A 241,476-nucleotide genomic window follows, 5' to 3' on the forward strand; every position below is an offset into this window, starting at 1 on the left:
TACTATGTAAATCTAACCATTATGACATGTCACTTAGCATGTTCTTTGATCTTTTATTCTTTTTTGTTTTTAAACTGATATTTAGTAAGCATTTTTAGAAAGAAGAAAACCACAAACAACAAAAAAAGGCCAAAAAAGACATCAAAGCAATAATCAGCACAATATAAGTTAGAAAATGAAATTAAGAAGTGCACTAATTTTTATTTGGGACAGTGGTTCTTAAGCTGTTTGAACCTTTTCTTGGTCTCGATAACGTCAAGACCAGCCACCACCCAATAAATCAGACTCTGTTGTTTTCCAGAACTATCTCAGCTGTAGCAGTTCCAGACCTGATCCTTATCTCACAAATGAGCAATTATAAATTGTTCCATTAACCCTAGAACTATTCCCAACATTAGGAATAATTATCTCAGTTTAAGAGCCACTGATCTAAGCAATTGAAGATTGATCCTTATTTAATAGAATGTTGAAAGCTGGAATATTAAGACTTTGTGTTGAGACAAATCCAAATTCTGAATATGGTATGATCCTTTTTATTGATTGATTTTATATAGCTGCCCATCTTCTAATCAACACTGGGCAGCTTACGAATAATTAAAAATTAGTTTCCAAATCAAGTTGAATTTTGTGTTATATTTACTTTCGAAATACAAAGTTGTTTGGGATATCAAGGTGCATCTCTGCAACTTAATTAGCCATTCTTTTGCAGAAGGAACTGTACATAGTTTCCAGTAGAAAGTGTATAATACCCTTGCAGCAATTACTACATACAATGCTAGTTCGGTATGCATTGTGGGAATATAAGGTTTATTAATACTTAGTTAAAAAAAAGATTGGAGGGAAAGTAGAATATCTGGAATTTCTTTCATCCTATTATAAACCATTTAGCACAGCAATACCCCAACCTTTCCAGCTTTTCGGACCGGCGAGGGGAGAGGGAATGGTTATGCATGAGCAGCAGGTGAGTGCACGAGAGCATGCAGCTCCATTTGCATGAGCAGTGGGCACAGGCACCTGTTGATTGCACAAATGGAGCTGCGCACATGTGTGCATTCACCTGGCATTTCTGTGGCCCAGTTCCAAACAGACCGCAGCCTGGTAGTGGGCCATGGCTCAGGGGTTGGGGACCCTTGATTTAGCAAAACTGTGCAGCTTTAAAGCATTGTCATATGTCTTAAAGTTGCCAAGATTGAGAAATAGATCCAGAGGAATAAAAGTAGGACACAGCTGAGCCAGTGTTTCTGCATGATAGCTTTATTGGCAGTCATAAATGCAGAGGAGACTCATGGGGTAAACTGGAAAGGAATGCCCCAATTCAAACCTTGCTTTATGTCTCTTACTTGTCATTCCTTAAATTATGAGATGTTTTACATGAGCATTAAATTAAATATGGATACTGAATGTTTAAAGTAATGATGGAAGTAAGGAATGGATGAGGGTAAACTGAATGCTTAGTGAATGGTTCAGCATTGAGCAGGAAGTAATACAAGGATGCTTGATGAGTTTATGGATAAGGAATGTTTGTGGTGACATTAGAGGTGTGTTGTTTGGGAATATGAATGTGCATGTATTTTTCTACTTAGATGATACTGTGTTGTTAGCTGGGGAATGGTATGCCATGAAAAACATGAATCTCAAAATAAATTGATTGATTATGTACCATCAAGTCATTTGCAATTCCTAGTGACTACATAGATTTTTTTCCATGAGATCTTTTCTAAACTGTTCTTTCAATTCTTCTAATGGTGTAGTCATCACTCCTGTAACTGAGTCTGTTGTGTCCTGAGCCTGCAAAAGCAGGCTCGGGACGTTGCAATGGTTCCGGGCAGTTGCAAGCTGCCCGGGACCAGACTGATTGGCACCAGCCTACGCGCATGCGCGAGGTGCAAAAGCGCGCCATCTCATGTTACCTTTTGCCCGGGGATTCTATTTAGAGTCAGAGAGGCCTGTGAGCCTCACAGTTGTGTCATAGTGAGCTGAAGAGAATAAAAGCTGTTATTACCATCAGAATGTGTGCTCTTCTTTCGCCATTGACTCGAGGACTCAACACTGGCGACGAAGGTGGGATGCTTGCAAGCTAAAGAAAGAAGACTTGTAAGACTTACCCAAGGAGTCCTGGAGAAAAGGAAGACGACGTTAAATTCAGCATCTGGCCTGCCAGTACAGCGTCGCTGGAGGTAAGCTGGCTGATAGACCCCTTCCTAGAAGTAGCTGCCACAGTTGTGCAGTTCCATAAGGAATAGCACACCACGTCCTTTGGTGAGGTCGCGTATACCTATCTCGATAGGTTGGTTAAGTTTCATCCCGGGGGAAGGGGTGTTGTGTCCTGAGCCTGCAAAAGCAGGCTCGGGATGTTGCAATGGTCCCGGGCTGTTTTAAGCTGCCTGGGACCAGATTGAGTGGTGCCAGCCTGCGCGCATGCACGCATGTGCGAGGTGTGAAAGCACGCCCTCTCATGTTACCTTTTGCCCGGGGATTCTATTTAGAGTCAGAGAGGCCTGCGAGCCTCACAGTTGTGTCGGAGTGAGCTGAAGAGAATAAAAGCTGTTATTACCATCAGAATGTGTGCTCTTCTTTCGCCATTGACTCGAGGACTCAACAGAGTCCATCTACTCTGCTCCTGGACATCCTTTCCTTTTCCTACCTTCCACCTTTCCCAGCATCAGAACCTTTTCCAGAGAACTAGGTCTTTACATAATGTGTCTAAAATAGGTTCATTTGAGCATGGTCATTTTTGCCTCGAGTGAGAATTCTGGGTTTTGTTTCCTGATCCATTGGTTTGTTTTATTGGATGTCCTTGGTATTTTCAGAAGTCTTCTCCAACACCAAAGATCAAAGGCTTCAATACGTTTCCTGTCCTGCTTCTTTAAATTCCAGCTTTCATTTCCATAGAGTGTCACCATGGCTTACTAATAGAGAATATTTGTAGCTCAGGTTTGAAATGAGAGATCCTTGGTGCTCTCTGAGCTTGGTTGTTTTCTCGCAGGTGTTTTATTACCTGAACAGTGTTGATGTTGCCTAGTTTGCAAAGCTTGCCAAGATGTTCCAGAACAATCTGCCAACATGTTGAAAATGTAAAAAAGTATATGGAACATATTATCATTTATGGTGGACATGCCCAGTTGTGAAAAAATACTGGACTACAATAAGAAGATGGATCAAAGAAATAATAGACCAACCCGTAGACTGGAATCCAGAGATCTTTTTGCTGGGTATTTTAAACAGAAAATATAGTAAAGAAATATGGTACTTAATTTTACATATAACAATGGCAGCAAGAATAGCATACGCACAGTTCTGGAAAAATGAGAAGATAAGTGATAAGAAAAATCCTGGACCGTGCTGAGATGGACAAATTAACAAAAGAGAAAAAAGAAAAGGAAGACACAGAGTACTATCTAATATAGAACAAGCGGTATGACCGGTTGGAGACTAGAAATAATACAGGAGAATAAATGTGGAAAGGTCAAAAGTGGAAAATGTGTGTATAATAATGTATAGTAATAATAATATGTATTCTTAGTATGAAGTATAATATGAAGAAAGAAAAATGCAAATAAGAAACAGGGCAACAAAGACAAATATTCTAAAGAAGAATAAGGGGGGAAATGTAAATAATAGATTACCGTTATGAAATCGCTGTTAAAAAAAGGGGAGGAGTATATACAGTGTGTGTATGTGTGTTATGTTTTGTTTTGTTTTGTTGGTTTAAAAAATTAAAAATTAAAAAAAAAGAAAAGAAATGTCTGTAAGAAAACTACTAAGCTCAGAGAGCATCAAGGACTCCTCAATCCATGGCTTGCAAGATTCTGATCTTTGTAGGTATGGACAGATCACATTTGAATATCTTCTCCAAGAACTTCATGGCTGCTCTACCAAGTGCCATCTGCAGAGTATTTCTTGACTCATGTTCCTTTATTGTTGGTGATTGATTCTATAAGGCAGAAGCGATCCATCACTTTGACATTTTGGTTGTCAATTCTAAAACTGGTTATATTGTCTGTTGTCATTAGTTGGTTCATCTTTATAGTTAATTTTGATCCATTTTTTTCACTGTGCTCTTGGACTTTTAATTAATATATCAAAACCCAGATAATTTTGTCTAACAGAGAGAATAGAGTGATCAATAGAATGGTGAAAAGTTAAAGCAGGCAGATGCGTTTGTGAACCTTGGTAGAATGTTGACTTGAGAAGGGCAAATAACAGAATAAGAGAGTTGGAAGGGACCTTGGGGGTCTTCTAGTTCAACCCCCTGCTCAGGCAGGAAACCTTATATCATTTCAGACAAATGGTTATCCAATCTCAATCTTAAAAACTTCCAGTGTTGGAGCATGCACAACTTCTGGAGGCAGGTTGTTCCACTGATTAATTGTTCTAACTGTCAGGAAATTTCTCCTTAGTTCTAGGTTGCTTCTCTCCTTGATTAGTTTCCATCCATTGCTTCTTGTTCTACCTTCAGGTGCTTTGGAGAACAGCTTGGGTGTTATGTCCTGGGCCGGCAGGCACAGGCTGCAGCGATTGGCCCAGGCAGACCATGTGGATGCCCGGGACAAGAAAGGCTGCTCCCAGCCTTGCGTGCACACGCATGGTGGGAAAAGATTCTTTGCAATGATTGGCCAGCAAGGTATTGTGCAGGGGGGCTATAAAAGGGGGCCGCACCATTTTAAAACCTGTTCTGTTGGTGTTTGCAATAAAGGAGAACTGTTGGAACTCGTTGCTTCGTCTCAATGCCTCTTTTCCTGAAACGGAACATTGACCCTCCTGTTCTTTCTGGCAACCCCTGAGATATTGGAACACTGCTATCGTGTCACCCTTCGTCCCTCTTTTCCTTAAAATGGATAGATGAGATTTTAAGAAACACAAATGCTGGTGGAAGGATAGTGGACAAAACTGTATATAAGTCTCATAAATAAATAAATAAATAAATAAATAAATAAATAAATAAATGAAAAATGTTATGTGAATGTGTTTCTGCTCACTTTGTTATATGGAAATGAGAGTTGAATTTGACAGAAATATAAGTTGCATGTTGTAGGAATGATGTACTTTAGAATTGTGTGCTTAAGTCTAGAGCAAGAGGTTGCTATATTATATATTTGTATCTGTACTGAAAACAGAAGGAACTTGCTCTTTCTTACTTATTTTGCCATGTTTTTAGTTTTTTCCTCTTTTACCTCCCCCCACCACCAATTTTTTCCCTTTGTGTTATTTTGTATTTTATCATTATTTTGGAACTCAACGCTATTTGAGGAAAAAAGAATTGTGTGTGGTAAAACTTACAAAGAGATAGAATTAAGAAATGATGTGGGATGAATACAAAAGTGTGTGACTGATATAAAAGAAGTATTTTTTGTTGTTTATATATACATATATATGAATATAGTCCCCGGATCTGCAGTTATCTAATACACAGAGAGGGAGAAAGGGGCATTTAAAACCATGTATCCGTATGTGTGTCAGAAAGCAACAATGACAATAACAGCTGAATTTGTCATCAATTCTATTTATCAGCCTTGGTACTCAAAGGGTAAGTACATAAATGTAATATAATCCTTGTAGATTTATTATTTATGAAGGATGCAAATGGGACAGGAATTTCTTGACTGGTGGTTTATTAACTCCACAAGGAAAGATGACAAATCTTTCTCCCCCTCAATTGATTTTCCAGGATCCTGAAAGAAGGATGGCTAAAGATTTAATGGTACTGTTTTGTATATATTATTTTTCTAAAAAAAAAAACTTACAAAGTTAGTACAAGGGTTACAACAGAATTAGAAATGACATAACAATGTCTTACAAGCCTATTTTAATAAATCCATGCTGCACATTTTACATTTTACAATTCAAAATGCTGCATGCTTGTTTGGTTAAGAGTCTTTTTTAAAGTAATATTTTGAATATTAATCCCAGCACATGAGAAAAAGAATACATTTGGCCTAAATAAATGAATGCTCCAGACTGTAACTCTGTAAAAATCTTGTGTGCTAGTTATATAAGAAAGTCAGGCTACAAAATTAAAAGCCAAGCTAGTTATATTTCCCTTTGATCTTATTTTATGTATCATAGCCTTTTGAATATTGCACAAGAAAGTTTTTCCAGGTAAGATGCTCAGCCTTAATTAAAAATGTATTCAGATTTGACTTACTTAGTAGTCTTAACGACTTCCTCACTTGTACCTCTGTTCCAGGCAAGCTTACTCAGAAGGATTTTTCACAAACAGCTGAGCTTTTCTAACGCCCTTAACCAACACCAAGACATGATAGGCTTATATCTGAGCCAGACCATAATGGTTTGTTCAACAAAGCTTACTGAAGCAAGTCATAGCTTAATCTAACTTGTAAAAAAAGACAGTTCAAACAATCATGATGTATTTAATTATGTTTTGTAGAACAAGCTGTAATTGGGTTCAAAACAACCTGCTAAGTCCTAAGTTGTGATTTATAAATTTATAAATAGCTTCACACATTGTGATGCATGGACCCAACAGCCGACTTCTTGGTGAGCTAAAAAAATGTGGGATAGACAGCATGACCACCAGATGGATTTGTAACTGGCTGACCAATTGCATTCAGCGCGTGGTTCTCAATGGAACTACTTCTACATGGAAGGAAGGAAGCAGTGAGGTCTCCCAAGGCTCCGTTTTAGGCCCAATACTCTTCAACATCTTTATAACAATTTAGATGGAATAGAAGGGGAACTCATCAAATTTACAGAAGACCCTAAACTGAGAGGAATGGCCAACATCCCAGAAGACAGACTCAAAATCCAGATGAATCTCGACAGACTTGAACACTGGACTCTATCTAACAAAATGAAATTCAATGCAGAGAAAAGTAAGGTTTGACACTTAGGCAAGAAAAACCAAATGTTCGGATACAGATCAGGTGAAACCTGGTTCAATACCAGTAACTATTTGAGGGTCTTTTCAACAGCCAAACTGACCTGGCCACCACCGCCATTGACTCAAATACACATATCACTTTTAGCTTGCTTAATTTAGCCCTTGGAAAAATCATTACTTAATTATACTGAAGATTAGTGTTTTGAGGCCCAAAAGGAAAGCCGGCAAAGACTGAGGCTGATATTAATGGACTTGGCAAAGGAAGACAAAGGGACATTGATTAAATTCATCATTAACTAGCTAATTGAGTAATGTTTTGGGGCTCACCGGAGAAAAACAGCATGGTCCTCTCCTCAAAGGAGCAAAGGAAAAGAAAGGTGCAAAATGAAGAGAAAGGCAGACAGAAGCTGAATATGGTTATTTTTTATGTTTTAAAATTTAATTTTAACTATCTCTGATTGCTACCATCTAGTAGCTGTTCTGCTTTTTTGTTGCTCCAGTCTGATTCCCCCTTTACCAAAAAATATGGAAGATGAAGGAAAGGGAGGAGAAAATAGAAACCACAGGATGACAATGAGGACAAGACAATTATTTCAAATGCTGCAAAACCCCATTATTTCGCCTTTTCCCAACATCCCATCAAATGAATATATTAAATAACTCAAATGAATTTATTCAATCTGGATTGGAAAGAGAAGCTTTTGCTCAGGGATTTTTTTCTGCTGTATACCCCTAGTTATGGTCAGGCCAGCGAAGCAAACTATAGGCATAATTTAGTCTGGTTCATTTAATTTGTCATTAAAATGGATTTCTATCCCATTAGATTTACAGCCTTGAGGGCATGAAGGCAAAAGGACTGTGTACAGCAAATGGATTTTAGAGGCTTGCTTCCTGCTTTATTAGGGATTGTCTTATACCATCAGTTGTCATATTGTGAATTCCTTGTCTAATCCCTGTTTTATGGAAGGTCTCCTGGAGTACAAAGGAAGGGTGTTTTTGATTAAAAGAGATCTTGAAGAATTGGAGAGGTAATAGCTATACTACTGCATGCATAAGATTGTTTCTTTTCACTGTAACAGAGAGGGAAGTCATTTCTTTAAGACTAATAAAAATATTTTTAAAAAACAACCTATTAGAACAGGCACGCACAATGTGCATTTACCAAATACAATGCAAGTGAGCTGCCTGCCGTATGTGATTGCTCCCTAGGAAGATAATAAATGTCCTAGTTTTGCTTACAGCCTGGAATTACAAGATGGTTGTTTCCAAGGGTTGATTCAGTTGCCTTCATCTTAATGTGTTAAAACTTACATTGCTATGTATTGGTGCATTTGCTTCCATAAAGTGACATGCAGTCAATCGGAGGGGGAGGGCTTTGTAGCCCTGGGGTGATACGTGACCCACTTGCATGCCTGTTTTTGATCATCTGCCATGCCTGTGCCAGACCTTTGTAAATGAATCACGTTGAAAACACATACCTTCTTCTCCAATGGAAACTGGCTCCATAAAACTTGACCATCCACTTTCCTTCATTGTAAACCATAAATGGGGATAAAGTGGTTGAAATATCAGGGCTGGGGGGTGTACAGTTATGCTCTTTGCTATAGCTGGTATTTACAGAACAAAATACATATAATGGCATTGATGCAATTGTCATATTTAATTGAAAGGAATGGTAGGTCTGAATTTAAGACAGCCTTCTGAAATATATTTATAATATTTTTCTGCTAAATATTATATTCAAACAACCTATCACGATGAACTCATAGAGATTGCCGCACTCTCAAAAAAGTGTCTGTGTTCGCCTCAATTGGGTGCATACAAATACATATTTGGAATGGTACAAAACTTCCCAGAAAAGTGCTGTGTGATATGTTGCAGCATGAACAAAACACCTCTCCTCAAATAATTAAAGCAGCCATGTCTTCTGTAATTATTGGCTGCTTTGGAAGCTGTTCCTGGAAAAACAAGTAGCTCTTTTATTGTTTCCAAAAAAGATGTTTCATTCATGTTCCCACACATTCTGGAACATCTGCTTCACAGCCCTAGAACATATTTATATACATATATATGAATATTTACCAGGCCTGAGGCCATATTCTAAAAGAGAGAAAGAGAGAGAGAGAGAGAAGGACAAAAAGTACATTAATATTAACTGAAATAAAATAAAATAAAATAAAATAAAATAAATAAAATAACCTGTAAAATAAGTCATTTCATTTGCAAGCTTAATTGGTCTCCCATCTGTAAACAAAACATTCTCCTCTTTGCCAATTTACAAATTAAGCTGTGCACACACAGAGAAAGACCAAATATTGTATCTGGACTCAGCAAACATAAAGCTACAGGTACCTGTATTAAGTAGTAAGGCCCATTGAGTTCATGTCAATTACTTCCAGGTGAGTACAGGTAGTCCTCAACCTATGACCACAATTGAGCCAACATTTCTGTTGCTAAGTGAAACATTTGTTAAATGAATTTTGCCTCATTTTATGACCTTTCTTGCCACCATTGTTAAGGGAATCACTGTAGTTGTTAAGTTATAGTAACACGGTAGTTAAGTGAATCTGGTTTCCTGCTTGTCAGAAGATTGCAGGTGATTGTATCACCTCAAGGCGGTGCAACCATCATAAATATGAGTCAGTTGCCAAGCATCTGAATTCTGATCACATTATCACGGGGATGCTCAAATAGTCATAAGTGTGAAAAATGGTCATAAGTCACTTTTTCCAGTGCCATTGTAATTTTGAACAGTCACTAAATGAACTGTTGTAAGTTGAGGACTACCTACAGTATATGCATAAACTGTTATTCTGTTCAGCCTGCCTTACTAGGGTGAAACCTGGGAAAAAATCTTAAGGGTATTGAGCTGTTTATTCCAAGTGATACTGATTTGCAACAAGGAAATGTACTGTTGGGTCCCATTGCATTCAGTGATAAATATGCCTAGGTTTTCTACTTCCCTTCAGTCAGCATTTTGCTCTCCTTTTCTCCAGATGGGGGGGAGGTAATAAACAAATCACAAGAGATTGGGAGCACTTTTTCTGTCTAACAATTTTTATTAAAAAATGTCAGCTTTTGTGAATTGCAGCTCTTTATCAGATGCATAGAATGGTTAGACCAGGATGTGTGGATTTCAACTTTCAGAATTGCTGCCTCAGGGCTGCCTTAAATGCTGGCTCAGGAATTCTGGGAGTTGAAGTCCACACATCTCTTAAAGTTGTCAAGGTTGAGAAACATGGGGTCGCTAGACTGATGGAGGACTTCAGATAGGATGAACAAGTGGTGGATGGAGAATGAGGAGGAGAAGAGTGATTGGCTGTGCAGATGCAATGAGATAGATTATAAGTATCTCATCAGTCAGCAATTATAGTGTATTAAAAACCTATTTTGTTTGTTGACTTCTTCTGACATTGCCTGAAGCCTTATCATGTGGGTGGATTCAGCAATTTCTTCTTGATGATGCTTTTGAAGTCCTATTTTTCCAAAACAATCACTTTGCCCTAGAATGTCCTGGAAGCTAAAATGGTCTAATACTACTTTGTCTTTAATTTGAATTCTAGAGTAAATAATTTGTGTGTGTGTGTGCAAAATTTCTCCTGTACTGAATCCTGAATGGCATTGCTGGAAGATGACAGAATACAGGTAGTCCTCAATTTATGATTAGTCACTTTGTGACCTGTTGAAGTTACTGCGGATTTGCCCAGAAGTGCTTACAACCTGGTTCTGAAGTTACACAGCTGATAGGGGCATGGCCATATGACCACACTTTGGATGCTCAGCAACCAGCCCACATTTTTATTTTTGTTTATTTGTAAAATTTATTAGCATTTATGATCATTTGCAGCATCCTGCAGTCACAAGACCATGTTTTATGATGGTTGGGCCAAAAACTGACATTTACTTCTGGTTTTCAGCAAAACCGTTCCATAGTGAATCATTGCTTCATTTGACAACCACAATGTTTGTTTAATGATTGTCACAAAAATGGATGTAAAATCAGGTTGGTCATATGGGCGATCCACTTCACGATCATCATGACATACAACCTTGATGGGCAGCTCCACTACAGTCATAGGTCAAGGACCACCTGTGTATCACATTGGAGAAATAGCATGTGATGGCATCTCTAATCACGTGTGTGTGCTTGTTGACATCTTTGGTACAAAGTTAGAACTCTGGGTTTGTTTCAGGGTCTGGTTCTTATGTAGTCCTGTTGTTTTGGTTTATGAGCATTTGCTTCAAGTTGAGTGGTTGTGTATATGCACTTATGTCCAGCCACCCAGCGCCTGAGAGGATGAAGGGTTATTGTCCAATATGAATTATAGTTTATTAATAATGTGCTTAAGTAGTTTGAGCGGTTGGTGACAACTGGCAACCAATTCTATGATCCATCTATCTTTTAATAGATTGAGGGAAGGTGGAAATTGTTGAAATCATAGAATAAATGCTTTTTCATGGGATTAGATCAGGGGCGGGGAACTATGGCCCTTATGACCTATGGACTTCAACTCCCAGAATTCCTGAGCCAACATCGCTGGCTCATGAATTCTGGGAGTTGAAATCCCCAGGTCATAAAGGGGCCATAGTTCCCCACCCCTGGTTTAGATGATGAAAATGTTATAATGAATCTCAACTAAAGGATGAACTTCAGAGGGTATGAGTTTAGCAAGTGCCGTTTCTTCCCTCCCCACGGGCACTTTGTATTTTTCAGAAGCTTTTAGGCAGAGCATGTCCTGCAAATTTAAAACAGCTGCCTTCTTGCCTCTTTTTAGGAAATTTTGGGCAGAGCATCAAGATTAAAGAGATTCAAGATGGTGGCTAATTTGAGTTTGAAGCACATAATAAGCCTAAAACTTTAGATAAAACTTTGCAATGCTACATATGTTGAATAAACACACCTGTAATGTGGCTTGCATAATCTGATTTATTAGCTGTGTTCAGACAAAACAACTGTCCCAAGCAGCCATTACCTCAAAGGAAACATCCCAGGCTGCCTTCAGTACATGAATCATAGAATCATGTGCTTGGAATATGCCTTGGAGGTCATCTATTCTAGTCCAATCCCTATATGATGTCCTGGAAAATCATATGTCCTAGACCTAGAGAATCATTTTTGACTAATTTCCATTTGCCACAAAGGCAGCTGGGAGAGTATCTCTGCCACAAGGCCAAAGCCACTTCATGTCTCATCCCTTTTCATCTCAAATTTACCCCATCTATGATTGCAACAGGGGTAGAATAAAAACCTGTCAACACAATGCTGTTTTCTGTCTTGGAACTTATAAAGAAGGTGAATGCTTGCCAGTTAAGCGGGCAGCCAAAACACATGAATGTCCTACAGAACTATTTATAACTGTTATTTCCTGACCATTGCCAAATATTTTAAATATTCAGGATGACATTTAACATTTCCTTCAGGTTGCCAAGTTCAAAACATTGGACGAAAATAATTATAACGGGGCTTTTCGCACCTTTTATATCTTTGCCATTTTTTGGAGCTTGTTGTAGGTTAGCTCAAAACCAATGAAGATTGCCCACACCCAGCAAGAAAAAATGAGATGTCCAGATCCCACAGGAGAAGTGGGATCACATGAAACGTATGTATATCTGCATAGAAATGCTTATCTAAATCCACTGGATGTTTTTTATATATATCATATCCCTGGTTTCCTCTGTTTTGCTGGGATCACAATGTTTTGCAAGATCTACCTCTGTCAGATTTGTAGTAGGCCTGATATACATGTAATTAAATACAGATAATCCTCGAATTACAACCACTACTGAGCCCAAAATGTATGTTGCTAAACAAGACATTTGTCAAGTGAGGTTTTCCCCATTTTACGACCTTTCTTGCCACAGTTGTTAAGTGAATCACTGCAACTGTTAAGTTAGTAGCATGATTGTTAAGTGAATCTGGCTTCCCCATTGACTTTGCTTGTCAAAAGGTCACAAAAGGTGACCACATTACTCTAGGACATGCAACTGTCATAAATATGAACTAGTTGCTAACTTAACAATTGCAATTAATTTTGATCACATGACCAAGGGAATGCTGCAATGGTCGTAAATGTGAAAACGGCCATAAAACACTTTTTTCAGTGCCATTGTAACTTTGAATGGTCACCAAATGGTCAGTAAACAAACTGTTGTAAGTTGAGTTTAATGTGAGAGTATGATGCCATATGAATAATCTCTGTTTTCAAAGTCTATTTCCACACTTTGCTTTCATCTGGGGTCTTGAGTCAACTTAGGAGCCAAAGAGGAACAATATTCCAATCTAGATCTTAAGAGAGTATTTGTAGCTTGGGGTTGAACTGTGGGATCCTCTGAGCTTGGTTGTTTTCTTTCAGAAGTTTCAAATAGGTAAAGTCATCAGTGCTGATTATTTAAATCTTCTAATTTAGGATCCTCAAAGTCAGCAATTCATAATACCCAAATTCTGTGGATATACCGTATATGCCGGCGTATAAGGCGACCCGGCGTATAAGACGACCCTGGACTTCGGCGCCGATTTTAACCCTTGCAAAAGTCGTCTTATACACCAGAATATAAGGTAGTAGATGTTCATAAAGCTAGAAGTGACAAGGAAAAAACAAAATCCATTCCAAAGTCATAGTACCAGTTAGAGGCCATAGCTAGTTTTTTTTGTTTTTGAGAAGAATCATACCATCCAATGATAACTCATTTAGACAATCTGCATTTTGGGGCCCTAAAGTTTGAAAACTGACTCCATAATGGGAACACATCACCCATCTTATCCTCTTTATCTTATTTTTCTGAAAAAAATTGGGAGGGGCAGCATTCTTTTACTGGCTGCCTTCTTAAAAGGTCTCACATATGCTTCCAATATTTGTTTTCCATCATGAAGTATTATCTGTTTAATTGGTTTGGAGGAGATACATATTGCTTTTAAAAACAAGAAAGATTAAGATGAGGACTTTCCTGTAGACCCCATGAAACAAATACAAAATTATGAAAATGTGTAGGTTGTAGGTTGATTTTGTATACAGTACTTTAATTCCTTAAAGACACTTCTTCAAAGTGCTGGAGTGAAAGCATTATGGTTCAGACGTGCATATTTATAGATAGAATAATGAATTCCAAACAAACATGCCAGTAGCTGGATTCAGCAACTAAAAGTTGTAGAAGATAGTTGGAAACATTTATGTGTTTCTCTAGCACCTAGATTTTGCATTGAGATTATAAATTCAGGGGATATTACCCCTTACAGTTGGTCCTTGACTTACAATCATTTGTTTAGTGACCATTAAAAGTTACAATAGCGCTGAAAAAAGTGACTTACAACCAGTCTTTGCACTTACGACCAGCACCCATGGTCACATGATTAAAATTCAAGAGTTGGCACCTAATATGTATTTACAACAGTTGCAGTATCCTAATTGCTATTTTTGATCTTTTCAACTGGCTTCTGACAAAGTCAATGGAAAAGACAAATTTGCTTAACAACTGCAGTGAGTCACTTAACAACCAAATCAAGAAAGGTTATAAAATCAGGCATGACACACTTAACAATAGTCTTGTTTACCAACTGAAATTCTTATCCCAATTGTGGTCATACATTGAGGACTACCTGTATTATCGCATGCCTACTGAGCAACAATTGTGTTTTAGAAAACTATCATGCATAAAAAGGATCCCAGCATCATCCCCGCTCAGGATTCTCTGTCTATATGATAAGCATACTCAAAACTTTTGTTTTCCTTTCAGTGCAACTGTATGTAATTACATCGGTCTTAATGCCTCTTGGATGGAGAAGGATTACACAAGGTTTATATCTGTCTTCACCCAAAGTGCAGAGATCCCCCAGGTCCTACTTTAAATCATAAAAACTAAATCTTGGACAACATCCTGCTTTCCATCCCTTTGATATTTCCCTCTAATGCTTTGGGACATGTGATATACATTATCTCTTCCTAGAAAATAAAAAGAATGTGGTTCTCAGTTTAGCTGAAACAAAAACCAGCTTCTTTACATCTCTTTGTCTTATAATGAAAAGAAGCATTATGGTCTACAATGGGGGTGGGGTGGGGAACTGGGTTTTTTCAAATTCTTATTTGGATAAGCTCTTGATGCTGAGGTATGGAGGTGGTGTTTAAATGCAAAATCCTGGTTTGAAAATACTGGAATAATTTAAAAGGCATATTAGATTTTTTTGAACTTTATTTTGGGGGAGATTTTTTTTTTAAAAAAAGGATGAGGAACATTTTGCTTAAGAATTCAAAAGAAATAGATAGGGGAATGTTTGCACCACAAGTCATCTATAAAACTCTGATTAAGCTGCAAAAAAGTTGCCATGATCTGTTGTATATTCAGTTCTATTCATTTATTCATTTCCAGCAAGCTGGATAACTCACAGGAAATAAAACTGAATGCATAGTTCATAATATGCAAGAAAATAGTGGTCTCTCCCCTCAAATTTCTCGTGCTCCCTTTCATTTTCCAGATTTTGTTACTGTATGTTACATAATTGTGGGTGGGGGGTGTTACACTGATAGTAAAATACTTTCTTCATTGTGACAGATTCTTTCCAGAATTCTTCCTTCTGAGTTTAAATTCTAATTATTACCATTGTTATTTGTGATCCCCTTTTCCCCCCAGTCTGCATTTTTGTTTGATTTGGTTTTCATCAAGATTATAACCAGCCTAGTTATGGATTTGTGGGGATGATGTGGGGAATCCAAAGAAGCTGAATCTATTTCTGAGCATTTGTAACATAAGCATAAATCTATTTCTATATAATGCTTGAGCCAGAAGAATCTCACAATCACAGCCATTGGTGTTCCACTTGATTATGATATTCTGTGGACACTGTCTGAATGAATTATGTGTGGGAAATGACATGGCTGTGGAGGATATGATCTAGAGAAGGTTGGAACTACTTGTGAAGTCATTGGCTTTGGTGAGCTCTTCATATCTGGCATAACTTCCTGGTTGAGTATAACTCTCAAAAAAATGTTCCCAGATATCATGATGGCTTTGATTCTTATAAGCAATTTGACCTCAGGATGTTCACATTAATATTTCATACCTAAGGTGGGTCTAGTTTATATTTATATGATACCAACAGAGTAAAAAATAGAAGGAGGACAATTGTGATGGAATGTAGTCTGGTTTCCCAGCAAGGAGGGAGAACATTCCAGAGGAACAAGAGACAATTCAGTTCAGATACTTTGTGTGAGAGAAAGAGGATGAAGATGGCTCCTCCCTTATAGTTGCCAGAATATATGCTTTATGGGGATAGTACTTTGCATCAGTATGGCAAGATTCTGCCTATGGATGAAGAACAATAAAAAAAAATCTCCTTGGAAGAATCACAATGTGTCTTTCTTGGTTTCTGAAGCCTGACAACAATACAGGTAGTTCTCGACTTTCGACCACAATTGAGCCCAAAATTCCTGTTGCTAAGTGAGACATTTGCTAAGTGAATTTTGCCCTATTTTATGACCTTTCTTGCCATAGTTGTTAAGTTAATAACGCATTTGTTAAATGAATCTGCCTTCCCCGTTGACTTTCCTTGACAAAACATCACAAAAGGTGATCACATCACCCCAAGATACTGTAATTGTCGTAAATATGAGTCAGTTGCCAGGTGTCTGAATTTTGATCACGGGACCAACAGTTGTAAGTATGAAAAATGTCATAAGTCACTTTTTTCACTGCCATTGTAACTTTGAATGGTCCCTAAATGAACTATTGTAAGTTGAAAACTACACGTAGATATGAACATTGCCTGCTTTTACAATCACAGAAAGGTGGAAAGATCATTCTTTACGGTTAGTTATACAATATTTCTGAAGAGTTCATCTCATTTTCTGTATCCAAATTAGCATTTTACTGCTTTAAATCTTGTTTGGGAAAATAATATTCAGGCTATAAATATTGGATGAGAAGTTCCTAATGTATCAGAATGTAATGATTTAATACATGTTTCTATATTTAATTTATCTTGCAGCCTCTTGTTGAGTGAACTACCCTAAGTAATAATAAGATAACTGCAGCACGTGAAGCCAATATTTAGGACACTTTTTTTAATACATAAGGGGATGTATATAGTATACTTTTCAGTTCCTTTTTTTCCCTTCTCTCAAAATGGATCTAATGAAGATTTAGATTTAAGGTATTTCTAGGGAAATGCCTGCTATTATCATATTTCCCTACAGATGGATCTGCTCTGAAAATAATTTAGGAATGAAATATTTAAAAGTATGTATCATTAGGTCAACAGCTGCAAAAGAAGGATATTAGCTTACCAAGGCCCAAGAGCTAGATAAAAACTCCAGAGGAAAAAAATATATATCTCAAATTATACAATGATGCTTTGGGGATATTAACCAAGGTCACTTTTCTGTCTTCTGAACAATTGCCAATAAATAAATAAATAAAAATAAATAAAGAATAAAAATAACATCATAACAGCAAGACAATATATTTATTCTTGGTTTTATAATGGAATCAGAGAAGTGAACTAAATTCTCTATCTGCAAGTATTTGTAATATCTTTAAATAGATATTTTAAAAATTCAATCACTCTTCCTCTTGGACAGAAAAGTAGTACAATGCAGAAAGCTGAAAGGCAAGGCAAGTTCATCACAATTCATGCAAGTTCAAATACAGGTAGTCCTTGGCTTACAATCATTTGTTTAGGGACCATACAAAATTACTACGGTACGGAAAAAACTAACTTACCATTGGTCCTTGCAGTATGACCATCATAGCATCCCCACAATTATTTGATCAAAATTTGGACACTTGGCAACCAGCATATAGTATGATGAGTTGCAGCATCCTGGGGGGGGGGAGTGTCACATGATCATCATTAGCACGCTTCCCAGACAGCTTCCAACAAGCAAAGTCAATGGGGAAAGCCGGATTTGCTTAACGACCATGTGATTCACTTAACAACTGCAGTGATTCATTCAACAACTGTGGTAAGAAACATGAGTGTGACTCACTTAACAGCCACCTCACTTAGCAATGGAGGTTTCATCCCAATTGTCATAATTTGAGGACTACTTGTAATCTGAAATTTGATTTAGCGTAATTGATAAGTTCATACCAGGCCACATTTAATGTGAACCGAAATTCAGGGAGTGCTAAGGTAGCATGTGCACTAATCATCGTTTGTGCAAAATGGAAAAAAGGAAAATTCCATCTGAGGGAAGCTCAAAAAAGGAGATGTCCATTTTGAAGAACTACAGCAAAATATGGGAAATAGCAGATGTGCTTTGGACAGGTGTTTACTCTCTTTTACTGTCACACAATATTTCATTAATAAATATATAAAATTACATTTCAAAATTTTAATTGCCTAGTCCCATCGAGATGGAAGCAATTACTCTATTCCCCATAGAGATATCACTTTGAATAGCACAAATTTGAATAAAGCAACCATTTCACGGAGTTTGTTATCCACACTAAACTGTAGATCAGTGGTTCTTAACCTTTTTGAATGAATCGCCCCCTTGAGCCAATGAGGAAGTTGTCATTGCCCCCTCCCCCAACATAACCTCTCAATCATAACATAGGAAATAATTCTTCAATTTATCGAAACACTTTTTTTATTTTCTTTAAAATTGTCATCAGGACATATCAATGCAAATAATTTATTTCCAGTCTTTTTCCCATATCTCAACTGTGTGAAAAAATTTTGGTGCCACCCGTCACTTTATTCCCAAACTTCGTGATACATGTATTTCATTATTATCTTATTTATTCAACACACTTAAATGTAGTGACCACTGAAAACAAAATTCAATTGCAAGAAAGTGAAATGCCCCAAAAGAAAAACAGTAACATTTAGTGATTGAATTACAAGTGAAATTTAAGATGCAAAAAGAAATATAAAAAGGGCATAAGAACAAACCGCAATGCAGGAACTAAGAATTTCAAGATGAAAACTCTGAAACTAAATTAAGATTCAAGGAAAGTATATAGAGTCACGCACACTGTAAAAAGGATTAAAAAGAAACAAAGAAAATATAATATCGAACTGGAGTGCACGCTAAAAAAGTACAATACAAAATGTTTTACAGAGCCACTCAGCATGCGATGTTTCAAAAGAAGCGCTCCCCCCTCCATCAGATATACAGCGATTCACTGTATGAAAAAGTCTCAAAAGTGTCCCCAAAACATCTTGCTCCATCACCCCCATATCGCCCCCTTTCCGGTCCTTCGCCCCCGTGTTGCCCCTTTTTGTTCCATTGCCCCCCTGAAAAATGAAATTGCCCCCTGAAGGGCAATATCGCCCAGGTTAAGAACCACTGCTGTAGATAACATTTAAAAACATGTTCTGTGTTTGCTCTGGATGCTTTAGCAACCTCTGTGGCTTTGAATGTATCAGAGACGCTTTTTACAGAGGAAAAATTTACAATTCAACACTCTCAACCATTTAAAAATAAGAACTGAGTTTGAATGATGTACACAATTTGGAATAGATAATTAGATATAGCAGTATCCTATATTTTTTTCCCTTTTTGGGATTGTTTTTTCTTTTAGTTTTACAATTTAGTTTTATTTTACTATATAGCCTGCTTTGGAATATCCTATAATATAAAATCAGTGTGATCATTGGACACAATGTCAAGTATGTCCACTATGACTTAAAAATCAGATTAGTCCAGCAATTTTTTTCAGGTTATTGGACTGCATAGTAAATGTTTAGGAAAGGTGGGCTATTTACCATTGTATGTTGGATGTAACATATTTGAAAGAACCCCACTTCATATAGCAATAGCATTTAGCACTTTAGTGCTTTGCAGCCTTCTCTAAGCAGTTTACAAATGGAAAGCTGAGTCAACCTTGAGCTGGCAACTGGCCGTCGGCAGCCAGCAGTCAGCACAATTAGCTTTTAGTACTGCAGTCTAACCACTGTGGCACCACAGTGCTTTGGTCATGTCCACTGGTACTTCCAGTTTGACTGGCTACTATTATAATCATCAACCAAATTTGTGAGAGGAATGTAAGTTTTAAACATATTAGTATTTTTGTTAAATCATATTCCCCAAACAGAAATTTGTCAACCTAAGAACCTTGGATATGTGGGTGGTCGTCGCTTAATGTTCACCCATTCAATGCCTGTTTGAATTTATGACAACTCTGAATGAATGATAATTATGACTGGCCTTTGAAATTCTAGCCATCACGATGTCTCCATGATCATGTGATTGATACTTTTCACTGCCAGCTCCTGACAATCAAAGTCAATGGGAAAGTTTCCAGGAGGTTGCAAATGACAACTATATGAGGTCACTTTAATGATAACTGCAAATGATGGAATTTCTGTTGCTAAGCAGCATAGACATGTGATGTTGCACCTTACAACTACATAGCTCAGTGATGGAAATTCTAGTTCTAATTGCCTTTGTTAACCAAGGATTATTTGTCCAATATTGTGCTTAAACTGTTGTTAAAAAAGTGATTAGCTATTCTTGTGAAATTGTGTCATTACCAATGGTTGGCTAAATTAAATTTGTCATCTCTCAGCCTTTTAACTCATTTTAAGTGAGGCAAGATATGAAAATTCCATATGATCTCAGTTTAATTTGAGCAAATAAATTGAATTTAAAATAAACTAATATGTACCCAATTGTCTTGTCCCCTTCATAGTTTTTCGTTTCTTCTTTTTCTTTGCTTTTCCCTGTGTTCTTTCCTGCTTTAGGTATACTATTTTTATAAGTAGTATGTTAACAACACTCAAAAATTTTGTTTTTAAAACAATGGTAAAGCCAAATGACAGTGGATGAATCATCAAGAGGACAGGACAGTATTAAGCATATTGTTGACCTCAGTGTGACATTTGTCTGAGCCACTGCTCTGAGGACACAGTTGTAAAGATGCTACAATGCCAAAAATCTCAGACAAAAAGCTGAATTAAGGCTTATACCCTAGAAGAGAAAGAAGGCAAATCTAAGGCTGGCAACAGGCCCTACTCATTAAGAAAGAAAAATAATAATAATTATCCAGCATTTGCACAGAATGTCCAAAAAGCAACACAAAAGAATTCTTGCATTCCATTGTTTTTTCAAAGGGATCCACTGGCAATTCTTTGATTATCCTGACATTTGTAATGTTCAAATATACAACTGGTTAAAAATAATACCCATTTTCTTTAAATGTCCTCTTTAATTGTTACTTTTACACAAATAGACTGACATGGTTCTTTATGCAGAAATAACCTGTTGTCTCTTTATTGTGAAATACTCTTGTTTCTGAGTTTAGTTTTCTAAACACAAGAAATGGATTAAAAAAAAATTAAAAGATGCCTCAATCTTCTGTCTTTTCATTGCTGCTTGGATGACTAAAATCACCAAACTTTTTTCCCTGGGACTTCCATCCTTTGAGGAAATTTGTTCAGATATTATTAGAGGCAATTGGACAATGATTTATCCTACTAATTGCAATTGTTCAAGGAACTGTCAAAATATATTGAAAGGTTAGATAATGTTGTGGTTCCTTAGTTCTGTTAATGTGGGGTGATTGTGATAAATGATGTTTTTGTGCATACATGGAGTTGGCTTTATTAAATGGGGGACTTGTCTCTAATACCCTATTGGCTTAAGAGACCCATGTGCTGTAGTAGTTGAAGGATTAGAAAAGGAATGGGGGAGAGCCCAAATTCAAGTCCATCCTCAAACACTCACCAGACGACTTCTGGCCATTCTGTTTCAGCTCAACCTAACTCACAGAGCTTTTGTTGTGGAGAACAATGGAAGAAGGGATGCTACTCTGAGTTTTTGGAGGAAAGGAAAATATAAATCCAACAAGCCTGTGCTTTTAATACAATCCCAACTATTCAATACATTCCCAAATATTGGGAAACGCCTGAATATGGCTTTTATCCCCTCTCTGGACTTTTGGGTTTGCAGGCAATCCCCTTAAACTCCTTCCTTCCTTCCTTCCTTCCTTCCTTCCTTCCTTCCTTCCTTCCTTCCTTCCTTCCTTCCTTCCTTCCTTCCTCCCTCCCTCCCTCCCTCCCTCATACAGCTTTTCTGAAATTTTGGATTTGCAGGTAATCTCCTAAAACTCCTTCATTCCTTCGTTCCTTCCTTCCTCCCTCCCTCCCTCCCTCCCTCCCTCCATTCCTTCCTTCCTTCCTTCCCTGCCTCCCTCATACGGCCATCTATCTCATATATGATTCTGGGTGACTAACAACAACCATCTCTTGGCCTCCAATATACTTAAGGACTTACACTAAGAGCATGCTCTCTGATTCACCTTTCCTTACTTCAATTCCCATCTCCTCTGACAAGTAGCAAAATTTAAGCCTCATTTGCTATTTTTCATTTAGATTCACTTTTTTCTCTGTTGTTTTACCGCATCCTTCCTTTGGTCTCTTTCTTTCTGGGTTCATTATCCCTTAATTTCCTATCTTCCTAGGAGCTTTTCCCACTCAACCTTCCCCATGCAATATTTGAATCTCAACCAACTATCAATTTTCTCTTTTTCCAAGATACCCAAGGGCAAATTGATTTGTTATCTGACATTCCTCTTCATCTCATAAATTGGCCAGTTAGTATCAGAGTCTATGAACAGAGTCTATAAAAGGCCTAATGCAGAACTGTAAATATTAGCGAATTCTTTCCATAGAAATTCATATGGATTCTTCTGCATCCTGGATCGTTTTCTTCACTGAAGGTAACAGCCAGATCTGTCAGAACTAACTATATCCAGAATTCTGCACTGGAGTAACCCAAATTCTGTGCCTAGAGTAGCCACCCTCCAACCCAAGTATGACATTTGTGAACATAAAGCATATGTTCACAAATGTGCTGATTCTGTGCATTTATGAAACTATGGAATGTGATCTTAGGGCTCTGTGCAAAAGTAAGTCCCATTTGATTCCCAGGAAGTCCCAGGAACGAACAGTGCTGAAACTGCTTCTGATGATCATAGGAAGGGAACGAAAGCTCCATGTATCGTGTTGTTCTCAGTTTAGATGGGGGGGGGGGGAAATCTGCTTCCTTTTTTTTTCACAAAGCATGGCCCATGCCCTCTTTTTTTGCTATCCAAAGTGTAGAGATATAATTGTTGTGTGAGTTTAATTTTTTTTTCTTTTTTACACAATGTGTAATTAAACTTTGGAGTGTGCTACCACAAGATGTGGTGCTGGCTTTAAAAAAAAAAAAGGACTGGACCAATCATGAAGTGAACGGCTATCAACCTTACTGGCAGTGTGTGCCTACCTCTAAGGGCCATTTGCTGGGATACTGGTGGGCTTCTTTGGACCATTGACTCATCAACAAAGGAGAATATTTTAGCTCAGGATTGAAATGAGGTGTTCCTTGGTGCTCTCTGAGCTTGGTTGGTTTCTTGTAGGCATTTCATTACAGTACTCAAACTAGGTGACATCATAATGAGCACTGATGATGTTGCCTAGTTTGGGTACCAAGGCCCCTCATTGATTGACCACTGTGAGACAAAACTGCTGGATTAGACGGGCCAGGGCTCTGATCCAGCAAGGCACTGCTTACATTCTACAGATCCCAGGATGCTAAAACTGTATTTTGTAGCAAAACTTAAAATAGTGGGGATTTCTAGTCTTCTATGCAAAGTCTTGCCAAAAAAGGTAATGAGACAAGGGATGGTTTTTCATGTTTAAACATTTGGGACATACCAAATGGAAATCTGCTCATGCAGTAGGATTTATGTATTCATTATTTTATTTATATATCAAACTTAAGAGACTGCCCATCACAAAGGATGTCTTCTTGCCTTCTGCCATTGGAATGTACATATCAGAAAACTCTCCTGGAAGTTTATCTGTCTAGCATTAATCAGGAAATGAAATCAAGAAGAATCCAGCTCTTAGGAGACCCTGTCTGAACTCTCATTCAAGAGGCAGTTTATTGTTTCATAGCAAGAGTAAGGCAAAGGGAATTGACTCACCATCCTGTAGAAATACAAACAGAGATCTTTTTAGCTCAAAGGAAGTGATAATGGGAGGAGATGCTAATGAATCATGAAAAATATGATTTTCAGCTGTTTTTACTGGCTGGATGATGCTTAGAGGTTATACCTTTCAGCTGAGGCTGAACCTTACAGAGAATCTTGGGATTTCTTCAGAACAGGCTGAACTCAGGCTAAGTAGAAATTAATTGGCTGAAAAAAATCTTAGATGATTGACAACAAAGATATATATTGTCAAGGCCATGGTTTTCCCAGTTATCTGACAGGGAAAGTTGGACCATCAGAAAATCTGAATTAAGCAAAACTGGTACCTTTTAAATGTGTCACTGGATAGACTTTCTGAAGCTATCTTGGATCACCAAAAGAACAAATATAGTTTAATACTAAGGTAATACTATGATATGGTGCCCATCTCTGCTTCTTGGTTGAGGGAGCCAGTGATGTCCAAAGTGGCTAGCATGGCTATATGCCAAAGGTGCATGGAATGCTGTTACTTTCCCACCAAAGTGTAGCTATTAATCTACTCGCATTTGCATGCTTTCAAACTGCTAGGAGGGCAGGAGCTGGGGAAAGGAACAGGAGCTTACCCCATTCCATAGTACTCGGGTCTCAAACCCAGAGAGAAAAACCAGACAGTTACCAGAAGCGTTAATCACAAAACTAAATATTTTGGATATATAATGTGAAGGTAAAAGTCACTGTTGCATATAAAAATATCAAGGTAACTAAAAAAGGAGTGAATGGAAAACAAGAAGGTTAGATGCAATTACTGAAGATACAAGTAGGAGCTCAGGCTCAACATAGCAGTTACTGGTGGGCAAATCTGCTGAGGTGTCTGAACAAAAGCAATGTGGATGGTTACAGACATTACAATGAGTTGGACAATTGATGGTAGGCATGTGGGGAATAAACAGGGGTCCCCAACCTATGGACTGTGGCCGGGACCGGACATGGGCTCTTGGCCCGCGGGCTGTGGAAATGGCTGGCCGGTGCGCACACACATGTGCATGCATTCCCCCCACTCATGCTAGCACCCACGGCCCTGTTTACGCATGCGTATGGGCACAAACAGGGACATTAGGGCAGGGCATGTGTCCACAGCCCGTTTGCACATGAGTGAATGTGGCTGCTACCTGGGTGGGTTGTGCAGCCCATTTGCGCATGCGTGGATGGGGCCACTAGCCACCACAAGGGGTGCAAGGCTGATCGTGAATGTGCACAGCACCAGCGCATGCCACATCCATGAACGGGGCTGCTAGTGCCGTGACAGTGTGTGTGGCCCCGTGCACGTGCACACCAGTTTTGAAGCTGCTCTCCTTCCCTCCAGTCCACGAGCCTGGAAATGTTGGAGACCTCTGGACTAAAAGAACCAGAGGGGTAAATGCATATTAAAAGAAGAGTTTTGGAACAGGATAAGGAGGAAACCATTCTGCCATTGGACAGTTACCATTGGGTAAAGCCACAGCAATGCCATTGAACTTGATCCCACTGACCATGACCAGAATAGAAATAGTACCAGGTAAGATATGAAAGATTCATAACTGTTGTCTTGCTCACCATCTTTGTTCTCACAGCAGACAAATGGAGATATTGGTCTTAAATCATGGGCAAAAAACAGTAGTCCCAGATTGGTCTGAGATTTCATGAAGAAGGGAAGGGAAGGGAACAGTACTGATTTCATGTACATCACTTCACTAATGATTTTTCCCCCGGTTCTAATGCTACCTTCATATGAAGGCAACAGTTAAGTTAGGAACTCTGGGACAAGATCTATGCCACACACAGTAGTTCTTTTCACCAATATTTTCTAGCATCTGCTGCTTAATGACTGTTTAATATTACATCAGCCCCACCCAGTTAATTTGTTTCTTGGCTGGACTAATCTTGTATGAGTTAGTGGATAGAAAATAATATAATCGGGACTGTTGTGTCCTGGGCCTGATGAGGAAACTCAGCAGGTCCAGAATTGTTGCAAATGGTCCCGGGCATTCTAAAAGCTGCCCGGGACCAGATAGAGTGGCGCCAGCCTTGCACGCATGTGCAAGGTGTGAAGAAAGAAGAACTCTTATTGGTTCACTCTGTCCGGGTTTCAAGCCCTATAAAAAGGCTGCGTGCCTTTTGCTTTTTGCTTGGAGTTGGAGTAGGAGAATAAAGCATTGTTAGTTGTCACCATGTGTCTTCATCATTCACACGCGAACGAAGGATTTAACACTGGCGATGAAGGTGGGATCCTTTGCAAGCTGAAACAAAAGATTTAAGGACTTACCCAGGAAGTCCTGAAGAGGGGAAGATGGCGTCTGAATCAGCGTCCCAGTACAGCATCGCTGGAGGTTGAGCTCGGCTAAAGGACCCTTTCCCCAAACAGCAGCTTGCAGAGGAAGTGAGTGGTGAAGATTGTAAAGTTTACAATGTCGAAGATTGGCCGCTTGACTGATTTCAATGTCTCCCACCCAGAGATGGAATTCCTACGTAGCACGGGTGGAGAACTACTTCCGAGTAAATCAGATTAGAGAAGATGGCCTGAAGGCAGCAACTCTTTTGTGTGCCTGTGGATAAGCTTTTGACATCGCAGAAAATCTGGTGGCCCCTGCACCTCTGGAGTCAGTAACATATGCTGACATGAAGAAAATGTTGAGGAAACATTTCCAGCCAAAGTTATCTGTCATTGCTTGGAGGCACTCATTCGAGCAGAGAGACCAGAGGCCGGGTGAATCTGCTGCGGACTTTATTGTGGCCTTAAGGCAAGCAGCCAGACCTTGTGAGTTCAAGGATCTGGAAGAGAGGCTGCGAGATCGCTTTGTCTGCAACTTAAGGAGCAGAGACTTACAACAAAAGATTTTTGCAAAAGAAGATGTTTCCTTCCAAGATGTGTTGCGAGAGATGGCAGCTGAGAAAGCAGCAGGCGGGGCTGTGAAGGCCTTGCGCCTCACCAGGAATACTCCAGACACAGCTTCCGTCCACCAAGAGGACGTTCAAGAAGGATCAGAAGTGGATCCTGAAGAGGAGGTCGACAGACTTCACCAGCCAGCTGATAGGAGGCAGAAGGGACGTCCAGTCAAGGCCCCAGCATCTCTTCAATGCTTTGGGTGTGAAGGACGTCACAAGCGAGCTGATTGCCCATTCCGCTCCGCCATTTGCTGGGCGTGTGGCAGGCAAGGTCATATTGCATCCGTCTGTTTGGGTCGCCAGAAGGTTCAACCTCAAATTGCTTCAGAAAGGTACCAGGGTCCCCAGCCAACACAGGGTGGGTTTCTGCGCAGGAGCATTCTGAGAACAAGGGCACACAAACCCCTTAAGAAGAAACTTTCCATTAATGTAAGGTTGCAAGGGGTTCCCTTACTGATGGAGTTGGACACTGGGTCCGCTCTTTCCATTATTTCAATTAATACTTCCAGAAGGATTTGCAGTAGTAGTGGCCTTCGAGTTAAACTCAGGCCATCGAATCTAATACTCACTGATTTTCAAAATTCTGTGGTGTGTGTTAAGGGGGAGGCCACCCTTAAGGTACAATATTTTGAAGGTTCCCTAGATGTGGTGGTTGTTGGGGGTGAACGTACAAGTCTTATTGGACTTAAGGCTCTGGGAATCCAAATAACTGGGCTGCACAGCTTGCAAACGCTGGGCCTTGCAGAGGTTTGCAAGGAGTTTGCAGATGTGTTTAGTTCAGAACTAGGATTCTACAAGTGGCCTCCCATTTTACTACGGTTAGACCCAACCATCATGCCCAGCAGGGTTAAGCCTAGGAGGGTACCTTTTGCCCTCAAGGGTAAGATAGATGCTGAGCTGGACAAATTGCTCCAGCAGGGCATTTTAGAACCTGTGGATTCTAGTCCATGGGAAACTCCCATAGTAACGCCTCTAAAGGCTAATGGGGAAATACGTATATGTGCAGACTACAAGTGTACACTGAATAAGACGTTGCAACAGCACGCTTATCCAGTCCCTGTTGTAAGCCACATCCTGGCCTCCCTCAAGGGTGGGGCACATTTTTGCGAAACTTGACCTGGCACAGGCCTATCAACAGCTACCTGTTGATGAGGCAGCTGCAAAGGCCCAGACTATTGTAACTCACAGGGGGGCCTTCAAGGTCAAGAGACTGCAACTTGGGGTCAATGTAGCCCCTGGCATATTCCAAAGTGTCATGGAAACACACTTTGAGGTATTCCTGGGGTCTGTCCCTACTTCGATGACGTCCTCATTGCTGGGGAGTCATCTCAAAATTTAGCAGAAAGATTAAGGGCTGTCTTGCTTCGTTTTTGAAAAGCAGGCCTTAAGCTAAAACAGGATAAATGCAAGATAGGAGTCACTTCCACTGACTTCTTAGGTTTCAGGATTGATGCCCAAGGCATTCACCCTGCTGAAGCTAAACTACAAGCTATTCAACAGGCCCCAAGCCCCAAGTCCAAGAGTGAGCTGCAAGCCTTCTTGGGCCTCTTAAATTTTTACCATGCATGTCTCCCACACAAAGCTGCAGTGGCAGAGCCATTACATAGGCTCTTAGACAAGCAGGCTCCTTGGCAGTGGACTAAAGTCCATGACAAGAGCTTCAGTGAGGTTAAGGCCTTGCTCACTTCTAATGCTGTTTTAGCACATTTCAATGAGCAACTGCCTGTTTGCATCGCATGCGATGCATCTCCTTATGGGGTGGGAGCAGTACTTAGCCATCTGAAGGCTGATGGGACACAAGTCCCTGTGGCCTATAATTCAAGGATTCTGTCATCTGCAGAGCAGAATTATGCTCAGATTGACAGAGAAGCCTTGGCCATAATGGCTGGCATAAAGAAATTTCATGATTTCTTATATGGCCGCCACTTCACGGTCTATACAGACCATAAGCCTCTGTTGGGTTTGTTTACTACTAACAAACAGACACCACATATCATTTCCCCTTGTATGCTGAGATGGTCCATTTTCCTGTCAGCATATGACTACACTCTAGTTCACAAACCTGGAAAAGAAATGGGCCATGCAGATGGCCTAAGCAGATTGCCTTTAACTCAGGTAGAAGCAGACCCTGTTCCTGCCATAAATATTCTTTCCATTCAGGAGTTGCCTGAATCTCCCCTCAATGCTAGGGATGTGGCTGCTGAAACTGCCACTGATCACATGCTTACACGCGTGCTGACATGGGTGTTGTCAGAATGGCCTGACACATGTCCAGATGCGACATTCCAAAGTTTTTGGCAAAGAAGACATGCACTATCTACTTTTAATGGGTGCCTTTTATGGGGTAGCGGGTAGTCATCCCAGCCTCATTGAGGTCTAGAGTCTTGATCTCTCTACATGAGGGACATCCAGGGATAGTCAGGATGAAAGCACTTGCACACAGCCATCTTTGGTGGCCTGGGCTTGATAAAGCTATCGAGGCTCAGGTGCATGGGTGCCAAGTGTGCCAACAATCATGGCCTGAAATGCCTCAGGTCCCTGTACACAAGTGGGAGGAGACACACACCCCTTGGTCAAGGGTACATTTAGATTATGCTGGGCCCTTCCAGGGGCAATTCTTCCTTATCCTTGATAGCCATTCCAAGTGGCTAGAGGTTGTTCTTGTTTCCTCCACTACTACTGCAAGGATTATCCAGGTATTGAAAGGAATTTTTGCATCACATGGACTTCCAGATGTCCTGGTTTCAGATAATGGCCCTCAATTTACCTCTTCTGAGTTCCAGGCTTTTCTTCAGGCCAACCTGATCCAGCGTGCAACGTCAGCTCCCTTCACCCTTCCACCAATGGGCAAGCTGAAAGGATGGTGCGCACCACCAAGGACGCACTCAAAAGACTAACGTTCGGTAGCTGGCATCACAAGTCAGCTGACTTTCTTCTTGCACACTGCACCACACCTTGCACTACCACTGGGAAGAGCCCAGCTGAACTCCGCTGGGGTCACAGATTCATTACTAAATTGGACAGGTTGCACCCAGACCGGGTGGCTTCACAGGTGTCGCAACCACGGGCACCAAGGAGACTACAGTTGGGTGATCCAGTCTGGGCTAGGAACTACACTCCTGGTCATCTTTGGGTTCCTGCTGTCATCTGTAAGATCTCTGGACCTCTATCATATGAAGTGACCTTGGGAGATGGCCGCGTCCTGCGGCGTCACATCGATCAACTGCGCTGGCGGTTGTCCCCTGTGGATTCCGCCCCTGCCTCTGCTCTCGGGGGGGAGGGGGCTCAGGAACCATGTCACTTTCAAGTCAACCTTCTGAGACACAATCTCACTGTTCCTGGGAAGTATCACAAGTCACTAGGGATTTTCCAGGGGAGGTGCAAGGGCATCCTCAGAGTTCAGCTATTGCGCCAAACAGGGAGTAATGCGTATCTGCAAGAGCTCCAAACAGGAATTCATCTGAGGCAGGGTTTGCCATAGAGGCGGCTCCTGACTCTGGCACTGAGGCCACAGAGGACTGAGAGTATTGGGCCATACCTGCAATGCAGGTCATGTCTGAGACTGGTCGCGTGCTCGAGCGGCTAAGTTCCCTGGAGCCATCCAGGGTAGTTGGGGAATTCTCAGCCAATTCAGAGGGTTGGGGAATTTCAGCTGCTCTCACGGAGCCTGGGGAGAGCTCTAGCAATTCTGCCAGCATTCCTCACCAAGGGTCACCTGCAAAATTTGTGCATAAAAGTCCTGGTCTAGCGAGCTCAACAGATGGGCCGGTAGGCCAGGTGCCCTTAAGAACAAGTCCTGGTCTGCCTAGCCGGGCAGGTGAGCTGACAGGCCAGGCACCCTCCCTAACCTTCCGTAGGTCACAACGGGCTAAGGCCCCTCCTAAGCATCTAACCAAATATGTGAGGTTCTTGTCAGTACAAGGGACCTTACAAGTCTAGGTTGAGCAGATGGGACCTACACTGGGTAGAAGATAGACACACAAAGTCCACATGAGAGAGTGGGTTGGTTAGCTAACGCTATTAGTTATAAGAAGGGTGTCTGCATGTGAGCAGACTATTATTTTCTTTTAATTTATTATTATTGTAAAGAAAATTGGAATTGTGTGTGTTCTATCCAGGAGTGAGGGGTGTTGTGTCCTGGGCCTAATGAGGAAACTCAGAGGCCCAGAATTATTGCAAATGGTCCTGGGCATTCTAAAAGCTGCCCGGGACCAGACAGAGCTGCACCAACCTTGTACACATGCGCAAGGCATGAAGAAAGAAGAACTCTTATTGGTTCACTCTGTCTGGGTTTCAAGCCCTATAAAAAGGCCTGCGTGCCTTTTGCTTTTTGCTTGGAGTTGGAGTAGGAGAATAAAGTATTGTTAGTTGTCACCATGTGTCTTCATCATTCGCACACGAACGAAGGATTTAACAGGGATATTAATACTGCTGAGGCATCAGAATAAAAATTAAATGAGTTGATTTTATTTAAAGGAACACCCCACACCCATTGGCCATAAAATGGCAGACTACAATTAGCAGATGGCATTCCTGTGATCTTGAAAAAAAGTTGCTGTGCAATACTGAAATTGTATGTGTAGGTAGATGCATTTCCCCTTGTACCAGAGTGTGGTTGTAGTTGTGGAATGGTTGTGGTTTTTCTAATTGACACATGGGTGTCTGGAGGAAGTTCTCATTTCCTCTGATTAGGCTGAAAGTAGACTAGAGAAATAAATGGAGAGGCATCAAGGCTCCTGGTGCAGAGTGATGACAAGCTTAGGGTTTCTAAATAAACAAAGATAAAGGAAAGCTTGTTGTTATTTCTGAAATGAGGAGGAAGATGCAATATGTATAGGTCAACTTTTCCCCATCTGATGACCTTCAGAAGTGTAAGCCATAGTAAACTGGGATTATGACTGAAGTCCAATCTATCTGGAGGGAAGCAGGTTGAGAGAAGGGTTTTTTATGCATATGCATCTAGTGTGAAACATTTCTGGTGGATCTGGGAACAGAGGAATGATAAGATCAAAATCCCTATGTTTTATATCCTAGAAGAAGAGATTCTGACTTGCTTCTGTATGACATTTGTTCAATATCTGAAAAGTAATGATTGCAAGCCTCCTCAGTTGCCTTTCTCAAGGCTAAATAGATCCCCCGTACTTCAGTCTTTTATTGGCCTTTGCTTTTGGTCCCCTGATTGGCTACCCTTTTCTGAACCCAATCCCATTTCACTGAATCCTTATTAAAGTGTGGTGAGGTTTCCAGAGCAAATCTCAGTATTCACGAGATGGTCTGATCACAACAAACTAGACTGATTAGTTTCCATGACCTTTATTATTTTTAATCAGTGCATTAATAATAATAATAATAATAATAGCAAAAACAACAACAACAACAATAATAATAAAGTTGGAAGGGACCTTGGAGGTCATCAAGTCCAACCCCCTGCTCAGGCAGGAAACCCTATACCATTTTGGACAAATGGCTGTCCAGTCTCTTCTTAAAAACTTGCAGTGTTGGAGCATTTACCGCTTCTGGAGGCAGGTTGTTCCACTGATTAATTGTTCTCACTGTCAGGAAGTTTCTCCTTAGTTCTAGGTTGCTTCTCTCTTTGGTTAGTTTCCACCCGTTGCTCCTTGTCCTGCCTTCAGGTGCTTTGGAAAATAGCTTGACTCCCTCTTTTTTGTGGCAGCCCCTGAGATATTGGAACACTGCTATCATGTCCCCCCTCGTCCTTCTTTTTGTTAAACTAGACATACCCAATTCCAGCAACCGTTCCTTATATGTTTTAGCCTCCAGTCCCCTAATCATTTTTGTTGCTCTTCTCTATACTTTTTCTAGAGTCTCAACATCTTTTTTACATCGTGGTGACCAAAACTGGATGCAGTATTCCAAGTGTGGCCTTACCAAGGTATTATAAAGTGGTATTAATACTTCACGTGATCTTGATTCTATCCCTCTGTTAATGCAGCCATGCACCTTTGGCAGCTACAGCACACTGCTGGCTCATATTTAAATGATTGTCCACTAGGATTCTGAGATCCCTCTCGCAGTTACTACTATTGAGCAAGGTACCCCCTATACTATACCTGTACATTTGTTTTTTCTTGCCTAAATGTAGAACATTACTTTTTTCAACATTGAATTTCATTTTGTTAGATAGCGCCCAGTGTTCAAGTCTGTCCAGATCCTCCTGTATCCTAAGCCTATCTTCTGGAGTGTTGGCTACTCCTGCCAGCTTGGTGTTGTCTGCAAATTTGATGAGTTCCCCATCTATCCCCTCATCCAGATTGTTGATGAAAATGTTGAAGAGCACTGGGCCCAGAATAGAGCCCTGGGGCACCCCACTACACACTTCCCTCCATGTAGATGCGGTTCTATTGAGGACCACACGCTGAGTACGGCCAGTCAGCTAGCTACAGATCCATCTGGTGGTGATGCTGTCTAACCCGCATTTTTCTATCTTCTCAAGTAGTAGGTTCTGGTCTACTTTGTCAAATGCCTTACTGAAGTCCAAGTAAATTATATCCACAGTATTCCTCTGGTCCACTAATTTTGTCACTTGGTCAAAGAATGCAATAAGATTTGTCTGGCATGATCTATTTTTGACAAACCCGTGTTGGCTTTTAGTAATGACTTTGTTTGCCTGTAGGTGTTCGCTGATTTGTTGCTTGATTATCTTTTCCAGAATCTTCTCAGGTATTGAGGTCAGCCTGATAGGTCTGTAATTTCCTGGGTTCTTTTTCCCCCCTTTTTTGAAGATGGGAACTACATCAGCTCTTTTCCAGTCCTCTGGTAGTTCCCCGGTGCTCCAGGATCTCTGAAAAATATAGTTCAGTGGTTCTGAGATCACATCTGCCAGTTCCTTAAGAACCTTGGGGTGTAATCCATCTGGTCCTGGTGATTTGAACTCATCTAGGCTGGACAGGTGTTCACTTACCATTTTCTTGCCTATCTTAACTTGTATTTCTATTTTGTTTTTTATGGCACTATTTTGATAGGTTGGTCTGTTTTTTCCCTTTGTGTAAAGACAGATGCGGAAAAACCGAGTTAAATAGTTCTGCTATCTCTCTGTTACTTGTCACCTTCTTGCCACTTTCACCCACTAATGGGTAGCATTTGCCAGCTTTGCAACTACATCACACTTTTGGTTCATATACAATTTGAAATCACTATTCCAAACCCTCTTTCACAAGAATCATTACCAAGTCGACCATTAAACTATCTGAACATTTGATTTTTTTTTTTTGTTTTCTGCATGAAAAAAATTACACTTAAATTTTATTCTTCTGTTTGCATCTGATTTTCCACAAAAGGTTTGAATTTCTGTCTTGAAGGATGGACTCAGCTATTGCCAGTGGTGGGATTCAAATATGTGAACAACTGGTTCTCTGTGTAGATGCCGTTTCCGGAAGTCCATTCTGGGCCTGGGCAACAAAAAGTTAGCTACTGGTTCTGCTGAAGTGATGCGAACCGGCTGAATCCACCACTGGCTACTGCCCAGATGAAACAATGCACAACTTTCTTCTTCAATGTGGTCTCTGAAGACTACAAAAAGCTTGCCCATGATGTCATCACATTGGGAGAGACCAAATGTTTAGCAGGTGTTGGGGGATAGCTCTATTAAGCCTTACAAATACCCATCTGGCTTCTTAATTGCCTGTTAAGAAGAAAAATTAGCTAAGATGTGGCTGGCTAATTGATGGTTCAGCACAGTGTGTGAATCAAGCTTAGGAATCTTTCTTGAGAGGAAAATAAAAGGAAAAAAAATCAAAAGTTATTTTTCCCAACCAAGTAGCAGCAGAGTTATGTTACTCTCTTCTAGCTTTGTAGTTAGTCTATAGTAGCCAACCTCTTTGTGATGTTCTTTGAACAGGAACTGGGTTAAAAAAGAAATTATAGATTTCATTTTATTAAGTATTTGGAAAAACTTTTCACTTGAAAACAATGGTTTAAAAAGATTGAGTGGATTAAACTACTTGAAAAAATGTCACTTGCCCAGTGTTTTCCATCTATAACAAAATGAATACCATTAGCATATATGAAAAATTTCAATTTAATGGCCGGATATCATAATGTAGAAGCTATTGTATGTAGGGCAATGTAATGAAACATTAATCCTAAAATTTCTAAAAACAATTCCATATGGTTTATCCTAATCCCACACACTAATTTCAGAGATATTTGGGCCATGCAGCCCAATGCCTAAAAAAGAAATCTATTCAAATGCTTATAAAATGCATTTTCCTGCCAATGAGCAGTTGTAGCAGCATTATAAAAAGAACCACAAATGCAAAGATACCAACACCACAAATCTGAAAGCAAATTCTAAAAACCACAAGAGCCAGCAATGACTACCCAACAATTTTAAAAAAAGAAATAAGCTGGATTCACAAAAGCTGCTCAGCTGAAATGTTCTTGAGCTTTTTTGGGGATTGAACTGTGAATATAATTCACAAAAAGCTTTGTAGAGTGTGTGAGTCCAGCCAAATGGGGCTACCCGCAAGCATGTTAATCTAATACATGTTGACTGAGGAACTCTGGGAGTTGGTGCACATATCCTAAAGCTGCCAAGTTTGAAAGCACTGATCTGAGGGGTCCATGGTGCTCCCTAAGCTTGGCTGTTTTCTTGCAGACATTTCATTATCCAAACTAGGATACACTATCAGTGCCCTGCAAGACAACAAGCAAGCTCAGAGAGCACAAAGGATCCATCACTTCAACCCTGAGCAACAAATATTCTCCTTTATTGGTTCCCTGATCTAAATCCATCAGTTTTCTGCAACTCTCTGTAATTCCTAGCTAAAGTATAAATCAGATTTAAAATACAAAATTTTGCAGATGAATCAGCACTTGTGTGTCATTCCAAACAATTTCAAAGAACTCTTATTTCAATGTTTATCATGGCCTCAGCCACTTTTGTTATTTTTGCAACCTGGTTTTATGTATGTTTATTTAAAATTAATCCCTACTGATTTAAATAGGAAGTACTTCCAAAGAAGCCTTGTAATTTATTTGCAGCCATTTATTATTCTGGTTTAATCATTCATTAGTTTCAATTCCAGCTTTCCTTCAAAGCAGGAGACTGGAGTGCGTAGGGTACCCTATTCAATGTTATCCTCACAACAATCTTGTGAGGTAAGTAGAACTAACATATGCTTGACCTTAATTCATCTGGGGAGCTTCCATGACTGAGCATGGACTTGAATCTGGAACTCCAGGATTCTGATGCAGCACCTTATGGCATCCTGAACTAGTTGTCTCATGCAATAGCTCCCAGTTCATCCAAAGTGAAATCTATCAATCAGGGTAGACTCAGAAGAGGAATTAGGCAGAAGCCTAACTGAAAATTAATTCCAAAACACCTGAACAGGAAGAATAAGTAATCTTAGAAATGATCATGAAAATATCAAAGTGGTGGATATCTTTTGCCTTTTAGGATCAACCATCAACAATAAAGGAACAAGCAGTCAAGAAATACTTTACAGATAACACTTTGTAGAGCAGCCATGAAGGTTTTTAAGATATTCAAATGCTTTGAACCCTAACCCCACAAAGATCAGAATCTGCAAGCTATGATATTCCCCATGACTCTCTGGAAGCAGAAGCTGGAGTTTAAAGCAGCAGGGTAGAAAAAGCATTGCCATTTTTTATCATTGGTGTTGGAGGAGATTCCTGAGAATACCCAGGAAAGCCAAGAAAACAAACCAATGGATCATTGAACAAATCGACTGAGTTCTCACTCAAAGCATAAATGCTCAAGTTCACATGATCCTAGTTCAGACACATTATCCAAGGACCCAATTCTCTGGAGAAGACTCCAGTGCTGGGAAAGGTGGAAGGAGAGAGATGACCAGTGGCCTGGTGGATGGCCCTGTTGCAGTGATGACAAGTGCACTGTTGGGGGTCATGATAGGGATAGATCGTCGAAAACGATGACACACGATCAATCAATAATCAGAACAGCTTCAGATGAAGAGAAGAGAAATTCTTTATTGGCGAAGTGTGATTGGACAGACAAGGATTTAAGGCGACCTCGGTGCATGATGACCTGCTTCGCTACCCTTTCAGGAGGCACCAACCCAGGCGGCTCCTGGGCGTTTTATCGGTTGAAGTCCAAAGCAGAGGAACGTGGTTTTGAGGGGTTCTCCCCACCAGCAGAAACCAATTCCCAACACCTGAGGTGCCGCCATCGCCGCCGGAGGCGCTCAAGCCCAATCCCGACGGCCGCCAAGCCATGAAGTTCATAAGAAACAGAAGAAGCTGGGCTGAGATTGAGACAGTGCGAACCACGTGACCGACCTCCAGTCAGTTAGGCGAGCGCCCCAGACCCGGCGCCACGCGGTTCCCCCGAGGCGGAGCAGCGGTGGCGGCGCCTTTCGCTGGGTCACGTGGTTCCGCTGTGACGTCATTTCCCCGCCCACTCCGGGGCATTTAGAACGCCGAGGAGTAGTTTTCGAGGCTCGGCATATGGGCGCGCGCGTGGCTCGGAGCGAACAGGCGAGCAGCTCGCAAGCAAGCGAGCAGGCAAAAGAGCGAGGAGTAGTAGCCGCCCTGTGGCAGAAGCAAGCGCCGAGGGGAGGAGAAGCAACGCAAACCCTACATTTTGCAAGCGACAAATCCGCCTCTTGTGCCCGAAAACGCCGCTCGACAGCTCGCGGCGCTGCAGCCGGAACCGGCATCGACTAGCAACAGGGTGCAGCAAATCTTTTATGGGGTGAGTAGCGTTTGTGGGAACTTTTGGACGAGCTTGCTCTCCCTCGCGGGGGATTTTCGCAAGTCTTCGTCATCCTCGCCCGCTTTCTTTGCATTTTCTCCCTTCGTTTGTAGTTGGGAATCTATTTGGAAGGGGTGGGGGAACCTTGACTCCCCGAGAAGGAGCGAGCGAGGCTATGAATGGCTGCTTTGTCTCGCCCGTCTTCGAGAAAGACTGAAACCGGCTGGAACGGAGGGCAGAAAGGAGAAGATGATGTCCGAGCCGGTGCAATTGGCCTGGCATTTGTGTGACCAGGAATATGAGATAGGGAGATGCTCTTTGCCCTAGCTTGCACTACAGGTTCCATTCTCCCTAGACCCTGGAAAGCAACGGTGGCAATTGCGGTCCGGCACATAAACGATAGGCGTACGGTGGCGGGGGAAAGAAGACCCGAATGGCCGGGTAGAGAACCCCTCATGTCTGATAGGTACTGCAATGGGAGCGCTCAAAGAGGGAGCTTCTTCCCTTTGCCGGGGAGGGGGCGAGGTCGGTGTAGGCGAAAGGGCCCCCCCAGCGAGCACCTCGGCTTGAAAGGCGCGCGCTCTCGCCCTTTTGTTCTGTCGGAGTCGAGACAACCTTCGGAATCCGCTGGGCGCTTAGCGGGAGCGGGGAAAGTTGCTCGGCGGGAAGGGAGGTCGCAAGTTTTCCTCGGGCTGCTTCCACCTCCCTGCTCCCCCACCCACCAAGGGGAGCCTCGCCTGCTGAGAAAGCCTCCCGAGTGACTCCGGGCAACCTTTTAGGTTTAACCTCCCGCCCGGCCTCCCCGGGGAACGCGAGCCGGGGCTTGGAAAGTTGACAGCTCCGCCGCTTCCACTTGAGTCAGATAATTCCTGAGAAAGCTTTGAGAACTCCAGGGAAATTCAGTCAATCAGAATAGAGCTGGAAGGGACCTTGGAGGTCTTCTAGTCCAACCCTCTGCTCAAACAGGAGACCCTATACCAGGGGTAGGCAACCTTGGCTCTTTTATGACTCGTGGACTTCAACTCCCAGAATTCCTGAGCCAGCTATGCTGAGGGGAAAGGGAGAGGTTTCCAAGCTGAGCCATGCTGGCTTGGGAATTCTGGGAGTTGAAGTCCACGACTCATAAAAGAGCCAAGGTTGCCTACCCCTGCCCTATACCATTACAGACAAGTCTTTTAAAAATCTAGTGATGAAGTACCCACAAGCTCTGAAGGCAAGTTGTTCCACTGATTGATTGTTTTCACTGTCAGGAAGTTTCTGCTTAATTGCAGGTTGCTTCTCTCCTTCATTAGTTTCCATCCATTGTTTCTTGTCTTGCCTTCAGGTGCTTAGAAAATAAGTTGACCCCCTCTTGTTTGTGGCAGCCCTTTTTTTCTCTAGACTAGCCATACCCAGTCCCTGCAACCATTCTTCTTAACACTTTAGTCTCCAGGCCTTTAATCATCCTAGTTTCTCTTCTCTGCACTTTTTTCCAAAGTCTCAACATCTTTGTAATGTGACCAAAACGAGATTCCCCCCCCCCAAGATTCAGCATCTCAGGGTGGGCCAAGGCAGCCTCAGATCTTTGATTTAATGTGTGGGGTAACCATTCCAGTGAAGGGGTGCACTCAGCCTAAGCAGATGGTTTATGTATCCTAGGTCTGAATTCCTGCCATTTTAATGACTTGTATGCAAACTATTTTTTTCAGGGTGTTTCTTTTGCCACTGTTGCTGGTTCTTAATTGATTCTGCTTATTGAAACTAGGAAAATATATGCAAGGATGAAAAATATATCTGTAAGTCCTTCAAAGTTTCCTGCTAGTAAGGCAGAAGAATCCCCCATCTTTCCTTCGACTGCTTGAGCATTAGAAATCTTAAAATAAGAAATGCAGGCATTTCTGCAAATTGTTGGTAGTTTTGTCTGATATTCTTTAATAAATCAGGAGTGATTGCATGAGAGATTTGTGCTGATTCAGGCTTTCAAACGGGTCCTCACTACATTAAGACTTCGGTGATTTTGAGGAGCAGCGGTAATTTTGTTCAGTGGCCCTTCTCTAATCTTGGGCAGTTCTGATTTCTTACCCTACAGAGAAGTAATCTTGGCTTGTGAGCAGGAGAGTCATAACCTATTTAACCATGTTTTGTATGATATGCACATCTTTTCAGAATACTTTTCACATTCCCTTGCTATGTCCAAATGTTTACAAGGAACTATAAAGTGGTTCCTTATACAGGTAGTCCTTGACTTACAGTTGTAATTGAGCCTGACAATTATGGTTGCAAAGTGGGTTACCATGTGACCAGACCTGTTTTTAAGACCTTGTTGTTCACTGAACCAATTGTTCACTATGTGCAGTTTTTGCCAAAAACTGGAAGTAAATACCAGCTTTTGGCTAAACATTGTTGTAAATTGTGATCATACGGCAGTGGTGGCGAATCTATTGCACATGTGCTAGAGGCGGCACGTGGAGCCCTCTCTGGGCACGTGCCATGCCCTCAGCACACCGTGGTCTCTAAAAGTTCGCCATCTCTGGCCTAAGGCCAGCCAGCCTGGAGCCGCTATTGGGGACCTCACCATCCCACCCGCCAGAGTCCCCCTGGATCTCCCCCAACCCTGCCCGGCTCCCACAGGTGTCCCTCCCCATAAGCAACATCAAGGTGGCCATGCCCACCCAATCTGCCATGACTACTGCAGCCACACCCATCCAGTAGCCATGCCCACCCAGTTTGCCAAGCCCACTGTAACTGCGCCCGCCGAGTGGGCCACACCCACCTGGCACCCGGTGATACATAAGTGGGTTTTGGGTTGCAGATTAGGCACTCGGTCTCTAAAAGGTTTGCCATCACTGTCATAGGGTATTGCAAATGGGCATAAATGCAGGCTGAGCACTCAAAATGCAGTCACGTGACTGGGAGAGCAATGTTGCAACTTTGAAAGCAGGTCTTAAGTCCCTTGGGGGGAGCATCAGAATGTTGAATGGTTGCTAAGCAACCAGTCATAAGTTAAGATATAAGTGTTGATTTGTGGAATAAACCACAACAGCTGGATTCATAAAATCTGGAACCCACACTAGAAATGATGTGTAAATCCAACCATTTTCTTTGATTCCAAGTCTATTGAGGTTGGAGAAATTATCTCCAGTCTTTCGCTTTGCTGTTAAATGCCAAAGGAGATGCTGGTATGTTTCTGTAAAGCAAATTTTTGAAGACTGCTGTGTTAATTGAGGACACAGTTGCATCACTTCCAACCATCCTTTCATTTTGCTTTCATGATTGGCAAATATAGTAGCTCAAAGTAACAGTGAGGCTAAAAGGGAGCTTGTTTGGAAGAGCGTTGTTCAAAAGACAGAGCTTCTGATGATAACTGTTGAAGTTGGAACACACCCATCCATAGTGGACCAGCGGACAATTGGTGATTATATTCTCACTTTTTTTTAAAAAAAGTAGGCTTTATCCATTTTGAGGAGAAGTGGTGCGTTTCTCCCTAACTTGCATTTCCTTTCTGATTATTTATTGAATTATTCCTCAAGTGACTGGAGTATCTAAATGTTAATGTGTGTTGAACCTTCTAATAAACTAAGTTTTTCTGATTAAAAAAATCTACATCTATTAATGCAAAAAGGTGGTTGGAAATATGATTCATTGTGCATTGAAAGCAGCTTTTCTGTTATTGCTGCTACTCTGCAATTGGCAAAGCATTTTAATTGCTTTGGAAACTACAGGTAGTTCTTGACTTAACACTGTTATGAAGCCCAGGTTCTCCATCATAAGTCAAGATGGTCATAAGTCAAGGCATCCACATGACTGATCCAGTTTTTGCAGCAGTTGTGAAGTGAATACCGTTGTTACTGAGTCAGTGCATTCCTATGGGCATTTCAATTCAAAAACAATGTAATTTGCATCATGTGACTGCAGAATGCTACAACTGACCCAAATGCAGCCATGTGACTCTGGGGGGAGGGGTTTGGCACTCTGGAACTAGGAAATAAGTACCTTTAGGGGAGAGGTGGTGTGACTTTGAACATCGCTAAGTGATCAGTCATTAAACGAGGACCATCTGTTTTGTCTGTGAAATGGCATACAAAGTTTGTAAATGAATAGGTTCAGGAATATTGTCTTTTTAAGAGGCTAAAATTGTAGGAGTTAGTTTGAATGAGTCACCTTTTGCTATCATTTGACTCAGTCATTAACATTGAAAACTGGTTTAAAACAAATGCAAATTGAAAAGAAATTACAGAACTGTAATGTGTGTGCATGAACCTGTTAAACCTAACCATTTTAAGTTGGTGCAGCTTTATCTTATTTGGTTACATTTCATTTACTCATTAGATAAACAACCTGCTTTTCCTCCCAGAGGTTCAGGATAGTTGCCTCTTCTAATATTATTCCCCACAACAACAGTTTTTGAGATAGGTTTTACAAGAGATTGCATCTAAATCAATGTATGGTTTTTTTGGTTTTGACTTTGCACGGTGTGTCAATTATGATTTTATCAGAAGACCACAATTTTGAAAAGTGTGACTTAGTTACATTGTCACATGTGAACTGAAAGTGGACTTGGACCTGTGTTTCCTAGTTCCAGTTTAATACCTGATCTTCCATAAAATTAATTTTCATATTTTTCTGAATTACACAAAGCAAAGCCCTTATAATGTTTTTGAGCAGATGTCAATGGGGCTTCTTTACTTACAAAAGAATTGTGTTCATTTTGACAGTGCTGATGTCAAAGAAATCCCTTGGACGATTCTTTTATTTCCAGACTCTGAATATTTCTTTTTCTCTGATTGAAAGAAAGTAACCTACAACTTCTATAGAAAAGAAACCCGCTTAGCTGGAATCATTTCCCTTTCCCAGGCCATTAGTTCCCAATTGTTCTGTTCAAAGAATTGTAGAAGTTGGGTTTTTATCGGTCTTTACTATATTTTCATTTATTTACAGTTATTTACTTATCAGCCTTAGCTGATGTGAAAACGTTAAGCAAGAGAAGCCTCATTAGTACTTGGATGACAAGCTGGAAGTATAGATTAGGCTAGGACGGGGTAGGCAACCTTGGCTCTTTTATGACTCGTGGACTTCAACTCCCAGAATTCCTGAGCCAGCATGGCTGGCTCAGGAATTCTGGAAGTTGAAGTCCACGAGTCATAAAAGAGCCAAGGTTGCCTACTCCTGGGCTAGGACATTAAAGAAAGTAAATTCTGGAAGAGGATAGCAACAAATTGCATTTTTACGATCAAAAATACAGTATGCTACATCCATGTATTCAGTAGAAGCTTTACCTCTAGGGCTTGCAGGCTTTTTAATCCAATTAATATAGAGTAATTAATGTTTGTTCATTAGCCTGGACTGTGTTTATATTGTGTATTGAGAAGAACATCAGAAGCCCAAATTCTTTTATTAATAATAAGGATTATAGCTGTCTTACAGATATTGCTTGTCTATAATTTATATTACAGTATTGTCATCTTCGGGCAACAGCTGTTTTTCTGTAGCCAGTCCACACATTCAGTCATCACCAAGTGCAAAAGTTGCACTTTCAACATGTGATAAAGTTTCCAGAATGGAGAATCTGTAACCGTTTAGGGCAGTTTAAGTTGCTCACTATTATACAGTTACAGTAAGATAGATGCTCAATCTTATGCCCTCTGGAAACAGTCACAGTTGCTTCCTATGTATTTTTGCATTCCAGATAGTTGGATGCTCATCTCTCATGCTGGGAATTAAAGTCCAGTATATTTCTAGGTTACAGAATTCTGGCTTACAGTTCTCTTCCCCACCCTCCCTTAAGTCGGAGACCATCTGATGTAATTAAAAATGAACACTGCCCAACTTATATGATCCACATGAAGAGTAGGCGTGGAAGAGAATTTGGTGCTGCAAATTTTGACACTCTTGAAAATTTAGGTTGGCAAGAGACCATGTTAGCGTAAGAACAAGCCTAGGGCAAATTGATGGAACCACCCACTGGCAGCAGATCTTAACTGATTTAAGACTCATTACAAGAATTATCCTTTAATATCAACTCAAAGTGAAACCAGCATTGGAGGTAGGGAAAATATTTTGGCTTATTCTATATTCGGATCTTTTATACAGGTAGTCATGTATCTGTACACGTGGAGTGAAATTGCTTGTTCAGAATGTTATTTCTTAGATTGATATCATATCTACTGTACCTTGAACCTACCAGGGGCTGTGGTTCTGTTAAGTGGCTTTGCCCAATTCACTTTATTTTTGCAACAATCTTGTGATGAACGTTAGACTGAGAGATGGGAATTTGAACATGGGTCTGCCATGATGCCTCTGTCAATAATGGAAAGAAAGCACATGACTTTTACATGACATTGAATGGGTTAGCTATAATGGGAATTTAAAATACATTCTGTAACTGTCTAAACAATGGTCTTGAGATATGAACCTGTTTAGATGTGGCCAGGAAAGCATTTCCTGCTAGTTTCAAAATATAGTTCCAGTAATGTAGCAGAGAAAAATATAGTAAACTGGGGCATTTTATTACAAGATCATCAAATTTCAGCTCCTCCTCTTCTGGAATATTCCAGCAGATCATAAGACCTCTGCAATTAATCTGCTTTTTCTTCCCACTGAGTTCTTTACCTTTTGTGTTTTGTCTTCCAGATAATCCCTACTCTTGGGTTTATAGACTTGTTATTGGCCTTGTAAGGCTCTGGGAATTCTTCCTCTTTCTGTGGCGGAGGAGGAGGATAAAAATGTTTAATAATAATCTTCCTCAATTTAGTGCTGCCCCTGGCTACCCTTATTATAATGTGCAGGAAAAAAAATTTCTGGATCACATCAGGGGAGGATGTTATATTGACCACCAGGAGGCAGGCATCATGTGACCAACTTCATCCTCTGGGATTCATCAGATGTCAGTAGCCAGATGTTATTCTATGGATTCAAACCCTCTACTGGGAATTGAACTCACAGATGGTTGCATTTTAGATGACAAAAAACAGCACATTAGCTTTCAAAGCTGTTTAGGTCCTGATGGTCAGTAGTTGCAGGAGGGAGTATGTAGAAAGTCTTGAAATGGTATACAGATAGTCCTCAACTTACAACCACAGTTGGGACCAGAATTTCCATTGCTAAGCAAGGTGGTTAAGTGAGTTGTATCCAATTGTACAACCTTTTTTTTTTTTACCATGTTTGTTAAGATAATCATTAGTGTTAAGTGAATCATGCAGTCATCAAGTGACTCCAGCTTCCCCCATTGACTTTGTTGGAAGCCGGCTGGAAAGGTTGAAAATGGCGATCATGTGACCCTGGGAGACTGCTACCATTGTAAATGCATGCCATTTTCCAGGCGCCCAAATTTTGACCACAGGAAGTGGTCACTTTTTTCATTGCTGTTGTAACTTCAAACACTTGCTAAACAAAACATCGTAAATCAAAGACTACTGGTATACTGAAATGAAGGAAATACAATGTTGTGTCACGTATCCCAGATGCATCATGTTAAGTCTGAACTCCTGTTTTGCAGGCCCCGGAATAATGTTGTGGAACTTATGTGTAAATCACTGAGAAATAAAAAAAAAGTGGTTTTATGACTTTTTGTGCTTTTCTCAAATAGACAGAGGAACAATTGCATCAGAGCTTCATTGGATATTTGCTCTTGTTCCTGGTTATGTGGTTATGTTTAAGATTCATACATCTTTCCCAGTTCTCCGTTTCCAGTGTTCACAAGGCTGTTTCATATTCTTTAATTTCTTTATGTGCTTCTTATGCCTCGTGCATTTCTGTGAAGGAACGATGTGCAACAACTTTATGATGTGTGTTTAATAGACTTCTGAGTCAGTGCAGATAGGTATCCAGAATAAGTCACAATGATATCACATAATCGCTCAAATGATGGGAATTATGTCATTTGCATGAGTTATAACGTGTCAGTTGTCTGACAATGTTATGATGTGCAGTGCTGATAGATTTTTCTGTGGGAGGAATTTTCTTTCTGAAAGCACAATAACTGTATGATCATCCAGGGATTAACTAATACTGTTTGGAGATGCATCTTAATCTGACCTTTCCTAACTTGGCATTTTCCAAATATTTTATACTATCGCCTCTGATAAGCTCTTAAGTGGCATGATCAATGGCTGTGGTGCTACAGGATTATTATTTTTATTGCTAATTCGTGGATGCCACCTTTCAAAAACAAGATTTTCTAGAGGCAGTTTGCAAATGAGCTTAAATTATAATTTTAGGAGCTGATATCCATTGTCTTTGGAAGGTGCCAGGTTCAGAAATACTGATTTTATCTACTTTAAGGAACCTATTTTCAGATTGGTTGTTTTACTTCATTTTAAAAGAAGGTTTATTTGAATTTGGGTAGATGATAAGAATAGCTTGCTTTTCCCTTTAATTGAAAAAGTCTTGTATTTTCATTATTCTGTAATGTAATGATACTGGTGCTAGGATTTTAAGGGCTCAAGTCTATAGCAATACCATTGATGAGTAGTTCTAATGTAATCAGTTTTTTAATGCTTGATTGTTCTCAAATGCTAAGGATTACTCTATTTCATTTTATTTGGCAAGTGCACATTTGCCCTGCTTCAGCACAACTCATAGTCTGATCCCATCTCCACAAATACTGCCAGAACTGAATTCTTTAAAAGCCGCTCCTTATACACACAGAAAAATCTACCTTCTTATTGTTTTAAAAAGGCTTTTTCTATAGCAAGAGGATCATGGGAATTGTGAAGCACACTAATGTTCTTGTCTCTGCAATGGGAAGGTATGGAATTGTGCAGGTCAATCTTCGTTATACAGGTAGTCCTCGACTTATGACCACAATTTGAGCCAACATTTCTGTTGCTAAACAAGACAGTTAAGTGAGTTTTGCCCACATGACTATAGGGATGTTACAATGGTCAGAAGTGTGAAGAACAGTCATAAATCACTTTTTTCCATGCTATTGTAATTTTGAGTGATCACTGAATGAATGATTGTAAGTCAAGGACTACCTGTATAATGCCACTAGCTTGGAAATCTGGTGTTCTTCCAATTGATTAAGAAATCCCTCTTATGATGGGCACATCACATGCATTGCAAAAACACAAGTTTGGGTGTACACTCAGGGTGTGTCCTCCATTTGTAGAGGTAGTTCTTGACTTATGACTTACCTGAAAAAAGAGACTTACCAGCTGGATCTGAAATTCCAACAGTTGCACCATCCCAACCCCAGCAGTCACTAACTGCACTTCAGATGCTTAGCAACACAGCCACACTTAAGGCCATTTACAGCATCCCATTGTCACATAATTGCATTTTACAATGGTTTTGTTGAAAACTGGTGCTTCCAGTTTTCAGTAAAACCATGCCATAATCAACAATGGGTTCACTTAACCCCGCTGTTTGCATTTACAGCCCCCATGTTCATTTAATGACCACCACAAAAATGTAAAAGTGTGTGTGATCACCCATTTTGCAATTATGACTTACAATCAGCAGGTTGTATTATAATTGTAACTTGAGGATTACCTGTACACAGACAAGTACTGCAAGCCCTCCCTGGTCAATTTATCTGTTGTTGGATCTTAATTTTACCATTCCTGCAAATCATCTAAATTTCCATTTTATTTGTCAGAACACTAACAGTTAACGAGTAATTTATATGGGGAAGATGAAGGAGATGTTGCGTAAATCTGGTTCCTATGTCCTGGGGCTATTAAGCTACTAAGAAGCTCCTGCCTTTATTATTTATTTCTGGAACAGCTTGCAACAACTGCCTGTTGCTCCCAAGCCCCCTTTTTTGCATACTCTACAATTGCATCACCTAAAATAGCAACATCAACTGTTTTTAAATTTATTTCCAGCGTTTTGGAAATGTTTTGACTTCAGCATAGCTTGTTGAAGTTTAAAACACTTACAGCACGGTTGGATTTTCATTTCAAAGTAAAGCAACTTTGTCAAACCTGAAATGTGCAGAACTCAACATTTTGCCTTCTCCTTGTTGGAAGAACCCCGTGTCTTTCTTCAAAATCTTAAGAACTGTTTGGTTACCCTTTTTAGCATAGCTCATGATCGGCACCCTGTTTCATGGGAGCTGTGACTTAATAAAATCTCCAACTGGGGAAAGATCTCTAGCCAGATTGATTGATTTCCCTTTCTATTGGCCAAACATGCTGATCTACGCAAATGTCTAACTTTGCAGTAAATCCATTAAGGAGCATTTGTTTTTTCCCTCTGCTAAGAAGGCAGAGGAAGCCAAGCATGTTTTGGCTGTTGTTTGAAAATCTGTTGTTTTAGTTGCGGAGCGTGTTTTTCTGCCTACCTCCCTGAATCAGCTAATGTTCTTGATAGGAAAGCTGTCTGCAAACAGGTCAAAAAAGATCTCTAGAGAGTCCTGTCAGTCCAAGTAAAATATTGGACTACATAAGTAAATAATTAGAAGTGCTTTAGGGCACTTCTTGGCATCCAGCATGATAACAAAGAGGAGCTTCATGGGAGGTATAGAGCAGTGTTTCTCAACCTTGACAATTTTAAGGCATGTGGATTTCAACTCCCAGAATTCCACAGCCAGCATTGCTGGCTGTGGAATTCTGGGAGTTGAAGTCCACATGCCTTAAAATTGTCAAGGTTGAGAAACACTGGTATAGACGGATCTGTCCATCTCCTCTACCTTTTTCACTCTCCTACATGAAAGTCACTAGATAAATGTTTTTCAATCTTGCAACTTTAAGATGCAAGGACTTCAACTCCCAAAATGCCTTCACAGCCAAGGTTGAGACATGCAGCACTGGACATATGTTTACTTCTTGATGTCAGCGAAAAAGGATTTGCAGAATAGTGCAGGTATTCCACTACTTTCATTATCATTTCTTCTTCCATAAAATAGTCCTTGCTTAGTTAGCAACTATTCAAAGTTACAACACACTCCTGGGATACTTATGATCTGGTTGCAAAGTTCTGACTGCTTTCTTCAGCACACAATTGCATTTTGGGCACTTGACATCTGTCCTGCATTTGCAGCCATTCATAGCATCTTGCTTTCATATGACTGCATTTTATGACATTTTTGCTGAAAACTGGCATTCATAGATAGTTTTCAGCAAAAAAAGTGTGGCATTCACTTAATGACCAAAAAGATAATAAAATTGGGTCAGTCATGGGTGACCCACCTTAATGACCATCACGGTTTACAGGTTCCATACAGGTCAAGGACTATGTGAATTCAGGTACCACTCAAAAAGTACAGATTTCTGCAGTTATGTACATGCCAATATAAACCAACTTTGAGAAAACAGTATGTATTTGGTCTGTAAAACAGCTGAATCTGCTTGCAAATATTCATTTCTTGATATATTAAAAATCCAAAAAGTTCCAGGACCTGTTTGCAATTGTTCTTTCCTCTCTTAGAGGTCACTTAGTGCCCACACACAAAAAAGCTTACAAGGTTTTTAGTTTCACTGAATTATCCTTGTTGGTTTTTCAACTCATGAATAAATGTTTTTCTTGCCAAGTAGCACTTGACTGGTTTGGTGTGTTTAACAATGCAGGATTTTATTTTATGTTTTTGAGAGAAGAACAGGACTAACCTCTAGCTAAAGGCATTTGCAATGATTGTGCAATGAACAAATCCGTTCTTTCGACACACAGCTTGTGTCATGTTACTTCTATTTGTAATTTTTGCAGCTTGCCTATACAATTCAGCTCTGCAAAATTGCATTGTGATCCCAGATTTTATTCCTGTTGATGAATAGACAGCACAAGTCTACTGTTCTATACTCCTTGGTTTTGGAGCTAAAGTGGTATTTTCTTCCATATTTTTTAAGTAAAGTGTGGCTGTGAAATACAGTTAATTCGTGAGCCCAAAATTTCTGTTGCTAAGCAAGACAGTTATTGAGTTTTGCCCCATTTTACAACCTTGTCATAGTTGCTAAATGAATCACTGCCGTTGTTAAGTTAGTAACATGGTTGTTAAGTGAATCTGGCTTCCCCATTGTCTTTGCTTGTCAGAAGATCACAAAAGATGATCATATGACTCAGGGACACTGCAATTGTCATAAATACATGCCAGTTGCCAAGTGTCTAAATTCTGATCGTATGAATGCTGCAGCAGTCATAAGTGTGAAAAACGGTCATAAGTTACTTTTCAGTGCTGCTGTAACTTCAAATGGTCACTAAATGGAATAGCAGTAGCACTTAGACCAGTGGTTCTCAACCTGTGGGTCGGGACCCCATTTGGGGTCGAATGACCATTTCAGGGGGGTCGCCAAACAACGCAGTCCGCCATTTTTTTCCTTTTTCCTTAGCTGTGCTACTCCCTTTTATTCTATTGGCTTTTGAAAGCCAATAGAATAGAGTCTCTTGAATAGAGTCTAATTCTATTGGCTTTCAAAAGCCAATAGGAATTGTCCAGGCTGTCTCTGCCCTGCTGAGCCCGCCAAAAGTCCCATTCTGCAAACGGTGCTGCACCAGTTGAGTAGTCCTCGACTTACGACCGGTTGAGTAGTCCTCAACTTACGACCGGTTGGGGGTCGCGGCATTAAAAAGGTTGAGAACCACTGACTTAGACTTATATACCACTTCACAGTGCTTTACAGCCCTCACTAAGTGGTTTACAGAGTCAGCATATTGCCCCCAACAATCTGGGTCCTCATTTTACGACCTTGGAAAGATAGAAGTCTGAGTCAACTTCTGGCAGTCGGCAGAAGTAGTCTGCAGTACTGCATTCTAACCACTCCGCCACCATGGCTCTATGGTTGTAAGTCCAGGACTACCTGTATGATTAATACAAATAGAGCCTATATTATCTCCCAAACCACTGGATATATTTCTCCCTTCTGCAGGGGTGGACAATGTTTTGCTTTTTTCTGAAGCTTAAGGGAGGGACCCCTTGCCACACTAGATGGCATCTGCCGGATTGCGTGTAAATTATAAATTTTCTAAAACTTGGCTGAAATTTCACAACATTTCAATGTTCATGCCAATTGTTCAGGGCAAATTGTTGCTAATAGATCAATTTTAAAATGATTTTTAAAGTATTTTTTTGTCTTTTGAGAGGGATAGGCAGGAACAAAGCTTTTTTGGAGGGTTTTACACATTTTACAGCTTCCATATTTTTTTTAAAAAAAAAATAGAAAGTGGCTCTGATTTCGCAGGGGAGAGTAAGGGGGGGGGAGATTTTTGGCAAGTCACAGGTTGCCTACTTCTGGTATCACTTCATTTGGTAGAGATGCCTCTGCAAACATTCATCCTATGCATACTCAAAATTGCCATATTTGACATGCATATTCAGAGGGATGGAAGATTAGCTTTGTGGACTATAAGAACCTATCTCAAACTCAGAAAGCCTATTAATAAAAGAAGTTGGAGAATTATACAATACTTAATTCTCTTGTATTATTATCTGTTACTGTGCAGTTGTAAAGATTTAAAGATCTTGCCTTCATCCAAAGAGAGATTTCAGGGTAGTATATTTAAAAATGAGACATTCAGTTCAAAAAGGCCACATAAAGTCTAGTCTCAATACATTAAAATCAGCTAAGAAAGCCCAAATATAAAATGCCTAGATGAATTAAACTGTCTATGTAAGCAGAAGTTAATATTTCTCAAGGTACAAATATGTGTTATTTCTGACTTCCGGTTCTGGTACGCAGCGATGCCTGTCATGTCTGGGGACTTGTTTTCAGCCCGGCCGGGTTTTCTTCATTGGTAGACTCCTTAGTGGGTCAAAAGTCGCCCTGGAGGGGCGACTACCGTGGAGGAGGCTTGCTGGTGACTGCGGGAGAAGATTCTCCCGTGGCTCCAGCTATTTCCTTAGGGCCGATGGAACAACGATCGTCCTGCAAGATGGCCGATTACTCTGCTGCACCAGCCGAAGTCACAATAACAACTAAGCATATTATATCCACTGCGGAGGATCCAGATGAAACCTTCTTTGCCCCTCTTTTTGCCCTAATTGGTTTTTTCTATTGCCTGTGAAAGCTTGTTTGGAATTACTTCCCTGTCTGGAAAAGCAGCTTCTGTATGTGTGGGAAGAAAGATGCTGAGAACAAAAATTTTAAAGACTACATTTTATTTTCATTCAGTTTGGGATACAGAAAAAAATGCTTTTTCGAATTGTATTATTATTTTATTTTGGAAGACTATTCCTTTTTCTACGTTTTCCTTTAAAAGATAGAAAAAAGGAAAAAAATGGTGTCTGGAAAATTTTTTTTATTTACTGAGGACATCTAGTGGTGAAAACTTAATATTGCAACTGTGATCATTCTTTGGAGAGAAGGACTTGACCTTCAAACTATTCCTGGAAAAGATAAGCTGATGCAGCTGTGCGAACTGAGGGGGTGGACACTGCTTAACTACAGTTTTTACTAAAAAGAATAAAAATTATTTTCTTTAATTACTTTCAAAATGGAGAAATTTCACTCTCATTTAAATTGGAAGTTTATACTGGAAAAGATTTATGAGGCTACTGAAGAAATATGTGCCATAAGGAAAAGGATTACTAAAGAACGAAGAGCCAACTCTACCCCAAACTCTCAAATTGACTTTTAGATCACATCTGATTATTCTACAAACCAAAACATACCAGAAGAGGAACTAAGAGAGATTAAAGAGGAATTTGCTACAATGGAAGAGATTTCCACAGATCTAAGAGCCAGAAACTCTCCTTCAAATTTTAAAATTGACTCTCAGACTACATTTGACTATTTTACAAACCAAAATATATTAAAAGATGACTTCAGTGAGAATACAGAGGAACTTATTTTACCTTATAAGCATCTTATCTATATTCCTGAGATTTGAACCTTTAAAGCAATGAGGCTTCAAGTATAAGAGAAATAGAGGTCCAATGCAGAAGACAGGAGGTCTCTTACTGTCTCACATGGTACTACAAGTAACAAAGAGAGACCTATCAGCTGAAAGAGAAGCTTTGTTGTAGAAACCTGCTTGGCATAAAAAGAAACCTAGAATAAGACTGAAAAGAGAAACTTAAAACTATATATACTGGATTTAAGGCATTTTAGAACTATGGATTGATTTAAGGACTAAGCTTTTGAGTTAGAAGTAAGAAAAATGGGTGACTATTAGAATATATTCATTAAATAGAGTAAGAATATATTTTTTGGAATAATAGGTTTATTTGTATGAAAATTATCATGTAATGGAATGAAGAAAACTGAAGAGTTGTTTTAGATCGGGATTGAACTAATAATTAATTGATGTTATTTTAATGATGATGTGTTTTTTTTGATAATATGGAGGTTATTAGTTTTGATAATTAATTGGATGAAATCAGTACCTTGTCTAACGGACTTAAAGGATTTAAGGTTGATATTACTTTGTCAGTTTAAAGAAATTGATTGATGGATTAGATATGTATAGGATAGATCAATATTTTATTTTAACTGGGAGATATTAGTGGAAGACAAAAAAATAAGATTTATGATAAATTTAAGGAATTAGGATATATTTGGAAGGAATACCTGAACTGGAAATATGGTTATTTAAAGTTAAATTTGATTATGGTATTGCAATTGTATAAAGCTCTAAAACACGTTTAGGATTAATAGAAATTTAAGTCAGAAATAGATTATTTTAAATATATTAAGCTATTTGAGGGAAATAGAGAGGGAATACTTGATGTACTGATTGAGTTATTTATATATGTTTTGTTTTTGGATTTTTGATTACCCCAGTACCATGGTATGTCTCGAGCACTTTGTCTTAAGAATCAAAAAACCAATACAATTTGTTTAAAAAAAATGTGTTATTTCCTATCTCTAAAATGAAAAATGATTGGGAAAAGGGACTTCTGATTGAGAGCTATGCATTTCAAGCAGTGAACCTTACAACAACAATTATTGTTCAATGGGCACCTAGAGCCTAGGTTTCCATTTTGGGAAACTTAATTTCAGAATACCAAATATTTTCTGATCTGCTGTAAAATACCGTAAATGCCGGCGTATAAGGTGACTTCCGCGAGCGCTGAAATCGGCGCCAAAGACGGGGGTCGTCTTACATGCCAGAAATACTGGTAGTTTCTGGCGTATAAGACGACGTTCTAGGAATGCGGCCCGGCTATAAAGACGGGGGTCGTCTTATACGCCGGGTCGCCTTGTACGCCGGCATTTACGGTACTCTTTTCATGTTTCTCAAGTCGTAAGTCTCCTCTGTTTCAGCCTAGAGCTTTTGAATGCATACTAACTCCATTCAGTACAGGTGACATATTCATAGATGGAGCTGCCTAGATAGACAGGCAGTATGTTCTTCAGTTACTCATTGTACAGTTACTTATGACTTTACCTTCTTATCTTCCTTATTTTACTAGAACAGCTTTCCCAACTTGGTAATCTCAGAAGCTGTTAGAATGCAGTGTATGTGCCTTGCTGGGGAATTCTGGGAGCTGGTGGTACTAGTATGTGTGGAAGGCATTAGATTGGGCAGAAGTGGGCTGGAGTTTTTATTTAAATGAGAAAGGGTTATTATCAAGTGGTGCCCAGGAAATGCTATTGTGAGAGAAAAGCCTTGGCCACGCTGAGTTGTAGCTGCAAATGACATACACTTAGCTGACAAGGAAACAGCCAAGTTGGGTGTTGTACAGTACATTCTGCTTCAATTGAACAAGATAAGAAAAGGCAGGCCTTGGTGTGGGATGAATCACTGTAGGCAACTAACCCTTTATAGCATGGCCTATAAAACCAATGAATACTTTACCAGGCATATTATTAAATGCACAATGGGGAATATAGAAAACCATTCTTTTAGAGATTTCATTATTTTATACAGAAGATATATTCATTACTGCTTTGGAGAACAATGCCATGGGGTTGTAATCACAAAAGAAGATTGTGCATTTTTTCTTGCTGGATTAAAAAAAATGGCTAGAGCAAAAGGTGGGAGATTATGTCATACTTATTCAGCTTTGCTATAAATACTTTGAAAATGCACATGTAAAAGTAGATCCTTTTCTCCATTGTTGCACAGAAAAGTCACTGCATATAATTTTTTTTTGCTATTTAATATAGCAGGTGAAATCGAACAACAGATTTGGATATCATTTTTGCCTAAACTAATGTCATACTCCATTTAAGAAAATGAAGCTAATGCTTATTAAACTTCAACCAAATGTAGCTGGAAATATACGTATTCTTTACATCTCTGTTTTCTCCCCTTACATAGGTGCTGAAAACGTGTAAGGTTTGAATGGAAAAAACATGAAGAGTTTGAAAGCCAAGTTCAGGAAGAGTGATGTAAGTATTCAGTGGCTCAGTTTGGCTAACTCTCATCTGTTTTCACTTCCATTCCACATTCTTTTGCTTCCAAGATGATAAAACCGAAGGTTAATAAACTATAAGAGCAGGAGTGGCAAAGCTTGTAAAAGGAGACCGAAAGGAGCAATAGGATGACAAATTGCTTCTGTTCTAGACAAATATTATGAATTAATTGCTAAGATGAAATCATGGGCCACCTAGCCAACTTTAGTTGATCTCAAAAAGCTTAGCTGCATCAGACCTGGATAATTCTTGAACAGGAGACTTAGCTGATACGGAAGCAACCAAAGAAACACAGGACTGAGCAGGATTAGAAAGTCAAGAAAATGTACTTGAAGAAAGCAGCAGTTTCTATATTGTTGCCAAAAAAATCTATATCTACCAAGAATTAAACTTGATATGAAGGAGACATTTATTGGAGAGTGCATAAATTGCATTCATCTTGAGGTGTGAAATAGATGTATATATGTTGGCTTGAATAGCTCAGTAAACAAGGACTTCCCTTCAAACTAATCCACTTCATCAGTTAATCTGAAAAAAGCTACTATTGCTCAGCTGAACTTTGCTACCCATCACACCAGGATATAATCTTAACTATTGAGGACTGCATGTTTCAGGAAGGATTATATAGTCCTTCCCTAAGTATAGTCTATAACAATGGTGGTGAACCTATGGCACGGGTGCCAAAGGTGGCACTCGGAGCCCTCTCTGGGCACACGTGCTGTTGCCTCAGCCTTGCCTCCCCCCGCAATCCCCTCCTCACCAGCAGCCTCCCTGGAGGAGAGTCGCCCCCCCCGAGCGTGGCCCACGTGGAGCAGTGCAGCCAAGGACATGGCAGCCAGACAGCGTAGACAAGGCTCTGCCCTCATGCCCCATCGCACACAGTTGATGCAGAGCGCGGGCAGAGGGCGTGGCCACCATGGCGCTGCTGGGAGATCTGCAGCGGACCCTGGAGGCACTGAGTGGCCCTGCGGGCAGGGGGGTGGGGGCGGGATGGGGTGGAGTGGGGGCAGGGCCAGTTTTTGGGCACTCGATCTCTAAAAGGTTCGCCATCACTAGTCTATAATGTACAGATTGTATAATACACATGCACTAGATTCAGTGTGATACCAGGGAGAAAGTCTTCCATTTGAATCCCTGAAAAATTGCTGCATTTCAGCAGCCCACATCTTGTTTACTATAATTCATGGTGTACAGATCATGATGGACAACTCTCAGTCCAAACCAAGTACAACACACAATAGCTTAGCTTAGTTTCTGAATTCATTTGCATCAGGATCATTCCTGTTAGCCTTCTCTGGCTTATCTTAAATGAAGAGCAGCAGTTACATATTTAAAAATTATGCAGGAAAAAACTACATTGGTTGAAGATCATGTTCCTGTTGATCAGGGTTTTTCTTGTGTTTGTCCTTTTAAGAACAACTGGTAGGAATCAGCCATTCTTGTTGCAGAAGATAATGTCCATGATCAGCTCTCTTTCATATCTGGGAAACTCAGTTTTGACAGTTCCTGGTGTTTCATCTTCTACATGTCATAAGACTGTGGTGGAAGGCCTGGGCATATTCATTCCTCTGCACTGTACCTCATCACTGTGTTAATGCCTTTCTCCTAGCAGTCTGCCTCAGCTTGTCAGGAAGCAGCCACCCGCTTAGGTCAAGCATTGACAGGTTGTGTTGAAGTTTTGCTGGATCATCAGACTCCTTTAGATGGCTATAACTGCAGTTTATTGGGTGGTCCTTTGTAAAAGGAAACTGATGAGCCATATGTGCTGCTGGGGCTATGACAAAAGTTGCCTTCCAAATTGTTGCTACGCATCTCAGGCATTCTGTAACTTTTAGCTTTTTTTTATTTTGAGTATGAGCAACACTTTTCTAGATTCTCTGGATGACAGTTTTTATAGCTAAAGAGAAAAGAGAATGTCTTGGGTCTGCAGGAAGACTGTTCAGTGATAATATAGGCTGTTTTTTCCCTTGTGTCACAGATTGATGCTTTCTTGCAGATCTTTGGCATCCATCCCTGCCAAACATTGTCTAGTTCTAAGAATCAGCCAAAGTTCTTCAAAGTCAGGGTTTCCATTACCACCCCCTTTTTTTCTTGTTGGCTTATTTAAAAAGCAGCAATCTGGCGATTCCAGCTTGGGTGCAATGCTAAACAACCAATGAATAGAAATCCCTATTATTTGTTATTCCTGCTAAGTAGTGTACATAATGAAATCATGGACCCCAGCACACTTGCTTCTTCAAAGTATTTCAGGCTGGTTGGGATGCCATTCTGGCACCATTTTTTTTGTAAATAATTTTGGGGATGCTATTTTCTTGGTTGAAGGAAAAGTCAAAACCCATTAATTCCTTTAAACTAACTTGATTGTTTGCTTTCTTTGAAATGTCTGGAGAAAAAGCTTTTAACAACAAAAAGGGCATTTTCTGCTCTGTTCCCATGCCTGGTATTTGTAAAATTTTGTGGTTTCTAAGTTGAAAGGGAAAGAAATAGGGAATTATATCAGTCTGGATAATGTAGTCTGTTTTTTTAAAAAATAAAGCATTTTAATATCCTATAAAAGACACTCACACAGTTATCTGTTGCTATTTTTCCAGCTTCTTTCTAATTCCTCTTCTTAGTTGATCTTTTCCTGAATCCTTGGCATATAACCTGCTCATTTTCATATCTGCTTGTAATCTGCCTAAACTGAAACATCTGCATATAGTTTCCAAGTTGTTGTTTTTTTAGATTGTAAAGTCCTTGAAAAAGAATTCTTTCTCCTTATCTCTGGTCCTAAAGAAAGTAGATAACATGCATTATGGAAATGAATAACTTTAGCATATGTCAGGGTAGTAATTTGGCACCCAGACACCAGGGTGCCCCCAAAATCTCCAAATCTCAATGGATTCTTATTCTACCTCTGGTTTCTTTAAACTAAATGAAACTAAACTAAAATGAAAAGTTTGTATCGAATAGAAACATGTTGCATGCTGGCTATCTGTAGCATCTTTATTTGCCCAAATGCCTCAGGACTGCGTAGAGTTTTCACTGGGATAGAAGAAACCAACTAGGACTATTTTCCTTCTGGTGAATAATGCAGGGTCAATCTGGTAAGTGACCTTCTCTCTTGGGACTAGTTATGCTGTAATGGGATGTGGGAATGACCTTGGGAAATGTTTCAGAAAGGACCCTCTTGCCGGAGGGTTTTGTTACCCTGCTGCTGTGACTGCCACAAAGTCATCTCTGCTCATTCAGAGGTGTGTTAGTCCTCAATTTTCCTCAACCAGAAATCCTCACTAACTCTAACTTTATTGTAAGGTTCCACTGACACATTCTTGCAAAACTAAAAGTATTTCTTTTCTCCTTTCCTTTTGGTTTCCAGAAAACTACGGAGAGTCCCTCCTGAAATGTTTCCCTCCTTCTGTGGGTGGAGATATTTTTTATATGCTTGTTGTCCAGCCTCTGGGCTCTTCTTTCTGTCTTCCAAAATCATTTCCTCATACTGTTATACATCTTATAATGGCTCCCATTTTGTGAGTAGGCCCATCTCCATGACAACCATTTGTGACTATGCTCTCAATAGGCTAACATAATTCCAAATCTACTATACTTCATGAATATGCCTACCCTATGTATAAACATCTTGGGGGGGGGGATTAATGTGATCTATCATTTTCATCTAAAAGGAATCTTTGCAAATGAAGCTTAATGAAAATCTTATACACATCGGTAAAGGCAAAGTTGTGGCTTATCAACAAGCTTTTTGAGAAGGAACCTGTTACATTTACCCTTCAAGTGAAATACAAGGTTTAAAGGTTGTAAATAAAATAAAGTCAGTGTTACAGATTTTTACATACGTAATTGCAGTGGTATTATTAGAATCTAGTTGAGTTCTGATTATTTACTTGGATTTGCATGAAGCACCAGGATTAATTTCATTGAAAATCATTTCGACTGAAATTGAGAGGGGTGGGAAAGGCTGAGTTCATATATTGCTTTTAAATCATAATAAAATTGGCTTGTTTGGGTTTGGTATATTGTTCAAGACAGCCCATTCAGTAACCATACTTAGGCAAATGATTAGTGCTACATGAGAACCCAATCAGATAGAAATTAGGAACACCAGATCAGGTGAATAGTCCTATTTTAATCCTCTTCAGTGTGGTGCTCTCAAGATGTGTTAGGACTATAATTTCCCAAATTTCAGGCTAACATAGAAGAAGCTTGGAATTGTGGCCTTAATTCATCTCAAGATCAATAGATTGTAGAAGAATGCCTTATCTAGCATTTTATTCCTTCTATGTCCAACCAGATGCTTCAGGTAACCCAAAGCCATACTATATCTATCCTCAATGTGTCACAATACCTCTTGCTCTAGAGCACGGGTGTCAAACTTGCCACGTCACGTGACATGTCATGAGGTATTACGACTCTTTTTCCATTGCCGGCAATGGGATGGGTGTGGCTTCAGTTTGATGAAACTGGCCCGCGGGCCGGCAGTTTGACACCCCTACTCTAGAGTTAATGATATAGGTCAGGGGTGTTAAACTGCCGGGCCAAGGGCCAGTTTCATCAAATTGCAGCCGCGCCCATCCCGTTGCCGGCAATGCAAAAAGAGTCGCGATATGTCGCGTCATGTGATGTGGTGAGTTTGACACCCGTGATATAGGTACTAATAAGAAATAGGATAGAGAAGGTAAAATTTATACTGATGAACATTAAGGCTGATTTTTCCTTGCAGTCATTTGTTCACTCTTTAGTGGTAGTATCTAAAGAGCAAGATTGTGCTTTTGCATCATCTTTTTGCACATTGTTTCAAGGAATAGCCAGAGAAAGCTGCATAACTTTGAGGTTAACCACAGAGCTATGCAAGCAGACTCTGAAGCTAGTCCAAACTCTGGTTTTTAAATACTTGAGACACTTTTGAACTTAGTAGAAACTAAGATATTATCATTGGCTTTTAAATTCTGTGATATATTGTAGACTTGGAATAATGCCAACAGCAAATATTTGAGCTTCTTTCAGCTACCTTTGAATGGAGGTAAGTGCTATTGCTTTAAGCAGTAGTAAAACATTTATATATTTCATTTACCATCTACTGTTTTGTCATAAGCTTTTTATTTCAAACTCTGTTAAGTTCATTCTGGGTGATGAATTTATAGAAGCTTGGTTGCTTTGTCTTTGGGAGAATCCCAAGGGTTCAAATATTGTTTTAATAGATTCTCAGTTGTGAAATTTTCTTGTGTTTTAGTCATATTTCTATATAAAGATTGTTTTTCTTCTGTTGGAGAGTGTCATCTGTCTCTGCTAGACAAAATCACTCTTCTGAAGGGAGGTAGTCAGACATATAAGTCTGGAGAGTGATAAAAGTAATTAGGTCTTTTCTGGAGTTTTATATGTTTTCTAGCTCAGTGAGAGGTTGAGTCATCCACGTGTGTGGTCTTTCTTATCCATTAACTTGAGAATAAAAACAGAGTTTTGCATTTGGAATTGAGTTACCATAATTTGTTGCTCTACAGCAGTGATAGTCACACTGTGATTTGAGACCACCATCTGGTATGCTGCAATCTCTCTACCTGCATCAGCTAAACAATCTGCTCGTTTCTCCCTTCTACCCAAATGTATGATCTGGCTGGACAAAATCATACAACAGCTCAACCTCCCTCTTTCTCACATCCATTAACTAGGCAGAAGAAAGCCTGCAATTGTTGGTAATGGTTCAGGAAAATAGATCAGTGGCTGAAAACTTGTACATTGACACATACATTTGATAATATGGGTAGCAATCTGGATGTGTTACTAAAATTCTGAAACATTTATGAACAAATCTCAGATGCTGTTACTAACTTTGAGGTCACAAACTTTGCTAAGTAGTAATGGTATCCGGAATGACCTTGGGATGCTAGGCTGAAGACTGGGCCAAAGAGGCTGCTTAGAAAATGGTCAGATACGAGACAGCATAGTTTGCAGCTGGATAGTATGTGAGGTAAGGGGCTCAAAAAGACCCTCTAATTTCTTGGACCTATCTAGTCTACCTGGTAAGGCTGACATCAGGTTCCCTACAAAGCGTCTCTGGGCCTAGTCTTCTAAGATTATTCTGACATACCATTGTACAAGTAGAAGTATATAATTTTACACAGGCAATACCAAAGGAAAACTGTAATTAGGAAGTACAACTATGAATATTAAAAAATGAAATGGAAATTGGGCGAGAGCAAGGATTGTTGGGTTAATTGCATCGCCCTGTATTTTCTGAATATTTATTTAGTGGTTCATGGTTGGAGAAAGTCTGTGAACTACTATCTAGTATGCCACTCCAATTGTACACTTCAAGATCAAGTTAGAAATGTACAATGCTGCTTTAACAGGATACTGATAGTATGTTAAATATTATGGGTGAACTTAGCCAATTATATGGCAGCTACGTACCTAATATATGAGCAATGTGCTTATTTGCCATTGTAGGTAGTCCTTGACATACAACCGTTCATTTAACTAGTTCATAGTGAATAGTCATAGTTATGACAACCTTGAAAAAAATGACAATCTTTACATTTATGACTGTCGCACCACCCTCTTGGTCATGTGATCTTAATTCAGATGCTTGGCAACTGGCTAGTATTTGCAACTGGTTGCACCATCTGCAGTCACATGATTACAGTTTGTGACATTTTTTGCTGTTTTCCAACAAAATATGTGCATTGGGAAAGAGGGATTCATTTAACCACATGATTTGCTTAACAACCACCATAATTGTTCTAAAATCAGGCTCAACATGTAGTGACTTACAATGGAAATTCCAATTCCAGTTGTGGTTGTAAAAGGAGGGCTAGCAGTAGATACTTAAACGTTGAATCCAGTGGTACTGTTTTTTATTTACACATCATTCTCATATCCCTTTGAAGTAAGTACTTCATTTGGAGGGCCAAATGTAATCACAGAGCCTGTTTTGTTGTGCAGTAAATTTCAGAAAAGTAGCAGACAAAAAAGAGCCATGCTCAGGCCAAGAACATGGAAATCTGTTTCTAGTATGTAATTTTCAATGAGCAGTCTTAACTGAAGAGTAGGAGGAAAAAAGAAAAATGTTCTTTGTTTAAGAGGAGAAACAAATCTCCCCTCCCACCTCCGCTTGATTTGAGAGCAAGAGTCTGAAAGACAGCTGGCTCTGATCTTATCGACACCTCTTATAAAAGACTTCCTTTTAATCCAGTCAGAATAAATTTCTTGGTTGTTATTTACTGAAGATTGGGCTTGATTTATTAAAACAGCCCCTGGCCTTAAAAGATTCCAATATTATGGAGGCAAAATAGTTCCAATCTGGTATATAAAGGAAGAGAAATACAAAGTTCTGGTGGTGGACAGAAAATAAGAAAATGCAAAGAAAACAAATCATTAGTCTAGTTCAGGAGTGTCAGACTGGTGGCCCCACACCACCCTGGCTCTGCAAAGGCAAAAAACGTGCTATGTCACAATATGTCATGTGACGCAATCGAGTTTGACACTTGTGGTCTAGTGCAGAGGTCCAAACTTTTGGGCACCAGGGACCAGTTCTGTGGAGAAAGGTTTTTCCATGTACCAGAGAGTACCTGGTTTTGTGTGCTGCCTGCATCCCACAGATGGGCTTTGCTTGTTTGTGCAGACTGGTTGCTGGCATGCCGCAGCCCAGTACTGGTCCACGGACTGGGGGTTGGGGACCCCGAGTCTAGTGAATCAAATTGGGTTGTAGCAAGCTTCCATTGAAACATGTAATGTAGACTTTTCAGCAGTCACCCTAAGCATAGGTCACATTTTAAAGTACACACAGATTCCCCCAAATTGGGATTGTTGTAGTTGTTTTTGAGAATTTTTTGAATGTTATCATTTCTGTATCATATTATCATAGAACATGCTATAATTAATGCTCTATGAGTGGTGGATACATGGAGTATGAGAATTTCAGTTGGAATCATGTAATAGTTCAGGGGTAACACACCAATCCCTCCTGTCAAAACTATTAGGAAACTCAAGCTGGGAAGTGACTTCTCTTAATGGCTCTTAAGGGCTATTTACTCAAAAGTTGGAAACAGACAGCTCATCTTCCAGTCAATGCTTGCAAAGCTGAGTCTCCTACCCTTTATTCTTCTACTATAAACTTGATCTGAATGATCTAATTGTCCTAGAGGTGGGGGCAGGAGGACCTGGTGGGCTCTGAAGATATAATTAACAATTAGTCTGACCCTGAAGTCTGCAGATAGGTAAAATATATGATAGCAAAGATAATACATTAATAGTAAGCAAATTCCATACCACCATATTGGTGTAGGTGAATCTTACTATAGCCATTATAGTTGTGTTTGGATCTTTTAAGCTTTCAAAGGAGGCTTTCCCTCAGAAAATAACTAGCAATTCATAATGTACTTTTTGCTGTGTTTTGCGATGTTGGATTAGAATGATCATGATTAGTAGTTTGGAAGCGATTCATTTTGCACATAGCTTCCTATATGTGATGGTAAGATGAGATGATGAAATGTTTATTGAAAAAAAGCAAATAAAACCAAGCGTGGGAAATGCTGGTGGGGATGTGGCTAATCTTTATTATTTATTTATATTTTACATTTCTGAACTACCTGCCTTCCTCTGGGAGTGATTCTAGGCAATGACAGTACTTTTCCTGTCACATCAGTGTCTTCTGATATGTCTCAAGAAGGATGGTGGCTGGGTTGGTGGAAGAGATATATGAAATGGGGCTGCTATTAAAATGTCAGGCCTCCTGGATCTGTTTTGTGAAATTTCACTTCAAAGATATCTAAACAGAAGTAGGAACCATGACTTTCATGAACTTGATGAAAGCAGCATCAGGATGCAAGGTCTTCCTGTTTTGTATATGTATTCTACATCTCAATGCACATACAAAAGGTTGCATTGGGGCAACCTTCCATTCATCGTTTATCTTTGAGGCTGGTACTGTAGCATCTAAGCAGTATCATTAAAACTCCTCCAGAAAAAAAGTTAAAAGTCAGTGCTATTATAACTTGGTGTATGAATTTGAAAAATAAATTCATTCCTTTCTAAAAATACAGTGGAATTCATATAAATATGTAGCTTTCTGTTGCTATTAGAGACAAAGGCTTGCTACATGGGATCAACCAAAATGTACTGATGGGATTCAGGCCTTAAGCTAGAAAGCTAAATGCTCAAAGCTGCAGCGTAGAGTTAGCCCAAAGCATTTTGCTTCCTGTTCTAGAAGAACAAGATACTATCACCTTGTTTTCTGTACACTAATGTTAGCTTGATTAGCACTTAAAATTTATATCTAACTGGCTTTTTCAACTTTTTTTTTTTTTTACAAAGGGACAAGTTGAATCCAAAAGGTAGATAGGAAATTGAACAACTCCCACCCTCTTCATATAGTCCTTGACTTACAACCACAATTGGGACCAGAATTTCCATTGTACATCATTGTAGTTGTAAGTTGAGCCAGACTCAATTTTATGACAATTATTTCCAGTTATTAAGATAATATTTCCCCAATGACCATTTTTTGTCAGAAATCAGCCGAAAAAAAGCTGCAAACCATGATCACGTAAACACAAGCCAGTTCTTAATTAATTAAACTGGATCATGTGACCACAGGGATGGTATAATAGTCATAAGTGCAAATCCAGGTCATAAGTCACTTTTTCCAAGGCTGTCATAACTCTGAACTGTTATTAAAGTGATGTCCATAAGTCAAAGACTAGCTTGACTTGACTTTGGATAGCATTGGCTCAATGGCCTTAAACCTGAAATGAGCATTGCACCCTTTAGTCGGCAAAAACTAGCAGAGTAAAATCCGCAGGGATTCCTTTTTTAAAAATTACACAGCAGCTACTGAAATTATTTTGGCTTCATTAGCTTTTATATGGTAAGCCTCCTTGCCTGAAATTCTTGGTTTTTCTCATCTCGCTTGCCAAAAGAAGCCTGACAAAGTTTGGATATCAATATTATGTTAGCAATATGGTGATGCCTATATACTTATTTCCATCAGCAAGAGATATTAGGCCCAGTAAATACCTGAACTGAACTTATGATATTTCCTCTTTTGACATTGTGTGGAAGCCTGATCCTCGACAAAATGCCTATAAAAGAGGGCCATGTAACAAATCATTTGATTTTGCATATTTGTCTTAAAATGGTGGGTGGGAACAATGGTTTTTCATGTGAGAAATTATAGGTCCCAAATACCTGTGGTTGGCTTAATGATGTTTGTAACTGGTTGCTTCCAGCGTGTGATCCTTTCTACAGGTAATCCTTGACTTACGACCACAATTGATCTCAAAATTTCTGTTATTAAGCAAAAAGTTAAGTGAATTTTGACCCATTTTGCAATTTTTGTTGCCACAATTGTTACGTGAATCACTACAGTTGTTCAGTTACTAACACAGTTAAGTGAATCTGGTTTCCCCATTGACTGTCAGAAAGTCGCAAAAGGTGATCATATGACTCTGGGACCCTGTAACCATCATAAATATGAGTCTGTTGCCAAGCACCTGAATTTTGACCATGGGATGTTGCAACGGTCATAAGTATAAAACACAGTCATCAGTCACTTTTTTCAATGCCATTGTACCTTTGAACGGTCACTAAATGAACTGTTGTTAGATGAGGACTACCTATGTTAGGCCAACAATAGTTGAGACTGATGAAATGCTGTAGAGTTTTCACTTCTAAATAAAATGATAGTCAGCAGGGTAAAGTCCAAGGAGAATATCTATTGAAGCATTATTATCTTTGTCTACAGCTATGTGCTGACTCATCCACAAGTCTATTGCTTAGAGATAAAGCAGTCTGAACATAGCTCACAGAAGTGAAATATTGTCGGTCTTTGTCTAAAAATATGCTGTATATCAGCAACACATTTTCCAATATGCTTTTCTCTGGTGGCGAAAACTCTAGGAGGCGGTGGTATCAATTAGTAACTGCTATAAGCAATTACTAGGAGGAAGCAGTCAAGGTTTGGAATGGGTCTTGGATTAGAATAGAAATTCACAAATCCTTTTTTCAATGGGAATCTAGAAATGAGATCTCTTGAAAGAACCTAGCTGCGAGTATCAGTGTTTTAGTTCTGAACACATAAGCAGTGTTTCTTAACCTTGTCAACTTTAAGATGCATGGACCAACTCCCAGAATTCTCCATGATTGGCCAGAGAATTCTGGGAATTGAGGTCCACTCATTTTAAAGTTGCTAAGGTTGAGACAAACTAATGTAGAAGATTTGGTATGTTCTTCTCCCCACCCACACAGTCATTTCTGCAACCTATTTTATAAACAGCAGCAGTGTATTTTGCTACCATTTTTAATAATTTATGCTACTTATTAGAAATATGTCATATCTCTAACATCTTCCTTGTAAGGAACTGAATCACTTTTAGATGGTTCTTTTTCACTTAACTTACTTTCTCTCTGTGCTAAGCATATGTTTTACCTTCCCTTTTCTTAACCAAGTGTATCAGCCAATATAAAAGGAATCCATTGCACCTTGCTGAGAGGCTAAAGGGATGTAGAGTTGGGATGCAGTGTTCAGATTCCTGTGGGAGGGAACGCTGAACTAGCCGTGCTTTGACCTTGGAAAATGTACATTCATTTGCCATAATTATACTTTGACTGATTGGCAAAAAATTACAAATATCAGATTGGAACACATCTGCTGGGGCAGATTTTTTTACAAAAAAAATTACATGTATTCCCTTCAGTTTTACTTTCCTCTGAAATGACCCTTTAGCCTTCATTGTTGAATGTATATTTTGCAGGATGGGATTGTCAAGAAGTCATTACAGCCGAGTTTTTGGTACTATTTCACTTGGCAAACCAGCACAGTGACAACTTTCTGGCAGTTTATAGCTGCAAAGCATCTAGTTGCAATGTGATTCCTTTTTCCTTCTCAAAAACAGCAGAGTCAGAAAGCAAATTTCTTTAGTTTCTCCTTTAGTCACCACAGTTTTAAAACACAGCTTGCGTGTAGATATCTGGATTCCTAAGCTAGTTACAGTCGTGCCTTTAAATAGAAACCTACATAGTTTCCTCACTACTAGAATTCTTGCTTATGACAGGTAGCATTGAACAAGCTTGTGATTCTTCCCGAACAGTCTCTTTGTTTTGGTTTAGCTCCTAGGTTCAGCATTAGGATAGGCTGCATATTTGCTTTTAAATTTTCTCTTTGTAATGTTCATGCAGCTGGTGGAAGTCCAGAAGCTGAGAAATAAAGTGTTAGGAGATTCCAAAATAACAACCATTGAAAGAAAAGTCAAGGTAGAAGAAAACAGGGTTATTAAGTTAATAGTTTCTTAGCATGCAACAATAATAAAGATAGTTTAGCATCAAGGCACTACTCCCCTCTATATACATTGTATTAAACAACTAGTACAGGTAATTGTCACTTAACCAGAGTGGGGACCAGCAACTCCATCACTAAGCAACACAGTTGTGAAGTGAAACATGACATGACTGTGTTTGACTTACAACATCAGTTCCAGCTGTTAAGTGAATCACCACAGATCATTTAGTGCAGGGGTGTCAAACTCGCAACGTCACGGGACATGTCGCAATGTATCATGACTTTTTTTCCCATTGCCGGCAATGGGGTGGGTGCGATTTTGGCATGATGTATCTGACCCACGGGCCGGCAGTTTGACACCCCTGATTTAGTGTAATGTCCTGCCAGCTTCCCCATTGACTGCTTGACTGTGAATGAAGTTTGTAATTGGTAATCATTTGACCACAGAACTCTGCAACCATTGTAAATGCACACTGGTAACCAATCACACTAGTTACAATCTTTTGACCAGGGGATGCTGTCATAATTTCAAGGGCCAGTGATAATGAACCTTCACCCTCATGAGGAAGTTAGTATAAAACACTCTCCTTTGGAACAAAACTCATTCAACCAGAGCAAGCCCCCACCCATCTAGTCCAGGCTTTCCCCAACCAGCTGCTTCCATATATTTTAGACTAACTTTGGGCAGCATGTCTAATGACTATGTTGATTGAAGCTGTGGTCCAAATAAACTGGAGAGTAATTATGTAGGGAAGGCTCATTCATTGCAGCATTTGAATTTAGAGCTCTGAACCAAGAATAAGCTAAAGGCTCTATTTCCCTTAAATCACCCTCCAAGTCTTACGGCAAATTGCTTTTGAACGACTTCCAAAGCTATTTCAGATACAACATATGAATCAACAGCTTAGTCCTAGCATTCTACTAAATTACCCCAAGTCCCAGGAGTGAGATCCAGGTGAGTCAGAAATCTTACCCATTAAACACTAACTCAGGGACTTGAAATAGCAGTCTCCTGCTTAGATACTTTGGCACCAAACTGTAACATCTGAAGCACTGCTGCTCTCCCTTGGCATAATCAGATCAGTAAAGACATATATGGCAATGGAAAAGAGTAACTGAACATAAAGTTAAACCTGAAGTTATCACATAATTCTGCAAATCTCTTTAATTCTGGTAAATAGCACCCTATCCCTTTTTGAATGGTTTCTTCATTGAAACAAGGTACAATGAAGAAAAATGATAATATAGAACAGAAAAATGATCTTACTTAGAATTTCTTTGAATTCATATTCTTTGAATTCAGTTCCTTGTTCACCAACTGAAGTTATGAAAGTGTTGAAAAAGGAGATTTTTTCCGAGTTTGTGGTTTGGTTTCTGAGCATTTTGTTACCAGGGTAGGTAACATCTTCAACAGATTTTAGGGCAGGCATTTCAAACTCATGACATCATGTGACATATTGGGACTTTCCCCCCATTGGCAGCAATGGGGTGAGTGCAGTTTCAGCGTGATGCATCCGACCCATGGGCTGGCAGTTTGACATGCCTGGTTTAGGGGATGTCAGTGTTCTGCTTATAAGCGCTTCATGTATTCAATAGGTCTTATGATGGGTCAGGTGTTTGTGTCTCAAGTTAGGGTCTTGTAATGGATCAGGTGTGAGTCATCAGTGGGAGTCTTGTGGGGAGGTTAGATCAGGTGAGGATCATTGGGAGGTGAAATACTTATATCTTTGTTTTATACACTCCATTCTAAGTGAATCTTGGTTTTGAAGGACAATGCCAGAAGAAGTAGCTTTAAATAACTTCACATCTTGCAGTCATCACTCCTAATTGATCTTCCATTCTTTCCTTGGGTACAATCCCATCTCTCCAAACTTTTCCTTCCAGATGTACTGCATCTTAATAGACACTGGGTTGGAGTGATGAAAGTTGTAATCCAAAACATCTGGAGAGCTATAAATTGGAGAGACTGGGATATCCATTCTAGTTATGCTCCTCAACTACACTCCTTTTGTCTGTATTACTTTGTGTATTACTTCCTTTTTAACAATACCTTGCTACCATCTACAGTATCTCAGTGTTTTTCAAATCTGGCAACTTTAGGATATGTGGACTTGAATTTTCAGAATTACCCAGCTAGCGTGATCTATCCCAAGAATCAGTCTTAGAGAACTAACAGAGACAATTGTTCTGAATGCTCTCACAAGAGAGATATAATTGGTGGCCTAGATAGCAGTTGTTGCCATTGTGGACACAAGTAATCACAAAATACCAATTTAGCCTCTTGATGAGAATAATTATTGATCATATCTTCCAACCCCCTATCACTTTATCTGTGATATTTTACTAGGGCTGGAGACTTTTCTGAACAAAGCATAGTTTTGCAGGCATTGGTAGGCCCCCCCCCCACAATTTTTTCAGCTTTTTAAAAAAAAGGTTAGCTTGGCCTGGAAATTTTGGCATTTGTCCCCCCTTTTTTTGTAACATAGGAATGCAATTGTTCAGCCATTATGAATTTTTCCTCTGCATACCAGGCAATTTCCATGGAAGGAAGCTTAAGAATAGTTTCATATTGCATCTCTGTGTGTGCCTCAGTCTTAAAAATGAATCATACTACTTGACTTTGCCTTATAGTTACCTTTGAAATATTAGTTGTCTCGCCCATCCCTCCCACCCCCAACATTGTCTTCAGAAAGATTCTTCTCCAAATTTTGCCATTGTGTTGAGCTGAGCGTTCTGTTTCTTACTTAGAGGCTCATTTACTTCTATAGTAAACTTCTGCAGTGAACTCTAGATAAGCTGTTGAGTTTCCATGAAAAAGTTGAAATTGGGTTCTAACAGTTACTGTATTTTATGAAAGCTCTCCCAGGGTGCTTTTTCTCAGTTGCCACGCAATGCAATACTTCTTCAATTTTCTAAAAGCCAAAATGAGCATACTGCACTGTTTTATCCTGTCCTATATTTTTTTTATGTCAGCTCCCATTTGTTATTTAATAACAGCTAGACCAAACATGGAATATTCTTAATAAAATTCTGATTTGGGAGCAGATTATAAAGTGTTGCATAAATCTATGTTTTATCAATTGTTGGTAGGATGATACTTATCCAGTCAGTGTATAAAAGGAGGTGAAATATACTAGCTTCATTCACCAAAATACACAATTATTTGTTTTTTACATAGTGCAAAATGGTTTAATGATTAGCACAATGGGGAACTTAGCCAGTTGCATTTATTTAATAAAACATACACTAATAATGGCTAATAAAATATACAAATACAGCCCTTTCCTGTACAGAACTTGTTATTTTTCCTAATTCTCAACTACACCTTTCACTTTTCAATTTCACTTTCCATTTTATACATGGGGCAGGCTCCTCCCATTTATTTTTATATAGTCCTGCCCTCCAAAGGACTAGAAATTTGGTAGTTAAGCATAGCTAGTCTTCATGTTATAGTCATTTGTTTAGCAATTGTTCAAAATTACAACAGCACTGAAAAAAGTGACTTACAACCAGTCCTTGCACTTAAGCTTATTGCTACAAACCATGATGACATAATCAAAATTTGGACAACTGGCAACCAGCATTTATTTATGAAGATTGTAGCATCCTAGGGCTTTTGCTATCCCCCCATACGTGGGGCAGATCCCACGAACTGACACTAAAGAAGACTCCTGACACAGAGGCTTTCTTGGGGTGGGACTGCCCCGAACCGAAGTCCGGGAACTACTTTATTGATTACAGTATGCAAATAAGCATTGATTACATGTGATACATTTGTGCCATACATATAATTTCTTGCTGCGCCATAAGCTTAAAACCACTCCCATTACTTAGTCTCAGAGCATGTCAAGAGTACATGTCATGTTTGACCTATATTGCCCACCTGGCGACACAAAACAAAACCATGTGGTTAGTGCCTTCTCGAGCTTAGTTCTGCATAACATCCTGTTTAACTGTCATGCGGTTTGCCATTTGTGTTACGAGCTAGCGAGCTTTGCCGCAGACGTTTCCTCTAGAAAGGGCAAAGAAAGGGCAAGGAGGGGGCGAGGAGGGGGCTACAACTCCAACATCTCCCCTGTCTTTTTCTAATTAAAGGAAAAATCATCTTCTTTACTGCTAAGGGTTATGGCTAAAGGGTCCGGTATGTCCATGGTTGGCAGTTTCTTGTACCTAACCAGGTGTATGGTCCTTTTGAGGAAAATATATTTTTCTGCTCCTTTTTAATATTTCCTTCTGGGGGGGCTAACTTCCATCAATATCCCCACTTTGTGCCTTAAGTGTGTAAATGTATGACATTAAAATTGATCTGGTCAGAGAGACTTGGTAGGCAAGCTTTTAAACTGTTAAGCAAAAAAAGGAAAAGAAAATTAAAACATTAATGGAGGCAGCAGAAAAAGATCCCTTTAGTGGCACCCATAAAGTTCTAAAAGTTAGGGCAAAATTTTGTTAGGTGGAAAAGAAATTTATAGTATCCAATATTCTGTGCCAATCATTTTCAAATGTTGGATGTCACCTTTAGCTTCCAGTCAGGTTTGCATACCTCCCAAAATTCTCCACAGCCATGGTTTTCCTTAATACATGACCACTGGCTGCCCAATTTCAAGGGTTGTTTCCTGCCTTAGCTCTTAATTCAGTGCATCCAGGTTTGTAATGTCCAATATGCCAGTCTATTAAATTTTCTTTAAATTGCACATAATGAGTTCTAGGAATCCCAATCTGAGCTCACCAGTGCAAGATATTCAGGGCTGAAGTTTGGGATTTTTCCTGTTGCCTCCTTAGTCAGGGCATATGAATTGCAAATCACCTGAGGGGGCCTAGTTCCCTCCCCCTTGTTATCTGTTGAAAGTTGGTCCCACAAAGCTTTGGTGCAATAGAGCAAAAATCAGCCTGAGGAACTTTACTAAAGGTAGGTGGAGGAGATAAACTCAAGTGTAATTCTGAATGGTGTGTGTGTGTGCATGTATGTGCAGCTACTTTTACAAAATAGTCAATACAAACATTCTGGATCAATTTTCCCTCCCACCAGATAGAAGTTCAAGGTGTTCAGTACTTGTTCTGCCACATATTCCCAAGTGCCATCTCTCTATTAATACATTCAACTGGCTTGTTACAATACAAATGGGGCAAGAAAAAAAAAGTTTACAATGAGTTTCCACCCTCCCCCCACAGTCTTAATTTTCTCTTTTGAGGCTTTACATGGCACCACCTTCCTTCTGCAGCTCTCACAGGCATCTGGGGAAATGGTAGGACTTGGGAAAATGTTCCACTCAGATTGCATGGTGGCTTTTTAGTGGATGGCTGGATTCAAAACTCAATTCCATGGCTCAAATGGATGGAGGCAGCATCTGGGTCTGTGTGTTCTGCTTCCAAAGGCTTGGGAGAGGGTTTCAGGGCTGAAAGATACAAGAACAGGGTCTCCCCCCCCCTTTCTGGGTGGACTCTACCAGGAGAGGCAGACAAAAGGTATGGAGAACAGAGATTAGAAAATGCTTATTTGTTTCAGAAAAGTTTCATAGTAGTTTCACCAGTAAGTTTTAGGATATGAAAAGTAACTTAGGAAAATTATTTCCCCACACAAGCAGACTTGAGCTTCAAAAGGCTCTTGTAGATAGACACACATTTTTCAGAAAAAGGATAGATGAAATACATACAGTAAATGCAAGTGAAACTTTTCCAACAGATAAACTTAAAACAATCCCTCCTGGTAACTTAAGGCTGTTCTTGAGCGTACACAGAGAGAAAGAAAAACAAACAAACAAACAAACACAATTCTTTTTCTTCACTCTGTTTGTTGGCTAGACAAACAGAATGAGGTATTTCCTTTTTGTGGCTTATTTTAAGCAGAATTTCTAGCAAACTTTAAAATTCTTTTTCCTTTAGATTTGAAACAATTAACAGTCACAGTTTTACACATCCTGATCATTCATGAAAATACTTTCCTAATTTAACCCACACAGATTGTTTGAGTGACCCCTCTTCAGGGTAGGTTGGGCATTGTTGATAAACATATTTTAGCAGACTGACCAGGTCTGACTTGGTGGGAACGGCCAGATTTTTCCATTATTAAGTCGGGTCTTGGTCAATTCCCTAAGTTCGTGGAGGTGCGCAACCTGAGGCTTAGAGAATTCTGCCCCCATACTCACGAGTTTTAGGAGGGTACTTCGTTCCACGACGACCGGCCCTGAATTGCAGTAGGCGTCCTGCCGAGTGAAGTATGAGGGTACCAAGAGATGTCTAGGAGGGTGCTTCGTTCTGCGACGACCGGCCCTGAGAGTTGCAACAAGACATACACGTCTAGGAGGGTGCTTCGTTCTGCGACGACCGGCCGAGTTTGTGAGGGTGCTTCGTTCTGCGACGACCGGCCCTGAATTGCAGTAGGCGTCCCGCCGGGTGAAATATGAGGCTACCAAGAGACTTGCGGGTCGAATCACGTCGGGGTCACCACCTGAGGGGATTCCACTTTTGCTATCCCCCCATACGTGGGGCAGATCCCACGAACTGACACTAAAGAAGACTCCTGACACAGAGGCTTTCTTGGGGTGGGACTGCCCCGAACCGAAGTCCGGGAACTACTTTATTGATTACAGTATGCAAATAAGCATTGATTACATGTGATACATTTGTGCCATACATATAATTTCTTGCTGCGCCATAAGCTTAAAACCACTCCCATTACTTAGTCTCAGAGCATGTCAAGAGTACATGTCATGTTTGACCTATATTGCCCACCTGGCGACACAAAACAAAACCATGTGGTTAGTGCCTTCTCGAGCTTAGTTCTGCATAACATCCTGTTTAACTGTCATGCGGTTTGCCATTTGTGTTACGAGCTAGCGAGCTTTGCCGCAGACGTTTCCTCTAGAAAGGGCAAAGAAAGGGCAAGGAGGGGGCGAGGAGGGGGCTACAACTCCAACATAGGGCCATGTGATCACCATCACCATTTGCAACCTTCCCAGCTAGCTTCTGACAAGCAAAATCAATGGGGGATCCAGATTTGCTTAATGGCCACATGATTTACTTTACAACCCTGGCAAACGATTTTAAAATCGGGCATGACTCATTTAACAACTGCCTTACTTAGCCACAGAAATTCTGATACCAATTATGGTCATAGGTTGAGGACTACCTGTATAATATTTCAGAATAAGTCTGTAAGTGCTTCCAGGATATATACAGTATGTGCGCATGCAAAGTATATTTCTTTGTAACATTTACCTAAATTTTAGTTTTGAAACTTTCAAAAAGCCTTCATATTGCAGGTAACATTATTTACCCGAGAACAAAGGTCTAATCTGAAATTTGTCGAGTATTGGACTTGATGTGTTCATACGTTTCCTCAAATTTCTGGCTGATATCTGTGGGGTTGACAGAGATCTTGGAATAGAGGGAGCCCAAGTAGCTCTACACATACTTAGTAATCAGGTACTTCCTGCTTCATCACCAAGATATTGTTCAGATTTTGTTGCCCCACATCCCAGCAAGGCTTCCTCTGTCCAGAAGTAGGAATTGTCTTGCAGTAATTGCCCTGGGGGAGATCTTTGTCTTCTCCAACAAGGAATTCATGTACATACAACATTAACTTCTCAATATGAGACTTCCTTATATAGCCACTTTTGGTGCTTTCTGTACATCTTGCTATTCGGTGGTTGTCTTCAGAATGAAACTGGCTCACAGAGTAGAAATTCCTGTGGCCTACCATATTTCATATTCAAGGAATGTGTTTTGTCCTTGCAATAACTTGCTTACATTATTCAAGCCCAAAGATACTATGCTAGATGAACACATCTTGGTTCTTTGTGTAGAAGGGCGGGCATATAATGTGTTCAGAGCAATTCGGAATGCTGAAATTTACTTTCTGTTGCTGCGTTGTCAGAGCTGGCCCAAGCTTGTAAAATAGTCTTTTCAACATCTGATAGAGTAAGTCCTCAACTGCTGAAAACTCCTCCAAAAGATAAGTTTTCTAAATAATCAATACTGTAACCAAATCAGACCAAAAGTGGAAGGGAAGTGTGTTGTCTGGCTGTAGTCTAGCAATTGTGGTGACCCTATCTTTGAGATCAATCAATTCTTTTTCAGAAGACACATGTCTACAGATGTGTACAGCCTTGCCGCAGGCAGGAAATGACCTAGCCTGTGACCTAGTCTCTGGGGGAAAATTAGAATTCCTATTAACTCCCCCTTTTCACTTCAAGGAGATCAGTCTCCTTGGATGGAAAAGTCAGATGTAAGATGTTGTCTGTAGTTAGTATGCCTGCAGCAGGAGAAGTGAACTGCATCTTATAAGCAAGCAAATGGATCTGAAATTCCTGATTGGAAGTTTAGATGTTGTTCAGCAAAGAGGAGAAGATTTTTTAAATAGCCCTTATTTATTTGATTTTATGTCCTGGCTTTCATTCAGATGCTCAGGGGTCAGTGGGTTAGGAGTGTGTTTTTAGGGGTTGTTTTAAGTACATCTCAATAATATTACAGTAGTGGAATTTTCCAGCTAGATACACTATAATTTTGAAACTTCTAAACCCAAGTTTTCACACCCCCAGTTGGGAACCCCTGTGCTAGAATGATCACCCTTTTTCCTCCTCTTTTTAAGTAAAGGCAAACATTGAAATATGTACCTAACTGTATTTACACATAGTATTCAATTTACAACTATTCATTTAGCAACTGTTCAGAGTTAGGAGTGGCACTGAAAAAAGTGACTGACAACTGATCTGCACAATCACTGCAGCATCCCCATGGTTATGTGATCAAAATTCAGATGCTTGGCAACCAGCATGCATTTATAACAGTTGCAATGTCCTGGGGTCATGTGAATTATAGGAAAGGAATAGGAAGCTCACATTAGCTACTGCGTACAAAGAAAACTTATATAAGATGTTATACAGGTGGCACCTCCCCCTGTGAGATTAGCTAAAATGGACAAAAAGATCTCACCGAAATGTTGGAAATGCAAAGAATCGCTAGGGATCTACTACCATATGTGGTGAGAAAGTTCCAAAGCACAAAAATTTTGGCATTTGATAAAACAGTGGTTAGAAGAGATACTAATGCAGAACATTGAGCTAAGGCCAGAACTCTTTCTGCTGGGTATTACTAAGGATAAATATAATAAAGGATCCCTATACCTATTACTACACATGCTAACAGCAGCAAGATTAGTCTTTGCACAGAGATGGAAAGATAACGAGACACCCTCAGAAGAAGAGGTAATAAGATTTTATCCTGTGCTGAAATGGATAGGTTGACGTTAGAACTCAAGGACAAGAGTGAAACAGATTATTATGAAATCTGGAACAAATTGTATAATTGGTTGGGGAAAAATAGATGGAAAAACCCTCTGATTCAGCAAAACACATTGATCAAGAAAGATACTGATCAAAGGAAAAATATTAAAATACTAAAGTGAAAATTAAGAATATAGTTGATGGGATCTACCATTTGTTTGAATATGTGGATTATGAATTATAGAAATCAATTGTCAATTATTTTTCTTTACAAATGTAAACCCAGCAAACATGCCGTTAACCAACTATTATGTAATTTATGTTTTAAAAATCAATAAAATTTATAATAATTTAAAAAAAAAAAAAGTTCAGATGCTTGGCAACCAGCATGCATTTACAACAGTTGTGATGTCCTGGGGTTGTGTGGTTGCCATTTAACATCTGCCTTGCTTAGCAATGGAAATTCTGGTCCCAGTTATGGACGTAAGTTGAGGACTATCTGTATATCAAGTCCTGGCCCACTTAGTCCTGAGAATACTCTTGTATGCAAACCAGGAATCAGCCATTTTTAATATTGTGGGGACTGAAAGGTGTTGCTTGACAAAGCGAAAACATTGCGGCAGCGACTTTGTGAACTCCACTTTCAGGGATAATTCTGGGTGGCTTTTCAAAGTAATTGTATGAACAGGCCAGTGCTATGAACAGAAAGAATTTTAAGGATTTTTTTAAATTTAGAATTAATCCACATTTATTTCAGTACATTTCCTGGAGTCACAGTTATGTAGCAGAGCTGGTGGTTTATATTTCAGTATGATTTTTTTTTTCTCTGCCTTTTTAAAAATAAGTGCAACCAGCCTCTTCAAAGAATACCCAGAGAATTTGTACAAAAGAAGATCCATTTAACACAAAAGGATTTAACACAAAAGGGAGATTAAACTTTAAATTCTGGGAATTTGAAAAGCTGCTGGCGCATTTGCATGCCAAATTTGAGAGGCTAAAAATTACAGGAATTGTGTAACAGCTTTTGTTTGCAGAGTGTGCTTTAAATTAAAATAGTTTGGTGTAGTGTCAGGATTCTATTAATATACAGCCTGTGGTCTGTATTATGGGTTTTCCTCAGGATTTCCAAATATCATGAAAGGAAACATTCCTGTGGAAAAAAGACATCCGAGTTTCAAGAATTTTGAAATCCTGACTGTTGCTGTCAGAGCTCAAATAAGAATTATGAATAGATCTGCTATGAAGAAATAACACTTTTCCAGGGTAAATGCAAAGTTGGTCTGAGGCTGCACCCCTGGACCTTGTAGGTGGAAAGGCTCTGTAAACTGTTAGGGTTGGGGTTGTGGTAAGACAGCACTTAAGTTCCTTCAGAAATTCTGCCCCCAAAGTGGCAGCACCAAGATATTCTATTGTTTGTGTCTTCTAGTTCCTTACAACAAACCTGTTCTATTGGAGGCTATTGAATTGGGCATCTCTGACTTTTTCCCCTTTGCCAACCTTTTAGGATACAAGCAATCCTCAACTTACAACTAATTGAGGCCAGAATTACAGTCAAAACTCATGGCGGTTGTTAAACAGTCTCACCACATGAGCACACCTGATTTTACAAACTCTTTAGCATCAGTTAAGCTGGCTGAAGAATTCTGGGTGCTGAAGTCCACAAGTCTTAAAGTTGTCAAGGTTGCAAACCCCTGACTTAAGCAAACATCATGATGTTAAATCAGTCCATTTTCCCCAATAGGCCTTTTTCACCATAAATTTAGAAATAAACACTGGAAACCCGGGGGAAATTGCGATCACATAAGCACAAATGCTGCAGGCAATTATAAAGTGCCCAAAAGATGATTTGCAATACATGAGTGTGGCTGCTGAAACTCCGAAAACAGGGCCTAAGTAGCTCTGGGAGGTTTGTTGTAACTTTAACAGTCACTAAGCAACCTGTTGTTAAGCAAGGACTACCTGTAAGTCTTCTCTAACAGATTGTCATATCATAACTCCTGTCAATCCTGATTAGTACAGCTTTTGGCTACAGAGGCTAGAAATTCTTGAATAAGGCCTGTTCATGAATATTTGATCTTTATGATGGCTGCATTAGAGCATTGAGTAATCGGTTGCATTTGGTCCTTAAGTTCCTTAGATGAATCTTTACTTAGGTCTCCAAGATTACTTGGAGAGTCATTTGAAGGTAAGCTCAAAACATAAGGAAAAAAAATACCTTATATTGATCAAGTGAGAGAAAAGACTTGACTTCTCTAGCTATTTCAGCCAATTCTGGAACTAAAGTCCCACATGTTGCAAAGGTTCTAAAACTAGAGAACTTAAGATTTCAAAGATTTGCAAACTGATTCTAGCTTACTCTATATCTGGTTTCCTGATCTAAATATGAAACATGATCTGATTTTAACCTGTGAAAAAAGTGGAGCAGAGTGATGAGAAACTTCCTAAATTATAGTAATTTTAATTTAATTAATTATTGAGCAAACCGGAGTCAAACTTATAGATAAGCAAAGTAGATGGTTTGTTCTGATTTCTCTTATTTTGCATCTTTATAAATCAGTTTGAGTGGGGCACAAAAGTAAAATTACAAACACGGTACATAACATGACTATCAATATGCATATATTCCTATATCATTCTATGCCACAATGGCAGTTAACAAGCCAAGATTTAGTCATGGTTTCTAATTGTGATTTGCTGCTGTAAAACAAGATTTTATTTATCAATACTTTGAGTACAGCACTCTTAAGTCCAAACCAGGCTAACTACATTATAGCTCAACATGAGGTAGGAATCTAGCCATTATCTAAAGAAATACTGTGAAGCATTGACACTGATGTAGATTACATTGTGAGAACTAAAATACTTAATATTTAGTCTCGCAAACAGCTTTGCCACTATTTGTTTCTAATATTTGAAGGGAAAATGTGATGGGGATGAAGATCCATTTTAGGGACTTTCAGAAATCATTGAGCAAGTCAAACAAATGTGTTTACAGGAAAAAAAGAGCTTGGGTACAGAAATTATGAGTAGGGGAAAATTTGAAATCCAATACTTAAAGCACTAAAGATTGCTTGACTTTTAGTAATGTGTTATACTTTGGGGAGGCTGCAGTTAAAATGCTTCCTTCATGATAACATGGACCCTTAAATTGTTTTAATATTACTAATTGAGAAAAGCTGAGATGAGAAACAGGTGGCTGGAAGAATTCAGGAATGTTTTACAGGGATTGATTAGGAAGAAAGAACTTGAGGGTCATGGCAGGAGATAGGCAATTTAAGGACAATCCAATAATTGCTCTATTTGCTTTCAAATTTACAAAAGATTTTGGCAATGGTACTCTGGCCAGGAGCCAAAGATTGGGACTGTTTGCAGTGAGCCTGGAGGGTTTTAGATTTTCTTAAATGGCCTTCTTGTGCAGGTGGAAACTGCTTTATTTAAAAAGCTGAGCTTTTGTACATGTCAGAAATCACTTCCAGTTCAGTCAGCAACTCTTTAGTCAGAAGAAGCAATTAATGAGTACATTCTTTTAGAGTATTGTAGAATAGTTCTGCAGATTCTTTAGTGCATATGAATGCAAGCAATTTTGTGTTCACTATCCAACAAACCACTTTTTGTTCCAATTCAATTTGGATTGGCATGATCCAAGAGAAAACCAGAACATCCCATCTCAGGAATGGGAATTGTCACACACCTTTGGTTTATTCAGCTTCATAGACTACCAGAATAAGACATTTTTCATTGAAACCGTTTCCCATTTTTGTGTTGCTTGTTAGCTGGGAAGGCAGATCGGCAGTTTAACAAATTCCAGAAATGTTTCCCAGGGTTGGAATGGAGAGATTGGAGATCAGTACCCTAATCCTGTGCCAAGTTCCATCACTGAAGGCTTTTAAGAAGAGACTGGGCAGCCATTTGTCAGAAATAGTATAGATGTCCTGCATGAGCAGGGAATTGAACTAGATGACCTCCAAGGTCACTTCCAGCTCTGTTACTGTTACTATAAATTATTTACCTTTGCAATTCTAATACAGGATGGATGACTTTGGCTTCTCATAGTCAGTGAAATGCAGTAACATGCAGTTAGTCTTCGACTTATGACCACAATTGAGCCCAAAATTTCTGTTGCTAAGTGTTGAGTGAGTTTTGCCCCATCTTGTGATCTTTCTTGTCACAATTGTTAAGTGAATCACTGCAGTTGTTAAGTTAGTGACATGATTGTTAAATGAATCTGGCTTCCCCATTAACTTTGCTTCTCAGAAGGTCACAAAAAGGTGATCACATGACCCTGGGATACTGCAACTGTCATGAGTATGAGTCAGTTGCTGTGTCTGAATTTTGATAATGTGATCATGAGGATGCCGCAACGATCGTAAGTGAAAAATAGTCATAAGTCACTTTTTTCAGTGCTGTTGTAACTTCAAACAGTCACTAAACTAATGGTTGTAACCACCTCTATTTGTTACAGTGAGTGAAAATACAAATGGGTGCTTTATGAAAGTTAAGGGGTTCTTCATTGTTCCAAAAGCCACAAGATGGTTTGTTCTAAGAAAACAAAAGAAAACATTGAATGTGAAGGCCTAGTAATCTATTGGTTAAGCAGTTGGATCTAATCTGTATAAGTGATTGTACACATTTAAAGTAAACAAGTATGGAATGACCTTGATAATTATATTTGTAAAATAAAGTCTTCTAGTTGATTATAGTGTTGAATTCAGTTTTTAATGTGGCTGCATTTTAGGCTCATCAGTAGAAATACAATTTCTAAATCATAACATGTCATGCTTCCACTTTATTCTGCAACACAGGTAATCCTCAATTTACAACCATTTGAAGTTACAACGGCATTGCAAAAAGTGACTTATGACCATTTTTCACACTTAAGGCTGTTGCAGCATCCCCATAGTCATGTGATCAGAATTCAAATGCTTGACAACTGACTTGTTGCAGTGCCTTGTTGCATCATTTGTAACCTTCCCAACTGGCTTCTGACAAGCAAAATCAATGCGGAAAGCCAGATTCGCTTAATGACCACATGATTCACTTAACAATTGCAATGGTTCACTTAACAACTGGCAAAAAGGTCATCAAAGGGGCAAAATGTAACAATTGCCTTGCTTAGCAACAGAAATTTTAGGCTCAATTGTGGTAAGTCAAGGACTACCTGTAGTCAGTTCCATGTTGAGTATTGAGTCAGTCTGGAACACTATATTTTAAGGATTCAGAAAAAACTAAAATGGGTTCAGGAAAGGGAGCAAGGAGGAGCAGGGGATTAGAAACTAAGACCAAGAAAGATAGATTGAAGATGCTCAGAATATTTAACCCCAAGAAGATAAGATTGATAGATGATATCATACTCTTCAAATACCGAAATAATATAATACAAGGGCTCAGGACCTGTTCTCTTTTGTTTCAGAAAATAATGGAGTTAAGATACAGGGAGGCCGATTTCAAATAGTTTAATTCTTCACTGAGTAATTGGGACCATAAATGTAATGCTTTCATTTGGATTCTTCAACTGAGCAAGGAGTTGGACTTGACAGCCTAAATAGCCCTCTTTCCATGATTTTATGAAATGAACATTTTGTAAAATTAGAAGTTTGTTAGACAAACTTGCAACTGGTGATGAAGTTTCTTTGGCATCTCACCACCATCCTTGCAACTGGTGATGACGTTTCTTTGGCATCTCACCACCACCCTTAGAAACTTGCGCAGGACAAGAATCCTGTCCACACACAGAATAACAGAGTTGGAAAGGATCTTGGAGGCCTTCTAGTCCCCTGTACCATTTCAGGCAAATGGTTGTCCAATCTCTTCTTAAAAACCTCCAGTGATGGCGTACCCACAACTCCTGGAAGCAAACTGATTAATTGTTCCAACTTCTGGGAAATCTCTCCTTAGTTCAAGGATGGTTCTCTCCTTGATTAGTTTCCATTCATTACTTCCACCCACACTTCCAAGGGTTTGGTCAAACACAAATGTCTGAATGGGAATGACCATGTTTCTGGTTGTCTGGAGCAATTTGAATGGACTTTTGTTTCACTAAAGGAAATCTTGGGGGATTTGTGGTGGGGAGAATAGGGTCCTAAGTAATGCATTATACTGCTGAGTATATATTGTGGTCAAGTCTGTTCATGAATTCCTTCTATGCAGGAATGTGCTTCTGGCAGGAAGTATGAACTGATGGCATAGATTCCATTACAAAAACCTTAGAAGCATTTGGTATGGTTCTAATAAGAATCTGTAATTGTCCATATAATGGCAAACAATCCCTGTTTTATTATTATTATTATACAATTTTCAATAACGATTTTTGTCTTTTAGTTGAAAAGCATTAAGTACTTTGGCCATAATCCAGTGACATGTCTAAGAAAGGCCCATTATAGCCTGTGGAAAGCAAGGACACTGAAGTTATACTTGTTTTATAAACCAGCCAGCACTGGTCTGATGTCCTTTGCTCTTATCTTTGCACATTGGCTGTTTATGCATGTGGAATGAAGTACATATGTGACCTTTTATGTAGAGCACCATTTAGCTCTTCATGACCCCATGACCTCCGGCTTATTGATCCTCAACTGGGGAATGGAAGGATTTATGAAGACTGGTCGAGATTTATGTTACTTTCTCCCAAGAGAATTTTCAACAGCAGATTTTTCTGAGTTTGCCCATACTCCAGTCTTCACTTCTATGAGGAGTGGAAGAATAAACTGTGTTTTGATTTTTGCTGCAATTCACCCTTTTCTTCTTATAAGAAGAACATGACCATTTCTGTTCTTACAATATTATTGTAGATAAAACTGGTTATGTGTCAAAAAAGCATCCCTGATTTATTTATTTTTCTCCCATCCCAAATTCACTTGAAATTTATTCTCATATCTTTTCCTCCCTCCTTGACACAAGGTAGAAATTCTCTTGGAAAAGCTTAATACATGTCAGATTAAGCTAATGATGTCTAACCAGAAATTTGGCTTTTGGCAATGTTCTCTCAAAGTACTTTTTCAGTCCTTAATGAAAGCATTTTTTTTTTAGTTTTGTTGACAGGTTTGCTGTTATTGTCATGTAAGCTACTCAGAGTGTGGAAAAATGCTATGATTTGGTGTTTTTTTGTTTAAAAATAAATACTATTGTCTAGAAAACACGCAGAGAAGAGCAAAAATATTTAGGGGACTAGAGGCTAAAACATATGAGCAACGGTTGCAGGATTGGGTATGTTTAGTAAAGTGACAAGAAGGACTAGGGGTGACATGACAGCAATGTTCTAATATTTGAGGGGCTGCCACAAAGAAGGGAGGGTTCAACCTACTCTCCAAAGCATTCGAAGGCAGAAAACAATGGATGGAAACTGTTCAAAGAGAGAATCAACCTAGAACTAAGGAGAAATTTCCTGACAATGGGAACAATTAAATCAGTGGACTGGCTTGCCTGCAGAAGTTGTGAGTTCTCCATCACTGGAGGTTTTTAAGAAGAGAGTGGATGGCCTTTTGACTGAAATGGTATAGGATCTCTTCCTTGAGCAAGGGACTAGAAGACCTCCAAGGTCCATTCCAACTCTGTTATGCTGTTATTCTTCCAATGGTAGCAGGTTCACATTAATTGACTTATTTACTCATTGTGATTAGGGCTGTGGAAGCTCAGTATAAATTCATTCTGGATAAATGTGTGAATTAAATAAGCTGAAGTTGTAAGTGGTTTTTAATTTTTTTTTTAAAGAATTTTAATAGAAATCTGTATCCATATCATTTGCAATTTTCCAAGGTAATACAGCAATTCCATACAATTTCCCCTAACATATGAGTGTTTTATTAAATTTTCTTTAATTTGAGGTTCTTTGAATGTATGAAAGTCAGATGACACAAACAAGCTTAAATTTTAGCAGGTAGGAACAATTTACCCTTGTAAAAAAAATCTATAATTGGTTTATTCCTGAAGCTATTGTGTCTCTAATGAGAGTGGGAGAAAATCCATTACTGATTTTGTCCTGTAGCTATTATGTCTCTAATGGGTGTGAGAAGATCTTACTAAGAAGCAAGTTGTATTTAAGTTCTCTTTGAATTTAGGATTCTACTGAATGTCAACATGCATGTATCTTAAGGTGTTGACTTCTGCTCCAAAACTACCCAAAGAGATTCCAGCGAAGAAATAGTATTAAACAGTGTCAGCCTTTCTGGATAGACTAGACCTGGAAACCAAAGTCATGAATGCTAATACTACTTTTATTATCAGTATTTTACTTACTATTATTATTGTAACTGAATCTTGCAAATCTGAATGTGTTTCCCTCCTCCCTCCCTTTCTCTTCCTGAGAACTAGGGAGAACCTTATCTGAAAAGCTTTCTCAGGTTACAGTTCTGACCCAGAATCAGATATCTTTTATCTGATTGATGTCTTGTTTTCAGGCTTCTCTTTAAGATTATTCATTCTGCTCATTATAAACAGTTAATCAAGCAAGAGGAATTATAGACCTGTTGTTCATTACAAAATAAAATAGCATATTAAATCTCATTTCTTTTCTCTTTCTCTAGTGAGAGAATAAGCTCTTCTTATTAAACTTCATAGTGATGTGTTAACAATTTTTACTGTTTAAACAAGTCCCCAAGAACTAATAAAGTCTTATATTTAATCTTGTTTATGTAAAAAAAACGCAGTATGGCACTTTTCAACTAGTTTAGGGGAAAATAAAGTAATCCTCGAATTACAACAGTTTGTTTAATGACTGTTCGAAGTTGCAACTGCAATGAAATAAGTGACTTATGGCCATTTTTCACATGACTTTTGTAGCATCCCCAGGGTCACATGATCAACATTCAAACATTGGTAACCGACTCATATTTATGACAGTTGCAGTGTCCCAGGGTCATGCAATCACCTTTTGCTGACAAGCCAAGTCAATGGGGAAGCCAGATTAACAACCTGCACTAATGAAGAGAAGGACGAGGGGGGACATGATAGCAGTGTTCCAATATCTCAGGGGCTGCCACAAAGAAGGGAGGGTTCAACCTACTCTCCAAAGCATTCGAAGGCAGAAAACAATGGATGGAAACTGTTCAAAGAGAGAATCAACCTAGAACTAAGGAGAAATTTCCTGACAATGGGAACAATTAAATCAGTGGACTGGCTTGCCTGCAGAAGTTGTGAGTTCTCCATCACTGGAGGTTTTTAAGAAGAGAGTGGATGGCCTTTTGACTGAAATGGTATAGGATCTCTTCCTTGAGCAAGGGACTAGAAGACCTCCAAGGTCCATTCCAACTCTGTTATGCTGTTATTCTTCCAATGGTAGCAGGTTCACATTAATTGACTTATTTACTCATTGTGATTAGGGCTGTGGAAGCTCAGTATAAATTCATTCTGGATAAATGTGTGAATTAAAGAAGCTGAAGTTGTAAGTGGTTTTTAATTTTTTTTTTAAAGAATTTTAATAGAAATCTGTATCCATATCATTTGCAATTTTCCAAGGTAATACAGCAATTCCATACAATTTCCCCTAACATATGAGTGTTTTATTAAATTTTCTTTAATTTGAGGTTCTTTGAATGTATGAAAGTCAGATGACACAAACAAGCTTAAATTTTAGCAGGTAGGAACAATTTACCCTTGTAAAAAAAATCTATAATTGGTTTATTCCTGAAGCTATTGTGTCTCTAATGAGAGTGGGAGAAAATCCATTACTGATTTTGTCCTGTAGCTATTATGTCTCTAATGGGTGTGAGAAGATCTTACTAAGAAGCAAGTTGTATTTAAGTTCTCTTTGAATTTAGGATTCTACTGAATGTCAACATGCATGTATCTTAAGGTGTTGACTTCTGCTCCAAAACTACCCAAAGAGATTCCAGCGAAGAAATAGTATTAAACAGTGTCAGCCTTTCTGGATAGACTAGACCTGGAAACCAAAGTCATGAATGCTAATACTACTTTTATTATCAGTATTTTACTTACTATTATTATTGTAACTGAATCTTGCAAATCTGAATGTGTTTCCCTCCTCCCTCCCTTTCTCTTCCTGAGAACTAGGGAGAACCTTATCTGAAAAGCTTTCTCAGGTTACAGTTCTGACCCAGAATCAGATATCTTTTATCTGATTGATGTCTTGTTTTCAGGCTTCTCTTTAAGATTATTCATTCTGCTCATTATAAACAGTTAATCAAGCAAGAGGAATTATAGACCTGTTGTTCATTACAAAATAAAATAGCATATTAAATCTCATTTCTTTTCTCTTTCTCTAGTGAGAGAATAAGCTCTTCTTATTAAACTTCATAGTGATGTGTTAACAATTTTTACTGTTTAAACAAGTCCCCAAGAACTAATAAAGTCTTATATTTAATCTTGTTTATGTAAAAAAAACGCAGTATGGCACTTTTCAACTAGTTTAGGGGAAAATAAAGTAATCCTCGAATTACAACAGTTTGTTTAATGACTGTTCGAAGTTGCAACTGCAATGAAATAAGTGACTTATGGCCATTTTTCACATGACTTTTGTAGCATCCCCAGGGTCACATGATCAACATTCAAACATTGGTAACCGACTCATATTTATGACAGTTGCAGTGTCCCAGGGTCATGCAATCACCTTTTGCTGACAAGCCAAGTCAATGGGGAAGCCAGATTAACAACCTGCACTAATGAAGAGAAGGACGAGGGGGGACATGATAGCAGTGTTCCAATATCTCAGGGGCTGCCACAAAGAAGGGAGGGTTCAACCTACTCTCCAAAGCATTCGAAGGCAGAAAACAATGGATGGAAACTGTTCAAAGAGAGAATCAACCTAGAACTAAGGAGAAATTTCCTGACAATGGGAACAATTAAATCAGTGGACTGGCTTGCCTGCAGAAGTTGTGAGTTCTCCATCACTGGAGGTTTTTAAGAAGAGAGTGGATGGCCTTTTGACTGAAATGGTATAGGATCTCTTCCTTGAGCAAGGGACTAGAAGACCTCCAAGGTCCATTCCAACTCTGTTATGCTGTTATTCTTCCAATGGTAGCAGGTTCACATTAATTGACTTATTTACTCATTGTGATTAGGGCTGTGGAAGCTCAGTATAAATTCATTCTGGATAAATGTGTGAATTAAAGAAGCTGAAGTTGTAAGTGGTTTTTAATTTTTTTTTTAAAGAATTTTAATAGAAATCTGTATCCATATCATTTGCAATTTTCCAAGGTAATACAGCAATTCCATACAATTTCCCCTAACATATGAGTGTTTTATTAAATTTTCTTTAATTTGAGGTTCTTTGAATGTATGAAAGTCAGATGACACAAACAAGCTTAAATCCCCAGGGTCACATGATCAACATTCAAACATTGGTAACCGACTCATATTTATGACAGTTGCAGTGTCCCAGGGTCATGCAATCACCTTTTGCTGACAAGCCAAGTCAATGGGGAAGCCAGATTAACAACCTGCACTAATGAAGAGAAGGACGAGGGGGGACATGATAGCAGTGTTCCAATATCTCAGGGGCTGCCACAAAGAAGAGGGAGTCAAGCTATTTTCCAAAGCGCCTGAAGGCAGGACAAGAAGCAACGGGTGGAAACTAAGCAAGGAGAGAAGCAACCTAGAACTAAGGAGAAACTTCCTGACAGTTAGAACAATTAACCAGTGGAACAACCTGCCTCCAGAAACGGTGAATGCGCCAACACTGGAAGTTTTTAAGAAGAAACTGGACAGCCATTTGTCTGAAATGGTATAGGGTTTCCTGCCTGAGCAGGGGGTTGGATAGATGACCTCCAAGGTCCCTTCCAATTTTATCATTATTATTATTATTAACTGTGACAAGAAAAGTTGTAAAATGGGGCAAACTCACTTATCAACTCTCATTTAGCCACAGAAATTTTGGGCTTAATTGTTGTCATAAGTTGAGAACTACCTATTTGCAGACTCAAGCAAAACTGATGGCCTGTGAAGGAAAAGCAGACTGTAAGACTGTTTGAATGTATGAGTGAGTTTATTTGATGCTTTCCCTGAACATCTTCTTAGCACAGATGTTGTTTTCAAATTCATTATTTAAACTCTGTAATTTATTTGATCTGGACCACCATTCCCACTTAACATTCTGCTCACTTAGACTTCAGCTCTACCTACCATTGACTTTTGCTTGTATTTTTAAGAATATCATCTTGCATAATGTCAGGATGCATGCAGAGAGTTGATAATGCTGTTAAGACTGGCTTGCATCCATCTTTCACTTGAATCTTCCTGTTTTGACATTAACTGTTTAGGGAAAATAATAATTCTTCAAAGGAGTGTGCATATGTGTGTTTCAAATATAAAAGAAAACTAAAGTTATTAAGCTATGTGGTTCTCAGGAAATGTTTCTTATTTATAACTTTGCTTTGCTTTAAATTTATTTAAAAACATGTGATAGATTATGGCATCTGTCCACAGCATGCCACACTTGAAATATGTAGAGAGGGCAGAAAAATGGAGAAAGCCATGTTAGAAAATAATTATAGATCCTATCATTTGTCACACACTAGAGAAACACAATTGGAGGTACTGCTGTGAAGAATGCCTGAACAGTTTCTCTGCAAAGTTTTATGGTAATGATTCATGGGGCAGTCACAACTGTCAAAAAAAGCAAATCATGATTTCCTAGTTCAACATTTCCTTAGGCCAGTGTACTTGAAGCTCAATTTGAACTTCAACTCAAGCTGGCAAACATATCTAATATCTTTCTTCCTCCTGTTTTCCCCACAATAGGTGAGGTAAGGTGAGGTAAGTTGACCCAAAGTCAGTCAGGCAACTTTCATGCTATGGTGGGACTAGAAGTCACAGTCTACCCATTTTTAGTCTTGTGCCTCAACTATAGATTAAACTAAAATGGCTACTGCACAGTGCAGTACCAGATCTAAATTAGTGGCATGGTAGCAAAAAAATGAGACTAGTAGCCCTTTTTCCAAGTAAAACCTGTTATTTAAAGGCAGAAGCTTTCATAAACTACAGCTCATTTCATCAGCTGCATAGACATGCTGCAAAATACATATCACTGTATTTCAGTTATTAGTATATCAGCAGTGTCGATATCTTCTGGAATATCCTCAGGACCTCTTGCAAACAGATAAAATAAACCAGGTCTGTTCTGCTAGTGAGATGCTTTGTCCCTTTCAGTAGGTAAACTGTTTTTTTAATTTCTTGGCTGTGCTTACAGGTACCGTAATAGTGGCTATGAGTAGAGTTGGTTATTAATGATGTGGTACAGTTTTCACTGACATTGATTCAAGAGTAAACAAACATTGATGGAACTTTTCATTAAGTGGCTGGCTTCACACATCAATTCAAATCATGATGTGGTTTGGTTTCACTTACTATGATGTGTGAACTAAATCATTGTGGCTAAAAACCAGTTTGTGGTTAACCTAGAGCACAAACCCAGCCGCTTGTGGTTTATTAACTAAAGCAGGGTTTATGCTTGTGTGATTTATGAACTAGGCAATATTTGCTTGAGCATTGCGTAAAAGAGGGTGGTGTGGCTTGGCATTATGGGAGTTCTCATTCAAAACATCTGGAAAATGCTGGCTGCAGGACATACTTTGGGGTTATTGGTTCTCTCACTACAAAGGTGTAATTTACCTTCAGTGCCCCTTTATATGAACCAGCCTCTGTAGAAGAGATGGGTACAAATTGAATCTCAATTATGAGAACATGGAGGAATCGGTTGCAAAAGATTTCAGTGTTCTTGAACATTCTAGCTCCAACCGTATAGTTCTTATGCGTTAAAAAGGAAGGATTCGTGATTTGGTAAGGGCAGGAAGCTACAGAAGTGGAATTTATTAACCAATTTTACCTCTAAACTATAGCTCTTACATAGTCTTCTGCTTCTTTCTCCTTTCCTGATTTCTTGATTTCTCCCTTCCTTGGGTTTTTATTTTTGGATGGGGTGCTAAGCTGGCGTGAGTTAAGGAGAGGTGGGTCATTATTAAGACAGATAAGACAGGATGGGGTTGTGTTGTGAGTTATAGCTGTAGTACAGTCTTGCTATTCTTTTTAAAAGTCACAACAAAAATCATGCACTGGATCTTATAGCACTGCAGTAGAGACTGCATTCTCACTTCAAACAAACTTTCCATTTTACTATTTAAATTCTAGCTTGGTATCAAACTTGTTCACGTGCAGAATAGACCAGAATTCCTCAGCCAGGCACATTGGCTGAGGAATTCTGGGAGTTTAAGTCCTCAAGTCATAAAAGAGCCAAATTTGAAGACCCCTGCATTAGACAGTAGTACCTAGCTCCTTTGGTTTGAATGAATCTACTTAAACATGACAATCATCAGTAGACCAGTTTTAAAGCATGATGACATCTGGATCCAATCCAGAATTGTAGTCATCCTTAATGTATAGTCTTGACACATGGCCCATTTTTTGCAGTGGCATTCACCTGGTAGGTGTACCCTAAAGCAAGAAATGTTGAGGATGTGACATTTATTCCTGGCTCAAAATTATGACTGCTTGGACAAGAATGCCTTCTCCTTGTACATCTTCTTGTTAAAGATGTTCAAACCGTTTGTCGTTAGCCTTACTATCACATCATACATTTTCCCATGCTACTTATGTTAATATCCGAGCACGTGTAGCTGTCAGCATTCATTTGCCAATAGCTTCAGCTGGCATATTTTGAATGGTTGGACTTGTCTTCCTATCATTCCTGGAGGCCAATGGCTGTGTTAACTGAAGGTGATGGGAAGTGAAAGTCAAATTGAATGAAGGCAGTATTTTTCAATCTTAGTGATTTTAAGAAGTGTGGACTTCAGCTGTCAGAATTCCCCAGTCAGCAAAGTCCATATATTTTAAATATGTAAAGGTCAATAAGCACTGAACTAAGGTGTCCCTTTGCATCTGCGATTTTTCCACTTTTCAAGGAAATCAGCAAAAAGGTTCATTAATTTCTGCAATCTGATTGGACTAGAATTAGATAAAAAGTATTGTGTGAGGAGCATGTTATGCCTTCTGCTGCTTAGTCTTGTACTTTGTGCTCTGTATTAGATTATGGGACAATCAGAATTTAACTACAGTAACCATGTTGCTTGCCAAGATTTAACTAATGCTGTGATTTCACATCAATATTGGGCCTTTGTGCCTAATCTAAAGCACAATCTAAATAAATATTTATATAATACTGTAAGAAAGGATAAATAGAGAATGTTGTTTATTTTCATCTTAAAGTTAATTTATTGGTTGGGCAAAACAAGAAATGAATTGCAACCTTATCATTTTCAGAGTAACTTAGCATTGTCTTCTCTCTTCTATTCGGTCTTCCCGCAGTGTCCTTTTGAGGGTGTGTATAATTGTTGGCCCAGGGGAGGATATGCCTGTGGAAGGACTTTTCTGTGCCCTTTAAAAAAAGTTTCCTCCTGCAGATTCTTATGCATTTTGAGGTAACATTTTGACTGTTGGGAGGTATTTTGGGGAAATACCCCTTAGTATGGGCAGAATGCTGTCAGAGAACAGTAAAATGATAGATGTGGTATAAAATGCTAACTAATTCATTTGTAATATTTGCATTTGAGGCAGAATTGCTTTTAATTTTGCTTTAAAGAAAAGCCATTTATATAGACTTCAGAATGTTTGTTTTGGGTTTAGCATGTCTTTATAATGTAGTATGTGTCTTTTGCAAAAAAAATTTGTAAAAATAGCTAAGCTGCTGGCTTCCAGGAATACTTGTGCATGTCACATATGTCTGACGCCTTTCTTGTCTCTTGAGGCCAAACTACATTGCATATTTTATGATTAGAGTGGAGCTTTTAAATGGATCTGTGCCATATGGCTGAGTCATCTGCTCTGGCCCTAGTTTTGGGAGGATTATATGTGGAACCTTCCAATGGTTATGAAACAGTTGGGGTGGGGGTAGGAAAGGAAATCCTTAGAGCACAAAGGAGTCCAAACTTTGCAATAATCAGACTGTATTATTGTCTTAAGCTAATACAGACATGGTAAAATTAACAGTATTTCAAGTTTTGGTTTGAAAAGAACCACAAATGATACACATTTTTTTTTTTTTTGCTTTTTTAAATAAATTTGAACCAATGGAGATTAACTGAATTAACTGAGAATTCATTGCTAAATTGGTGTAGTTATATTGCTGAATGGTTACTCTGGAGAACTCTACAGGTGTTCAAAGTTAGGATAGGGAATTTAACATTTTAAAGTGACTTCTTTTATGCCCAGTGATAGTGTTACTTTTCCATAGTTCAAACTGTATACTGTGACCTTTATTTCCTTTACCCAAGGTGGTTGTTTCTTCTCTGGTTTACAAATGATCCTTTATTCTTTCTGCATTAAACTAGGTCCAAAAAAGTAGAGAAAGGTCTTGCTTATGGAAAATATACTTGAGTTGTGAGATGCACCATGGAAGGTTGTATTCCAAATACACTCACAACATCCTGTATCAATACCTGGTACAATAACGCAGTACAATGGACACTGGATTGGAGAAGATAGTTGTAGGAAGCTTTTCCCAAATAAATTGTTTGATCTCATTTAGGGCAAGTTCTGCATCCAGCTTTATATTTCTTTCCCAGTGGGAGAATTTAAGGGTAAAAATAGATGACTAAAAGTTTGTAGTGGCTTCAGACTGCTTTCATCATTAAATCTCAGTAGATGTGAGGAAACAAGTTAGCAGGTTCCACCAATAAAGAATATTGGATTAGGAAGTATTAAGCTCATCTTTCTTAGCAATTACTGGGCAACCATGTGCAATAAGTAATATTCTATGACTACTCATCCTTGTTGCTATTTCAGGAGAAAATCTTCTCTCTATCCTATGAGAGAAAGGAAATTGTTCCCATTTTCCAGCTATTTCATTTTATAGATGTTCTACCTAGAAGTGACACAAGATTAAGAGCCCATTCATTCTATGTAGCATTTTTCATGTTTCTTTGTTGTTATTAGTATGGTTTATCACACAGTCAGCCAGATATTCAGACTGGATTTGGCATTTTTGTCCACCGACTGAGTCTTTCCCAAGGTCCTAAAACAGGCAGATGTGGTTGTTTGGTGGTCTTAAAGGTATTGTTACAGAATATTAGCTATTCTAAGCAAAGCTGTCTTTTGCAATTGACTGGTATTGATTTTGTCAATGCCGATGGTATTCAAATGGTGCTTCAGTTATTTTGGAACTGGACCCAAGGTGCAGTCTATTACTATTGGTTCTATCTTTGCTTGCTTATTATTATTGTTACCCTGCTTGGACCAAGTGTAGTGTTTAGTGGGCTTTCTGCCTTCTTTTGAAGGAATTGTCTTGATTTTTGTTGCTCTGTGTGTATGCTTCTCCACACTATCACATTCCACTCCTTGGCATTTCTACTTCTTCCACCTCAAAAGAGATTCTTAGTTTATTGTGTTTAGATGAGTGCACAACGCAATGCTACTATCTATGACACCAGTTTTTAAACTCTTGGAGACACACATCTTTATAAATTTATAAACGCTTAAACTAATTGCATCATGTTTGCATTTATAATATATTATCATAGCTTCAATTTTTAAATCGGTGTTTTTTGCATTCTTGATTAAATAGTTTTGGTTGCTTTGAGAGTAACTTCTAATAGGTATCTCAACAATGTTTTCCAGTAGATTTGGGGAGTAGAATAAGTATGCACAGACTGAGGAATTGTTCATAGTAAGTTTAGTTGTGCATAGAGCCCCACTATGCTTTGCTTTCAAAAAGCTGAATTATAATTTTTAGGATTTCTTTGAAACGAACAAGAATATCTCTTTGAATGTTTTTCAAAGCACAGAAGGGCAATAAGAAATAGCAAACTAAAGAAATAAAAGCAAAAGGAAGAACAAAAAAAGTCTTAACAAATTCTAGTTAACAACAACACAATTCACTATGTAGCTTTCTGTCCTTGCAAATAATGCTTTCATACACCGTATCTCTGCATTGCTTTATATATTGCCTTTTGTTCTTTAAATTTTTACCCTTCTCTTTTGAGGATCTCATCAACTTGAACCATACTTTTTTCAATCTTCTTCCTCTTAACTCATTCTGTTCTACAGTTCAAGTCTCATTCATCCTATTTCTATGACAAAACTGCCTCAGCATACTTCTGACTGTATCTCTTTCTTTGACTACATAGACTTCATATTCAACCTCTCTGTGGTTTACTTCAAATCATCAACCACACACCATCACATTTCCAACTAACCAACTTCTAATGCCATTATAAGCACACCTTATATCAGTGGTGGCGAACCTATGGCACGGGTTCCAGAGGCAGCACTCAGAGCCCTCTCTGTGGGCACGCACGCATGCCATCGCCCCAGCCCCACCACTCCCCATGGCCCCCTTCTCACCAGCAGCCCCCCCCAGAGGAGAGTCACCCCAGGCACAGCCTGCGCAGAGCAGCGCAGCCAAGGACATGGCAGCCGGGCAACAGGACAAGACTCCGCCCTCAGGCCCCATTGCATACACATGATGCTGCGGGGCACGGACAGAAGGTGTGGCCACCATGACGCTGCTGGGCCACCTGGGTGATCTGTGGCAGGTCATGAAGGTGGTGGGTGGCCCTGCGGGCAGGAGGGGCGGGGCAGGGGCGAGGCGGTTTTTGGGCACTCGGTCTCTAAAAGGTTCGCCATCACTGTCTTATATAATTATCCATAATGCACTAAACAGTGATAGGAATATAATTGCTGAATATTTATCCACTTACTAGCCAGCATTATCACCTTTAACCAATAGATTCCAAAGCAGAGAGCTTTTCTCTTACTGTAGTTGCTACCCAGTCCTAGTTTACAGAAATTGAATCTGAGATCTTCAATATGTGACACATACTGTACACTATATCACTGAATTATGGGTCTTTCTGAAGAACAACAAAAACTTATATTTGATCAGGAACTTCAAATTAAGTGCTATATTAAGATTAAAGTGGGAGATCCCGTGAATCTAATTGGAAATCCTGAACTGTTACTGACTATGTATTCTTAGCGGAAGTAATCAATTTATTGCCACATTGAGGTTGTAGACTAGACACCACTAAAAGGGCCTGTACGGTCATATTATGAAGGAGACCTGTAGACTTTAGATTATTTTTGGATGCAGATGTAATTTATTTTTATTTATTAAATTTATTTGCCACCAATCTCATTTCAAAGCTTCTCACATTGAGCAATAAATTATGATCCTTGCTTCAAGAATTCTGTAAGTTTACTTCCAGGTCATAATGTTGAACTATACTTAATACAGTTAAGCCTTAGTAACTCTGATCTGTATATTTTTAATTTGCTGACATTGTGATACTTTGGTGGTCTTTTTATAACCAGAGTATATCAAAGCAGTCAGACTGATGATATAATTTAAAAGTGATCTTTGACATCTTCTGCCAAGACTAGCTGTATGATCTGCAAAATCACTTAAGCCAAATATCCCATTCTGAAGTCTAGAAAGAGATAAAGAAACAAACATGTAAATATTTGTGGTTTTGAAGTCTTGCCCAGTGGAATTGGATGATGAAAAACTCAGCCTTTAGGAAGTCATGTGATGGTCCAGTGTGATGCCTGTTACCGTGTGATCTTTCTTTCTTTCTTTCTTTCTTTCTTTCTTTCTTTCTTTCTTTCTTTCTTTCTTTCTTTCTTTCTTTCTTTCTTTCTTTCTTTCTTATTTTTGGTTGAAAACCAGCATTTTTCCATTCCTACTGAGAGAGTAATTAGGCAGGATTTGCAAATATGTGATTGTTGATTTTTGGAATGGGAAACCACAATAAAATCCGGAGTAAGATTTAAGCAATATTGTAGGAGTGCTGAAGAACTGACTGGTTTTATTTAATTTTATTAAAATTAGACAATGTCTTGCCATCCCTGTGACACAATTCCAGTTTCTTCTGTGTTTCCTGCAGAAGTTCAGCTGCCAAAATTGTGTTAACTTTAAGCAGCATTTACTAAACAGATTGTTACATTTTCAGTATTTTCTCCAAAGGTTTGCAGAGTAAATAAAGGCATATATTGGGAGGACATAGAATAGATTAAGAAGTATGGGAAATAATTATTGATTAGCCCCTATAAAATAGAATATATACAGGCCTGTTTGAATAGTGTTTCATGAAAGTGCATGTTTGGGGGAATTTGTAGTGCCAACCTTCCTCATTTATCAGCCAGAGGACTCAAATCCAGAACCCCCACATTGACATTTGTACAACCGCTACCCAATAAATTTAACATTGATTCCCAGTGGAAAGCCAAATGGGTTGATGAATGTCCAGACATAGGCAGACATATAAATAACCCCATAAAAATGGTTCCAGCTTTTAAACTACAGTTAGTCCTCAATTTACAACAGTTTGTTTAGTGACTGTTCAAAGTTACAACAGCACTCAAAAATGTGACTTATGACCGTTTTTCAAAGTTACAATATTTGCAGCATCCTTATGATTATGTGATCAAAATTTGGATGCTTTGGTAACTGGTTCATATTTATGACCGTCGCTGTGTCCCAAGGTCATGTGATCACCTTTGTGACCTTCTGACAAGCAAAGTCAATGGGGAAGCCAAATTCACTTAACAGCCGGGTTACTAACTTATCAATTGCAGTGCTTCACTTAACAGATGTGGCAAGAAAGGTCGTAAAATGGGGCAAAATTCACTTAACAAATGTCTCACTTAACAACATAAATTTTGGGTTCAATTGTCATAAGTCGAAGACTACCTGTACCACGTCAGCAAAGGACAATCCTGAAGAGTTTTAGCATCTCACACGACATCTGCTGGGATTCTCTGTATTAATGGGGCATAATATCCTCCCCTCAGTGTGACTGCAGGGTCCACATAAACTGTAGATCACATCGTGAGTGGCTATAAGCTGAGGGCATTATCTGATTTTTTAAAATTTAAATGATGCTGCGCTTCAATGCTTAGATGGCACAGACATTTGTACATAGATCTTTTTTAACATTTATATTTTATTGCGTTTTACTAATCCAAGTGAAATGTTAATATATATTGCTAGTCCTTGTATGATATGCCATATGTTAAATAATAAAATGGGGGAGGTTAATTACCTCCCAACATGCTGAGAAAGATAAATTGCATGTGATGACAGTAATTGTGCCTCTCCTTTCTTGAGAAGCATTGGAGATAAATCACAAATCATTTTACTGCTGACTTGCAATTTCAGCAACCTGTCTAGCTGCTTTTGCAGTCTTCAAGTTGCATACTGCCTATCATTTGGGCTGCACTTTCTGTTTTTTTTTTTTTTTTTTTTTTTTTTTTTTTTTTTTTTTTTGCCTTTGCAGGATCTCTTCTGCTGTGTACATGTGGGAACATGGACAAGTTGTCGTATAAATCACTGGGACATCTGATTTTTCCTCAGAGAGAACAAGTTCTAGCCAGCAAGAATAGTTTGGAAACTGAAAACTGTGTTACAAAAGCATTGTCTTAATTGTTGACATTTACAGGAATCATAGAATCATGGGTCCCTTCACAAATCGCCCTAAGCAATCTTAACTTTAGAGTGTGGGAAATCCAAGGAAAAGCTCACCTTATCTTTTTCATGGAATTTTTTTCTTTATGCATTTTTAAAAATGGCATAATGATGGTTCACTCATTTCGGTTATAGTACAGGGGAAAAATCTCTTACTAAACTTTTAGGTTCCACCAGCTTCCATAACTATGTTCTCATTTTCTATGATAAAAAGAATATACAACTACCATTTTATCTGTTGGGGACTCCCTTTCTGAAACTGTACTGAAAACTTCTGAATCATATTAGATGGGGAAATGTTTTTGCTCAGAGATGTAAACCACATTCTGAAGTGAGTAATTCCCCCCCCACACACACACACACGCTTATATAGAAAATGTGAAAATAACATGCTTATCTGGCTTTCTTTATTCAGCAAAATTACTTACTGGTGGATGAAGAATGAGGCCAGGAACTGAACAGGAACAGGAGTGGGGTTTTGTTTTGTTTTGTTTTTTTAGTAAATTGGGCATTTCCAGATTTCTCTTAATTCCTTTTCCATTATTCAGTCCTTCCTATACTTTCTTAGTCTGAAGACCCCCTTTTAATATACACATCTAATCCTCCACTAAGGATCACAATTGGGCCTGGAATCTCGATCATTGAGTAAAGCAATCATTAAGTGAGATGCCACATGACTGCTTCACTCAACAGTCTCAATCCCAACCCTCCCAGTTGCAGTTAAGTGAAGCCTTGGGGAGAGGACCAAGGCTCAGAGCTTGTCACTGCCCCACAAATGAGAACAATGACATTTGCTAGCATTTTTGCAGGAGAGGGGAGGAAATCCCTTTGTGTGCCAAAGGAACGTACCTCAGAGGGCACTTGACAACTGGTTGTGAATGCAATTGGTTGCCAAACACCCGAAATACAGTTATGTGACTGTTGGGGAGTTCCATGGTGGCTGGAAGTGCTTTATGGGTCATGTTATGAAAGGACCCATTCTGAGGCCATTGTGATTACCAAAAGTTTTTAAATGGTAATAAGTTGAGGACTATACAAAGCTTTGCAGAAGTCACTCCATTTATCACTTTGGAGGGTCATAGGACTGCAAATATTAGAAGCCCTGCCCTTTTGATGGGAGTGCACCTAAAACAAGCAACAACTGGGTACGGGAGGATTCTCCCAGTGCCTCTCTTTTTCCCTAGCAAGGGGCAAATTGGCCACAACAAGACCCTTGAATTGAGCAAAGGACCTCAAACTTCCAGCACCTGACTTTAGCACAGTATATAGTATTGTTCCTTTGTACTCTGATAGGAGGTATTAATTACATTTGTCATTATGACATTTAGGATCATCTTCTTTAAAACTAAATTTTTCTAACCAGAATGCCATCTCTGTGAGGCTTTCCAGTATGCTGGGCAACTCATTTAGACATTAGATTGCTTTATCTATCTATATGCTACTAAAACTCTAGTTCTCAACTGTAACCTTTAGTTGGGCAAGACGGTGCATCCAAAATCTGAGACATTGACTTCCATGGGATTGAAATTTGGCAAATTTGTGGCTGCTTCAATGCTGCCATGATACCATCTGGTGGTTCAGTAGACCTAGCCCTGCAGGGGATAGGTAGACTTCAACCCCTCAGAAATCAGATTGACTCATCCCATTGTTGTCCTCTGGAGGCCAGCTTACAGTGGTCACTCCGTCCACTCCTAAAGGGTGATCAGCTACAACAAGTTGGCAGGAAGAGTTGGAGGTCACTCCTACTGCATTTTGCCCTTGGTTGTTTTGTTTCCCTGTTTAGGTAATGAAAGATCTCTGAAACAACCCAATGGCTCACAAGTTGCCAAATAATGATTAATCCTGTCATTTTATTTTTATCTTGAAAGATTGAGTTTTAACACGACGGATTACATTTCTAGACCCGTCAACTAGGTACTAAGAGACTGTGTTTATGTGTATTTATATACAAATAATTTTTGGCTTTGGGGCCACTGGAAGAGATAAATATTTCCCAGTCTCTGCACACTCCCATTTTGTTGACAACAGTTAATTATTCATAGAATGTTCTGACCTTTTCCATGCTGCTAAGTTAATGTCTGTAGCACCTTCTAAAGATACAACTTAAGCTTTTATAATTAGCTTCCACAAACAAGCTCTCAACAGCAGCTTGAGGAGAACTTGGAGTACATGCCCAATTGTTTGTTTTAGTGTAATTCAACTTCCATAATTCAACTTTGGAGGAAGTCTTATTTTATAAACACATTCCTTCTCATTTCAGTCTTTTAGGATAGTACCATAGAGCATTTGCAGCATCCCGCTTAAGATGAATTATACAGCAGGTGGGGAATCTTTCATGGTTTATGTTTAATTCTTTAAGAGATTTGATAAATAAAATTAATGCTTTATAAAACTAATCTCTGGGCCTTGTATAATCATTACAGAGTGTTACAAGCATAGCAAAAAATAGAAATTTCAGTGAGTGAGCGAGAATAATGGTAAGCAGAGAACTAAGTTGCTACAAAAACATACCGAATCAGAAATGCCAGTGCAAAGCCTTCAGGATTAAAACCATCATTCAATAAATAAATCTAAAACATAGAAGATCAAACTAATAATTGGCATGTACCAAGGCAAATTTTGCTAGGATTTTTTAGTGGGGCAATTGCTGTCTCTTGTTGCTATACTCAGTGTCAGACTTAAAGGATGTCCTTAAGCCAGTGATAGTGATCCTATGACACACAATGTCAAAAATGCCATGCCATGTTTTTGGGTGGCATGCCTATATTCACCAACATCCAGTAAGTATTCTAGAATGTATGTCCCATTTTCACTCAATTTTTGGAGACTGCAGAAGCCACGTGAGAATGGGATATGCTCTTGCAGGACCTCTGGAGCCTCTGAAAAACCTCCCATAATTCTCAGCCCATGTGTGGAAGGCTGATCAAGTTCTATATGCTTTACAAACGGGGTTCTGAAGCTGCAGGGTTATGAAATCTTGAAGCAGGATTTCTCAACCTTGGCCACTTGGAGATGTGGCTGGGGAATTCGGGGAGTTGAAGTTCACACATCTTCGAGTGGCCAAGGTTGAGAAACACTGCCTAAAAGGGTTATTTGACTGTATGTATGTATGTATGTATGCAAATTTCCAAGTGACCAAAAATCTTGAAAGGTGAATAGATGAGACCTAAGGACTCCATGAATCTCCCATTCCAGAACAACTCGCAGATGTTCATGTTGTTGATCAGAAAGGTCAGACCCAGGCAGGGACTACCTCTTTAAAGCAGAAATATAGTATGATTTTGGGTAGTATCTGATATAAATGGTACTTTTAAGGTAGTCCTAGACTTATAACCAGTCAAAGTTACAACCAATCTGAAAAAAGTTTTGGGACCTGAATTCAAAGTAAAGTTCTCCACAATCAAGTTACCAAACTTCAGGCACTTCGCAACATTGCAAATTTACATCCATTTGCGGTGTCCTACGGTCATATGACCATGTTCTTATTATGTTTTGCTGAAAACAGAACTTATTTCCAGTTTTTGACAAAACTACATCCATAATGAACCATTGGTTTGCTTTATAACTGTCACAAAAATAAAAATAATAAAAAAATCTTGTAACATTGGGTCGATCACATGACCGACCTGTTTTATGACTGTTATGACATTTGACCATAATGGGCAGATTCCATTACACTTGTACTGGCTGCCCATCAGTATCATGATCATTATTCATGCCTACATTTTACTGATTTATTGACTTCTGCCATTTTTATGGCAGTGTGCATATCAAGCAACTCTAAGGACAAATAATAACCATATTGCACAATAAATAGTCTCATATAAAATCCCGGTCATCTAGTTTGGATGTAAGAATGACTGACCAGGTGATGTACAGTCACTGGAAATTGGTTACTGGGGCAAAATTGTGGGGTTTTGGTGTGTCTTGTTTTGTTATGCTAAATTTTTAATATGGGCTGTCAATTTACCTAGTTGCTTGTTTAGTAATGAATTAATTGAATGTTTATGAACTTTTCCATCATGAAATCAATCTGTCCTGTAAAGTGATAATGGCCTTGTAACGCTGAATGATTGATTAGACTGCTTATGTGTAGCAGGATTCTTCAACTTGGTATCCTCTAAATTGGGATCTGCTGTCATTCAAACACCACTCCCTTAAAGAATGAAATAAAATATCCATAATACTACAGTGGGGACAAATTCCATAAGGTCTCAGTGAATTTATATGAGATTTTACAAGTTCATGAACCGGTTGGTGTGTATGCCCGCATACACACACACATGCACACACAGAACTGAAAAGTTTGTTGATCCTTACTGACTTCCGGAAGGCATTGCTAATCAGGTTTGGAAAGCTGCATTTAAAACTGCTGCATTCTTGAGATTCTTGAAGGCAGTTAACAACAAAGGGAGCAAAGTCCATTGATAAGTGCTTATCAAATGATAACTTGACTATGAACTAAAATAATACAACCAGTAAATAGCCCTGGCTTGTGATACCCGTCTAAAATCTTTGTAACCTCCAGTTTTGAAATTCTCAATTTTTATTCTTGCTGAAACATGGAAAGTAGAACTGATATAACTGACTTCAGCTAGACACTCAAATGATTATCTAGCTAATAATATTTTATCATGGTTCAAAAGGCCATGAAAAAAGGAGGCTGTCCTTTAAATCAAGAACAGGGCTACTTTTAAATGTCTGAGAATTATAGTCAATATTTTGTTGCCGCAATGGAAAGGGAAGTAAAGTTGGTGGTGCTGGGACTTTTTCCCCCTCCAAGGTTATGTTGAATTGAGTAGTTTGTGCTTTTCTAAAAACAAGTACAGGTAGTCAGTCCTCAACTTACATTAATTTGTTTAGCAACCATTCAAAGTTACAACGGCACTGAAAAAAATTACGACTGGTCCTTGCACTTATGACCATTGCAGCATTGCCATGGTCACATTATCAAAATTCAGATATTTACAATGGTTGCTGCATTCCGGAGTCATATGATTACCTCAGCCAGCTTCAGACAATCAAAATCAATGGTGGGATCCAAATTCATTTAATGACTACATGATTCATTTAACTGCAGTGATTCACTTAACAACCATGGCAAAAAAGGTTTTAAAATTAACAGCCTTGCTTAACAATGGAACCCAGTTGTGGTCATAAGTCAAGGAATATATGCAATGCATCCTTTTAGGGCAGGGATCTTCAAACTTGGCCCTTTTATGATTTGTGGACTTCAACTCCCAGAATTCTTCAGCCAGGCATGCTGGCTGAGGAATTCTGGGAGTTGAAGTCCACAAGTCATAAAAGGGCCAAGTTTGAAGACTCCTGTTTTAGAGTTTACAATACCTTTTCATATATTTTGTACCTCAGAAAGTTTTAAATCATCTACCATCAATTTTCAAAAAAAAAAAAAAAAACCCAGAAGGTGCTTTTTACAATCCTCGGGCCACAAGTTGCCATCTTGGTATAAGTTGCTCCATAATTTTAATTTCAATATATTCTATAGAAGATAGAATAATTCAACATGGAACTGCTAGAAGGAAGGATAACTGGGGTGTGTGTGACAAGACAAGACAGAAGGTATTGACACAGAGGTAAGACAGGTCAGTTAGCCCTTTGTACTGCATTTCCAAAGTGGATGCACTGCAGTTAGCCGAGTCATTTACAATGATTAAACTCTGACCTGAATACTAATAATTCTGCCCTGATACTACACTTCTCTCTTGAGGGTCAGACTCTTTTTCAGACCTTTCCTTTTCTTTCCTTGAAAAAAATGATAAGCCAATATATTGGGCAGACTGGCACATGGACAAGTTTACTCTCTAGGCTGGCCAGTAGTCCAAATCAACTCCAGTTTCCAGTTTAGTACATTTATTAAAGCATTTGGTCAGATATACCGTATATTCCGGCGTATAGGGCGACCCGGTGTATAAGACGACTCCCTAGTTCGACGCCAGGTCGCAAGACGATCGACGCCGAGTCGCATGCCTAGAAAGTCATCTTACACGCTGGAAACTACCTTATTTCCAGCATATAAGACCATCAACGCCAAGTCGCATGCCTAGAAAGTCGTCTTATACGCCAGAAACTACCTTATTTCTGGCGTATAAGATGACTCGGCGTATAAGACGACCCCCGAGTTCGGAGGCTGTTTCGACGCTCTCAAAAGTCGTCTTATACACCAGAATATACGGTAGTTGTACTTGAAAATAAAGCAAATCTACATGTTCCTAACTAAAACATACCAGAATAATAAATGTATCCAAATAAATTTATCCAGAATCTAACAACTTGATATTTAGAGACTCATTCCTTAAGAGTCTACAACTGAACGTAGCTGTGATGTTCTACCAGCTCCTTGAATACCAAATAGATTCAATTTGCTGGGGTTTTGTGGGAATTGGGAAGAGTTTCTAAGAAGGGAAATTCAAATGTTATTTATTTAGGTGTAAAGCTCTGGATGGATTATACTTTAAAAGAACAAAAGCATTAAAAATAAACAGAGATCATGTATGTCTGACCAAACTATATGAGTAGTAAAAACACAACAAACAGGTTTGCAACCACCCTGCTCCAAGGTGTAGGAGAGCAGTTTGGTTTTTAAACATTTCTGGAATCTCATCAGTGTGGGAACCACACAGATTTCTGGGTTGATCCCAGTTAGTATTGAATGAACAATCAGGGTCTAGTAACTGATCAGATTAAAGTTGAGTAATAATAGGAAAAACAGTCTAGGATGTAAATTCTGGTAGGATTTTGATCTGGGCATCTATGTATATAGCCTATAATAGACAACCTACAACCCATTGGGTCATTCTTTGTCAATATTTACTTACCTGAAGAGGTAAACAGAATGACTACCGTTAGCTAAAGAAGCAGTGGGAGCAGGAGTGATGTCTGATTTTTGCCAGCTTCTTCAGTAACTTTGCTTCTGGGAAACTGGCAGGGATATTGGAAATCAGGATCACATGACTGCGGTTGACCCCTGCAGCAGCCACAAGTTTGCAAATACAGCTGGTCTAAAGATTCTTAAAATTACAATTCCAGGGGAATAATTGGTCCCAGATTTTGTTTGCTTAACTTGACACATTGAGGTATAGTTCCTTGATTCAAACAAGGAACTATACCTCAACCCCTGGGCCATGTTCCGGTACCAGGCTGCAGCCTGTTGGAAACGGCCATGCAAGGAGTGGGTGAGCAGGAGAAACTCCATTTGCACAAATGGAGCTTCATGAGCAAGTGTGTTTGTGTGCTGCTTGTGCTAAACCATCCCCCTTCCCCCACCCCCATTTTGGCTAACTAAAGATTAGACACAGATAGTAGTAGTAGTAGTGTAGTAGTGTTCAAATGTGAAGGAATGGACTAGGAAAGGGGTAAATTGGATGCACCAATTGAGCTTTTAATATTGCTTGTAGAGTACAGGCTTGAGAGCAAATGTAAGTATTGGCAAGCTCCTCTTAGGCTCTTTTCTTTCTTCCTGGCATCAGAGTAGATTAAAAACTTTCTTGGCTACTGAAAGCTTAAGGGAACAAATGCTTACTTTGCATCAGACATGAGGATGTTCAAATGCTAGGAAAACAATTCTCTGTATTCTCATTTAAAATGGGAAGCTTTTCCTTATAACTAATGCATGTGATGTTCTGGTCACTAATGCATGTGATGTTCTGGTCACTAGTAACAGCAAATGTGTTCCTTGGTTCATTTTTGGAGAGGAAAAGTGAACTTATAATAAAAGAAAATAACTATATTTGTCTAGGTGTTAATATATCTGGCAAATTTATGTGCTGCCTAATCCCGGTGGCTTAGATAGTTTAAAAGCAAAGCTCTGTTTAACACATAAAAACATTTGAAAATAGCATATAAATTCTGTGAGCATTTAGAAAAAAAAACCTGGAGCAAAAAGATCTCTTTTAAACTGACTGTAAAAAGAGGGCCAGCTTCAACTCCAAGTGGCAAGTTGTTCCAGGATATAGAACATATGTTTTAGAAAAGGCAGAATCTTTAATGGAGGTTGAGGGGCTGCAAAGTGCTCAATTAAAGACTTGGGAGCATACAATAAACTATATGGAATTAGATAGCCTTGCAGCGGGTAAGTTAATGAATGAAGCAGGTTGAAGAGTCACAGAATATTCTGCTAGGGTAACTTCCTCCCACATGTACCCAATTCCTGCAAAAGGCTCATTAATTGCTCCACGTTGAACTAATAGTTGGTGGTAACTGCCAAGTTGAACCTCAGCAGCTGGCTCATAGTAGCTTGTTCCAAAAAACTTTCTCATTTTCAGGTTTTGGCTTTTGTTTTTAAGCCACAGGGTTGGCTTACAACTGCAACATAATCTGTAGTTCATTAATAGCAATGAAACTCCCTTATGGATTAAAGTCAAGCCAAGCTGTCAAACAGCATTGTCTCACTGAATGTTACGAGGGTGGAAATATTAGTATAAATATTTACAACTTTTCTGCATCTGAAAGATTGGCACTGCCTTCTGTTTATAGAAAACCCAACTTGGATCAAGGCACCAAGGGGCGCCTTTCTTTCTGAAGGCTGAGTTTAATGTAGGCTTTGTGTTTGTTTTTGTGAATTGAAGATGCTTTCAAACAAAGGCATCTCCACCCTTAACTTTTCCATGTGGACCAACTTGCAAAAGGCCAGAGTACATGGGAAGTTTCTTCTCTAACATGTTTTGGCAGTCCACTTCCCGTGGATTCTTCTGGGTCAACAAGATAAAAAAATAACAGATTTGCTGCAAGATTCAGCTTTCAGAAATGCAACCTTCCAAATACTGCCTCTAAACAAATTGTGGGGAAGTAATTTTCTTGATTGTTACAGTTCTGTGTAATCTTAAAATAGGGATGTACAGCTAATTAGTTGCATGAAATTCAAAAATCTTTTTTATGGTCCATGATGATTCTCCAAATTGCTACACTAAAATTCAGTGGTCCACTAGCAATAACTGTGGTGAAATTTTCTGCAGTTACTCAAGAAGATGACATAAAATTGTTGATGATCCATTACTATCATCAGTCTAGAACAGGGCTTTTAAACCAGTGGTACGGTTACCACCTGTGGTAAATTGGCACCTGGCAGGTGGTATGCGACCATCCTAGACAAGTGGTAGCGGGGGAGGGGAATGAGCTGAAGCGGTGGCAGCACCGCACAAGCCTGAGCGAGAGATGGCTGGAGCTTCAGGGCTGTCAGGGCTCAGTGGAAGCGCCAGGATCAGCGCCGGGCTTCAGCTGGAGCTCGGCGCTAATCCTGGAGCTTCTGCAGAGCCCAGAAGAAGCACCGATCAGCTGGAATATTGCAGCATCTCCAGGGTCTTGTGATTTACATTCAAATGCTTGGCAACTGAGTCATATTTATGATGGTCACAGTGTCCCAGGGTCATGTGAAGTGACCAAAACCTGCTGCAACCACCCAGTAGATGGGGGGAATAAACACCAAACACCCCCCACCCCACCCCCGCTGCCAATCCTCAATAGAAATGCTCACAACAATAAAAACCTCGGACAGGAGGAAGAGCGCCGCCGGGTGGGAAGACAGGTGTCTTGCTCAGCTGTGGCTTGGGGGGCACTTTTTTCAGTGCCATTGTAACTTCGAACAGTCACTAAGCAAACTGTTGTAATCTGAGGACTACCTGTACTTTATCACTTCCCCCCCCTTTTTTTTGGGTCATCAGGTTTTTGACACCTTGCTAGGCGACTGGTGGTAGTCAGATGTTGCCCTATCCTAAAAGTGGTACAATGGGTGAAAAGGTTGAAAAACCCTGTTCTAGAAAACTTAAACAAGAAATGCATTTAAAGAAAGAGAAAAATCAGTGCTTAGGTTGCATACTTAGGACCATCAGTTCCTATCATTTCTTGAGATTTATCTCTCTCCGCCTAATAAAAAACCTCTACAGATTAAAATAAGTACCTTTATAATAAGATATCCTGTTAAGTACATAAAGGGGAAGAATATTAAGCAAAGGATCCACAAAGCTAAGCTTTATTGATTAATCCAAGACTCATTATAATAAACTTCTGTCCATTGTGATTAGCATAACCAGAAATAAATATGAAAGGGACAGTTGTCATTCTCATGATGATCCTGTCCCATGCAAGGACATGTACGAGCCAAATGTATCCAGAAATAATATTTAAGGTTGGGGTGAAGCCAACAGGAAACCTAAGTACCATTTAAGGAATACTTTATTCACTTTCTTAATACTCTGAAATTTTTTTTTTCTTTTACAGACCCATGAGTGGAATAAGAATGATGACCGACTCCTCCAAGCTGTGGATAATGCAGATCTGGAGAAAGTGGCTTCTCTTTTGGGCAAAAAGGGGGCCAGTGCAACCAAACATGACAGTGAAGGCAAGACTGCGTAAGTTGCCTTCACCTTCTCAGTTGAATAACAACGGGAGGGATATTTGGTTGAACCAGACCTCCAGATTCTCCGCTGTGCTGCTATAAATGTTTATGACAAAATTGATGAAAATTGGCTAGTTTCATTTCCCATCACTTTGCAACTTGAAATATAAGGAGAAATAGTCATAGAACAATTACTGTACATTCCGGCGTATAGGGCGACCCGGCGTATAAGACGACCCCCGACTTCGACGTCGAGTTGCAAGATGATTGACATCGAGTTGCATGCCTAGAAAGTCGTCTTATACGCCGGAAACTACCAGTATTTCCGGCGTATAAGACGACCCCCGAGTTTGGCGCCTGTTTCAACGCTCTCAAAAGTCGTCTTATACACCAGAATATACGGTAAAAACGGCAACTGCAACCAAAAAAAGAGGTCCCTGCTGGTGAGGAAAAGTTTGTGTAGGGGAGGGGAGATGAAAATCTTGGAATCAGAAGTTGGAATTAGCGCCAACCCCTTTGGGCCATGATGCATCTGTGCTATGATGCATCTGCTACAGTCCTTAACTCTCCCTTTAATTGCATTAGAGGACTTGGCCATCAAAAGGTGACCCACTTATAGTTGAACAGATCGTTTATATTTATGAATGAAGGCAAACATATGAGTCCCAGGATAATGATGCAGGATCCAACCTGGATCAGTCACCGGGACCAGACATTTAGTCTTCTGAGCTTTCAGACTTGTGCTAGGCGCCATCCTCAGGGAACTTCTCTGGTGAAAAAGAAATTCTCCGAGGATGGGTTCCAGGATGAGTCCATGAGCTCAGAAGACTAAACCTCTGATCCCAGTGGCCGACTCAGATTGGATCCTGTTTATATTTAGCTTGAGTTTTTGGTTGCTCAAACTAGACTGATCCGACTCAGATTGGATTCTGTAAAAAGTTAGTTGGAACAATAGCTTGCAAAGTGAAAAAGAGTATCGTTGAAAGAACAAATGAGACACATGTTTTCAAATGAGATGAGATGATCTACTGCCATTTTATGCTCCTTCCCCACCTCCAGGGTATTTTCCAAGATTACTTTTTTCCTTATTTATCCAATAACACATGGAGCCACCGAGATAAGTAGCTAGAGCAGTGTTTCTCAACCTTTGACAATTTTAAGATATGTGGAGCTCATATCTGCATACCTAGCATGGTTGGGGCTGGGGAATTCTGGAAGTTGAAGTCCATTCATTTTAAAGTTGCTAAGATTGAGAGCTAGGGAGATATCGAGATGAAGTCTTGATGGATAGAAAGGGGAGCCTTCTTCTGTTAGTATTTTCTCTTTATGCATTCAAACTAGGCTTATGCAAAAGTCCTAATTTAATAGGCATAAGTGCAGAAACATGTAGCACCTGACGGGAACATCTTCAATAGATGTATTTATTCCACAGCTCCCTCTGCAGCTGATACATAGGCCTAGGAAAAGATATTTTCAACGTATATTTTCCAAATCATGTTTTCCCTTCAGATCCGGAGCTTTGCACTGTCTTAATAAGTAGAGCCCACTCATTTTGCCCTGAGACTAATTCACTTTTGGATATGTGTAGGATGTGGAATGTGTCATTCTGTCTGTATTGAATAACATTAAAATTAATTTTGCTTTAAAAAAAATGAACTAGTGTCAATCTGGACATTCATCCTCATTCTCCAGATAGCTGTCTGTGTTCCAGTTTGAATTCTGATAGCTCGTGCAGAATGTGTTGTGTTTCTCTTTCTTCTTTCTTTAAAGACAAAAATAATACAAATAGTTCCAATACTGAAAGCTACAGAAAGAATTGATTTCACTGGGCACTTCAAAAATAGCTTACAGTTTCAAGTCCCTTGATAAAAGAAAAGCCCTCTGAATTATATAAGTGAGTTGGAAAAAAGGAAGCAGCCAAGATGAGATGACTCTGGGCAATTTATGGCAAAGTCTGAAGCTGAAAAACAGAGCGTGCTCTCTTTGTTTACAGAACCACGTTCTTGGCTAATTCTCACTTGCTCTGAATTTGCTTTTGCTGTGTCCAGTTTCTGTTTGGGTGAAGAAATGAAATTACGTCTTTGAGTGACCTGAACTTGAAAGCTCTAATGTAGCTTCAAATTTCCCAAATAAGGCTTCCTCCACATCATAAAATGGCACTACAGGACCTACTTATCCGTTTATTATGTTTCAGAAGAGAGAAAATGGGAAATGGATTGAGTGTCTGTAACAGCCGGAGTGGGACAATTTGCCATGGCCAACTAGCCATGGTCAATTCGCTGCAGGACAATTCAATAATTCAATTTAATTATTCAAAACAATTTAAAAATTATTTTAATTTTTATCATTCACACTTCATTTTGTCCTCCCTTTTGCATCCTTTCTTTAATGATTCTATTCCACATTTTTTTTCAATATTACTCTTGCCCTGTAGTGAGTTGTCCCACAGCGAGTTGGCCATGGTGAGTTGTCACATAATGAGATGGCCATGGCGGGTTGTCGTAGACTTTCTGTTTGAAGAAATGAAATTACATCTTTGATCTGAATTTGAGTTTTTAACAGGAGAGAAACTGGGAAATGGGTTGAGTGTCCATAACAGCCAGAATGGGACAACTCCCCATGGCCAAATCGCTGCAGGACAATTCAACAATTCAATTTAATTATTTAAAATAATTTTAAAAATATTTTCATCTTTGTCATTCACATTTCATTTTGTCCCTCCGTTTGCATCCTTTCTTTAATGATTCTGTTCCACCATTTCTTTGATATTAGTGTGGCTCTTGTCCCATAATGAGTTGACGCACGGCGAGTTGGCCGTGATGAGTTGTCCTGCAGTGATTTGACTGTGGCGAGTTGCCCTAGATCTTATAACAGGTTCCTTTAAACTGTATCCTGCTCGTGTATTGAACTGCACTTTGAGAATGATGGGACTAATAGTCCCAAATATCTGCAGGGTATCTGACTGGTGAAAGCTTTTTGAAGACGGTGGGTTGATCCTGTTCTTAACCATTGGCAGACTGAAGCAACCATCTCAGACAATAGATCTTGGTTGTCATGAAAACACAGCAGGCTCCTGAGTTACATAATGTACAGATATTTTAGAGTCCAAAATGGGAAAGAGTGTTTATGTGATTTTGTGGCTCATATTCCAAAGTAATGTGCTGTTTGTTATAAATCTTGTTTCAGGACAAGAGTGCCTCCATTCGCTCCTCTATCTTAAGCAGCAAGGGAACTTAGGACCCAGATTCAAAGTTCTGGCAATTGGCCCCCCCTTGTGGTCCCATGACCAAACTTTGGATGCATTTATGGCCATGTGCAGCATCCCACAGTTATGTGACTGTGTTTTATGATAGTTTTCCCAAAACTCAGCACTTCCAGGTTTTGGAAAAACCACACCCTTGGTGAACTTAAACTTGAGTTTGTTTAACAACTGTGGTGATTGGGTTAACTATCACCACAAAAAAAAGGTTGCAGAATTGGGTCGGTCACATTTTACTACTATTGTGACATACAACCATAATGAACAAGTTTCATTATGATCATATGTTAAGGACTACCTGTATAGTAATTTTAAGTCATCTGCTTTTTATCACATTCAATTTCCACTGGAATGGGACTGAGAAGGATGAATGGTCACTTGCATACATATCTTCATGTATATTTTTTATTATTTTTTTCCTTTCTATAGTCTATTATCTTTAGGATAAGATGGCTTTCCATCTTGATCAATGGTTCTGAGCCTACCTGGAGTTACAGAGAGAAAAGTATTAATACAGCTTTCTTCAGCCGAGAAGCTTTCAAATGTATTGGATTTCAGTTCCATTATTCCCAGCCAGCATAGATATGCTGCTTTGGGATTATGAGAATCAAAGTCCCTCTCTCTTGGACTTCGCCACGAGGTTAAATAAGGTTAATTCATAAATTATTGGTACTGCAGAAATGGCACTTTTACTTGGCTGAATTCTGCAGAAAAAGTGCCCATAAAATGGTCACAATCTCAGGCTGAGTCTTTTTATACAGATGCTAGTGCCAGCTGTGCTGGCTATGAATTCTGTAACTAATTCCAGTACATCTGCAAGTTCCCCAAGTTGGGAAATTTTGGATGGAATGGGGATTGCTGAATCAGATAATACAAACCCTTTGTGCAATATTCTATTCTCTTTCATGGCTTTCTACTCAGGGAGATGAGTTTACAAGAATAGAATAGAAAAATAGGAATAGGAATAGAATAGAAATAGGAATAGAATAGAATAGAATAGAATAGAGCTAGAAGGGACCTTGGAGGTCTTCTAGTCCAGCCCCCCACTCAAGCAGGAGAACCTATACCATCTCAGACAAGTGACTGTCCAGTCTCTTCTTAAAAACTTCCAGTGACGGAGAACCCATGATTTCTGAAGGCAAGCTGTTCCACTGGTTAATTGTCCTCACTGTTAGGAATTTTCTCCTTAATTCCAGGTTGCTTCTCTTTTTGATTAGTTTCCAGCCATTGTTTCTTGTCCTGCCCTCTGGTGCTTTGGAGAATAATCTGACCCCCTCTGCTTTGTGGCAGCCTCTCAGATACTGGAATACTGCTATCGTGTCAACCCTATTACTTCTTTTCTTTAGATTGGCCAAACCCAAGTCCTGAAGCCATTCTTCATATGTTTTAGTCTCCAGCCCTTGGATCATCTTAGTTGCTCTTCTCTAAGCTTGTCTGTTTTGGTTAAGCTCAGTTCTCAGCAGGGTTTTTGTTTGTGTGTGACCATTCTTTCCCCCAATTCTCTGGTATGTACAGAGAATTGATTAGGAGGAGAGATGAAGCACATAGTTTCTCACTTTCTCCTGAACTTCAGAGATACCCAGAACTCCAGCAAATCTGAATCTCTCTGAAATCTAGTTATATCTAAACAGACGTCACCAAGAGAGGGTTTTTTTTAGAAGTGTTTCTAGGACCAACATCAGGTAATATTGATGTTCCTATTTCATCCAAGATCTGTCTCTAAAAATTACACCAAGAACATCTTGGCATATATTGTAACTCTAAATTAATCCAGTCTTCTCCAACATGGTGCTTTTCAGCTCCAGCCAATCTTGGCATCAAACATGCTGGATGGGTGGTAGTGGAATTGTAACCCAGCACATGGTGTACGTTGCACCTTGGAAAAGTTGTATTAAGCTTTAGAATACCTTAAATAGGGTGTTCTTTTTTCATTCTGCTCTTGAATCACTTTTTAAGCCCAACATACTTGTTAGGGGATTTTCAATTGCCCTTGTCCTTTTTTTTGGCAAACAGTTGCCAAACATGGTTGGGGAAAAAAAACAGCCTGTAAATCAATTGCCTGATAGTTAAACTGAAAGAAAAAAAAGTCAGTTTTTTCCTTCCTAAGGCGATTTGAAGCTAGAGGTTCATTGCCTGATGTAATTTTGTTAAAGCAACAATAATCGACTCTATAAAGTTTTCTTATGCTCTAAGCTGATTAATCCATTACTCTCTTTGGTGTAGAGCGTAGCACAGCTGCTCAACAAATTGGAAATGGCATTAAGGTTACTTTACAAAGCATAAATCAGAGTTTAGATTTAGTTAGTGGATTCCTGGCTTGTTATATATGAACCACAGATCATTTTTTTAAAAAAAAAAACCTTCAGCCAATGTCTAAACAAACAAGGTTCAAATCCTGTGCTTTTTCTGGTTTGATTGCAATTTATTGTAAATTGTTGCTAATGTGTTATAACAGTTTTAAATATTCTAAATTAAAGTAAGCTGGCTGGCTTCTATGAAAAGTGGGCAGAAAGTATTGTAGTTCATATTATTCAGAGGGATGTTCTTGCTCCATGTAAAATTAAATTATGGTTTACCACATGTGAACTAGCCCTTTACATGTACTTTTTAAAGTAAGTTAAAATAGGAAGATGGACTTAAATGTGATACACGTGCACATACAGATCAACAGATCAGCCTCTATGTAAATGTTCTTGTAGATCAGGGGTGTCAAACTGCTGGCCCGCGGGCCGGATGCATCATAGCAAAACCACGCCCATCCCATTGCCAGCAATGGCAAAAAAAGTTGCGATACATCGTGACATGTCATGTGATGTTGCTAGTTTGACACTCCTTTTGTAGATGAAAGCTAAGCTTGGCTCTTTCTAGGAAGTTGGGTATCTTCAAGAGTTTTTAAAATTATTGCCTGAAACTATTGTAATAGTTTGTATATTTTCTACCAAGTTTTCCAAAAATACATAGCTTCTTTGGAAGCCGAAAGGGAATTCAATGCGGAATGCATTGAATGGAGCTGGTGTTAACGATTTATTTCTTGAATTTATATCCCACCTTTGCTCCAAAATGTGAGAATGGCATAGATAGCAATTCTTCTTCCATTTTCCCAACAACAACCTGTGAGATAACTTAGGATGAAAATATTTGTCTCAAAGTTATGATGTGAGTTTCTGTGACTGGGTACCCGCAGTCCAGGTTCAACCCCTTACAGGTAGTCCTTGACTTACAACCACAATGAAGCTCAGAATTTCAGTTGTAAATTGTTTTGCATATAAGTTGACACACCACAACTGTCTTTATAACAGTTGTAAAGCAAGTCAGCATGGTTGTAAAGTGAATCAGGTGGTCAGTATGTAAATCCGACATATTCAGCGGGTGTTTTCTGTTGCAGTCATGTGATCTTGGGATGCTGCAACCAGTCCTAAATGCAAACTGGTTGCCAAGGGCCTGAAATGCAATTATGTAACTATGATAGGAGGGGTGCAACAGATGTAATTTTGACAACAGGTTATAACAGGGGTGTCATGCCAAAACCGCACCTACCCCATTGCCGGCAATGGAAAAAAAGTCACAATACGTTGCGACACATCATGTGACATTGCGAGTTTGACACCCCTGGGTTAAAAGTAGCTCTTGAAAACTCCATTGTAACTTCAAACAATCATTAAGTGACTGGGTCATAAGTTGAGGCCTGTCTGTAATCACCATTAATTCCTAAACTACCTTTAAAAAGAATAGAGTAGGAAGAGAAAATTGTGCTACAACTTTCTTCTTTAAATGGAGCCATAAATGTTGGTGCTGGAAATGATCAAACTCACCCAGAAGTCTCACGTTGCAGTATGATAAAATTAGACTTGGGTTTTATGTATTTTGCTATTAGAATCCATTTCAGGGTTGTAAAAAATATTTGAAAGTTAAAGAAAGTGAACCTAGAGGATGACAAAATTCTCTTACGGTAGCCACTCTCATAAAAGTTTTAGGCCTAAATGGTGCTTGTTTCTTGATCTGGTCTGATAGGACTGACAAAATCAGAGCCCTGCAATTCCTTTGAAAGCGCCAATTCATAATAAGTGCATCTTTTGTCAGGCTTACATATTGCAATGCAAAGCATCTCTTTCTTAGAATTTGCAGTTATTCCAGGAACAAGAAATAGCTTATTCCTGTGTATTAATAATAGTAAAACTGTTTTCAATTCATAGGGCAGCAGTATCGCCATTTGCACCTCACTTGGTGTCCAAGAGACTCTTGTACATTAAGAATGTAAGAAATGTAATCAAAAATGTATTGGAAGTTGGCAGAGTACACAGTAGAACAGCAATCTCTGCAGCATCCTTTATTTCCAGGAATGTCTCTGAGCTCCATAGGTTCTCTTAGGAAATAGTTGGCTGCCTTCCAAGTCATTAGTAAAAAACGGTTCCACGTGTTCATATTAAAAAGCAAAAGTAAGTTGAGGTAGCCAAGAACATCCTACTAGAGAAAACTATATAGGATTAGCTGGGCAGCATCCCTACCTGTTTGTCAGGATCTGTCAGTGCTAATTATTACCTCTTTTTTGTTGTTGTTGTTTTAAGTCTGTAGTTAGGGATCAAGTTTCTGGAAATGTTCCACATGCTCATAATGCTGATTTTTTTTTTTTAATCTTTTCGTAAAGTAAAAGTGGAACATGTTCTCAGGTTTGCTCTGTACTTCATAATTAAACAATATATAAATTCATGTGACTGCATGAAGAATGCTATTTTTATCAAAACACTCTCCTCCTCCCCGCCTCCCCAATAATTTATCTTTAACAGAGTAAATTAATTGTTAATATATTAACAGAGAATTCATTATTTGAAAGTAGACAAATGTTTTTTCTCCCTGCTCTTCCTTCTAATTTCAGAGTCAACTTTCTTCCTTTCTTTTCTAGTATCTATTGCAATTTTTGCTAATGTCTTGATTATGGAACCTATTTTAACCCTGGAAGTTTTCCACTTGTACAGATACATATTTTCAGTCTTAGTGTCCACATCATGTCTTGATCTAACTCTGAAGAACAGTTCATTGTCCCACTTGCAGAAGAGTGTCTTTTTTCAGATGTGGAAAAATTTACCCATAATACATTATGGATAAACAACTGGTTTTAAACAAGCCAGCTTCATAGCACCATAAAGCAAGTTGTGTTTCAGATAAAATTTAGTTCATATTACCCATAGTTTATTCTGTTCAGGCAACATAAACCACAGGCAATTGGTAATAAAACATTCTGAACTTGTCAGGTGTATTAATAGCAATAGTACTTAGACTTATATACTGATTCATAGTGCTTTACAGCCCTCTCTAAGCAGTTTACAGAGTCAGCATATTGCCCCCAACAATCTGGGTCCTCGTTTGACTGACCTGGAAAGGATGGAAGGCTGAGTCAACCTTGAGCTGGTGAGACTCAAACTGTCAAACTAGTGGCAGCCAGGAGTCAGCACAAGTAACCTGCAGTACTGCATTCTAACAACTGCACCACCATTAAAAGAAGAAGGGAGCCTGAAGTTTTCATGAAATATAGTATTTCTGTTAATAGGCAGTCATGGTTTACTGAAATGCCTACATGTAGACAATAATGATTAGTTGAAAATGAGAGATACATTCTGATGTCTTAGTCATGTCTATAAGGAAATAGAATTTCTTGAATCTAAGAATTATTCATGCTATAATTATGGTGGAACAATAGGAACAAACTGGTACTGGATCATGTTGCGTTCTTGCTATTTTGGTCTTAATTAGGATTGTTTTTATACATGCTGCTTCTTTTTTTCTTCTTCCGTTTCTTGCCCTCATTCCAATTTGCCATGCAGAAGTTTGGGTGTCTGCCAATGATCACTTAAAAATCTGACGTAAATTGCTTAGAATCATAGAATTGGAAAGGTCCTTGGAGACCATCTAGTCCCTAACTTCCGGGCCACGGCCCACTACCAGGCCATGGCCTATTTGCAACTCATGTGAGCAGCAGGCCTGTGCACATGTGCATGCGTGAGTGTGCTGGCCCGCCACTCATGAGGCCTGGTTCTTCTCTACCTCTCCGCCCAGCCAAGCCGCAAAGGTTGGGGACTGCTGATCTAGTCCAAACCCCTGCTCACTGCAGGATCCACCAAAGGACTTCAGACAGATGATATCTATTTAAAAACTCTGGCAAAGAACAACTCCTTTGACAACTCAACCCTTTGTCTTCGTCTGGCAGCTGTTCCACTGGCTGTCATATACATTTGATAGAGGTAGTCCTCAACTTACAACTACAATTGGGATCAGGATTTCTGCTTCTGTTACTAAGCAAGATTGTTGTTAAATGAGTCACACCCTGTTTTACAACCTTTTTGGCCACAGTTAAGTTAATTACCAAAGTTGTTAAGTGAATCATGGCATCATTAAGCAAATCCAGCTTCCCCCATTGCCTTTGCTTGTTGGAAGCCAGCTAGGAAAGTAGCAAATGGCAATCACATTTACACAGCAACCATGGTAAACACTCACTTGTTGCCAAGAATTCAGATTTTGACCACATGACCATAGGGATCTTGCGACAGCCATAAGTGCAAGGACTGGTTATAAGTCTCCTTTTCCAGTGCCATTGTAACTTCGAACGGTCACTAAATGAATGGTTCTAAGTCAATACTACCTGTATACCAAACGGCTGCCAATGAAAAAATGTTGAATTGAGGTAGAATCTGTTTAGCTGTACTGTACAGTTAGTCCTTGACTTATGACCACAATTGAGCCCCAAATTTCTGTTGTTAAGTGAGACATTAGTTGTTTTGCCCCGTTTTGCAACATTTCTTATCACAGTTGCTAAGTGAATCACTGCAGTTATTAAGTTAGTAACCCAGTAGTTAATTAAATCTGGGTTCCCCATTGACTTTGCTTATCAGAAGGTCTCAAAAGGTGATCATGTGATCCTAGGACATTGCAGCCATCATAAATATGAACCAGTTGCCAAACAACTGAATTCTGATCACATGGCGATAGGGATGCTACAAAGGTCGTAACTATGAAAAGCGGTCATAGGTCACTTTTTTTAGTGCCATTGTAACTTTGAATAGTCACCAAATGAACTGTGGTTAATTTACTCTCTTACATGTGTGAGACAACTCTGCACACCACAATCAAGGAATGGGGGAAGATCCTTTTGTAAACGGATCCTAAGAAAAATCAGTTCCATGTTATTGCATTCCCTAGTTGAGTCATAACTGGTTTAGAAGCCAAGCAAAGTCTGTTGACTTTTCTGAAGTTATGGGACAAATGAAGACTTTAAGCAAGAGAGGAAGTGAAAGGCATTCACCTCTCTTCAAAGGCCACAAGCACATAAGACAGAGCTGTCTCCATGGCAGCTGAGGAAGGCCCTCTGCTTTGATAAATAGTTTGTCTTGGTTTTAGGAGCGATAAGCCATGTAAAGAAATCTTTGTAGGGGTCTCGGTTTCTCTAGTTTTATCACTGCTGCTGGAGAGGCGCTGACATCATTGCATCTTTATTTCTGCAATTTCATTTGTCTGTGAAAGCTGTAGATCATTAAGTTGTTGGCAAATTAATCCTGATTTCTTGAAAGATTCTGAAGCTTTGCATCAGGAAAAGAAGAGGGAAGAAATAATGCTGTTTTCTCTCAGAACAAGCCTCTAGTCCAGTGGTTCTCAACCTGTGGGGTCAAACAACCATTTCATGGGAGTCGCCAAACAAGGCTGTCCACCATTTTTTCCCCCTTTTCTTTGGCCACGTCCCTGGCACCTGGTGATGTATAAGTGGTTGGGGGTCACCACAACATGGGGAACTGTATTATGGGGTCGCGGCATTAGAAAGGTTGAGAACCACTGCTCTAGTCCAATGTGTGGATTTCAACTCCCAGAATTCCCTAGCCAACAGGGAATTCTGGGAGTCAAAGTCCACAAATCTTTAGTCCACATTGAATGTTCGTTTACAGTAAATTTCATATGATGCTATTGCAAATAAATATATCCTAATCAGTAGTTAATGTAAAGCAAATGGTGTGCTTAGTAGCTTGGAATAGCCTTTTGGGGTCCTTGTAGCAACTGCTATCTGTTTCCGTCTACACAACAGAGTTCTGGCCACAAAGGTTCATTTGCCAAAGATATGAAGAGCAGCTGATTTGGTGACTTTTGATCACCTCTGCTGTTAACAGAGACTAGTGTCATCCATGAGCTGAAAAAGATCCTAAAATACCAATAAAAGAAAATATTTGTAGCTCAGGATTGAAATTAGGGAGTCCTTGGTGATCTCTCAGCTTGGTGGTTTTCTTGCAGACATTTCCTTATCCAAACAAGGTAACATCATTAGTATAAGGTGTTACCTAGTTTGTGTAATGAAACTTGTGCAAGAAAACAATCAGGATCAGATAGCACTAAGGACCCCTCAGATCCTAAAATCTCATAGAGTTTGAGAGTCCCATCCTGAGACTGAGATCTTATCTAAGAAAAAAAATCTTATTTGAGGAATAAGATTTGGTGATGATGTGAGATTTTATTTTCATGTTTTATTAGGAGGTTGCACTCCCCAGCATCTGCAGCAAACCAGTCTATGACCCAATCTCTGGCAGTTCTCATCAGTAATTTGACTCCACTGATAAATCTGGTTAGGAGGTCTTTAGATCACCTACTCTATGATGAGAAAATAGAGTTCATTATCCGTTATGTTGCCCTCTAAATAATTTTTGCATTATGAACAAGCAAAGTACCTTTTACCTGGTGTTTAAATTCCAGAAAGGGAAGTTCATGTATTTTATGCACATTTTACCAGCAGGCTTTTTGTTTGTCTCTAAAATTCATTACAGTGAAATGTGTTACACTTGGCACAGTTTGTTTCACAAACAGAGAAGTTGGCATGAAGATTACATCTGTCACTGCTTTAGCCAAACTGTTGCTATGCAAGTATTTTAATTAAGGCAGATACTGCTGAAATATAAACTCCCCTGAAGTGTGGTTTGCACGTTTCTACCACAAGATATCTCTATCTTGCGTATGTCTTTTTAGTCTAATATATTTTATTTTGTTTGGAAGTTTAGAAGCTAGGCTGTTGGTGAGGACGTGGTCTTTTCCCTAACCATCCATGTTTAAATAGTTCAGGGAACATTTCATGGGAACAAACTGTTTTAAAAATTCATCCTGTTGATGCCTTGGTAAACAATTTTGTGTTCTTGGTCATTATTCCTCATATACAGTCAAAAACATTTTTTCAGGGAGTTCTAAATGTATTTTGTAAATTCCTTTGCTTGTGTATAGACCTGTTTATAGCACAGAATTGCTTGTGTGAATTTTTTTCATGTTTGAAAACACACTACTAGAAAAACAAGGTTCTCACAAGCCCAGGTTTGCCATATTGTGTGTGTTGGGAACCAGAGCATTAGACATGAAGAAGCATTATCATAAATTGTTTCTCTATAATAAAACCCCCCTCCTCAAAGGTGCTTTTTCAAAAGGCAACTGGATAATGTTTTTTTTCCCTTGAGGAAGAAGAAATTTCATTTTTCATCCAAGAAGCTTCATCAGTTCTGTCTGGATGGAAGGATTAATTCTGACAAAATGTTGGGCGTGGTGGAAGGATTATATTTCTTTGCAATTATGTTAGCACTCCCTGAGAGCCATTGAGGCCACTTGGGGGGTGTATCTGTGCCCCCAGGTGGCCTCAATGGCTCTCAGAGAGAGTGCTAATGACCAGGATGACTGCAAAGCAATATACTCTTTCCACCACCACCCAACATCCTATCAGAACTAATCTTTCCATTCCCCCTCCCTACCATCCAGCCAGAATTGATGAAACTTCTTGGATGAGAAGCGAAACTTCTTCTTCCTTAAAAGAAAAAAAAAAGCATAGTTCAGTTGCCTTTAAAAAGGACTTTTGACCTGGAATGACTGAGAATTTCCCTAGACATAAAATCCCTTCCATTTCCCATGGAATACCAGGTGCCAAAACTGCTGCCATTATATAATACTCACTCTCTCTGAGGGGCTGATAAAATGCCTATGATGAAGAGAACATTCTATAAATTTGAAGAGATGGACTGTACAATAGTTGAAAAATGTTTGTGAGACATACAGGTTAGCCTTTAGAACACTTGAGAGCTTCTATTCTTTCTGCCACAAATTAACATAGCCATTTGGAAACAGGATACAGCAAGGCCTCCTTTAGCGACCACAGTTGACACCATCAACTTGATGGAACATCTCTCAAAAAAACAAGGCTTGTTAAATGCAAGGATTGGTGGCAAAGTTGTTTTCATCACTGTCATAACTGCAAATAGTCACAAAGTCAGGGCTACCTGTACAAACATATATTTCTACATAAACCAGAATTTAGACTGACATTTTATTGGAGTTAAATGTTTTAATCTTTATTTACTTGTATACATAAACCATTTTGGGAGAGCTTCCACATATAAGATAGCTTAGAAATCATGCTGATATCTGTTTGGAGAAAAGAATTGGTTTGACAACAGGATATCATTTAGAATTATAGGTTTCACTGGAAGCAAATATGTAGTGTCCTATAGTTTTCAGCATCCTGATTATCTTTGTACGTAGACTTATATCAGAGGCGTCCTTGGTGCTCTCTGGGCTTGATTATTTCTTTTCAGAGTGCTCTGTTTGTACTCTGTTTGCACTGAAGACATCTGCAAGGAAGTGGGGAGTGGGGTTTGCTCTCTGTTTTATATATAGTAGCTTGACCTGCCAGTATTAGTGGGAGTGATGTTTTCTCCTTGATAATTCCTTGATTAAGCTTTTGTTTATCTGAGTTGGTAGTTCCTTGATTAATGTATTGTTTACTGCTTGATTGTTTGTCTGGTGTTAATCTTTGTGTTAACCCTTGCTTATCTGGGTGTTGATAGCTAGTTGCGGAGATGTTTTGGTTATATGAACATTTTATTTCAGACTTATATCAATATTCTGCAGAGAATTTTGTATTTCTTTAGTAAAGAGAGGTAAATATCCGTTTCTGTATGATTGCAGAGGTCTATAATCAATGGATCTTTTCAATTGTGATTTTTTGTAATGTTGAAATATCAGGTATTATTTAATGTGCAGTTATATAACTAGGGTCAGAACAGACATTTCACAATCCTAACAACCTGTTTTTTAAAAAGTTTTAACAATAAGTTCTTCTGAAGGCCACCCTTCCCCTTACACTTTTATAGGAATATAATCTTTTTTCTCCCTGTTTGAAAGGATTTAATGTGGAAGACTTTTAACTTGCCCTAGAATTAATTTCCCTTCTTGGCTATAAACAAAGTTGGTGATCTTGACAGATCATTGGAATTAAGTTTCAGATCTTTGTTATACTGAAAATTACCAGCTGATATTTTTTTTTACTGATTTTATTAATGAAACCTTTAGCTGCTTGCCATTATTCCTAAAAGCTTCCAAAAGTGCTTATAATAGGTTAGTTGTATTACAAGTGTTTTTGAGAGGCATCTGCTCTAAGCTTTTTAATTATGATTTTGTATGAGCATCATTCTGATAAGTGGGTCAAACCCAGCCTGGGGAACCTTCCTTGGCTCTGAATTGTGTTGGGTGACCCTGAGGCTTTCAATAATGTCTTGGAGTTTAATTTCCATCTTACTCTGAGCACATTTCCTTGACTTCTTAGAATTAAAGTAGGAGATACGTACATTATTCAAGCAAAGTCATTCAGAGGCAAAGATTGATGTGATCCACCAGAAACATTTTCGTATCACTTATTATGGAACTGACTAGAGACATTATAATTCTTTCTTTCAGCTTCCATCTTGCTGCCTCTAAAGGATATAGCGAATGTCTCAGGCTTATGATTACACATGGCGCAGATGTTACAACTCTGGATGGAACAGGTACTCAAATTATCTGTTTAATATGAAAAGATATGTTTGTGTGTGTGCGTATATGGATGGGCATATTCTCCTGGCATTCTTTGCTTTTGTGGCTCATAGCTACTGTAGAGGCAGAGAGAATGGCTTTGAGGAACAGAAGGAAGAATCAGTGCCAAGACAACAGTTGGATAAAGGAAACCTGAGCCCGGGCCAGAACTGTTATGTATACAAACATCTAAGACAAGCTTTTCTAAGTACACATAAAGAAGCAGGCAGAGACACATTCCGACTTGCAAGATTCTATTACTGTAAATGTACAATAAAATTTACTATAAATTTACAATAAAAGTAGTATTAGACTTTGTTTGATTCCTTAGGTTCCTTAGTCTCGTCTATCTTGAAGGGTTGGCTTCTACCTTCTCTAATGCAGTACCATCCAGGTACATTGGACTACAGTTTCTATCCTTTCTGCCCATCCAGTGGTGGGATTCAGCCGGTTCGCACCACTTTGGCAGAACCGGTAGCTAATTTTTTTGTTGCCCAGGCCCAGAATGGACTTCCAGAAGCAGCATCCACACAGAGAACCGGTTGTTCACATATTTGAATCCCACCACTGCATCCATCCCATGTTATTTAAATACATCTGAATAATCCAAAGTTAAGCAAGTCTGTGGATGGATGCTTTGGACCTATATATGGATGTATGGAGATAAGTTCAACGTTCCCATATCTAGTGCTGCACAGGTAGGTTAGACTAGAGTTCACATTATAGTTAGTTGAACATTTGAATTGCAGCCAACACTTCTGGAGAATGCAGGAATGAGAAAGACTGCCTTGTACTAAAATCATTGTTCTGTTTGAGGTAAATATTTGTATTCGGATTAGTAGCAGCTTTCCAGTATTTCAAATTAGTCTCCCCAGTTGACTTATCCAGAAATGACATAAACTATTTGTTGTTGTTATTACTATTGCATCCTGCTCATGTGTTCTACAACTGTATTCTGTTCTGCCCCACAACCTTATTTTGTTCGTTTTGTTTTGTTTGGGATGTACCACAATTTTTAGGGCTTCGGACCAATTTATTTCTCCTGGATTGATTCTTTCAGTACTGTTTTGTATGATAGGAGAGGCTTGCTCCAGCTCCCATCTGCTAGGAAGTGTCATTTGGCAGAGCTCAGGAGGAGAACTATTTCTGCCATGACACCTACCCATCTTGTGTTGACTGTATGATTTTCTGGTTATGTTGATTTCATAGATATATGTTTTATATGGGTTTTTTGGGTGGCTTTATTATTTTTAATATTGGGAGCCGCCAAGCATCATGTAGTTGAGATAGACAGCAATATACATCTAATGAATAAACTAAATGCAGCTTACTGTGAATGGAATCAACATATCTGTTAGCCAGCCCACATTCTATAAGTACTGAAATCTGAGTGCAAATTTTCTGCAGCCAAATTATAGCCTGCTATTTGGTTTCGCTACTTCAGACTCCCTGAAGCCCATCTCTTTATGACAGATGTATATGTAGCATTTAAGCAGGGCTTATACCAAGTACAAAATGATGAAGCCAAACATCTTTTGTTCTCATTTAAATATAACATGTACTTAATCTTGGAGGTAGGGAAGAGAATATTAGTACATTTGTTGAATATGTCTGTTTCTGCTTATGTCACTCCTATAACTCTGTGAGGGAGATGGAGATTTTTGAATCTAAAGACATGCCCACTTAGTACTTCAAGCTAAGGTTTTGAACAGTATTCATTTCATTTTTAGTGGGCCTGAAATAATTATGAAATATTTGCATAGGGCACAGTGCTTTACACCTTGCGGCCAAGAATAACCATGTTGACTGCATCAAGAGACTTCTTCAGGTAAGATGCTTTATTCCCCGCCCCCCAGCACTTCTGGTTTTCTGATTCAGTGTCAGCCTACATTAACCTTCTCTCTGCAAGTAGCAATTAAAGGGATTGAAGAGTTTGCACAGGGTCCATCTAAATTACTGAATTGTTTTAAGTCCTGGGCTTGTGAGTAGGAGATCCTTAGATTATATAGTTGTTTGCTGCTTTCTCTTTCATCACAGTTTAATGGTGCTTCACTAAGATGCCTGCTCCACAGTTTCTTTTTGCTTGTATGATTCTAGTGGGAACATTTCACATAAAATGCCATATAATTGCATGTACTATGAGTGGTAAATGTTGATCTTTAACATCTGACAAGAATGATTTAATGTCAGGCTAGAGAGTAAGAAGAGCTGCAATTGCCTAAATAAATTGTTTGTTGTGGAAAGTGCTAGATTTGCTAGTTGAAAATAGTGAGTGTCCAGTTTCTTCACAACCACATATGATTCATTGCTTAAGCAATGAATCAAGCTCTTCATTTTTATAATGGAGTAGAAAAATCTTCTTGGCTGGATTCTGGTATAGACCCATGCAATTAGATGTTGGTATCAGATTTCTATATGGTTTTCCACTTCTCCCAAAATGTTACACTACAAAATGAGATGGAGAGAAAGGCGCTCTCTAAAAAAAAAATCCAATATATTGTCCCCTGTGAATGGATTTCAATCCTCTGTCTAATTTTGTAATATCCGCCACCCCTTTCTAATTCAGTAGACTCACCATAGTCTTTAGTCAGCATTTTTGGGTAGGACTGATATACAGGGGGTGTAAAACCACTTAACGAAGTTCAGAATTGACATTGTGCTCAGAAATTAAGCAGGCATGAACTTGGTTAGCCTTCAGATAAGAAATCTTCAGGAAATTCAAGCACTTTAGCCAGTCCAATCTGAAAGCATTCTGGAACAAACCATTTACATTAGAAATAATGTAGACTTCCTAGGAAAACCAAAATCTCTGACAACACCAGTTATCCATTTATTTTTCTTTTGCTGGAAATCTAAAAAAAAAAAAATTTCAGTCAAAGAAATTATTATTAAACATTTAGTAATTTAGTAATTGCTCACATCTATTTTTGACATGTCCTCTCTAAGTTTCAACCAGTCAAAAGCACATTGCTTCACTTCTTGCAGTCTTGCAACCAAGTGGTATTGGATGATCAACTTTGCAAAATGGATTTAATCCCTTTCTAAAAACATTCAGATTAATTTTGTCCTGAACATCTAGTTAATTCTGGATAGCATTCAATAGTTTGATATTAGTTTGATATTCACACAAAAAAACATTTCTCCCATACAGTATTACAATCTTAACTTTCAAAATCCTTTGTGTTCTGTATTTTACTAAGGCTTCTTTTTTCCCATTCTACAGTCCAAATGTCCAGCAGAGAACACAGATAGCTCCGGGAAAACTGCTTTACACTATGCAGGTATTACATTATTGTCTTGCTTCCATTCTATCTAGTACAGTGTTTCTCAACCTTGACAATTTTAAGGCATGTGGACTTCAACTCTCCCTTAAAATTGTCAAGGTTGAGAAACACTGATCTAGTATAATTTGTGCCTTCTACTTAAAGTTCAGTAAGAACTTTGACAAATAAGGAGGGTAAGACTGAGCTGACCACATCAGGTCACTAATTATTTTAATTGCTTTCATTATATTCCCATAATAAAGACACAGTTAAATGGGCTTTGCTAAGTATATTTCCAGTAGTACTTGATGGAGATAGTCCTCACTTAATGACCATTTGTCAAGGACTGAAATAACAATGGTGCTGAAAAGATAATGATATTTATTTATTTATTAATTTATTTATTAAATTTATTAGCCTTTATGGTCCACTTATAATCTTTGCAGTGTCCTTCAGTCACATGAATCACCATTACAGTTGCACTATCCTGGGAAAACACGAGGCTGCTACAGTATGCTAATGTGCTACATGCTCTGAAGCATCCTTTTGACTTCAAACAAGAAGCATTGCATAGCTCTAAAAAAATGAGGGTGTAGCCCATGAAAATGTGATGAATACGTGTTCTAGCCGTTGAACGTGAAAAATATAGTCACCTGGTACAGCTCTACCCTGAAGTGACCTTCTAAAAGGACTTCAAAAAAGACTAGACAATCCATGACCCATTGGATTGTTTCAGAGATCTCTGTTTCAGAGATACTTCTTTACTTAAACAGACAAGCAGAATGACAACAGATTGGCAAAAAAACGGTAGAAATTGGAGCGACTTCACCAAATTTTAATCCCATAGGATTTATAGGTCCCAGATTTTGGACACATTCTTTAAATTACCCCATTTGAGGTATACTGTTTCAAAAATTGTTGTCAGTTGAAGATTGCAAACTGACAAACAGGCGAGTTTTAATAGTATACTGCAGATCTTCTAATTTTACAATTCTTTTTTTCCCTTCTTAAGCTACCTATGGTTACCTTCAAATAACTCAGCACCTGTGTGAACACAAGTGTCCAATTAACATAAAAGATGTGGTATGTAATTATGATCTCATTCACAATTCTTGTATCCTTTTAAGCTTTTAAACATCCTTCAGTTCCTGAAATCTTATTAAAACTTAGTCAGCTATTTTGTTTGGTGTTCCTTATTCTATTATTTTTAATAATTTTGCAGTCCAGTTGAAGATATCCCAATATAGATATTTATAACCACTCAATTTCACTTTCAGATGTGCTGTTATTAATGAGAAAGCATGCAGTAAAAAATGCCATCTGCTATATAAAGTATCAAGTGCTTTTACTTTGATATCTGGTTCTGCACCAGGATCAGAAATTCAGAAGACATAAATGAGAAATGTTCATCTAAGTATTAAAAGAATAACATTGCAATAGTTTCATAATGAGAGGAGGTTTGATGCTGTGTAACAGTGGTGGAGAACCTATGGCACGTGTGCCAGAGGCGGCACTCAGAGCCCTCTCTGTGGGCATGCGTGCCATTTCCCAAGCAGAGTTTGCCAGAGTAGCGAGCACATGGCGTTTGGAAGTGACAAGGCAGGAAGTGAGTGAGCAAGTGGTGTTGGCCCGCCGAGGATGCCCTGGAGATGGCGAGGGACTGGCCCCAGCCACGCTCACCCAGTCTGCCGTGACCACTGCAGCCATGCCCACCCAATGGGCCAAGATCCCCCCCTGGGGCACCACAATGCTGATGCAGCCCTGGCACTTTGCTGTAAATAAGTGGGTTTGGGGTTGCAGTTTGGGCACTTGGTCTCTAAAAGGTTCACCATCACTGCTGGATAACAACTGGCAGTCGTGGGTCATGTTTATTTCCATTTGATTACTATTGCCATTGTAACCTCTTTATTTATGGTAATTTCTGTTTCTTATTCCATGTCTGAGCTATCTAACTTCATTAAACATCTTGGTTCAGTTTTACATTTTCTTACTTGCTTTATGTAAAGCAATCCATTCAACTCCATTCAGAGAAAGAAGGCTGAAAGTAACTTTTGAGCAAAACTGGACTGCCAGTTCTTTCAAAGGTAGCTTTATGCATAACGATCAACAATGATGGCAATCTCACCCAACTTTTCTTTTAGTATTCCTTTCACTTCAATAACTAAGTGGTTGTATTGTTTATTTTCAAGTTATGCACACCAATCCCATGAGCATGAGAGCAGTAGGAGCTGCTTGGGGGTTCTGCTTAGGTTCAGTAGATAACAACACTGGTTAGTACCTGGATGAGAAACTTATTGGATAAGCTCAGGCTAAAAATTATACTCCCCCCTCCCCCATGGTCTACAAAAATAACAGTAAATATACACAGTACCTGAACTGACTGGATATTTCCATGCATATTACTGTAGGATGAGTAATAATTTTATAGCAATAGGTACATTTTGTTACAAGGAAGGTATTTAACACTTGGGTACAAAAGGTCACTGAGATACAGTGAGGGAAAAATTATTTGATCCCCTCAGATCTGGGCGGCAGTAGTAGCAGCAGCCTGGAAAAGGCCTCCGACACCCGGATCCAGCCTCAGGAGGGCCGTGGAAGTGTTCCCGGCCTCAGATCTGGATGGCAGCGGCCTGGAAAAGGCCTCCAATGCCCAGATCCAGCCTCTGAAGGCACATGGAAACATCCCCCAGCTTTGGTTCTGTTCTCTATTGCAGAGAACAGAGGCCAAAAGTACCATGACATCATGTGAGATCAGTAGCGTGAGATCTCGCGCCACTGATGTTGCGTGATCTTGTGTTACTTTAGGCCTCCATTCTCTGTGAACACACTGAAGGCCTGGAGCAGCCAAGAAAGTGAAGGATCTCCATCTTTGCAGGGTGAATATTAAAGACCTAATGCCTAGGGAGACCGGGGGGGGGGGGAATAACCGGGGCGAATGTTGCAGTGCCACTGCGGTTGCTTATAAGAATGAATGACTGCCGTGGTGTGGCAACATTTGTAATTTCAGGACTTGCTTGTAAGCACTAGGGGGCGCTTATTGCATAACTGCGAATACTAACGGAACGTTCGCAACTCAGGGATTACCTCTATTCCGTTGTTTCCAGTTTCTGGGTGTTTCTAATTTCTGTGGTGCATATCTTGTTATAAATGTGTTGATCTATTTGACTTCAATTGAATAATAAATAGGGTATAATTTTTTTTCAATATTTTCTCCAGGAAGGAAATACACCTTTCTTACTTACAGTACAAAATGGCCACTCTGAAGTATGCAAATACCTTCTAGATCATGGGGCAGATGTCAACTCCCGGGACAAAAATGGCAGGTAGGATTAAATGGCATGTTCCCCATTTTCTTTAGCAGTAACTAGCATTCTGTCGGTCCTAGACACTCCATCAGACTATTTTTTCTAGAGTAGGATTGAAATCAAAAGACAAATAGTATATTTTGCATTTGCATAAGAATCAACTTTAAGAGATAAATTCTTATTGTTTCCAAATATTTGTCGAAGTCATTAATCAAGAAGGAAGAAGATCTTACTCTTCTTTTGCTGTGAGAAATATGCTGGTATTCTCTCAGTTTGCCCATTGAAGCTTATCCTGAGACTTCAATGTAATTAAACAGCTTGGCTATAATTATTAGAAGTACATGAAGTAATATATCTTGTTTTATGTAAGGCACAACTTCCCCACTAAAAGTCACAAGAAACATTTTATCATATCCTGTATGACAGTGGTTCTCAACCTGTGGGTCGGACCCCATTTGGAGTCGAACGACCGTTTCACAGGGGTCGCCAAACAAGGCTGTCCGCCATTTTTTTCCCCTTTTCTTTGGCCACGCCCCTGGCACCCGGTGATGTATAAGTGGTTGGGGGTCACCACAACATGGGGAACTGTATTATGGGGTCACGGCATTAGAAAGGTTGAGAACCACTGCTGTATGAGAAATGTTTCAGCTTGTTGCACCCATCCATGTTCTTTCTCTGTAGTTTCTATCATCAGAGGCCAAGTATACAAAGGTACACAGTGCCAAAAATCTATAGACAGAGGATAAAAGTTGTTAGTTGCTGGTAATCATGGCATAATCTCCTGTTTTGGCATGCTTCTAGATACTAGTTGTTGAGACATGTTAATGGGAAGAATTGGTTCTCACTTGCTCTCCTCTGGGTTTCTAAGAGGCATCTCATTGGCCGTTGTGGGAAGAAAATAGATAGATAGTCCTAGATAGATAGGACTTTGCCTGACCTAATAGGCTAATGTCAAAATAAGTTGTGTAATATTAAATATGATTGGTATGGGATCCTGTCCTTTAGGAATATCTTGTCCAGCTGGGCCTGAAATGGGCAACCTTTCCCTGTGTAGATGTATTGAACTACAGTTTTCATTAGCTATACCCAGCGTTTTAGGAGTTGTAGTCCAACACATCAGGAAGGCTCCAAGTTGGAAAAGGATTACATGAGGAAAGCCATACTGCACATTTTTAAACTAAATTCATTCCAAGCAAAAGTCTCCTTCACTTGAACTTGTGACTTCATCCAAGTCAATTTTTTTGGCAACTAAACGGAAATGTTTTGCCATGGTCTTCTTCTGAAAAAGAGTTTGTTTGCTTATTTTGGTTTCCCAGTTTATCCGATAGCAGCCATGAGATTTCCTAGTGATCTTTCATCAAAACCTACAGGGATATAATATAACCTCAGCCTATGCATATCTTGGGCTGCTCTGGAGTGGTATCATATATCTTAAGTTATTCTGGGACAGTATCTCCTTGCCACAGGCTCATGCTCCTCTTCATGGTTGGTCTTAATTTTTGTAGAACTGCTTTGATGCTGGCCTGTGAAGCTGGAAATCTGAACATTGTGGAAACCCTGATCCGAAAAGGGGCAGATATAAATTTGGCAGATGCACTTGGACACAATGCCCTACATTACTCCATGCTTTCCGAAAATACAGGAATTCAGAATCTCCTTCAATCCAAAATGGTTCAAGAGGCTGGTATGTGCACGCTTCTTAAATACTTTCTAAAGTATACAAATAAGGCCATATAAGTAGCATATGCAATCACAGCATTCCATGGTCATGTGACTACCATTTGTGACCTTCTGCTGGCTTCCCAATTGACTACTAGTCAAAGACCAGCATTGAAGGTCACAGATGGCAAACACTTGACCACAGGATGCTGTTTACAATGTTATAATTGCAAGCCAGTTGCCAAACACCCAAATTGTAATCTAATGACTGAAAACAATGGTTACAGATATGAAGATTTTATGTCTAGTGAACATGCTTTGTTATGTACCTTCCCCCTTCCCCTCTCTCTGAAAGATGAGTCTTTCAGTTTTTAATCTGTCTGCCTCTTCCTTCCCTCCCCCCTTTTCTAATTTTTCTGACCCATTCCTCCACCCTGTTGGAGGGGGTTTCCCTCCACTTCCAAATTCAATATTTTGAATATTTAATGGGCCAATTGAAGAGACTTCTTGTTAGATTTTCTTTTTTGTACTGTGCTTTTAAGGCCTGTTTAAGCTGGGGTAACTCTGTATTTGCAGATAAACTTAAGCTATTTAAAAAAAAAAACCCTGAGTCTGTCTAACAAAAGAAAGGATGCTGACTTAGCCATCTTATGTATCTACATATATCTTCTTTGTATACAGTGGAGTGATTAAATGCCATGGAGTATGGTGTGTGTCTAGTGTTATACCTGGATTGCTTCTTCATTCATACTCTCATTGTGCATTATAAAATAGTCAAGACTTGAAAATATAAATATAAGTAGGATTATTTACACATCTGGTGTAAATTAAAGATGTGATTCCAAACAAGTGTCCACGTGATATGGTTAAAAAAAAGTCAAAGAGAACACAATAAAGTTGAAGGTCCATCTGTTGTGTATACCTACCTATTACACCTCTGTAGCTTCCATGTTGACTTTTTTGACCATATCCTATGAGCCCTCATCTCCAAATATGTTCATTTGTATCTCAAGCTATACTGAAATCAAGGAATTGACTAAAATAATGCCAAGCTTAGGATTTTGGTTCATGTATCTCAATTAACTTAAATGCAGTCTTTCTTTTCTATAGATGCCAAGTCACCGATCAAGTCAAAGCAGGTAAAAAAGAAAGAAAAAAGATAGTGGCTTAATAAAGATAAACTTTACATTTAGCATAAATAAATGCCTAAGAATTAAAATTATGATGAAATATTATTTTTAGTTTTATAGAGCTTTTGGAAATTTATCCAAAGTGTGTGTTAAACAATTGTGTGAATCTCCCATCTCTGATTCAAACTGGGATAGTTTCATTGGAACAGCTAAAAGAAGCGGTCTGTGCATTTAATCATCTTTTGCAGCTAGAAGATCCTTATTGTAGATTTTCCACACTGCGAAAGTTTTGTGGAAGACTCAGGATCTGTAGAAGGCATCATGTTGAAGAAGGCTGTTTCAACCTAATTGAACATTTTTGGACCTCCTTGTAATAACATTGGAAAAAGCATGTTCTAATCTCCTTGCACTCAAGCTGGAGAAGAAAGCAGAATGGGAGTTTCATACTTGTTCACACAACAATAAAGTATACTCTACTTGGTTTAATGATGCTTAGAAACCATTTCCATGTAACAAGCCTAAAAGTCTGAAGTAGCTGCTCAAGCTTTATTGGCTTTCAGGGATGTCTTTGGCCAGTTGTAAGAAGTTGCAGGTCCTGTTTCCTTTGGATGTCACGTACAACTTCTAAAGTAGGGCTGGTATCAGTTACACCCAATTGGCTGCAGTTATGAATTATTGCTTTGCTACGTTGAGTTCCTCTGTTCCTATTTTGTGGATTCCAAATTTATGAGAGATTCTGAAAGCAGGTAGATAGAGATGGAAGAAGATTATGGTTGGTGCTGATGATTTTGGCCTGCAGAATGTTTGGTTATATATTTTTCAAAGATACATATAAATGCTAAATGGTCTAAGAGACTCAACAAAAAATGCCTCAGGAACAGGATTGCGAGGATATAGTCTGTCTCTTTTCTGTCGGTCCTGGGACAGACAAGGCAGGGATCAGGAGGTTTGACAAATGACTCAAGGCTGTGAATAGCCTCTGAAAACATGGCTCAGTAGGGAGGGGTCTGCCTTTATTGACTTCAGCAAAATGTACAGAGGCATGAATTAAAAAAGGAAGCAGGATGAGCTCATGCTTAAACATGTGTCATATCCTCACAGCAGTAAGACAAGGCGTGAATGTGTGTGTGTTTTTAATGTCTTTGAATAACTTGTTAACACAATCCTTACTAACAAACTAACAGACCTCCCTTTTCTGGCCTGTGAAACTTCCAGCATGATGAAGTCTCTAAATTAAGTTCAGAAAGAAGTGGAACTCCAAAAAAACGCAAAGCCCCTCCACCTCCTCCCATCAGTCCTATCCAGGTAAACAACCAATCCAGCTTGAATGGGTTGCTATGTATAGAGAGGGAGGGGTGGTGGAGGAATGTCCTGTTGGGAATTGATCTGGTTAAATTTGCTTGGTGTAAATCCCTCTCTCTCTCTCTTTTTAAATATGTGAGTCTCATGTATCATGAGTGAATTCTCATCAGAATAGAAATAGGACGGCCTGTTGTTGGGAAAAAAATACCACATATGAATTGCCACTTTGCAGAGAGAGCTGTTGAGATGGGACAAAAACCTAAGTTTAGATTATGGGAGCTTATAAGAGTGACCTCCAAGACTGTTGGCTTGCCTTTTAACCATCAGTTGAAGTTTGTTCTTAGACACGCATAAGCAGCTTTGCACATGGAAGCCCATGGCATTTTAACAAAAAGTTTAATATTAAACTGAGTAGTTGCTCAGGCGATTGTTTGATTGCATGCCGGCTGCCGACAAACAATGAGGGCTGTGTAGTCCTGCTTATTTCCAACTAACAGAGAATCATGACTTCTGCGAGCAAGAGGAAATTTGTGTCCCTAAAATGCATCCATCTCTTCCAGCTTGCTGACCATTCTTCATCACATGCAACAACTCCAACCCCAGCATCTGGAAAAGACCAGCTCTTTGCCCAACGAGGATCCAAGGTATGCTTTTTTTTTTCGGTCTTGCTTCAAATGAAATATGAACATTGCCCTGTTTGTAGGACAGCCTCTCCTATTGGACTTTCCAAATATATTGGTTGCCTCTAAGAATGAGTTGCATGCTCAGCATATTTGAGGGACACCTGACTGTGGAATGCTGTTGTAGAGGGTTGAGCAATGTGACATAGTATTTAATTAGCTCAAGTTGGGGAGATGTTCACTGTTATGCAAGGTGCATGGACATAAATAGATACAACTAGAGAATTCCAGCTTCTATTAGTCTCTGAAACGTTACCTGTCCATGAAGTTAAATGAGTCACTCAAGATTACTTTTGGGAGGATGGCCAGCGTTGTACCACATCAAATGGCTTAATGGAATTTCCTTCCAAGGGGCACTAATGATAACATCCATGGCACAAATCCAAGTGACTTCACAACATGTGGCTTAGCTAAGAGCAAGGAGCATCTCAGTGTTTTAATCAGCTGACTTTTAAGATTACTTTGGTTAGCATATTTCCTCAGGGAGTGAAAATAAATTTTTTAAAAGTGACCTTTTCTCTAAAATAATGTTGCTTGTTAAGCAATGAATTTTATACTTCCTTCATTTTCTTCTACACTTTTCTTTGCCGATTTTGGTCGTTATTTATTGACAGCACTTCTATCCCAACTTTCTGTACCAAATACCCAAGGTGACTTGTCAAAATCGGAACACAGCAGCTCAAGTACATAAGAACAGCCCGCCCCCCCCCCCATTCACCAATGCAACACCAGTTCCAAGAGCTTCACTGGCTACTGCTTTGCTTCTAGATGCAAATTGGGATGCTGCACCTTTAAAACTCTTAATGGCTCAGGACCTGGATAAGTCTAGTAGGGAGATCTAGTAGGGAGATTACTCTTTGAGTCTCATCTCTGCAGAGTCTTAGCATCAGGGGCTACCAAGATACTGTATGTTTTTTACATTGCTGCCTCCCTCCTTTGGAACTATGTTCTTCCCAATGTCAGATTAGCACCAACCCTGCTTAGCATCTGCTAAATCTGTAAGACCTAACTGTTTTGGAAAGTTTAGGAGTGGTAGAATGATGAATCCCCATCCTGTAGTAGGTGATTAGTTATTAACTGAGAGTTGCTACTCAGCTCGGTGAAAAATGTGAAAGTTATTGTTGTTGTAATAATTGTTTGTTTAGAGTCAATTTATAGTTATTTAATCTTATGATATCGGCATCTAAGCTGCTTAGAGACGTCTGAGACTGAAGTGGTATATCAGCTTAAATAAATAAAACCAGCAACTAAATTATAGTGAACAGTTTATGATATGCAGACATGTATACATGTAGTCAGTCAAATATCTGCCACTTAACCAATTATTGTTGAAAGATGGTTCAAAAGTTACGGTTGTTTATTTCTAGTGGAACATTCCACTTCAAAGATATTTGAGTTTATTAATGGGTAGTTCAGTGGGACTTGGTTCTTGCTTTTAAGCAATCATGGTTTATATTTGTCTTTCAGCAGGAAGATACCAGTGCTATTCTGTCTGATTGCAAAGATGGGATAAGGGAGAGCACTGTAGGTAAGATTGAAGGAAAGATCTGAGGATGATTTCCTCCATCTTCTTCTATTTTAAAAGTTTCCTTCTAAAAACTGAACTCTGAATATTATTATTGTACCTCATGCGCTATGGCCATAGTAGAATTAAAGTTTGCCACTTCTCTGCAAGAAAATACTGTTTGTGCTGACTCATTTTGTCATGACAGCTCCATGGAAGAGATTCCAGTATTTCCTCCTATGCTTTATTGCTTTAAACTGGTTTGGATCCTGAAGTCCCCTGTCTGAATTCCTAAATGTCACTGACTGCGCTCTCCCAACCAGCCTCACAGGACTGTTAAACACTTTTGAGTTTTTAGAAGAAATAATAGGGCAGTGGTGGTGAACCTATGGCATGGGTGCCAGAGGCGGCACTCAGAGCCCTCTCTGTGGGCACGCGCGCCATCGCCCCAGTCCTAGGCCTTCAGCTGGATTTTATAAAACCTTTTCGCTTTAGGCCTCCGCTGCCATGTGCAAAAAAAAAGGTTCAATCAATCAGTCAATTTCAACTTCTCGTGGGGGAAAAAAAAGATCTTGCAAAGTTGGAATTGATTGATTGATCTTTTTAGTCCAACCCAGTCTGCTGTTACCACCGCAGCCATGCCCACCCAATGTGCCACTCCCAATTGGCCACACCCAGCCAATGGGCCACACCCACCTGGCACCCGACGATGCATAAGTGGGGTTTGGGTTGCAGTTTGGGCATTCGGTCTCTAAAAGGTTTGCCATCACTGTAATAGGGGGTGCTGGTATCAAAGTACTAAAATGTTTTGATTTTAATTTATTTTATTTACTTTAAATTAAAATTAAGCAGAATAAATGCCATCATATGATCACTCTCCGTGCATTCATAATTTTCTCCTGTCATAATTTTATGTTATAACTTGGCACCAAATGTTGGAAGAGTTCCAATCTAGCATGCCCACTTTTAGCTTAGCTGCAAATCCACTAACAACCTGTTGTTTTTACCCAAGTTTGCATGTTCTAGATTTTTTTGGCAGTGTCTCAAAGTGTTCATAGATCTCCAGATTCACGTAGTTCATTAAAATACTTTCCAGAAGCCATAGCTGCCAAACAGTTTTATAAATCAGATTTTCATGTGGCATGCCCAAAATTGCCAAAGCTAGTAAATGATAATTGCCGGTTTTCATTTTGAAGGTTTGCTAAATAGAAACTATAGAATTGTAGCCGCTTTGCACATTCAAATCATACACGTGCTTATTTTTTTTCTTGTTCCTTCCCTTTTCTTATTTAAAGGTGCTAATAGTTTATTGGATGTGAGTTCAGAAACAGATCAGCAAGATTTGCTCCTGACGTTGCAAGGAAAAGTTGCTTCTTTAACATTACAAAATAAGAAATTGCAAGAAAAACTTCAGGTATGTGTTCAGGAATACATTCTAGCACAAAACAGCACTGGTATTAAACTGAAATATTAAACTGAAATCTAAAGGATACAAAATGAGTTTGTGCTGCAGATTCAAGAAATTATATGGGATTGGAAATTTCTGATCCATCAGTTGGTCCATAGAGTCCCTCTAGTACAGTGGTTCTCAACCTTTTTAACGCCGCAACCCCCAACCGGTCGTAAGTCGAGGACTAGTCAACCGGTCGTAAGTCGAGGACTACTCAACTGGTGCAGCACCGTTTGCAGAATGGGACGTTTGGCAGGCTCAGCAGGGCAGAGACAGCCTGGACAATTCCTATTGGCTTTTGAAAGCCAATAGAATTAGACTCTATTCAAGAGAGTCTATTCTATTGGCTTTCAAAAGCCAATAGAATAAAAGGGAGTAGCACAGCTAAGGAAAAGGGGAAAAAATGGCGGACTGCATTGTTTGGCGACCCCCGTGAAATGGTTGTTCGACCCCAAATGGGGTCCTGACCCACAGGTTGAGAACCACTGCTCTAGTAAAGCCCCCACTCCCTCTCTGACAAATAACTCACAATTATGGCTTATTTGGTGTATATGATTCATGTCATCCTTTTCTTTCTAAAAAGCAGAAGGTAGCTTGGATGAGAATCTCCCTTCATGTTACAACAGGGGTAGGCAACCTAGCTGGCTCAGGAATTCTGGGAGTTGAAGTCCATGAGTCATAAAAGAGCCGAGGTTGCCTACTCCTGTGTTACAACAACAAAGAGCTAAGAGAAAAAGAGACTGTCTGGCTCAAAATCATTCAGTGAGCTTCCTTAGCTGAGGTTGGGCTTGAACTTGGATCTCTCCAGTCTAGATCAATACCTTCACTATTACCCCCACTGGCACAACTCTGCCATTCTCTGTGCAACTGCCAGTGTAGGGCAAAAGTCTCTCTGCATTTTTCTCCACGAAGCCTGAAAAATCATTTTCTGTCTTGCCTTGCAAAGATAAAAGCCTTTTATTCTATCAGACTAATCAGGAAGCAACATCTCTTCCCCCTTTAGCTATGTGGAGATAAGTGCTCCATGCAAAACCCAGTTGGGGAAACTGGGCTTGCTCGTCTGCACATTTGTTTTCTTTCTGTGCACCAGCAGACCCATTGCTTCTCTCTACTCCTTCGTGGAGAAACACAGGGTGGAGACATGTTTTTGTGTCTTGGGGATCTGTGATTTAGCCTTACTAAAAGCCCACCATGACATCACCTGGAACACATTCAGTTTCCCATCCCCTCTTTCCATGTCCTCATGTTTGTGGTTTATGCAGTCAGTATCGTTATCTTCAGTATTCTGAAGTCAGAAATACAATTCTGACTGCATTGGAAATGGGAACTCTTGGGAACAGCCACACTACAATATCATCCTTCTGGCAGAAGCAGAGGGAGAGGTTTGCTGGCTGAATGGAAATCAAATGTTGACCCAATAATGATCAAAGAGGGGGGAGAAAAATGTAGCTCCTTGTCTTCTTGGTGGGGAAGGAATTCTTGGATTCCATTAGAATTAGACATAATTGTTGACTGCTGCCCTCTGCTGTCTCTGCAGGCAAGAGCCTTCAAAACAGAAGATACAGACACCACAATGGAATCTTCTTGTTCCACCCACACGGAATTTGGTGCCTTCACTAACAGGCTGAGTGAAGGCTCGGCAGTATCAGCTGAGGACATAAGCACATCTTCCCTGTTCTTGGCACAGGCTCAGGAAGAAGCAAGCTCTAATGAATTAAAAATTAAACAGTTACAAGAAAGCTTAGAAGAAGTACAGAAGAGACTAGATAGTTCAGAAGCAAAGAGGTTGCACTTGGAGTCACAGCTTCAGTCTAGCATGCTGGAGGAAGGTCCTTTGTTGAACAGCTCAGAAATTTCAGAGAATGGCTCTGACCTCAATCAGAAACTCAAAGAAACTCAAATCAAATACGAAGAAGGAGTGAAGGAGATGCTGCATGTCCAGGGACAAATGAAACTCGACCTGGTAACTTCAGAAGGCAAAGAGCCTGACCTGCAGGAGATCAAAACAACCTGTGAAGAAGTTGAGCTGCTGAAGGAAGAGCTGAAGAAAGCTCAAGAAGATGATGAAATGCTGAAAGTGAAGGTGAAGGAATTAGAAATAAAGCTGGAAGAATGGGAGAGAAATGCAGCTGGCATAATGTCTGTGGAAGAATGTGAGGAGATGAAAAAGTCATATTGTTCAGTTATTGAAAATATCAACCAAGAGAAGGTGTTGCTAATTGAAAAATATAAGGAAGGACAGGAAGAAATCAAAAAGCTTCAAGACAGACTGAAGGCTCAGATGGAATTAGAGCAGAGTGATGAAGCTGAAGAGGTGAAGGTTGCAAAGAACCAAATGATAAATGAACTCAACAGGCAGGTTAGTGAACTTTCGCAAATGTACAAAGAAACCCAGGCAGAACTTGAAGATTGCAGGAAGAAAAGCACTCCAGAAGACATAAGTTCCAGATACATACCTCTGGAGGAATATGAGAAGCTAATGGAGGCCATCGTCTCGCAGAGAGAACAAGCTGAACATGCTTTATTGGAAATGAAGACACAATATACAAAAGTGTTAAGTGAAGTGACACAACTCCAAAACTTGGTTGATGCTCAAAAGGAGAATTCTGTCTCCATCACAGAACATCTTCAAGTAGTTACTGCTCTCCAGACCTCGGTGAAGGAGATGGAAGAAGAAATAAGTGAGCTCAAAGAGCAGATTCTTCATAAGGAGAGTGAGGTACAGCGTCTGCAAAAGGAGTTGTTAGAAGAAGAAGCTGCAGTGTGCGAAGCCATGGTGCCTAGAATATTGTATGAAGAGCTCCGGTCTTCTTCAGAAAATGAAGTCAACACCTTGTCATCCAAGCTGAAGGATTTAATGAAAGAAAAGGAGACCTTGTCTGCCAATCTTGCACAGTTGAAGAAGGAGATCTCACAAGTGAAAGGGGAGAAGGAGAACCTCCAAGGTCTTCTCCAAGCCAGGGAAGAGGAAATCAAAGGACTACTTCATCAGTATCATAAGTCTCAAGAAGAACTCCTCGTAATGAAAAAAGCTTCTGAGAGTGCCTTAAAAATGGATGAAGACAAAGATAAAAAGGTTAGTTGTTCTGACATCCCTATCAGGAACGGCTGCGTTTCCCATGGTCCAAATGCACCCCCAGAAGCATGTTCATCCCCTGATTACTTGGAGATACCTGAAAGATGTTACTGTGCTAGGTTCTTCGTGGTTATTAGAGAATCCTGGGTTAGACTGGATTCCTTTCCAGTAACAGAATGATGATGTAAATGCAGAAATGGTTTCCTATGCTCCAAGATGATTATATGTAGTATCTCTTGCATGAACTTGTTTTAGGGAGTTTGAAGAAATAGACGCTCATCCCCATGTGTATTTTGGCAGAAAAATCAGGTTGTAAAAGGTGATTGGTGCAATCGTCATAAATACATGCCAAGCACCCTATTTTTTATCATGTAACTGGGGGATGCTGTGATGTTTGTAAGCATGGGAACTGGTTGTCACTTTTTTCAGTGCTGCTGTAACTTCAGACAGTCATTAAACAAATGGTTGTAAGACGAGGACTACCTTTGCATTATGATTAAAGTTAACCATCTGCATCAAGGTGATGATAATGAAGGTTGTTTCCCCACCTTTAAAGCAGAACTCGCCAGTACTTTAATGTACTCTGGAATAATGAAGTTTTTCCTTTTATCCTTTTATAGATAACAGACATGTCCAAGGAAGTTACCAAGTTAAAGGAAGCGTTGAACAGTCTTTCCCAGCTGTCTTACTCAACTGGTACACCTAAACGACAAAGTCAGCAGCTGGAGCTGTTGCAGCAGCAAGTGAAGCAGTTACAAAACCAACTGGCTGTATGTTTATAACTTCCTTATGTACAATTGCTTACTTTTGTAGTTGGAGACCCGAATTCTCCTTGGGATGAAACTGGATAAACATACTCCTTGATTTTTGACTGTAATTGAGCCTGGAATTACAGTCATAAACTGTGTCGGTTGTTAAGCAGGCCCGACTTTTGTTGTAGTCATTAAGTGAATCACTATGATTGTTAAGTGGTTGTTAAATGAACAACATAGTCATTAAGTGAATCCATTGTCCGCAATTTTTTTTTTTTTTTTTTTTTTTTTTTTTTTTTTTTTTTTTTGAAAACCAGTTTCTGGCAAAAAATATCATAAACTAGTCATGCAACCATGGGATATTGCAATTTAATATAAGTCTGGGCTGGTTGCTGAGTGCTTAATGCATTCATGTCATGGCGGAGGGCAGGGGCATCATAACTTTGAATCTGAGTTGTAAGTAGTCCTGGGGAGGTTTGCCATAAACTTTGAACCGGTCATAAATCGAGGATTACATCCTCTGATACCAGGGACAATCTTAATGAGATACATAGCCTTGGTTTGTCCATTGATTTTTTTTTTTTTTTAATTACAGAGCAGTGACAGATTCTTTCCTTTCTGCCATGCCAATTCTCGTTTTCTTGTCAGAAAAAGATCTTTTTTTAGTTCTTTCAAATCAGTGTGGGAGCTTGTCTATAGAATTATAGGATTTCTGAGATTGCAAACCAGTTGGAGCAACATAACATTAAGCCAGGGTACACTGTGGACCCAGTTTTTGTATCTGCTGATTGTCTTTTTGTACCATTGCCAGGTTCTGTTAGGTATGCATAAGAGTGCCTAGCAGTTTCCAGAACATTCTGGGTTGAGTGGTCATCACCTGCTTTAGGACGAAGGCATTTGCCCTGATTCAGCCAAATGAGCTATCAGTATGAATGCTTTCAATTTGGAAATTGGCAGCATGGCACTAAAGAGAACTCCCTCCAGAACCCCAGAGAAGTATTGATCTTGCTGAGATCAATTAAGATATTTGGCAAAGAACATCAGTACCTCATGAGATTTCGATATCTTTTCCTTCCTTTATGATGGCCAGAAAGAGTTCTTCATCCCCTTGTTTTCATTTATTACATTTTCTTGAAATGTCCAACGATGTACTTGTGCTTTCTAAAGGAGTGTATGGTTCAGGAGAAATATATGTGACATTTAAGAGCCGATATTAATATTGAAAGTTGAAAGATGTCTATACAGATAGTTCTCAATATACAACCATTATTGGAACCAGAATTTCCATTTGTAAGCAAGGCAGCTGTCAAGTGAATCACACCCAGTTTTATGATCTTTTTTGTCGTGGTTGTTAAGCAAATCACTGTAGTTGTTCAGCAAATTTGGCTTCCCTAATTGCCTTTTTGCTACTAAAAAGCAAAGACATCACCCTGCCAACAAAAGTATGTATAGTCAAGGCCATGGTTTTCTCAGTTGCAATGTATGGCTGTGAAAGATGGCCCTTAAGAAACGCTGAGTGCCAATGAATTGAGGCCTTTTAACTATGGTGCTGGAGAAGACTCCTGCGGGTCCCCTGGACTGCAAGGTGGTCAAACCGGTCAGTCCTAGAAGAGATCAACCCCGACTGCTCTTTAGAAGGCCAGATCCTGAAGTTGAAACTCAAGTACTTTGGCCACCTAATGAGAAGGAAGGACTCACTGGAGGAGGGCCTAATGCTGGGAAAGATTGAGGGCAATAGAAGAAGGGGACGACAGAGAATGAGGTGGCTGGATGGAGTCACTGAAGCAGTAGGCATGAGCTTAAATGGACTCCAGAAGATGGTAGAGGACAAGAAGGCCTGGAGGAACGTTGTCCATGGGGTCGTGATGGGTCGGACACAATTTTGTAACTAACAACAACAAATTGACTTTGTTTGATGGAAGCCAACTGCATCCTAGGACCCCATAACCTCAGGATGCTGCAAGCCTTGTAAATACATGCCAGTTGCCAAGATCCCAAATTTTGATCCCTTGACTGGGGATTACTGTAACGGTTGTAAATGCAAAAAACCAGTTTTTAAGATACAGTATTTTGTTCCGTGCTGTTGTAACTTTGAACAGCTGCTAAACAAATGGGCTGCCTGTAAAGATACAGAACAGCTTTAACTAAAGAGTGAATGGGCATTTCCATTTTTTAAAAAATGGAAGACTGGGGTTCCCTCTTGAGCTCCTGCTCCAAGGACTTATCCTCTAACTCAGGGGTCCCCAACCCCCAGGCTGTGGCCCACTACTGGACAGTGAGTTTTTTGAAACCAGGCTGTGAAAGTGGTGGACACATGTGCATCCCCACTTGTGGAAATGGAGCTGAGTGCTCACGCTTGCCGACCACTTGCCTGGAACCATCCCCTCACACACACACATTCACCCCCGCTGGTCCACAAAGCTGAAAAGGTTGGGTAACTCTGCTCTAACCCAGACCAGATGACCACTGTTTTCTATTTTGCACACACAAGCCTGGAATTCTTTTCCCTGTGGGATAGGCAGGATAGAAGCTGGAAATATCTAGGATGAACAGACACAACTGTGCCCTCTATCACCAATGTACATGTGGCAAATTATGACTTGTGTGAATCAGTATCATTTTCTGTTTTACATTACCTTGTTAGAAAACTACACCAATGTTCCATCAGAATGCTAGTGCATGCTTGTTCATTTGTTGATTGATCATCTTTCTTTACAGGAAACAAAGAAGCAACATCAGGAGATAGTTTCTGTTTACAGAACACACCTGCTTTATGCTGTGCAGGTGAGAGGCTCCGTCCGTCTTGTATTTCTTTCAAGGACATCAGTTGGTTAAAGAAAGCAGTGCATTATATTTGTGGAGTTCTTGGTGCTCTGTGAACATGGTTGGTTTTCTTTTTGCAGACATTTCGTTATCCAAGTAAGTAACATCTTCAGTTTATGTGGGCAAACTTCCATCAAGATACAATTATTCTTTCTACATGAATGCCTACAACAGCAAGCCCTACAGCCCTGTTGCACTGAAGCTGTTACCTAGTTGGGTAGTGAAACATCTGCCAAGAAAACAACCAACCTCACAGAGCACCCAGGATTCTACAGTTCAATCCTGAGTTACAAATATTCTCTTGTATTGATTATATTTGTACACTATTGTTAATAGTAGATGGTATAGGAAATGGAAATCAATTGGAATAGAGCTGGAAGGGACCTTGGAGATCTTATAGTCCAGTCCCCTGCTCAAGCAGGAGGTCCTATACAATTTCAGACAAGTGGCTTTCCAGTCTTTCCTTAAAAACTTCCAGTGATGAAGCACCCACAACTTCTGAAGGCAAGCTGTTCCACTGCTTGATTGTCCTCACTATTAGAGAAGTTTCTCCTTAATTCCAGGTTGCTTTTCTCCTTAATTAGTTTCCATCCGTTGTTTCTTGTCTTGCCTTCTGATGCTTTGGAAAATAGCATGACCCCCTCTTCTTTGTGGCAGCCCCTCAAATACTGGAACACTGCTGTCATGTCACCCGTAGCCTGTCTTTTCTCTAGATTGGCCATACCCAGTTCCTGCAGCCATTCTTCATATGATATAGTCTCCGGGCCTTTAATAATCCTAGTTGCTCTTCTGTGCACTTTTTCCAAAGTATCAACATCTTTTTTTGTAATGTGACCAAAACTGGATGCAGTATTCCAGGTGTGGTCTTACTAAAGTTTATTAATGCTAATAAATGCTTCAGGAAGACACATTGCACACAACTGTTGTATGAGAATTAATGCCTTTTCTAAATTGGTCTGGCCAAATCATTGTAAATAGCTGTAATTTGACTAAAGAAATATATGCAATCATTTTAACTGGAATGATTGAGTAAAGGTTGCAATCTCAACTTGTTATATGTTTACAAAGGAGAACATTTTGACATACTTAACAGAGTGACATACGTTTATACTTTAGAGCATGATATTCATAATATAAAATGAATACTTGTTTTATTACAACAGTACAGTAACAATTGTAGTACTATAAGACAGTAATTAAGAATTTGACTTACTGCTCTTTGCTCAAATATTATTAATATTGTTTGCCTTTACTGTTTTTTCCTCCTTTGTAGGGCCAGATGGATGAAGATGTCCAGAAAGTGCTTAAACAGATTTTAACAATGTGTAAAAACCCATCACAAAAAAAAGGTGAAACTGTTTTTGTGGATCCCTGATGGTGTTGCTGCTGCTGCTGCAGAATTTGAAACTCACCTTAGAAAGATTTCCAAAGTGCTAATTTTGCATGTTGGACACAAATGCAGAATTCTCCAGAGATTGCAGTTTACGATAAATCAGGGATGATCAACATTTGACCTTCAGTATTAGACCGTGGTTGTGTATTTTCATGGATTATGATGAGTTGAGGCAAACTTTCACCATTTTGATTATAAGCAGCTGCACCATTTGAAGTTGGAGGCAGAAATTAATTGTTCATTTCCTGGTTATTTTTAAATGGATAAAATTACCTTCTTTATATTTTTAGGCCTTCAGATGCCCAATATAATCTAGAAGCTAATGATAAGTAGGACAACTTCGCCTTGTTCTGTAAAGCCAGCTGCAGTGTTTTGTTTTTATTTATCAAGTAATTTATGGACTGTAAGAGCACCAGATTTGTGATATGTATTAAATAGGTAACATAAAATATAGCCATGTACTAAATGGTGTGGAACCATGACCTTTTATGACTTGTGGACTACAACTCCCAGAATTCCTCAGCCAGCATGGCTATCTCAGGAATTCTGGAAGTTGAAGTCCACAAGTCATAAAAGGGTTATGGTTCCCCACCCCTGTACTAAAACTAGTAAATACTTCTGAAATAGCTAATTGCTAAAACCTCAGTTTCATTATCAGGCAGGAAATAAACTATCTATGCAAAATTTTGCAGTTCTATTGGAAGTAGAACTTAGAAGAGGGAAAAGGGTATTTCAAATTGCAAGCAAGCGATCTGACTGAATTCATGATGTTTACAGTGAGTTATCTTATCTCACAGTTCCAAACCTCACTTTTGTAAAGAAAATAAAAATCTTCTCTATGATATATTTTTACTGGCCCTCAAATTTAGAAAAAGCCTTTATAATGAAATTTGTTTGCTTATGTAATACTTTTTTTGCAATAGACTTTAATAAGAATTTACGCCATTGCTTTCTTGGTTTTCTCCCCTAACCCCACTCTGTAATAAAATTGGTGGAAGTAGTCCACTCTAGAAAACTTGTGCTGAAGTAGAATTGTCCGTGTATTTTAGATATCTTGTTGTTTTCTTTTCCAAAATGCTGTAACAATTAAAGCAGAGAAAAACCTGTTTCCAGAAATGTTTGTTGCATTAAATTAATATAATATAGGGATGATTCTACAAATTTCAATGGTGCCTAAAAATTATTGTGAATGATGATAACCAATAGTATTAGAGCAGTGTTTCTCAGCCTTGGCAACTTGAAGATGCACGCACTTCAACTCTCAGAATTTGCAAAGCTGGCTGGGGAATTCTGCGAGTTGAAGTCCACGCATCTTCAAGTTGCCAAGGTGGAGAAACACTGTATTAGAATATCATTTTGGGAAAGCAGGAAGAAATATCTTTATCTTCTATTTTAAGGACATGTTTATACTGCTAATTGGTTTCTAGAATCAGTTTCAAACTACCATATATTCCGGCGTATAAGACGACTTTTGAGAGTGTTGAAACAGGTGCCGAACTCGGGGGTCTTATATGCCAAATCGTCTTATACGCTGGAAATAATGGTAGTTTCTGGCGTATAAGACAACTTTCTAGGCGCGCGACTTGGCGTTGATCGTCTTATATGCTGGAAATACTGGTAGTTTCCGGCATATAAGACGACTTTCTAGGCATGTGACTTGGCGTCGATTGTCTTGCGACTCGGCGTCAAAGTCGGGGGTTGTCTTATATGCCGGGTCGCCCTATACGCTGGAATATACGGTAGTGTGATCGTATTCCAAACTAGTGTGAGCTTGCCAAGGGTGTCAGTTATTTTGTGAAAGAATATCATATAAATATAGGATTCCCAGTATTCAGTTGATGAATGGCATAACTTGCAGAATTAAATAGATTAAACCAATTTACGCTTCTAATGTAAACATGTATTTTCATGAGCACTCGTATTTCAGAAACTGACGGTGGGCACCACATTTGAAAACTAGACAGTACTGATTAAAGTTTTAAAACAGAACTGTAAAATGAATAAATGCATCACTCCAGCTCTCTCCATGGGTTAAAAATAAATCCCCAAATCTAAACAATGTATATTTTCTCCAAAGCAAAGAACCATTTTGTGTCTTCATGGAATAACTTAATTATAACACAGCCTCACCCCATAAAGAACCTCAGTGGCCTGTAATAAATGGCAAATAATTGTCAGTATCTCAGGGCTATCACCTTCACCAGTCACTTACATTCTTCTCCCATTTACTTTTCCTTTCTTCTTTTTTCTTTTTCTTTGTGTTTTTTTTTGTTTGTTTGTTTTTTTGTGGTGGTCTTTTTGATACAGTGAGCAGAATTTTGAACTCTTGGATCTTTTCCTTTCTCGTTCTTTTTTCTGTCTTTCTCAGTATTTGAACAATTTGAGACAATATTTCTTCAAACAGCACCTATTTTAATACTTCAAGGGGGTGGGTGGGAACTTTTGCAGCATTTACCAGCAAAACAAACAAAACACGATAACTAACAGAAGCCAATAAACACTGCCAGGTGCAACACTTGAGGAACCATTTTGTAGGTTTGCCTAACATTTTTATTTTGTTACATGTATTTATTAACGATTATCCTTGTGGACGCATTGGAAATTGTATACTATAGCATAGTAATAGTTCTTTGTACATTTACAGAAATTTCCTTATTCAGCAAATAAAAAACGTTTTTTGTCCATGTTTTCATTTCTAGATCTTTTGTGTAATGCTTTATATTAAAATATTGTACTTCAGAGGAACCAAGGGGAAGTTTCTTCAAGGAACACATGGAGATATTAGGAGGATTTGCAGAGGTCCTGATCTGAATCCACAACTAGGTTTCTGCTGCCAACACAACTGATAAGCCCCAAAAGAAGAGAATATAGAGTAGTTCAGGGTTGAACTTGTGGAATCCTTGGTCGTGTTCTTGCAGTCATTTCATTAGGAGCTGTGGTGGCACAGTGGTTAGAATGCAGTATTGCAGGCAAATTCTGCTCACAGAGCCAGCAGTTCGATCTTGACCAGCTCAAGGTTCACTCAGCCTTCCATACTTTTGAGGTCGGCAAAACGAGGACCCAGATTGTTGGGGACAATAGGCTGACTCTAAACTGCTTAGAGAGGGCTGTAAAGCGGTATATAAATCTAAGTGCTATTACTATTACCCAATTAGGTAACATCAGTGGGGTTGCTCCGTGTTTATATACAAGAAACTCTTAAGGAGTCAAGCAGAAAACAATTCCCTAATCAAGGAACTACGGGCAGGGTGTGTCACATTTCCACTAATACTGACAAGGCAAGCTACTGCATATAGGGCTTAGTTTGGTGGCCAGATTGATTAGATAAATATTCTTTGAGTCAATTTGGCTCCTGGTTATTTCATAGACACATCCGCATGGTTTCCTTGTCTGTGATGTAGAAGGGCTCGGCTACTGGTGCTCTCGGAATTTGTTTTTTAATATTTTTTTTAAATAATTTTCCGGTCTAGCCCATGGAATTGGGATCTCCTGCTCCTGTTCTGTCCAACTGCAAACTAGATTCAATCCTGCTTGGCTTTCTGAGGTCTTGACCTGGTATGGCTCCAATTTCTTGGCATTGCCCATTCTCATTTTACAATCCATCTTTGCTTATAGCTTTTATTTAAAACTAATCCCGGGGGTTAATTTGGAAAGGATTGCAGTTTTAGCAGAAAATATTATAAAATCAAGATATAAAACAATTGATCAAGCATGGTAATTTCCTATTTTCCTTGCAGTGGACTCAGGCTTTTACTTATTCATACAGTTTCCTAGACAAAGTACACACAGAGTGTTTTCATCTGCATTTTATTTTGAATATTAACTTCCTCCTAAAAAGGACTAAACCAAGTAATTCACATATATAGCACTAATGGGGAGCAATTAAATTTCTGTGGTAAAATTCAAGTGTCAGAGACAGACCAAACATGGTAACTTCAAGGAAAACATACTGTAGTTTTTTGGGGTAACAGTATTGTAGTGGTTTGATACTATAAGTGGTTGGATACTATCATCTTTGGGGAGGGGGTGTTTTTTTCAATTTGGCAGTCTATCCTACAGACTAGGAACTTATTAGTGTTAATACCTGCCTCCCAGTAGTAAACTAGTCTAATTTGGCTTAGCTTTTTGAGATCAGACAACGTGTTGCATGTAGCTAGAAGACACAACTGAATTTAAGCATATGAAATGCCTCACCATAGCCAAGCCATTCCCTCTGGTGGTATTTCTGAAGATCAAGCTTGCGTTTCTGTTCCTTTCAGCATTGGCACTGCAAATATGTCAGTGTGGCTTCTGTTTCAATTTTACTATCAGTGAGATTTGACTTACCTTGGCTTGGTCTTTTTAAAGACTTGGTGAAGCTCCATTTAATTGGGTCTTTTAAAGCATGGCTTAGATACATTCTGATTAATCTGCTGTCGCTGTATTGTATATGTAATTACATAGTATAGCATGACTCTTACAGCTGCAAAATGCTCTAAAAATAAGAGGCAGGTGGGGCAACTTGCTCTGCCTGAAGCCTATAGGCCTGCCAAGATGGTGAGTAATGGAAGAAATTGCATTGGGTTATCTATAAGGAGACAGCATTTATTCTGCAAGACTGATTCAATAAGCTGTCAACCTAAAAGGCAATACTGATCAATTGCAAAAGGGGGAAACGTGACCTTTTCTTCCTGAAGGCGAATATAGAAGCAGGAGAACAAAACTCGTTCTGTCAGCTTGACAAGTTGCCCTTAGTAACCTGGAAGCTAATATTAGTTATTAATTAATAATAATTCATTGATTGTTCACAGTAGCCGTACTAGTTTGGGGAACTTTTAACTTGAATTTTCATTCTTCAAAAATAAAAACACAACATTAGGCCTGCAATATAGATGAGATGGTGTGTGTGGGGGGAGGGGGGAGGAATTGGGGTCATACACTAGTTTGGTACGAAAGTAACTATCAAATGCAAGGAACCAATGTGCAGATGATAAAGAGAATGGTTTTTCTTAAACCCAGGGCCCTCCAGATCAGTGTTTCTCAACCTTGCTGACTGGGGAATTCTTGAAGTTCACACAACCTCAAAGTTGCCAAGTTTGAAAAACACTGCTCCAGATGTTCTGGTTCTGCCCTTCCCAGAATCCACTGTATACATGAAGAATGCTGGAATGGAACAGCTGGAATCCCAGCAATAATCTACCCTGGGTTGTCTTCAGCTTTTAAGTCACTCAGATGTCCACCCTCCAATTTCTATCTAATCCACATGGGAGGATAACACAGAGCTGGGACTTGGAGATGGGTTATGTATGCTAACTAGTGGGAGGAGAATAAATAAAGATGTGGCATTTTGTCCTGATTATATTTGATACTCTGGTTGTGGTTGAAAAGGAGGAACTGCAGGAAGAGTGTTCTTATCACCAGATCAGTAAGAACAATGCTTGTGACCATGGCTACTGGGCTGCTTGGGGGTGTGGCCTTTACTTGATCAAAAGTGATCTGCCCAGGTTTCTGAAGAACGGAAGTCTTGGTGCCTTTTCCTAAGATTTAAAAGTGAGCAACAGAACTGATTCCTGAAAGAAGAACACTGATTCCTGGACAAAATGTTCAGGTAAGATGTGATCCTGGTACGCTCTTTGCTTTTATGCACAAAGGCGATTTTCTATATCAATAAGAGTTCTATATTATAAAACTCAAATCTAGTATTGCTTCAATCCTTCGAAGTTGCTAAGTTAGCAATGCAGGTAAGTCCTTGATTTACAACCACAATTGAGCCCCAAATTTCTGTTGTTAAGTGAGACCTTTGTTAAGTGAGTTTTGCTCCATTTTACAATCTTTCTTGCCACAGCTATTAAGTGAATCACCATAGTTAAGTTAGTAACACAGTTGTCAAGTGAATCTGGCTTTCCCATGGATTTCACCACAATGATGACTTGATAATGTATGATGACTGTCAGAGCCTTTTCCTTTCCTTCTAATCCTTCTAAACCCAAATTGAATTCTCTTCTCTCCCTGGGTTCTGCCATACTCCTGGAGGGGAGGGGGAAGCGCTTGGAGTTTATTGCCTTGTGTTTCCTCTTTCGCTACAATGTAACACAGACATGTCAAACACAAGGCCTGGGGGGGGGGCCGGATGCGGCCCGTGAAGTGGTTTCATGTGGCCTGCGAAGCCATCCTGGAAATAGTGAGGGAACAGCCCCCGCTGCCTTGGGCCTGGCCCAGGCCGGCTGGGAGCCAATGTACAATTTTGTGGTGGCCATCTGTGCTGAAACGCATTCAGTCTTAATTCCAAAAGGCCATCTAGAAATAGTGAGGAACCAGCCCCTGCTGCACCCGTGGGTGCATGCTGGGGAGGTGTCACCCTTGTGAGGAATGAAGAAATGGACCATGCCTTGGCGCTTGCCCCAGTCCCACCCCCTTCTGCCAGAGACCCTCAGATCTGTCCCACTCCTGCCCAGGCCCCCACAGGCACCCTTGATGCAAACAATGTAGAACTAGCCATGCCCACTCAGTAGGCCACACCCACCCAGTAGGCCACACCCACCCTGGCCACACACACCCGCACCCCCCCCCGAGGGCAACCGCAATGCTAATGCGGTCCTCAATGAAATTGAGTTTGACACCCCTGATGTAACACTTCGCTATTTCTACATTTCTTCCTCTGTGAACTTTCTCTCCCCTGTTGTCAACTAGTAAAGGGGGAAGGAGAATGGAATGTACCTCCGGCAACTGCTTTATCTCCGCTTTCGCAAGGGAAGGTGCGAAGAGCCGCCTAAACATCGCTGCAGCCTGGAGATGGACTGATGTTATCTCCTTTTTCCCCACAACAAACTTAACACCCTGGGATAGGCCTGTTTGAACTGACTGGATGAACTATGGGGTGGGGTTATGTTTGCAATACTTTTTACCTATTGCTCTGGCGGGAAACCCTCAGATCCTGTCTATTATGTCTGCTATCTGCTTCTCCTAATAAAAGTTCCTTTTGGAAGAAACCGCTTCCACGAGTTCTAATTTCTTGGGATGAAGTATTGAAGTGGGCCCTGACTGACTCCATATCATCCATTATTACTTTTTCTTCAGCAGGTAACATGTAAATAATAATCCTGATTTCCTTTAGAGGGCTACCGCAAGTGTAGCTATGACAAGTGTTATAGTTAAATAAATTTAAAGTTAAATACATAATAAATACGTAAAGTTAATAAATGTCATAGTTCCAAAGCATCTGAGGGCAGGACAAGGATATAACTTATCAAAGAAACATCCAATTTGAAAAAAATTCTATCATTGAAAACGATCACTGGAACAGCTTGCCTCCAGATGTTGTGGTGCTCCATCCCTGGGGGTTTTGGAAGGGAAAAAGGACAACCATTTATGTAGAATGGTATAGCTCGAGCAGGGGCTGGACTAGAAGACCTCCAAGGACTCTTCCAATTCTGTATTGTGACTTTGCTTGTCAGAAAGTTGCAAAAGATGATCACATGACCCCAAGACCCTGCAACTATCACAAATATGAACCAGTTGCTAAGCATCCGAATTTTGGTCATGTGACCATGGGGATGCTGTGACAGTCGCAAGTATGAAAAACAGTCATAAGTCGCTTTTTTCAACTTTAGTCACTAAATGAATGGTTGTAAATCAAGGATTACTTGCAGTCTATTGATTTTTCAAATGAAGCTTCATTCTACTTCTACAATTGGACAGAGCAATAGGAGGAACCATAGCGCACACTGCCAAATATTTTTAAAAAGTGGTGTTTTAAAAGTCTTTGTAATCCTTGGGGTGACATTTATGGAGCATTTTTCAGAGTCTTTGGGACAAAAAGCTGGGGCTGTTATGAATGCCTGGCTGCTGAGTTACTTCAAGCTTTTATCAGTGGAAGCATATTTAGCATTCAATATCCTTTTTAAGGATGTATTTCATGTCTAAACCGATTTGCTCTAATAATCTGTTGTCCTTAAGAATCCTTAGAATTTCTGGTGTTGAATAAAGCTGCATTATATAACATTTCTGCAGGAGGAAGCTGTGGGTGTATATGGGATATATATTAATACTCTCTGGCTGTAAACTAAGAAAAGTATGGTGCTTTTTATTTGCTTTTGAGACTGGAAATCTCTCTCTATTCTGAGAAGTTTGCATGTGACTCTGTTTGATAATATCAAGTCCGTACCAAGATCAAGTGCTACCTGTTGAAATCCCTGAGCTCTGTAATTGAAAATGCATGTTAAATTCCCATTACTCTTTGCAATGCAATAATCATTATTTGCATGATTTATGTGAGGATCCTATTTGTATTCTGATTCAGATGGATGACCTACATCCAGCTGCTTTTGAAACCGTTCCAAATCATTTCATGCCAAGAGTGTGGCGTGTATGCCTGCATGCAAGGGAACTTAAATCAACCCAGTGCTCTTCTGGATATATATTTTAATTGCCTCTATATTGCAGCCCTCCTCCACTTTTTCTTTGCTATGTACCAACACTGGTTGAAAGCTTGCAAGCACTAAAGTGACCACCTGTTGAATATAAAAAAGCAGAATCAAATCATTTTGCTCTTTGCCAAGCACCAATTGCATCTCATTGCATCAGGAAGCTGGAGCTGTATATTTTGGACTTGAGCAGTTGAATACAATAATTGAATTATTGAATCATTGCTTACTTTGTAATAACTTTAATACTTCTCAGCAGTGGTTTTTTGTAAAAAAAAAAAAAAAAAGGTGCCGGAACTCACACATTTCATACAACCCACCTTGCCTACCCTACAAGGTTCCATCCAAAAAAAGGTGCCGGAATTCCGTTCTGGGCGTTCTATGAGAAAAAAAGCCCTGCTTCTCAGGTGCAAGCCTTTCTCAAGTGCCTCCCTTCCTCCCTTCCTCCCTCCCTCCCTCCCTCCCTTCCTTCCTTCCTCCCTTCCTTCCTTCCAAAGGGTTCTGAAACAAAGGGAAATTGTTTAGTTTAACTGTTGCTTTCTTGCTTTTTGTAATCAGCTTTTGCACCAAGGAAATCTCATGCAGGCTTGGGAAACATGTACATGGATGGGATGTACTGAAGGAGGGAATAAGGGAGTGTCCACGAATGATCGATATCTTCTTTATGATGTAATGGCTCTGTTGTCTGATTTTCACTGGCTAACAAAGTTTACAAAGCAATGCTACCAATTTTCTAAGGTGTGGCACTTCTGGACGTAACCCTGCCAGCATTCCAGATTGTTGGCCACTCAGCTGCTTGATTTGATCAAATAAAGTGCTGCTTGATCAAGAAGTCTCCGTTTGGATTATCTGATTAGATTGACCTGGTATCTCAAATTCAAGTAAGGAACTTGGACCTTACACTTCCTTCCTTCCTTCCTTCCTTCTTTCCTTCCTTCCTTCCTTCGTCTAAGCCAGTGGTGGCGAACCTATGGCACACGTGCCACAGGTGGCATGCAAAGCCCTCTCTGTGGGCACGCACACCGTCACCCCAATCCTAGGCCTTCAGCTGGGTTTTATAAAACCTTTTCGCATTAGGCCTCCGCCGCCTTGTGCAAAAAAAAAAAAGTTTCAATCAATCGATCAATTTCAACTTCTCATGGGAAAAAAAAAAAGATCTCGCAAAGTTGGAATTGATTGATTGAACTTTTTAGTCCCACCCAGTCTGTTGTTACAACCACAGCCATGCCCATCCAATGGGCCACGCCCACCCAGCACCCGACGATAGATAAGTGAGTTTTGGGTTGCAGTTTGGGCACTTAGTCTCTAAAAGGTTCGCCATCACTGTTCTAAGGTGTAGCACTTCTGGATGTAACTCTGCCAGCATTCCAGATTGTTGGCCACCCAGCTGCTTGATTTGATCAAGTAAAATGCTGCTTGATCAAGAAGTCTCTGCTTGGGTTATCTGATTAGATTGACATGGTATCTCAAGTTCAAGTAAGGAACTTGGACCTTACACTTACTTACTTCTTTCCTTCCTTCCTTCCTTCCTTCCTTCCTTCCTTCCTTCCTTCCTTCCTTCCTTCCTTCCTTCCTTCCTTCCTTCCTTCCTTCCTTCCTTCGTCTAAGCATTAAACCCAAGCTGTGTGACAACTAAATTATCTTTATCTTTTCACTTATAAAACTCAAGCCTTCTCTTCAGCAACTTCCACAATTCAGATTTCTCATGATTAAGAAGGAGGTCCTGGCAGAACAGAAAACTCAAACTAACAAACCAAGTTACATGTTAAAGGAAAAGCAAAATGCTGGCAAAATCAGTGGTGAATTTGCTTTGATTAGAATTATCTTCTTAAAGAATGGAAGGAAAACAGCTTCCATAGGAAAATACTACCAACTTCTAGATGATAGTTGTAATACAAAATAATATTTATTTAGTTCTTATAGCAGATAATTAAAAATCATTTAGCTCTTCAGTGAGACTTTAGACATTCTAGCAGTTTTTCCCTGTGCATTTAAGTAACATTGATAGTAGATGCATACTCTTGCTAGCATTTAGGGGGACACCACTCTGTCCAGCACTTCATGTCTCAATTGCCTAGGCTACCCACCTGCTTGTCCCCCAATTCTTTCAGCTAAAACAGATCCAGAAATAGTATACCAAAGCAAAGCAATGGATCCAACTTAGACCTCAGAGGCATTTATTGAATATAAGATAAGATACAGCCCTGTACCTTCTTTAGATTATAATTTATAATGAAGGTATCAAAGTGGTAGGCAGCTTCTGCCTTTTAGGATCAACATCAACAGAATAGCAACAAGCAATCAAGAAATACACCACAGTCTTGCACTTGGCTGGGCATCCATGAAAGCCATGAAAAGGATATTCAGAATATGTGATGTGTAGACCTACAAAGATCAGAATATTGCAAACAATGGTATTCCCTATGATAGTGACATTCTATGGAAGTATAAGTTGATAAGAAGAGTATTGAACACGTCAACTTTGGTGCTGGAGAAGATGCCTGAGAATATCATGGACAGCCAAGCAAACCAACTGATGAATCATTGAACAAATCACCCCAGATTTCTCACTCTCACAAATGATCAGGTTCAAATGAACATACTTTGAACAAATTATCACATTTTGGATACTTATGCAAAGGCCCAGTTTTCTGAAAACTCTAATGCTGGGAAAGGTAGAAGGAAAGAGACGACCAACAGCAAAGTAGATGGACTCAGTTACAGTAACGATGAGTTGGAAGAGCAGTAGGATTAGGTCAGGAACAGATCATAGGGAATATCTATGTAGTTGCCAAGGATCAGCACCAGTTTGATGGCACATAGTTGCTTTCTTTGGAAGTATGCCCATTTGGTGGGAGATGGAGAGGATAATCTGCACAACCATTTGTCTGAAATGCTATAGGGTTTACTGCTTGAACAGGGCGTTGGAATATGTCCTATGTCTGTTATTCTGTTATTCTGTTATGATAGAATGGATACCAATGTGGAAGATCAAGAAATGTGGGCCCAGCTGATGGCCACTCCAGTAGCTAAGCTGACAGAAGCACAGAAAAGAGCAGAAAAGTTTACTGAAGAAAGAGAGGTATGATGTTGCATTTGTTTCCATAGCTATGTGCAACTGAACAGTAAGGGGTTGATATAAGTTTAATGGTGGTACAAGAGAAACATAATAAGGTGTACTGCGGGAGTCTGGGAGGCCAATTTTTTTTTCAACCGAAATGCTAAAACGGATGCTAGGAGAAGATCTGTGGTTAAATTTCATGCTTAAAACTGGAGTTGTTTGCCTTTTTAAAAACTCAAACATATTTTGTCTCTAGCAACGAAAATTCATAAAATTTGTATTGGTAGAATAATAGGGGGTATGCAGCTGTGAGGCCAAATTGTTTTCAGCCGAAATGCTAAAATGGATGCTAGTAGCAGATCTGTGGTTAAATTTCATGGGAAAAATAGTGTTGTTTTCTTTTTTAAAAAACAAACCATTGACGAAAATTCATAACATTTGTTTTGCCAAGGTCAGAGCTGTGGGAGACAGGCAGGGCAACATTTTTTTCAACCGAAATAATAAAACAGATGCCAGTATCAATTTTGTAGTTAAATTTATTGGGAAAAATGATGTTGGTTCCTTTTTTAAAAAAAAAATAAACCATATTTCATCTCTGGTGACAAAAATCCATAAAAGTCAAACATATTACATGTACAGCAACGAAAATTCATAAAATTCGTATCGGTTAGTGCAGCTGCAAGGCCAAATTTTTTTTCAACCGAAATACTAAAACTGATGCTAGGACCAGATTTGTGGTTAAATTTCATGGGGAAAATGGTGTTGGTTGGTTTTTTAAAAAATAAACCATATTTCGTCTCCGGTGATGAAAATTCATAAATTCTATATTAGTAGAATAAGCCACGAGGCCAAAACATTTTTTCAACCAAAAAGCTAAAACGGATGCTAGGACCAGATTTGTGGTTAAATTTCATCAGGAAAATGGTGCCAGTTGCTTTTTTAAAAAAATAAACCATATTTCATCTCCGGTGGCAAAAATTTGCAAAATTCATATTGGTAGAATAAGGGGTATGTGCTTCTCTCACAGCTTCTCTCACAGAAGCTTTTCCTTTTCTTCTCTTTCTCCTCACTGCTTCTCTCACAGAAGCCTCTCTCTTCTCCTCTCTCTTTCCCCATCAACCTTTTTTCCCCTCTCCCTCTCCCGCCAAAACCTCCTCCTTTTATATCGTCTCCTCTCTCCCCACTCCTCCTCCTTTTCTCTTCTGGGTCCGCTGGAAACACCAATCAGCATGTAGCCACATGTGCCAATCCTGAGGTCTCTGCTTTGCCCCAGCAGCTTCAGCTGATTCTCTCATTGCAAGGCCTGTCTTCTCCCAGTGATAGCAGAGGCTGCCGAAAGCGCCAATCAGCTGGACCTGCACGTGCTGATCCTGGGCCCTCAGCAGAGCTCCAGGAATATCATAGCTTTAGCTGACTCTCCCCCAGGCCTCTCTGGTGCTGCCTCCACGTCAGCTCATCAGCAGTGCTGCCACTTCAGCTCATCCCCTTTGCTACACTTGTCTAAGTCGCATACCACCTGCCAGGTGCCAAAGTACCACAGTGGTACACCTACCACCAGTTGAAACGCCCTGTTCTATCCAACCCACTGCTCATGCAGGAAACATATAACATTTCAGACAAATTGTTTGTCCAATCTCATCTTAAAAACCTCCGGTGTTAAAGCATACAAAACTTCTGGAGGCAGGTTGTTCCACTGATTAATTGTTTTGACTGTCAGGAAATTTCTCCTTAGTTCTAGGTTGGTTCTCTCCTTGATTAGTTTCCATCCATTGATTCTTGTCCTGCCTTCAATGTTTCGGAGAATAGCTTGACCCCCCTCTTCTTAGTGGCAACCCCTCATGTCACCTAGTCCTTCTTGTCATTAAACTTGACATACCCAATTCCTCTAACCATACTTTGTTTTAACCTTCCATCTATATTTTTAAAGCTTCCAGTTTTGAAAATCTTACTTCCCCACTACTAATTTAAAGGATGAGCAAACCACTTCCCTTGTATCAGCAAAAGGGATGGCCCTCGTCAATTTCTTCATCCAAAGTGTAAAATCCAACCTGATTCTGTAGTGTTTATGGTGGTTCAGTGTCAAGGTACTGGTGGCCTGTGCTAAAATACTCCCCAGTTCCCAGCCCCTCTGAAGTTGGCTGTCTTCCCCCTTGTTAGTGTCGTCAAGCTACACCTTGGATATACTCACATATCTGGCAACACCCAAATGGCAGCTATATAATTTACAGTATATGCTCTAAAATGTCTGCAAGGCGGCATACATTTCACAACCTTATTGCTATGGTGGGATGCTGTCAGATTCAGCAGGAAAAACCACTTTTAATCTGCACTTCAGTGTAATGAAACTAGACCAAGAGAAAACCACCTTCTGATCATCAAGAAGTAACATCTGCATTCTCAGGCATTTGGGGTAGGAGCTCAGTGTCTAAACTAGAGTTTTCAAACCCTGGTAAGGCTAAGATATGTGGACTTCAACTCCCAGAATTTCCTAGCCAGCTTAGAATTTATCATACTAGTTAAGGAATTCTGGGAGTTGAAGTCCACACTTTTTAGAATTGCCAGGGTTGAGAAATGCTGGTCTGGTCTATGTATTACCATGAAGAGTCCCTTCCAAATCAATGTTTCTATATTTAAATGAGGGTGAAATGAAAGCACCAAAGATTTATATGCCATACAGACCTTGTAGGACTGACCATGATATGTGAGGGAGCAATCAAAAAAAGTCAAAATATTAGCCATGACAGCTTGTTCTAAGGCTAAGCCCTGTTTCTTTTACCGGTGCAAACTTAAACTCACCCAAGCAAGCTGCAACCCTGATTTCAGTAAAAGTGAGAAAAGAATGCAACTGCCATATCATTTATGCCTTGAAAATAACCAGAATTGTAATATTTGTGTTTCAGCTCAGAACTGAGTAGCATTTCTATGTGTATGCCAGGTAGTTATAGCTGAAATAACAAATCAGCCACATATATGTTCTTCCCCAGGTACATAAAGCCTGCAAGGAGCTGATGCAATGCACAGTCCTCACTAGAATTATCTATGGAAACCAGCATTGGAGGCTAGCAGAAGCTCTTGCCAATCTCGCTCACAGTTACCTTATCCTACAAGGTAAGGCATTTTTTGCCATGATCCCTCCAGAAAAAAAGAGGGTCTAAAATGCTATGGATGCTCTGTTTCTGAGACCAGGCCCTAGCCATGTGATTTGCATGCTTTCATTTTCTTTCATTTTGTTGGGAATGACTGGAGTTGTACTCTAAAATTTTGGAAGAGTACCAAGATGAAAGAGATTGGGCCCAAACCCATGAAGCTACGACCATTTCTCTTACTCATAAGAAGAGACATGTGGTAGTTGTTACTATACTGGGAAAAAATCAGGAATCTGGCAGCCCCTTTTCCAAGCAACGTATTTTATTAAAAGGCACAAGCTTTCATGAATTTCATGAGTTGCACAAACTGCTTTTTAAAGACAGCTGGACTGCCATCTGTCAGAAATTGTGTAGGGTTTCCTGCTTGGGCGGTGGGGTTGGACTAGATGACCTGCAAGGTCCCTTCCAACTTTGTTATTCTAATTCTAATAAGCATAACCTTTTTTGTCTGTCAGAAAAGGGCCACCGGACTCTGATTTCATTCCTTTTAACGTCATTGACAGCATCCTCTTTCTTTTTGAAAAAAAATATTTTCATTTAAAAAAATTCTTAATATAAAATGCAAATATAAATAAAGACAATGAAAAAAGGGAAGGAAAAGAATAGAGGGGGTAAAATGAGGAAAGAGGAAAACAAAAACAAAAAACAGTATATTTTTTGGTGTAGTACCTAATAAAGTGATAGTATATTTTTTTTACTTATACCAAATAGTAACTATTAATACTTTCTATAGCAATAACCCACTGAATCACCAACAGCATCCCCTTTCCGATATATTTCAAAAAGAATTGCCCATTTTCCTCCTGTCCTGGAAACATTACCTTGCCTAACACATAGCAGTTGATCAAATAATGGTTGGTCTATTTTTATTTTATTTTATTTTTCTCCCTATTTTATTTTTTTTATAAATAACTCAAGATAATGAACATTTCTAATATGCCTTTCTACTCTTTTCTCCACAACAACAATCCTGTGAGGTGGGCTGGGCTGAGAGAGAGTGACTGGCCCAAAGTCACCCAACAGGCTTTCATGCCTAAGATGGGACTAGAACTCACAGTCTCCTGGTTTCTAGCCTGATGTTTTAACTACTGGACCAAACTGGCTCTATGTGGCTGCTATTATGTGACTTAATGGCACATAATCAACCAGGGAAATTAATTAATACCTCGTGCCCATCAGCTACGGTCTTTAGCCTGAGACACTAGTACAGGGGTCCCCAACCTATGGTCCGTGGCCTGGTACGGGGCTGCAGCCTGTTGGCCACCCGGCCCTGGGAATATCTGGTGAGCCCTACCCCACTTACGGTAGCATCGCCACATGGGCACTAGCAGCCCCATTTGCACATGTGCAGGGACGCTATCACTGCTGCCAGCATGACATGGGTGCCAGTGGCCATTTGTGCATACATGCAGGCATCAGCGCGTGCACCATGGGCATGCGCAGCCCACTTGCACATGTGTGTGCAGGCTAGCGCCACCATTGCGCGTGTGCCCATTTGTTCATGTGTGCACAGGGCTGCACGTGCACATTTCCCTCCATGCCACCAAGCCAGAAAGGTTGGGAAACTCTGCTCTAGTATGTATGAGAACTAAATATATTTGCTGAGTATCAATAAACCAAATGGCACAAAAACAAATGCACATTACCAATCAGGCAAATATCAGATTCCCCTCTTACCAAAAGCCAGTAGCAAACTGTAGGCAGTGGACAACTTTGATTTGAGTTTTCTCAAATTTCACCTAGAATCAGAGTTGAATAACATCATGACTTCCTCTCCCCACCTTATAAGGAACCGTGACATTTTTCAAGGATAGCCGTGGAAGAAAACAACAATCCTCAGATGTTAAGAGAAGAAATCTTTTAAATTAGCAAGCACCTACTAAGATGAGTCACAGGCAAGTGCAATGCAGGAGAAGAAAAAAGGTGCAGGCAACTCCAAGAATACACAGAGAACAACCACAACAAAAGAACAGGGAAAGGAAAATACTAAACAGCAACCCAGAAGCTGAAATCTAAATAACCGGACCTGAACCAAGAGAGAAAATTACTAGATTGATGATTGGGCTGCATGTCTTCAAATGCATAGCAGTGATCATTCCAGGGATGTATTGCTGGAGTTGGGAGGAAATAGCTGGCTGTTGAAATCCTGCCATCTAATGACTATTCTATATTTTCATCAAAGGCATACAGTACTAAAACCCAAGCCAATGAATTCACTGAACTTTTTGGTAGGATTGGCTACTCTACGCGTCTTTCTATTTTTGTTCAGTAATTTTATTAATTATTCCAGGTCTTCCGAGTCAAGCTATACACCATGCAAATTCGGCAAAATATATCCTCCTCTTCCTAAGGGGTGATACTTCTCCAGCATCCTCAGAGGAGAAAGGAACCATTTTGAGCACCCTTGTGACAATCTATTACACGTTGGGCATGGCAAATCTGATGCAGAAAGAATATCCTTGCCAATGGCCAGAGCAAAGGAGTTGCTTATGGGAAGAATAAATAAATCCTTTTGCACAGCTGATGGCTCAGAGTCTTTCCCTCTGTGGAATAAACCAGTGCTGGGATATGAATGTAATGGTTTGGCAATATAAAAATATATGTAGTTAACCAAATAAATACATACTGGGGTGGAATGTAGTCTGGATTCCCAGAAGGGAGGGGCTGCATTCCAGAAGATCAAAAGGCAGCAAAGACTAGATAGTTTGGTTGAAAGGAAAACACTCAAGCAGCTTTTCCCTAGGTGTTCTCACAGTGTATCTATAACGATGCAAGTAGTTTGCTTTAGTTTGGCAAGATTTCTGTCTATAAGTGAGAAACAAGGAAACTGTGTAGAAGATACTCAGTGTGTCTTCCTTGCTTTTTGGAGCCTGACATATAAATTCATTCAGGGTAGGGAGGATGTCTGTTTGAAGCACTAGCCAGGCCTTTCTGTCTATAGAAAAACTTTGGGTGGAGTCTGCTACAAAATGACCACTCACCCAATCCAGAATCTAGCCCTTTGCATAGGAAGCCATAGTGAGTCACAGAAATCAGAAGTTGTATACAGATTTGGCAATCAGTAGAGGGCAGCAAAGAGATGCAGAAAGCGTTTAGCTCTTTGCTGCCCTCTACTAATCTCTTAAATTTTTACAACCCAGATCTGAGAGGCTTAGCATTATGCAGACCTGTCCTATTGCACATGAGAGAAAGTCTTGAGTCATTCTGTTGCCATTCCTCTCTAAGGGATGGTTGCGTGTGGTGCCTTGGACATCAGAATAATTTATTTCTTTGCTTGTTTGTTCAATTTATATTGTTGTCCCCTTGCCAGGGGGCTCTGAACGTAGCACAAAGTGTTTGTGTTGTCGCAATGGACTCTGTGTTCCCTCCCCCAGCCACCTGACCACCATTTGCCAGAGTTGTCTTTTAGCATTGCGTATGTACGTGATTTATCTGCAAACTCATTGTCTGCTCTGCTCTCTTGTATTTAAATTGTGTAGAGTTTAAGACTTGGGTAACGAAAAGGCTGATAATCCAAAAGGGCCCCAAATCTAAAATGTGATATAAATAGGGCAATTTTTAGGCATAACATCAAAGTCTATGGAGGAATGTGCTGTGCTAGCCTGCATCTTCCTTTCATTTCAGTAGGTTTTATACTGAATTTCCTTATGTAAATTCAGGCACCAAATGTCTGTCACCAGCTTCAAGAATAAATGAATTGTCAAAGTCAACAACCAGCATCATTCAAAAGTTTGATTCTTTGCAACTTGTTCTGAAACCTGAATCAAGATGCTTTGTAATCCAAGGCCAGACAGATGACTCAATAAAGATAATTGTAAAACAGATATTTATTCAGGAATACTGTTGAACTCACATTTCTTGGTAGTTTCATCTGAATGTTCCATAATCAATAATTCCTTCACATCAATTTCTAGTGTGGGTTCAGACCATGTGTGTCCTCTGGTGATCCCATGCTTGTCTCAGATAAAGACATTCCAAACTGGCATGTAGCCAGGATATGAACTTAGTAGCCCCTCCTACTGACCTGTTAACATGGAATTTACTGAATAGCTAAACTACATTACCCATAAGCCATCTCTTAAGGAGATAGCACTTTAACCTTATAAATGCCAAACATTCTAACATATAGACCTATCTAACTGGCTGATCCAGAACAGCACTGCTTCAGGATACAATGATTTATGTAGCCATTAACTAGAAAGCATAAATTGCCAAGCCATGTGTAGGAAGAAAAAATAATTTCAGGTCTGCCAAAATAATTGGAGTTCAAATCAACAGTGCAAATTCCTCTGGTGTTATTTTTATTTGTTTCCTTGCTTGCTTTAAATGTACTTCCATTATTGATTTTTCCTTGACTTTTCTACTGCCAAAGAATGCTATTGCAACCTGCAGAAGGCTGAAAAAGGTCTGGGAGAACTACAGGGATTAGATTGGAAAAGAGCTGCTAAACTTAAAGTATGTCACAAAGACATTACGGTGGCACTTGGCAGGTAAGCAAAAAATTGTTTGAAGGTGGACCGACAAATAAAGACACAGATGCATTATATGAATAAAATAAAGACAAAGGTGATCGATGGGCCATATATACAGGTAGTCCTCAGTTTACAACATTTTGTTTAGTGACTGTTCCAAGTTACAATGTCATTGAAAAAAGTGACTTATGACCATTTTTCACACTTACAACCACTGCAGCATCCCCATGGTCACATGATCAAAACTCAGATGCTTGGCAACTGACTCATATTTATGACAATTGGAGTCATAAGTCAATGGGGAAGCCAGATTCACTTAAGAACCTTGTTATTAACTTAACCATTGCAGTGATTCACTTAACAACAAGAAAGGTTCTAACATGGGGCAAAACTCACTTAACAAAAGTCATACTTAGCAATGGAAATTTTGGGCTCAATTGTGGTCGTACGTTGAGGACTATCTGTAGTTTTCAAAATCCTTTTTTGCTTTTGCAGCCACTTCAATAATGTGCAATGTTGCCAAATTTCAGCTGCCTTCCTACTAAAAATTTGTATCTGCAGGATAAAAGTTAAAAATAAACCAACAAATTTATGGGATGCAGAGATGATCTATACCCGTTTTGTGCAAGTTAGCTAGCAAAAGGAATTAAACCCATGTTAATCCTAGCTTCTAGGTTTGCGTTAGATATGTTGGTTTGCTTAAGGTAAAACTCAAAACTTACCTGTGGTTGTATAATGTTAATTAGGACCTAAGCTGACCAGGAAATGACTCCTTTCTGAGTTTTGAAATTCTATATCTTTAAAATGACTCAGTTGATTGTGATGTGCCAATTCAGACAGAATATTTTCAGAAGCATCTCTGAATCTTTTAAAAACCTGTTTTCCTAGATTTATGTTTCATACTTCCTACAAAAGTCCCCATGTGTAGCATTCTTTCCTTGCGTTCTTTTCGCACAACTAGTATGTTATGTAGCTTGGTTTGAGACTGGACCGAAGTCAGGGAACTTCTCTGAGTGAAATTAGACTTGAACCAGATTCTCTCCAGTAAATGCAACCGTTCGGCAACTGCGCCACAATCCAGCTGCTGTTTTTATTTTTATTTTTGTCCCTAGGGCAAGTTTGCAGAAAAATGAATTAGATTTGGCATCCAAGTATTTTGAGAAAGCCGTTGATGATCTCATTTCAGCTGAAGGAGATGTGGCTCCAGAACTGATACCTCTTTATCAGGAAATTGCCAAAATCAAACAAATGAAAAAAATATATGAAAAAAGCATTTCATATGCATTACAGGTAAAGGACATTTTTTTTTACTTAATTAAAGAATGTTGCAAAACTTCAGCTGGTGCAAAAAGGCAGTTATGTGTGTTCCTCTAGATCACACATTACACCTCTGCTCTGCCAGCTCTATTGGTTGCCAGTTTTTTCCCCGAGTTAGTTCAAGGTGCTGGTTTTGACTGGTTTTGATTTTATATTTTTCATATAAAATCCTATATGAAATCCTATATAAAATCCCCCCCCCACACACACAGATATAGATAGATAGATAGATAGATAGATAGATAGATAGATAGATAGATAGATACATACATACATACATACATACATATATATATATAGAGAGAGAGAGATACAGATACAGATATTTAGATAGATAGATAGACAGACAGACAGACAGACAGACAGATAGATAGATGATAGATAGATGATAGAAAGATAGAGATAGATAGATGATAGATAGATAGATGATAGATAGATAGATAGATAGATAGATAGATAGATAGATAGATAGATAGATAGATAGATAGATAGATAGATAGATATAGATATAGATATAGATGCTTTTCTCTCACAACATACACACACACTTTGCAGGAGACCTTATTTGGTAAATGCTGCCATCCCCAGCTCTTCCCCTGAGAAATCTTCTCTGGTGCTGAATTATTTGATAAGAAGAACATGGCAATATTTTCTTTTCTTCCTTTTAGTTTAACCATGTGGGAAGAAACACACATTGGCATATTCACAGAGTAAGGCTAGCCACTAACAAAGCACATTCTTGCATTTGACTTTTTTACCATTGCTAGTGATATTAAACTCCACCCTCCCTATAGAACATGTGCTGAGATAAAATCCTCTCCCGAAGCTGTGATTCTGTGGGAAGCCTCCACATTCGGATTAGACTAGGACTCGAACTTTAGGACAGAGAACAGGATTTGAGAGTTGTGGCTGCACAGTGGTTAGAATGTAGTATTGCAGGCTAACTGCGACTGCCAGGAGTTTGATTCTGACCTGCTCAAAGTTGACTCAGCCTTCTATCCTTCAGAGGTCGGTAAAATAAGGATCCAGATTGTTTAGGACAGGGGTAGGCAACCTTGGCTCTTTTATGACTCTTGGACTTCAACTCCCAGAATTCCTGAGCTAGCCATGCTGGCTCAGGAATTCTGGGAGTTGAAGTCCACGAATCATAAAAGAGCCAAGGTTGCCTACCCTGATTTAGGGCAATATGCTGACTCTGTAAACTGCTTAGAGAGGTCTGTAAAGCACTATGAAGGGGTATCTAAATCTAAGTGCTATTGCTATTTGAGGGAATGGACTGCCAGATATCATGTGACAGCTCTTGTTTTGTGAACTGGAAACATCTATCTCTTTCCTTTAGGCTCATTCTGTCTCATTAGCTCTCTACCAGAAATTCAGCCCTGAAGTTGGATCTGCAGCATTATTCCTGGGAAAGGCATATGCTGCCACAGGAGAAGAGAAGCACACTGGTAATTATGTAATAAATAAATATTTATTTATAGTCCCTGTCTTTTTAAAAATAACTCAAGGTGGCAAACATATGATGGTAGCAGCAGAGGAGGACCCTTCTGCTTAATGTTTTCAGTAACTAGGTAGGTTCTTTGATTGTTTCTAGTAGATTAAGAAGAAAACAAACTATGAGTGAGAAATTTACAGCCCAATAAGAACTGGTTCAAAGCTGCCAAGGACACTGACTTCAACTTTGGTGACTTCCAAATGCGTTATAATAGGAAAATCACACTTCTTGAATATTTCGATGAGCATTAACAAGATCATACTAAGAAATTAAGGGATATTACGTGTTGCATGCTAAAGCTTCTGTACATATACATAATGCCAGAGATGTGTCAGAATGACTATAACCAATCAGGCTGGCTCACTCCAAAGCCAAGTTGCTGTTCCTTTGGCTGAGTGGCCAGTGAGGCACCCTCTCTACTTACGTAAATAAATAAAAAACAATTTTAATCTACCTTTCTGGCTTGGAGTCTGTTTGGATAAGGCGCACTGGGCTAACGGACCTGCTAAGACTTTACAACTAATATATACTTAATACTCCTTTCTCCTCCTGTCTCCTGGCTGTGTACAAGATTGGTTGGACAATACCTGGCTGCTATGTGTTTCATTTTTATTTTTATTTTATCTTGTGTATTTTATTGTAAACTACCTTAGAGCAGTGGTTCTCAACCTTTTTAATGCCACGACCCCCAACCTGTCGTAAGTCGAGGACTACTCAACCGGTCGTAAGTCGAGGACTACTCAACTGGTGGAGCACCATTTGCAGAATGGGACTTTTGGCGGGCTCAGTAGGGCAGAGACAGCCTGGACAATTCCTATTGGCTTTTGAAAGCCAATAGAATTAGACTCTATTCAAGACAGTCTATTCTATTGGCTTTCAAAAGCCAATAGAATAAAAGGGAGTAGCACAGCTAAGGAAAAGGGGGAGGGGGAAATGGAGGACTGCATTGTTTGGCAACCCCCGTGAAATGGTCGTTCAACCCCAAATGGGGTCCCGACCCACAGATTGAGAACCACTGACCTATAGTCATGTAGAAGTGAGATAGAAAGCTACATAAACCAAAGGAATGAATTGATAAATTTATGCTTCTGTGGCATAACAAAATGACATGGAATAAAAGAAGGAAAGTGAAATTTAACTTAATCCATACAACTTCCTTGTCCTGATTTGTTTTTCAAGATACATTTCATACAAAATACATCACACTTGTTTTCCTAGAGGCTGCTGAAAGGTATTTCAACGAGAGCTTGGTAGCCTACAAGGAAGCATTAGGAATGGACCATCCTCAGACAATCAGTGCCCTTAAAGTCTTCAGCAAGTGGCTTGGGCAAATAGGAAAAAGAAAGGTAAATCAGATATCTGCTGGATATACAGTTGTGTAACTTTTGGCCATGCAAAAGCTGCATGAAGGACAGAGGGCTGCATAGGCAGCAATAATAATCAGCTTGGAGGGATAAGATGGATTTTTTCCCCACCTGTATTAGCAACTGGGATGAGGGGTTTATACCAAGGAGGAAGATCACAGCTGTGTTGGGAAGAGTTATTCCCCTGGGGGGAAACTTACCTTTTTGCCAAGCATTATGGATAAATAACTCCTTTGAATTGGGAGAATTCAACTCTGTACAGTATCAAGAACTGAGGTCATCATGATTTCAAGGAACATAATCAATGAGCCATGAAATTCAAGATGGTTAACATAAGAAGCCATAAACTATGACAAATATTTAGCAGGATCATAGCAACAGTGCTACAGCTTTAAACTGATGCATAATCAGTTGTTCATTAGAGAGAAAAGACTGGCTATATTTCAAAAAGATATGTGTGGATGAATGGATGGATAAAGAGTAAGTTAAAGATACAGTAAACCCAAAGGAAATGAGCATAAATAAGTGAAGTATTTGTGTTGGAGGACAGAAGTTATAAAAATATATTTTTATGCTTTCTTTCAGCAAGCCTATGAATTACTCAGAGAGTCCTTTAAAACTCAACAAAATCCCTGCAGTGATTTTAATAAGCAGGCAGCTGAACGATTATATATTATGGGCTGCATTTGTCTAGCAGAGGAGAAAATAAGGGAGGCCTATCAGCTGCTCAGCAAGGTAATACTATCAGCTTGAATAAAGCTCAGTAACTTATACTATCAGCCTGAATAAAAAGACCATATTTTTATTTGCAAAATGTTTTGGTTTGCAAAATGTTTTGAATTCGAAATATCTCATAGTTGCAGGAATATCATTTTGAATTCATGGTATTTCAGAATTTAATTTTTATTAAGAGCTAGTCTTATAAGTGTCACAAAGTTGTTCTTAAATGTTTGCATTTAAATTTATTAATGCAAGTGCCCCCAAGTTCAGTCTATTAATAAAAACTTCATCATGGTTGCTTTGGCAACAAGAAAGTAAAGGTAATGTTATAGTAGCTCTAAAGCACAGCCTTGGTCTTAAGATTATTTTTCATATTTCAAGGAAAGCTTTAAAAGACGTTGGTATGTATAAAATAACCACAAGGAAGTAACTGTGTCTTGCATTTTGAACCCATACAGTGTGTGCAGATTCAGATTGCCATTTATGGGTCCCACCACAAGAAAACTAAAAAGATACACGAGCTGCTAGTTGTGATGAATATGTAAGTTTAAATATTTTTAAAGAACTAGAGCTGGAGGAGGAAATGCACAATAGATACCCAGGCTTTGCAGCAGCAGGGCTAGGGAAGCTATCTGTCTGGGAGACAATTCATGCAGTCCCTGCCAAGCAAAACTCTTAACATTACTATTCTAAAAGGGTGCACAGAACTTTCAGTCAATTTGCATGTGTTTGTGTGCATAGAAATAAACACATCTGCATTGCACTCATACTATTTGTTAACTACTGTGATCAAACCTCACCTCTTTGTGTCCAGATGTATTTTTTGTTAAAGAGCAAATGAAATAGAACAATATAATCTGATTAACTGATTAATTTATTGATACGCGCCCATTAACTGTAACATTTTCTTTGTTTTTTTTCTGCAGGCTTCCTGCTGAACAGAAATTGACCAAATGTTTAAAACAGAATAAAAAAGCAGCACTAATTTGCTCCATACCAGATCTTTAGGCACCAAAGGGCTAGGAGACTGGGAAAGACTTGCCTAATATATGAGATACTGGCATCTAAATTCTTGATTAAATTTCTGCAACAATTTTAATATTAATTTCCATTCCTCCTTTTTAGAAAGATACCCACAAATTAGCAGCAATTTTTGATACTACAGCTACAATATGTGGTAACACTAAGTCCTGTCAACTAGGTTTGGGCTTTTAATAATGATGCTGATTTCCAGGGGTGGGTGGAAAGCAGACGAAAGGATAACTTTTAAAAGTTGCTTATTTTGTCCACAACCTTTATTCTTGTAATGACACTTACACCTAACTGAATTTTAGAATAATCTCTTTAAATTAGTTAAGAGGCTTCCGTGTTATTTTTTTCTTCTGGGAAAAGTGTTTTCTCTTCCCAATACCATTTCTGGTCACCCGTACATTCCAATTAAGTCACTATGAGAAAAGATTGAAATAGGGACAGATCATATAAATTGTGTTGCCCTCTTCATTTTTCATCCAACCCCATCCCAGTCTCTCCACAGACACCCCACTGAGTCATTTTTCCAAGCATATTGATGACCTATTTTTTAATAATCTGTTGAAAGTTTTCTCTGTCCTGGCCTCTAAAATGGTGGTGCCGATTCCTTTCTTCTATTTGCTTGGGTAGAGAAGCAGCCTGAAAAAGGAGAATCTCCCCCCCCCTTCAAAATAGGAGAAATGGAAAGAGGATTACCTGTTACCTTGACCAAAAAAACAACAACTACATTTAAAGATATTTCTGAAAATGTATTTTGCAGTATATAAAAAGGGAAATGTATCAATTCATAACTTGTGATGCTTTCTAGATTCAAATACAAAGTAGGTGATTAGAAATGTAGAGAAGTATGTGATACAAATGTGATAACAGGTTTGCTTCTTGGCCAAATCTTTCTCCAGAAGTTCAGTTAGTGGTTCATGGTTTGCCATACAATCAGTCTCTCTTTTAGAGACTCTTTTCTAGTTTCTGTTATTGGGTATCTAAAACCCAGTGTTACAGATAGCTCCTTTAAGTTGTCCCTTGTAATTTTTATTTTCAGATAACTGAAATAAAAATACATTTGGCTTTACCCTGCTCTCCTTTTGGAAGCAAAGCAAAACCCCTGCCTGGGGGGTGGGTGGGGGGAAATGTGGTTTTTTTCATTCTTGACTCTGAGCCTCTGCATTACATACATTTCTCCATGGGCAATCACAACAGCTCCTTGAAAGCCTATTGTCTCCATCTCCATTTTTCACCATCCTAACCTAAGTGGCTCAGGGATGCTCTGACTTCCGTTACAATGGGAATAATGTTCTCTTGTTCTTTTTCTTTCCCGATTATCTTGAACTAAACAGTTTTTGCAGGGGTTAATTCAGTAACTTTTTCATTATGGCTACAGTTCTGCTTCTGCAACATCCTCATCAGGACAGCAGTAATATTCCACGAAGCATATCTCTCCGTCTTCATTCCTTATCATATATTGCAATGAAAGGAAGCCTCGGTTATCTGTCCGAATGGATACCTTGCAGGACAGAGCTAATGCTTTAATTGATGGCTTGAGTAATGATATCTTGTATCTGAAAAAAAGAAAGGCGTAATATCAAGTATAACAGAGGTATAAATGGCTGCCATTGTCTGAGTTAAAAAAAAAAAACCCAACCCTACACAAACACTATTATTGGGGATGGGGGGTGGAATGTCATCCTTTCTCCTCATGCTTTATTTTCAGCCCAAGCGCTATTTGCCCAGCATTTAAAATGAGCCCAGTGTGATTAACACATTCACCCAACTTCACCCTGGAAGGACACACCTATCTTGTTTTGTGGCTTCCCTGTAAAACAGTGTTTCTCAACTTTAGCAACCTGAAGATGTGTGTGGACTTCAACTCCCAGAATTCCCCAGCCAGCATGGGGAATGTGTTTTAATTCCCCCAGAAAACCACACTCCCAACTAAAACTGGGGGGACTGACAGCTACTTATACAAACAGGGAGCAAACCCCACGCTCACTCACACTAATGATGTCACCTAGTTGGGTAATGAAACATCTGCAAGCAAACAACCAAGTTCAGAGAGCACTGAGGACTCCATAGATCAATTCTAAATTGCATAAATTCTATTATTTTTTTTCAATGCTAAAAAATTATCCAAGATCTCACTGGCCATCTTTGTTAGATTTCTGAGTATAATTTCTGATTTGGGGCATTTAAAAAAATGTTTTGAATCTGCAAGATGACATGAATGGCGTTCAATACCAGAAAACATTGCCAATCCTTCTACAAACATTCCAAATAGGTAATATTGATCACCTTTCTGGTGGGGGACATATAGTCTAGTGTAAATAAATATTAACAATTGCATGATGCAAATGGTCACTGTAATACCTTGTAGTAAATGTACTGGTATAACTCACCTGTTTGTTTGTGTTTCATTACAATGAAAGGCTTCAATAAGGTCAGAATCTTTGGGGTAATCCAAATGAGTGCTTCCAGCATTCCCAAAAGTGGATAATCTTAAGAAGAAAAGATGTACCAGACTGAATAACAAAAATAGCAATACTGCATATGTGAACACGGTATATGATAAAATTGAGCAAAGAATGTGCAATTAACACTTTAAATTACTGAAAAATTATGTCTGGCATTAAAGTCTGAAAATACTAAATATTTTTGTCTGACTGTTTCAAAGGGATATTAAGAGAAATGAAGACAATAGCTAGTGATGGACTTATGGGATTAGTAATCATTTTGGGATTAGTGAGATTTAAAGAACAAAAGTCATGGGATATGCATTATGCCCTTTAAAAAATTAGCAAACAGTAAAAAAAAAAGCTATTTTTTTCCTTTTTTAAGTAGCAAGAAGAGTTTGCAAATGTTCAAGGAATCCTGCTCCTGAACCATCCCCACATAAAAGTTCATCAATTTTAGTAATTTCTGTTTTTAATCAGTTCTTCTACTAATATTAAAAAGAAAATTGTAGAGATTTTTCTTTATCACTAAAGGAAGTGTTAAATTTCTGGTTCCCCTCAATCATATTCCAAAATGTACACTGGTTCCTCCCAGGTGCCTCTGCTCACATTGCCAACCTCAGCACTAAGTCCTCTGAAGACCTCAAAAGCATAAATGTCTGACACCAGTTGCAAAAAGGTTGCTCATGGCTGATTTACTCTGACTTGGCAGCTCTCCAAAATCTCAAGCTATAGCTTTGCTACTGGCTAATTAGAGGTCCTAATCAGCTACAATTTTTCCACATACATAATTGGAAAAAAAGCCCGGGAATTCAATCGGACTTACTTTTAGATAAGTGAAGGACTGCTGTGCTAGAGCATAATCAAGATTGAATTTTAAATATGCAAACGTTTATTCAGCTTTACTTCCCATATACAAATTTTAGGCCATATGTTTGCACTGGGCTCAGTATTACAGTTACCATGTTTTGAAGCATGATTACCAGACTAGGACAATTATTTCTACTACCTGAAATAAGGTTTGTCTGGAGACATTGTAATCTGCAGCACTTCACTGGTCATATCTAGTTCGGAAAATGCCTCTCTCAGTCCCTCTGACTGCAGGATAATTTTATTTACAACATTAGTACTGCAGAAGTCAAAATCGAGAATCTCTTCAGGCTCCTGAGTCTTGATTTTACATACAGTCACCACCCCTCCTTCCTCCAGGTAGAGTGTTAGAGGGTAGCCATATCCCTGATAACACATCCGAAGGGCTGTTTGAGTTCCTGAAATGGGGAAAAAAAACCCTATTACAATATTGTAATTCTAACTATGCCTATTCAGTAGGGCTGGGCAGCAATTTGGATTTAAATAAAAAAGAAAGGTTTTGAGTGGAAAATGGTACTAACAGAACTCCTGAAAGCAGCTGCATCTCTTGCAAGGACTATGTCGTTGCTTTTTGCAACTGCAGCATGATCCTGGAAAAATATGCAATTAAGGGCTTGCAAACAGCTGTACGAGTGGGCACATCTTCCAAAGCACCTTTATGCCTTGACTGTGAAGAACCACATAACAGTCTTTGTGTGTGTGTGTGTGTGTGTTTGTGTGCACACGCCTTCAAGTCACTAACTATTATTGACTGCCTAGACAAGTCTTTGTAGTTTTCTTTGCAAAGTTTTTCAGAACTGGCTTGCCACTACCTATTTCCTATGGCTGAGAAAGAGTGACTGGCCCAAAGTAACTTTGTTGGTTTCATGTCTAGGGCAAGACTAGAACTCAGGGTTTTTGGCTTGATGATTATTATTCTTCTACCCCAGATTGGCTCTCATGGTCATATTCAGCTGGTTGTAAACCCCACTGAACATAATGGGATTTTCTTTTCCATAAACGTGCATGAAATGAACTGCAAAAATGATCGCGTTCCCTCCTGATCAATCCATCAGTAGGACTTTGGAAGTAAATATTAGGCATATTGATATGGACAAATATGGGGCATTTCTAATTCAATCCACAATTCATCTTACAGCACAGGATAATTTTCATACAATAATAAGAAACAAGTTGGCATCATTCAATAAAGTAAACTCAAGCAATACCTGGCAAAGAATTTGTTCCAAAGATGGTCAAACAGTCCAAAAGCACGGACAGATTGATTCTGAACATCACAGATTCTTCCCGCACAACAAATTCTTGGAAAATTCCAGCCTGTAAATTAACAAATCCAGAAACGTGAAGGCCAAGTAATAGAAAAATGGCACTCTTACTTTCAAACTGCAATCCAGTGGTGTTTAACAAGAGAATGACCAAGCAGAAGAGAGTGTTTTACAAAACAACACATGGAACTGATATATAACTAACAACAGACACAAGGGCAAGGCTGTGATGATTAAAGAAAGCGTAATTACAAACCCCACTACAAAGTCATACACAGCGGGGCCACAACAACCATTTCTTTATTTTCAAAATACCGTCTCTTGCATATAGAAAAAACATGTTTTAAATTACAATATGTTATTAAATGTGTATCAAGAAGTACTGCTGGAATAACAGCATTACAGACTCAACCACCTCAGAGTGGCTTAAATAGTTCTCTGTGCTAAAAATAAGATATGCTGAGAAATTACAGGAGGATTGTTTTCATTATTAGAATATGTCATTTCTTTTGGAAGTCTTATTGGATGTCATACACGTTCATTTAATTTATTTAGTCAAACTAAAGTTCCTCATAAGTCTGAAAAGAAAAGAAATCCTGTGGTCTAACCTGAACAAAAGCATTGGCTTGCAAAGACTTTGCATTTTCCACCGTGAATTTGAGTCCATTTGATGAAGTGAAGCAAGTAGCGTGGTCTTTGAAATGAATGGCTTTCAAAATATTGGAGAGGTTTCTAACATTATCAAGAGTTGCTACCAGAACATTCTGCTCTTTGCATATTTCAGGTTGGGTTGAGAAGGGCATGGCACCTATGCTCTCGTAAAGCCTTCCTTGGAGAGCACAAAGAAGGAATTTGGAAATCCTGAAAGAAAAAACAGTAAAATCCAAACACAGTTACCTGAAACAGACAAGACTTGATGCAGCATAATTGTTTTTAAGCAGCAATTATACTATTTTAACATTCTTTTTTCCAGGCACAATAACAATGTAGCCTTTCAAGAATCTTTTTCTTCAGCAATAAATTGGACAACTCCATCACCTGCAGCATTACAAGAATTATAGCATCATATACAGTGTCTGTCTGTCTGTCTGTCTGTCTGTCTATCTATCTATCTATCTATCTATCTATCTTTAGGTATCTATCAAAAGAGAGGGAGGGAGAGACACAACACACACGCGCACACACATATATGGTATATATGAGATGTTTATGATAAGGTGACCAACTTTTTTACAATGAAAAGGAGGACACAAATAAATTGAAGAAAAAAATATCATAAATAAAAGAAACATTTTACTCATTGCAACAATAATACAGACAACTTGCACGTGCAAAGTTTGCCAGCTGGATGTTTTGGCGCGCTCAGCAGCAATTCCTATTGGCTTTCAAAAGCCAATAGGGGGAGTAGCACAGCTCACGCAAAAGTTGAAAACAAAACCCATCAAAAAAAGGTGCTGGAAGGCCGTTCTGAGCGTTCTATGAGGGAAAAAAAAAAGCCCTGCAGATTAGTCTTCAAATATCGAAAAGGAGGACATGAAGGAGGACACTTTTTGAGGGAGGACAGAACTTACAAAAGGAGGACTGTCCTCCCTAAAGGAGGACGGTTGGTCACCTTAGTTATGAGATAACCTCTCCGGCAATGCCACGAATTTCTTCAGACGCCACACTGTGAGAAGAAAGCGGCTTAACTGCTTTACGACATGCTGTAACGAGCATCTCTATGACCTGCCGAAGCGGCTCATGGAGAGGCAGAATGGAACTTCCGGTCCTGGCTAATCTCTCTCTATGACCTGATTTCTCTATGGTTTAACTGCCCTCGTATCCATAGCCGAGTTAGGAGCGTTTTACAAAGCGCAAAAAAGAGGCGCAAGGAACAGGAAACCAAAGCAATTAAAAGCAAGAGATATGAGACTATCTGACTCAAGTTTAGTTTATAGCAACATCATTCACAAAAGGTGTTCCACCTCACACATCCTCACTTCTCCCACGTCTCTTGGGGGTGGGTTTCTCAGGAGTCTGAAATCAAAATTTGTTTCCAGATATAGTACTTGGAAATATTTAAAACAATGTCCTTATTACAAATATTGCATAGACCCTTTCATGGAAAGCATTTATGTTAATATCCAATGGGTTTAAATTTTTTACCTGGTTCAATAAATAGTGTGCGAATGCATTTTTTAATTTTAATACAGTATGAGTAATGCCCATTAAGAATTTGAGGGGAAGGATTCATTGGATGTTGATGTTACATAGAATTTTAGGCTTTATTTTAATACAGGTATTATCATTTAGCATGACAATGTATGCCTCCTTTTGAAGATTAGAAAACTATGTTTTTTCCTTTGGAGTTATTTTCTATGTATTTTATTGTTTGATTTGTTGCTTTCTGCTGCAACGCAGCTCAAATGTATGTATCATTTGTTTTTATATTCTGTATAAAGAGTTGTTTCCCCTTAATAAATGCCTTTCACTTTGCCTGAGCCATTTTGCAAAGGTATTGAGTGTTTCTCCCTCAAATTCAGGGAGGTATTTTTCCAGATCCAGACCAACTCAGGTGCCTGAGTTTTATGGGCAACAATTAGAAGCGTTACCAGTTCAAAAACCTGATGCGGTTGTTTCGTTTTTTGCGCCTTAATCCTGCAGAATACATGCACAACGAACACCTTCTTTTCCTCCGTTTTAATTTGATTCTTAGATTGTTCAGTACAGGGTTTTTTTCCTCTTAACTATATAGCTCTTTTTATACATTAAATTAGGGTTTTTTTAACCATATAGTTTTTTTATATAATGGACAGTTATATTACTATTTATACATAGTACCTGAAGTCATTCATTTAAGAAAAATATTGTGATGGTTTAAAGTTTAATAAAAAAGTTTTTTTAAAAAAAAAATGAAAACACGGGTTAAGCCTGTTGTAATATTAAGTTTATTAGGTACTCAATAAACACATAATACATTCTACGAAAGTCTTTACGGTAGAGGAGAACATCCACCTTCCCATCAGTCTCAGCGCGCCAGCGTGAAAACTCTATAATTCTTTTAGCTGCTCCTAAAGATCCTAGAGCGGTCGAAAGGGAGGTAATGTGGGGGAAGACAAATGGCGGCAACCAAGAGGCGGCGTGGAGCCGGCAAGGCAACCGCAGCCGGGCCGAAGGAAAAACGTGCGAAGGGAGCTTTGGAAGGGAAGGAGAGCGAGGAGGCGGAGAAAGGTCCGTCTTCCGTGGAAGGCCAGGATGAGTTCCACATACCTCCTCCTGTCTCGCAGGTGTGGATGCCACGAAGGGGGCTTCTGGAGGGGTGTTGATGCCTCTGAGCTCTTTTCTTTCTGAGGTTGAACCCGAGTCTTTCCTGTCCGGGTAATGCCGCTGTACCTCTGAGCATGTGCAAAGTCTCTCTGGGAATGTATAACGGGGGTGCCTGTCTTTCCCTCCTCCAAAAATTTTTAATAGATGTTGAATAATATTTGAACGAATTTGAGCTTTGAATGAGTTTTATCAAAGCTGCATCTTTGGAAGTGAGCTGAGGGCGCCTTGTGGGTGAGCTGTAAAGTGAGAAACTGGAGGGTGCTTTTCTTCGAGTTGATATAATAGCTGGGTAATGAAAAACTTTAATGCTTCTGTATCCTACCTTTTTGGTGTCTTGACCAAGGTAATTCTGCCTATAACAACTTGGGAGACTGTGTGGAGGGATTGGCGAATATCTTCCTTTAGTAGTAAGAGTAAATTTTCATGTGATTGGAGGCTTCCTTAAGGAGTCTTGGACTTTGGCTTTGAAAAGTATTTCTAAGGTTAGAGCAGTGTTTCTCAATGTTAAGATGAGTGGATTTAAATTCCCAGAATTCCCCATTCAGCATGAATTCCACACATCTTAAAAGTTGCCAAGGTTAGGGCATGACCATACTTAATTATTGTTTTTTTTTTAAATCTGTAAAATTGGGGACATCAGTTTGAGATGAACCTCTGTCAGATACTTTGTCATAGTGCACTGTTTTCTTCTACATGCAATAATTTATTGTTAGCGTATTTAACCACAAGCTCGGAGAACGAACCTTCACCCTCATCCTATACCCGAGCTACAAATATTTACCACTATTGTAAACCACTGCTTTGGTTAAATGTTTTAATTTGGTCTCATCTTAACTGGATCATGCTAATGCTTCTGTTTTCCAGGGTAAATGGAAGAACAAAGAGAGGGTCCTCATTTTTTCTTCCAGAGGAATAAATTTTAGGACAAGGCATCTGATGAAGGATTTGCGTACATTAATGCCTCATTCTAAAGCAGGTAGTTTGTGATTTTGCTTGTATTACTTCTCTGTCTTTTTAGTTAGGTGGTTGTTACTTCAATTTATGGAACCCTGCACAAATCTGTACACTAGGAATTATTAGTTTCCGAAAAGATGTTGGAACAAAACTGAGTGAATGAGTAGTTACATAGATATATTCCTTCCTCCTCTTAAAGCCAGCTAACTTATGATTTTTTTTCCTGCCCTTACAAGAATAAGTAGCAGACGGTGTGCTAAACAACATATGAACATAAAACATGTTCCATTTTTGCAGATATACAGTTCTTCCCAATAAATTGCTTTGAAGACAGAGGTATTAAGGAAAAATTTAAAATAAGCATTACCTGTAAACTAAATGTGTCAAAGCATTTATTTTGAATATTAATTTCAGGGGAGTATTCAGAATCTATAAAATAAATTCCATATTTATAAGGTTAAAATATGCTATTTGTGTTATAGATACCAAAATGGACAGGAAAGACAAGCTATTTATCATTAATGAGGTAAGTTATATACATTTTCTGCTTTTTCCAAGTTACTAATTGATTGTCCTGGTGGAGTGGGAATTTAATTCTAGCTTTTCCTATGCCTAAACCTTTCATTGTGCCGTATTATAAATTACAAACTTGGGCATTATCTAAAACAACATAAATGAGCTTCATTTACACCCATCAAATCTTTTTTATTCTAGATATTAGATTCAAAACAATGAAATACTCTTCTTTGGTCTGAATATTGTTTTTCTTGCTTTATGTAGGTCTGTGAAATGAAGAATTGCAATAAGTGCATATTTTTTGAAGCCAAAAAGAAGCAAGATCTTTACGTTTGGTGAGGAAAATTTAATTTGGAAGACTTTTGCCTGTAAACTCAAGTTATTGATATCTAGACAGTTTGGGGAATAAGTGAAAATAGGAGTATGGGGTTGTACTAAGGATCATGTAAATATCCCAGACTGCTATTCTTTAGTTACATAATTTTTTATTGGTGGATAATGACTGTCAATTTTGTTACATCAAGAGCAACCAGTTGCCTGGCCATATCCGTCCCCGGTTATGTCCTAGTCATTTCAATCAACTCTTTGACAGGTTAAATGTTCAGGGTACCCAGCAGGAACTTTTACTTGAGAGTGTTGCATTCTGAAGATTGGGTATAAATAAATCTACCTATAATACATTTTTGTGTTAAGAAAAGGTTGGGATATTAATTAAAAAGTGTATGTGTAGTTAGGAAATGTTTAATGAAATCAATTGCCCTCTCATGGATTTTGTATTCTGCCAACCCTGTGTTCAAATCTCTATATAGTAAGTTTATGCAGGATAGCAATAATGTTGGTGAATCTTTTATTACCTTTGATGATAAAGATGATACTGGGCCTATGCTAAATAGGGCTGTTTTGTGGAGGATCTGACTTCTCTTAGACAAAAAAGTGTTGTAGCTAAGAAGTTCTGACTATTAAAAGATGTGCTACTCTTACGCGTCTCTCATGTACTCCTGCAAATCTTGTAACTCGTTTAACAGTATGCAGAAGTATGTTCCTTTTTTGAGGAGATTTGTTAGTACTTCTAATTGCTATTGAATCTTCTCTGCAGGGTACATTTTTCTCCATGATGTTATAGAATAGCATAAAAGTGATCTTCAATATCCAAAATTATTTTTAAAAATAGATTTGTTTCCAGTAAGTTTAAAAACAAAACTACTGTTAAAAAAACCCTCATGACTTCTATTGCCTTTCTTGCTGTGATCAAGAGCATTCCATAGAAATATTTTGCACAAACATTATAAATATTTTGTGTCATGAAAGCACCATATAGATTTTCCAGATTTGCTCCAAAATGTTGCAGTCTGCTATCCGAGAATTATCTTCTTCCATAAGATAAAACATTCTAGAACAGTGGTGGCGAACGTTTTAGAGACCGAGTGCCCAAACTGCAATCCAAAACCCACTTATGTATCGCCAGGTGCCGGGTGGGCGTGGCCCATTGGGTGGGCGTGGCTATGGTGGTCATGGCAGATTGGGTGGTTGCCTCCACCATCCAGTCCTGATTCGCCCAGCTCTTGCAGCTGCTCCCTGACTCCCAGTGCAGGGAGAAAGAGAGCGAGAGTGCAGGCGCAGGTGGACAGGTGGAGGGGAGCAGCTTGGCCCCTCCTTCCTCTGGGGCGATGGCGCGCGTGCCCACAGGACAGCTCTGCGTGCCACCTGTGGCATGTGTGCCATAGGTTCACCACCCCTGTTCTAGAAGAAATGTGGATACATCATTTAGGAGATATCCAATCCTAGTCAGAAAATAAGCTGGGTTGAGTGGTGGAGAAAGGTATACTGTACTTGTTATATATAAAAAACATATATTACTATTGTGATTCCCTCTTCATAAAACATTCTCCCCCTAGAGCTGGGTTGGGCCCCTATGGCCAAGTTTATAGCCTGTGCACTTTACCTCCCAGGCTGATTCTGGAATTTTGGGAGTTGGTTTAGAGGTCGTAAAGTTGCCATAGTTGCCCACTCCTGCCTAGAGGTTTGGATGTTCCTATTCCGAAAACAAGCAAAAACATCACTGTATTAATGGCAATTGAAAACTTAACAAAACAGTGGCAAAACTGCAAAAGCCTTTTTAGTACATATATTTGGGGCACTTTCAGGCATCTCTTGTCAAAAGTATTGTCTGTTTCATACATTCAAAACATTACACCGTAGGCCAATTACTAAGGAAATGCAGTTACCAAAGAAATGCTAATTTTTTCTAACCATATTCCATAACTCTTTTAGGCTTTCAAACATCCCACATGGACCATCGGCCAAGTTTTTAGTCCAGAACAGTAAGTACAGCCACCTAGTGAAATACCTTCTAATGCAATCATTATTTTTTAACTGCTTCCAAACAATCCCCAATAAACATGCTTGTAATTATGTTAGGCATTTGCAAAAATTAGTATTGTAGACTGGGATCAGCTGCTATACTGTTCTGTTCTTTTAAACAACTTCTTCCCCACATAGCAGACTGTACTTTCTTAATTGTACTTAATATCATTACAGTTCACACGTTGGCTGAGTTGAAGATGACTGGAAACTGTTTGAGAGGCTCTCGACCTGTTCTTTCTTTCGATCCAGTAAGAATAAACTTGCAGTTGTGGGGCTACTCTCCTTTATGGTCTATAATTCTCATGCTTTTTCCCTTGTTCCTAAACTTTATTGTTCTTTCATAGGTTTTTGACCAGAAACCGCATTATGCTTTGCTGAAAGAGCTGTTTATTCAGGTCTGTATATATTTATTTATTCCTAAGGGGCAGTCTTCTATCTGTAATGATGTGTTGTGCAGATTTGGAATCCTTTCATCAGGATTTTATATACATATTTAAGCAACAAGGTTTTGTTAGACTTCTATTAAGTATAGCTTGCCAAGATCTCATGCTCCTACTTCAGTAGGAACTTCACATTAGACATTAAGTCTTTGAAAGACTTTGTCCACAAGGAAATACAATAGTGAGACCTGAAGAATTCAGCTGAGATTTGATTTTCCATATTTTGCCTCCACTTCTGTGAACATAATTGAACCAAGTGTGCTGTAATTCATTTTTTCAGTGGTCGAACCCAAGAGTGAAGATAGAAGTTATGTTGAAGTTGCATTCAATAAATATTCAGAAAATAGATAGATTTTGTATTATGAAAACAAAAAAATTATAGCCTGACTCTGTGATAAACAATTTGGTATTCAAACTATTTTAATAGCAACAAATCAACCAGACAAATGGAATGCATGATGTATGTATGAATGAATGTATGATGTATGATTGCATTGATCACCCAGCGCTCTCATTTCTCTTGACTAGATCTTTAGTACTCCACAGTATCATCCCAGGAGTCAGCCTTTTGTAGACCACGTTTTCACATTCTCCATCACAGATGAGAGGATTTGGTTTCGAAATTATCAGGTTAGTTCCTGTTTTGCTTATGGGCTGTAATCAACAATAGTGACAAGAACTCTCTGAGGTTTGGCCTCTGAGAAAGAACAGGACCATAGAATTCCAACCTGGAAGAGGTTAAATGGTTATTTTTTTCCCAAGTTATTTTTTTCTTTCACTGGATTAGCTTTGGAAGATTTATATTTTTTAAAAAAAAACTTTGATAAAATTGATCAGATGATGTCAACAGCAAAGCCAGCAACCTGAAATTGGTAATGATATATGTAACAATGGTGCATATACATACAGTAATAATTGTAAAAACCATCCTAGGTAAGCTTTGAGTGTGCCTGCTTCTCCTTTTTTTTTTTTTTTTTTGCATAGTTCCAACAAGACTGGAAGTTTGTTTTCCTTCAGATTAATTAACAGATTTTTTTTAAGTTTATCATTGTGTATAGAGACAAATTGTGAAATTTAACTGAAGTTTAATGGAAGAATTAAATAAGAATTCCATGATTTCTTGTTTAAAGGCACAGTAATTAACCAGAGCTTGGAATTTATTTTGTTTATCAAATTTGTATGCTGTCAAATTTCTTAAGATATAATGGTAAAGTGCATTTATACAAACTTAATTGTTGACATGACAGTGTTCAAAGGGAGAACACAAAATTTGAATTTAAAGTTTGCTCAAGCTGCTTTGTATAACAATGGGCCATATATAATGGTTACATAACCACTAAATCATGTTTTAGTTTCATGCTGCAAACAATGGCTTTTTCTTCCAATGATAACTTTCATCTAGTTTCCAGTTTTTTTCTGGGTCAAGTAGAGATGGAGTAAATCTCAGGTGCTCATATTATAAACTATATAATAAAATCAGGAAGATTTGGGTACACTGAGGATAACCTAGGATAAGTATCAAAACATTACAAGACAATAAGAGTAGAGGTGGTCTTGGACTCCCTAAATGGGAAATCTATTATGCGGCAGAATTATTATGGATTAAAGACTGGATAAACTTGGATAATGAAAGAATACTAATGATAGAAGGACATGATCTACAGGCGGGTTGGCATGCATTTCTATGGGGGAAACAGAAGAAAACATCAACATATTTCTAGCAACATCAGAGGAGCATTGATCGGGATATGGGAAAAAATAAAAAGACACTATGGTAAAATTCCAAATTGGTTCTCGCCAATGGAGGCAGTGATTCATCCTAATACATTAGAGAGAAAAAAGATGATTAGGTATAAAGAATTACTGGATGACCAAGGAAATCTCAAGTCAAGAGAAGAGTTGGAGGAACAAAGAATACCCATAGATTGGTGGCCGTATTTACAAATTCAATCTAGATATAATAGGGATAGGCAAGAACATGGAATTAGTCAGACCCCACACCAACTTGATAAAATTCTAATAAGGAAGGAAAACTTTTATCAAAAATTTATAAATACCTATTAGAGATAGAGTTAAAGGAAGAAATAGTGAAGGGGCCAATGATAGCGTGGGCACGAAATGTGGGGCGAAATATAAATTTAGAGGAATGGGAAAGATTATGGAACATAAATTGCAAATTGACGCTATCAACTGCATACAGAGAGAATCAATATAAAATGATTTACAGATGGCATTTAACACCGGCAAGATTGGCTAAAATGTATAAAAATATAGACCCAAAGTGTTGGAAATGTAAAATCAGAGAAGGAACATTTTATCACATGTGGTGGCTGTGCCCCAAAGCAAAAAATTATTGGGAACGAATAAGAGATTGGATACAGGAGATAACGGAGATACAAACGGATTTTAAACCAGAATTATTTCTTTTGGGCATAATAAATTTAAAGATGGAAAAACAACTCCAACATATCATTATACACATATTGACTGCAGCTCGTATAGCATATGCTCAATGTTGGAAGAGTGAAAATATTCCCACAAATGATATGATTATGTACAAAATCTTGGAATGCGCAGAAATGAATAAACTTACGTTAGAATTAAAAGACAAGGAGGCGACAGAATTTTATGAAATTTGGAATAAATGTTATAATTGGCTAGAACAGAGAAAGGAAAAGACATAATTATTGATGTACCTAAAATGTAAATAAGATGTAAAGAATGCTTAAAATGTATAGTACTGTTCTGTTAAAAGAAAATATTTATGTTTATGTATTTTAAGTTTGTTTGGGTGTATGGTGAAAAATAATTTAAAAAATAAATAAAAAAAACCCAGGAAGATTTGGGTACACTGAGGTTGAAGGTCCTGGAAAAGAAAGGTGATAGGAAAGGGTATTTAAGCATATACATTAAACATACATCATGTTTCAAAGTTCTAATCAGAATCAAACTTTAACACATTGGCTAAAATGGTGTTAAGTACTTTGATTCCAAATGCTAAAACATCCCTGCCTTTTGCTCTGTTGCAGTTCATGGAAGAAGATGGAACTCTTGTTGAAATTGGGCCTCGTTTTGTCCTGAACCTAATCAGGATCTTCCAGGGCAGTTTCGGAGGACAAACCCTGTATGAAAACCCTCATTACCAGTCTCCAAATATGGTAATACCATAGTCTTGTTTTCATTACTGGTTAGATAACTCTAGCCTTTTTTCTTAGGTACTCGAGGTGGATTATGCTGAAGGAGAAGGGAGGACAATTCTCTTCTCCAGCATAAAATGCTGTCCGATATAGATTGGGTTGAGAGTAATTGGTCCATGTCTTCCAGCAAGTTTCCCTGGCTGATGCTGGACTTGAACTGGGTCTTCACACCTAGTATCATTCTGTCTCAACTTGGCTGGTTACGCTGGTTTCTATGACCATCTCAAGCCATTAATAAAAATAACAGTATTTTGTTATTTTCCCCAATATTCTACTATGCTGGGGTTGTGTGTTAATGGCTACTGCACTTGCCCCTGATAGTTTATCTTAGGTAATTTCTTTGGTCATTATTTAAAAAGCGGTGATTCCTTGGCATGCTGTATATTCAAAATACATTTTTATATCTCTATCTTTTAAAGTGCTGCCTCTTGGCTCAGTTAGTTTGAGTCAGTCTCAGAGATACTTGAAACAAGTATTCTGTGTCTGTTGATTATTGATCTTGTCAGATTAGCTTGTTACATTTTTCTTTAAACACTTGATATTCTGTGCACTTAATCTGCACAGAAATGTTTGTGCAAATGTGCTTTGCATGTATTAGAAATATGTACATTTGTACAAATTTATTTGCAAAATTATAAACGATGGCTTGCTCTTATGCTAAAATTATAAAATAAATTTAGATTGACCCCACTACTAACTAGGATCAGGGCACAGTTTTCACTATTTTTTGCACTCTGTGATGTAATTTCAGTGTTAGACCTTTGGTGGACATTCATGTTCATTATTTGATAAAGCAGACGTAGCATACTACTACTAAGTTGCATAATAATATGGTTTTAGGCAGTATGCCCCAAAGTAATGTAATACAGTCCTTTTACTTATTGAATAGAACTGGAGATCCAAGTTCAAATTTATCCTCAACTATGGAACTCATTGGGTAGGTTTGGGGCAACTAATGCATCTCTTAGCTCATCCTTATCTCACAAGATCATTATTGTGGAGAAAAACAACTCATGTAAACTATCTAAGTTCCTGGATAAAAGATAAAATACCAGTCAATGCAAGTTAATCATTAAAATTTCTGGAAACTGAAACTGATAAGAGGGAGAAACTGATAGCAGATATTCTTTGCATATTGGGGGCTCTGATTCTACCCCCAGAACATTCTGGTTCAGTTGCAACACTATCTGAAAAGTTGCAGAGCTTATGTAGTTGCCATAAAAAAAACCTAGAACTAGCTAGACTAGGGGTCTAACTTGATACATGCAGCTTTCTAATGTTTTTTTTTATGCCATGTAGTATGCTAATCTGCTTTTATTATTAATACAGCATCGCCGGGAATTAAGACTGGCCCTAGTTGCTAAATTTAGAGAAAAACAAAACATGAAACAATTACAGAAATTGAAGAGTAAGGAGGACCAAGCACTCATTCCTGAAGATCCCACCGAGGAAGTTTTTGAAACGCCAGCTGAAGAAAAGCCAATGGAGATAGAACTGGTGAGGCCAGAACCAAAAATGAGTTTGAAAAAGAAAAAGAAGAAAGCACATCAACGACAGAGGAAGTGGAAGAAAAAGCTTGGCAGAAGTGGAGTACAGAATTAGAACTTTGAAAAAAGATGGAGATTAACTGGACTTTATAGTAAGGGCATCTAATCAGTTACTAGGTTACTTTTCTAATCAAGTTGTCTGCAGTTATCTACTGTAGTATCGCACTGTAATCAATTATTGGCTGGTCTTAAATATTTTTATCCAAAAAAAAATGGTTTTTCTTGCTTTTTTATTTAAAAAAGGAAGTTGGTGATATCTATAGCAGTTAGAGAGAGCCAGTGGCTCTAGCAATATCTCTCATGCCTACTTTTAAAAAAATGCCCCATTGGAACAGACCCTCTTTTAATCTCTGTTTGGAAAAATAAACTCAACCATAAATCAATGTACACTTGAGAAATCACCTACTCACAATTTCCAATAGTTTAATGGCTGAAATGCCTTCTCAGTTTGAAGACTGTAATAGTTTATGGAACTGGTATGTTTTCCTGTATCTTTGCTATAGATGTCCTAGAATTCCTACCTGAAGATTCATGATGATTCTTAATCCTATATTATAGAGTCTGTTCAGTTCTTATCTGTGAGGGAGAACTTTTTTTGTTACTAATATCTGGAGATAAAATTTCATATGTATACATGCTCAACTAAGATTCTTCAATCTCTGGAATTTTTTTTTTTATGTATTCCATAGCATTTACACAGTTTTGGACATACTGCACCCCAATTGCTTTCTCAAAAAAAAAAAAAAAAAAAAAGGAAGAGGATAAGAATTACAGGCTAAGTTTATACAGTAGGGGCAGTTGGCTTGCTTTAGAAGTTATGAATAGGCACTTTGAAATACACAGGAACACAGCACTTCAAAGCAGTTCTATTTTTTTCTGCGTGAGTCTGAAAAAATGCAACTGTTTGAGAATTTAAAAATATAAAAATCTGCTTTAAAGTAGTGTGTTCCTTTGCATTTCAGATACCCTTTTCAAATAATTTTGAGCTATGCACAATCCTGCAATACTTTACTACTTTGAAACAATCTATGCATGTTTGTGCAAATTTATCCTGTAAGGTTAAAAACAGTAACAGTAATAATATAACAGAGCTGCAGGAGACTTTGGAGATCATCTAGTCCAACCCCCTGCTCAGGCAGGAGACCTTATACCATTCCAGACAAATGGATGCCCAATCTCTTAGATCCGTGGTGGCGAACCTATGGCACGCGTGCCACAGGTGGCACGCAGAGCCTTTTCTGGGGGCACGCGCGCCGTCGCCCCAGTCCTAGGCCTTCAGCTAGGTTTTATAAAACCTATTCGCTTTAGGCCTCTGTCGCCATGTGCAAAAAAAAAAAAAAAAGTTCAATCAACCAATCAATTTCAACTTCTCGCAGGAAAAAAAAGATCTCGCAAAGCTGGAATTGATTGATTGAACTTTTTATTCCCACTTTTTAGTTACCACTGCAGCCATGCCCACCCAATGGGCCACACCACCCAATGGGCCATGCCCACCTGGCACCCAACGATACATAAGTGGGTTTTGGATTGCAGTTTGGGCACTCGGTCTCTAAAACGTTCACCATCACTGTCTTAGATGGAGCAACCACAACTTTTGGAGGCAAGCTGTTCCATTGATTAATTGTAAAAGTGGATGTGAAGTGACGTGAATCTGTAGTTTTTAAAATCTGTTTATTTGTTGATTCAATAGCTACTGCCAAGCAGTTTAGCTTCAAGGATGCTAATTTCTGGTGTTAACAACAGTTTTTTCATCATTAGCATTTTTGCTAATTTAGCATAGAATTTTTGAAATTTTAAATTGGTCTAGATTTTTCTTAAGTGTCAAAGCACAAAGAATGGTTCAGTAACTTCCAGGTTGCAAATAATAACACTTTTAATTCCTGTTAAGAGTTTTATTATTCATCAGTCAACTGAATAGTTACAAAATAGCACTAATACATAACAACAATAATAGTTGGAAAAGATCTTTGAGGTATTCTAGTCATACCTGCTTAGACAAGAAACCCTGTACCAGCGGTCCCTAACCCCCCGTCCATGAACCAGTACTGAGCTGCGGCATGCCAGCAACCGGTCCGCACAAACAAGCAAAGCCCCATCTGCGAGATGCAGGCAGCACACAAAACCACGCCCCCTCCGGTCACGGAAAAACCTCTCTCCACGGAACCGGTCCCTGGTGCCCAAAAGGTTGGGAACCTCTGCCCTATACCATTTCAGACAAATGGTTGTCCAGTTTTCTTAAAAACTTCCAGTGTTGGAGCATTCACAACTTCTGGAGGCAGGTTGTTCCACTGATTAATTATTCTGTCAGGAAATTTCTCCTTAGTTGCTTCTCTCTTTGATTAGTTTCCATCCATTGCTTCTTGTCCTGCCTCTAGATATTTTGGAAAATAGCTTGACTCCCTCTTCTTTGTGGCAACCCGAGATATTGGAACACTGCTGTCATGTCACCCCTCGTCCTTCTCTTCATTAAATTAGACATACCCAATTCCAGCAACCATTCCTTATGTATATATGTGTCCTATTAAGCCAGTGTTTCTCAACCTTGACAATTTTAAGGCATGTGGACTTCCAACTCCCAGAATTCCACAGCCAGCATTGCTGGCTGTGGAATTCTGGGAGTTGAAGTCTACATGCCTTAAAATTGTCAAGGTTGAAAAACACTGTATTAAGCGGAAATAGGTGTGCATAATGTTCAATATTGCCCTTCTACCAAAAAGCATTGTAAGGCAGGTGATATAATTGCCAATTCAATTTCTAACAGTCAAATATTTAGACTAGTCAGAAAAACAATTAATGGTTCAATTTCTGTACAAGGTGTTCAGCTCCAATATCCAGAATCCAAGAACAGATTTTTTGGGGGGGGGGGAAAGCGGGCAGATGTTAGCTTTTCATTTTTTTTATGTTTTTGTCACTTGCTACCACATACATAACAATTACAGCTGCTTTCAGTGAAGTAATCAGTTTCAGTTAAGTGAATCTGGCTTCCCCATTCACTTTGCTTGTCAGAGGGTGGCACAACGGGGTCATATGACCCCAGGACATTGCAGTTGTCATAAACATGAATGCGTTGCCAAGCATCCACATTTTGATCACGTGACCATGGGGCTGCTGCAATGGTAAGGGTGAAAAACGGTCATCGGTCACTTTTTTCGGTGCCACTGTAGCTTTGGAACGGTCACTAAATGAACTGCTGTAAGTCGAGGACTACCTGTAGTCACAGATCTGCATTGCAATTCCGATCTGAGGAAAAGCAGGCAGGACCACCCTTGTTCTGACCAAGGCGGAGGCGGCTTCGACTCAACCGGCTCCAAACGCCGCCCCCCCCGGCAAGCGACCTTAGAAGGTTCGGTCTCCCAGCGTTCCACGACATCAAAACCAGTTCGGCGGTCTCGGAACGTTCACGGCCCGATATTCCAAGCCATTTAAACCTCCGCGCTCAGCCGCTGCTCCTCCTGCTGCTGCCTTCCCTCTTTTCCAGAAGCCCTTCCCGCGCCTTCCGTCAGTTCCGCCTCCCAGCGAGCCCGGAGCTCGGCCTCCAACTCTGCCTCTTCCGGTCTTCTTCCTTTCCTCGCCGGCTCTCGTCACTGCGGTCCTCACGTGCAGGTGCCGGTCGGGGCAGGCGCTCGGCCGCTGGGCTGAGTCCCTCGGACCGTCGAGCATGAAGTGTCACTACGAAGTGCTGGGTGTGAAACGCGACGCGTCCGATGAAGACCTCAAGCGAGCCTACCGGAAGCTGGCCCTCCGTTGGCATCCAGGTATTAACCCGGCCTGAGCCCGACCTGTCGGGAAAGCGTTTTTTTTCCCACGCCGCCGAGGCCTCTCCTGACCTGACCTCACTCCAGAAGGGTGGAGTCAAACCATGGGCACCAGCTGGATGTTGGGCAGGATAGGGAATGTAATCCAGCAGGGTGCAGCTGTGATCCAGGTGTTGGAGTGGGGGGTAGTTCAAGCCACCGTCAGCCATGGAAACCCTGGCCAGTCACTCTCTTCCTTAGCCCAATCTACCGTACAAAGTGGCCGTGGTGGTATGGAAAAATAAAAGAGGCTCCTGAACAAAAGTAATAACAGTAATAAGTTAAATTGGTAATGACTCTGGGTGACTCACAACAAGATATTTAGGCTATGAAGATAGCAATTACTGTACAGGTCAACAATTGAGCCCAAAATTTATGTTGTTAAACGAGAAATTTGTTAAGTGAGTTTTGCCCCATTTAGGACTTTTCTTGCCACATTTGCTAACTGAATCACTGCAATTGTTAAATTGGTAACACGGTTGTTAAGTGAATCTTGTTTCCCCGTTGACTATAGGGATGCTGCAATGGTCATAAGTGTGAAAAACAGTCATAAGTCACTTTTCAGTGTTGTAACTTTGGTCACTAAATGAACTGTTGTAAGTTGAGGACTACGTATAGATATTTGGGGGACACAAACCTGGAAAAAGTTACTTAATCATCAGAGAAAGAGAACATCCTAGAGCAGGGGTCTTCAAACTTGGCCCTTTTATGACTTGTGGACTTCAACTCCCAGAATTTCTCAGCCAGCATGCCTGGCTGAGGAATTCTGGGAGTTGAAGTCCACAAGTCATAAAAGGGCCAAGTTTGAAGACCCCTGTCCTAGAGACTGAAATCTTTTCATTTCCCCTCCTTACCTGTGAATTAGTGCCTCTGAAAACAATTGTTTGTTTCCCTGATTTGTTTAACAGCCAGCCGTTGGTTGCAGAGATTCTCAATCATCTAGGTCAGGGCTGTTCCAAAGGTGCTTTTCTTTCTTTCTTTTTTTTTTTTCAAAAGGCGACTGGACTTTCTTGCTTTTTTTTTCCTTTGAAAACATTTGCTTCTCATCTAACAAACTGTAATGCCTTGGTGCTCAGGGTTCAGAGACAATAGTTTATACTATGTATTAGTTGCTAGCCATATATCCTGCCTGGTGCCAGTCCAGCACTTTAACCACTTACTACCTCTCACTGTGCTAAGCTTTTGAAATGAAATTTGGTATATTATTTCAGTTTTTCTATTATATTTTCAAGGCAACAAGGCAGCTCAATCAAATTTGATTCCTGATGTTCATATGGAGCCATCCTTACGCCATGGAATGGAAGTAGCTTCCTATTATGTGGGGTTTTTTTTGCTTCCCAATTTAGCCCATGAATAAATAAATAAACAAATAATAAATCTGGGATTTATTACTATATTAGTCTACAGAAGATGATGTTTATTCATCTCTAAGCAAATCCAAATTCTGTTGGATGTAAGCTAGTAACTCAACAGCCTGATTTTTTTGTACTGGTGCTCTTATTAATTAAATCCCAGCAGGATGTCCACACATACTTTGGTAATGAATTGTTTTCATGAGCTCATAATAGGTCAGTCTGGCAACAAGGCTTTGTTAAGATGCTTATTAAATATCATTTCAATTTAATACCCACCTGACAATAGAATCCTATATATGATTATTTCAAAAATAAATCCTGCTGACCCAGATAATCTTAGAATTGCAGCCTAAAGTTAATGAAAATAAGGTTTGTAATAGCAGTTCAATTGCAGGCCTTTCCCTGCAACTCTTTATTGAAATATAAAGTAATTGTATCATGCCTTAATGCCACATAACCATTCATGGTCTTTTGTGTACAGCATGCATTAATCCTGAATGCATTGATTTTTAAATATTCAAATAGCAATCAGGCTTAGACAATTGCCCTATTGCCCCTTTTCGTGTGCAGTTGAATATATTTCAACAAATGAATGGCAAACCAATTAACTAATTTTTAGGGATGCAAGTGCATTAGGCTCCATCTTAATAATACAATAGATTTGAACATTTTTATCCAATCATTCATTCATTTACTTATTTATCTGAGTATCCCTTTAAACCGTTGAAATTAATTGGTGGCTCATGTATGAAAAAAGATCATGGTAATCTCTATATACCAGTGATGGCAAACCTTTTAAAGACTGAGTGCCCAAACTGCAACCCAAAACCCACTTATGTATCGTCGGGGCCGGGTGGGTGTGGCCCATTTGGTGGGTGTGGCCTATTTGGTGGGCGTGGCTGCGATGGTAACGGCAGACTGGGTGGGACTAAAAAGTTCAATCAATCAATTCCAACTTTGTGAGATCTTTTTTTTCCCGCGAGAAGTTGAAATTGATTGATTGAACATTTTTTTTTTTTTGCACACAGTGGTGGAGGCCTAAAGCAAAAAGGTTTTAGAAAACCCAGCTGAAGGCCTAGGACTGGAGCGATGATGTGTGTGCCCACAGAGAGGGCTCTGCGTGCCACCTGTGGCACATGTGCCATAGGTTCGCCACCACAGCTATATACCAATGACAAACTCATTCACTGCATTTGTAGCCTTATGTTTGCCAAAATATGAATTAAGATCCAAAACTTTCCTGAAGGAAAAAAAGAACAGTCCAGTGAAAACAGAGCTTGCCCAGTAAGCAGGGAATACTGGTTGATTTATTTAGAAAGACAAACCTTAGCAGGAGAAGAAGTGGAATATCCTGAAAAGAGCATGGCTGGCTAAACTCCCGATCAACAGATGATACTGGAACATATTGTTGCAGATATTATAGTTATTGTTTCATTCTGATGTTAAGCATTCTTTTTTGGAACTGGATTCTGTTGGAATTAATAAAGTTTATTTCCAAATAAATATGATAGGAGCCCTCAAATGTGTTATTCAACTGAAGTCTAATGGAATGTGCTAGAACCACCATGGGAAATATGAGCCAGGAATTGTGTTTTCCTGTTGGCTTCTTAATATCTGATAATCATAAATGGATTTCACAAGACTCGTAGTGGTGGGGTTGTTTCTGTTTTGGGATGAAGATTAGATTCTGCTTCATTGGCATTGCAGATAAAAATCTAGACAACGCCGAGGAAGCAGCAGAACAGTTCAAGCTGATTCAGGCTGCATATGATGTGCTGAGTGATGCACAGGAGAGAGTGTGGTAAGTTTGCCTTTTGGACAAAAGCTTGAAAATTCTTATGGTGGTATATTGGCTTAACCAAATATTTTTTGCCATAATTTTTAGTTAAGGTTTGTCATAAAATAAAATGTAGGAAAAATTTAAAAACCAGCCTAAAAGAAAAAGTGCAAAGAGAAAAAAAGTAGTGACTCTGACTTTTTTCAGTGCATTAAAATAGATAAATACAACCTTTGCTTTATGTTTCACAATATTTCAGGCTATTTCTATAGTAATAAAATCATTCTCGTCGGCAAAATCTAAAATCAAAGTTTCATTTTTTTCAGTTCCGAACAAAACATCTGGAAGCAGTTTCCAAGTAGAAACAAAACTAGACATGTTCTTCTCTTTAATTAAAAGGGTTTAGGCAGAGCTGCAGACCCCAAGCTGGCTGGGGTATTCTGGGAGTTAAAATCCTCCCATCTTAACATGGCTAAGGTTGGGAAACCGTGTTACAGCAAGACCTGAAAACAGCTGTGATTCAGGAAACGAATTTGGTCTTCCTGCTAATAGATACCATTCCTTGTTTATTCTGCGGTAGAAAGTTTCATGGCCTCTAATTTAATTTGTGCTTTTTCTTTGTAGGTACGACAATCACAGGGAAGCTCTCTTGAAAGGAGGCATCGATGGAAGCTATCAAGACGATAGTCTGGATTTGCTCCAATACTTCACCGTTACGTGCTATTCTGGCTATGACGATGATAAAAAGGTCAGGCTTGAGCACTCGCTCGGGCGAGTAACATTTACCGTGTTACTCTTGCTACGGCTGGTGAGCCAACAGGTTCCAGACTGAGGCTACTGGTGCTCCACCCCACAGCTGCCCTCCTCAGCCACTGAGCTGCACTTCAGTCTCAACCTGAGGGGAATCTGTGTGGGATTGGCAAACAGCTGCCCAACTCCCTGCTATTACTGTGTGTCATTGAAATGCAAGCCTCAGAAAACAACCTACAGCCTATGAATTGTGAGTTTGAAACCCCTGAGGGGCATCATATACATGAAAATGCTCTACTTGTGATCAGTCACTTAGTGATCATTTGACGTTATGACGTGCCCCCCTAAAAGGGCACCTATGACCTAGTTCTGCAGTTCCAACAGCTACACCCCCCACCCCACCCCTCAGGTCACAGGACTGTATTTCAGGCACCCGGCAATTGGCCCACATTTGCAGTGGTCACATGATTGCAATTTACTGAGGTATTTACTTCCAGTTTTCTGCAAAAAAAAGACCCCATAGCAAACAATTGGTTCGCTTAACGATTGCAGTGTTTCCTAAATGGCCATGAGTTCATGTAATAGTCATGGTAATTCGCTTAACAACCACTGCAAAAATCGTGTCAGAAAATCGTCTCAGTCAGGTGATGAACCCACTTTACAACTGTTATGACTTAATTGTAATGGGCAGACTCCATTACAGTCATGAATCCAGGATTACCTGTACATAATATAAAATCCTACTTCTGCTTTATAATGCCTTGGTAAGGCCACACTTGGAATACTGCATCCAGTTTTTGTTGCCACAATATAAAACATGTTGAGACTCTAGAAAGAGTGCAGAGAAGAGCAACAATGATGATCAGGGGACTGGAGGCTAAAACCTACAAGGAATGGTTGCTGGAATTGGGTATGTCTAGTTTAATGAAGAGAAGGACGAGGGGGGACACGATAGCAGTGTTCCAATTTCTCAGGGGCTGCCACAAAGAAGAGGGGGTCCAGCTATTCTCCAAAGCCCCTGAAGGCAAGACAAGAAGCAATGGATGAAAACTAACCAAGGAGAGAAGCAACCTAGAACTAAGACAATCAGTGGAACACCTTGCCTCCAGAAGTTGTGGGTGCTGCAACACTGGAGGATTTTTAAGGACAACCATTTGTCTGAAATAGTATAGGATTTCCTGCCAGAGCAGAGGCTTGGACCATATGACATCCAACTCTGTTATTCTGTTGATTCAGCTAGAGAGAAGCCACTTATTTCTGTAAGGAGATACAACAATTTTATGTGATTACAAATGTGAGGAGATGAAACTTTTAAGTCTACCAGATCTGTTTTCAAACATAAATGCCTGTCTGATTCACCTCAAAGCAACATTGGCTCTCAGACAAAAATCTGGCTGGAGATCTCACTTTCAAGAGCTTATAAAACTGAGCAATTATTCCAGATGTCATTATGCTGATGTCTTTCATTGTCCTTTACAATTAACAAGGCTAGTTTTCTCTCTCAGTGATCATATTGTTTGTTTCAGGGGTTCTATGCAGTGTATCGGCACATCTTCGAAATGATTGCCAAGGAAGAAGAGGAATCCATAGTAGAAGATGACTTTGAAGGGTTTCCAAGCTTCGGAGATTCCCAGAGTGACTATGATACGGTAACAACTCTGAAATTCATAGTTGGACAGTTGCCTTGTTAAGAGTCAGCTCAGATGGCACTGAATAATCTGTAAGCTTTTGAGGTCATCAGAAGTTTCCCTGAACTAAAGAAAAAGCAAGAATTTCATTATAGTGGGGGAGAAATCAGCATTTTAGGCCTGAGACCGAAGTTGTAAATTCTTTCCATTTGCATCTTTTCTTGCTGAGTGCTGCACTTTCAGATTGTACCTGTTATTCCACAAATCCTCTGTTTCTAAACATAGGGAGAATTGAGGCTGTTCTCACATAACTCTTATTTGTACTGGAACATAGAAGTTCCTCTGTAAAAGAAATATTTAAAAAAAGCAAAATAAAAGATACAATTTTGAAGAATTGAGGGCCGATGAACTTTCCCATGATAGAATTTTTGTCTTAGCTGTGTTTGTAAGGAGCCATTGTGGTGCAATGGTTAGAATGCAGTATTGCAGGTAAACTTTTCCACAGCCTGGTGTTCGATCCTCACCAGCTCAAGGTTGTCTCAGCCTTCCATCCTTCTGAGGTCAGTAAAATGAGGACCCAGATTGTTGGGGGCAATATCCTGACTCTGTAAACCGCTTAGGGCTGTAAAGCTCTATGAAATGGTACATAAGTCTAAATGCTATTGCTATTGTAAAAAATATTGCTTGTATACCAGTCACACGTATTTTTTCCTTTGTACATGGAAAAACTGTTTCCTGTAGTAAGCTCATATAAAGGAAATAAAACAGTACAAGTTATTGAACGGTCTAGATTAATTCTTTACATATATAGAAGCCCTGAAAAGTTCAGGAGGTTTTTTTCCCAAGACCAGGGACCACTTTCTGAATTTCAGTTCAGCTGAAAAAAAAAAACCTATTGAGTCTTGCTTCCTGTTCAGTGCATGAATCCAAATCCAAAGGAATGTAAAGCTTCTCCGATAAGACCCTGTGTGAACATGTCGCTGGAAGAATACAGGTTGTCCTCAACTTTATGACCATTCGTTTAACAACAGACTTTGAGAAAAAAATGACTTACCTCAAAGTTATGACCATCATACCACCTTTTGTGGTCACATGATTGCAGTTTGGCTGCTTGGCAGCTGGCTCATATTTGCTACGCATTAAAGCAGCTGCATCTTTTTCATGCTCATGAGGAAGCCTTAAAAAGATGTAGTTCTTTTAATGAGCAGAGAAATGATGCAGCTCCAGAAAAATTTTTCTGAATCCTTTTCAAAGTGCAGGCATCCTGAGTAAAAATGCAAAAAATAAATCATTACCACCACCACCATCATCATCATCATCATTTTTATATAGCATGGCACCCCAGTTTGGCTGCTGCATCTACTTTTCAAAAATTTAAGTCAATACAGAAAAAAAAATATCCATTATGTTTGACCTCTACCCATAAATAGTTTATCAGCCACCATGTGCTGTAAGTTAAATATGTAGACTCAGTTTTAATAAATAACCTTAACAAAATCACTGCCTTGTGGTGGGGCTCTTCAAACTACTTGTCAATGTAAATGTCTCTTTCTCCTTTTCTTTCCGTTTAGGTAGTCCATGGTTTTTATGGGTACTGGCAGAGTTTTTGTACACAGAAGAATTTTGCATGGAAGGAAGAGTATGACACTCGGCAGGCGTCCAACCGCTGGGAAAAGCGGGCCATGGAAAAGGAGAACAAGAAGACCCGAGACAAAGCAAGGAAGGAGCGGAACGAACTGGTCCGTGAACTGGTGGCCTTTGTGCGGAAAAGAGACAAGCGAGTGCAGGCCCATCGGAAGCTCTTAGAAGAGCAGAATGCAGAGAAAGCTAAGAAGTCAGAAGAGCTCCGGAGGCAACAGAAACTGAAACAGGCCAAGTATGATGATCTAGACCACTGTTTCTCAGCCTTGGTAGATTTCCAGAATCTCCAAAATTCCCCAGGCAGCATGCTGCATGAACACTATCTCTTTATATGGCATTTACAGTCGTAGAAAAACAGGGTCTAATGCAGTGGTTCTCAACCTTTTTAATGCCGTGACCCCCCAACCGGTCGTAAGTCAAGGACAACTCAACCGGTTGTAAGTCGAGGACTACTCAACTGGTGCAGCACCATTTGCAGAATGGGACTTTTGGTGGGCTCAGCAGGGCAGAGACAGCCTGGACAATTCCTATTGGCTTTTGAAAGCCAATAGAATTAGACTCTATTCAAGAGAGTCTATTGTATTGGCTTTCAAAAGCCAATAGAATAAAAGGGAGTAGCACAGCTAAGGAAAAGGGGAAAAAATGGCGGATTGCGTTGTTTGGCGACCCCCGTGAAATGGTCGTTCGACCCCAAATGGGGTCCCGACCCACAGGTTGAGAACCACTGGTCTAATGTAAAGGTGTAGGTCTATACATAAGTTGTATATAGTATGTTTTTAGGCAGTGGGCATGCTAGCTGGGGAATTCTTCTCTAGTTGATGCTTCTATCAGGCCCCAGTTCAAAGACCACATGGTGAAATCCAATCAAGTCCACTTCCTTATTGCTTACATCTAATAGACAGAATCTTGCCAGACTAAAGTTACAACCTTCTAACCTAATGGCTATATCCTGAGAGATTCTAGGGCAGTGGTTCTCAACCTTTTTAATACTGCCAACCCCAACCGGTCGTAAGTTGAGGACTACTCAACCGGTCGTAAGTCGAGGACTACTCAATTGGTGCAGCACCGTTTGCAGAATGGGACTTTTGGCGGGCTCAGCAGGGCAGAGACAGCCTGGACAATTCCTATTGGCTTTTGAAAGCCAATAGAATTAGACTCTATTCAAGAGAATCTATTGTATTGGTTTTCAGAAGCCAATAGAACAAAAGGGAGTAGCACAGCTAAGGAAAAGGGGGGGGAAATGGTGGACTGCGTTGTTTGGCGACCCCCGGGAAATGGTCATTCGACCCCAAACGGGGTCCCGACCCACAGGTTGAGAACCACTGTTCTAGGGTGTGGTTATCCTGAAGCTCATTTTCTCTCCCCCATCCAGTTTGGAACTGCACAATTTCTTGTTTTGGGCTTCTCTGGAATGTGCTGCCCCCTCCCTGGGAAACCACAGAGCTTCTGCCAAGATTACCCCCTACTCCTTCTCCACCTGCCCATTACATCACAGTTTCTATTCATGAGGGTTCATAAATGTTCTTCCTGCAGTGGTGTAGAAGAAGTTGATGTTCTAAGTTTCTGCCTGCCTTCAGGGCTGTTGCAGTACAGCTTCTAAAGCGCATCCTAACAGGTTAAGCTTATAAATGTGTGGACTAAGTTCTTGAAAAGACTGGGTAACCAAGAAAAAACATGATAAGAACTCTTGGGGCTCTCTCAGCTTTGTTATTTTCGTGCAAACATTTCATTATCCAAACTAGGTAACATCATCAGCACACTGATTCTTCCTTATTGATAAGAACTCTGTATATTTAGATACACCTTGCAGTAGTTAAGAATGAAGAGTGAAATATTGAGATTGATTATAAGAGCTGCTGTGCTGACAAAAGGCTTATCTGGCTTTGAGTTGTGCACAACACAACTGTGTCTTTGTTTCATAACACCTGGTCAACATGAAGCTGTCTGCACTAAAGAAGCTGTCTTGATCCAACTTGTGTAGGACAATAAATATGTCAACAATGTAAGCTCACTCTTCAGTGTGGCGGTTGCCAATGCTTTTGTAAATCCTATGATTTTTACCCTGCATAGACAGTAAATCATGAAGGGCTTTATTTGTTTGGGATTGATGTTGTAAGCTTCACCAGGTGGCAGCATCTGGCCAACCATGTCTAGGTACCAGATAGAAAAGGAGACACATGAAAAGCTCAGGACTGTAGATTAGTCAGAAAGCCTGAAAAAAGGCTTTGACATACCATTTTGGTTTTTGTTGGTGAGGAAATTAGATGTCCATCACTACTAAATCACCAGTAGTTGAACTTGACTCTCCACTTGACCTCTTCTTTAGCACATGGACCAATTTCTTTTCTTTCATTAACCATGTTTATTGTTCAGGGTATTACACAAAGCCAGTCTGTGAAAATCTCCACCTTTTGCCTTTCCTCTTCCTTTCAAAGGCTGGCGGAGCAGTACAAGGAGCAGAGCTGGATTACCATGTCTGACCTAGAGCGAGAACTACAACAGATGGAAGCTCAATATGAAAAGGAATTTGGAGATGGGTCTGGCGAGGAAGAAGAGGAAAAGGAAGAGAGGAAAGAGAACCAAGAAGAGGGTGAGGACCAATTGGTGCACAGTTAGTTGCGCCTTAAGAGCAAGTGCAAATTGCTTTGCTGGGAATAGCTTGCTAGGTAGCCTAATTTCCTTTATTGATTTCCAGAATAAGGACTTACAACTATTAAGTAAACATTAACACAAGTTGGGGGTGTTCGTGCTCATTGTTGCAATTTGGCAGCTATTCCTCCCTTTTACCAAGAGTTTGATTTTTCCAATCACTATTCTGTGATCCCTGGACAAGATCAGTCCTGAGTGGTACAGTTTTCTCCATGTGATTCCTGGAGATTTTACTCGTGGCAGTTATTGACGGTCCCTTCAACTTTGCTGATTCCTTCCTCGCCTGCATAGCTGTATCATTTTGGTTACTTAAGCACTTAAACTCATAGGTAGGATATTGACAATAGAAGAAAAGATAAGTCAGATCATCAGGTATCTTACACAGAAATATATGTATATGTATTGAGTTTTTGATGATGCACCCGGTCGGCCCAAATATGGGAAGAAAAAGATTTCTTTTTCCCATATTTGGGCCAACTGGGTGCATCATAAAAAACACTCAATACGTATCTTCTCCCTTGGTCTCTTCCCTCCCTGACACAGCTGACAAAGTGAGAAAGAGCCTATGGTTTACAGGTCAACACAGCTGCCTAACATGCAAGCAGCCCAGGTTCGAATCTCAGAAGGGTGTAGCTGGCTGATGATAGCTAAGGAGCTTGAAATAGCTATACCAGCTTCCCTTTAACTCTTCATTAGCAATCCAAATTTAACACAAATATATGTATGTATTTTCAGACAAATTAAGTGAAGAACACGATGCTGCTAACCTTTTTGATGATGACCTCTATTGTCCTGCTTGTGACAAATCCTTTAAGACAGAGAAAGCGTAAGTTTTTCTTTATATGAAAACTAAAATGGATCAGGACATACTTCATCTGCCATCTTACCCCTGATTTGCTCAAAAGCTGCGTTCGTTCCCTGCAGGCTTCCCTTCCCAGGCAAAGCTCTGCCCAGTTTCCTTTAACAAAAGGCAGCCACTCTTTCTTAGACTCAAATCTTGTTCTTCTCAGTAACATCCATCTCATCACTCTCTTCAGGATGAAGAACCACGAGAAGTCCAAGAAGCACCGGGAGATAGTGGCTTTGCTCCGACAGCAGTTGGAAGAAGAGGAAGAAGCATTTTCTGTCTCCACAGTGGATGAGAATGGGTGGAACAGCGAAGAGGAGGCAGAAGAACCAGTGCCCAAACAAAAGTACTTATGAAAATATATAGAAGTTCAGACTACCAAAGGCCATACGTTATTTCTGGTCTCCAAAGCTTCATGAGGCAGCTGGCCAGGTGCCCTATTTTAGGATGTGCCATTCCATGCTCCTTTTCCCCATCCCTTGAGGGTCAACCAACAAACAATTCAATTGAGCTGTTTTATGTTTATTCCTCTCTCAGCTTTTTCCCCTTAATCTTCATGGTATAACTGAGTTTGTTTATCTTTCCTTTCTGTGCCCGGGTACATGGTTCCCCCTGCCGTGGTAAGAAATCAAGAGAGAATTGGGCTACCTTCAGCAGGAATGCTCAGAAATGTGTTGCTTAGAAATAATCTGTTAGATAAATAGATGATAGATAGATGATAGATGGACGAGAGGGAGGGAGGGAGGGAGGGAGGGAGGGAGGGAGAGAGAGAGAGAGAGAGAGAGAATGAGAATTCGGGAGGTCTTTATTCAATTGTGTAATTTCCATTGGTGGATCTTCTCTGTGAATCGCCCTTCTACCTTACAAGACTATTGCATGATAAAAAGGGTTCAAAGCACTCTGAAAAAAAAAAAAAAGAAATAATCTGTCAGCTGCTACTTGGTGGGCATGGCTAAAGCAAGCAGTTGTTCAGGATAAATTCCACACTTTTCCTGGATATAGAAGGGGTTTCAAATTGCACCCGAGATTTCTTTAAGGCAGTGTTTCTCAACCATGGCAGCTTTAAGATGGGTGGAATTCTGGGAGTTGAAGTTCACTTATCTTAAAGCTGCCAAGGTTGGGAAACACAGTTCTGGGGCTTCAGAAGGGATTCACAAGCAAAGGTTGTTGAACTAGGTTGTTTTGACATTACACTTTTGTTTCTATCCTTAACAGGTTGTCAAAGAAACAGCGAAGAAAGCAAAGAACAGCAGGCGTAAGTTGCTTTTTTGTTTGTTTTAAAGTGAATTTCCCTTTGCATGCTTTCATGTTGTGATCTGTTTGAACATAGCATTGATTGCTGGCAATGCCCTGCTGAATAAACTTGCTGAAATATTTTTGCATTTTATGAGGAGAACTAGCTAACCTTTCAGAGCTAGTTGCAGCTTGGCCTCTCCGACATAGCCTCATTTTGAGGAAATGGAGATGGCAGCCTTCCCTTTGTAGAGGACCCCACCACTAGACCATTTTCTGCCAAGTATAACATGGCTTACAGGAGGAGGTTGCTGGATACCCAAGTTCAGAAGATGAAAAAGTTTTCAGGCTTCTTCAGAAAGTCTGTGCATGTAAAACTTTTGTCCTCAGCCTTCTATTTACCTCCATGATTTCTGTGCTGGAGCTGAAGGCTTCCTTGAATGGGAACAGATTTAGTAGTGCCCTATGTTGAAAATATGTAAAGCCTTCCCCAAGTGGTAGATGTTCCAGGTGATGGCTATTTTGTAGCACCTGGGAGGCACCAGGCTGGAGAACATTGGTTTGCATGTTTGTGTTCAGATGTGATGTTCTAGCATACCAAGGCATGGTTTTCTTCATCTTGCAAACAGACTTTGCAGATCTCTTGTGATCATGATGAATGTATCTAGGCCGTTATCTCCCATTATTCCTCTGAGGGCTCTCTTATTCTTCCAACAGACCCCGGAGGATCCTTCCAATGACAGTATCCCTGAGCAGCAAGTTGAAGAGGCAAGTCCTGTTTGCAGCAATGACCCAGAGAGGATGTCTGAAGAATCAGAAAATGTCAGCAAAAGCCATAATTCAAATGATGTTGGGGAAATTTCAGCACCTACAGCAGAATCCAAAACTGAGATGAAAAGGTAAATATGGTTCTCTGATAATAACAGAAGGGAGTTGTTGCTAATGAAATGTAAGGAGTTGGAATAGAAACCTTGTGAAAATGTTTTATATAGTCTATAGCAGGGGTCCCCAACCTGTGGGCTGTGACCCACTGCAGGGCTGTGGCCTCCTGGCTACTGGGCCACAGGACAGGCTGGCCAGTGCATGCGTGTGTGCGTGCACACACCCACTCGTGTTAGCTCTGTGGCTGTGGGGCGCGAAAATGGGATGACGTGCTGCAGGGTGTGAAAACAGGACGCTGCTGTGCCGCAGGGCATGAAAATGGGACGCTCTGCCGTGGGGCACGAAAACGTCAACACCACACTGCAGGGCATGAAAACGGGGCACCGCGCAAGAATGGGGCAGGGCTAGTGAGTATCACGTAGGCCCTAGTGTGGTCCCATTTGCATCACGTGCGTGCTTGCGGCCTTGTTAGCGCATGTGCACATGCACGCATAAAATGCTTCCCCCTCCCTTCCCCTCCGGTCCACCAACCGAGAAAGGTTGGTGACCTCTGGTCTACAGTACCTGCTCAAAGACTAAGAATTTATTTTATTATTTTAGCAATCCTAAAGGTAAAGGAAAGAAAGCAAAAGAAGCCAAGAAAACATCCCCAAAGGTTTCTTCAGAGCACCAGGTAAAGGTATGTACAAGAGATTAAGGCAGTACACTTTCACTGTGACAAAACAAATTGTCCTTGACCTACAACCACAATTTCTGTTTGTTAAGTGAGTTTTGCCTCATTTTACGACCTTTTTTGCCACAGTTGTTAAGTGAATCGTTGCAGGTATTAAATTAGTAAGCTGGTTGTGAAGTGAATCTGGCTTCCCCATGGACTTTGCTTGTCAGAAAGAAGCAAAAGGTGATCACAAGACTCTGGGACATTGCAACCGTCATAAATATGAGTCAGTTGCCAAATGGCTAAATTTTTTCACATGACCATGGGACTGCTGTAGTGGTCGTAAGTGTGAAAAATGGTCAGAAGTCACTTTTTTCAGTGCCGTTGTCACTAAATAAACTGGTAAATCAAGGACAACTCATACTGAATTTGGCATCAAGTCTTAACTCTATCTATCTAAGACTGAGGGCAATAGAAAAAGGGGACGACAGAGAATGAGGTGGCTGGATGGAATCACTTAAGCAGTAGGCATGAGCTTAAATGGGCTCCAGAAGATGGTAGAGGACAGGAAGGCCTGGAGGAACGCTGTCCATGGGGTCGGGATGGGTCGGACACGACTTCGCAACTAACAATCTAAGGCAGTGGTGGCGCACCTATGGCACGTGTGCCAGAGGCAGCACTCAGAGCCCTTTCTGTGGGCACGGATTCTGTGCCCTGGAGATGGTGAGGGACTGGTCCCCACCATCCTGGCCCTGCCCACCCAGTCTGCAATAACCACCGCGGCCACGCCCACCCAGCACTCGGTGATAAATAAGTGGGTTTGGGGTTGCAGTTTGGGCACTGGGTCTCTAAAAGGTTCGCCATCACTGATCTAAGAGAAATGTCTATCCCTTTTTTTTTGTTTATTTGTTTAATGAAAATGTTCTTCAGGTTGACTTCAATCCCCAGTGTTTTCCTGGATCCACCCATGCCATTCTATGGGAAATAACATGGAAGTCATTTAGCATTTTTTCTTTTGAAATCTGTTTCAATTTCCCATCAGGTTTACAGCCCCCTCTAGCCAGATGCTATATCAGCTTCTGAAGATTAGCCAAGTTCTGCCATCTGCTGAGGCTTTTTTCCTTAACATGTTCTCCAAACTCTAAATGTGACCACTTCAAAAGCTTATCTGATTTGTAATTCCACCTAACTCACTTATGCTCATTAAAAGAAAAAGAAAAAAAACCCCAGCTAAGCAATATCAGATATGCTTATAACGTGAATGAGAGAAAATCAAAAAATCCCACAACTATGGGTTACAGAAGGAAGTCCAAAAGGATCCTTGTATATTGCTGTCCATAAAATTACATGGACATGTCTAAATCACCAAGATTTCAGCTCCTTTTATAGATATCCCTTTGTTTTGCAGAGCTGTCTTAGCCAGCTTTCAGCCTGGGAACAGAATTGTTGATCACTCATTTAAGGACTGTAGCTTTCTAGAAAGGATGACTGGTTTTAAGTCTAAGTTTAGCAAATAACCGAGTCAATAGAGCATCAATTCTCCAGGTTTAGACAATGTAATTGAGAACCAGGTGGTAATATTCAGTGGGATGGCAGCTTCCTTTTTCTGCCTGTTTGCAAGCTTGTAGAAATATGTTTTGCTGCCAATGTAGGTCATACCAGGCCTTAGACCAGGGGTCCTCAACCTTGACAACTGAATTCTGGGAGTTGAAGTCCACAAGTCTTAAATTTGCTGTTAGGACCTACTTCAAAACCTCATCCAGAGAAAGCAGGACTCTGGGAACAGTTTCTTTCCAAAAGGAACTTTTATTAGAAGCTGATAGCAGGCATAATAGGCAGGATCTGAGGGTTTCCCGTTCAGATCAATAGGTTAAAAGAGTCCTAAGCATTACCCCATCCCAATAATTCATCTGGTCAGTTTGAATGGGCCAATTCCCAGGTGTTAAGTCCACTGTGGGAAAGGAGCTGATAACAATGTCCTTTCCCATGCTTGTGAAGAGGTTGTTGGGTCTTCGCACCTTCCCTTCCGCAACAAGAGATAAGCCAGACGGCCAGAGGCACATTCCTTTCTCACCCCAAGGTAACATCAAGGGAGAGACAGTTCAAAGAGTAAATATGTAGGAACAGCGGAAAGGATACATTATAGCAAAGCAGAAACATACCACAGAGCCTTCCCTCCTCCCCCTCAGGAGAATGGCAGAACCCTCAGAAAGAAATGAATTAGGAAAGAAATGAGATAGATTCCCCCCCCCCGAAAAGAATGGGTTCTGACAGTTGCCAAGGTTGAGGACCCCTGCCTTAGACTACTCCAATCAGGTAATTCTTTATTACATTTTTGCTGACATCAGAGAAATACTATATTAATGATAAATGTCTATGGAGATTCTCATATATATTAGCAGTAATAAAATTTGCCCGGTCTTCATTTCTTCTGCTTTTCCATGACAGCTTGAAGGCCTCCTGCAGTGTGTTACCTGCAGCTGTGAATTTCAGTCACGGAACAAATTGTTTGAACATCTGAAAGCCACGGGGCACGCCAAAGCCGTAGCCGCCTCCACTGCCAACACAGCCATCAGCAGCAGAAGCAAGAAAGAGAAGCGGAGAAACAGATAGAGTTTCTGGAAAGCATTGATAACTGTGGGGCTATTCAACTTTGTCACATCAAAAAAAGCACCTTGTTGACCCAAACAGAGAAACAGGTTTTCCCCGTGTAATTTAACTGGGATGAAGACTGCTGGGTCCTGCCATAAACAGAGCAGAAAAGCATTTACACCTGTGCAGCACTTGGTATCTATTTGTGTCTGTATTTTGTTTCATAAAATTGGGCTAAGACCCCGGATTGTTCATAGAGTCTTCCTGCTCCTTGGATTTGTAAAAAACTATATATACAGACAAAGGAAATAAATTATTTTACTGTACATTTCTGTTTATTTGTTTCATTTAGTGATGTCCTCGTTACATTGAATGCACCTTTTTTTGCTACCAACTTGCCTATATTCATTTAGCCCAAGGGTCTTCAAACTTGGCAACTTTAAGACTTGTGGACTTCAACTCCCAGAATTCCTCAGCCAGCCCTGGCTGGCTGAGGAACTCTGGGAGTTGAAGTCCACAAGTCTTAAAGTTGCCAAGTTTGAAGACCCTTGATTTAGCCCAATCATAAGACAGTGGCTGTCAGCCATATCAGTGCCGTCCCTCACACTATGAAACAGGGCTTGCTTCAACTATGACAGAAACAAACATTTTCAAGACTTTAAAGTTATTCTTTTATTGTATGTTTTAAGTTCCAACACCACCTTCCGTGTGCCATGTATGAAGTTTGTAAGTCCCATCTGTGGTAACCACTGATTGAAAACCACTGCTATGAAAGATATTTGGGGAACTGTAGCTCTCTTGTTCTTGCTATATTCTAATGCCCAAGGTTCTTCAGCAAAAGAGGCTTAAGTAAATTATCTACTAAAGGAAATTCTGGAACTCCATATGATTCTTATGCTCAGAGCCATCTCAGTTAGCCCGGATAAGCAAGATTTGCAAGTGTCAGTTCAGCTTTAGCTTCTTCATCCCTGATCCAAGAGCTAAGAATTGGATTAATATTCTTTTATCTTAATGTATGCTAAGAGTATTTATTAAAGCACTAATCAGCATGAAACCTTCACTCTGTTCTAGCTGGTGGGGGAAGTGTTTGTTGCCCCTCAGAAATTAGCAGTAGGTTTTCTGAATGTCTGTTCAACATAATACAGTGTTTCACGTTCTAGTTTCTACTTTATGAAATTGCATTCTGTCAAAACATTAAAGGATTTGGATATGTGCTTTCCCACCTGTAATTCAAAGAGGAACAGCAAGAGAATTAGCTTGAGCCCTTATTATGGGAGAGGATTGGAAAGAATTTATATTCTGCTGCTCAGCTGTGTTTCCAGTGATTTTCCCGGCAGAAGCGTAATCTCAGCACTCAATCTTAAAATCCCTTTGTGTAGACAGGAAGAAAAGATGGCTCCCATGTGCTCAGCCAAAACATCAGCTGGGCTTCTCTAAATAAGCTGCGCACATAATGTCCAGCTGCTGCACAAGTAATAAAACAGCCAAATGGAGTTGCGTGCTGAGAAGCCTGTTTCTTTCTGTATGTAACCTTATCCAGATTAATCTCAAAAAATGATTATTATGAATCAATGCTCCAAGCATTGAGTTCTGGTTCATGGATTTATTCACAATGAGTCAAATGTATTTCAGGTCCGGGGGAGGGGGGGAAGTTCTAGTTTTCAGCTGTTCTTTCCATATGTCTTATTAAGGCTTCATGGAAGACGGCCACTGCAAAATCCGCATCTTCCTTAGTAATGCACATCGGAGGTTTAATTCTAAATGTCTTGGGGGAATAAAAAAAAGAGGGAAAATATTATATAGAGAACATTTAGTAGTAGAGATGTTTTGGCAGTAGATATAATCACAAAGCAACATGCTGTACAGTCACTGCTTAAGGGGCAGAGGATGGGGATGGACCAAGCTTAAACAATTCCAGCCTACCACAAACTAAATTTATTGATCCATCTGTGTGGTCCTGCTCTACAATTTATTTTGCAGCCATAACAAAAGGTAGATACGGCCAGCCCCTTCTCATGTGATCGTTTTATGGTGCTTGGCAATTAACCCGCATTTACAGCATCATATGGTCACATGACTGATTCACTGTTTTTGCCAGAAATTGGCATTTCTGGTTTCCTCTAAAAAAGTGCCCATTAGGACAATGAACTGCTTAGCAACCAGCATGACTTACGACAGTAATTCTGGGCTCAATTATGATCGTAAGTTGAGGACTATCTCTACTTCTCTCCCTGTGTTTTGTTTCATGTGCAGGCTAATAAACCTGGAACAAGCAAGTTTGGAAACAAGCAGCAGATGCCAGCTATTTCATACATAGACAGTTGTTATGTGTTCCTCTTTGATAGTAAAGCATTGCTTATAGCGGGGCTGGCTAATCTTTTTCCCCTTGGGGCTAAAGTGTTCTTACTGAGGTCTGGATGGGGCATGATAATGACATGGTAATGTTACTGGAGCTGTGTGCTTTTTACCATCCTAAATTACTCTGTATCACCCTTCATCCTGGCAATGTTCAGCCTTTTGAAATACATACAGAGGAATACTGACTGCCTTATACGTACTCCTTGACTTATGACCACAGTTGAGCCCCCAAATTTTCATTGCTAAGCAAGACAGTTAAGTGAATTGCGCTCCATTTTACGAACTTTCTTGCCACAGTTGTTAAGTGAATCACTGCATGTGTTAAGTTGGTAACATGGAGGTCCAATGAATCTGGTTTCCCCATTGACTTTGCTTGTCAGAAGGTCACAAAAAGAGGATTGCATGACCCCGGGACACTGCAACCATCATAAAGGCATGCCATTTGTCAAGAGTCCAAATTCTGACCATGTGATCATGGGGATGCTGTAATGGTCGTAAGTGTGAAAAGCAGTCATGTCACTTTTTTCGGTGCCATTGTAAGTTTGAAAGGTCACTAAATGAATGGTTGTAAGTCAAGGACTGTACTTTTTTCATAGGCAAATCAGTGATTCTTCCTCAGCATGAGTCATCCTTCTATATACTAAAGAACTGGCTGTGGTCACACCTTAATATGCTTCTCAACATTTACGATACCTGTAAATATATCCCTCCTTTGCCAATCAGCAACCCCATATCTTTGCAGTCTTCCCAAATCTGGTCCATCTCTTCAGCTGGAAGTGGCTGGCAAGTTTCCTAAGAAGAAAGATTAAACTTCAGTTTCCCACCTTTTTTTTCATTTTTTTTTTAAAAACAGGAAGACATGAAAGAATCAAACAACACCTAGCCATTGATCCCCAAAACCTGTAAAATTGCATTCTGACATACCCAACATTACAACATCTTGTGCTTTATTTATTGATGAAATTAATACTATTTCATTAAGAACTCAAAATAGCTTTTGAACGTCTGCGCATGCACAAAGACTCACAACACAAAAATGCAGCAGGTAGAGCTTAATTTTTCAGTAATTGCCATAGTGAGTTAGTGGTGTTTGCAAGAAGACGCTACAGGAAGTCCTTGACAGATGACTAATGGAACTTGCCTGTTATGATCATTTGTCATAGCGGCTACAAAACAGGTTGGTGGATTTCACTACCTTTTTTGTAGTGGTCATAAACTGGCCACCATGATCATTAAGTGAACTAATGGAAGTAAGGGCCAGTTTTCAGCAAAAACAGACACATGACTGCAGGATGCTGCAAAGGACCACAAATTCAGCCACGTTGCTGAGCACCCAAAGTTTGGTCAACCATCCATTAGAAATTCAAACCTGATTTGTAGATTCTTTTTTCGGGTCAGTCATAACTTTGAATAGTTGCTAAGGGACTGATAAAAAATAAAGGACTACCTGTAATTTCAGTAATGCCAAAGCATATTGGACCTACAATCAAGATTCAATGTGTAGTTCTCTGTTCATCTGTTGGTTTGGGGGTTTTTTGCACCATAGTTTTAGAGTTATACCATTAATATTCACTCTGATTTTACTGATTCTATATTTTGCAGTAGGTATTATGGTTATTTAGTCAATTTAGCATTATATATAGTTTTATATAATAGTATGCCAATTACATAGTTATAGCACTATATTCCTCATGGATTTAATAACCCTAATATTACATTTATAATCTTAATGGAACTATTATGTTTTCATATTTGTGCTAGCACCTTACAATTTAATTATTCTTATAGCATGTAAATTAGACTTGCAAAACAGGATGGTTTTAATTTTAGTGCTGAGTATAAATTTTATTGATCAAAATATGATGGAAATGATGCTTCTCTACTCAGTGTACCATTCTGAGCATTACAGTTCCAGAGATCTATCAATATTTTAGAGATAGTTCAGAGGAGGCCAATAAAAATGATACAAGGCCTTCAAAGCATGTTCTAAATCTATGGGGATAGGGAGAAAACAGTTGGACTCTTCAGTATCAAACAGTGTTAATCTTGGAAACTCCCAGAATTCCCAGACAATCACGCTATTTGGGGGAATTTTGGAAATTGAAGTCCACACATCTTAAAGTTGCCAAGATTGGAAACATTGGTCTGGAGTGAAGAAACTGAGGGGGGACACGACATGATAGCTATGGTGAGATACATAAAGGGAAGCTACAGAGAAGATAGTCAGAAATTATTTGACCTGGCCCTAGAAATTAAGGGTAGAAATAGCAAAGGAAAATCAATAGCATTTGTACAACAGTGAATAGTGAACAATAGCGAACATTCCAGTTAGAATCCAAAGGTTATAGATTTTCCCTGTGGTTTTTTTTTAAAAAACAACCACCTCTCAAGAATGGTAAACTGATTTTCCTGCACATTGCAAGGGGTTGGATTAGATGACCCTTGTTATCCTTTCCAACTCAATGCAAGTACCTTACAAGCACTATAGGCCCACCAGGTGCAGTTCATACCTTATTCTTGACCATCTCTATCCCAATCATAAGTCCTTTGCCACGAACATCTCCAATAATTTCAAACTTATCCCGCAGCTTTGCAAACTCTAAGAGCAAGTGAGTTCCAATCTCTTGGCAATTTTTCTGCAAGCCATCTTCTGCTATTGCCTAGACACACAAAATAATAGAAGAAATCATCAAGCATTCTGAAATAGCATTGCTGGCACATTTAATTCTACAAAGGAGCTTAAAAACTAGACCGAAATAACTTTGATAAGAGTCAAAAATATTAACATGTCAATCAAATTCACTACGTGCCAATACATGAGAAAATTCTGGAGTATATTTGTTTTAATACAATATTCAGGGGCTTTGGGGGAGGGGGCTCCACCATTAAAATAGTGGGTACAGCTAAGGCAATCAAAGTCCCGGCCCAATATATTTGCATGCAATGCTTGTGACCCACATTAAAAAGGGGGCAAAGCTTCAACCACCTAAAGTAGTGGCCCCAATACTTTGCAAGTATCCCTGGCAATATGGAGAATATGTATTTTCCCAAGAAACTTTCTTGCTGTCTATATGCAAAGCACAGTGGAAATTATACATGCATATTTTTTTTCTCCCATTCCACTGTTTGAGTCTCAGAAACTGGACAAATCCCTCAAGTTTTCTTGACAAGGTTTTTCAAAAGTGGTTTGGCTTTGCCTCCTTCCCAGAGCTGAGAGAAAGAGAGGTCACCCAAGTGGTTTCATACCCAAAGTGGTACTAGAACTCACCATCTCCCAGTTTCTAGCCTGATGCCTTAACTACATCAAATTGGTTCTCTACACATGTGTGATATACCCATTAAGTTCACTGGAATCTGCAATAGATGAATAATCTGCATTGAACTATCTGCATGGGAATCTCTCAATCCATAGTTTTGATGCTTATTACATGAATGGAAACCTTCAGTCTGCCTGTGCATTTCCTGCATTTAAGCAGAGAAGGAAGTTATGTATGAAAATAAAAAGAATCCCAGATTGTTTTGCTAGAATCTTTAGCCAAGATGACTAAATGTGCATTTATTAAGGCACAGCAAGCCATCATTTTTTGGGTGAAAATCCCTTTAATTTAAGAGGAGAAAGTCAATTTTGTCAAAATTCATAATAACATGTAAAAACCAGTGAAAACATTTTCTTACATCCAGGACCGCAGATCCAACTGCACATGCCATAGGATTGCCTCCAAATGTGTTGAAATGGAGGTTCTCTGTCAAACTATGTGCAATTTCTAAAACCAAAATATATTAGTATTAAATAAATGAAGTTGTAAAGTCATTCATTAAAGAAATCAGCAGCTGGAAGTAACATAAAAAGAGAGATCTATGTTTACAATGCAGGCAGACCTTGATTTACAGCATTTGTTTAGCGACTGAAGTTACAACAGCACTGAAACAGCTGTTGGCTTCCAGTAAGGAAAGTCAACAGGGGAAACTGGATTTGCTTAACAACCATATGATTCACTTAACAACTGCAGTGATTTGCTTAACAACTGTGACAAGGAAGGTCGTAAAATTGGATGCAATGAGGTTAGCAACCTGTTCCTCTAGCAATGGAAATTCTGGTCCCAACTGTGCTTGTAAATTGAGGATTAACTCTATTTGGAACCTCAGTGTTCCCATAGTGACTCAGAAGTTCTTTTGTGAACCTGTCCTCTCAATGTTCAGTGGATCAGATTGAAAGTAAGTCTGTATGTAGTCAAAGCCCTTTCCACCTAAAGTGATTTTTATCTAAAGGTTTCTTTGGTTTATGCATATACCAGATGCAGGTGCCCATAGTCTAATGCAAAGTCATTCGTTCACTAGGCTGAACTATGCATTTGAATTGGATTTGTTTACACTTCAAAACCAGATTGTATTTAAAAGTAATTCATTTATTTTATCCAGTCAAGGCATCCAAAAACTACAGTATCACATTATTTGACAATTAAGCTCTGCAATTCTACCAATTCAATTTTCATACCACAGCCTGAAGGAGCTGCAAAAATGAAGACTTAACAACTTCATGGTGATCAAAATAATCTCATTCAGGCATATTTATCTAATCTCTGTATTTTAAATTTACGATTATTTATAAAATTTATGACTGTACCAGGCTCAAAAACAGTAACTGTGAGAGGGACCTTGGAGTCCTAGTGGACGATCACTTAAATATGAGCCAACAGTGTGCTACAGCAGCCAAAAAAGCTAATATAATCCTTGGTTGTATAAAAGTGCAAAGAAGAGCAACTAAGATGATTAAAGGCCTGGAGACAAAAACATATGAAGAATGGTTGCAGGATTTGGGTTTGACTAGTCTAGAGAAAAGAAGGACTAGGGTGGACATGATAGCAGTATCCCAGTATTTGAAAAGTTGCCACAAAGAGGAGGGGTCAACTTATTTTTTAAAGCACAAGAGGGCAGGACAAGAAACAATGGGTGGAAACTAATCAAGGAGAAAAGCAAGCTGGAATTAAGGAGAAACTTCCTAACAGTGAGAATAATTAACCACTGGAATAGCTTGCGGTCAGAAGTTGTGGGTGCTTTATTGATGGAGGTTTTTAAGAAGAGACTGGATAGTCACTTGTCTAAAATATTATAGCATCTCCTGCTTGAGCAGGGAGTTGGACTAGAAGACCTCAAAGGTCTTCCAGCTCTATTCTGACTGAGATTCCTAGAAATACGACAATTTCATAGAATAGGGCTTTGGGTTTAGTTTCTGTTGACTGAGAGTGAAAAGGAAACTGATAGCTTCTTTAAAACATTTATTTTAATTTAAAATATGCAGGTGAAACATAATGGAAGAAAATTGTAAGATTATTTTGTGGGCCACCTGCTGTTAGCTGGAGATTACATCTTTTATGATAAAGTCATAGGATAAACCTTAAAGAATAACACAAGTATTTCATAAGCATTCATGAATCACAATCTGGTTCACCCTATTAACAGAACATTGTAGTGACAGTATTTTTATGTGCCCTGGCAGAGACAAGGGAAGGAAAAAGAAAAGAATATGAGGAGAGACAGAGAGAATAATAATTAGAGTCCGTGTCTGTTCATAGTGCCTGTTTATGGCTTTTCTCTATATGTGTTGTGATTCCTCGCCAGCCAGTGGACCTGGCAACTGAGTCTGAGGAATCAGAATCTCCAAAACAGGAAAACAACAGAGAATTATCTGACCTTTCTTCCATGTTGATGTGATTGCACCCCCTGTGTGGCATAACCCACACCCCTGGACTCTGTGCAGGAAAGGCTGTTCACTCTGAAACCCACCAAGTGTAAAAGCAGTTCTCACCCGCTGTGGTCACAACTGCTGCCATGGGAAAGCCGTTACCAATTCCTTTGGCCATGGTAACTATGTCTGGAATGACATCGTGACCTTGAAATCCCCAGAAATGACTGCCCGTTCGACCAAATCCAGTCTGAACCTTCGGGAAACATAGAAAAGGTGCTTTAAAAAGGTTTAGCACATGGCTGACTGGAGAATTCTGGGAGTTGAAGTCCACAGATCTTAAACTTGCCAAGGTTGGACACCCGTGCTGTAGTTTCTCTATATAAGTAGCATCTATATTTTAAGGCTATTCTTTCCTGATAGGGAATTGTATATATTCCGTCAGGTTCTATGGAGATTCTCAATCATCCAGATCATGGTTGTCCTAAAGGTGTTTTTTCCCCCTCCAAAAGGCAACTGGACTTCTTTGTTTTCTTTTCTCTGAAAACATTTCGCTTCTCATCACAAAAGCTTTTTCTTCTGAAGTAGTTCTGAAGAGACGTTTTGGATGTGAAATGAAAAAATTTCAAAGAAAAAACCCCCAAGAAAGTCCAATTGCCTTTTGAAAAAAGCACCTTTGGGTTCCCGATCAGATATGCTACATGAATGCCAGTATTTCATCAGCTGCTCTTACACAGAAGTGACTTCCAAACTGAAATCTGTGTATGGTAAAGTCCTTAGAGAAAACACCACCCACTTCTCCCAAGTTCAGGATTCAGTTTAAATTTTGTTCTGTGTTTGCTTTCTAGTTATTTCTAGAAGACACACCAACTGTCTTGCTTGTAGGAGGAGGAATTCCCTCAGGTCAACTTGTTTTGCAAAGTCTTCTTCAAATGCTTTGTAGAGTCCCAATCCCAGTGACCCAGCCAATCTAACCGCTCTGCCAATGATATCTAAAATAGCCGTCTTTGTAGAAACAATGCATATAAAATTTGGAGACAGGAATCACATTCAGATATTCACCTCATCTGCTATGCAGAGACCTCCTCTTTCACGCACCAACTGATAAGCCTCCTTTAGGAATCCTTTGGGAAACTGAACAGCTCCATTTACACCCTGGAGAAAGCAGACAGACAGGATCAAAAGAAATATTGATCTTCCAAAGAAAATTCCACACAGAATCATAGAGCTGGAAGTAATCTTGGAGGTCTTCTGGACAAATAACCAGCTTGAGGTGGGAGCTATATACCATCCCAGTCAAAATGGTTATCCAGTCTATTTTTGAAAACCTCCAGTGATGGAGCACCCACAACTAAAGGGAAGCTATTCCACTGATTAATTGCTCTCATGTCAGAAAATTTCTCCTTACTTCTAAGTTGGATTTCTTTTTGATAAGCTTTCATGAGTTATTTCTTGTCCTGAGTTCTGATGCCCAAGAGTAGGGGTAGGCAACCTTGGCTCTTTTATGACTCATGGACTTCAACTCCCAGAATTCCTGAGCCAGCCATGCTGAGGGGAAAGGAAGAGGTTTCCAAGCTGAGCCATGCTGGCTCAGGAATTCTGGGAGTTCAAGTCCATGAGTCATAAAAGAGCCAAGGTTGCCTACCCCTGCCCAAAAGAATAAGCCAATCCCATCTTCTCTGTAACAGCCCTTCAAGTACTGGAAGATAGCTATCTTGTCCCCCCCAATCTTTCTCTTCAATAAACTAGATATATATCTAGTTCCCTCAACTGTTCATCATACAGTTTAGCCTCCAGGCCCTTTACCATCTTTGTTGTTCTTCTCTGCACTTTTTCCAGGTTCTCAACATCTTGTTTGTATCATAGTGACCAGAATTGGATGCAATATTGCAATTGTGGTTTCACTAGTGTCCGGCATCACATGAACACCATTTATACCTTGTAGTATAGTGATGCACTTCAATGCACACCACCAGGAGGTGGTACTGTAGCGTTTATTTTCCTTTTAACCCATTACTTGTTTTATCTTTTTCTTGCTAGTGTAGGAAGCCCCCCACCCCACCCCAAAGAAGGAAATATTTTGAAGAATATTAAAAAGACAGAATATTATATTTCCCCAAAGGATCTTAAAGGCAGAAAAGCAGCCCCAGTTTTTCTTAATAGCCCCAGGCAGAGGCCAGCTCTGTAGAAATGCAGATTTGATAATCCCATTCAGAAAGACTGAGCAAATGCTACTTGCAGAAACCCATTCAAGACAGGATCTTTTGAAATCCTTGCAGCAAAACTGATAGCTAACAATAGCAGAGTGATAGAACTAAAACCAGCAACTCCTCACTCAAAAGATCCAACACAGGACATAGCCATCAGCAACAGCCCCAGGGAAGCAGGATATGACCTTTAGGACATAATAGGATTAACGCACACCATCAGAATACTAAAAGGGCACACAGAACCTCAGGTCAAAGTTCATGCCACAGGAACAGGAACAACTCCAAACACAAAAGCCCAAGAAGGTATAAAAACCCTCCACTCCCAGCACCATGTGATCAGCTGCTCCACAGCCACATTTCTCTCTGGTTCTGCAACTCAATAAAGAACCTTCTTTACAAATAGCCTCCATTTTGTTTATTCTCAGCTTGGACTGGACCCTGATGAAGATTTTTCTTTCAACACTAGTAAGGAGCATCAGCTGAGTCCTACTTCTTTCACATGCTGGAATTACAATACCTGGTGAAGTGGCTCTCATGGAAGGTATGTGGTGGGAACAGTGGAAGAGGAGGTATGAAACCTCCAACTTTTCACCATATGGCTCAGCAATACCACATCCATCATGTAAGATTACATGATGGCAGTCTGGGCCTGAACAAAAGGGGTCCATTAGTAGCAGGAGATCTCAACCCAGGATAGGAGGACAAGAATGCAGAAAGTGAGCATATAATTTCCCTCAATGGATGTTCTTAAACAGGTAGGAGAAAGAGAAGGCTAAGACATCTCTACATACGGAATGCATGGGAAAAGAATGTGTCAGATTTGAAACAGAAGTGGGTATATATCCTGTACCATCTCTCCTGCTTATTGAGAGAAAATGCTGCCTATCTACTATTCCCATAAAGATTTAATTCCTAGCTCAGCCAAGTTTTTACAGCACAGTTTATACCAATACTTAGCAGGGTTAAAAGGGTTCAGTTTAAATCCTGAAAGGAAATCCCTTCTGGACCACTTGCAGATCAAGGAATTAAGATGTCCAACAACCATAGAAGTTGTACAGTATCTGAACTATCTGATGTCTTGCTGGTTTCTGCAATTTTTGATTAAACTGGTTGTTGATCCTACTTTTTTTGTCCTGCCTCTTCTCCATCTTTTTGTCTTATTATGAGAAAATCACAGCTTTATATACTATAACTATTCTCTTGAACTAAAGTAATAATAAGCAAACCTCCAAGGTGATGCTGTGAGAGTCAATTTTTCAAATGAAAACAAAGCACATTTTATAGTGTGATTCTATGCATATCTAACACCATTAGTGAGGCTGACTCCCTGGTTAAATGTATGTAGGATAGAGACTACAGTCCTAGAGATATCTAGAAGTCCCACTGAATACAACATACTTAAGGTGACATTATGTTTTATAATGAGGAAGATGTTGTTTTAGGAATCAAGCATAAAGGTAAAGGTTGTCTAGTCAAGTTTGACTGTATGGGGCAGTGCTCATGTCCATTTCTTAGTTGAAGGAGTCAGCATTGTCTGAAGACATTTTGGTGGTCATGTGACTGGCATGTCTATATATACCAAGGCTCACAGAACGCTGTTACTTCCCACCCAAGTGCTACCTATTTATCTACTCGCCTTTGCATGCTTTCAAACTGCTAGGTGGGCAGGAGTTGAGGCAAATAATGGGAGCTCACCCAGTCGCACAGTGCTCAGATCTCAAACACGGGCTCTCAGCTTTCCACATGACAAGCTCAGCATCTTTAACCACTTTAACCACTGCACTTCCTAAGAATCAAGCATAATATGAACTAATCTGCATTGGAAAGAACGATGAAAAGTTTTAGGTCCTTGCAGCCTGTTAAAAGAAACAAAACACTTACTTGAATTGGCTCAGCAATAAATGCAGCGACTTTGTTTGGAACGCAAGTTTGGAGTGTGTCCTTGAATTGTGCAATGTATTGATCGTTTGCATGGCAGGTTCCTGTATTGAAGGAGGTGAGGAGCAATACATTAATTATTTTAAGGCTGTTATTACAGTCCAGTTTATCATTTAAAATGCCAAAGGGCTTTTCCCCGGTTGGCCCACTGTTGGCCCATGAAATTGCCTCTGCTATATCCTTTTTTGGTTAAATCAAATGATGCTGCCTTCATTTAGGAACAGAAGCGGGAGAAGTGGGGGGGGGGGAGATCAGGAGGAAAACAAATGTCATCCTAGTGAATTTCTGCTGAATAAGGATGGACAGCACCAACTCAACATTAGGTGGGACTGGGGTGGAGGTTCGTTCTTCAAGCTCGTGGGTTGGTTTCTGAACATTTCATTACCAGGCTAGGTAACAACTTCAGTGGAGTTTAGGGGAACGACAGTGTCAGTGTTTTTCTGCCTATAAAGGCTTTGTACGGTCAGTAGGTGTTGTGACTGGTCAGGTGTGGGTGTGTCAAGTGACGGTCTTGTGATGGGTCAGATGTGGGTGTATTGTGAGGGTTTGTAATAGGTCTTGTGATGGGGAGGTTATGTCAGGTGAGGGTTACTGGGAGGTGAAGTTCTTGTTTGGGGGGATTTGTGTGGGTTGATTTAGGTTTGGTGCTGTCACTGGTTGGTTGTGCAGTTGATTTGAATTCTGAGGGGTTCATTTGCTGGTTGTAGGTCGATGTGTCTGTTGATGGAATTGCTTGTGGAGTACCAGGCTTCAATGAACTCACATGCGTGTAGGGTGGTAGTATGGCCAATGATTCTGATATTACTCCAATCAAATCCACTGCAGATGTTACCTAGCCTAGTAATGAAACGTTCGGAAACCAACCCAGAGGCTCAGAGAACAGACCTCCAGCCTCATCCTACACCCAAGGCAGTGGTGGGATTCAGCCGGTTCGCACCAGTTCAGCAGAACCAGTAGCTAATTTTTTGTTGCTCAGGCCCAGAATGGACTTCTGGAAGCGGCATCCACACAGAGAACTGGCTGTTCACATATTTGACTCCCACCACTGACCCAAGCTACAGATATTTGCCACCATCGCAAAATTAGGAGGGATTGTATGATCGAGATCTGATTAAACAGATCCTGATAAGTTGAGGTAGTCCTCAACTTATGACTGTAATGAAGCCTGGAATTAGTTGTAAGTTGTGCTGATTGACAGGTGGACCATACCTGATTTTACATCCTTTGTTGCGGTGGTTGTAAAATGAATGAAGTGGTTAGTTACTAAGTGAACAGCGCAGATAAGCAAATATATTGTCCCACAGTGGGCATTTTTTTTTGCAGAAACCGGAAATAAATGCTGTTCCCAGCCAAAAAAAACCTGTTTTAAATAGTACTCACATGATCATGGGATCCTGCGAAAAGCCATAAAGTGGGCCTGTGAAAATCAAGAGTGTTTTCCTTACTAACTAACCTGAGGAACAGGAGCACTTTCGAATTGTTTGCACTGGAGAATCACGGCAGTGGCTTCCTCCCCAAGGACCACGGAAAACATCAGGTAACATTGTCTAAAGAAACAACAGACCTAAAGATGTTCATTATTCCACCATGATATACTTGAACATGCTAAATTTTTAAGAGGTACATTCATGAAGAAAAGACAGAACTGAGATAGCAAAGAGAAATAAAGATGAACCCTTACACTAGAGATCTCACCATTTATTCCTTGTTTATAAACCAAGTTTTCTCTAACATGAGAATCAGAAATGCCCACCTGGCCAACTTCAACCCTTATTGGTAAAGCCCAGGGGTAGGCAACCTTGGCTCTTTTATGACTCGTGGACATTCAACTCCCAGAATTCTTGAGCCACTATGAGTCAGCTTGGAAACCTCTCCCTTTCCCCTCAGCATGGCTGGCTCAGGAATTCTGGGAGTTGAAGTGCACGAGTCATAAAAGAGCCAAAGTTGCCTATCCCTGGTGTAGCCAAATGCAGAACATCCATACTGTAAATCTATCAAAAGACAAATACATGATGGGATTTTACTATTCTATCATTTCATTTTTATGGATGCTACTGGGGCTCAGTAGGATAGCTAGAAATATAATTATGCTTCTGCTTGATTCTTATCTTTGTAATAAGCTAGATTATTTTCTTTTTTCATTTAAGGAGTCTAGATTGTAAAATTAAAGTAGGGAGTGGGTGAATACTAATGACATTATATAGCTCCCAGGTACCATACTGCAGACACAACTGCTACCGTTAAATAAAAGGATCAAAGTACATAATAAGAATTTTCAAATACTTTTTTTAAAATCTCAACAGATTTTTTTATAATATTTTATTAATTTTCCAATTTTATGTTTAAGTATTTAAGAAGCAACGTGGGGGCTGGGTTAATCAATAGTTCAATAACAAAATCTTTAATACAAATCTCAAGTTACAACATCAAATATTTCCTCTCTTTTTCCCTTAACATTTACTATCTCATATTTAAGCTAATACAGTTCTTATTATGTCAACTCAATAAAAACATCATTATTACATTTAAATTTTAGCTTACATGTATCTTAATTATTTTTTACATTCAATCTTCATAAAAATCCATATCCTGTTATTATTTTTTCCCCAATTTTTGGCTTCCCATCAATATTGAAATTTACTCTTTAATATTTATAATTTTCAGGCTTTAAGCAGCCAAGATTTCCCTTATCTCAATTCATAACAGAATCTAATATCCAAAATACACATTTTATCTATTTGAATATAATCTTGTTCTATTTCCTAAAAGTTATCTATTTCCCACCATATTAAATCATCTACTTAATAATACAATATCCCCTTTAATAAATCAAAACTATTATATATATTACCAGGGTTAATCAATAAATCAAACATATTCATAATAATTATTTTTTTTCTTTTAGATTTAATTTTTAAATATTAAACAGGTAAAATCCTTATTTTCAACTAATTTCCAAATATTTTAAACCTAATGACCAGAATTCCCCTTATCTCAACTTCTCTCTTTAACCCTCTAATTAATAATATGAAATCCCCTCTAATAAATCAAACCCCCATTTTCTTCAGCCTTATTCTGGCTTTCTTCCTTTGCCAACTAGGCTTTCATATCAGTGCTTTTAGATCATCAAATAGATCTCCCTCTATTATTATATATGTTATTTGAAATAAAGGAGATCATTTAATTGCTATTTTTTGGGAAGGACTAGCCCATTTGTATTAAGTTGTCTCCCTATTATTCCAATTCCCCATGATTGCCCTCATATGTTTATCTTCCATTCACTCTATTTTTCTTCTTTCTCAAATTTCTTCTGATTTATATAGAAAGTCTTTTCCATTTTCAGTGTTGTCACTCTCTTTTCTGGATTTTCCATGAATTGTATTTGTTGGTCAATTGAGTCCTCTGTCTTAATATTTGATTGTTCTACTTCTTCTGTTATCTTCTGCGTTGTTAGTTCTTTGGTTGTAGTCAAAGTCTGGGTTTGTGTATCTAAACTGGCATCTTGATCTTTTATGTTAGGTCTTATTTTCTCACAAGCTGAAAGAATGGTTTCATGTATTGCTTTCAACATGGAAAGGATCTTTTCCTGGTCTTCATCCATCTCTTTCATGTGTTTATAAATAGTCTTTATAGTGGAAATCGCTTGTTAAGTAAGATTTTATAGTCCAAGGTATTTCATCATCTCATATAGTAACCAATATTCCTCAAATAAAGAGATAGGAAGGCAATTCCCCACATATAACTCTGAAAGTCAGTAAAGGTTTACATTCACTGTTCATGTAGGCCAGTTATGCCACTCAGCTGTTCTCTTATAGATTAGTTTCTCACAGGTGGTGCCAAGGTCAAAAGAGTCTTATCTAAGGTCAGGGTCACCACAAGATGTCACTGATGCTGTTTAAGATTTTTTAAGTCCAAAATTTTTATAATCCTTTTTCCAATTTTATTTCGTTTTTGTAGATAAAAGCAAAAGTCTCCAATAAAAATAGGAAAATTTTTCGTCCCCAAGTTTCAGGAACATATAAATCCAATTAGATTAAAGTTGTTCTTTTAGTGCTTTAGTTCCCCTGGGTAGTCAGTCGCCACTATTCTTAGAGGGTGGGGTAGAAATTCCCTTTCCTCTTTCCTCACAGGAGGAGAGATACTTCAGGCAGCTTTTACAGGAAAAGAAAATACTTAGGGTAAAGAGAAGATCGGATCTCACCCAGTTTCATCCACGTTGCTTTCAAAGTACTTGGTGGTAAGTTTGACTTTGGCTGTCTGCAGCCTAGTGGCGGGTCATATTACTATGGTGGTCTTTCCTCCGCCAGTTTGGAGGGCTGCCCCAGATCAAGCGGGAGGGCTACCTACAGGACAACTTCGACCCTTTCCTGGGTCCCCCAGTGGAGCGAAACTGAACGCAGAAGACAGAGCTCGCCTTCCAGTGGCTGCAGCAGCCGCGATGGCAAACCAAAAGTTGCTTCAAAAGATTTTTTTTTTAAATTGAATTCCCCTACCTATAATCCTGGCTACATCCACTTTTGCTTCTGGTCCCACTCATACTTTGCTTCTGATATGCCACCTGAAAAATAGAGCCCACCTCTGATGCACAGCATCTGAAAATGTGGATAGTTTATGCAGGACATCTAATCATGTTGATGGACCATGAAATGAAGCTGTTGAAAATGGTAGCTGCTGTGTCTGGTTCATCCCCATTAGAACTGGAGCCTTTAGACAAAATAACTTGGGATCACAAGACAAGATTGAGTGAAAACATGAGCAAAACGGAAGGTCAGCCTATGGTAAGGAAACTGAGCCTGATGGAGATCCCTAATATTTCATCCAAGTCAGATAAGAATTCTATTAAAGCATTTTCCAAATTTTGATCTGATTCAGGAATCAACAAAATATTTGGTTCAATTTATTTCAAGCATAGCTATTTGGGTCAAACTGGCAATATGAATAGACTGCCAAGTGACAAAATGATGCTTGCATTTAGCATCAATCTGCATAACGTTTTTTGAAAACTGAACTCTTTTTTCATTCTTCATGATTAAGAAGAAACACCAAAGAGGATAAGATGCAATACCAGCAATACTAAATCAGTCAGGAATATGTCCAACTTGTTCCAAAAACATGTCCTCCACCCAAAACAAAGCAAGATACTGACCGAGTGGCAGTTGACTCCATTGGCAACAGCATGCTTGTACCTTCCTATGGCTGTGACGCCCATAACATATGTACTACCTCCATGGTAGCTGCCCCTGCAAAAAGAAAACCATTATATTTTCAACCCCAGGTGATTAATTTCTCTGCTTATCTTTTTATATATTTAGAATCGCAGAAGCTGTATTCATTGCAGAATAAAGAAAAATAACACATTTCTGAAACTTAAAGAACTCTTGTTCAGCGGAATATGTTTTTGTCAAGTTCTATGCTCTTAGTGCTCTTTATTAAAACATTAGCACTCTTTCTTCTTGTTCATGTAGGCCAGTGGACAAATGCAATTGGCATATCAAATACATGCCTCCAAATCAATCAAAAGCTAGAGCAGTGATGGTGAACCTTTTAGAGGCCGAGTGCCCAAACCACAACCCAAAATCCACTTATTTATCGCAAAGTGCCAGGGCATTGTGGTGCCCTCAGGGGGGCATGGGGGTGTGGCCCACTGGGTGGGCATGGCTGAGGTGGGCATGGCCACCTCGATGTTGCTCATGGGGGGACACCTGTGGGGGCTGGGCAGGGTTGGGGGAGATTCATGGGGTTTCTGGTGGGTGGGGCGGTGGACAGGAGGCCAGCATAGACGGGGGGAGGCATGCAATCCTAGCTGGGACTGGGGGGCCATGGCACAGATGAGGATCCAGCTTTCCCTGCTTGGGGTGGCCTTTGGCTTGCTGGATGTGGGCATGCTCTACCACCTCTACTCGAGCTCACTAACTGGCCACTTCACATCCTTTGTGCTGGGTGCGGCTGCTGTCCAAGGTGGCAGCAGCAGCCTAATGGACCTGCACAAGCTGCTGGCAGTGGCGGCACACGTGCCCACAGAGAGGGTTCCGAGTGCCACCTCTGGAACGCATGCCATAGGTTTGCCACCACTGGACTAGAGAATCTTTTAGAAGTGGATTAGAAGGGGATTTCAAGAACAGAATAAAGAAGTTACTATTTTCCAGTAAAAATCTGCATCCCTAACAGTTGGCTTAGTTCACAAAAGTTTTCCTAATTCATTTCGAGTATCCAGTTTGAGGACCAGTTAGCTGAGTCAATGAAACTTCACAGGATTTGCTCTTTGTATTACAGACACTTTCTCAGTTTAGACTGTACACATGTGTAGTGGCTTCTTTTCATATCTGTGATGATCAGATCATCATCAGTTCTTTTTAAACTTGAGTGATCTAGAGCACGGGTTCCCAAGTCAGCACTCATGGCTATCCGGCACCCATATATGTTGGCCCCAGCTTGCTAGCTGATGTAAATTACAGATGGTAATACCGCTTTAGGTTTTCTCAGATTTTGCATGAGAATATCATAAGGTTTACCTATGATATTGTTAAAATCATACAGTTGTATTGATCTCATATATTTTGGGACAGTTCAGGTATGGTTGCATGCCTTTATTCCAATATTGGTTGTAAGAAAATATGAATATTTGAACACATATTTCATAAGGCTACTTCATATATTTCCTTATTATCAAGTTGTGTTATTAGACTACATATTTTGAATTATTGAGAAGTGGCTCTGTGGCTTAAAGACGCTGGAGAAGATCTATAGTTCAAGTCCTAGAACATGATGGGGTGAGCTCCCATCACTTGCCTCAGCTTCCATCAACCTAGCAATTCAAAAGCATGTTACATGCAAGTAGATAAATAATTGCTACTTCATGTTTGTGGGAAAAACAAGGCACTTCATGCAGGTTGCAGGATAGAAATTCTTTGGCATGAATATCTGCAAGCCATTTGCTAATTCTTAGAGAGAACACAGAAGCCACTGAAGAGAACAAATCACAATGCACAGAACAGAATTACCTCAAACAAATGACATCATTGTTGTGGGTGAAAATTCTTGCTATTAATAATGCCAGGTCGTTTGCTTCAGTACCACTATTAGTCAGATAAGCTACCTATGACAAAGATCGTGATGGAAATACATGGTTAGAGAAGAAACTGAGGCTACCAGATATCTAAATTCATGCATAATTACCAATCCAACCTATGCAATGTTAAGTTATTTTACAGGTAGTCCTCAACTTATGATTACAATTGAGCCCAAAATATCTGTTGCTAAGCAAGGCAGTTGTTAAGTGAGTTTTGTCCCAATTCAGATTTTTTCTTGCCACAAGTGTTAAGTGAGTTATTGCAGCTGTTAAGTTTTAATAATGTGGTTGTAGAATGAATCAGGCTTTCCAGTAATTTTGCTTGTTAGAAGGCCGCAAAACATGATCACATGACCCCAAGACACTGCAACCATCTTAAATATGAGCCAGTGGCCAAGTGTCTGAATTTTGACCAGGTGACCCTGGGAATACTGCAATGATTGTAAGTGTGAAAAAACAGTCACGTCACTTTTTTCTGCACTATTGTAACTTTGAACAGTCAGTAAATTAATGGTTGTAAGGACTACCTGTGTCTATCTTGCAAAATATATTTTGCATGGTTGATAGTGGCTTGTTCTCTGAGCTTGCAGTTTAGTTTCTGAATGTTTTGTCACCAGACCAGATGACATCCTCAGTGGGAGTTTGGTTGAAGCGTCTTGTTTCAGTTCTTCTCCGTTTTTATTGATCTCGTGTGGTGGGTGGGTCTGTGACCAGCTGGTCATGCCATGTGACTAGCTGGTCATTATGTGTGAAGGTCCAGAACAAAAATATTGGCCATGCCACCACATGGCATGCACATGACTTCACTGAAGCCTGGTATTCAACCGACGGATATGTCAGCAAACATGTTGACTTGGAGCCAGCCTACAAACCCATAAGGAGCTGTATTAATCTATCAACCAACCAACGAGGACACCGACCACTTCTTGTGATCTTCACACATAATGACCAGCCAGTCTCATGGCATGTCACACGAGGGGGGGATGGTGGTCACATGACCCACCAACCGCATGAGATCAATACTTCAACGAAGTCCTGATACAGATGTCACCTAACTTGGTGACAAAATGTTTGGAAGCTAAACAGCAAGTTCAGAGAACAAGCTAACAACATCTACCATCCGAGCTACAAATATTTCTATCATTTCTAATATATTTTGCATTTTCCATGGCTCCAACTCTCCGATTGTCACCATAAGTTATCCAGTTTCGACATTAGGGCCCAGTTCTTTTTCCCTCTACATAAATGACTTTTACAACATGCATCCAGCCCAACCCTCTGAAGCAGTCCTGAAGATGCCCAACTTGACACACCTTTAAGGAGCCGGGAAGCAGCGCAGTCAGCTTCTTGGAATATTCTTGGATTCCTGGATGCAAGTAGATGTTGCTCGTGTGTCCCAGGCGGCCAAGTTGTTTCTGACCTGCTGCAGTTACTTTCCTGGATACATTATTTTTTTTAAAAAAATGGCACTTTGTTTCCAATCTAATTTGTGGCAATATTGGTCCTTAATTAGGAGGCTAAGACAAAAAGGCTTCACCAAAATGTTGGAAATGCAAAGAATCGCTAGGGACCTATTACTATATGTGGTGGGAATGTTCAAAAGCACAACAATTTTGGCATTTGATAAAACAGTGGTTAGAAGAGATACTAATGCAGAACATTGAGCTAAGGCCAGAACTCTTTCTGCTGGGTATTACTAAGGATAGATACAATAAAGGATCCCTATACTTATTACTACACATGCTAACAGCAGCAAGATTAGTCTTTGCACAGAGATGGAAAGATAACGAGACACCCTCAGAAGAAGAGGTAATAAATAAGATTTTATCCTGTGCTGAAATGGATAGGTTGACGTTAGAACTCAAGGATAAGAGTGAAACAGATTATTATGAAATCTGGAACAAATTGTGTAATTGGTTGGGGAAAAATAGATGGAAAAACTCTCTGATTCAGCAAAACACATTGATCAAGAAAGATACTGATCAAAGGAAAAATATTAAAATATTAAAGTGAAAATTAAGAATATAGATAACGGCATCTACCAAAGAGAATATTTAAGAAAAAAAGAAACATCTGTTTGAACATGTGGATTGTGAATTATAGAAATCATTTGTTAACGATTTTCCTTTACAAATGTAAACCAAGCAAACACACTGTTAACCAACTATTATGTGATTTATGTTTTAAAAACCAATAAAGCTTTAAAAAAATTAGGAGGCTAAGACTTGAAGAAACATCTCTCCTGGTAAGTCTTTGCTTGAAGATTACAGTCTGGGGGATGGTGGTAAGGAAGCTCCTCATTGTCCCATAACTGGGGAAAAAACCCATTAGGGACTTTATTCTGGTGCTCTGAACCCTCTTCTTTGAACCCTCTTCCCCCAGAGGCCATGTTTGGCTAGTTCCTGCAGTTCCTGCTTTTTGATGACTGACATTCCATTCTCACATTTGGGACCTAGCATCTGAAAACAGTTTCCCCTTGATACCTTAAGTGACTATGTGTCAGTCTTATTCTAACTACTCTATGGCTGAACTGAAGATAGAATTTGAATTACATAAAAGTCAATGTGTGAATCAGTGTGTGTGGCTGTGTAGGTAGGAAGGTTGGTTTCTGAGAATGAAAGGTATGGAAAGTTTGAGGGAATGGTGTTCGTGTAAACAAAACTAAATTAAAATTCCATTTTTTTCCCTTCCTGCCTTTAATTTATTTTGCCTACTACTTCTGGGTTTCTTTCTGTGCCTTGCATAAAGTTGTTTACTCAAAAGGAAAGAGTTTGGTGAATAAATAAAAATGTACATATGTGATTTTACTGTTTTACTTTGCTTTTATCCTGAAATGTCACCAGTCACAATATTTTTTAAAGTAGTGGGCAGGCTGTATTTACAATAACGATAACAGTGAAGTGTCATGGCCCCATCCAGTGGTTCTCAACCTTTGGGTCGGGACCCCATTTGGGGTCGAACGACCATTTCACGGGGGTCGCCAAACAATGCAGTCCGCCATTTTTTTCCCCTTTTCCTTAGCTGTGCTACTCCCTTTTATTCTATTGGCCTTTGAAAGCCAATAGAATAGACTCTCTTGAATAGAGTCTAATTCTATTGGCTTTCAAAAGCCAATAGGAATTGTCCAGGCTGTCTCTGCCCTGCTAAGCCTGCCAGAAGTCCCATTCTGCAAATGGTGCTGCACCAGTTGAGTAGTCCTCGACTTACGACTGGTTGAGTAGTCCTTGACTTACGACCGGTTGGGGGTCGCGGCATTAAAAAGGTTGAGAACCACTGGCCCCATCGGATCCCGATTCAGAGGAGGAGGAAGAAGAAGAAGAAGAGTTGGAACTGGGACTGTCCAATGGGGATGGCATGTTTGAAGAGGACAGGGGCTGAGGATGATGCTGTCCCAGACCCTTCAGGCATTGGGGAAGGTGATTGAGACCTGCCTGCCCTCACAGGGGAGGATCAACTGCTGACAGACAGTGGTGCTGAGAGGCAGCAGATCCCCCCTGATGAAGAACAGCTGCCTCCCCCACTCAATCCAAGGGCACAGAGAGTGAAATACAGGCAAGCTCAAAGGAGGCCTCTAGGTCAGGGCTTTTCAACCAGTGGTACGGGTACCACCTGTGGTACATTGGCACCCGGCAGGTGGTATGCGACCATCCTAGAAAAGTGGTAGCGAGGGAGGGGAATGAGCTGAACTGGTAGCAGCACTGCACAAGCCTGAGAGAGAGATAGTTGGAGCTGCAGGGCTGTCAGGGCTCAGCGGAAGCATCAGGATCAACGCCAGGCTCCAGCTGGAGCTCGGCGCTGATCCTGGTGCCTCTGCTGAGCCCTGAAGAAGCACCAATCAGCTGGAAAGCAGCACTGATCCTGGCACTTCTGCTGAGCCCAGAAGAAGCACTGATTAGCTGGAATGTTGCAGCATCTCCAGGGTCTTGTGATTTACATTCAGATGCTTGGCAACTGATTCATATTTATGACAGTCACAGTGTCCCAGGGTTATGTGAAGTGACCAAAACCTGCTGCAACCATCCAGCAGAGGGGGAGGAGAATAAAAACCAAACACCCCCCCTACCCCACCCCTGCTGCCAATCCTCAACAGAAATGCTCACAACAATGAAAACCTCGGACAGGAGGAAGAGTGCAGCCGGGCGGGCAGGCAAGTGTCTTGCTCGGCTGTGGCTTGGGGGGCACTTTTTTTCAGTGCCATTGTAACTTCAAACAGTCACTAAGCGAACTGTTGTAAGTTGAGGACTATCTGTACTTTATCACTTTTTTCCTTTTTTTTTTTTTTTGGTCATCAAGTTTTTGTCACCTTGCTAGGCGATTAGTGGTACTCGGATGTTGTCATATCCTAAAAGTGGCACAGTGGGTGAAAAGGTTGAAAAGCCCTGCTCTAGGTTGCCCGGGAGAATGTTACCCCACCCCTCCTCACAAGGAAACACTTGGCACGGGTTGAGTTAAGCAGAAGCCAGGGAAGTCTGTCTTTGTCAGGAACAATTTTTTGCTTTGGCTTACGCTCCTCCAGCTTTGGAAAAACTCCGCTTTGACTCTTGTTTTTGCCTGTGCCTTGCCTTTACCTTGTGGACTTGCTTTACTCTGTGAACTTGCCTTTGGCCTTGTGGACTTGCCTGACCCTGTGGAATTGCCTGGCCCTTTGGATTTCCTCTCTGCCTTTATGAATTGGTTTTGTTTGTTGATTAGCTTTTGTTTGTGGGACTGAGGGTGGCTGCCTTCAGAGAAGTGTGGTGTGGAGCCTTACCAGCCATTGTAGGGCCATTTGTTACAGCAGCTAACAGGGCAATAAAAGACTCCATCAATACCTGCTTCTGTCTAGGTCAGGGGTAGGCAATCTTGGCTCTTTTATGACTCGTGGACTTCAACTCCCAGAATTCCTGAGCCAGCCATGCTGAGGGGAAAGGGAGAGGTTTCCATGCTGAGCCATACTGGCTCAGGAATTCTGGGAATTGAAGTCCACGAGTCATAAAAGAGCCAAGGTTGCCTACTGCTGCCCTAGGTGACCTGGGTCATAACAGTGAACTAAGATGCTGCAGCATTTACAGAAATGGAAACAAACTTAAGTCACTAGAAAATAAGACATTATAGGAACACTTTCAGAAATATATCTTTAAACAAGTAAAACATCACCATGGGTATTTCTCTGCCCATAAGTCCAATTAAATAAGGATTATACCTGTTCAAAATAGCTGTGATGTCAGATCATCCAGGTCATGGTTGTCCCAAAGGTGTTTTTTCCCCGAAAGGCAACTGGACTTTCTTGTTTTTTTTCTTGAAAACATTTTCTTTGAAACATTTCAAAGAAAAACTAAAGAAGCTTCTTGGATAACAAGCAAAATGTTTTCAAGAAAAAAAAACAAGAAAGATCAATTGCCTTTTGGGAGAAGCACCTTTGGGATGATGTCAGAAAAGCTAAGCCAATAGCAACAATAGGAAAAAAAAATGTTTCCTGGGTTTTGCAAATGGCACACACTGTGAATGGAATTCAGTCATGCTAGTCCATGCATATAAGCTTAGGTGTTGAAAGCTTACTTACGGATGGCAGTGACCAACACTGACAGTAGCGATTCCAGCAAAGAAATCAAGGTATCTTCGTCCTTCAAAGTCAAACAGCCACTGCATGTGTCCTTGATGGATCAGGAGTGGCCTCTTATAACAAGTTAATAGGGACGGGAACACGTTGTCTTGGCGGATCTTCAGTATTTGTTCATAAGTGTGGGACTATAGCAAAACATAAAAAAATTATATGTGTGGTGAATGTCAGCACAACATCAGATCAAATAAAGACCAAGTGGCTACATTCAAACAACATGGTAAGATTGTTTAATTTTAACCTTACGTTTTCTTTCTTTCCTTTTTAGTGGCTATACCTGATGCGTGAACCCAACCCAGAAGAAGAGGAATTATTCTTCCTTTCTATTCTGAATCTGTCAGTCTGCACAGATGGTTTTGAGTTTTAAGTCTTCTGTTTAGGACAGACATTGATAAATTAAAACATGTCCAGAAGAAAACATGTTGACTAGGGAATTCTGGGAGCTGAAGTCGTCTCCTCTTAAAATTGCCAAGGTTAAGAAACACTGGTCTAGCCTGATGAACACTAAGTGGCAGGGATTGTTTAGCATTTCTGGCAGGAATTCTCCCATCGATTCTGCAAGATGCCACAGATGGGACCAAAGATCTGCTAGTTTTCACACATGCTCAACTCCTGACCTAAAACCTTATCCAAGCTTCTGTATGACAATAGCAGCAGCAATAGAAATAGCACTTAGACCAGGGGTGTCAAACTCAATTTCATTGAAGGCCGCATCAGCATCGTGGCTGCCATTGGGGGGCCGGGTGGGTGTGGCTGGCATGGGCGTGACCTACTGGGTGGGCGTGGCCAGCTCCATGTCACTCACGTCGGGCACCTGTGCAGGCCTGGGCAGGAATGAGGCGCATCCGAGGGTGGGGAAGGGTGGGTGGCACAGGGGGCGAGCGCCAGGGCATGGTCCACTGGAGGAGCCTCACTAAGCCTCAGGCTGTGCACGGGTCGCTGGACAGGGGCATGGACTGCCCAGAGCCCTGGGCAGCAGAGGTCAAGTGCCCAGCCCAGCCCTTGACTCCCACAGCACCAGACCCTACAGCCCTGCCTAGCCTAGTCGCACTTCCCCGAGGGGGTGCCCAGCTGCACTTATCTCCTCCTTAATGCTGCTGCTGCTGTGCTCACTCTTCTTGGCCAGGTTGCTCATGGTGGGTGCAGGAGGAGGTCTTTAGTCCAAGCTCCTGCTGAAGCAGGGCACATATACCATTCCAGACAATGGAATATCCAATCTCTACTAAAAGCCTCCAGTGATGGAGCATCCACAACTTCTGAAGGCAAGCTTTTTCACTGGTTAGTTGTTTTCATAAGTCCTTAGTTCTAGGTTGGTTTTCTTCTTGATTACTTTCCATCTATTATTTGCCTTCTGGTGCTTTGGAAAATAGGTTGACCCCTTCTTCTCTGTGGCAGCCCATCAAATATTGGAACACTGCTATCATGTCACCACCCCTAGTCATTTTCACTAAGCTAGACATACCCAATTCCCACAAACATTTGTCATTATGTTTTAGCCTCCAGCCCCCTAATCATCTATGTTTACCATCCATTTAGACCAGATGGTCCCCCTGGTTTGGTTTATAGAACAGTGGCCACAAGCAGAGCCTTCTCAGAGACAGCACCCCCATTACAGAACTTTCTCCCAAGGAAAATATGAACAGTGCAACCCTCACCCATTTAGAGGCAACTCCAAATACACTGTTCAGCTAGGCATACATAAAACAACAACACATTTTATGGCCAAATAGCACTAGTAAATTACTACTACTATTTTTCTTTCTTAAAATACATACTTTTAATATTGTTTTAAGCAGTGCTAGTGATGCTTTACAATAGCTGCCTTTGAGAGTTTTCTTGTAAACCACCCTGGATTTCTCAGAAACTTTTAATTTCAAATTAGATGTTGATTTAATAAATTAGGCAGAAGAAACAAATGTTTAAATACATCTAAATCCCACAGACCTACTGCCTCCTAGGCGCATACTGCAGAGAAAATAAGGCATTGCATTTCTAGCCAGCATAGCCACAGGATGGTGGGAACTGTGGTTCATGACACCCAAAATATATTAGTTTGGGTAAGGCTGGATTAAATTATAAAAGAGTAGATGAAGGGAAGTATTTTTGTCTCCGACAAAATAATTTGGGAGGGGGGAGTTGACTTAGCCTTTTAATTTCAACTCACACCAATTCCTAACTTCCCATTCAATCCAAAGAGTTTTATTATTGCCTGGATTTTAGGGAGGGGGGGAGGCAAGAATAGACCACAAAGCTAATATGCAAGTTTGCTGTCTAGCCGTCTGCACACTACCTTCCCGTGTATGTGTGTATGTGTATGAGAGACAGAGAGAGAGAGATCCCCTTTTTGTAAGTTTGCTTACTCTGCAACTCCCTGCTGGCTCAATCTCTCTCTCTCTCTCTCTCTCTCTCTCTCTCTCTCTCTCTCTCTCTCTCTCTCACACACACACACACACACACACAGGTTAATAAAAAAGAGGAGGGGGAGAATGGTGGAAGCTTTCCTTTTTTGTAAAACCTCGGCTTCCTCCTCCCCTCCTGGCTCTGTGTCTCTGTCTCTCTTAAACATACACACACACCCTTCCTGTTTTCTCCTCCTCATCCTTTTCCTCAGCTGCACTTGAATGGAGTGGAAGAATGGGGAAAGCTCTCCTTTTTTGTAACACCCCGGTCCTCCTCTTCCACTCCTGACTGGGACTGATGGGGTTAAGCAGGGAGAGGAGGGGCGGGCTAAAGCAAGTGAGCTGCTGCTGCTGCTGCATGCCACCAGCCCGGAGTGCTGTTTCGGCTCAGCTCGCTGTTTCCTGCACGTGCTCCAAGGCACCCTGCAGGGTTGCAGTGGGTTAGGGCTGGGGCAGCAGGGGCCGGTCCCTTGCCATTTCTTGGACAGCCCCAGGGGGCCAAATCTGGGCCCTCCCCGGGCCGCATCCGGCCCGCAGGCCTTGTGTTTGACATGTCTGACTTAAACTTATATACTGCTCCATAGTCCCTGAGCAGTTTACAAAATCAGCCTATTGCCCCCAACAATCTAGATCCTCTTTTGCCGACCTCGACCTCGGAAGGATGGAAGGCCTAGACAACCTTGAGCCCCTCAGGATCGAACTCCAGGCTGTGGGCAGAGTTAGCCCGCAATACTGCAGTCTAATCACTGCGCCACCCGGGCTGAATCACAGTAGACGTTTGTTTGGTTTGATCCACTGCATTTAGTTCCCATTGGTATCAATGATACCAATCATCTGTAATAAGCAAGACTAGCATAGGCTTACATCATACTTCTCAGGTACAAAGTCACATGGAGGCATTTTTGGTTGGAGGCAGGAAGAATTTTTCAGTTCTTGATACTGATGCACCTCTAACAAAAAGAAATGCAGATTAATACACTTTTCAAAGCCCATCACAATAGCCATCTACCTGGAATGCAATTTAATTTCCCAGCAAATCATTTTCACCTTTTAAACATTGCCTATAATGGATGAAATGTCATCTCAAACTTTGTGAATGAATCTGAAATTGCACCTCATGGGCCAGGAGGGGACACTGGAAAGAGTTCTTGTACTAATCTGAACTCTGGTTTTTTTAAGAGTATAGACAAAAGAAGTCCCGGAGTTAAATCCACCTCTTTGCTTCAGGAACAATTTTTGTATCATGTACTTAGTGGGGTTTCATTTGACATCATCTGCGCCATCCTCCCGCCTTCCAAATGAATTGGATGACAGTTTCCATCATCCTCACCAGCATGAATATTCTGTTCCTCGCAAGTCAGAAAGAGTGGGAATTATAGCATGTCTGGCATGTCTAGAGAGCATATTAAGAGAGGCAAATTGTACCTATCGAAAGATCGAGTGCCCTGGATTGGGGGCGACACTGAATTGCATCCTATAGTATTGATTTCCGAGAGAACGCGCGAAGGCTCGGACACCAACCCCATCCTACGACAGCGAGCCAATTAGGAGAAGCGCAACGCGAACAGGAGCGGGATAATTTTCCCCGTGCGGGATTCCCAAATCACCAGCGCAAAAGTCGCGCGTGCGTTCTCGCTTTCAGACGACACTCCTGACCCGGGCAGAACGCCGGAAGAGGCTGTGGGTGCTTTTCGCCCCTTCTCATTCCTGCCCGCTCCTGCAGCCTCCGCCAGATCTTTCACCCAGATTATATGCAATATTATGTTAATATTGCATATACTTGTGCGTGATGTATATTATATATATTTAATAATTCGTAGGGTTAATACTTTGGGAGGGAAGGAAGGATGCGTTGTCTAACGGGTTGCGGTTTGTAGCTGTGACCGCATTTTCAGAAAGTGGTTTTGTAGGTTCTATATGAATGAAAGGGGAGTGGATCGAGACTACACCCGCCCCTTTGGGGCTGTGGGACATTCATCCTGCTCGTTGCAACTTCGGGACAAATGCACTCTGAACATGCTCGGGGGCACGGCGGTCACCAGCCCCGTGGAAAGGCTGATACTCGCCGAGCAAAGGAGAGACACCGAAAGAGCGTCTCCAGACGGCCCCTTCCCGGCTGCCTCCACTTACCTCTCCCCGGGAGGGCTAGCGCCGTGGAAGTCCTGTTCCTGGCCAAGAGCCGAGGCCAGCGGGCGAGGAGGAGCCGCGCTGAGCTAGCCATCTTTTCGCCGCTTCAGCAGCCCAGGCGAGCGGCGTGGACTTTAAAATCGATGCGGCCCACCAATAGCAACGGAGCTGCCGTTCCCGCCTCTTGGGCCAGCCTCCCTTGATTACTCCTGCAGGCCCCGAGTTTAACCGAAAGGGCAACTGGGGCCGAGGAGCGTGTGAAGGAACGCAATGCCTCTCGGCGGGCTAAGTTCGTACATCCAAGAGAGTTGCTGTGCATGAGCAAAGTGTTCCTCTTCATAATAATAATAATGATGATAATAATAATAATAATAAAGTTGGGAGGGACCTTGGAGGTCATCTAATCCAACCCCTTGCTCAGGCAGGAAACCTATACCATTTCAGACAAATGGCTGTCCAGTCTCTTCTTAAAAACTTCCAGTGTTGGAGCATCCACAACTTCTGGAGGCAGGTTGTTCCACTAGTTAATTGTTCTAACTGGCAGGAAGTTTCTCCTTAGTTCTAGGTTGCTTCTCTCCTTGATTAGTTTCCATCCTGCTTCTTGTCCTGCCTTCGGGCGCTTTGGAGAATAGCTTGACTCCCTCTTCTTTATGGAACACTGCTATCATGTCCCCCCTCGTCCTTCTCTTCGTTAAACTAGACATACCCAATTCCAGTAACCGTTCCTTATATGTTTTAGCCTCCAGTCCTCTAATCTTTGTTGCTCTTCTCTTTACTCTTTCTAGAGTCTCAACATCTTTTTTACAACGTGGTGACCAAAACCTTTCTACCCCTTGCCGTCACGCTCCTTCACCCTTCCCTAATGGATATCTCCACTGCCTTCCTGTCATCTTCTCCTCCTCAAATCTCTGTCTGCCTTTCTCACCTGCAGCCTTCTTATATCTTTGCTGACAATTCTACTGGGCTGGTTCTGATTTAGACCGATTTCCCCCATTCACGTAGTTCCCCCCACCTGAGACATTGGAAGATGGGTAAAATGGGCCTTCTGGACTTGGCCAGGTTTTCAACAGGCCTTGAGAGATGAAACCGCTGTACCACATCTTCCATAAATCCTGGAGCACCAGGGAAGTACCTGAAGATTAGAAAAAGGCTGGTATGGTTTTCATCTTGAAGAAAGGGGAAAAAACAGACCCAGGAAACTACAGACCAATCAGTTTAACATAAATAACTGGGAAGATCCTAGAAAAGATAATCAAAAAACAGATCTGTGAACAACTAGAAACCAACAAAGTCATAACTAGTAGCCAGCACGCAAGGTTACGTCTTAGGCCCAGTACTCTTCAATATCTTCATAAATGACTTAGATGAGGTTATTGAAGGGGAACTTATCAAATTTGCAGATGACATCAAACTGACAGGAGTCAACACCCCAGAAGACAAACTCGGGATCCAAAAAGATCTTGACAAACTTGAACAATGGGCCCTATCCAACAAAATGAGTTTCAATGTGGAGAAAAGCAAAGTCTTACATTTAGGCAGGAAAAATCAAAGGTACAAATACAGATTGGGCGAGACCTGGCTTAAAAACAGTAACGGTGAGACAGACCCTGGAGTCTTAGTGGACAATCACTTGACTATGAGCCAGCAGTGTGCAGCAGCAACCAAAAAAGCTAATACAGTCCTGGGTTACATAAACAGAGGCATAGAATCAAGATCACATAAAGTATTAGTACCGCTTTATAAAACCCTAGTAAGACCACATCTGGAATAATGCAGCCAATTTTGATCATCTTATCACAAAAAAGATGTTGAGAATTTGGAAAAAAATTCAGAGAAGAACAACTAAGATGATCAAACGCCTGGAAACTAAAACATACGAAGAACAGTTGCAGGACTTGGGTTTGGCTAGTCTAAAGAAAAGAAGAAATAGGGGAGACATGATAGCAGTATTCCAGTATTTGAGGGGCTGCCACAAGGCAGAGGGGGCCAGGTTGTTCACCAAAGCACCAGAGGAAAGGACAAGAAACAATGGTTGGAAACTGATCAAAGAGAGAAGCAACCTGGAACTAAGGAGAAACTTCCTGACAGTGAGGACAGTCAACCAGTGGAACAACTTACCCCCAGAAATCATGGGCACTCCATCACTGGAGATTTTTAAGAAGAGACTGGACATTCACCTGTCTGAGATGGTATAGTTCTCCTTGAGCAGGGGGCTGGACTAGAAGACCTCCAAGGTCCCTTCCAGCTCTATTCTATTCTGACTGATGAATAAATGATGCTGGCTGTCCAAACCAAGTTGAATCCAGCCAGGAAGGTTCACAAAGTCAGAACTTCCCAGTCTTAGCAACTTTAAAAGATCTGGCTGGTTGGGGAATTCTGGTTTATTTATTTGTTTGTTTAGCGTATGACATACATGCATTAGCAATATAAATTAACATTTCAATTAGATCAGTGGAACCTAATAAAATATACATGTTAAAAAGATCTATGTTCAAATATCAATGTCCAGGCCTTCTAACCCACTGAAGTGCAGAATCATTTATATTTTTAAAAAATCAGACACTGGACTTCAGCTTACAGCCAGTTATGATGTGATCTACAGTTTGATGTGGCCCTGCAGTCACACTGAGGGAAGGATACTATGCCCCATTTACACAGAGAGTCCCGGCAGATGCCAAGTGAGGACCAATCCTATTCAGGATTGTACACTGCTGACATGGTAGTTCAAAGCCTGGCCCCTCTTTTGTAGGGGTCACTTATATGTCTTCCTATAACTGGGCATTCAGTGACCCATTTGGCTTTCCATTGGGAACTGAGGTTAAAATTGTTGGGCAGATGTTGTGCACCAGGTCTTATTTTCAGGGGGTGTCTTTTCCATGGTCTCACCTTGCTGCCGTGGCAACAACAGCCCCACCCAGCAGCCCACTTCTGCGACCGAAGGAAATGCCTCTGAAGGCGAAATGCAGGCCGGAGTTCCATTCTCAGCTGCAGAGGCATTTCCTTCAGCCGTAGAAGTGGGATGGCGGAGCAAGGCCTCATGGAAGGCCTGCCTGCAACGGTAAGCGGTAAGCGGGGAGCAGCTTCAGCTCCCACTGCTGCCGTAGCTTGATTTTTAGGTGTGCGCCTCACTCCAAAAGTAGGATTTATTTTGGGGGTAGGGCTTATATTAGGCCCACCCCCCAAAAATAAAGCTAGGGCTTATTTTCAGGGTAGGCCTTACGGTAGCTGGAAGTATGAAAAATCCTGAAGTTATAATGCATCTTAAAGCATCTGCTGAGAGGACAAAATAAATGAATCTCAAGCACTTTTCCCTTGTTAAGACCTTTATATATTACAACTGATTAAAATAGACTTAAGTCTTTCTAATTTGACTAAGGATTATTAAGGAAGTGGATTTCACATTAACATAGTTTAACATCGACTCAGGACATCAAAGATGGGTCCTTGTTCGCCGCTGAGCAAATGTAAGTTTCTGTCTTTAAATTATTCTGTGCCAGTGGTGTCTGCAGAAAGCTGTGAGAATGTTGAAGTGATGAAAGCACATGGTGACATCATGTGACTGGCATGTTGTTTAAAAAATATTATAAAAGAAGCCATAGCACAGGGGTTCTCAACCTTGGCAACTTTAAGAATTCTGGGAGTTGAAGTCCACAAGTCTTAAAGTTGCCAAGGTTGAGAACCCCTGCCATAGCAGATAGCTAGAAGGAGCAGGGTGGTGGTGATGGATGGTATTCTATATGAGAGACAATGTGGAATAGTAGTTAAGGAAATGGTCTAGGACAGTGGTTCTCAACCTGTGGGTCGGGACCCCATTTGGGGTCGAACGACCATTTCACGGGGGTCACCAAACAAGGCTGTCCGCCATTTTTTTCCCATTTTCTTTGGCCATGCCCCTGGCACCCGGTGATGTATAAGTGGTTGGGGGTCACCACAACATGGGGAACTATATTATGGGGTCGCGGCATTAGAAAGGTTGAGAACCACTGGTCTAGGATCAAGGAAATGTTCTTCATGATCATTCCAGAGTGATAAATCTGAGCTGTCCAAATTAGGCATTAACTAGACATTGACCCTCATTAGGATCCAAACCAATGGCCCCATTGTTTGGGCAATTGTGATAAATGAAGTCCAACCCATCTTCAAGATACCATTTTGGGATACCCGCTCTTAACAATAAGGATAGATGATTGCACTGGAGTTCTTAGGAAAACCAAGAATAAGTTCAGCAAAATCTTCAAGAGATATTGTACAGGTATTTCTTGAATTACGACCAATTGCTTAGAGAGCATTCAGTTATGATGGATCACTCAAAAAATATTTATTACCCAGTTCCAACAGCTGGTCCTCCCTGTGGTCATATGATGTATGTGGGGCATTCAGCAACCAGCCTGCATTTATAGTTGTTTGCAGCATCCCTTGATCACATGACTTTCTGGTTTCCAGCAAAAACACTTCATGGTGAACAATGGATTTGCCTAATGACTGCAAATTTGCTTTATGACCACCACAGAAAAGGTCATAAAAACAGGTTCAATCATATGATGATGCACTTTATGATCATCATGATTTAATGATTGTAATGGGCATGTAATAATTATCTACATAATAATTATCATTATTATCATTATAATAATGAATTCTGCCATTGTTGGCTGGGATTGTGTGGATCAACTGGATTGCAGGAAGCGGTGAAAGTTTATGTTGAATGGGCTAGATCAAGGATGTCAAGCTGCCAGCCCGTGGGCCGGATGCATCACACCAACACCGCGCCCACCCCATTGCCGGGAATGGGAAAAAAGTCGTGATATGTCATGACAAGTTACGTGACGTCGTGAGTTTGACACCCGTGGGCTAGAACATGCACTCCCTCTTCATTGTGAGTTTTTAATTTAGTAAATACAGTAATTTACTAAAAGAAATAGAACTAGATTTCAAAATGTGTTCCAGAAACAATTTAATGCATTGAAAAAATAACATGAACCTCCACTCACATTAAATTAACATGCCTTTAAAAAAATAGGTATGTCAGAAAAGAATACAAGACACAATTATTGATCATGAAAGTAAAATCTTGTTTAAAGAAATAGTAAGTTAATCAAAGCAAGCTGTGATTGCCCTGTTACTTTC

The 241,476-nt window shown here is 39.7% G+C and overlaps 6 protein-coding genes across 12 annotated transcripts; 4 read left to right on the top strand and 2 right to left on the bottom strand.

Annotated features, from left to right (window-relative positions):
* The first annotated feature begins 36,654 nt into the window (after positions 1 to 36,654).
* On the top strand, positions 36,655 to 147,942 carry RAI14 (retinoic acid induced 14). Of its 4 annotated transcripts, none has more exons than XM_039347857.1 (18): positions 36,655 to 37,355; positions 54,474 to 54,544; positions 107,691 to 107,821; positions 122,804 to 122,892; positions 124,681 to 124,745; positions 126,141 to 126,198; positions 127,193 to 127,263; positions 129,397 to 129,503; positions 130,991 to 131,169; positions 132,255 to 132,283; positions 133,490 to 133,579; positions 134,137 to 134,220; positions 135,727 to 135,784; positions 137,056 to 137,174; positions 138,748 to 140,286; positions 140,907 to 141,056; positions 143,757 to 143,822; positions 145,135 to 147,942. In XM_039347857.1, exons 2-18 carry the CDS (start codon positions 54,509 to 54,511, stop codon positions 145,234 to 145,236), a joined length of 2,973 nt encoding a protein of 990 aa, XP_039203791.1. In that variant the 5' UTR covers positions 36,655 to 37,355; positions 54,474 to 54,508; the 3' UTR covers positions 145,237 to 147,942. The 4 variants fall into 4 exon arrangements, with proteins under 4 accessions (XP_039203791.1, XP_039203790.1, XP_039203793.1 ...); XM_039347856.1 differs by having other exon boundaries at positions 36,657 to 37,355; positions 135,724 to 135,784; XM_039347859.1 differs by lacking the exon at positions 133,490 to 133,579 and having other exon boundaries at positions 36,658 to 37,355.
* A 2,722-nt stretch (positions 147,943 to 150,664) lies between these two features.
* Positions 150,665 to 170,966, top strand: TTC23L (tetratricopeptide repeat domain 23 like). 3 transcript variants are annotated; one of them, XM_039347860.1, is made up of 11 exons: positions 150,708 to 150,841; positions 156,627 to 156,738; positions 159,702 to 159,825; positions 162,154 to 162,316; positions 164,228 to 164,353; positions 165,448 to 165,625; positions 166,992 to 167,100; positions 168,366 to 168,493; positions 169,097 to 169,246; positions 169,690 to 169,772; positions 170,158 to 170,966. In XM_039347860.1, the coding sequence occupies exons 1-11, from the start codon at positions 150,834 to 150,836 to the stop codon at positions 170,237 to 170,239; spliced, it is 1,263 nt and encodes a 420-aa protein (XP_039203794.1). In that variant the 5' UTR covers positions 150,708 to 150,833; the 3' UTR covers positions 170,240 to 170,966. The 3 variants fall into 3 exon arrangements, with proteins under 3 accessions (XP_039203796.1, XP_039203794.1, XP_039203795.1); XM_039347861.1 differs by lacking the exon at positions 150,708 to 150,841 and adding an exon at positions 154,415 to 154,537; XM_039347862.1 differs by lacking the exon at positions 170,158 to 170,966 and having other exon boundaries at positions 150,665 to 150,841; positions 169,690 to 169,776.
* A 22-nt stretch (positions 170,967 to 170,988) lies between these two features.
* Positions 170,989 to 176,590, bottom strand: RAD1 (RAD1 checkpoint DNA exonuclease). 2 transcript variants are annotated; one of them, XM_039347865.1, is made up of 6 exons: positions 176,452 to 176,590; positions 175,448 to 175,700; positions 174,783 to 174,891; positions 173,714 to 173,972; positions 172,651 to 172,749; positions 170,989 to 171,816 (listed from the first exon to the last, which is right to left on the bottom strand). In XM_039347865.1, exons 2-6 carry the CDS (start codon positions 175,640 to 175,642, stop codon positions 171,633 to 171,635), a joined length of 846 nt encoding a protein of 281 aa, XP_039203799.1. In that variant the 5' UTR covers positions 175,643 to 175,700; positions 176,452 to 176,590; the 3' UTR covers positions 170,989 to 171,632. The 2 variants fall into 2 exon arrangements, with proteins under 2 accessions (XP_039203799.1, XP_039203798.1); XM_039347864.1 differs by having other exon boundaries at positions 176,411 to 176,567.
* A 1,314-nt stretch (positions 176,591 to 177,904) lies between these two features.
* BRIX1 (biogenesis of ribosomes BRX1) lies at positions 177,905 to 187,376 on the top strand. The gene is made up of 10 exons (XM_039347866.1): positions 177,905 to 178,105; positions 179,010 to 179,121; positions 179,582 to 179,625; positions 179,880 to 179,950; positions 181,887 to 181,936; positions 182,154 to 182,227; positions 182,324 to 182,374; positions 182,948 to 183,049; positions 185,449 to 185,577; positions 186,946 to 187,376. Exons 1-10 carry the CDS (start codon positions 177,938 to 177,940, stop codon positions 187,216 to 187,218), a joined length of 1,074 nt encoding a protein of 357 aa, XP_039203800.1. The 5' UTR covers positions 177,905 to 177,937; the 3' UTR covers positions 187,219 to 187,376.
* Positions 187,377 to 190,702: 3,326 nt separating this feature from the next.
* On the top strand, positions 190,703 to 207,292 carry DNAJC21 (DnaJ heat shock protein family (Hsp40) member C21). Its single transcript, XM_039347867.1, has 12 exons — positions 190,703 to 190,918; positions 194,020 to 194,113; positions 194,714 to 194,837; positions 196,366 to 196,488; positions 198,039 to 198,343; positions 200,544 to 200,698; positions 201,493 to 201,583; positions 201,795 to 201,950; positions 202,820 to 202,859; positions 203,555 to 203,736; positions 204,320 to 204,398; positions 206,823 to 207,292. The coding sequence occupies exons 1-12, from the start codon at positions 190,822 to 190,824 to the stop codon at positions 206,985 to 206,987; spliced, it is 1,611 nt and encodes a 536-aa protein (XP_039203801.1). The 5' UTR covers positions 190,703 to 190,821; the 3' UTR covers positions 206,988 to 207,292.
* A 321-nt stretch (positions 207,293 to 207,613) lies between these two features.
* AGXT2 (alanine--glyoxylate aminotransferase 2) lies at positions 207,614 to 236,496 on the bottom strand. The gene is made up of 14 exons (XM_039347868.1): positions 236,353 to 236,496; positions 235,087 to 235,172; positions 231,767 to 231,951; positions 227,538 to 227,661; positions 226,157 to 226,251; positions 224,302 to 224,395; positions 220,609 to 220,702; positions 219,099 to 219,199; positions 216,070 to 216,162; positions 215,131 to 215,263; positions 213,000 to 213,088; positions 211,835 to 211,984; positions 210,018 to 210,116; positions 207,614 to 208,731 (listed from the first exon to the last, which is right to left on the bottom strand). The coding sequence occupies exons 1-14, from the start codon at positions 236,441 to 236,443 to the stop codon at positions 208,621 to 208,623; spliced, it is 1,545 nt and encodes a 514-aa protein (XP_039203802.1). The 5' UTR covers positions 236,444 to 236,496; the 3' UTR covers positions 207,614 to 208,620.
* Between the last annotated feature and the right edge of the window lie 4,980 nt (positions 236,497 to 241,476).

The sequence above is a fragment of the Crotalus tigris genome, unplaced genomic scaffold (assembly GCF_016545835.1).
Source record: "Crotalus tigris isolate CLP2741 ecotype Arizona unplaced genomic scaffold, ASM1654583v1 scf7180000018103.2265978, whole genome shotgun sequence".
Classification (NCBI taxonomy): domain Eukaryota; kingdom Metazoa; phylum Chordata; class Lepidosauria; order Squamata; family Viperidae; genus Crotalus; species Crotalus tigris.

Excerpts from the sequence above, each read along its gene's own strand:
- RAI14 (XM_039347856.1), top strand. The coding sequence starts at position 54,509 with ATGAAGAGTTTGAAAGCCAAGTTCAGGAAGAGTGAT. Across the intron at positions 129,504-130,990 it reads TCCCGGGACAAAAATGGCAG|AACTGCTTTGATGCTGGCCT; the intron begins GTAGGATTAAAT and ends TAATTTTTGTAG. Across the intron at positions 133,580-134,136 it reads CTCCCATCAGTCCTATCCAG|CTTGCTGACCATTCTTCATC; the intron begins GTAAACAACCAA and ends CATCTCTTCCAG.
- TTC23L (XM_039347860.1), top strand. Across the intron at positions 162,317-164,227 it reads GCAAATCTGATGCAGAAAGA|TGCCAAAGAATGCTATTGCA; the intron begins ATATCCTTGCCA and ends TGACTTTTCTAC. Across the intron at positions 169,247-169,689 it reads CCTATCAGCTGCTCAGCAAG|TGTGTGCAGATTCAGATTGC; the intron begins GTAATACTATCA and ends GAACCCATACAG.
- RAD1 (XM_039347865.1), bottom strand. The coding sequence starts at position 175,642 with ATGCCCTTCTCAACCCAACCTGAAATATGCAAAGAGCAGAATGTTCTG. Across the intron at positions 173,973-174,782 it reads TGGAACAAATTCTTTGCCAG|GAACTCAAACAGCCCTTCGG; the intron begins GTATTGCTTGAG and ends TCCCCATTTCAG. Across the intron at positions 171,817-172,650 it reads AATGAAACACAAACAAACAG|ATACAAGATATCATTACTCA; the intron begins GTGAGTTATACC and ends TCTTTTTTTCAG.
- BRIX1 (XM_039347866.1), top strand. The coding sequence starts at position 177,938 with ATGGCGGCAACCAAGAGGCGGCGTGGAGCCGGCAAGGCAACCGCAGCC. Across the intron at positions 178,106-179,009 it reads TACCTCCTCCTGTCTCGCAG|GGTAAATGGAAGAACAAAGA; the intron begins GTGTGGATGCCA and ends TCTGTTTTCCAG. Across the intron at positions 183,050-185,448 it reads TTTGGTTTCGAAATTATCAG|TTCATGGAAGAAGATGGAAC; the intron begins GTTAGTTCCTGT and ends GCTCTGTTGCAG.
- DNAJC21 (XM_039347867.1), top strand. The coding sequence starts at position 190,822 with ATGAAGTGTCACTACGAAGTGCTGGGTGTGAAACGCGACGCGTCCGAT. Across the intron at positions 202,860-203,554 it reads GAAAGCAAAGAACAGCAGGC|ACCCCGGAGGATCCTTCCAA; the intron begins GTAAGTTGCTTT and ends TTCTTCCAACAG. Across the intron at positions 203,737-204,319 it reads TCCAAAACTGAGATGAAAAG|CAATCCTAAAGGTAAAGGAA; the intron begins GTAAATATGGTT and ends TTATTATTTTAG.
- AGXT2 (XM_039347868.1), bottom strand. The coding sequence starts at position 236,443 with ATGGCTAGCTCAGCGCGGCTCCTCCTCGCCCGCTGGCCTCGGCTCTTG. Across the intron at positions 226,252-227,537 it reads TGCTTCCCGGCTCCTTAAAG|GTAGCTTATCTGACTAATAG; the intron begins GTGTGTCAAGTT and ends TCTTTGTCATAG. Across the intron at positions 215,264-216,069 it reads GTCTCTGCATAGCAGATGAG|GTTCAGACTGGATTTGGTCG; the intron begins GTGAATATCTGA and ends TGTTTCCCGAAG.